The following is a 285,891-nucleotide window of genomic DNA, read 5'->3' as shown; positions in this document are numbered from 1 at the left end:
AATGGCCCCACTCCAGTACTCTTGCCTGGAAAATCCCATGGGCGGAGGAGCCCGGTGGGCTGCAGTCCATGGGGTCGGACACGACTGACGCGACTTAGCAGCAGCAGCAGGAGACCCGCTCGCGGCACCGCCCGCCGCAGATCCAGATGCCGCACCGCACGCCTTCACCTAGCCCTCTTGGCGGGGCCTGGCCGGCCCGCGAGCCCGGCTCCGCATATCTCGACCGGCCGCCCCCGCTGGCTCAGGTCTTGCCCCATGCCTCGCAAGTTCGGGACTGAGGAGGGTGCCCTGGCGCGCGGGCTCGCCTTTGGAGGCGGCCCTTGGACCACGGCAGAGGCTGTACGTGATCTGTGTGCTGCGACTTCTACTCTCTTAGGTCTCCGAGACCCAGGCGACAGACAGTACAGATGGTCGGTGCCCTGCGGCTGCAGATCCTCCGTGCGCTGCCCAGAGACCCCCATCAGCGTCATGGACTCTCCTTCCCTTCCAGGCTGAGCACCCGTGCAAGCTCCATATTTGTGGCTTCCCTGAGAATCACCCAGACTTCACTGGAGCTGACCCTCGGCCTCTCAGCCTTTGCTGAGCCACCTCAGTTCTGAAATGGCAGCGTTTTGCCAGATAACGGTGAGTTCTGTGACTTCACAGAATGCACAGGTGGCAGGGAACTTAATTACTCGCGGAAGGTGGGAGAGGCCAGCACCTAAAGGGTTGGGGACCAGAGGAAATGCCTTCTAAGTGACTGCATTCATGCCAGATCGTGGACTAAATAGGACATAGACCTGGAGTGAGGGTGAGAGGAGACGGGAGTAGAGTCTCAGGTAACCTGAATGGTTGCAGTGGCATCCAGGTGTATGGGTCACATTGTTTGAGCCCAGCAGAAGGGCAGAGCAGATTGGATAGGGGAAGAGAGAATCCTTGAGGGACTAAAGGGAACCTTCCTTCAGTCACTCAGTAACTGTTCTGGATGCCCCTGAAAGGAGAGTGTGGTTTCCTAAGGTGACAAAGCCCTGTGCTTTTCTCAAAGATTTGGGAGCATCTGTTACACAAGGCAAGATTGTAAAGGACCAAAATTATGATGAGTCTGAGGTGGGCAAAGTGAAATTCAGAACAGACATTAAAGTTCTGGTAACGGCCCCCAAAGCAAAACTTTCCTTCTGTGAAGAGAGCCCACTAATTAACATGGACATGAGAAATCAAATCTCTAATGTGCAGCTCAGTCAGCCTTACTGGAATTACAGGACTTCTAGGACAACCTCGAAAATAATCTGTCCACCTAGAATTCTGTATCTGACCCAACTGTTATTCAAGAGTGAGCACAACACAGATATTTTCAGGGGTACAGAGCCTAAATTGAACACCCTCACAACCTTGGTGAAAGAACTAACAAAGAATGTGTTTCAGAAGGAAGGAAACAGAACCCAGAAGAAAGCAGAGAGTTTCAAGAAACAGTGACTGTAAGTCCAAGATCAAGATGTCAGTAGGGTTGGTTTTTTATGAAACCTCCCTGAATTGTAGGCAGCCACCTGCCCTCTGTGTCCCAAACACTGCCTTTTCACTGTAACTGTTTGAGGCCCATCTCTGGTGTCTCTTCCTTTTCTTATGAGGATACTAGACTTAGGCCCAACACTTAAGACCTTATTTAACCTTAATCACCTCCCTAAACACCCAGCATCTAAATGCAGTCCCATTAAGGATTAGGGCTTGATAAATGAACTTGGCAGTTTGGGCACAATTCAGCTCATAGCACTCAGTAAATATCAAATAAGTTACATCAGTACTTAAAAAACTTCCCACAAAGAAAATACCAGATATAGGAGATAGCATATCAAATATTCATGAAGCAAATCATTGTGATCATGTTCAAAATCTTTCCAAAGACAATGTAAAACCCTCCCAAGTGCATTTTAGGAGGCTCAGTTCAGCTCAGTTCAGTCACTCAGTCATGTCTGACTCTTTGCAACCCCATGAATCGCAGCACACCAGGCCTCCCTGTCCATCACCAACTCCCAGAGCTCACTCAAACTCATGTCCATCGAGTCGGTGATGCCATCCAGCTATCACATCCTCTGTCGTCCCCTTCTCCTCCTACCCCCAATCCCTCCCAGCATCAGGGTCTTTTCCCTCCCAGCATCAGATGACTCTGATGACTCCATCAGAGTCAACTCTTAGCATGAGGTGGCCAAAGTACTAGAGTTTCAGCTTTAGCATCAGTCCTTTCAATGAACACCCAGGACTGATCTCCTTTGGAATGGACTGGTTGGATCTCCTTGCAGTTCAAGGGACTCTCAAGAGTCTTCTCCAACACCACAGTTCAAAAGCATCAATTCTTCGATACTCAGCTTTCTTCACAGTCCAACTCTCACATCTATACACGACCACAGGAAAAACCATAGCCTTGACTAGACCGACCTTTGTTGACAAAGTAATGTCTCTGCTTTTGAATATGCTATCTAGGTTGGTCATAACTTTCCTTCCAAGGAGTAAGTGTCTTTTAATTTCATGGCTGCAGTCACCATCTGCAGTGATTTTGGAGCCCCCCAAAATAAAGTCTGACACTGTTTCCACTGTTTCCTTATCTATTTGCCATGAAGTGATGGGACCAGATGCCATGATCTTCGTTTTCTGAATGTTGAGCTTTAAGCCAACTTTTTCACTCTCCTCTTTCACTTTCATCAAGAGGCTTTTTAGTTCCTCTTGACTTTCTGCCATAAGGGTGATGTCATCTGCATATCTGAGGTTATTGATATTTCTCCTGACAATCCTGATTCCAGCTTGTGTTTCTTCCAGTCCAGCTTTTCTCATGATGTACTCTGCATAGAAGTTAAATAAGCAGGGTGACAACATACAGCCTTGACGTACTCCTTTTCCTATTTGGAACCAGTCTGTTGTTCCATGTCCAGTTCTAACTGTTGCTTCCTGACCTGCATACAGATTTCTCAAGAGGCAGGTCAGGTGGTCTGGTATTCCCATCTCTTTCAGAATTTTCCACAGTTGATTGTGATCCACACAGTCAAAGGCTTTGGCACAGTCAATAAAGCAGAAATAGATGTTTTTCTGGAACTCTCTTGCTATTTCCATGATCCAGCGGATGCTGGCAATTTGGTCTCTGGTTCCTCTGCCTTTTCTAAAACCAGCTTGAACATCAGGAAGTTCACAGTTCATGTATTGCTGAAACCTGGTTTGGAGAATTTTGAGCATTACTTTACTAGCGTGTGAGATGAATGCAATTGTGCGGTAGTTTGAGCATTCTTTGGCATTGCCTTTCTTTGGGATTGGAATGAAAACTGACCTTTTCCAGTCCTGTGGCCACTGCTGAGTTTTCCAAATTTGCTGGCATATTGAGTGCAGCACTTTCACAGCATCCTCTTTCAGGATTTGAAATAGCTCAACTGGAATTCCATCACCTCCACTAGCTTTGTTGGTAGTGATGCTTTCTAAGGCCCACTTGACTTCACATTCCAGGATATCTGGCTCTAGGTCAGTGATCACACCATCGTGATTATCTGGGTCATGAAGATCTTTTTTGTACAGTTCTTCTGTGTATTCTTGCCACCTCTTCTTAATATCTTCTGCTTCTGTTAGGTCCATACCATTTCTGTCCTTTATTGAGCCCATCTTTGCATGAAATGTCCCCTTGGTATCTCTAATTTTCTTGAAGAGATCTCTAGTCTTTCCCATTCTGTTGTTTTCCTCTATTTCTTTGCATTGATCGCTGAGGAAGTCTTGCTTATCTCTTCTTGGTATTCTTTGGAACTCTGCATTAAGATGCTTATATCTTTCCTTTTCTCCTTTGCTTTTCACTTCTCTTCTTTTCACAGCTATTTGTAAGGCCTCCCCAGACAGCCATTTTGCTTTTTTGCATTTCTTTTCCATGGGGATGGTCTTGATCCCTGTCTCCTGTACAATGTCACGAACCTTAGTCCATAGTTCATCAGGCACTCTATCTATCAGATCTAGGCCCTTAAATCTATTTCTCACTTCCACTGTATAATCATAAGGGATTTGATTTAGGTCATACCTGAATGGTCTAGTGGTTTTCCCTACTTTCTTCAATTTAAGTCTGAATTTGGCATAATAGTCTTACCTAATAGCCAATCCAGATAAGAACAGCACAAAAATAGGAAATTACTGACTAGCCTCTCATGAGCAAAGGCAAAAAAAAATCTGAACTAATACTAAATTCAATCCAGCAGCTAAAAAATATCATGGCCAATTTGAATCTATTGACAATATGTTAATGTTGTTTCAGCTGCATTAATTTAATTAGCCATATTAATAGATTACTGGAAAAATATGTTTCTCACAAAATATACAAAACATTTTAGTTAAAATTCAGCATTCATTCATATCTAGCACACCAAGAATATTGGTGAAATACCTTTATCTGATAAAGGATTTCTACCAAAAGCTTTCAGTATCATTCTTAATGGTGATGTGTTAGTGGCATTCTTTTAAAAATCAAGAATGCCTCCATCATAGCTCTACCCTTTGGAGTAGTCAGGACAATGTTTTTTATTTTTATGCTGACCCAATGGATTTTATAGTTAAATTTTTAAAATAAGAGAGCCTACCAAGTTGAGTGCAGAGAAGGCAATGGCACCCCACTCCAGTACTCTTGCCTGGAAAATCCCATGGATGGAGGAGCGTGGCGCGCTGCAGTCCATGGGGTCTCTAAGAGTCAAACACGACTGAGCGTCTTCACTTTCACTTTTCACTTTCATGCATTGGAGAAGGAAATGGCAACCCACTCCAGTATCCTTGCCTGGAGAATACCAGGGACCGGGGAGACTGGTGGGCTGCCGTCGATGGGATCGCACAGAGTTGGACACGACTGAGACGACTTAGCAGCAGTGGCAGCAGCAAATAGAGTGACTATATCAATCAATAAGTACCTTAAAACTTAAACAACTTAAAACTCTATTTAAAGTACTGCTTATACTAGCAGCAAAAAATGTTATTTAGAGAAGGTACTAGACAAAAGAAGTGAAGATCTTCATAGGGAAATGAAAGGTATTGAAAAGGACCCAAATGGATGAAGACATTCCCATGTTCACCGAGGAGTCCCGACTGCAGATTCAAATACCTCAAAATGAATCATAAACAAATATTAAGAAGGTTTTGGTGGAGTGAAAAATCAATTCTAAAATCAAGAGTTGATTCTAAAATGTGCATGACCAAACAGATGGCCAACAATTACCCTAAGAAAAATTCAATGGGTGATTTGCCTTGTACTATCAAGGCTCGCTCTAGCTCTCTAAGTACGTTAGGCTAGGTATAATAATTGAACCCTGTGTATATTAGATTATAACAAACCACACCAAATCTTATCAGCTGAAAAGCACAAACTATATTTCACTCATATATCTCACTGTTGCACATATACATGTCCATCCCAGATTCCCAAGAGGGAGCAGCACTTCTCACTTACTCAGCTCCTAGGCTGTTAGTTCCACATAAGTCACACCTGGATTTGTAAAGATTCTGTTCAGAAGTGGTACATGTAACTTCTATTAATGTTTCCTCGGTGGAGTCAAGTCCAAGTCTGCCATGAATATGGCAAGGAAGCAGTCCTCTACAAGAGAAAGGGAGCAGGAAAAACAGTAATACAGTCATTCACATGATGGTAATTCAGACAGTGTGGTATCAATACTCTGGATATAAACCAATAGATGGATAAAGACAATAGAACAGAGAGCACAGAACCGGGCCAAAACAGTACGGATTTTGAACACATCAGAGGTGATGTGTGAATCATGGAGGAAAAAAGAGAACAGACAGCAAATGATGTGGGAACAATTTGCTCTATATATGAGAAACATGAAATCAGGTCCGTAGCAAGAATCATACTTATAAATTAATTGCAGGTGGATTCAAGATGTCAGTGTGAAAGGCAAATCTTTAAAACTTTTAAGATAAAACCTCTTTCACCTTAACAAAGAATTTCGTAAATAAGATACAAGTTGTGCAAAACTTAACAGCTTCTAAAAAGTGACAAATTCAACTACGTTAAAATCAAGAACTTAAAAAAGAGTACGTATGTATACATACAATACACACACACACACATACACACATACACACACACACACACTTATTCAGGAATACATATATTTACACATATAAATCACTTTGTTCTACACCTGAAACTACCACATTGCAAATCAACTATACTTCATTTTTATAAAACCAAAAATTTCTGTTTTATTAAAAGGCATTAAATAGAGTGAAAAAAGAGCCACACACTGAAGAAGATCTTTGCAACAATTGATAAAAGATTAGTATCCTCAATAAACATGGAATTTTAAGGAATCAATATGAAAGAGAAACAACTGAATTGGAGAATGGATACATGCAGAAACAGGCATTTCACAAAGCATGGAAAATGAATGACCCAAAATCTGTTGAACAGAAAGAGCATCAGTCCCTTCAGACTGAAACAGATGTTGAATCAATATAAAAATATATAAAAATATGACAATAGCAAGTGTCATGAAGGATGTGAAGCAAAGAAAACCTAATAAGCTGTAGGGAGAAGTATACTGGACTTCATCAATTCCAAATATCTTTTATTTAAGATATTCCATTATTTAAAACACCACTTGAATAACAGGAACTACAAAAATCTCCAACACAATGCCTAGACATTTGTAGTTTTTGTATTTTGTTATACATATTTGAAGATCTATTTTATATTTATTACACAATGACTTGCAGCATATTTCTCTCTTCTTTTGTGACAACAAAAGAAAATAAAATAAATTGGAAAAATTGTTTCTAAAAATGTTTATATTCACAATCTGAGTTTTTGAAACACTTTTGACTCAGAGTTGTTTATGTCCAAGGTTGATCTTTGGAGACACAAGTCACCCACCCCTTTCTGATTTCTGGTCCCAGAAACTATGAGCATAATAAAAGCTTGTGCTTACTTGCTCAGTCATGTCTGACTCTTTGTGACCCCATGGACTGTAGCCTGCCAGGCTTCTCTGTCCATGGGATTCTCCAGGCAAGAATACTGGTGTGAGTTGCCATGCCCTCCTCTAGGGATCTTCCCAACTCAGGGATCGAACCCAGGTCTCCCACACTGCAGGGTGGATTCTTTACTGCCTGAGCCACCAGAGAAACCCAAGAATACTGGAGTGGGTAACACATCCCTTCTCCAGAGCATCTTCCTGGCCCAGGAATCAAACCAGGGTCTCCTGCATTGCAGGTTGAGCTACCAGGGAAGCCCCATAATAAAATAGCTCTTGCTTTATGTCACCCAGTTTGGGGTGGTTTGTTAAACAACAGAAAATAACTGGCATGCCCCTCATTCACAAGGTACTTTGACATCCTTGCAGGACCTTCTTCCCCTTCTAGATCCTTCCATCCATGGAGTCACAAGAATGATCACTGAAACTCTCTACACTTCCACTTTCCAGACTTCCTCCCATCAGTGATATCCTCATCTAAGCCATCTCAGCTGCTCTCTTTCAGTTGACAAAAAGGTAGGATTTCTCCAGGATTTTAATGGCCCCCTGAGAAGGATGAGGGACAGAGGTCTCACCCTACTGCCCCTCCAAACATCCCCTGCCTCCCCCCAGGGTTGTCCACAGGCAGGACATTGAGTAGAACCGCAGGTCATAAAGTCACTATGCCAACCTTCCCATCCATTATAAGGGTCATCACAAGGAATTCTGCTTCCTTGGGGTGGGGGAAGGGCCCAAAGCCAACCATCTTTGCCTCTTCCCCCTCGGGGGAGGTACCAGGGGCGGCTCATTTTGCACCGCGGTTAGAGGGCTAGAGGGGTGGAGGCCCCTGGGCAGCGGAGGTCGTGGGGGCTGTGGCCTGAGGGAGCCTGGAGTGGCCAGGGTCCAACAGGGCCGTATGTATGGCCAGGTAAATGGAGAGCAGTGGGCCCTGGATACCCGGCCCCGGGCTCTTCCTGTTGCTGTTGCTGCTCCCTCCACTGCTGAGTGCAGGGAGCTTCCAGCACGATGTCCTGAACTGGAGAAATTTCCGCCACCTTGACTTTGGCTGGAAAACCATTCACCGCTACCTCAGCCCAGGCTGGGGAAGCCTCCACAGGAGCATCAGGAGCAAGGCGAGCAAGTTGCATGACTGTGATGGTGCTTTTGACTTCTATTTAGTCTTGGATGCGTGAGTAGCCCTCCCGTCTGGCCCCCTGTGCTTCTCAAGGAGCCTCTGTCACCAAGGTCACTGACGGGAAGAAGGGGTTCAAGGGGTCCCCTGGCTCTGTGAGAGAGGAGGTGAGGACGGTCTTGGTCAGACCCAAGGAATAGACCTCTATGGCCTCCTTGTTCCTAGACAAAAAGAAAGCCCCAGGCATCTATTTCCTGCGATATCTACTTCTGGAAGGAAAAAGGGCACCATAAGGTTTCCCAGTCTCTCTTTCTTCAGCTCGGCCAGGATCTGCGATGCACGTGCATGACCTTAAACACCTGGAGTGGCAGGTGATTGCTAGGCCCCGCCTTCTCAGCAGCTGTGGGAAGCTCACAGTGCGTTTTGATTTTGTTTTCTTTCCAGAGAGATTGCTGTGTCCTCTGTTAGGCACTCTTGTAGTGTTTCTGCTTGGAAAGTCCTTTGCTTTGCTGGTTGTAACTGTTTTGCTGCTTTCTTCGAAAGCTTGGAGAACCACGTTTTAATTTGTGTCACTTTAAGAACAGTTTGGTTTGTCTACCTGTGGCCCTGGGAAACCTGAGCTGTGCATTAGGTACCTTCTGACCCTCAAAGGAAAGGGCGAGGTGAATCCTCAGGCTGGAGAGATTGCCTTGGTTCTATTTTCAACTCCTCTGTGAGACGGAGGATAAACTTTACTTATTTAGTAGTAACAATGGCTTGACTCTCAGTAGCACTGAAACATTTTTACAGTTTCCAAGGCTCATCACTGGCATCTATCATCCTCAAGACAATCCTGGGAGACATAGTGGGAATGTATTTGCCTATGCAATCTCTTGGAAAAGGGAAATGGACTCCTAGAGGTTGGATGAGGTATGACAGAGGCTGGTGGAGGTGCCAGGACCAAATCCTGCTGGATTCTGCAAATGGGTGGAGGAAAAGAGGCTGTCCAAGAAAGGGACCTACATACCCATTCCCCAGCCTCAGGCCATTACGGTAAGAAGAATAAGCCTCAGTTCAGTTCAGTTCAGTCGCTCAGTCGTGTCCGACTCTTTGCGACCCCATGAATTGCAGCACGCCAGGCCTCCCTGTCCATCACCAACTCCCAGAGTTCACTCAAACTCATGTCCATCTAGTTGGTGATGCCATCCAGCTATCTCATCCTTTGTCGTCCCATTCTCCTCCTGCCCCCAATCCCTCCCAGCATCAGAGTCTTTTCCAATGAGTCAACTCTTCGCATGAGGTGGCCAAAGTACTGGAGTTTCAGCTTTAGCATCATTCCTTCCAAAGAAATCCCAGGGCTGATCTCCTTCAGATGGACTGGTTGGATCTCCTTGCAGTCCAAGGGACTCTCAAGAGTCTTCTCCAACACCACACTTCAAAAGCATCAATTCTTCAGCACTCAGCTTTCTTCACAGTCCAAGTCTCACATCCATACGTGACTACTGGAGAAACCATAGCCTTGACTAGATGGACCTTTGTTGGCAAATAATGTCTCTGCTTTTGAATATGCTATCTAGGTTGGTCATAACTTTCCTTCCAAGGAGTAAGTGTCTTTTAATTTCATGGCTGCAGTCACCATCTGCAGTGATTTTGGAGCCCCCAAAAATAAATCTGACACTGTTTCCACTGTTTCCCCATCTATTTCCCATGAAGTGATGGGACCAGATGCCATGATCTTAGTTTTCTGAATGTTGAATTTTAAGCCAACTTTTTCACTCTCCTCTTTCACTTTCATCAAGAGGCTTTTTAGTTCCTCTTCACTTTCTGCCATAATGGTTGTGTCATCTGCATATCTGAGGGTATTGATATTTCTCCCGGCAATCTTGATTCCAGCTTGTGCTTCTTCCAGCCCAGCATTTCTCATGATGTACTCTGCATAGAAGTTAAATAAGCAGGGTGACAATATACAGCCTTGATGTACTCCTTTTCCTATTTGGAACCAGTCTGTTCCATGTCCAGTTCTAACTGTTGCTTCCTGACCTGCATATAAGTTTCTCAAGAGGCAGATCAGGTGGTCTGGTATTCCCATCTCTTGAGGAATTTTCCACAGTTGATTGTGATCCACACAGTCAAAGGCTTTGGCAGAGTCAATAAAGCAGAAATAGATGTTTTTCTGGAACTCTCTTGCTTTTTGGATGATCCAGCAGATGCTGGCAATTTGATCTCTGGTTCCTCTGCCTTTTGTAAATCCAGCTTGAACATCTGGAAGCTCATGGTTCATATATTGCTGAAGCCTGGCTTGGAGAATTTTGAGCATTACTTTGCTAGTGTGTGAGATGAGTGCGATTGTGCGGTAGTTTGAGCATTCTTTGGCATTGCCTTTCTTTGGGATTGGAATGAAAACTGACCTTTTCCAGTCCTGTGGCCACTGCTGAGTTTTCCAAATTTGCTGGCATATTGAGTGCAGCACTTTCACAGCATCCTCTTTCAGGATTTGAAAGAGCTCAACTGGAATCCCATCACCTCCACTAGCTTTGTTCATAGTGATGCTTCCTAAGGCCCACTTCTGTGGGTGACACTCCCAGAATTGTCTGGCTCTTTCATCCATTGGTGAGCAGTCTTATTCACTCCCTTGTCCCCTTGCTCATCCCCTCACTGAAATAATTACTGGAAAACTTCTATACACCACTCACTGTTTTGGGCAATGGAGATAAGGCAGCAAACACAACAGAACTTGAAAAGTCCTTTTCCTCTTAGAGCTTTCGTTTTAGGAGGCAAGACATAAATCAAAGAGGAAGTAGGGTATTAGATGGGGATAAACACCAGGGGGAAAATCAGGACAGGAGGATGAGAAGTTTTGAGGGAGGGACTGTTCTAAAGAGGTACCCAGGAAAGACTATAGTGACAGACTGAGAATACTTGGATGACTTTTGAACAGAGTAGGTGTGTGATTGGATCATGTTTAAAAGAGTCACAGATGAAGGGCACAAGAATAGAGCCTTCTAAGTGAGGGGTCTGGTGCAGGAATCCAGGGAGGAGATGATGGTAGCGTGGACCAGTAGATATGGGTGGCAGTGATGAGTGGAAAGATTATGGAGCTATTTTGAAATCAGAGACTCCAGGATTCCAGAGAGTGTGGATGGTCAGCGGCTGGGGGAGCCAGGTGCATTGCTAGGTTGGAGATAGGGGTAGGAGAGGAAAGCAGTTTCTTCACCATGTCTTCTTCATAATGTGAGTAAATATCATTATCTCCATTTTACGCATGAGGCCAGGAGGCTGCTCAAGGCCTGGGGATGAATGACCTACCGAAGCCTCAATATAGAATACACAGATCCAGAATCGGAGCTCCGGAGTCTTAGTCTTTCTCTTCAACAGTATGATTATAATGTATCTTGATGCGAGTCTCTTTAGTTTATTTCATTTGTACCTAAGATCCTTGGAATTATAGGATCACATATTTTGTCTAATTTTGGACATTTTTGGATGTTATTTCTTCAAATAATGTTTGTTTCTTTTTCTTTTTGCTTTATTAATGCACACAGTATGTATATCGTTCTGCTTAAGTGTGTCCTGCAGGTCCCTCAGACTCTGACCATGTTTATTCGTTCCTTTTCCGTTATGCTCCTAACACTAGACCGCAGCGATTGTCCTGTCCTCCGCTTTGCTTGTTCCTTTCTCTGCCTAGTAAATTTTTTTATTGAACCACCCTAATTATGATTTTTTCAATTTATTATTATACTTTTCTGCTCCAAAATTCCTCCTTGATCTGTTAATGATTTGTCCTTCATGATATTTATTTTGCTCATGTATCACTATCCCAATTTCCTCTATTTCTTTCTCTTTATTTTCCCACTGTCTGAGTATATTTAAGATGACTTTAAGTGTTTTTCCAGTAAGTCTGATGCCTTACAGAGTTTCTAGTAAGTCTGATGCCATTCATCTTCAGGAATGATTTCTGTAATTTTATTTACTTCCTTTGAATGAACAGTGGTCTGGTTTCTTCGTATTTTTTATGATTATTTTTGTTGAAAATTAGGATTTTTATTACTATAATGTGGTACATCTAGAAAGCAGAATTCACCATAGCTCACTGGGTTGTATTTGCTTTCATCTGTTAATATAGACTCATGTAATAGTCCATTTATTCTGAATCATTTCCAAACTACTTTTGCAAAGAATATTCCTTGTTGTTGTATGTGATCACTAGAGTTTCTGTTCCTGTAACTCTTATTCATTGAGTGTATTGACAGAGATTTCCCAAATGCCAGGATCTGAAACAAACATGAAATCATTGCAAAACAGTAAAAAGACATGGGAGTGATGGGAAGAAGCCACCTCTTCCATTCTTTGTAGAATGTTTCTTTACTAGGACATTTCTTTAGCACTTAGCCAGACCACCACTGAGCCTAGGGACCAGCCTGAGGTGGAAACTTAAAGTCTTCTCAAGACTTTCCTGTGCATTCTCTTGGGCTGCGCATATGGGTCTGTTTCTAAATTCACCTATGCCCGCCACAGCTGATTTTAAACATCCTAATTGACACCAGCCAGGTAAGGTGAGTTTTACAAAATCATGTGTAAGTAAGGTCAACATTCCGCCCTCTGGATCAAAGTCAGCTTGGGACAAAGCCGGTGATCAAAAACAAAATTGTCGCCATGCCAGAGAAGGTGTGGGAGAAAGGTGACGAAATATGCAGCAGAACTTTCCTACCATTTTGAAATGAACTATTTGTTGGCTGCACCTTTGCTTTATTGTTGGTTTTTGTTTTTTAGGACTCCTAGAAAGCTGATGCTGATAGGTATGGTTGTTGAGTGTGTCCCTGGGGGAATGAAAGCTTAGATTTTCAGAATCTGCCATGTTGATGACATCCTTCATGCTATAAGTTGTTGTTTGCAATTTTATTTTCACATTTGGGAGAAACTACTTGAACACAAATTTTAAATCAAACACTCTTACTGTTCACAGCAAAAGTCGTGAGGCTCCTAACCCTTTCCTCACCAGTTTTGATCTCACTTCCAAGAGGCAGCCACGGGATCTCACTTCCAAGAAAAATCTTGCAGATTTTCCTTCTGATAATACGATCACATTTCCAGTCCTGTGCTTGTACTGACTACTGTTTCCTGCTTTTTGAGGCTTACACCTTCTCTACTGAGTTCTTATTAGAGGAGGAAGAAAATTTAGCTTTCTTAGAGGTCAGCTCTCCTACATGACCCTGCCCCAACAACTTCCAATGTCCCATCATAGTTATCTCCGTAGGGTGTTTTGGTCTCAAGCATAGTATCAAAGCTATCCTGCAATTGCTGGTGGTCCTTGTCTCTCCACTCCCGTATAAGAGGAGGGCACTGGTGATGCTTGAAACTTGTTTGGCAGAAGCCCATGTGGCTACTCGGTTCCAGAGTGCCCCCTTCCTAGGGACCCGGAGCTCCCTGTCATGGTTTCCACTGCCATAAACGCTGGTGTTCCCTTATATTCTAGAATCTAACGCTTCGTTCACAATAATCCCACACTGAAACCTTTTGCAGAGTAGTTGGGTGGGTTAAAGACTTGAGTTTCCTTTATATCTTCTTTGGAAGACCCTCTGCAGTAAGGGGGCACTCAGTGGAGAGGAGTAATGGGAGGGAAAGCAGGATGTGGTGTGCATGGTCAGGAAAGGCGTTGCCTCGCACCAAAAGTACAGGAGCTCCCCGGACAAAGTGTGCATTGTGGGTAGGTGTGCATTGTGGGTAGGTGGGCATTGTGGGTAGGTGGGCCATCTCATGCTTTGTCGCCCACAGTTGCCACACACAGCATGTCTCCCGGGTCTGCTAAGTTGAGGGGGTAAATCATGGGGTTTACAGCTGGTTCTTATGGTTCACATCCATGGAAATGTTGCTTGATCTGTAAGTAGTTCCATTTTCTCATCTGTAAAATACAAATAATGATGATTTCATAGAAGTGTTCAGCATTGGATATCATGCATGTAATGTGTCTGGTATGTACATACTCCATGCTGCTGCTGCTGAGTCACCTCAGTCGTGTCCGACTCTGTGTGACCCCATAGATGGCAGCCCACCAGGCTCCCCCGTCCCTGGGATTCTCCAGGCAACAACACTGGAGTGGATTGCCATTTCCTTCTCCAATGCATAAAAGTGAAAAGTGAAAGCGAAGTCAGTCGTGTCCGACTCTTAGCGGCCCCATGGACTGCAGCCTACCAGGCTTCTCCATCCATGCAATTTTCCAGGCAAGAGTACTGGAGTGGGGTGACATACTCCATGAATAATAACTATAGTATTGTTAGAATTATATACCCTGAGCGGCAGAGCAGAGCGGAGCTGCGAGGTGCCAGCGCGGAGCAGACGGGTCGGCGGGCGCGAGGCGGAGCGCGGGCGGCCAGGAAAGCTCTAGGGCGGACGGCGGCGGCGCGAGCGCTCGGTCCGGGCCTGCGGGAGCCGGAGACCGCGGCGGCGGCGGCTGCTGCCGGAGGCGAAGGGACACCGCCCTGCCCGCGCTCTGCCTCAGGCCATCGCTGCTCCCCCGAGGCCCCGCGAGAACTCGCATAAAAAAAAAAAAAAAAGAATTATATATCCTTAGTTTACTCACCATCTCCTAACAGCTTTAGATACAGCCAAGAGGAGTCAGGATGCCCTTGGGTATATGAGAATTACACATTTAAATATGATATTCAGGGTGTTTATGGGCATGGTGATCACTGCAGGTAAAAAGAAGGAGCTCCGGCGGGTTTTCTCAGACTCACAATCCATATCAAAGACTTGAGCCAACATTCACGGAGGAAGAGCCCAGAACGAGGCACCAGCCTCAGTTTCTCTACTACCATGTGCAGAACCTTGACAAAACCATTAGCCAGAGAGACCCACATTTGCCCTCCGTAACTTGGAGCACATCCTGCAGAGGTGCGGGACTGCGAGGCCAGCAGGGCACGTGGAAGTTCTTCACACCTACATATAAGAGGTTGTGAGGCTCTCCAGCCTCCCCATTCTCCATTCAGGTAACTGGTCAGAGCCGATGGCAGTGAGAAACTGGAAGTGGGGATAGGGAGGCCCTGCAGCTCTCCCTGACAGTGTGGCATCACGGCACCAGGATAGCAGCATCCTGGACCTAGTGCTGCCCTCCCCATGAATGTTCCCAGAAAAGGCCTTCAGTGTTCAGCGTGGCTCAGCTTTGCAGGCCGATAAGAAAGTAGTAGAATAAAATAATCCAAGTAGTACATCCTTCTCCTGCCTGAGGCCAGGGCTCTTCTTGTCGTGTCGAAATTAGGGGACCAGGAGTGCAAACGTATTAGAATTGCTCAGACTTCTCCAGCCAGTGTATCCTCCCTTATTCCTTGAGTGTCAACCAACCTGGTTTACCACCCAAAGTGTCTCATCCCCAACAAGAGTCAGGTTGGTCACCTTCTCCACCACTCACGCTGGTGAAAGTCACCACCAGGGTGACCCAAAGAGGTTGCTAAGGGAGTATGACAGCCTTCAGCTACACGGGGTGGGGAAGGGTTGCTAAAGACTCTGCTGGAAACTGGAGAGGCAGACAATCTGCCCACCGCAAGGAGGCGCCTCATCCCTCCTAATCAGGTCTTCTTTGTTTTCAGGTCAAACGGTGAAGGCAACACCTGGAATGAAATTTGTGATTTAACAGAACGGCTGCTGAAGAGGTTTACCAAGTATGGCTGGCGTTTTTCTCTGCCAGACAGAGCACACAGCTCTTTACAGTCGGTGAAAATGGGAGTCCTTCGGTTTCAGGAGCAGAGAGCCCTAGGTGGTGTTCTGAGGCAGAATTACCAGTCACACTGATCTTACCAGGTCCCAATAGCTCAGTCGGTAAAGAGTCTGCCTGCAATACAGGAGACCTGCGTTCGTTTCCTGGGTTGGGAAGATCCCCTGAATAATGAAATGGCAACCCACTCCAGTATTCTTGCCTGGAGAATCCCATGGACAGAGGAGCCTGGTGGGCTGCAGTCCATGGGGTTGCAAGAGTCGGACACGACCAAGCAACTAAGTACATGCTCAACATCTTTCTTGACTCCTGCCTGGGAATCAGGTCACAGTGTAGGGGACACCCTCTGTCCTTAAGGACCTCACAGATTAGGAAACAGGCAAGTCACATACCTAAACACTGAGTTAAAGGGTGCCAACGACCAGAGGATAAGAACAAAGGAGTTACTTGCAACTTTAAGGAAAAAGCAAGTATTCTTAGAAAAAGAAGAAGGCAAGCTTGGCTTCCTAAAGACTGTGGAATATTGAACTAGATCTTAAAGGATGAGGAAAGACAGGGTAACGGAAACCACTTCTGTAGTGAGTGGTCTGTTTGGCTAGAAAGCGGGGTTGACTCAAGGGACGACTGAGAGATGAAGCTAAACAGGGCAGTTCGGGAGGCTTGTTGTGCCAGGTTCGTGATTACCTGCTGTGAGCAATAGGGAGCTATAGATTATTCTAGGGCAGGGATCTGACATGATCAAGGTTGTGCTTCAGGAGAAAAGTCTGATAATTATGGATTAAATGAGATGGAACTTGAACCAGGAGAAGGGGGAACCCAGCTAGGTAGCAATTTCATGAAAAGATGAGTCAATGGACCAGAAGACAGTGGGGGAAAGAGAGAAGGATGTGTGCATGAATGGCTGCTGAGAGGTAGAACAATTTCCCTGAGATAAAAGGCAAGCATGGAAGACAGAGAGGAAGGAAGTGTGGTAAGGTCCAAAGAATTTTACATTAGAGGAGAGGTCCGTGGAGAGGCCCTCACGCACAAGTGCATAAGTGCCCACTTTCTTGTGCGTGCAGGAAGCATGCACATGTTTCTGTGTGTGCTTACGTGTGTGTGTGTGTGTGTGTGTGTGTGTGTGTGTGTGTCTGAGAGAGAGAGAAAGAAACTTTGGGGGCTTGGGGTGGGGGGATATAGAAATGGACCGAGATGACATCTTAGCAACTTTCAGCAAGATCGTACATCTTACAGGCCTCTGAACCCGTCATGAAAGTATTGGAACTTTCAGGATTAGAGAAACGCACACCAAGGCGAAAGAGTTGGGATGGGTAGGGCAGAAATTGACATGCACCGCTGCCTCTCTGGCTGCTCGTTGATATTAATTTTGACCAGTGTTCATGGCTTCTTATGAGCCCTTGCTTCCTCCCCAGCCCTAAACTGAGGATTTCTCTCATCACCTACTCCTCAGTCAGCAATATCATTCTGCCACTCACCTCAGACAGGTAAGTGTCATTTTAAATCTCCAAGGTAGGCCTGGTGGGCAGGGTCACAGAGAGGCCCAGGGAGCTGAGGGTCTCCCCTGGGTGCAGGCTGGGCCAGCCTGGGCTCTCCTGAGTGCCCACTCAGACCCCAGTCCTGATTCCCTGGCTCCCACTGACCCCTGGCTGTACTGACACCAGCAGACTCCTGTGCTGCTGGATCATCTCAACCCCCTCCTAGCCCTGCCCTCCACTCATCCTGTCCTCTCAGCCCTCTTCGCCTTTCTCAGAACTGGCTCACTGTGAGGACTCCTGGGACCTGGAGGAGCAGATGCAGGCCCTTTGTGAACCCTGGCCTGTGTTGGGCACCTGCCCTGCGTGCCAGTCTCTGCTCTGGGCCATGGGGGAAGAGGGCAGGCAGAGTCAGAACCACGCAGCAGGGATGGGCATGATGAAGTGCTGGAGCTTCACTGTGTGGGAGCTTGGTTCCTTGGTGGATCTGAGACAAGGAAGCCCATGCGTGTGGTTCCAAATACCAGGCAGAACTGGGTGTAGGAGGGAAGCATGACACAGCAGCATCCTAAGTGTGCCAAAAAGCCTGGAGGTGTTAAGACGTGCTTCTAGTAACAGGGAGATAAAGATGCTCCTGATGCGCTGAACCCAGTTCAGTGGGTGAAACACCAAAGAGAGGTTAAGGTCATTTAGAACTAAGTGGGTCCAGGATTTGTGGCACAGCACCCTTTTCAGGACCTTGGAGAGAAGCCACAAGCAGCAGCTTAAACAGGACAGCAAGGTTTCCAAGGAGGAAGTGTGATGGTGTCAGTTCATGGAGACAGGTGGCAGAGAGGTGTCCAGTGAGGACTGGAAACGTACCTCTGGGGGCAGAGCTGCCCAAGGAGGAGAGGAGGACAACTGCCTCTTCCAAGGCGTGGGGCTCGAGGCCCGAACCAAGAGAGGTTTAGTGAGGCTCATGGAGGGCCTCCACAGTCCTCTCTGGAAAGTGAAGGAGAGAAATCTTCCATGACAAGAGGGTTCAGGAGAGGGAATGGAGCTCAAGGGAGAGGAAAAGAAGTGAAATCCTGTGTGTGGGGGGTGGGGGGGAGTGGGTTGGATGGGGAGGGGAATACATACCTAGGAAAACAGGTCAACATCAACCATGACCCTCATTCTTCCAGCTCAGGAGGACCCCACAGAATCTTGCTGGGAGCTGGTCTCAGCCTGGGGTTGGGCATTTCCAAAAGTGCCTAGGCATTTAGGAGGATGTGGCAGAGGGCTGGGGTGGGTCTTGCTGTACAAGGTGAGTCCAGAGTGGCTGAGGGAGCCTGATAAGAAGTGTGACTCTAGAGGGTCTGCAGAGGATTTGGGGCAGGACTGGGACCGGGGCTGGTGCTCTCTGAGCCCTATCCACTGGGGCGAGCAGGCTGAGAGGGCACCGTCCACACAGGCCTTGCTCTGGTGCTGGAGAAGCCAGACAGCACGGGGCTAGGAAGCCTCAGGCATGCTGGTGGGGGTGGGTGAGAACTGGGAAGAGGTTCGGCAGCTCCTGTCGTATGAGTGGGGTACTTTAAGAGCAGGAGTGATTGCTGAGGGAAGTAGGAGCCTGGTGTCATGGTATGAGAAGAGCTGGAAGGGCAGCAGAAGAGAGAGCCACTCATGTGAGAACGTTGCCTGATGATGTGGGTCCTGGGCAGGAGGCTGTGAGCACTGAGAGTTCCAGCATATTCTGAAGTGTGAATGACGAAACTGAAATCTTCTAGAAAGTGCCAGGACATGTGTTTCTGCTCAGCTAGGTAAGATCTGCTTTGGCTTGCCCTGGCAATGGGTCCCAGGTCTCCTCTTCTCATGGGCTAGGTTGAGTAGGTCTGGGGCTCTCATATTTCACTGCACATTGAGCATCTCTGCCTGCAGTGAGAAGCCAGCCTTCAGGGACCATGTAATCCTTAGACTTGCTGTGACAGCTCAGCCCATCACACTGGATAAGCCTGAACCTAAGTCTCCGCCCCCCACCCCAGTGTGTCCCAGTCCCATCCCCTGCAATCTGCTTTAGCAGAGGATGACATCTCATTGTCATGGCAGCCTGGAGTCACTACTCTCCCTTTCATGGACAGCCCTCAGGTCGCTTTTCCAGCTTATGGTCTGTTTCTTCAGGAACAGATGAAGGCCAAGAGCCCTAGACTCTAACAGAGAAGCTTGACTACTCCCTTTAGTGCTGGTCCAGAGGGAGAAGTGGCTTGGAGGGACCAAGTCCTCCTCAGGGATCTGCGGCTGAAGAGGAGGGGACAGGGCAGCGTATCATCAGCAGAGTGACTTTGCCAAACGCAGCCTTGCTTGTTGGAGGATAATGTGCCCTCACCAGGGACCCCTTAGGTGCCAGCAGTACCGCCAGTCATGTTGGGGGTGCTGGACCCACAGGTGCACATCCAGAGTGCTCCCCTCTCAACACAGATAGTTAAGGCAGGGCCCTTGCTGAGTCCCCTGAAGTCTGGATGCCTGATACAGGGATGAGCACTTTGAAAACCAGGTCCTACTTGTGGGACAGAAAAGCAGCTTCCTCCATACCCCTGAGTTGGGAATGAAGAAGGGGTAGGGCTGGTGCTGTCCGTGGCAGATACATGGGCAGAAGAGTGAGGACAGGGCCGCTTGTGTCCCCTCAGGTCCAGGCAGGTCTGCACAGGGCAGAATGGTCCCAGGGCAGCCGGGGCTGTTTGTAGCCATCAACACCCATTCCTCCTCTATTCTCCTTTCGAATCGTTTTCAGAAATGAACTAAAACAAGGTCTTCAAAGACTTCGGGGGGTAAGGCCCTCAGGAACCAGAAGATTGCACGATGGATTGAAAAGGGTACGGACTCTATAGGTCAGAGGATTTATTCTGCTTTGTCAAGTTCTTAAAGAATTATTGGGTCATCTCACTGCCCTCCCCCAACTTTCCTTTATTTTGTTTCAGGCAGGTGATGAGATTGCGAAAATTTACTCTGCTAGTAAGTTGCCCGCTGACGTCACTGTGCTCAGGTGGGACAGAGCCAGGCCTGGGCCTCAGCGAGGGCTGGTGCACACCCTCCTCGGCCAGCTCCTGGCGCTGACTCTTGGCGCGAGCTCCTTGCCCTCTCTGTGCTGCAGGTCCCTCCTCCCCACAGTGAGGATGAAAAGCTCCCCCAGGGATGTTCCTGAGAACCACATGGGGTCATGCTTTAAATTCCTAGTTCTTACTAGATATCATTGCTTGACCTACAGTTGGACTGCATGAAAAAGAAAAGAGAAATTCCAGGGACAGTGAGTGAGTAAATATAGTTCAGTTTGGGGAGCAGAGGCCTTGGTGCCCCTGCCTGCCCACACTCTGTCCACCACGGCACTGGCTCTGCCCCTTCAGCCTCTCCCCTGTGGTTGACTCTCGTCCTGTGACCATGTTTCCAACAGTGGGAAAGGCTGTGCTCGGCCCAGAACCACCGGCATGTAGACTGTAGGGCTGCGGCCTCATCAGGAAGGAAGCACAGGCTGCTGGGAAGGCAGGGAGCTGGGCGGGGCTGCTGCCCAAGCCTCTGGCAGTCAGTCTGGGTGCTCCTCCCTGAGCTCAGCTGAGAGGCTTGTCCTTGCCAGCGAAGTAGCTGCAGTTGCCATTCAGGATAAAGGCTGTCCACCCGCCCCTAGTGAGGGTCACTAGGAAGCACTCTGAGCCCGGCTCCTCATCTGTCACGTGAGTCCTAGACTAAGGGTCCTTCTCCGTCCAGGTGCTCTGGGTGGTGGGTACTCAGGTCAGGGTGGCCCCTCCTCAGGAGGAGGAGATGTGGGCGCTGCACTGTGGGCCTGGCAGCCTGAGGCAGGTGCTTGCTGACCAGGCCACTCCCTGCTTGTTCTGCAGACAATAAAGCTGCCAGCATGGTTTATGCTTTGACTGCTGGATCACTGGACAAATGGACAGTGTGGGCTGCTATGCGGGAAGTAAGTCCCATCCATCATTTCCAACTTTGTGTCCCATCTGGTTGTGTATTTTCTACTCACAGTCTTTTTTTCTATTAGTCCAACAGGTTGAAGAATTTTAAGACCAAACTTTATGCCATAGGTATGAAAAACTCTCAGAGAAACCAGGTAATTCAGAACAGGTAACCAGGCGCCGCCCTTGAACCCAGTTGGGGAAATTTTTCAAAGGCAGCTGTCCCAGTATCACCCAGTGGATGTCCCTGTACCCCAGCCCAAGTGTTTGGACAACAGGCAGTCACTTCAGATGAACAGAAGGTGTTGTGTAAACTCTACACCAGAGGTGTGGGTGGAGGAGCTTTCCACACCCTGAGGGTGGGGTACTGACAGATGCCAGGCTTAGAGTCCAACATGGCAGCAGGCAAGAGCCTATTTCCCGGGACAGAATGCTGTGTTCTCAACCCTTGTGTGTTTGCCAAGCCATCCTCTCTTCCTTGTAGTTGTTTGAAATTGTGGGTGCAAAGACCCAGGTATATGAGCTACCCAAACCTGATGACATGGAAGGCTTTATTGTATCGGTGAGTGTGGGATAAATGTGAGAAGGAGGTTGGGGTAGCTTCTCACCATGCTCATGCGTGTCTCTCTTCCTGACCCTACCACCTATGATACTCTCTTCCAGCTCGTGGGAAATTCCTGTAAGCAAGTTATGGGTGGGGACACCTACTATGCCTGTGTAGGAGGTACGTGCTGGGGTCACTGTTCAAGAGTAAATGACATTTGCGTGTGCGTGATGTGAATGTGCCTGAGTCTGAGGTGTGTGTCTCTGGTGTAAGTGTGAGTCTGTGTGTGTGTGTGTGTGTGTGTGGTGTCTTGGTGTGTGCTGTGTGTGTGCATGGAGTGTTGTTGCAGAAATATGTCGGGTATGTTATTGTGTGTTGAGTATTTAAGTAAGTGTGTGTGTGAGTCATGTCTGCCATGGATTATGATGTAGATATTGGGTGTAATTACCTTTTCTTCTGGTTTTATTGAGATATACTTGACATACAGCTCTGTATAAATTGAAGGTATATACCACCAAACGACTTCACATACATGTGTTGGGAAATAATTACCCTAGTAAGATTAGTGTAATTACCTTTTTAAAATTCAAAGCTAAACAGTTTTACTTAGATATAAGAAAAATAAAGCACAGATTAATAAGAAATGTATTTTAAGTAATAAGAAAATTTATTTTTAAACTCTGAATGGAACACTGGCAAATGTAATCCAACAATATATGAAAAGGACAATACATCAAGACTAACTAAGGATCACCTCAGAAATGCAAGTTTGACTCAGTATTTGAAATATCAGTGTAATTTACCACATCAGCAAAATGGAGAAAGAAAATATGACTTTTTTCAATGGATGAATAAAAGAATTGGACAAAGTTCAAGTCATAAGAGGACCATAGTCTGACAAAGGCAACCACACAAATTCTCACAGCCAACACTATACCCAGTGATTCAACAAGGATGGCCTCTCTCTGGGGTCTCGAACTTGACAAGGATACCCTCTCTCCCCTGGGAGGGTCCCTGCCTCGGTGTGGGAAGGACCCTGTGCAGTCAAGTTTCTATTAGAAGCCCTCTCTCTGAGTGAGCTGTGTGTGTGCCAGCCTGAGCATCCACATCACTGGAATTTGCACAGTTGAGGCAGGTGGATAAGCACAAGCTCCCACGGGTAAACGGCTCCCAGCTGGATGCAGCTGGATGCAGACCCAGGAGACTGGTCCTGGTTGCGGTGCTCCAAACTGCAAGACCACAGTGCAGTAGGCTGTGGTCACACAGAGCAGCGCTCATATCCGAGATCTGCTGCCCACAGGTACAAAACCAGGGCAAGTTGCTGAGTATCTGGCAGCTCCAATTTCATCTTCAGAGTCTAAATAACAAACATCCACTATCACATCTGCAAAGAGATGTAGACGCAGTGGGATTCACAGTGACTGGCACAGTATCTGGAAGCTGGTGGTCCTTACCAACAGGAGCTGGCCCCTGGCTCTGCCCCCACTCTCATGCAGAGCCCAGGTTGGGGAAGGAAATGGTTAAAGAACACCCAGGATGAAAACGTCCTCAGCTGCACCCACTGTAGGTCACGTCTGACCCTGACTCCTCCTGTCTCTGACCCTGTGACCTGCAATGCGAAGTGTAGATGTGAGGAGAGACACACACACGTGCAGGGTCTTTCCCTGCTTCTCTGGTGTTGCTGCCAGCTGTCTAACAGCCTGAGCTTCCATGCTCTGATCATGTCCCCAGGACACACACAGCCCTGTCAGACCCCAGGGGAGGATGCCTGTTGTCATTCACGCCCTGTGGTGGCCCAGCAGGGGTGACAGGTGCCCACTGCACACCCTCTGCCAGTGAGGTCAAGTGGTACTGCTCTAACCGTTACCACTGCCAGCATCTTGTCGAAAGCCATCTCACAGCACGGCTGTCACTGGGGGGAAAGCTCAAGGCAGGAACCTGGGCCTGAAACAAACAGAAGCTGTCACTCTGAATAAGTCAGTAGGCCGGGCGTGAGGAAGCCTGGAGGAGGTGAGCATGAGGCAGGTCACTTCTTCAGCCTCTCAGGACTAAGACTCTACTCCAAGACTAAGCAGAGGCCTCTGCCCGCCTCCTTGCCTCCAGGCCTGTGCCCCAGGCCTGCCTCCAGGCCTGTGCCCCAGGCCTGCCTCCAGGCCTGTGCTCCAGTCCCTCCTCTGCCCAGGGCACGAGGGGCTGAGCAGGCCGCTTCCCTTCCCACCTGACCACAGAAGCTGAGGCCCTCCAGCTGGATCATCAGACTCTCCAAGGACCAGCCTCTGCTGTAAGCTCACCTGCTGCAGAGGCTGTGGGATCAGGGGACTGAACTTCCTGAAAAACCTCCCTCAGCTTTACAGGCTTCAGCTTACCACCCTTTCAGATGTTATTCTCCTGGTGCCTCAGTCCCAGAGCCTCTCCTGGTCAGCTGCTCGCTGCGGCTTCCCACAGCTTTACAGGCTTCAGCTTACCACCCTTTCAGATGTTACTCTCCTGGTGCCTCAGTCCCAGAGCCTCTCCTGGTCAGCTGCTCGCTGCGGCTTCCCACAGCTTTACAGGCTTCAGCTTACCACCCTTTCAGATGTTACTCTCCTGGTGCCTCAGTCCCAGAGCCTCTCCTGGTCAGCTGCTCGCTGCGGCTTCCCACAGCTTTGATGTTTTTCTGTCATTTGTCACTTATGTACTGTGACTTCTGCTTCACTGTGTCCATGGCTATTTTAATTTTTATCATTCACCTCGCTTTTTCCTACCTTTTATTATGGAATTGTTCATAACTATAGCAAAGCAAAGTGAACACGGATGTACAGTGGACTCTCCTGTCTCCACTACCTGGACTGACAGCATTTCTATCATCGTTTATCATGGGGTTACCTCACCTCCAAACCCTTCATTGTGCCTAACTTTACCTGGTAACTGTTTTTGGTTGAGTTCTCTTTTTGAAATGCAGCAGACCTAAGTGTATCATTTGATGAGTTCTGACAAATGCACAGGGCACCCATGTAACCCCAAACCCCACGAAGACTCAGAGCATTACATTTGCACCTAGAGTGTCCCCTCAGCTCCCTTCCCAGGCAATCCCTCCCCCACCCCCTGGAGACAGCTACTCCCTGATTTCTTCCTCTACAGTCTAATTTGCTGCTTTAGAACCTCTCCTCAGTGACTCACAGGGATGAGCACAGGATCTGGCCCCGGGCACTCGCCACTGTGGTTTGGGGATTCACCCACCCTGTGGGTTGCTGGGTTTGCTTGAGATTTGGCCCTGGAAGGCAGGCTGGAGGCGGCAGCCTGTCACCCGTTTTCCTGTATGTGACCAGACCAGAGTGAGTGTCTGCAAGAACCCGGCAGCAAAGGCCATAGTAGGAGCCAGTGTAGAGCAGGGCTTCCCTCTGGTGTCCAGCTCTGCATCCTGGCCAGAGACTCTCTGTGAGGGGGGGTGGGCAGGCTCTGTGGGGCAGGAGGACCTGAGGCATGAAGGATGGTCACAGACGGGCACTCCTGCAGCCAGCCTGGGCAGAGACTGCCCCTCCTCCAGGATAAGGTCCCCCCTTGTCCCATCCCACTTTCTCCTGAGCTAACAATCACAAGGAGTTCTGCTTTTATATGTAAACTCCTACCTAAATATACTTTATGAAGATATTTTTCCTTTAGTGGGATCTTGCAGTACATAATGTTTTTCCAGCCTCTGCACAGTATTCCCTGCATGAATGGACCAATGTATTTCATTAGTCTCCCTTGGTCAGTATTCAGATCATTCCTAATAAGTATACTACAAGTCACATTGCAGGGACTGTTCTGATGGTTACCCCTCTTGGGTCAGAGTATCCCTGGGATCAAGACCAGAAGTAGAACTGATACCTTGAGAGGCCACCCAGCTCACTGTGGGCAGTGTCCAGCTTGTCTCAAAATGGCCGTGCCAAGCTGCATGTAGGGCTCCGCCATCTGCCTCCCCAAGGCAGGTCACCTCTATCCGTGCACCCTAGTCAGTCTCGTGCAGGTTGCATGCCCTCTTCAAGCTCCTCTCCACCTGGCTTTCTCAGGGAGCCTGCCTTCCCATAACTCTGTCTAGCAGCCCCAGGTGACCTGGTGTGTAACTTTTCTTCCAGAGAGAAAGCTCTCTCCTCCACAAAGGATCAGTATCCCTCAGGCTGTTGGTCCTTCTGCCTCTGGTGGGCAGCTGCACCGTGCATGGGAAATGAAGCCCTGTGCGCTGATTTCAGTTCTTCTTGCAACTTCATTTTCATCCTGTGGGGCTAACTGTTGAGAGGAATTAGGATATGGGGTGTTGGGAAACAGAAGAGGCTGCTGCCTGGACAAAGAAAACTTGTTTATTTTGAACTCTCTTCTGCTCAAAAACCTGAAACCATCACCCTGCCTTCCACTTTGGAGACTTGCCAGAGTTTAGAAGCCCTCCTTTGAGAGCAGCACTGCCTGGGGCAGAGGGGCTCTGCTGCGAAGGTGAAGCAGCACCTGAGCAGGGCTGGAGGCAGCAGGAGACCCAAGGCGGAAGGAGGGCGCCAGGCTGAGGGCAGTGCGCACTGCCACTGAAGAGGCAGCATGGTCTGTGCTCTGGGCTGTCAGCTGGCCCTGCCCTCGGCTGCTGCCCTCCCTCCTGTCACCCACATGGAGGAGGAGGCAGAGTCCAATCTTTACCATGAGGCTGGGGCTTGCCAGCTCCTCTCTGGTTCCAACTCAGTCCAACGAGCTGAAAAATCCACGTATCAAAGTGTCAGGGAGGATGTGTCCCTGGAGAGGAGTGTGATAGATGTTCAGAATTAAGGCAGGAATGGGCTTCCCTGGTGGCTCAGCTGGTAAAGAATCCATCTGCAGTGCGGGAGACCTGGGTTCAATCCCTGGGTTGAGAGGATCCCCAGGAGAAGGGAACGGCTACCCACTCCAGTATTCTGGCCTGGAGAATTCCATGGACTGTATAGTCCATGGGGTTGCAAAAAGTTGGACACGACTAAACAACTTGCACTTCATTTCAAGACAGGAGCAGAGGCGGTGTGAGTGGGTGCTGGGTTAGGTACTTGAGCTCAGATTCTGGCCCTGTACCTGCCAGAGAGTAGGGGGAACCTCTTGCCCTATCTTAGCTCCAATTTCACCCTCTGTAAAATTGGGAGTAGTAGATCATGTGTACCTCGTGGATTCAGGAGACTTAAAGGAAGAAGTATAAAGATTGATAGGCGCACTGTAGATGCTTGCTTGTGGAGAACATCATTTTGAATGAACACAGCAGGTAGTGCCTTGCATGGATTTTCCCACTTCTGGTTCCTCTTGTCTTTTTGGCAGGAAGGCTACACGGTCTATTTTTGCCTCATCTAGAGCCCGACCTCTCCATATTCTGGCAGTTAAGGTTTCCTTTCTCTGCCTGTGTCTACTTACAATATAGTTTATTCGTTTAGAGCTATGCTTCTTTGCAAAAAGTAATCCTAAAATGTAAATTGCAGACAATCCGCTTTGATACTGAGGGGCAGCTGCCCTGCTCAGGTGGACCCAGTTGTGCTGGCAAAGGTGTATGTGTAAGACACAGTCCCACCTGCTTTTTCTGGGACAAATACAGATTCCCATGTCTCGGTGAGCAGAGAAGGTGCTTCGGCTTTTGTGTCATAGTTCAGCTGACCATATGTGCATGGGTTTACTTTGGGGCTGTCTATACCTATGTGTCTCTTTCTGTATTAGTACCATACTGTTTTGGTTACTGCAGCTTTGGAGTATAGTCCGAAAATAGGAAACATAATACCTCCAGCTCTGTTTTTTTTTTTTTTTTTTTAATTTTACAATATTGTATTGGTTTTGCCATATATCAACATGAATCCACCACGGGTATACACGTGTTCCCCATCCTGAACCCTCCTCCCTCCTCCCTCCCTGTACCATCCCTCTGGGTCGTCCCAGTGCACCAGGTCCAGCTCTGTTCTTTCTTCAAAAATTTTTGTTTATTTGGTGTCAAGAAAGTATGCAGACTTTAAACAGGGGGTGCGATTTTTGGAGAACCCTTTAAAACCTAAAAAAACTTATCATCAAGCCAGCTTCAGCCCACAGGCTGAGAATATATTTTCTGCAAGCAGAGAAATTGCAAACTTGGCCCTGATCTGATGGGAACTGCAGGGATACCTGAAGCAGGAGGAATCAGGACTGCCAGATAAAAGTCTGTGCTGGCAATTCTGAGGAATGCTCCTCGAGTTAACTGACCTTGGGCAAATGAAGCATATGGGATTGAAATTCACCAACTTTGTCCAGGAGGCACAGGTGGAGGCTAATGACCTTGGGCTTAGAGCAAGAAGACTTGCATGTTATCCTGGACAACTCCCCAGATTGTTGTGCTTAGCCTCTTAGTCAGATCCAACTCTTTGTAACACCATGGACTGTAGCCTTCCAGGCTCCTCTGTCTATGGGGATTCTTTGGACAAGAATCCTGGAGTGGGTTGCCATGCCCTCCTTCAGAGGATCTTCCCAACCCAGGGACTGAATCCCAGTCTCCCACATTGCAGGTGGATTTTTTACTGACTGAGCCACCAGGGAAGCCGTCTTCTCTGGGTCCCCTGGTATTTGCCTCCGGGACCAGAAATTCCCAGCAGCCTAGAGAGAGGCTATGGCCCAGAACTTCACTTTAGCATATCAATGTCTCTCACCCTGGCAAAAGGAAGTGCTGGTGAACCCTGGGGGCGTTGTGTGAGGAACATGAAGGGTCAGGAAGAGGGAAGGGAAGAGCAGTCATTGAATACTTCAGAACCACATCTAAGACAAGGTTTTATCCTCCATGGGGGATTCTCCTGTGCAGGGTCCTTTCCTCCTTGCTTGCCTCACCCAGGTCCTGGCCTTGCTCCTGGGGTCTCTAGCCTGCTATAGGCACAGAGAAGCACAGGGAAGAGGAATAAACCCCAAGTGCGAGAAAGTCCTTTGTGTAGCTGGTGCTACACAAAGCACCAGCCTTGTGTGCTCAACTCAAACAAGGGTCAGATCTATCTTCAGCTTGCTTTATCTTGGTTCCTGTCTTTGTGTAAGGGAGGGCCTGGTGGAGAGCACTGCCTGCAATGCCTAGGGAAGACTCTGGGACATATGGGTCAGAAACCCGAGACTGGATTTGCCTCTGTGGTGGGGATGACATTGGGTGCCTTTAGTGAGTTTGATGGGTCAGGGGAAGTAGTAAGAGGTCCCCTGAGTTCTCAAAGCCCAGCCCTGCTGCCTCAGAGTGGACCGTCAGTGACAACAGGTGAGCCCAGGGGACAAATGGGTTATTCAGACCCTGGTTCCTTACGGGTGTCCCCGGGGAATGCAGTTATGGGGTGACCTGTAATAATTGCGAAGTCGGAAGGAAGTCAGGACTCAACCACTCCTAACACAGAAATTTGGATGTTGCCCTTGCAGAATCCTACCATCTCGGATTTTATGCACCTGACCTGAGTCCAGACAAAATTAGTGACTATACTTGCAGATATAAACTGGACAAAAACAAAGTCTACAGTAAGTAACCCCCTACCTTGGTGCCTCTAAGTGACAAACTTTCCACACCACACTGCATTCCCTCAGCCAACCCAGCCGTCAGATGCCTTCCTTACCATTCACTTAGACACTCTGAGGATAGAAGGAGTGGGGACAAGCAGAGGCAGGGACGTGGCTAGGAAACCTGGCCCCCTTGCCCTTCATCTCAGGCTGGGGAGTGATCAGTCCCCAACAAGTCAAGAAAGCCTTGGATCCGGGCTTATCCCTGCAAAGGCTCAGCCCTGCTGGGAGCGCTGGCTCTGCCCTCATGCTACATTCTCCCACTATTTCCTTGGCCCTCCCTCCCCTTGAGAGAAAGGACCTGAATCTTATGAGTCTGTTGGTGAGAAGTGGAGGCAGCCCTGGGGCCCTGAGTCTGTGCAAGGTGCACTGAGCTCTCCCAGGAGAGTGGGGTCACCGGGATTGAGAAAGGATGACAACAGCCAGGCCTGGGCCCTGGGATCTTGGCTCAGGCCCATTTTTACATGTGTGATTTTGACCTAATGAATGTTCTGTTCTCAGCCTCTATTATCTGTACTGTAAAATGGGGTCTGTAGAGTAGGTGCACTAACTAAGCCCTGCCGCTGCTGCTGCTGCTAAGTCGCTTCAGTCGTGTCCGACTCTGTGTGACCCCAAAGACGGCAGCCCACCAGGCTCCGCCATCCCTGGGATTCCCCAGGCAAGAACACTGGAGTGGGGTGCCATTTCCTTCTCCAATGCGTGAAAGTGAAAAGTGAAAGTGAAGTTGCTCAGTCATGTCTGACTCTTAGTGACCCCATGGACTGCAGCCTACCAGGCTCCTCCATCCATGGGATTCTCCAGGCAAGAGTACTGGAGTGGGGTGCCATTGCCTTCTTTGAACTAAGCCCTACCATATACATAAGGCTACTATTTGGAAATATTCAGGCACAAATATCCTCCACAATGGGGGAGCAGCCTGAGAAAGCCCACAGTGGGGGCAGGAGATGTGCCCTCATCACTGAGGCAGGTCTGACCTCCCCCAGAGAGTGCCTGGAGACAGGTGGACTTCCTCTTCCTCCTTAACTCTCCCAGCCAGCCCCCTGATACGTTGATTGGATATGATTATATTATGTTCTCTGACTCCTCATTCCAGGGTCATCTGATAAACCCAGAGCGAGTCCTCTCCACCAGGACACTTCTGGACCATGTCTCCTTACATGGGTGCATAGAACAGGCAGGGCTCTGCCATTTCCACACTCTCACACCACACAGGGTATAAATGGCCTTGGGGGTTAGATTTCCCTTGGTCTGTACTTTCTCAGGAGTGGTTCCTACCGTAAATCATTTGTATGGAGAAAGTATGTTTATTGAGCACCTGCTGCATCAGGTTATGTGCTAAGTGGCTTATATGCACGATCTCAGTTAATTCTCAAATGAGACCTAATTGTATGTAGCTGATGCAGTAAGAGCTGGAAAGCAGTGATCTGACCACCTAGTCTGGGCCTTTGGCCTTGCTGATGAGAGTTCTTGAAAAAGGTTGGGAACAACCTATCATCCAATAAATGTTCTCAGACACTTCTATTACTGTTTTCTCACTCGTGGTGTCCTCAGTTTCTCTCTGAAGTGGACCAGCACAGAGATCTCACATGGGAGAGCTTATTCCTGCTGGGCTCTCTGCTGACCACCATGGTGGATGTGGCTGGAGGCTGACCAGAGTGGTGGATCAGCAGTATTTATTGCCATGAGCCCTGAGGATTGCCATGAGTGCAATGAGGATTCATTTGGTAGTCTCTCATTATAGTTTACTCTGATTAAAACATCTGGGAAAACTTTTTAGTAAACACAGAAAAGCATAACAAAGATTAATTTTAAAACCAACATTTCTGTATGCTTTATATTGTCTATCTTAAGTGTGTCATGATTTCACATATTAAGAAATCTTTAAACATGCTGTTCTTGTGACCCTCGGTATATGAGGTGGCTGCCATTACCTCACTCTCCCTGCTGTGTGAACACTGTGGAGATTATATTACATTTTCTTGTGATTTTTTTTCACCCTAATCTCAGCCATTCTACCCCTCAGACACAAATCCTTCCCCCTAAATAAACTTAGTGATTAGTTTTTTAATATCAGTACCAATGAAGGGGAAAACAGTTCAGAACTTCGTCGCTAATGTGAGAACTGAATTATGGCCAAAAGCTGGTCACTGGGAAGGGAAGTGCAGACAGTCAGGGGGTGAGAATAGTTAGGGTTCAGGAGAGGGAAGGCTCCACAGCCACTCACCGTGCACTGGCGGGGGCTCCTGAGGGCCATCTGCCAACCCCCACAACATTATAGAACAAGCCCGGACACAGGGGCTTCCCTGTGTGCACAGACAGCACCACCACCCACCCAGACGCTCTGCTCACTAACCTGCGTGTCATCCGTGACTTCCATTTGTTCTCATCCCACATCCAGGCCACCTACAGGGCCTTCTGCCTCTGTGTCCAAACTCATCTGGACTTGGACAGCCCCTCAACACACTCACTGTACTTAGAATAAAGCCCACACCCCTTCCCAGGGTCCACGAGTCCCCCACCACTCATCTCTTTCCGTCAACAAGTTCAGCTGACTGTGCCACAGGCCATGGCACAGGTGCCCACAGCCTGGCACTCTTCCTCAGCACTTCCCTTGCCTTTCCCCTCATCTGGTTTCAGCTCCAGGAACATTGCCTCAGAGACCTTATCTTTAATGAGAATTCTCAGTAACATACAAAAGTGGCAAAAATTGTATAGAGCCCTTGAAGCAGCCTTACCTGCTTTCAATAATTATCAACGCTGGCCAATCTGGTTTGCTTATATTTTCACCATTGATTATTATAAAGCAAATCCCAGATATCCCCCATCATGTTCTGTGTAAATATTTCATTTTCTCTTAAGGAGAAATTGTGTCTCTAAAAGACTAAGCAGTTATTCCTTCCACTCCCTTCCCTATTCCTTCCCTTGCTTATGGACATCATGGTGCTTTTCTCCCTGGCATTCATTTTGTTGTTTGTTACTTTATTGTCTGTCTCCATGTTGAGTCCCACAAATGTCAGGCCCTTAAGAGCAAGCTTCTGCCCACCTTGTTCCCATGAAACACCTGAGCCCCTGCACCGCACCTGGTGCATGGTAGGGTGTCAGAAGAAGGCAGAGAAGAGAAGCTGCTTCTGCCGGAGCGGTGGCTCTGCTTACCAAGGGCAGGCAGAAGGGGAGGGGTGGATGGATGGACAAGTCCATTGACACTCTTCATATGATTGTCTTTTAGCTAAACCACCTGACTCAGTGACTGGAGAAAAACTAGTCTGCATAGGACATGTTTTTCTTGAGGCTGGAAAGTAAGTGTTTATGATCTGGGGCCCTTTGGGCAGGTTTCCCTGCCATGAGGAGTCCGGAGTGTGGGATGCCCCATTTACTGAGGGCAGCACATGTCTGTCTCCAAGACGGCTCAGGCATCCTCCACCCCTGTCCTGGTTGATAATCCCCTGAGGTGTTCAGAGATCCGCTGTGGGCTGTGTCCCAGGCTCTGCTGAGGAGGGCAGGATGTGGGAGACGGTGTGTCCCAGGGATGGTACCTTTACTCCAGGAAGCTTTTCCAGACGAAGCCAACATGCTGTGTACATACAGAGTTGGGATGGTGACACATACAGCCATCCTTAGTCACTTAGTCCGTGGTCATGAGGGTATCTAACCCCATGCAGGGCTCCTCACTGCCTGGTCTGCCTTCATTTCAGAGGTCAGTCGCATGTTGTCTGGGCATCAGCTTTCCTTGCCCGTGCTTCCTGCTCCCTGGAAGCTCCAAACGCCTGATGTTTGACGTCATTACAATAAAGACATCTGGGGAAACAGATTGAGACAAGTGCAAGAACTGTCAGTTGTCACCTTGTCAGCATTTGCCCTCTTCTATGCTTTAGGGTGGTCATCGTTGATTACTCTCTGAACAGGGAAAATACCTGGAGTGAGCGAAGCCTGAAAATTACCAGCAGGGACTGTGTGAGTGAATGTTGGGTTGCAAGAGAATCTGCTTGGGAGGAAGAGACAACCAGGGATGCGGGACAGGGGAACAACATCATTGGGAAAGGGCCAGCCAGTTTGGTGCCTGAGTTCTTTATCAGGGAGCTATCCCCACAACTCTGGTTTGTGAAATTCACTGGAATGCCTCTATGAGTGTCTCAAGGTGCAGCTGGCTATCTGGGTCCTACAGAAACTGCCTTCTCTGTGAACCAAGTATCGTTGAAGGTATGTGCAAGGAACCAACTCAAGCTCTAAGCAACTCCAAAAATGGCTCTGAGCTTCTGCCCACCTGGACCCACAATGCCACCTCTCCTGGCCCAGGACTTGTGGTGGGTAACTCCAGGTGCCAGCCTGGATTCCAGCTGGAGTGAATGTAAAAGGCTGGGGCACTGCACACTAGGAGACAGAATCCAGCCCTCTGAGACTCCCAGGCCCTCCAAATTAGAGTCCCAAGCACAGGGGTCTGGAGGGTGGGAGCAGCTGTGGCCATGCCCAGGCTGTGTCTTCACTGAGTTGGTGCAGCAGCAGGTAGGGCTCTGAACCCACTCATTACCTTCACAATCCCAGCCTCCCAAGACTGGGGAACACAGGCGATCACTTTACAGAGGTCATCAGCCTCCCTTCTGCCTCTCCTCCTTTCTCATGTTCCTCTTCTGCCCCTCTCTGAAAACTGGCTCTGACCTCTGCAGGGGCTCTACCCTCTGTTCCTGGGCAGCTGGCAGGGTCACGGGGAGGTTGGGGCTCAGCACAAGGAGACAAACCTGGGAAGAAAAGGCTGCTTTTCCCAGCTCTACAGCATCTCGGCTGCTTAGCCTGGGGCAGCCCGGCATGGATAACAGAGCCTGTCGGCCTGGACTGAGCTTTCTCTAGGAGGAGGGACGCTTGTGCCTAATGCCACTGCCCCTAGGTCCAGTCCCAGCTGGTGAGCGTTCCCTCAGTGTGATGGTCCTTGTGTGTCCATCTCTGCTGGTCCCTGCACATCCTCCTGAGGATCTGAGCCTGAACCTCCACAATTCCCACCAGGAGTCCCTCCACCTAACTGCTGTCTGTCCACGGGCACATTGAGAAGAGAACTCTGGAGCTGCCTGTGGCTCCAGGCCCAGCATCGATCACTCTCAGCCTGACTTGGCCTCTCCTTTAAGCAGCCCTATTTCCTGGACAGGGGCTTTCTCTGTCCCCTTCCCTTCTGCTTCTCACCAGCAGAGCTGTTGATGTGGGGAAGAGCTGGGCAGTGCAGGCCCATGTATGCAGCAAACACACCCTTGGTTATGAACAGAGCTCACTCCTTAAGCTCCCATGTGGATATGCCCTGTACTACTGGGCTTTCTAAAGCCTCTCTCTAATGCTTTCAAGTGCCTGCACTTTCTCACCACAGGTGTGAGATGGAGCCTCAGAGAGTAGCTGTGCCCAAGGTCACAGAGCTGGGAAGTAGGGAAGAGAAGCTACGGGTAGGTGATCTCTACCTCTTCTCTTGCCTGCCTCTGCTCTTGCACCCCCACTCCTCAGGGGCCCCCAGCCCTCCCTCGCCCACCTGTGTATCATGGCTTTTTGTGGTCCTCGCAAAACCCCAGTGCGCTCAGCCAAGGCGGGCAGTGAGGGCTGGGCTGTCACTCCTTGGAGGACTGGGCTTCCTTAACAGGGCTCTGGGCAGAGCCTCTGAGCAGAGTCAGAGGTGGGAGTCTGTGGCCCAGGGCTCCACAGTGGCTCTCTGGGTACCAGCCATGATCTCCTAGCCCCACTCTGGTCCCTATAGATGAGGCAACCTGAGGAGAAGGGGAATTGTGGGGTCTAGTGTGGGGAGTGCATTTTGGGTGCATAAGAAGTGGTCACTCGGGCTAACCCCAGGACTTTGGCACGTGTGCTCTCTACAGTATGAGCCTACAGAGCCCACAACAACTACAACGACCACAAAGCCTACCACAACAACAAGGACGACCACAACCACAGCGCCTACAACTGTCACGACAAGGAGGACGACAACGACGAGGAGGACGACAACGACAACAACGACGACAACGAGGAGGACGACGACGACAACGACTACAACAACAACGACGACAACGACAACGACGACGACTACAACAACAACTACAACGACGACGACGACGACGACAACAACGAGAAGGACAACGACAACACCAACGACTACAACAACAACTACTACAACGACGACGACGACAACGAGAAGGACAACGACAACACCAACGACTACAACAACAACTACTACAACGACGACGACGACAACGAGAAGGACAACGACAACACCGACGACAACAACGACGAGGACTACGACAACGACGACGACTACAACAACAACTACAACAACGACGACGACGACGACAACAACGAGAAGGACAACAACACCGACGACAACGACTACAACAACGACGACGACGACAACAACAACGAGAAGGACAACAACACCGACGACAACGACTACGACAACAACGACGACGATGACAACAACGAGAAGGACAACGACAACACCGACGACAACAACGAGGACTACGACAACGACAACGACGACAACAACAACGAGGAGAACAACGACAACAACGACTACAACAACGACGACAACGACAACGAGGAGGACAACGACAACACCACCAACAACAACGACAACAAGGAGGACGACGACGACAACAAGGACGACGACGACTACGACTACAACGACTACTACGACCACAACGACGACGACCACAACAACAACGACAACTACTACCACGACGACGACAACTACTACCACGACGACGACCACCACCACCACCACCACCACAACCACAGAAAGTACAGTCGTCCCCGAGACTACAGTGCCCATTGTTGTCACCCAGAGCCCAGTTCCTCTCTTGTACCCAACACTTGTCCCATCCCTGGTCGTGGTCCCGTTGCTGCTTATCTGCATCTGCTGCTACAAGAGGGTGAGTGACCCCTGCCTGCACAGCCTCTGCACAGCCCTCACCAACGCCCTGAGGGGCGGGGCACGTGCTGGCCCCAGAACCCTGCCTGTGGGAAGCTTTCTATCAGCTCCAGGGCCCTCACACTAGCAAACAAGGTGCAGACTATCCTCCCATTCTGGGCATAGACACAGCCTGGGCTTCTGGGGGGCCACCTGCCTCATGCGTTAACTTCACAGGGAAGGGGCCTATGAACTGTCCAGACCCCTGAGACCAAGGCTGTCCCACAGGAGTCAGACTCCTGAAGGATTCAGGTAGACCAAAGCCCCAGAAGTCTCTGCTGTTGGGGGAAGAAGAGGGGTCTGCATGGTCACTGATGGCCCAAAGGGAGAAGGCTGATGGCCTGGAGAGTGCTAACCTCGAGGCGGCTGTGCCTTTGAAAGCAGCATGGATCCCTGCCTGTCTCTGGTACCTTAGTCACTTCCTCATCAGTCATAATAAGTCACCAGGATGTGCAGCTGCCACCTTTGCCCACAGGAGCTCACTGTCCAGTGTCTGGTCTGGTATTGGCACCTGGGGGACATTGAGGGTAAATGTCACCTTCAGAGGGTGTGTCAGGAACCCTGATAATGAAAAGAGTAGAGACTGGCCCTGGGAAGGGAGGGGAGAAAAAGGGGATGGCCAGCTGGATTTGCGAAGACACAGGCCAGAGCGGGAGAAGAATAGGAAAAAGCAGGGCTGAGAAAGGATAAGCAAAGCAGCGTAGAAGCTAGCAGATCAGATTTCTGCAAGAGGTGAGTGAGGAGAGAAAGCATGGGGAGAAGGAGGTGGACCATCATCCCTGAGGGCTGGGAGGCAGGCAGGGCTGCAGGCAGATGGGAGAAGAGGGGAGCTGGGAGGGGTGTGGGAAGTGCTCTCTTGTCTTCATATTATGTCAGGGCTGCTGATGAAAACTCCCATGTGCAGCCTCTGCCAGGGACCAGGGGCCTTGATCTGCCTTTCTCCACCTTGACCCTACAAGGATGTATTGATTCCCCTTTGAAATCTGAGAAGTCTAAGGGTTAGGAAGATAGTCACAGGTCATGAGCACCTAAGAGATACCCTAAAGCCTGTTTTTTGCCCACTTACTGTTGCAGAGCAGTGTCCCAGTGTCTGCATGGCTGAGTCAGACTTGCCCATGCCCTTTCCACATTAATTATATCTCTTTAACATCCTAGGTCATCAAGGAGCCACCATCAGCCCAGAATCCAAAAAAAGTGAGTGATGTGTTTGGCTGATGTTGAGAGCACGCCTGATGCACACATTGCCTTGCACACTGAGGCCCCCTAATGTGTATGGGGCTATGCCCCTCAACCCTTCCAGCTCCCACCTATCTGAGCAGAGAGAACTGGCAGAAAGAAGAGGGTGACAGGGGGCAGAGAGGGATGCAGATGAGAAACGGACTCACACCATGTCGCCCGCAAACACCATTCCCCAGTTCCCAACACCACCTGATACAGGGCCTTTATCAAGGAATTAGCAATGTGGGGCGGCCTGTTTTAGAAACACCTGTGATCCCTCCTGGAATCAATGAGCTTTTTGTCAGTTCCCAAAGGACTGTGTGTAGGATGGTCCTTCCAGGACGCAGGTGAGCGTTTGGAAAAGGATCCTCAGGTTTCCGGGCCTTGGTCTCTCCCCGCGCGCGATGCATGTTGTGCCCTGTCTCCCTGACCTTCTTCTCCATCTCATTTCAGGGTGGAGGTCTTGGCAGGGTTGGCCCTTAGGGCCTGGGGACTAAGGAAGGAGGAGGGAGTCTTACCTGGCATTGAGCTGTGAGGGGGGCGCAGCCCAGATGAACGCAGAGACAAAGGGTCAGGAGAAAATGCTGTGACTGACCCAGAGTGGGGACCCAAACAGGGGCCCATAAGAAGTAGAGTAGGGGCTCATGTCCCAAGAAAGGGAGACCTGGGTCTGAGATCTAGTGGCCAACAGGGTCACTGCTTGGCATCGACACTAGCTGCAGTGGGGCCTGGGGGACTGGATCTGCCAGAGGCGGGTGAGTGCAGTCCTGTCAGCTGCTACTGCTACATCCCTGACAGCCTCCATCACCTGGCGCAGCCTTGCACCCGGCTTGCCCTACCAGGGAGGCCTCTGGGAACCAAGGGGACAGGATGAAGTTTGCTGATGTTTGGAGAAGAGTCTTTGTAAGCCAAATGGAGCTGATGTGCTTTCACATGGAGGCCACTCTCTTCCTGTGCCGGGTGCTGCTCATCTGTCCTGGATTCTCCCACAAACATTTGCAGAGTGGCAAGTACTTGACAGGTGCCAGGGCAACAGATGTCATGTGTCTGCACCCAGGAGCTGCCAGACAAGAACTCAGACAATTGTTTCTCTTTCTCACAGCCATGCCCTGCACAGACCACAGTGATTGTCTCCCGCTGTGAGTGCCAAGAAGACAAGATAAGACAGATGGAGGTGAGAAGGACTCATAGGAAGGGAAGGATGACAGCCTTAAGGCTGGCTGTTTGGAGGAGCAGGAGGGCCAGATTGATCCACATGGACTTGGGCCTAAAAGACCTGGCTTGGATGGAGATGAGCTTTATGGGCTCTGGTCTCCTGCCACTTGGTGACAGAGCAAATCCAGAAGCTCTTCCCACCCGAGTGGCTCAGGGTAAGACAAAGAGTTGAATGTTCATGCACTCACTGCCTCCAGCTGTCCCAGCACCAGGGTCTCCCCTTGAACAGGTCCAGGATTCTGGATGTTGGTGGCTGAATCACAGCTGGCCAATTCCTAGTTCTCACAGAGGTTGTCATCAGCTCTGACAATGTCCTGAATTTCACCAGAGAGTGATTGGATGAGAGAAAAGAAACAATGACAAAGAGCCAAACACAGGTCAGCAAAAAAGAAAAACAAATGTATGAGCCAAGATCCCACCACGATTAAAATAGCTGTGGGAAGTGCCCACAGCTCCTGTCTGCTCAGTGAGAGAGGCAAAGGCCTTACTGCATGTTCTTGTGGCGCCTGAGATGGGGTGACGGGAAACACCAGAAGGAGGGAAGCTGAGGACTCTTCCCTCTTCCCAGTGACTGAGATCCGCGCTGGCAGGAGGCTGAGAGAGGACAGGGACTCAGGAGGGCCGCAGGTGGCAGGTGCGAGGAAGAAGGAACCAGCATCTCTGGTTCACTTTGCCCTTCTCCTCCTGGTCCTGCCTCTGTCCCTGTGGGTCCATTGCTTCCTCCCGGGAGCTTCAGATGGCAGCTGGAAGGCCAGCCCCACGTCTCCCCTGACAGTCACTGTGGGGGCCCAGGAAAGCCAGAGCTCACCTTCCAAGGGGGAGGAAGCCACCTGCCAGGGATTTGTTCCCATTCAGAGGCCCGGCCCCACATCCTACCTCCACCAGGTCCACTTTCTGGCCTGTCCTTCGTTTTCCTCATCTTTCTCTTTCTCCCCAGTATCAGGACCCTTCCCCCTGAGCAGGGAGTGGGTCTCTCCCCAGCCTTCTCCCTCTCTGTCCCCAAATGCAGGCCCTCTTCCCCCTCCTTCATCTCCTGCCTGGTCCCCATGCCCACCATGTTTCTCCTTGAGGACCTCTCCTTGGCTACTGCGCACCTCCTCCAACCTTTGACGTTTGATTTTTATTCAAAAGCAGCCCCAACATCTCCTCCTACACCTAAAGCACTAATTTGTTCCAGAATCCAATTCAGTCTGTGACCCACAGAGTCCATCTCCCAACAAACACAGAAGGTTTCCCAGCCCCCTGCCCCAGGTGAGGCCTGCAGCACTGCCTCAGCCAGTGTGTGGGGACACAGCCCTGGGGACTCGTGGGAGATGGAGGAGATGCTGCTCATCTGGAGGCAGCGTCTGTGCCTGTAGCTTCCTCACAACCACATCTGCTTTGCAGGGAAAACTGGATGTTTTTTATCACTTTCTTCAGCGCTGCAGCCTGGTGCCATGGATGTGGTGTCAACCCAGGGACATGGTAAGCTGGGTACAGTGTGCTCCCCGTGGGCTGGGTTCTTGTTTTTGGTCTTGACAGTTACTGCCTGTGACTGTGGTTCAGAGAGCCTTGTGGGGGCATCTGCTAAGAGGAAAGCCCAAGACATGGAGACCTGGACATCATGAGCCTCCAGATAATTCTCAACATGGTGCCCATGCATTTTCCCTGCATGGTCATCTCAAGGATGTCAGGACCTTTTTTCTCCAGAGCAATGCCCAGAACTTCCAATCCTGAGTAAAAAGGGCTATGAGGCGTATTGGCCTCCCATCCATCATCCCTCCCCACTACCTACCCACCGCTGTGGGACTGCTGGCTGCACCCCACCCGTGAGACCCTCCTGGGCTGGTTGCTCAGGTACCAGGAGTGGTGGAGGACGTGGTGACACCCCCTACCCAATGTTGTCCGACCAACACTGACTGCATTTACCAGGTCATAAAGATGCCCTCCTTGCGTCAGTGCCTGTGACAATGGGGAGAAGCCAAATCATCCCAGTTGTCATCCTTGGAATTTACTAATAATGATGAATAACAATGGTGCATCCTTTCTGTGGTCAGTTGCTAAACCAAGAGTGTTTTCACTGCTTTAATCCTCCCAGTAACTGTATAGGTAGATACTGCTATTATCCCAGCTTTGCCAAGGGGGAACTGACCCACAGAGAGGCTGAGTGACTTGACCCAGGTCACAGAGGCTGGGAGGAGCAAAGCTGAGCTTGGATTCTGAGCCTGGCCACTCTCACTGCTCTGCCCCCTTTCCGTTCAGCATTCATGGTCTCATGATGGTTACTCCCAAGCCACCAGAGATCTGCCCTCCTCAGGCCTCCAGATTCAAAGAGGTACTGCTCCTGGCTCACCTGGGAAGCACCTGGGCATCATATTTTGGGGTGTTCTCATGCACAGACCTTTTGTACAGACTGGGCCAGGGATCTGGAGGATGTTCTGGTTCCAGGGTCTGTAGTTAGGCTGCACTGACTGTATTCACTGAATCAGCCAAACACTGGCTCAGGTGGCTGGTCAGGTGGGTGTTAGAAGCTCTGGACAGGCCTGAAGCCCCTGGACACTGTTGGGGACACAGCTGAGGCACGGTCCCGCCCGCCAGAGATGCTGCTGGTGACGGAGGCGTCAGTGCAGCTGGGCTCCTGGCTGTGGATCAGAATAGAGCTCTCAGGCCCAGCCTTACTTATACAGAAGCTCCATTTTCCATATATCTCTTGATAGCTCCCTGGAGACTTGAAAGTCATGAATATGTCAGTGAGTGCCTGCTTGGCCAGATCATAGTCTGTGACAGGGTGACATTTAAGCTAAGAAATAATTAATGAAAAGGAGTTGGTGAAGTGAATATCCAAAGTCCATCCCAACAGAGGAAACATCCAGTACTTTTACCCTGGGGCTGTTAGGCTTGGAGAATCGAAAGGCTGGAAATTGAGTACTGTCTTCATCAGTCCAATGGTCAAGACATTCCCAGGTTACCAGTGTCACCCTATGGTGGGTGGGGGACAGATGAGTACCAGCAGATCAGAGTGTCACAGGAGCACCAAGTCCACACTGCGTGTGGTCAGACATGCACTGAGTCCTCCTGTGGTGAGTGTATGAATGGACACGTCCAGTCATATGTGATTATTTGTAGATGCTTCGTCTGTTTCTCTGGCATGCATAGGCATTTGGGATCTAATGAAATAAGGCACAGATATCTGCTTTGCAGGGCACTGAGCAGGGATGAAGAAAGGTCCCTGCGGCCTTTTCTGGAGTTACTGACTTCAACCTGCCTCTAAGTCTGCAAACTTAGTTTCTTAAATGCTCCAAGACCTACCATGTGTATCTCAAACAGGGATAAAACAATAAAATACCACCGAACCAACAATAATGCACTTATGAAGAATGGTAGGTGTATTTTTGGTGAGGGCAAGGGAGGATTCGGGTGAGTCTGAATAATCCAAAGTCTGGAGTTCTGTTGACAAATCTGATCCGTGGCTCCTACCAAATGTTACATCTGGTGGTGTTACCACTGTGGCATCCTTACAGGCAGGGGTGACTCTGGCTCCCCATCCTAGCTCACACAAACTTCAGGAGGACAGCAGCATGTCTAGAATCTCCCACGCTCACTGATGCCCGTGTCCTCTCAGCGCTTGGCTGGGAGGATAGTGGAGAAAGGGACCCACTCTCTGCCTCCCATTCTGGAGAAGAACTTGCCCTCTGGGTTCCCACCTTGTCCTACCCTCCCTCCTCACAGTGGGAAAGGGAACCAACTTAGATCCCACCCCAGAAAAGTCTTCCATCACCAGGCATTATATTCTGATTTGTGGTATCTCAGCCCATGTTCCTGTAGGGCTTTTTCCTAAGAAATAAAAAAAAGATACGGTGTGTGAGAGCACCTAGTGTGAAAAAGAAAGTGGAGCGCGTGGGAATGAGGAAGGGAATCTTAAAAGTGGAGGAAATGGAAAACGCGTCGTCTGAGTTGGACCATGTCTGGAAGGAGGTGGTAACCGGGAGACAGAGCCCTGGCATCGTGCTCGGTGGAAACCATGGGGGGAGGTGGAGTGGTCAGCAGTTAGCAAGCCCCTCGGACCCTTGAAGTCCAAGCTGTCACCTCCTCTTCCTCACACAATGGCTAGCACAGGTGGGCTCCTCTCAGTGTCCTCACAGACCCTACTGCTGCTTGGGAAGAAGTTGAGGATGATAAGGGCCCACCCTCTCCTGGCTCTATTGAACCTCCCCACACTTAGTCAATTATTGCTTTGAGGGTGATGAGTTACAAGGAGGATGAACAAAGTAAGGATGGACTTATGGGCCTCAGCCTTCCAGTATACTTCAGAAGGCTTCCTGCTACGGCCCAGCTTGTGCTAAAGACATAATGGTCTCAAACCTGTGCCTTAAAATAAGTACAAACAAGGAGACAATTAATGAGGGGGGTTTATTGTGCAGGAAACTGGTTCACATAGTGGTCCAGTCTTTTGCTGAACTGGACCGTGTGATCTAGCGGTCACTGTGACAGGCCTCTCGTCGGCCTGCGGGCCACCCAGGTCAGAAGTCAGGAGCTCAACCTCAGCCACTCCCCCGTTGTCACAGCACTCCAGGGACATACAAGTAATGGAGGAATCTCAGAGATCAGACATCTTGCTAGAAAAGAAACATGCAAGGTTTATAAGATAGACTGAGTAGGGATAGTTGGAAATATTTGTTGGAAATGAAGTTAAGGGGATAGTTATGGGGATTCATGGAAAAGGTAGGACTTAGGGTGATTCTTAAAAGGTGATTAGGAGCTCGCTAGGAAAACACGGTATGGAAGGATACTCCAAAGAGAGATAATAGCCAATTATCTCTAGGTTGTGTAATAACTTAGAAATGGTAACCTAAGTTGTTCCAAGAAAGATTTTAATCTGATTGCCTTCATCCTAAGCAGCCCAGAGTTGGTGTCAGCTGCTCAGTGTGCTGAGGCTACCCTTCTTGTCACAACCAGGACACTTAGCAGGGGACTAGAGAGAGATGATGGCAAAGCTAGAAGCAACTGATACTGTAGATTATGCTGTCCCAAAGGGTCGATGGCAATCTCTACCCAAACTGAAAGATCTGTATGTGCTGCTGCCTTAACAGCTCATCACCCATCTGAGGGCACCATCGTGTGCCCTTGCCCTGTGGGCCCAGAGCTCAGACTGAAAGTTGTGGTGAGGACTCATCCTTTGAGCACACAGTCACCAAGAGAGCCTGGTCAATGCTGGGGCTGCTGTGGCCATCAGCACTCATCCTTCCACAGGCTCCCAGTGCACAGGGGAGCAGACAAGTTCAATGCCAGAGCAAAGGGGACCCAAAGTCAGAAAAATGGGGCTCCATGGGAAAAGCAAGAGTAGATTCCAATGTCCGAACGAGTCTAGACGTGGGAGCACAGACTGGAGGCCCACACCCAGAAAGAGGAGTGGCATCAACAAAGGCTGACCCTGGGAATCCTGAGGGGGTACTGAGCTTGATCTCCTCGAGCCAAGGAGACCACAGCCTTCTGCTCCCAAGTCCAGTGGCTCCTCAGTGATATTCTGTTTCTACCCTTCTTCATACAGGGGAGGTGCATCGACTTTGCCTTAATGAGTCCTCACTGCATGCCAATGCTCTATGGCTCAGAGACCTGCCTTCAACCCAGTCAAGAGTGCCTCCCCCTCAATATCTGCTGCTCACGTTGTCAGCATCCCCCACCGATATGCTCTCAGCCACCGTCCAGGATGTTACCGCTGATCCCTCCCCCAGAGGTCTACAGAAGTACTTTATCTCTCCCGCCCCCATAGCTCAACATCTAAAGAAAACTGAAAATTAGGAGCCCCTTTTGTACCAAATTAGACATATATATATATAATACAATATATATCTTGTGTTTTGGATTACAGTCAAAAGGACCTGGAATTAGTTTCTGATCAGCAGGAGAGTTTCTTGCCTGGGGAGCACTGCTCCTCTGTATGAGACACAACTGTACTCATCTACCAGGACAAGGCACCCTGGTGTCCTGTGGATGTAGACGTGATGAGTCCCATTCCCACAAGACAGACCTCCATCTGTCACCAAGCGTTGAGATGCATGGGGTGTTAGACGAAATATGCTCTTTCAAGAAAGCCCCAAATATCTGATATATGGAAATAGTCTGGTGTCCATTACTCACTTGCTGTTACTTAATCTCCTGGGTGAGTTACGTAATCTCCCTGTACTTCAGTTTCCTTACTGAAAAGATGTGGATAATGGTGTCTCTTCTAAAAAGAGGGCGACAGTAACTGCTGCAACATGCTCAGCACAAGGCCAGGTCACTTGTAAAGACTCAGGGGCCAGGTCTTTAAGGTCTTCTCTGCTTCACCAGGGAAGGAGACAGTGATGAGCTCAGAGACATCAGCAAGTGTGTGGTGAGTGAAAAGATGTTAGAAAAAATCATCACTGGAACTTTAAGCACTGGATACCATGACAAAGGGTTGGCATACATGAGAATTCTCTGAAAACTGTTAACCACAGGAAGTTAACATCAAAGGCCACCACCCATGTAATCTCCAAGATACCATCAGAAAAGGTCCTTCCACCACTATGTCCTTGACAAACATGAGTTCCCTTCGTGTACCTTAATTTTTCTCATAGAGTTAATTCCTAGTTTCCAATTTCCTATCAGCTCCTCTGACTTTTCGTATCAGCTCCCAATTTTCCAGGTCCCTTCTGAAGAAGCCTTTGAAGACATAATCAGGTTTCTTTGCACACTTATATGCTAGAGGACTATCAGTAGACAAAAATTCATTGTGAAGATCACACAACATGTTTATGAAGATGAATCAATACCCTGGACCAAAGAGTCCCAGATGAGTAGAAGTGGCTACTACCTCAAATGTGTACATACCAGTGCAACAAACAAGGGACCATTAAGAATCAAGTAAACATGAGAAGATGAAAAGAAGTGAATAAAATTCCCTAAAGAAATAGAGATCTATGAACTCTCTTATAAAGAATTCAGTCCTCTTCAAGCAGTTTAGTGAAACGCAAGAAACATGGACAGACAACTACATGAAATTCAGGGGGAAGATGCACCAACGAAATGAGAAGCTCAACAAAGAAAACAATCAAAAGAACGACTGAAAACGAGAGCTGAAAAATAAAACACTGCGTTGAAGAATAGAATAAAGTATTTCAGCAACAAACTCAAGCAAGCAGAAGAAAGAATCAGTGAACTAAAAGGTAGATCATTTGAAATTATCCTGCCACAGGAGTGAAAAGAAAAAAAATTATTAAAAAGTGACAACACACGCTGGGACATTATCAGTAGAAAAAATAGTGAATTATGGAAGTCCCATATGAGAAGAGAGAGAGAGAAAAGAAAGTATATTGGAAACAAAATGGTTGAAAACTTACCAAACATGGAATGAGAAATACATCTAGATTCACGAGGCCCAAAGAATCCCAAATAGCTTGAGCCTGCAATGGTTACAGGAAATCACATTGTGAGTAAATAGTCTATGGTCAAAGACACAAGCAATTTTTAAAGCAACAAGAAAAAAAAATGAGCCACCACATGTAAGACACCATCATAACACTCAAGAGAGACTTCTCAATAGAAAGTGCAGACCAGGAGAGAGGGGTGATGTATTCAAATACAGAAAGAAAGACTTCTCAATAGAAACTGCAGACCAGGAGAGAGGGATGATGCATTCAAATACAGAAAGAAAATAAAACTGTCAAGGAAGAATATTGTATCCAGGAAATCTACTCTTCAGAAATGAAAGAGATATTGCAAACATACCAAAGAAACAATAACAAAACAAAGCTGAAGGTGTTCATCACCAGAAAATTTTCTGTATAAGAAATGCTGCAGCAATTTCATCAAGCACAAATAAATGAATAATAATTAGTGTCAGAAGAATGTAAAACTCACCAGTAATGGCTGATCCTGTAATATTGTCATAATAGTGCATAATTCACTCAGAATACCAGTTAAAAGGTTAAAAAATATATTAAACAACCATAACTACAATAATTTCTTACTGGACACAAAACATAAAGTATGTGAGTTGTCATATTGATAACCTAACATGAAGGAGGAAGAAATAAAAGGAAAAATTTAGGTATGCTATCAGCTTAAAATAGAACATTATAAATATCAGATATTTTAGGTATGCTTCATGATAACCACAAAGAAATAACCTCTGGTAGATATACCGAAGATGAAAGAGGAATCTTAGCATACCCCCTACTAAAAGTTATAAAATAACAAAAGACAGCACAATAAGAATGCAGGATACAGGAATCTTGGGGCTGGTACACTGGGATGACCCAGAGGGATGGTATGGGGAGGGAGGTGGGAGGGGGGTTCAGGATGGGGAGCACGTGCATACCCGTGGCGGACGCATGTTGATGTATGGCCAAACCAATACAATATTGTAAAGTAATTAGCCTCCAATTAAAATAAATTAAAAAATTAAACTAAATTAAATAATTAAAATAAATAAATAATAATAAATGTTAATAGGAGTGTAAACTTCAAAAAAAAAAAAGAAGCTAGGGAAAATGGATTTAGAAAACAGTTGAAAAAATTAACAAAATGGCAATGGTAAGTACCTACATATCAATAATTACTTTAAACAAAGTAAATTCAATTAAGAACACATAAAATAGCTTAATGGACAAAAACAAAAAACAGGTCCAGAAATATGCTGCCCATAACAGAATCACTTCAGCCTTAAAGACACACAAGGATTAAGTGATGGAATGGGAAAAGAGACTCCAGCAGAGGGTAAGCAGAAGACAACATCAATACCTATACCTTATAGGGAACGTAGACTTTAAGCTAAAAATGCTCTAGGGGAAAAGGTCATTATATAATGATAAAAGAAAGTCAATCTGTCAAGAAAACAGCAATTGCACACATTTATGCACCCAGCATTAGAGCATCTAAGTATATAAAGCAGTTATTAACAGAACACATGGAGAAATAAGGGCTTTCCCAGTGGCTTAGTGGTAAAGTATCCACCTGCAATGCAGAAGCTGCGGGTTCAGTCTCTGGGTCAGGAGGATCCCCTGGAGGAGGGCATGGCAATCTACCCCAGTATTCTTGCCTGGAGAATCCCATGGACAGAGGAGCCTGGTAGGCTACAGTCCATAGGGTCGCAAAGAGCTGGACACGACTGAAGCAACCCAGCATGCACGCAAGGAGAAATAAATAATACAGTAAAAGGTGGAGATTTTAACATCCACTCTAAACAATGGAAAAATCATCCAGATAGAGAATTGATAAGGAAGCGGCCGATTTGAAGAAAACCAGACCTAAAGGCCAAATGCATTATATTTCATCCAACAGCAGCAGACTCCACAATTTTCTTAAGCGCCTATGGGTCAGTTTCTAAAGTAGATCCTTTTTTAGGCTCCAGGTAACTCTTGATAAATTTAAGGAGATCAAAATCATGGCATGTGTTTTTTCCAAACACAGTGGTATGAAATCAGAAATGAATATCATGAGGAAAGCTGGAAAATCCTCAAACACGTGAAAAGTACATACCACACACGTCTGTACCCAATGGATCAGAGAAGACTTTTTCAAAACAAAAATAGACAAATATCTTGAACAACAAAAAAGTAAAGACAATATATAAACAAAATCATGTGGTATGCCTCAAAAACTTTTCTAAGGATGACATTTATAAAAGTAAATTATTATTTTAAGGAAAAAGAAATAGTTCAGCCTAAGGAACTAAATAAGCACAAAGTAGAGTGCAAGGATGGTTCAACACACACCAAACTATAAATGTAACGTCACATTAATAGATTGAAAGAAGAAAGTCATATGTCCATGTCAGCAGATGCAGAAAATGCATTTAAATGAATTCAACATCCATTACTGATAAAAACTCTCAACACATGTATGGAAGGACCATAGCCCAACAAAAAACTCCATATATGACAGTTCACCAATTAACATCAACCTGGATGTTGATCGAACCCAGGTCTCCTGTATTGCCGGCGGACTCTTTACCACTGAGCCAGAAAACCTTAGAGACGCCACAAAATAAATTAGATATGATCAACAAATTCAGTAGAGTTGCAGAATAAAAAGATCATAGAAAAATTACTAGCATTTCTATGGAGTAACAATGAAGGATCTGAAAAAAATGAAGACAGCAATCCCATATACAATAGTATCAATAAAACAATTAAAGATAAATTTAACTGATAGATGAAAGAGCTGTATATTAAGACTATAAGACATTGATAACAGAAACTGCAGAAGGCATAAATAAATGGAAAGATGATTTATATTCATGGATGAGACTAATCAATACTGGTAAATTGTCCAGACTCCCTAATGCCGTTTATGCCTTCAGTGCAATCTCTGTCAAGATTGTTTTAAAGATGGCATTGCATTCATCCCTGCCTTTCCCTGATCAACTCCACAAGCAAGTTCTTGAAGCTAGCACACCCATCTCGAAGCATTTCTTCAGTTTGTGAGATGTTTGCTGGACCACACTCCACTGAGTGTTCTGAGTTTTTGTCATTAAGAAATATGTGTCCTGAGCCCAGGAGGACCTGAGGCGTGGGCAGCTCTGCTCCTTCCTCATGGGGACATCATTTAGGTTCAACTCAGCTTCTTCCTCTTGCCCTGCCCCCTGCCCCCCCTGTAAGAGGCCTCACGACTACCTGCCCTGCTCACTATCTTGATAAGCGTTTGTGACATGTGTTTTGCATATTTCACCTCCTTCCATCCTCCATTTACCTGTAGGGTCGTCATCATCCTTCACCGATGAGGAGGGCCCAGATCCTGCCTCACTAGCATCCTGCCCAATGTCCGCTGCAAGGAGGTGGCACAACCGGGACTGAACCTCAAGTGTGTGTCCCCAGAGCCTGTGCTGCACTGGCCACGTTCCCTCCCAGAGCCCCCAGTGACGAACAGCCAACCAACCGTGTGACCCAAACTCCAAATGAGGGCACGCTGAGAGTTTAAGCATCCTTTCCTACCTTAACTCTAACTGCTCCTGAGTGTTTACTCCATGAAAAAGTCAGATTCTTGTCTAACTTCCTTGCACTTCTAACAGCTCCTGAGGAAATACAGGACACCCAAATATGTGTCTTTGGGTCTCCTGTGCTTTGTCATCCTGAAAGGACATCCAAACTGTGCCACTGTCAGCATCTGAGCCTCTCCTAATGTCATTTCAAACCTGATTCCTCCAAGGGGATGCCACTGACATCTAAGGTTAGCGTTGGCCAATGTTCCTTGAAGAGAGACAAAGTCAGACACATCACTGCACTGAGTGACCTTGAACTGATCACTCACCTCTCTCAGCCTGAATTTCTCATCATTATGCTGAATTTGGGCCATACTATATTCACAGTCCTTTCTAGATCTCCCAGTGTATAACTAGAGCTGGGATGAAGCTAGAGTAATTACTTTTTTAAAAGCTCAAAATTAAAATGAGAAAATATATATTTTAAACCCTGAACATAACGTAACATAGCAAATGAAATCCAATAAAGTACAAAAAGGGCAATACATCAAGACTAATTAGGGTTCACCCCATAAATGCAAGTCTAATTCAGGTTTGCAGTATCGATATAATTTACCACATTGGCAAAATGGAGAAGGGAAACATGATTATCTCAAAAAAGGAAGAAAATAGTTGGAAACAGTTCAAGTTCAGCATCACAATAGGAGCAGGCTAACAAAAGGCAGCTGCACAAAATGCATTCTCACAACTAACATTACACTCGGTGCTCAATGGGGACGGTGTCTCTCTGGGACCTGAAGCTTGACCAGGAAGCCATCTCTGCCTTGAGAGGGTGCCTGCATCAGTGTGGGGAGGATCCTATGTAGTTGCTCTTCTGATCGACGTCCTCTCTCAGAAGCATCAAGTGGTGTCCGATGAGGACAGGGCTGTAAGAAAAATCATGGCTGGGACTTTCGACTCTAGGTACTAAGACATGGGGTCCTACACATGAACATTCTCTGTAAAAGGCTGCTGCCCACATGTAGGTCCACATTCCGGGCTTACCAAGCACATAGTCTTTCAAGAACTAATTGGAAAAGGCTCTGGCACCTGTTAGCTCCTTCAGACAGGAGACTAAATCTCAAAAAGACCACTCACATCATAATGAGGGAAATACAAATGACGACCACAAAGGAAGGCTACATTGATTGGAAAATATATAAAATATGACAATATCAAGTGTCATGAGGAATGTGAAGCTAGGAAAATCTAATAGGCTCTAGGGAGAAGTACACCAGATTTCCTCAATTCCAAAACACCATTTATATCGGATACTCCATTATTTTAAATACCACTCCAAAAATGCTTTTGATCACTTCTAATGTTTATTTTGCATGTTGAAAGACCTAGACTCATTAGGGGAGGATTTTTAACATATATCACTCTTCCTTTATGCACATAAAAATGAAGAGAATAAAGTAAATGGGTTAAGGTATTTCCAAAAAGCTTTAAATTCATATTCTTAGCTTTTTAATCATGTTTTATTTAGACTTGTGTATGCCCACATAGAACAGAGAGAAGCCATTGCCACTCAACCTTCCCTGATTTCTGGTCACAGAACCTAGGAGCATCATAAAATAGTTCTCGTTTCTGTGACTCAGTTTGGGGTGATTTGCTACACAGAAGATGACTGAAAATGTCCCACATTCACAAAGAACTTTGACATCCTTGCAGGGCTTCTTTCCCTTCTAGATCCTTCTATCCATCCACTGGGTCACACAAGTAACCACTGCAGCACTCCAGGCTGCCAATTTTTGACCCAACAGTGATGTTCTTATGTAAATCATCTCAGCTGCCTTCTTTTAGTTGACAAAAAGGCAAGCTTTTTGAAGGAATTATGGCCAAGAATGTTTGGGATAAAGAACAAGTGAAAGCTTTTTCTTACTCCCCAACCATGCCTCCCTACTGGGATGTCAGTAGGCAGGACCCTGAGCAGGCCTACGGGTCACAAAGTCACCATGCCAACCATCCTGTCCCTCATAAGGGACAGCAATCGCAAACCCTGCCTCCTTGGGGCAGAGGAGGATTGTGCAGAGAGTGGGACCATCCCCCAGGGCCAGCCTCTTGCCTCTTCTGCACTCGGGCAGATATCAGGGGGGCCTACAGCACCAGCACACCTCGGTGAAAGGGTGGAGGCGTGGGGTCCCTGGGAACCAGCGGAGGCAGCAGATGCCACGGCCTGAGATGGCCTGATGGCCAGGGCCAGTGGGACCACGGCGGGTGCCAAAGGAAATGGGCAACGCTGGGCCTGGGGTGCTGGGCTCCATGCTCTTCCTGATGCTCGGGCTGCAGCCTCTACCGCTTAGCCGAGGGAGATCCCTGCACCACCCCCCAAACTCGAGAAGCTTCCACCCGGGCTCCAGACATCACGGAAGCACCTGGGAGAAGCTGAAATCCTGCGAGGGTGCCTTTGACCTGTACTTCATAGTGGACGCGTGAGTGGCTCTCCTGCCTGGCCCCGGTGCTCTTCAGGGAACCTCTGTCTGCAGGACCACTTCATGTTTGATTAGACCCAAGGAACAGACCTCTGTGTCCTCCTTGTTCCTGAGTTAGGAGTGCCCTGGGCCTTTGTCCCCTGGGACATTTATATTTTGGAAAGTAAACAAAACACCACAGGGTTTCTGGGTGGCTGTCAGTCTCTCCATCAGCTTGACCTGGATCTGTGACCTGCGTGTCCCTTAATCAGCTGGAGGGGCAGCTGATTGCCAAGTGCTGTCTTCTCAGTACTTGGGAGAAGCTCACTGTGATTTCTGGGTTTGTTTGGTTTCAGTTTTTTAATTTACCCCAGTGACTTCTATTTCTACTGCCTCCAGAGAGATTGACATGTCATCTGTTAAACATTCTCATGGTGTCACTGCTTACAAGTCCTTTGATTTGCAGGTTCTAAATGTCTTGCTGCTTTCTTTGACAACTTGGACACCCACGTGAATGCTTGTGTTCGCTTTCTGAACAGTTTGGTCTGTCTGCCTATGGCCTTGGGAAACCTGGGCCTCTTATTTTTTTTTTGGGGGGGGGGGTTTCCTCTTTGTTTTATTTATTTATTTATTTATTTAGTTTTTTCTGACTTTCAACCAACACAGGTTAGTGTCCTGGCCTGTGACTTTTATTTATTTATTTATTTAATTTTATTTTATTTTTAAACTTTACATAATTGTATTAGTTTTGCCAAATATCAAAATGAATCCATCACAGGTATCCCCTCTGGCAATCAAGGAAGGAAAGGGAGGGGCAGGGCCTCAGACTGGAGAGGTTGCCTTGGTTCCATTTTCAACACCTCTGTGGGACTGATGATGATGTGTGTGTGTTCATCACTCAGTCGTGTTCAACTCTTTGCGACTCCATAGACTGTAGTTCGCCAGGCTTCTCTGCCCATGGAATTCTCCAGGCAAGAATAATAGAGTGAATTGCCATTCCCTTCTTCAGGGGATCTTCCTGATCCAGGGATTGAACTTAGATCTCCTGCATTGCAGGCAGATTCTTTACCATCTGAGCTACCAAGGAAGCCCAGGGCTGAGGATAAATTTTATTCACTCGGTAGTAATAGTGATATGACTCTCAATATCACTGAAGCACTTTACAGTCCCCAAATTCCTTTAAGGCACATCTGCTATCTTTAAAACATATGGAGGCAGAGTAGGGAATGTATTTGCATTTATAATCGACTGGAAAGAGGGCAGGTGCCTAGACATTGGATAAAGTAGCCCAGAGGCTGGTGAGAGTAACAGGACTGAATCCTGGATTCTACAAACGGGAAAAGGAGCAGAGGGTCAGGGAGACGTAAGTCTAGAGTATGGCTACAGTGGAATACGCCAGGCTTATCTGAAAGCACAGCACATTCCTCAGGCCCCACTGTCTTAAGCGTCCTCAGTCTCCACCCTGGCACTAAAGTTAAAGACAAAGGGAGCAACCGAAGGAAGAACCAGGAAGGGCCTGAAGCTTTCCCTGCTGGTGGAGTATCATGATGCCAGGACAGCAGTGTCCCAGGCCATGTTCAGCCCCTCCCCAGACAGTGGTCCCAGAAAAGGCCTTCGGTGTCCAGAGTGGCTCAGCTTTAAAGCTGATGAGAAGAAAATGGAAATAAAATGTTATAACACCCTCCTTGGCCTGAGGCCCTGGTGCCTGTTGGAGGCCCATAAGTGAGGGACAGGAGAGCCAACACAGCAGAATTTTTCGATGCATCTTTCCTTATTCCCTTGTCTTGAAGCCTTAAGTACAATGATCAACCCTCCTGGTTTGCCACCCGAAGTTCCTCACCCCCCTGCCCATGGGTCTGGTTGGTCACCCTCCCCAGCACTCACAGTGATGAAAGTCACCACTAGGGTGACCCACTGAGGTCGCTGAGGGAGTGTGGCAGCCTTGCACTGCCTGGGATGGGAAGGATTTGCTCAAGTTTCTCCTGGAATCTGGGGAGGCAGAAACTGCACCCACTGGATGGATGCTCCTCATGTCTCTGACTCAGGTCTTCTTTGTTTTCAGGTCACAGAAGGCAAAAGATATTTGGGAGGACATTTGCCAACTAGTGGATGAGATAACGACGAAGTACACAAAGTATGGCTGGGGTTCCTCTTCCGGGCTGGCTACACAGCTCTCTAGAGTTGGTGGTCGTGGGTCTTCCTCTTCCGGGCTGGGCACATAGCTCTCTAGAGTTGGTGGTTGTAGACGTCCCTTTGCTCAGGAGCACAGAGCCTGGAGTGGGGGTGTTCTGAAGCAGAAAGGACACAGCACTCTGGTTCTATCAGGTCTTAACAGGTTTCTTGGCTCCTGTCTGTGAGTCAGGCCACATTGTAAGGGACACAGTCTGCCCTGAGGACCTCACAGATTAAGAAACAGGCAAACCAGTAACCAAACACAGAGTTAAATCGTGCCAAGGTTTAAAACTAAAGTGCAAAGGAATTACTTTCAAGTTTAAGGAAAAAGCAAGTATTCTTCTTTTTTGAAAGTCAAGTGTGACTTCCTAGGGGATCTGAATTTTTGGACTAGATTTGAAGAATGGGGAAAGACAGGGTCATGTAAACAAATAGCAGATTTCTTGTCGAATGAGTGATCTGTTTGACTAGAGAGTACAGTTAAGTATGGGGAGGGTTGAAAGGTGACTGGGACAGGACAGCATGGGACCAAAACCTTTAAGGCTCATAATGCCAAGCCAAGGGGCTTAAAATTCCTGCTCTGAGCATTTGGGAGCTACAAGCTGATTTTTGAGCAAGTGTCTAATATGATGCATGACGTTCTCCAGGTACCAAAGTCTGCTAACTGTGGTTAAAATGATTTGTAACAAAAACCAAGAGCAGCAAGGAGCATAGCTAGGGACCTATGGTAGCAACTAAAATAAAAATAATGTGGTCAATGGACCACAAGGCAGTGGAAGGAGAGAGAAGGGAGAGACGTGTGGAAGGCTGAAACGAGGTAGAGTAATTTCTTTGAGAAGGCAGAGGAACCAGATATCAAATTGCCAACATCTGCTGGATCATAGAAAAAGCAAGAGAGTTCCAGAAAAACATCTATTTCTGCCTTATTGACTATGCCAAAGCCTTTGACTGTGTGGATTACAATAAACTATGGAAAATTCTGAAAGAGATGGGAATACCAGACCACCTGACCTGCCTCCTGAGAAATTTGTATGCAGGTCAGGAAGCAACAGTTAGAACTGGACATGGAACAACAGACTGTTCCAAATAGGAAAAGGAGTATGTTAAGGCTGTATATTGTCACCCTGCTTATTTAACTTATATGCAGAGTACATCAGGAGAAATGCTGGGCTGGAGGAAGCACAAGCTGGAATCAAGATTGCTGGGAGAAATATCAATAACCTCAGATATGCAGATGACACCACCCTTATGGCAGAAAGTGAAGAGGAACTAAACAGCCTCTTGATGAAAGTGAAAGAGGAGAGTGAAAAAGTTGGCTTAAAACTCAACATTCAGAAAATGAAGATCATGGCATCCAGTCCCATCATTTCATGGGAAATAGATGGGGAAATGGTGGAAACTGTGGCTGACTTTACTTTTCTGGGCTCCAAAATCACTGCAGATGGTGATTGCAGCCATGAAATTAAAAGACACTTGCTCCTTGGAAGGAAAGTTATGACCAACCTAGATAGCATATTCAAAAGCAGAGACATTACTTTGCCAACAAAGGTCCGTCTAGTTAAGGCTATGGTTTTTCCAGTGGTCATGTATGGATGTGAGAGTTGAACTATAAAGAAAGTTGAGCGCCAAAGAATTGATGCTTTTGAACTGTGGTGTTGGAGAAGACTATTGAGAATCCCTTGGACTGCAAGGAGATCCAATCAGTCCATCCTAAAGGAAATCAGTCTTGAGTGTTCATCGAAAGGACTGATGTTGAAGCTGAAACTCCAATACTTTGGCCACCTCATGGGAAGAGTTGACTCATTGGAAAAGACTCTGATGCTGGGAGGGATTGGGGGCAGGAAGAGAAGGGGACGACAGAGGATGAGATGGCTGGATGGCATCACTGACTCGATGGACGTGAGTCTGAGTGAACTCCGGGAGTTGGTGATGGACAGAGAGGCCTGGCGTGCTGCAATTCATGGGATGGCAAAGAGTCGGACATGCCTGAGCGACTGAACTGAATTGAACTGAACTGAACTGAATTTCTTTGATATGAACAGAACACGGGGAAGGGGGCAAGGAGGGAAAAGGAGTGATGTTACAAAGCATATTGGAGCAGATAAGAGGCTGAGAGAGCCGTGCGGACGTGGGCGGGGCCCTTCTGTGCACATCTCATGTGCGTGCCTGTGTGAGGGAGAGACAGAGAGAGAGAGACAGAGGGAGACTTGGAGTGGGGCTGGGAGTATAGGGATGGAGCAAGAGGGTCCCACGTCTCCACAGGCCTCAGAACCCTTCACTAAGTTATAGGAACCTCTGGGCTTCAGGAAATAACCCCAAAGCAAAAGAGTTGGAATGGGAATAGAGAAACTGGCAGGCACCCCCTTCCTGGCTCCTCACTGGCTTCATTTGCGTACTTCTTCTCCAGCCCTGACCTGCGGATGTCCTTCATCACCTACTCCACACAGGGCCGCATCGTCATGAAGCTCACCTCAGACAGGCAAGTGCTGTTTTAATCCCCCAAGGCAGCCATGGTGGGAGGGTCACAGGAAAAACCAGGGAACTGAGGGTTCCCTGAGACATCATAAGGAGCCATAAGGTGCAGACTAGGCCATCCTGGACTGTCAGTGTCCACTCTGACCCCCAGCCCTGGCTCCCTCCCACTGACCTCTGGCTGGGCTGGCATTGGTAGACCCCATGCTGCTAGATATCTCCACCTCCTGTCCTATCCACCCAGCCCTCTTCTCGTTTCTTAGAACTGGCTCACTGTGAGGACTCCTGGGACCTGGAGGAGCAGATGCGGGCCCTTTGTGAACACTGGCCTGTGCTGGCTCCTGCTCCATGTGTCAGTCTCTGCTCTGGGCCATGCGGGAAGAACCAGGCGGCAGGGATGGGCGTGATGAAGTGCTAGGGCTTCCATGGATTCACCCCTTGGTGGCTGAGACAAGGGAACCCATGAGTGTGGTTCTGAAGACCAGGCTGGGCTGGGGTCAGGAGGGCAGCATGACACAGCAGCATCCTGCTGCTGCTGCTGCTAAGTCGCTTCAGTCGTGTCCAACTCTGTACGACCCCATAGATGGCAGCTCACCAGGCTCCCGTGGGTTGCCATTTCCTTCTCCAATGCATAAAAGTGAAAAGTGAAAGTGAAGTCACTCAGTCGTGTCCAACTCTTAGTGACCCCATGGACTGGAGCCTACCAGGTTCCTCTGTCCATGGGATTTTCCAGGCAAGAGTACTGGAGTGGGGTGCCATTGCCTTCTCCACGTGCCCAAAGGCCAGAGGTGGAAGATAGGGAGCTCATGAGCATCCAGGAGCTCAAGACGCTCATGATGCAAACGACTGAAACCCAGAGAGTGTGGGGGTGCCAGTGCATGGAGACAGCACTCCCCAGGCCTGGCTCCCAGGAGAAGCAGGGACTGGGGCTGCCTGTTCAGTGAGCTGGGGAAAGCGTGGTTTTGTGTGTCCCTGTGGTCTGCATTATGGAGAGAGAGACCTGAGTGAGTGTGAGGTGCAAGCAGCAAGTGAGGGGGAGTTGTCAGGCAGGCGGAAGAGAGAGAGACGGGGCCTCTGGTAGAGGAGCTGCCTGTGGGGGAGAGGAGGACCGCTGACTCCTTTAGGCAGAAGACTCAGAGTCTGAACCAATCGACCTGTGGGGGCGACTCCTAAGGGGCTCCCAGTCCTCTCTGGAGAGTGGAGGTGAGGCTGTCTTTCTCAAGGGAAAGTGTCAGAAGAGGAGTGGGATGAGGGGACGGGAAAAGGGTGATGGAGTTTTAAGAAGTTAAGGGCTTCATGGGGACATAAGCAGGCTAGTGTTCTCTTCATGCATGGAGCTGGGAGTCGAGACTGAGCAGGTGGCAGGGAGGGCAGTCTAAGAAAAAGGCTGGTGGATAAGAGTTCCAGCATATTTGCAGGTGTTGTCAGTGAAACAGAAATCCTCCCAAAAGTGACAGGAAGAGCGGGGTGGGCAGGGCCTGGTTTGGCCTCCAGTGGCCCTGGTCACAGGCCTCCTCTGTTCCCATGCTAGGTCAGGCAGGGCAGGACCAGGGGCTCTCAGATTTCAGCTCATGGCAGAATCACTTCTGCTTGAGGCAAGAGCCAGCTTTCAGGTGCCACGTTCTCTAAGACTTGCTGTGACAGGTCAGCCCATCACACAGGACAAGCCTGAACCTAAGCCCCACCCCCTGGCATGTCCCAGTCCCATCCCCTGTAACCTGCATTAACAAAAGCCAACAGAGATCCCTGTGGCAGCCTGGGGTCCCTGCTCTTCAGCCCTCATGGACACTCCTCAGGCCTCTTCCCCATTTATGGTCTATTTCTTCAGGAGCACATGAAGCTGTGCTTGATCGATGCTAAGGGAAATCGTCAAGCTGCTGCATTTTTGCAGCAGCTTGACGATTTCCCTTAGCATCGATCAAGTGAGGGAAGTGGCTTGGAGGGACCCAGTCCACTACAGGGGACTGCAGCAGGGGAGGAGGGGACAGGGCAGGAGCATCAGCAAAGTGACTTCTCCAAACTCAGCCTTCCCTGTTGGAATGACCTTACTGGGGACCCCTTAGGTGCCAGCAGTACGGCCAGTCATGGTGGGGGTGCCAGATCCGTAGGTGTCCCCCTCACCATGGATAGTCAAAGCTGGGTCCTTGCTGAGTCTCCGAGGTTTGAATGCCTGAGACAGCGATGAGCATGCTGAAAGGCAGCCATTCACGGGGCCAGCAAAGCCGCAGCATCCACACTCACTGAGTAGGGGACAAAGAAGGATTAGGGTTAGTCCTGTCAGCATCAAAGACATGGGCAGAAGGGTCAGGACAGGACCATGTCTATCCTCTCTGGTCCAGGCAGGACTGGTGCAAGACAGCTGGGGCTGTTTTACAGCCCTTAACTCTCGTTCCCCCTCTACCCTCTTTTCCGATACGTTTTTAGAACAAAAATACGTGATGGTCTTAAAAGACTTCAGGACATAGTGCCTACAGGAGCCACAAACATGCAGGAAGGACTGAAAGAGGTACAAGACAACTCTGAAAACTTATTCCTCTTTGTCAAGTTCTTAAGAGTATTATTGGTTCATCAGCCAACATTCTTTCAATTTGTTGCAGGCAAATAAACAGATTCAACAAGCTACCTCAGGAGGTAAGCTGCCGCTGACGTCACTGTGCTCAGGTGGGACAGAGCCAGGCCCGGGCCTCAGCGAGGGCTGGTGCACACCCTCCTTGGCCAGCTACTAGCGCTGACTCTAGGAGCGAGCTCCTTGCCCTCTCTGTGCTGCAGGTTCCTCCTCCCCACAGTGAGGATGAAAAGCTCCCCCAGGGATGTTCCTGAGAACCACATGGGGTCATGCATTAAATTCCTGGTTCTTACTAGATATCAAGTGCTTGACCTACACTTGGGTTGCATGAAAAAGAAGAGAAATTCCAGGGACAGTGAGCAGAGTTCAGTTTAGGGAGCAGAGGCCTTGGTGCCCCTGCCTGCCCACACTCTGTCCACCACGGCCCTGGCTCTGCCCCTTCAGCCTCTCCCCTGTGGTTGACTCTCATCCTGTGACTGTGTTTCCAACAGCGGGAAAGGCTGTGCTCAGCCCAGAACCACCAGCATGTAGACTGTAGGGCTGCGGCCTCATCAGGAAGGAAGCGCAGGCTGCTGGGAAGGCAGGGAGCTGGGCGGGGCCGCTGCCCAAGCCTGTGTCGGTCAGTCTGGCTGCTCCTCCCTGAGCTCAGCTGAGAGGCTTGTCCTTGCCAGCGAAGTAGCTGCAGTTGCCATTCAGGATAAAGGCTGTCCACGCGCCCCTAGTGAGGGTCACTAGGAAGCACTCTGAGCCAGGCTCAGGCTCCTCACCTGTCAAGTAAGTCCTAGGCTAAGTCCTCTGTCCCTCCAGGCACTCTGGTGGCAGTTCTGGGGTCAGGGTGGCCCCTCCCCAGGAGGAGGAGGCACAGGAGCAGAGCTGCAGGCCTGGCAGCCTGAGGCAGGTCACTTCAGGTTCCTTGCTCACCAGGCCATCCCTTGCTTCCTCTCTAGACAGGAATACTTCCAGCCTGATTATCACCCTGACTGCGGGGCCACTGCTACCAAGGACGTTACAGGACACAAAGAAGGAAGTGAGCGCTGTCCACCATTATCAGCTTTGTGCTCCATGTGTTTGGGTGTTTCCACTCAAAACTTCTTTTCTCTTAGGCTCAACAGGCTCGGGATATGGGGGCCAAGGTTTACTGCGTGGGTGTAAAGGACTATGAGAGAGATCAGGTAATTCAGAGCAGATAACCAAGTGCCACGTGTGAGCCCAGCTGGGGAAAGCTTTCAAAGGCAGCTGTCCCAGGGTCACCCAGACAATGGCCCTCGACCTCAGCCCAAATGTTCATCAGGTAGTCAGATGAACAGCAAGTGGTGTGTAAACCTACACACCAGAGCTGCGGGTGGAGCTTCCACTCTCTGAGGGTGGGCTGCTGACAGATGCCAGGGTGTGGCTCTTGGAGTCCAACATGGCAGGAGGCAAGACTCTATGTCCTGAGATGAGACTGCTGTGTTCTCAACTCCTGGCTGTGTGACAACCATCTCCTCTCTCTTGTAGTTGAATGATATTGTAGAAAGAAAGGACCAAATGTATGGGACAGAGGAATTCAATTCTGCAGAAACATTTGTTACGTCGGTGAGTGTGGGCTAAACATGAGAAGGGGAGGTGGGCTGCCTTTTCCCCATGTCCCTGCTATCAGTCTCCCTGACCCTGCCACCCCTCTGTTCCAGCTCGTGAAAAATTCATGTATGGAAGCCATGGCTGGGGACACACACTTTGTCTGTTTAGGAGGTAAGAGCCAAGTCACAGATCTAGACAGAAGTGCTTGTGTGTGTGTGTGTGTGTGTGTGTGTGTGTGTGTGTGTGTGATGCATTCAAGTGGTATGGGTGTTCTGATTGTGGCATATGTGTATTAGTGTGTTTCTGTACATGGCTTGATTGTGTGTGTGGTGTCTATGTGGTCTGAGTGGATTGTGTATGGTATGTGTGTGTGGTGTGCATGTGAGTATCGTGTGAGTGTGTGATGTGTATGTGTATATGACACGACTGTATGGAAATCTGTCCAGCATGGAAGTGTGCATTGATACACACACGTGTGACTGTGTGACACGTGTATGCCAGGTGTTCTGTGTGGATGTGTGGGATTACTTTTATCTCACAGATTGATTGAGAGGTTATTGACATATAGTTCTGTATGGTTTTGAAGTATACCACATAATGGTACAGACTTATATTGCAAAAAGGTGACCATAAATAAATTTAGTTTTTAAAATATAAAACCAAAAATTTCTTTAAAAAATTAAATATACATTGATGCTTAAAACTCTCAACAATACTTATCACATGAATTCAAACTACCCATAAAAACATAATACATCAAGATTAACTAGGGCTCACACATGAAATGCAAGCCTGATTCAATATATAAAATATTAATGCGATTTTCCTCATCAGAAAAAATGGAGAAGAAAAACGTGATTATTTCAGTGGGTAACGAATTGGACATAGCTCATGGTCAGTGTCATGCTAGTAACAGAGCCTAACAAAGGCATCCAGGGAAGCCATGTCTGCCCCGAGAGGGTCTCTCCACCAGTGTGGGAATGATCCTGTGCAGTTGTGTTTCTATCAGAAGCCCTCTCTCTGAATGAGCTGTGTGCATGCCAGTTTGTGCATCCATATCACTGGGATTTGTAGAGTTGAGGTGGGTGATAAGCACAAGCTCCCACTGGTGACAGCACCAAGCTGGATGCAGCTGGATACAGACACAGGAAGCCGGTCCTGGCTGTGGCGCTCTGAACTGCAAGACGACAGCGCAGAAGGCTGTGGTCAGACAGAGCAGTTATCCTATCTGAGCTCTGCTGTTCATGGGTACAAAACCGGGACAAATTATTGAGTATCTCCCAGCTCCAATCTCATCTCCAAGAAGTTGAAATAACACCCACCACCCACTATCAGATCTGCAGTGGGACATAGAAGCAATAGAGTGCACAGGATCTGGAAGCTGGGGGTTCTCACCAATAGGAGCTGGTACTAAGACTTCCATCACTGACCCCTGGTTCTTCCCCTACCTCTCTGCTGAGCTCAGGTTGGGGAGGGAAGTGGTTAAAGAACACCCAGGGTGAGAGCATCTCCAGCTGAGCCCTCAGTGGGTGGAAGCTCTCTGACCCCTCCTGTCTCTGGCCCTGTGACCTGTGCAAGGTGTGGCCATGGAAGGAGACCCCACACACGTGCAGGGGCTTTCCTTGCACATCCCAGCTTGCAAGCAACCTGAGAGCTTCCATTCTCTGATTATGTCCCCAAGACACACACGGGCTTGCAGACCTCACGGGAGGATGCCTGTTGTCACTCATGCCCGGTGGTGGTCTAGCTGGGGTGACAGGTGCTTGCTGCACACCCTCTGCCAGTGGGGCCCAGCGGTGCTGCCTTAACCTTTACAACTGCTGCCATCTTTACAAAAGCTGCCACACAGCATGACTGTCACTGAGATAGAAAGCTCAAGGCAGGAACCTGGAGCCTAAATAAAGTAGAATCTGTCACTCTGAAGAAGTCAGTGGGCTGGGTGTGAGGAAGCCTGGAGGGGTGAGCATGAGACATGTCACTTCTTCAGCCTCTCAGGCTCCCTCCAGGTCTAAGCAGAGGCCTCTGCTGGCCTCCCTGCCTCCAGGCCTGTGCTCCAGCTCATCCTCTGCACAGGGCATTAGGCGCTGAGAAGGCCACTTCCCTAACCCACATAACTGTGGGACTGAGGCCCCCAAGCTGGATAACCAGACCCTCCAAGGACCAGCCTCTGCTCTAAGTTCACCTGCTGCAGAGGCTGGTAGGTAGGGGCCTGGGCTTTCTGGAAAACCTCGTTTAATTTTACAGGATCCAGACGACCCAGGTTTTGAGACTTCACTCTCAGAGCACCTTAATCCAAAGGCTTTCCTCGGCATCTGGCTCCCCTGGTTTCCCACAGCCCTTGATCTCTCCTCTCATTAGAGGCTTCTCACCCGGTATGAAGCATGACTTCTGCTTGGCTATGTCCACATCTTTATTTTTATCATTCAGTAAATTCTTTTGCTTCAGATTTTATTATGGATCATTTCAAACCCCCAGCAAAGTAGAAACAATTATTTAGTGGGCAATCCAATCTCTACCACCTGAATTTGCAATTAATATCTAACTGTATTCCCTTTCATATTAATCTGTCTAGCTCTCTTTCTATGTCTCTTTTTATCAGTCCATCTTATTTTTTGATGCATTTCAAAATAAATTACAATCATCAGACTACTACACCACATATCTTTAATTGGGAAACAATTTTATTAAGATTTCTCTTTTTGAAATGCAGCAGAACTAAGTGTATCATTTGATGAATTGTGACAAATGCACACAGCAGCAAAGCCCATGAAGACTCAGAGCATTACATTTGCACCTAGAGTGTCCCCTCAGCTCCCTTCCCAGGCAATGCCTGCCCCCACCCCCCAGAGGCTGCTACTCCCTGATTTCTTCCTCTACAGTCTAATTTGCACTTTAGAACTCTCCCCAGTGACTCTCAAGGGATGAGCGTGGGCTCTGTTCTGGGGCACTGGGCACCATGGTTTGAGGACTCATCCCTCCTGTGTGTTTCTGGGTTTCCTCAGACCTTGACCCCGGGAAGGGGTGCTGGAGGCAGCACCTGGTTACTCTTTTTCCTGTATGTGAGCAGACAAGACTGGGTGTCCTCAAGAATACTCAAGGCCACAGTAGGAGCCAGTGCAGAGCAGGGCTTCCCTCTGGGGTCCAGCTCTGCATCATGGCCAGAGACACTCTGGGTGGGGGCAGGCTCTGTGGGGCAGGAGGACCTGAGGCCTGAAGGATGGGCACACAGCGCCGATGGACACTCCTGCAGCCAGCCTGGGCAGAGGCTGCCCCTCCTCCAGGATAAGGTCCCCCCTTGTCCCATCTCACTGTCTCCAGAATTAACCACAAAGAATTCATCTTTTATGTGAAAGTGTTGGTGGCTCAGTTGTGTCCAACTCTTTGCAACCCCATGGATTGTACCCACCAGGCTCCTCTGGCCAAGGAATTCTCCAGGTAAGAATACTGGAGTAGGTAGCCATTCCCTTCTCCAGGGGCTCTTCCCAAGCCAGGGATCTAACACAGGTCTCCAGCATTACAAGGTCGATTCTTTACCAACTGAGCCACTAGGGAAGCCCTTTTGTATGTAAATTCCTACCTAACTATACTTTACAAGGATATTTTTACATTCATGGCATCTTGTAGTACATAGTGTTTTCCAACTTTCTACACAGTATTTCATTTTATGGATGGACCAGTTTATTTCATTACTCTCCCTTGGTCAGTATTCAGATTGTTCCTAATTGGTAGATACTAGAAGTTACACTCAGAGAAGGCGATGGCACCCCACTCCAGTACTCTTGCCTGGAGAATCCCATGGACAGAGGAGCCTGGTAGGCTGCAGTCCATGGGGTTGCTACGGGTCGGACACGACTAAGCGACTTCACTTTCACTTTTCACCTTCATGCATTGGAGAAGGCAATGGCACCCCACTCCAGTGTTCTTGCCTGGAAAATCCCAGGGACAGGGGAGCCTGGTTGGGCTGCCGTCTATGGGGTCGCACAGAGTCAGACACGACTGAAGCGACTTAGCAGCAGCAGAAGTTATACTATAGGACCATCTTGGTAATTACCTCTCTGTGAGCTTGGAAAAGGACCAGAAGTTGACCTGCTGCCATAAGGGAAAGCCAGGTCACATTTCGTCGTGTTAAGTTTCTCTCAAAGTGGCTGTGCCAAGTAGCATGTGGTGCTCCAAGACCTGCCCTCCCCAGGGCAGGTCACGTCCATCTGTGTACCCTAGTCCGTCTCAAGCAAGTCAGATGCCCTCTTCCTGGGCATCTGCTCATCTCCATCAGCCTTCTCAGGGAGAGGCCTGCCTTCCCAGCTCCTCTCATTGGAGCCCCCGGGTGGCCTGGTATATGTATTTTCTTTCAGAGAGAAAGCTCTGCATTCCAGAAAGGATTGGTCTCCCTTCGAGAGCCAGTCAGTCCTTCTGCCACATGAGAGCTGGTGGGCAGTGGACTGCATGTGGAAATGCAGCAAATGCAGCCCTGGAAGCTGATCTTAGACCTCCTTGTCACTTCATTTTCGTCCTGTGGTTGATACTGTTGGAGGGATTGGGGTGCTGAGGTAGGGGTTTAGGAAACAAAAGGAGCAGCTTTCTTGATAAAGCAAAAGGCCTTTACCTTTAAGTCTCTTTTGCCGAAATACTAAAACCATCACCCTGCCTTCCACTTTGGAGACTTGCCAGAGTTCATAAGCCCTCCTTTGGAAGCCGTAGTGCCTGGGGCAGAGGGCTCCACTGCGAAGGTGAAGCAGCACCCGAGCTGGGCTGGAGGCAGCAGGAGACCCAAGGCGGAAGGAAGGCGCCAGGCAGAGGGCAAAAGCCAGTGTGGCCTGTGCCCTGGGCTACCAGCCAGCCCTGACCTCTGCTGCTGCCCTCCCTCATCTTCCAATGGAGGAAGAGGCTGGGCTCAATCTTCACCATAAGGCTGGGACTGCTAGATCCCTTATGGGGGTTTCTGCTTAAAAAAGTCTGTCATAACATGTTAGCAGGCTAGTGTCAGCCAACTGGCCAAGAATCTATTTACTTCAAAAGAGAATTTGCAAACCCCACCTTGATATGATGGGGGCCGCGGGAACACCTAAAGCTGGAAAAATCAGGACTGCCAGGTCTAGGGCTGTGCTGGCATTTCTGAGGAATGCTTCCCAAGTTAACTGACCTTGGGTAAATCAAAAATATGCAACTGGAACTAGCCAAGCTTGGCCAGGCTGCAGGGGTGGAGGCTAAAGACCGTGGGCTTTCAGTAGGATGGCCTGCATTTACCCTGGCCAGCTCCCCAGGGGCAGGCCTATGACTTGCCCTCTCTGGATCCCCCGGTATTTGTTTCAGTTGCCAGGAAGCACCCCTGGGGACCCAGTAGTCTGGCGAGGGGCTATGGCCCAGAACTGCATATCAGTGTCTACCACCCTGGCTAAAGGAAATGCTTGGTGACTCTCTGTGGTGGGGGTAGGGCATTGTGTGAGGCAGGTGAAGGGGCAGGAAGAAGGAGGGGAAGAATAGTCACTGCAGACTTCAGAACCACAGCTAAGACAGGATTCCCCCCTCCATGGGGAGTCTCCTGTGCAGGGTCCTTGCCTCATTGCATGCCTCACCCAGGTCCTGGTTTTGCTCCTGGGGTGTCTAGCCTGCCATAGACACAGAGAAACACAGGGAGGAACAGATTCTCAAGTGTCAGAAAGTCCCACAGGCACCGGGCTTGTGTGCCGAGCTCAGACGAGGGTCAGGACTGTCTTCAGCCTGTGTTGTCTTGGTTCCTCTGTGATTTTCAGTGGCAAGCACTGCCTATACCACTTAGGGAAGAGCGTGGCTTTTCCGGGTCTTGATTTACCCCTGTGGAGGGTATGAGACTGGGTGTCTTTTAGCTCTACTGTTCATTCAGGTTTGTAGCAGCACCCCAAGGTCTCAAAGCCCAGCCCAGTAGCCTCAGAGTGGACACTCAGTGAGGATCTTGCACAAGAGGTAACCAGAGTTTGGTTCAGACAGAGCTGCTTCCTCATAGAAGTCACTTGAGAGTTCAGTTTTGGGTGAAATTCTGTCTGCTTCCTCATAGAAGTCACTTGGGAGTTCAGTTTTGGGTAAAATTCTGTAACTGTGAGATCAGAGGGAAGACAGCACTGAGGCCCTTCTAACACAGACCTTTGGATGTTACTTTTGCAGTAGCCTATGATGTGACATTTTTTGCATCTGGCCTAGATGAAAAAAGGAAGGATGAAATTGTTTGCAGATATCAGCTGGGCTCCGGCAAAGTCTTTGGTAAGTAAATCCCTTGATACCTCCAAGTAAGAAATATGCCACAACACACTGCATTCCCTTCACCCAACAAAGCCTTCAAAGTTCTTACTGGCCTCTCACTGTAGACACTTTAATGATAGCAGCAAAATTGACAAGTGGAGGGGGGACTTGGCTGGAAGCCTGGTTAACTCTCCCTTCATATGGAAATCTGAAAATAATCAATCCCTTAGCATCTTTTTTTTTCTTTATTTTTTTTTATTGAAGTATAATTGCTTTACAGAATTTTGTTGTTTTCTATCAAACCTCAACATGAATCGGCCATAGGTATACATATACCCCTTCGCTTTTGAAGCTCCCTCCCATCTCCCTCCCCATCCCACCCCTCTAGGTTGATATAGAGCCCCTGTTTGAGTTTCCTGAGCCCTACAGCAAACTCGTTGGCTATCTATTTTGCATATGGTAATGTAAGTTTCCATGTTACTCTTTCCATACATCTCACCCTCTCCTCCCCTCTCCCTATGTCCATAAGTCTATTCTCTATGTCTGTTTCTCCACTGCTCCCCTGTAAATAAATTCATTTTTCTAGATTCTGTATATGTGTGTTAGAATACGATATTTATCTTTCTCTTTCTGGCTCACTTCACTCTGGTATAATAGGTTCTAGGTTCATCTACTTCATCAGAACTGACTCAAATGCCTTCCTTTTATGGCTGAGTAATATTCCATTGTGTATATGTACCACAACTTCTTTTTTTTTTTAGTGGATTCCATCCATGTTTTATTCTTCAACTAACCTGGCAGAGCTAAACCACAGCTGACTCAGATTGCATCCTAAGTATAATAACAATATTTTCAACATGAATAACTTCTTAGATAGTAACATGGGGGCATTATATTTGTCCTATTTCACACACTGTTTTAGTTTTGATTATTAGGCGAAGGAGGTAAAGCTAGACTAAAAGAAGTTATCCTAGGTGAATCATCATCAGTGTACTGAAGAAACTTCTTAAGACAGTACGATATCCTTTAAAGTGAATCATTTCCGTTCAGTTCAGTTCACTCAGTCGTGTCCGACTCTTTGTGACCCCATGAATCCCAGCATGCCAGGTCTCCCTGTCCATCTCCAACTCCCAGAGTTCACTCAGACTCACGTCCATTGAGTCGGTGATGCCATCCAGCCATCTCAACCTCTGTCGTCCCCTTCTCCTCCTGCCCTCAATCCCTCCCAGCATCAGGATCTTTTCAACTGAGTCAACTCTTCCCATGAGGTGGCCTAAATATTGGAGTTTCAGCTTTAGCATGGGTCCTTCCAATGAACACCCAGGACTGATCTCCTTCAGAATGGACTGGTTGGATCTCCTTGCAGTCCAAGGGATTCTCAAGAGTCTTCTCCAACACCACCGTTCAAAAGCATCAATTCTTTGGCACTCAGCTTTCTTCTTTTTTTTAAATATAAATTATTTAATAATAATTAAATAATATATAAATATTTATTATTATTTATTATTAATAAATATATAAATAATAATATAAATTATATAAATATAATATATATATTTTAAAATATAAATTATTTATTTTAATTGGAGGCTAATTACTTTACAATATTGTAATGGTTTTGCAATACATCAACAAGAATCCGCCACGGGTGTACAAGTGTTCCCCATCTGGAACCCTGCTCCCACCTCCTTCCCCATGCCATTCCTCTGGGTCATCCCAGTGCACCAGCCCCTAGCATCCTGTATCATGCATCAAACCTGGACTGGTGATTCATTTCATATATGATATCGTATATGTTTCAATGCCATTCTCCCAAATTATCCCACCCTCTCCCTCTCCCATGGAATCCAAAAGACTATTTTATACATGTGTGTCTCTTTTGCTGTCTCTCATACAGGGTTATCATTACCATCTTTCTAAATTCCATATATATATGTTCAGATCAGATCAGATCAGTAGCTCAGTCGTGTCCGACTGTTTGCGACCCCATGAATAGCAGCACGTCGGGCCTCCCTGTCCATCACCAACTCTCTGAGTTCACTCAGACTCACGTCCATCGAGTCAGTGATGCCATCCAGCCATCTCATCCTCTGTCGTCCCCTTCTCCTCCTGCCCCCAATCCCTCCCAGCATCAGAGTCTTTTCCAATGAGTCAACTCTTCGCATGAGGTGGCCAAAGTACTGGAGTTTCAGCTTTAGCATCATTCCTTCCAAAGAAATCCCAGGGCTGATCTCCTTCAGAATGGACTGGTTGGATCTCCTTTTAGTCCAAGGGACTCTCAAGAGTCTTCTCCAACACCACACTTCAAAAGCATCAATTCTTCAGCACTCAGCCTTCTTCACAGTCCAACTCTCACATCCATACATGACCACAGGAAAAACCATAGCCTTGACTAGACGAAATTTTGTTGGCAAAGTAATGTCTCTGCTTTTGAATATGCTATCTAGGTTGGTCATAACTTTCCTTCCAAGGAGTAAGCATCTTTTAATTTTATGGTTGCAGACACCATCTGTAGTGATTTTAGAGCCCAGAAAAATAAAGCCTGACACTGTTTCCACTGTTCCCCCATCTATTTCCCATGAAGTGATGGGACCAGATGCCATGATCTTAGTTTTCTGAATGTTGAGTTTTAAGCCAACTTTTTCACTCTCCACTTTCACTTTCATCAAGAGGCTGTTTAGTTCCTCTTCACTTTCTGCCATAAGGGTGCTGTCATCTGCATATCCGAGGTTATTGATACTTCTTCCGGCAATCTTGATTCCAGCTTGTGCTTCCTCCAGTCCAGCGTTTCTCATGATGTACTCTGCATAGAAGTTAAATAAACAGGGTGACAATATACAGCCTTGACGAACTCCTTTTCCTATTTGGAACCAGTCTGTTGTTCCATGTCCAGTTCTAACTGTTGCTTCCTGACCTACATACAAATTTCTCAAGAGGCAGATCAGGTGGTCTGGTATTCCCATCTCTTGAAGAATTTTCCAGTTTATTGTGATCCACACAGTCAAAGGCTTTGGCATAGTCAATAAAGCAGAAATAGATGCTTTTCTGGAACTCTCTTGCTTTTTCCATGATCCAGCAGATGTTGGCAATTGGATCTCTGGTTCCTCTGCCTTTTCTAAAACCAGCTTGAACATCAGGAAGTTCATGGTTCACATATTGCTGAAGCCTGGTTTGGAGAATTTTGAGCATTACTTAACTAGTGTGTAAGATGAGTGCAATTGTGTGGTAGTTTGATCACTCTTTGGTGTTGCCTTTCTTTGGGATTGGAATGAAAACTGACCTTTTCCAGTCCTGTGGCCACTGCTGAGTTTTCCAAATTTGCTGGCATATTGAGTGAAGCACTTTCACAGCATCATCTTTCAGGATTTGGAATAGCTCAACTGGAATTCCATTGCCTCCAATGGCTTTGTTGGTAGTGATGCTTTCTAAGGCCCACTTGACTTCACATTCCAGGATGTCTGGCTCTAGGTCAGTGATCACACCATCGTGATTATCTGGGTCGTGAAGATCTTTTTTGTATGGTTCTTCTGTGTATTCTTGCCATCTCTTCTTAATATCTTCTGCTTCTGTTAGGTCCATACCATTTCTGTCCTTTATCGAGCTCATCTTTGCATGAAATGTTCCTGTGGTATCTCTGATTTTCTTGAAGAGATCCCTAGTCTTTCCCATTCTGTTGTTTTCCTCTATTTCTTTGCATTGATCGCTGAAGAAGGCTTTCTTATCTCTTCTTGCTATTCTTTGGAACTCTGCATTCAGATGTTTATATCTTTCCTTTTCTCCTTTGCTTTTCGCTTCTCTTCTTTTCACAGCTATTTGTAAGGCCTCCCCAGACAGCCCTTTTGCTTTTTTGCATTTCTTTTCCATGGGGATGGTCTTGATCCCTGTCTCCTGTACAATGTCATGAACCTCATTCTATAGTTCATCAGGCACTTAGTATACTGTATTTATGTTTTTCTTTCTGGCTTACTTCACTCTGTATAATAGGCTCCAGTTTCATCCACCTCATTAGAACTAATTCAAATGTATTCTTTTTAATGGCTGAGTAATACTCCATTGTGTATATGTACCACAGCTTTCTTATCCATTCATCTGCTGATGGACATCTAGGTTGCTTCCATGTCCTGGCTATTATAAACAGTGCTGCGATGAACATTGGGGTACATGTGTCTCTTTCAATTCTGGTTTCCTCGGTGTGTATGTCCAGCAGTGGGATTGCTGGGTCGTATGGCAGTTCTATTTCCAGTTTTTTAAGGAATCTCCACACTGTTCTCCATAGTGGCTGTACTAGTTTTCATTCTACCAACAGTATAAGAGGGTTCCCTTTTCTCCAAACCCTCTCCAGCATTTATTGCTTGTAGACTTTTGGATAGCAGCCATTCTGACTGCGTGAAATGGTACCTCATTGTGTGATGTTGAGCATCTTTTCATGTGTTTGTTAGCCAGCTGTATGTCTTCTTTGGAGAAATGTCTATTTAGTTCTTTGGCCCATTTTTTGATTGGGTCGTTTATTTTTCTGGAATTGAGCTGCAGGAGTTGCTTGTTTATTTTTGAGATTAGTTCTTTGTCAGTTGCTTCATTTGCTATTATTTTCTCCCATTCTGAAGGCTGTCTTTTCACCCTGCTTCGAGTTTCCTTTGTTGTGCAGAAGCTTTTAATTTTAATTAGGTCCCATTTGTTTATTTTTGCTTTTATTTCCAATATTCTGGGAGGTGGGTCATAGACGATCCTGCTGTGATGTATGTCAGAGAGTGTTTTGCCTATGTTCTCCTCTAGGAGTTTAGTAGTTTCTGGTCTTAGGTTTAGATCTTTAATCCATTTTGAGTTTATTTTTGTGTATGGTGTTAGAAAGTGTTCTAGTTTCATTCTTTTACAGGTTGTTGACCAGTTTTCCCAGCACCACTTGTTAAAGAGATTGTCTTTTCTCCATTGCATATTCTTGCCTCCTTTGTCAAAGATAAGGTGTCCATAGGTGTGTGGATTTATCTCTGGGCTTTCTACTTTGTTCCATTGACCTATATTTCTGTCTTTGTGCCAGTAGCATACTGTCTTGATGACTGTGGCTTTGTAGTAGAGCCTGAAGTCAGGCAGGTTGATTCCTCCAGTTTCATTCTTCTTTCTCAAGATTGCTTTGGCTATTCGAGGTTTTTTGTATTTCCATGCAAATTGTAAAATTATTTGTTCTAGCTCTGTGAAAAATACTGTTGGTAGCTTGATAGGGATTGCATTGAATCTATAGATTGCTTTGGGTAGTATACTCATTTTCACTATATTGATTCTTCCGATCCATGAATACGGTATATTTCTCCATCTATTAGTGTCCTCTTTGATTTCTTTCACCAGTGTTTTATAGTTTTCTATATATAGGTCTTTAGTTTCTTTAGGTAGATATATTCCTAAGTATTTTATTCTTTTCATTGCAATGGTGAATGTAATTGTTTCCTTAATTTCTCTTTCTATTTTCTCATTATTAGTGTATAGGAATGCAAGGGATTTCTGTGTGTTGATTTTATATCCTGCAACTTTACTATAGTCATTGATTAGCTCTAGTAATTTTCTGGTGGAGTCTTTAGGGTTTTCTATGTAGAGGATCATGTCATCTGCAAAAAGTGAGAGTTTTACTTCTTCTTTTCCAATCTGGATTCCTTTTATTTCTTTTTCTGCTCTGATTGCTGTGGCCAAAAGTTCCAAAACTATGTTGAATAGTAGTGATGAAAGTGGGCACCCTTGTCCTGATAGTGATCATTTGATCATTATGTAGTGTCCTTCTTTGTCTCTTTTCACAGCCTTTGTTTTAAAGTCTATTTTATCTGATATGAGTATTGCTATTCCTGCTTTCTTTTGGTCTCTATTTGTGTGGAATATCTTACTCCAGCCCTTCACTTTCAGTCTGTATGTGTCCCTTGTTTTGAGGTGGGTCTCTTGTAGACCCACCCCAACATATATAGGGGTCTTGTTTTTGTACCCATTCAGCCAGTCTTTGTCTTTTGGTTGGGGCATTCAACCCATTTACGTTTAAGGTAATTATTGATAAGTATGATCCCATTGCCATTTACTTTATGGTTTGGGGCTCGAGTTTATACACCCTTTTTGTGTTTCCTGTCTAGAGAAGATCCTTTAGCATTTGTTGGAGAGCTGGTTTGGTGGTGCTAAATTCTCTCAGCTTTTGCTTGTCTGTAAAGCTTTTGATTATCATAAGCTTCATATTTGAATGAGATACTTGCTGGGTACAGTAATCTGGGCTGTAGGTTATTTTCTTTCATGACTTTAAGTATGTCCCGCCATTTCCTCCTGCCTGAAGAGTTTCTATTGAAAGATCAGCTGTTATCCTTATGGGAAACCTCTTGTGTGTTATTTGTTGTTTTTCCCTTGCTGCTTTTAATATTTGTTCTTTGTGTTTGATCTTTGTTAATTTGATTAATATGTGTCTTGGGGTGTTTTGCCTTGGGTTTATTCTGTTTGGGACTCTCTGGGTTTCTTGGGCTTGGGTGATTATTTCCTTCCCCATTTTAGGGAAGTTTTCAACTATTATATCAAGTATTTTCTCATGGTCTTTCTTTTTGTCTTCTTCTGGGACTTCTGTAATTCGAATGTTGGGGCCTTTAACATTGTTCTGGAGGTCTCTGAGATTGTCCTCATTTCTTTTAATTCGTCTTTCTTTTTTCCTCTCTGATTCACTTATTTCTACCATTCTATCTTCTACCTCACTAATCCTATCTTCTGCTTCCATTATTCTACTATTTGTTCCCTCCAGAGTGTTTTTGATCTCATTTTTTGCATTATTCATTATATATTGACTCATTTTTATTTCTTCTAGGTCCTTGTTAAACCTTTCTTGCATCTTCTCAGTCCTTGTCTCCAGGCTATTTTATCTGTGATTCCATTTTGTTTTCAAGATTTTGGATCATTTTCACTATCATTATTTGGAATTATTTATCAGATAGATTCCGTATCTCTTCCTCTTTTGTTTGGTTTGGTGGGCATTTATCCTGTTCCTTTACCTCCTGGGTATTCCTCTGTCTCTTCGTCTGTTTATATTGCTGTGTTTGGGATGGCCTTTCTGTATTCTGGCAATATGTGGAGTTCTCTTTATTGTGGAGTTTCCTCTCTGTGGGTGGGGTTGTATAGGTGGCTTGTCAAGGTTTCCTGGTTAGGGAAGCTTGTGTCACTGTTCCGATGGGTGGGGCTGGATTTCTTCTCTCTGGAGTGCAATGAAGTGTCCAGTAATGAGTTATAAGATGTCAATGGGTTTGGAGTGACTTTAGGCAGCCTGTATATTGAAGCTCAGGGCTATGTTCCTGTGTTGCCAGAGAATTTGTGTGATATGTCTTGCTCTGGAACTTGGCCCTTGGGTGGGGCTTGGTTTCAGTGTAGGTATGGAGGCATTTGATGAGCTCCTATTAATTAATGTTCCCTGGAGTCAGGAGTTCTCTGGTGTTCTCAGGATTTGGACTTAAACCTCCTGCTTCTGGCTTTCAGTCTTATTTTTACAGTAGCCTCAAGACTTCTCTGTCTATACAGCACCTTTGATAAAACATCTAGGTTAAAGATGAAAACTTTCTCCACAGTGAGGGACACCCAGAGAGGTTCACAGAGTTACATGAAGAAGAGAAGAGGGAGGAGGGAGATAGAGGTGACAGGATGAGATGAGGTGGAATCAAAAGAGGAGAGAGCAAGCTAGCCAGTAATCACATCCTTATGTGTGCTCCACAGTCTGGACCGCTCAGAGATGTTCACAGAGTTATACAGATAAGAGAAGAGGGAGGAAGGAGACAGAGGTGGCCAGGACAATAAAGGGGGAATCAAAAGGAGAGAGACATCCAGCCAGTAGTCAGTTCCCTAAGTGTTCTCCACAGTCCGGAACACACAAAGAGATTCAGAGTTGGGTAGAGAAGAGAAGGGGGAGGGGGCAAATAGAGGTGACCTGGTGGATAAAAAGGAGAGTCCAAAGAGGGAGAGAGCAGTCAAGCCAGTAATCTCGCTCCCAAGTAAAAATGGGTACTGAAGATTGGGTTCTTAAAGGTACAAAATTGATAACAAATACCAAAAAGCAAAGATTAAAATCTAGAGTAGAGGTTGGATTTTCAAAAATACAATATTAAAGAAAAGAAAAAGAAAAAAGTCACAAAAATTATAAAATATATATATATATGAAGTTTACTTTAAAAAATAGGGTCTCTTTTTTTTTTCCAAAGTAATAGTAGGTTATAAAAATGAAAATTAAAGGAGTATTAGAGGACTTAAAATTTTTTTTAATTAAAAAAAATAAAGAATGATAGTAAAAATAGTAAAAATATATCTAGGACTTTCTCTGGTATTGTTGTGGGCAGTGTGGGGTCAGTTCATTTTTGGCTAGTTCCTTGATCCAGTTTATATTTCTCAAGATCTGTAGGCCCCTTCTTATGTAGTTGGTACTAACTACAGGGTTTTAATCTATTGCATCTGTCACTTCCAAGGTGGTTCCCTCTGTTTTAGCTTCTTCTGTTTGCTGGTCTCTTCAGTGTCTGATTTCTGCCCTGACACAAAGGGGACGGTGGTGGACACTTTTTTAGGCTCACTTGTTCAGTCGTGCTGTGGGGAGGGAGGGACGCTGCAAACAAATAACACTGGCGTGTGCTCACAGTGTCTCAGGCACACTGGGCCTGCCCCCGCTCACAGCGTGTGTGCTTTCCCTGTCTACACTGCTTAGGCTCTAGGTTGCTCCACCGGGAACCATCCGAGGCCAGCCCTGGGTTGTATGCACTTCCCAGGTCTAAGCTGCTCAGGTTCAGGCACTCGGGTAGTCCTCAGAGGTGCAGACTCGGTTGGGCCTGCGTTTGTGCCCTTCCCAGGTCTGAGCAGCTCAGGTGATGAGATGTTTGGCGAGTGTGGTCACTGCGACTTATCACCTCCCTGTCCCTGCCGCTCAGTTTTCTGGGTGTACAACTGGCGCACCTTCTCAGGCGGATGTTGACCATCCAGAATCCCAAGAAGTCTCAGTTAGCAAAGAAGCCTGCTTGCAGTTTGGTAGATACTGCCTCTCTGCAGCAGCGATTGCCCCCTTCTGGCTCTGCCTGCCTGTCACCAGAGGGGGATGGTCTGTAGCCAGCTGGCTCTGTTCAGTCCTTTGTTGTGTGAGCGGGCCTGACGGTGTCTTAGGTTAGGGGTTTTCGCATAGCTCTAGTCAGTCCTTTGTTCTGTGCGTGGGCCTGGCAGTGTCTTAGGACTTTTCACGTTGTAGCTATCCCACAGTCTGGTTTGCTAGCCCAAGTTAGTTCCCTCAGATTGCCCTCGGGGCATTCAGGCCAGGTCCTTACTCTAAGCAATGCAGCCCGGGTCTCCCCACCCAGCCCCCGCCTGCTAGTGGCGGATGCAGGCGTCTGCGCTGCTTCTCCGCTGGGGGAGTTACAGTTGGGCACGTAATCTGTGGGTTTTAATTATTTATTTAGTTTCCCTCCCTGTTATGTTGCCCTCTGTGCTTCTAAGGTTCGCCACAGACTCGGCAGTGAGAGTGTTTCCTGGTGTTTGGAAACCTCTCTTTTTAAGACTCCCTTCCTGGGATGGAGCTCCATCCCTACCTCTTTTGTCTCTCTTTTTGTCTTTTATATTTTTCCCTATCTCCTTTAGAAGACAATGGGCTGCTTTTCTGGGTGCCTGATGTCCTCTGCCAGCATTCAGAAGTTGTTTGTGGAATTTACTCAGAGTTTAAAAAATGTTCTTTTGATGAATTTGTGGGGGAGAAAGTGGTCTCCCCGTCTTATTCTTCCGCCATCTTGGGACTGCCTCCACAACTTCTTTATCCATTCATCTGTCAATGGATATCTAGGTTGCTTCCATGTTCTAGCTATTGTATGTAGTGTTGCAATGATCAATGGAATACATGTGTCTTTTTCAACACTGGTTTCCTCAGGATATATGCCTAGGAGTGGGATTACTGGGTCATATGGTGGGTTTACTCCTAGTTTTTTATGGAATCTCCAAACCATCTTCCGTAGTGACTGTATCAATTTACATTCCCATCAACAGTGCAAGAGTGTTCCCTTTTCTCCACACCCTCTTCAGAATTTATTGTTTGTAGACTTTTTGATGAGGGCCATTCTGACTGGTTTGAGGTGATATCTCATTGTGGTTTTGATTTGCATTTCTCTAATAATGAGTGATGTTGAGCATCTTTTCATGTGTTTGTTAGCCATCTGTATGTCTTCTTTGGAGAAATGTCTGTTTAAGTCTTTTTCCCACTTTTTGATTGGGTTGTTTGTTTTTCTGGTATTGAGTTGTATAAGCTGCTTATATATTTTGTAAATTAATCCTTTGTCAGTTGTTTCATTAGCTATTATTTTCTCCCATTCTGAATTTTGTTTTTTCACCTTGCTTATAGTTTACTTTGCTGTGCAAAAACTTTTAAGTTTAATCAGGTTCCACTTGTTTACTTTTGTTTTTATTTCCATGACTCTAGTAGGTGGGTCATAGAGGATCTTGCTTTGATTTATGCCATCAAGTGTTCTGCCTATGTTTTCCTCTAAGAGTTTTATATGTAAGTTCTGGTCTTACATTTAGGTCTTTAATCCATTTTGAGTTTATCTTTATGTATCGTGTTACGAAGTGTTTTAATTTCATTCTTTTACATATAGCTGTCCAATTTTCCAGTACCATTCATTGAGGAGGCTGTCTTTGCCGCATTGTATACTCTTGCCTCGTTTGTCAAAAATAAGATACCCATAGGTGCATGGGTTTATTTCTGGGCTTTCTATCTTGTTCCATTGGTCTATATTTCTGCTTTTGTGCCAGTACCATACTGTCTTGATGACTGTAGCTTTGTAGCATAACCTGAAATCAGGAAGATTGATTCCTCCAGCTCCATTCTTCTTTCTCAAGACTGCTTTGGCTATTTGGGGTCTTTCGTGTTTCCATGTTAATTGTGAAATTTTTTGTTCTAGTTCTGTGAAAAATGCCATTGGTAATTTGATAGGAATTGCATTTAATCTGTAGATTGCATTTGGTAGTATAGTCATTTTCACAATATTAATTCTTCATACCCAGGAACCTGGAATGTCTCTCCACCTGTTTATGCACCTTTGATTTCTTTCATCAGTGTCTTATAATTTTCTGTGTATGGTTCTTTTGTTTCCTTAGGTAAATTTATTCCTAGATATTTTATTCTTTTTGTTGCAATGGTGAATGGGATTGATTCCTTAATTTCTCTTTCTGATTTTTCATTGTCAGTATATAGATATGCAAGTGATTTCTGTGTATTGATTTTGTATCCTGCAACTTTGCAAAATTCACTGATTAGCCCTAGTAATTTTCTGATACTATCTTTAGGGTTTTCTATGTACAGTATCATATCATCTGCAAACAGTGAGAGCTTTACTTCTTCTTTTCCGATCTGGATTCCTTTTATTTCTTTTTCTTCTCTGATTGCTGTAGCTAGGACTTCCAGAACTATGTTGAGTAATAGTGGTGAAAGTGGACACCCTTGTCTTGTTTCTGATCTTAGGGGGAATGCTTTCAATTTTTCACCACTTAGAATAATGTTCTTTAGCACCTTTTTTGAAAAGATAAACATTATTGATAATCCTTTGGCCATGCTCATTAAGAAAAAAAATAGACTTGAAATAAAAAAAGAAGTGAAAGAGAAAAAAATCACAACTGGTATCACAGAGATACAAAAAGTCACAAGGGAATACTACAATCAGTTATATGCCTACAAACTGAATGAAAAAGAAATGCGTAAATTCCTAGAAACTTATAATTTTCCAAGACTGAATCAGGAAGAAATATATAATCTGTACAGACTGACCACTAGTATTGAAATTGAATATGTAAAAAAAAAAAAAAAAAAAAACTCACAGCAAACAAAAGTCCAAAGAGAAATGGCTTTAGAGGGGATTTCTACTAAACTTATACAAAAGAACTAATACCTATCCTTATCAAGCTATTTCAAAATATTGAAGAGGAGGAAACACTCCCCAAATCATTGTTCAAAGCCACCATTACCCAGCTACCAAAGGAAAACAAAGGAAAACTTTTTCACTACAGAAAAAGAAATTACAGGCCACTATCTCTGATGAAAAAAGATGGAAAAAAGCTCAACAAGATATTAGTGAACTGAATTCAAAAATATATAAAAAGGGATAAAACACCTTAATGAAGTGGGATTTATTCCAGAGATGGGAAGAATGATTCAATATACACAAATCAATGAATATAATTCACCATACTAACAAAGAAAAGTTATAGACCATCTCAATAGACAAAGCATTTGACAAAACTAATATACATTCATGATTAAAAAAAAAACAACCTTATCAAAGGTGATACAGAAGGAGCACAGCTCAACTTAATGAAACCCATTCATGACAAACCCACAGCTGACATAATACTCAATAGTGAAAAGCTAAAAGCTTTTCTTTTAAAATCAGGAACAAGACAAAGTTGTCCATTCTCATCACTTCTATTGAACATATATTGGAAGGCCTAGAGACAGTAAGCATAAAAGAAAATAAAAGATGTTCAAATAGGAAGGAAAAAGTAAAACTCTCACTATTTGCAGATGTACAATACTATACACAGAAAGTAATAATAATAATAATAACTCCACTAATAAGACCATTAAAGACAGTAAATGAATTCAATAAAGTTTAGGAAATAAGATTAATATACAGAAATCTCTTACATTTCTATACACTAACAATAAACTATCAGAAAGAGAATTTAAGAAACTAATCCCATCTACAATTACATGAAAAAAAATAAAATACCTAACAATAAACTTAACCAAGGAGGTGAAAGTCATCCACTTAAAACCTATAAGATATTGATGAAGGAAAATGAAGAAAACACAAATGAAAAGAAAGGCCACGTTCATGGATTGGAAGAATTAATATTGTTAAGATGTCCGTATTACCCAAAACAATACACCAATTTAATGCAATTCCTAGGAAAAACTCTGTGACATTTTTCACAGAAATAGAATAAGAATAAATAAACAAACCCAGTTTGTTTCATCTATATGCTGGGCATATCATGAGAAATGCCAGGTGGATGAGTTACAAGCTGGAATCAAGAAAGGTGGGAGAAACATCCACAACCTTAGACATGAGGATGATACCACTCTCGTGGCAGAAGTGAAGAGGAACTTAACAGCCTCTTGATGACGGTGAAGGAGGAGAGTGAAAGAGCCAGCTTAAAACTAAATATATGTAAAAAACAAAACTAGGATCGTGGCGTCTGGCCCCACTACTTCATGGCAAATGTAGGGGGAAAAAAGTGAAAGTAGTGACAGATTTCCTCTTCTTGGGCTCTAAAATCACTGCAGATGGTGACTGTAGCCTTGAAATCAGAAGACGTTTGCTTCTTGGCAGGAAAGCGATGACAAACCTAGACAGTGTGTTGAAAAGCAGAGACATTACTCTGCTGACAAAGGTACGTACAGTCAAGGCTATGGTCTTCCCCAGTGGTCATGTATGGTTGTGAGAGTTGGACCATAAAGAAGGCAGAGAGCTGAAGAATTGATGCCTTCAAACTGTGGTGCTGGAGAGGACTCCTGGGAGTCCCTTGGACAGCAAGGAGATCAAACCAGTCAGTCTTAAGAGAAATCAATCTTGAATACTTGTTGGAAGGACTAATGCTGAAGCTGAAACTCCAGTATTTTGGTCATCTGATGCAAACAACTGACTCACTTCCCAGTGACTTTCCCAAGTCCCTGATGTTGAATAAGATTGAGCGCAGAAGGAGAAGAGGGCGTCAGAGGATGAGATGGCTAGATGATATCACCAATGCAATGGACATGAACTTGAGAAAACTTCGGGAGATGGTAAACAACAGAGAGGTCTGGCATGTTGCAGTCCATGGGGTTGCAAAGAGTCAGACATGACTGAGCAACTGAACAACAACAACAGAATAAATAATCTTAAAATGAATACAGAACCACACACATACAAAAAAAAAAAAAAAAAACCCACAAATAGTCAGAGCAATCTTGAAAAAGAACAAAACTAGGGATATCATGCTTCCGGTGTTCAGACAATAGCACAAAACTACAGTAATCAAAACAAAAATTGACACATAAATCATAGCATAGGGATCCGAATCCCAGAAATAAACACATGTACATATGGTCAATTGCTGCTGCTAAGTCACTTCAGTCGTGTCCGACTCTGTGCGACCCCATAGACAGCAGCCCACCAGGCTCCCCTGTCCCTGGGATTCTCCAGGCAAGAACACTGGAGTGGGATGCCATTTCCTTCTCCAATGCATGAAAGTGAAAAGTGAAAGTGAAGTCACTCAATCGTGTCCAACTCTTCACGACCCCATGGACTGCAGCCTACCAGGCTCCTCCATCCATGGGATTTTCTAGGCAAGAGTACTGGATTGGGTTGCCATTGCCTTCTCCTATGGTCAATTAATCTATGACAAAGGAGGTAAAAAAACAATATAATGGAGAAAAGACAGTCTCTTCAATATGTGATACTGAGAAAATTGGACACCAGCACATAAAAGAATGAGATTAGAACATTTCCTCACAATATATACCAAAAAATAAATAAAATTGCATTTAAACAAAAAGTGCCAGAGAGGATGTGGAGAAAAGGGACCCTCCTACACTTCAGTTCAGTCCCTCAGTCATGTCTGACTCTGCAACCCCATGAACCACAGCATGCCAGGCCTCCCTGTCCATCACCCACTCCTGGAGCCCACCCAAGCCCATGTCCATTGTGTCAGTGATGCCATCCAACCACCTCATCCTCTGTCGTCCCCTTCTCCTCCTGCCTTCAATCTTTCCCAGCATCAGGGTCTTTTCAAATGAGTCAGCTCTTCGCATCAGGTGGCCAAAGTATTGGAGTTTCAGCTTCAACATCAGTCCTTTCCATCAGGAAAGGTGGTCTGGTATTCCCATCTCTTTACGAATTTTCCAGGTTGTTGTGATCCACACCGTCAAAGGCTTTGGCATAGTCAATAAAGCAGAAATAGATGTTTTTCTGGAATTCTCTTGCTTTCTCTATGATCCAATGGATGTTGGCAATTTGATCTCTGGTTCCCCTGCCCTTCCTAAATCCAGCTTGAACATCTGCAAGTTCTCGGTTCACATACTGTTGAAGCCTTGCTCAGAGAATTTTGAGCATTACTTTACTAGCATGTGAGATAAGTGCAATTGTGCAGTAGTTTGAGCATTCTTCATCATTGTCTTTTTGGAACTGGAATGAAAGTTGACCTTTTCCAGTCCTGTGGCCACTACTGAGTTTTCCAAATTTCCTGAATACAGCACTTTCACAGCATCATATTTTAGGACTTGAAATAGCTCAGCTGGAATTCCATCACCTCCACTAGCTTTATTCGTAGTGATCCTTCCTAAGGCCCACTTGACTTCAGACTTCAGGATGTCTGGCTCTAGGTGAGTGGTCACACCATCATTGTTATCTGGGTTATTAAGATCTTCTTTGTACAGTTCTTCTGTGTATTCTTGCCACCTTTTCTTAATATCTTCTGCTTCTGTTAGGTCCATACCATTTCTGTCCTTTATTTTGCCCATCTTTGCATGAATTGTTCCGTCGGTATCTCTAATTTTCTTGAAGAGATCTCTAGTCTTTCCCATTGTATTGTTTTCCTCTATTTCTTTGCATTGATCACTGAGGAAGGCTTTCTTATCTCTCCTTACTATTCTTTGGAACTCTGCATTCAGATGGCTATATCTTTTCCTTTCTCCTTTGCCTTTTACTTCTCTTCTTTTCTCAGCTATTTGTAAGGCATCCTCAGACAACAATTTTCCCTTTTTTGCATTTCTTTTTCTTGGGGATGGTCTTGATCCCTGCCTCCCATACAATGTCACAAACCTCTGTCCATAGTTCTTCAGGCACTCTGTCTATCAGATCTAATCCCTTGAATCTATTTGTCACTTTCACTGTATAATCATAAGGGGTTTGATTTAGGTCATGTCAGGATGGTCTAGTGTTTTTCCTTACTTTCTTCAATTTATGTCTGAATTTTGAAATAGGGAGTTCATGATCTGAGCCACAGTCAGCTTCTGATCTTGTTTTTGCTGACTGTATAGAGCTTCTCCATCTTTGACTGCAAAGAATATAATCAATCTGATTTTGGTATTACCATCTGGTGATGTCCATGTGTAGAGTTGTCTCTTGTGTTGTTGGAAGAGGATGTTTTCTATGACCAGTGCATTCTCTTGGCAAAACTCTGTTAGCCTTTGCCCTGTGTTAGCCTTTGCCTTTGTACAATTCATTTGGTACTCCAAGGCCAAACTTGCCTGTTACTCCAGCTATCTCTTGACTTCCTACTTTTGCATTCCTGTCCCCTATGAAAAGGACATTTTGTGTGTGTGTGTGTGTTAGTTCTAGAAGTTCTTGTAGGTCTTCATAGAACTGTTCAATTTCAGCTTCTTCAGCATTAGTGTTTGGGGCATAGACTTGAATTACTGTGATATTGAATGGTTTGCCTTGGAAACGAAAAGAGATCATTCTGTCATTTTTAAGATTGCACCCAAGTACTGCATTTTAGACTCTTGTTTGACTGTGAGGGCTACTCCATTTCTTCTAAGGGATTCTTGACCACAGTAGTAGATATAATGGTCATCTGAATTAAATTCACCCATTCCAGCCCATTTTAGTTCACTGATTCCTAAAATGTCAGTTGTTCATTCTTGCCATCTCCTGTTTGACCACTTCCAGTTTACCTTGATTCATAGACCTAACATTCCAGGTTTCTATGAAATATTGTTCTTTACAGGATTGGACTTTATTTCCATCACTAGTCACATCTACAACTGGGCATTGTTTTTGCTTTGGCTCCATCCCTTCATTTTTTTCTGGAGTTATTTCTTCACTCTTCTCCAATAACATATTGGGCACCGACTGACCTGGGGACTTCATCTTTCAGTGTCCAGTCTTTTCATACTGTTCATGTCTCAAGGCAAGAACACTGAAGTGGTTTGCCATTCCCTCTGGACCACGTTTTGTCAAAACTCTCCACCATATCCTATCTGTCTTGGGTGGCCCTACACAGCATGGGTCCTAGTTTCATTGAGTTAGACAAGGCTGTGGTCCATGTGATCAGTTTGGTTAGTTTTCTGTGATTGTGGTTTTCATTCTGTCTGCCTTCTGATGAGTAAGGATAAGAGGCTTATGGAATTATCAACCCCAGCCAATTGCATTTTGCCAATACTTTCACTGTTGATTTATTGTTGTTCAGTCGCTAAGTCCTGTCTTACTCCTTGCAACCCCTTGGACTGCAGCATACCAGGCTTCCCTGGCCTTCACTATCTCCCAGAATTTGGTCAAACCCATGTCCATTGAGTTGGTGATGCCATCCAACCATCTCATTCTCTTTTGCCCTCTTCTCCTCTTACCCTTAATCTTTCCTAAGCACCAGGGTCTTTTCCAATGAGGCAGCACTTTACATCACGTGACCAAAGTATTGGCGCTTCAGTTTCAGCATCAGTCCTTCCAATGAACATTCAGGGTTGATTTCCTTTAGCATTGACTGGTTTGATCTCCTTACAGTCCAAGGGACACTCAAGAGTCTTCTCCAGCACCACAATTCAAAAGGATCAGTTTTTCAGCACTCAGCCTTCTTTATGGTCCAATTGTCACATCCATGCATAACTAATGGAAAAGCCATAGCTTTTACTATACTCAAATTTGTTGGCAAAGTGATGCCTCTGCTTTTTAATATGCTGTCTAGGTTTGTCACAGTTTTTCTTCCAAGGTGCAAGCATCTTTTAATTTTGTGGCTATAGTCACTGCCTGCAGTGATTTTGGAGCCAAGAAAATAAAATCTGTCACTGTTTCCACTTTCCCTACATCTATTTGCCTTAAAACAATGAGAGTGGGTGCCATGATCTTAGTTTTTTGAATGTTGAGTTTTAAGCCAGTTTTTTCATGCTCCTCTTTCACCCTAATTAAGAGGCTCTTTAGTTCCTCTTCAGTTTCTGCAATAAGGGTGATGTCATCTGCATATCTGAGGTTGTTATTTCTCCTAGCAATCTTGGCTCCAGCCTGTGATTCATACAGCCTGACATTTGTCATGATGGACTCTGCATATAATTAAATAAGCAGGGTAGCAATATACAGCCTTAATGTACTCCTTTTCCAATTTTGAACCAGTCCATTGTTCCATGTTCAATTCTAATTGTTGTTTCTTAACCTGGATACAAGTTTCTCAGAAGACAGGTAACACGGTCTAGTATTCCCATCTCTTTAAGAATTTTCCAGTTTGTTGTGATGCAGTCAAAGGTTTTAGCATAGTCAATGGAGCAGAAGTAGATGTTCTTCTGGAATTCCCTTGCTTTTCTATGATCCAATGGATGTTGGCAATTTGATCTCTGATTCCTCTGCCTTTTCTAAATCCAGCTTGTACATGTAGAAGTTCTCTGTTCACATACCGCTGATGCCTAGATTGAAGGATTTTAGCATTACCTTGCTAGCATGTGAAATGAATACAATTGCACTGTAGTTTGAACATTCATTGGCATTGCCTTTTTTTGGTATTGGAATGAAAACTGACCTTTTTCAGTCCTATGGCCACTGCTGAGTTTTCCAAATTTGCTGACATATTGAGTGCAGCATTTTAACAGCATTACCTTATAGGGTTTTAAATAGCTCAGTGGATTTCTATCACCTCCATTAGCTTTGTTCACAGTAATGCTTCCTAAGGCCCACTTGACTTCACACTCCAAGATGTCTGACTCTAGGTGAGTGGCCACACCATCGTGGTTATCTGGGCCATTAAGATCTCTTTTGCACAGTTCTTCTGTGTATTCTTGCCATCTCTTCTTGCTCTGCTTCTGTTAGGTCCTTGCCATTTCTATCCTTTATTGAGCCCATCTTTGCATGAAATGTTCCTTTGGTATCTCTAATTTCCTTGAAGAGATCTCTCGTCTTTTCCATTCTCTTGTTTTCCTCTATTTCACTTCTTCATTGATCACTGAGGAAGGCTTTCTTTATCTCTTTTTGCTATTCTTTGGAACTCTGCATTCAGATGGGTATATCTTTTCTTTTCTCTTCTCTTATTTTCTCAGCTATTTGTAAGGCCTCCTCAGACAGCCACTTTGCCTTCTGCATTACTTTATCTTAGGGATGGTTTTGGCCACCAACTCCTGTACAATGTTATGAACTTCTGTCCTTAGTTCTTTGAGCATTCTGTCTACCACATATAATCCCTTAAATCTATTCGTCACCTCTGCTGTATGCTGCTGCTGCTGCTAAGTTGCATCAGTCGTGTCCGACTCTATGCAACCCCATAGACAGCAGCCCACCAGGCTCCCCCATCCCTGGGATTCTCCAGGCAAGAACACTGGAGTGGGTTGCCATTGCCTTCTCCAATGCATGAAAGTGAAAAGTGAAAGTGAAGTCGCTCAGTCGTGTCCGACTCGTAGCGACCCCATGGACTGCAGCCCACCAGGCTCCTCCGTCCATGGGACTTTCCAGGCAAGAGTACTGAAGTGGGGTGCCATTGCCTTCTCCAACCTCTACTGTATAATCATACGCAATTTGATTTAGGTCATACCTGAATGGTCTAGTGGTTTTCCCTACTTTCTTCAATTTAAGCCTGAATTCTGCAATAAAGAGCTCATGATATGAGCCACAGTCAGCTCCAGCTTTTTTTGTTTGTTTGTTTTCTGACTATATAGAGCTTCTCCATCTTTGGATGCAAAGAATATAATCAATCTGATTTCGGTACTCACCATCTGGTGATATCCATTTATAGAGTAGTCTCTAGTGTTTTTGGAAGAGGGTGTTTGCTATGATCAGTGTGTTCTCCTGGCAAAACTCTGTTAGCCTTTGCTATGCTTCATTTTGTACTCTAAAACCAAACTTGCCTGTTATTCCAGGTATCTCTTGACTTCCCAATCCCCTATGATGAAAAGGACATCTTTTTTTTTTTTTTTGGTGTTAGTTCTAGAAGGTCTTATAGGTCTTCAGGCAACCATTCAACTTCAGCTTCTTTGGCATTAGCGTTTGGGGAATAGACTTGGATTACTGTGATTTTAAATGGTTTGCCTCAAAAATGAACCAAGATCATTCTGTTGTGTATGAGACTGCATCCAATAACTGCATTTCAGACTTTTGTTGACTATGAGGGCTACTCCATTTCTTCTGAGGAATTCTTGTCCACAGGAGTAGATACAATGGTCATCCGAATCATTATTGAGAAGCAAATCCTAAATATCCCTTCATGTCCTGTTTCTCCTAAAAGGAACCTGTGTCTCTAAAAGACAGGAGAGGTCACTTCCTCCTCAGCAGCTGTGCCTTTCCCTCCTTCCCTTATACCTTCCCGTGCTTATTGATGTCACAGTACTTTTCTCTCTTTTTGTTCACTGTTTCTTACTTTACTGTCTGTCCCTCTCTCCAGTCCCACAGATGTCAGGCCCTTGAGAGCAGGGCCTCTGTCTGCTTTCTTTACACTAAAAATCAAGGCCCTTTACAACAACTTTATAGGATACAACCCTCAAAAACTGTGAATCACAGTATTGTACATTGGTAACCTATATTGTATATCAAGTGATCGTAAATAAATAAATAAGTGAAAACATAAAACCTAAATATCAGAGCTCTACATAGTGTCTGGTACATGGTACCAGAAGAAAGAGAAGAAAAGTTGCTTCTTCCCAAGTGTTAGTTAGCTCCGCTTCCAACAGCAAACAGAATGGGAAGGACAGATAAGTGAACATGTCTGCTGACTTTCTTCTCGTGTGGTTTTCTTTTAGATGAAAAGCCCATCTCTATGAATCAAGGAAAGTTAATTTGCCCAGGACATATATTTGACAAGGCTGGACAGTAAGTATTTAGGGTTGGGAGGCCATTTGGGCCAAGAATGTAGGAAGTCACCTCTGCTGGGCAACACATGTCTTTCTCAGGACAGCCCAGGTCACCCTCTGCACCTGGCCTGGTTGGTGGTCCCTCGAGGAGCTCAGAGACCCACTCAGGTTCTGCTGAGGGCAGGATTTGGAAGATATGCAACCAGGGATGGTAACTTTGCTCCAGGCAGCTTTTCCAAGGGACTCCAACATACTCTGTACATACAGAGGAGTCAGGATGGTGACACAGTACAGCTATTCCTGGTCACTTAGTTCATGGCCAGGAATACATCTGACCCCATTCAGGACTCCTCATTGTCTGATAACCTTCATTGCAGAGGCCAATCTCATGGTGCTTGGGGATAAACTCCCCTTAACCCTACAGACAGCTCTCCAGTAACCCTGATTGGCTGATGTTCAAAGTTATTACCATGAGAAGAACTGTGGGCTATGGACTGAGCCAAAAAAACTGTCTCTTTGACCTGGTGGTTACCCTCTGCCTTTCTGTGCTTTAGGGAGGTTTTCATTGATTACAGCCTGAACAATGGTGTCAGCTTTATAGGCGAAGACTTGAAAATTGTCAGCAAGGATTGTGTGAATGACAGGGTGGGACTGCGGGAACCTCAGTGGACTGCAGCTTGGGAAGAAGAAACAGAAGATGCAGGCGCATCCTGGGAAGAAGAGGTGAGGGGAGAAAATTCCTCAAGAAAGGCCTAGCAAGTAGCTAATGAGACAAGCATCTCTGGCAGCACCTCACTGCCAGATAGGTGCCCTTATCCCTTTACCAGATTTGCAAAATTCACTGTAAACTCTTCTATAAGGGCACCGAGGTTGTAGGCATCTGTTCAGGCCTTGCAGATACTCTGCTCTCTGTGAACCATGTCATTGAAGGCCCTTTAAAGGGACCAATTCCAGCTCTAAGCAGACTCCAGAAACAGTGCTGAGGCTCTGTGTGCCCTGAACCCACCATGCCACCTCCCCTAACCCAGGGCTTGTGGTGGGGAGCTCAAGGCTACAGCCTGGATTCCAGCTGAGGTGAGTTGGAGAGGATGGGATACTGTGTACTAGGAAAACAGGGTCCAGGTGCTCTGAGACCCCTTGGCTCAAATCAAGGTGCAAGGCTCAAGGATCTGGAGGGTGGGAGAGCTGTGGCCATGTCCACTCAGCGTGTGTCTTCACTGCATTGCCACAGCAGCAGACAGGGCTCTGAACCCATTCATGACCATCATAGCCCCCAGCCTCCCAAGACTGTTTGGAGAACACTGGTGGTCACTTTGCAGAGGTCGTCAGCCTCCCTTCTGCTTCTCCTCCTTTCTCATGCTCTTCCACTGCCCCTCTCTGCTAACCAGCTCTGCCCTCTGCCCTCTGTTCCTGGGGAGTTTGCAGGACTGTGGGGAGGGCAGGGCTCAGCTCAGGAAGAGGAAACTGGAAACAAAGTGCTGCTCCCAGGGGTCTGCTTTTCCCAGCTCTGAAACATCCAGGCTGCTTAACCTTGAGCAGCCCGACTTGGGCAACAGAGCCTGTCAGCCTGGAGTGAGTTTTCTCTGGGAGGAGGGATGCCTATGCTTAATGCCACTGCCCCTGTGTCCAGTCCTAGCTGGTGTGGGTTCTTGTAGTGTGACAGTCCTCGTCTGTCTCCCCTGCACCCTGCATATCCTCCTGTTGATCTGAGACTGAACCTCCACTTTTCCCACTAGAGTCTTTCCACCTGACAGCTGTTTGTCCATAGGTGCATTGAGAAGAGAACTCTGAAGCTGCCTGTGGCTCTGGGCCCAACACAGGGTCACCCTCAGCTTGAATGGGCCTCTCCTTTCAGCCTCCCTGTTTCCTGGGCATAGGCTCTCTCTGCACCCTTCCCTTCTGCTTCCCTCCAACATAGCCATTGATGTGGGGAAGAGCTGGGCAGTGCAGGCCCATGTATGCAGCACATGCACCCTTAGTTAAGAACAAGAGTACAGAGCTCATTCTCTAAGCCCCCATGCGGACATGTCCTATACTGGACTATAACCTCTGTCTAACATGCTCAAGTACGCACTTACTGCTGCTGCTGACGCTAAGTCGCTTCAGTCATGTCTGACTCTGTGTGACTCCATAGACAGCAGCCCACCAGGCTCCCCCATCCCTGGGATTCTCCAGGCAAGAACACTGGAGTGGGTTGCCATTTCCTCCTCCAGTGCATGAAAGTGAAAAGTCAAAGTGAAATCGCTCAGTCGTGTCTGACTCCTAGCGACCCCATGGACTGCAGCCTACCAGGCTCCTCCATCCATGGGATTTTCCAGGCAAGAGTACTGGAGTGGGGTGCCATCGCCTTCTCCTACCCACTTACTTCCTCACCACAATGTGAGACCGAGGCTGTAAGACAGGGAGTAGCTTTGCCTGAGGTTGCAAAGCTGAGAAATGGGGGAGAGAGGCTATGGCAAGGTGAGTTGGGTGTCCTATCTTGGCTATTGCACCCCCACTCTCAGGGGCCCTGCAACCTCCCTCTTACTCATCTGTGTATTGTAGTTTGTTGTGGTCCTCACAAAATCCAAGTGCTCTCAGCCAAAGCAGGTAGTGAGGGCTGGACTGTTACTCCTTGGAGGACTGGGCTTCCTTAACAGGGCTCTGGGGAGAGCCTCTGAGCAGGGCCAGTGGTAGGGTATTTAGCCAAGGGCTGCACAGTGGCTCTCTGGGTACCAGCCATGATCTCGTAGCCCCACTCTGGTCCCTGTAGATGAGGCAACCTGAGGAGAAGGGGAATTGTGGGGTCTAGTGTGGGAAGTGCATTTTGGGTACATGGGAATAAGTCACCCAAGTCAACCCCTGGTCTTTGGCATGTGTGCTCTCTACAGTATGAGCCTACAGAGCCTACAACTGTCCCAACAACTACCACAACAACCACAAAGCCTACCACTGTCACAACGAGCACGACGACCACAACTACAATGCCTACCACAGTCATGACAACAACACAGACAACCACCACAACACCTACCACAGTCAGGACAACAACAACAGAGAAGACCACAACACCTACCACAGTCCAGACAACAACAACAACAACAACACGGAAGACCACAACGCCTACCACAGTCAGGACAACAACAACAACAACACGGAGGACCACAACACCTACCACAGTCAAGACAACAACAACAACACGGAAGACCACAACGCCTACCACAGTCAAGACAACAACAACAACAACAACACGGAAGACCACAACGCCTACCACAGTCAAGACAACAACAACAACAACAACACGGAAGACCACAACGCCTACCACAGTCAAGACAACAACAACAACAACAACACGGAGGACCACAACACCTACCACAGTCAGAACAACAACAACAACAACACGGAAGACCACAACGCCTACCACAGTCAAGACAACAACAACAACAACAACACGGAAGACCACAACGCCCACCACAGTCAGGACAACAACAACAACAACACGGAGGACTACAACACCTACCACAGTCAGAACAACAACAACAACAACACGGAGGACCACAACACCTACCACAGTCAGGACAACAACAACACGGAGGACCACAACACCTACCACAGTCAGAACAACAACAACAACAACAACACGGAGGACCACAACGCCTACCACAGTCAAGACAACAACAACAACAACAACAAGGAGGACCACAACACCTACCACAGTCAGGACAACAATAACATGGAGGCCAATAAGGCCTTTCACTGTCAGGACGACAACATGGAGGCCCATAACGCCTTTCACCATCAGGACAACAGCAACATGGAGGCCCATAACGCCTTTCACCATCAGGACAACAGCAACATGGAGGCCCATAAGGCCTTTCACCATCAGGACAACAGCAACATGGAGGCCCATAAGGCCTTTCACCATCAGGACAACAGCAACATGGAGGCCCATAACGCCTTTCACCATCAGGACAACAGCAACATGGAGGCCCATAAGGCCTTTCACCATCAGGACAACATCATGGAAGCCCATAAGGCCTATCACAGTCTGGACAACAACAACGTGGAGGCCCATAACACCTTTCACCATCAGGACAACAACAACAACATGGAGGCCCATAATGCCTTTCACCATCAGGACAACAACAGCATGGAGGCCCATAAGGCCTTTCACAGTCAGGACGACAACAACAACACAGAGGACCACAACGCCTACCACCGTCAAAACAACAACAACAACAAGAAAAACAACAACAACAACAAGAAAAACAACAACAACAACAACACGGAGGACCACAACACCTACCACAGTCAGGACAACAACAACAACAACAACACGGAGGACCACAACGTCTACCACAGTCAGAACAACAACAACAACAACAACACGGAGGACCACAACGCCTACCACAGTCAGAACAACAACAACAACAACACGGAGGACCACAACACCTACCACAGTCAGAACAACAACAACAACAAGGAGGACCACAACGCCTACCACAGTCAAGACAACAACAACAACAAGAACAACAACAACAACAACAAGGAGGACCACAACGCCTACCACAGTCAGAACAACAACAACAACAACGAGGACCACAACGCCTACCACAGTCAGGACAACAACAACAACAACAAGGAAAACAACAACAACAACAAGAAAAACAACAACAAGGAGGACCACAACGCCTACCACAGTCAGAACAACAACAACAACAAGGAGGACCACAACGCCTACCACAGTCAGAACAACAACAACAACAAGGAGGACCACAACGCCTACCACAGTCAGAACAACAACAACAACAAGGAGGACCACAACGCCTACCACAGTCAGAACAACAACAACAACAAGGAGGACCACAACGCCTACCACAGTCAGGACAACAACAACAAAGCAAACAACCAGAACAACAACAAGGCCTACCACAGTTAGGACAACAACAACAATAACAACAAGGAAAACAACAACAAGGACAACAAGGATTACCACAACGCCTACCACTGTGAGGACAAGCAGGACAACGACGACAACAGTGATGACAACAGTGACAACAGTAGCCACAACAACGACCACAACAACCACAACGATGACAGTGACGACAATCCCTACCACTTGCACAAAGACAACAACCTCTGTGACTACAGTTGTCACCCAGATACCGGTTCCCAGCAGTCCTTTCTTGTATGCTACATTCATCCCCTCACTGATCGTGATCCCATTGGTGCTTATCTGTATCTGCTGCTACAAGACGGTGAGTGACCCCTACCTGAACAGCCCCTGTCCAGCCCTCCCCAAGCCCCTGAGAAAACAGACACATGCCTGCCCCATGATGCTGCTCTTTGGCAGGGTCCCATCAGCTCTGAGGCCCTCACACCAGCAAACAAGGTACAGACTCTGTCTTTCCATATCTGGGCATAGACACAGCCTGGGCATCTAGGGGGCTGCCTGCCTCATGCTTTCACATTCAAAAGGAAGGGATCTATGGGCTGTCCCAGCCCTGGGGAGAAGGGACACTGGACCCTCTGAGACCAAGGCTACCCTAGAGCAGTCAAGATTCTGAAGGACTCAGGTGGACCAAAGCCCCTGAAGTTTTTGCTGTTGGGGGAAGGAGAGGAGTCTGCAGGAGTGGATGTGCCTTTGAAAACAGAATGGATCCCTGCCCATCTCTGGTGCTTTCTGTCACTCTTTGATCAGTCTTCACTAAGTCACCAGGATGTGCAGGGCCCTATGCTGGGCATAGAGGGGCAGAAATGAAGCACCCATCACACTTTCCCACAGGACCTCACTGTCTGGTGTCTCATCTGACATTAGTACCTGGATGTGGGGGAGGGGTGGGCATTGAGGGTAAATGTCACCTTCAGAGGGTGTGACAGGTGCCCTGGTCATGAAAAGAATAGAGACTGGCTCTGGGCAAGGAGGGGAGACAGAGGGGATGGCCAGCCAGGTTTGCAAGAGCACAGGGCAGAGCTGGGTGAAGAAGAGGAAAAAGAAGAGCTGAGAAAGGACAAGCAAAGCAGCATAGAAACCAGGTTTCTGCAAAGAGCGAGAAGTGAGGAGAGAAAGCTTGGTGAGATGGAAGTGGACCATCATCCCTGAGGGCTGTTAGGCTCGGGGAGGGCTCAGGGGGATGAGGGATGGGGAGGAATTGGGGAGTGTTCTTTTATTTTCATATGATGTCAGGGCTGCTGATGAAAACTTCCCGTTGGGGCCTCTACCAGGGACAAGGGGCTTTAGAGTGCCCATCTTCCCCTTGAGTCTACACAGAGGTATGAATTCCCATTGAAAACGAAGGAGCCTGAGGCTCAGGAAGGCTACACTCAGGTAATGTAGGCTGTAACTCCAAAACCCATGTTTTGACCCCTTACTGCTGCAGAAGAGGGTGCCTTCCTGTCTGCGTGGCTGAGCCACAGTCCTTCATGCCCCATCCACCCTATTTATGTCTCTTTAACATCTTAGGTCATCAAGGAGCCACCATCAGCCCAAAGACCAGAAAAGGTAAGTGATATGTTTGGTTCAGATGTTGTCAGCACACCAAGCTGTGCACACTGCTCTGCGCAGAGAGGCCTCTGCTACCCATGGTGAGATGGCCTCTTGCAACCCTCTAGTTCCCACCTACATGGGCAGAAAGAACTGGCGGAAAGAAGAGGGTGACAGAAGGAAGGGAAGGACCCTAGAGAGGATGTGAGGCTCATAAATGGCACCCAGACAACACTGTTCCCCAACCCCCAACACAGCTTGATCCAGGGCCTTTAGCACTGAATTCAACAATGTGGGGTAGCCTGTTTCAGGAACAGCTATATTCTGTCCTGATATCAATGGGCTTTTTGAAATTCCCAAAGGACTATTTGTAAGATGGTCCTTTCCAGGACTCAGGTAAGTTTTGGAAAATGATCCTCAGGTTTCAGGGACTTGGTCCCCCTCCCTGGGCTCTGATGTATGTTGGGCTTTGTTTCCTTTTTCTTCATCCTTGGCTTATTTCAGGGTGAGGGTCTTGGTGGGGTTTGCCTTTGGGGACTGGGGGTTTAGGAGGGGGGATGGAATCTTACCTGACATTGAGGTGTGAGCCCAGATGAGCATGGGGACAAAGGGTCAGGAGAGGATGCTGTGGCAGACTCAGGGTGGGGACCCAAACCAGGGCTATAAGAAGCAATTAGAGCAAGGGGCTCATGTCCCAAGTCAGGGGGACCTGGGTTTGAGATCTACTGGCAAACAGGGTGTCTGCCAGGGCTGGCATTAACACTGGCTACAGTGGGGCCTGGGGGGCTGGATCTGCCAGAGGTGGGTGAATGTAGCCCTGTCACCTGCTAACGCTACACCCTGGACAGCTTCCATTACATGGTACAGCCTCACACCCAGCTTCTCCTAAAAGAGTGGCCTCTGGGAATGAGGGAACAGGACAGAGTTTGTTGATCTTTGGAGAAGAGCCATCTTCATAAAATAAATGGGCTTGGTGTGTTTTTACATGGAGACCACTGTCTTACTGTGCCAGGTGCTGCTCATTTCTCCTTGATTCTCCAACAAACATTTGCTGAGTGGCCAGCACTTGACCAGAGAAGGCAATGGCAACCCATTCCAGCACTCTTTCCTGGAAAATCCCAGGGACAGGGGAGCCTGGTGGGCTGCCGTCTATGGGGTCACACGAGTCGGACACGACTGAAGCGACTTAGCAGCAGCAACAGCAGCAGCAGTACTTGACAGGTGCCAGGGCAACAGATGTCATGTGTCTGCATCCAGGAGCTGTCAGATGAGAAAGTCAACAATTATTTTCTCTTTCTCACAGCCATGTCCTGCACAGACCACAGTGATTGTCTCCTGCTGTGAATGCCAAGAAGACAGGATAAGCCAGATGGAGGTGAGAAAGGCCCATAGGAAGGGAAGGATGATCCCCCTCAAGGCTAGAGGTTCGGAGGAGCAGGAGGGCCAGATTGATCTACATGGACTTGGGTCTAAAAGACCTGGCTTGGATGGAGATGAGCTTTATGGGCTCTGGTCTCCTGCCACTTGGTGACAGAGCAAATCCAGAAGCTCTTCCCACCCGAGTGGCTCAGGGTAAGACAAAGAGTTGAATGTTCATGCACTCACTGCCTCCAGCTGTCCCAGCACCAGGGTTTCCCCTTGAACAGGCCCAGGATTCTGGATGTTGGTGGCTGACTCACAGCTAGCCAATTCCTAGTTCTCACAGAGATTGTCATCAGCTCTGACAATGTCCTGAATTTCACCAAAGAGTGATTGGATGAGAGAAAAGAAACAATGACAAAGAGCCACACACAAGTCAGGGGAAAAAAGCAAAAGAAAAAGAAACGTATGAGCCAAGATCCCACCACGATTAAAATACCAGGAAGTGCCCACAGCTCCTGTCTGCTCAGTGAGAGAGGCAAAGGCCTGACTGCCTGTTCTTGTGGCACCTGAGATGGGGTGACGGGAAGCACCAGAAGGAGGGAAGCTGAGGACTCTTCCCTCTTCCCAGTGACTGAGATCCGCGCTGGCAGGAGGCTGAGAGAGGACAGGGACTCAGGAGGGTCGCAGGTGGCAGGTGCGAGGAAGAAGGAACCACCATCTCTGGTTCACTTTGCCCTTCTCCTCCTGGTCCTGCCTCTGTCCCTGTGGGTCCATTGCTTCCTCCCAGGAGCTTCAGATGGCAGCTGGAAGGCCAGCCCCACGTCTCCCCTGACAGTCACTGTGGGGGCCCAGGAAAGCCAGAGCTCACCTTCCAAGGGGGAGGAAGCCACCTGCCAGGGATTTGTTCCCACTCAGAGGCCCGGCTGCGCATCCTACCTCCACCAGGTCCACTTTCTGGCCTGTCCTTCATTTTCCTCATCTTTCTCTTTCTCCCCAGTATCGGGACCCTTCCCCCTGAGCAGGGAGTGGGTCTCTTCCCTGCCTTCTCCCTTTGTGCCCCCAAATGCAGGCCCTCTTCCCCCTCCTTCATCTCCTGCCCGGTCCCCATGACCACCATGTTTCTCCTTGAGGACCTCTCCTTGGCTACTGCGCACCTCCTCCAACCTTTGACGTTTGATTTTTATTCAAAAGCAGCCCCAACATCTCCTCCTACACCTAAAGCACTGATTTGTTCCAGAATCCAATTCAGTCTGTGACCCACAGAGTCCATCTCCCAACAAACACAGAAGGTTTCCCAGCCCCCTGCCCCAGGTGAGGCCTGCAGCACTGCCTCAGCCAGTGTGTGGGGACACAGCCCTGGGGACTCGTGGGAGATGGAGGCGATGCTGCTCATCTGGAGGCAGCGTCTGTGCCTGTAGCTTCCTCACAACCACATCTGCTTTGCAGGGAAAACTGGATGTTTTTTATCACTTTCTTCAGCGCTGCAGCCTGGTGCCATTGATGCGGTATCCAACCAGAGACATGGTAAGCAGGACACAGGGGTGCTCTCCGTGGGCTGGGGTCTTGGTTTTGCCCTTGAAAATTGTTCCCTGGGACTGTGAATCAGAGAACCCTGTCCCAGCATCTGCTGAGAGAAATGCCCAAGACGTAGAAAGACCTGGAGGTCATGAGCCTTCAGATGATTCTTCACAGGACACCCAAGCATTTCCCCTGCATCCTCATCAAGGATATCAGGTCTGTTCTCCAGAACAATGCCCAGAACTTCCAATCCTGAGTAAAAAGGGCTGTGAGGTGTATTTGCCTCCATCCGTCATCCCTCCCGACTACTTACCCACTGTTATGGGACTGCTGGCTGCACCCCACCTGTGAGACCCTCCTGGGCTGGTTGCTCAGGTATCAGGAGTGGTGGAGGACATGGTGCCACGCCCTCCCCAATGTTGTCTAGCCAACACTGACTGCATTTACCAGGTCATAAAGATGCCCTCCTTGCGTCAGTGTCTGTGACAATGGGGAGAAGCCAAATCATTCCAGTTGTTATTCTCCAAAATTAATAATAATGATGGATAATTTTGTTGCGTCTTTTCTGTGGTCAGTTGCTAAACCAAGAGTGTTTTCACTGCTTTAATCCTCCCAGTAACTGTATAGGTAGATACTGCTATTATCCCAGCTTTGCCAAGGGGGAACTGACCCACAGAGAGGCTGAGTGACTTGACCCAGATCACAGAGGCTGGGAGGAACAAAGCTGAACTTGGATTCTGAGCCTGGCCATTCTCATTGCTCTGCCCCCTTTCAGTTCAGCATTCATGGTCTCATGATGGTTACTCCCAAGCCACCAGAGATCTGCCCTCCTCAGGCCTCCAGATGCAAAGAGGCACTGCTCCTGGTTCACCTGGGAAGCACCTGGGCATCATATTTTGGGGTGTTCTCATGCACAGACCTTTTGTACAGACTGGGCCAGGGATCTGGAGGATGTTCTGGTTCCAGGGTCTGTAGTTAGGCTGCACTGACTGTATTCACTGAATCAGCCAAACACTGGCTCAGGTGGCTGGTCAGGTGGGTGTTAGAAGCTCTGGACAGGCCTGAAGCCCCTGGACACTGTTGGGGACACAGCTGAGGCACGGTCCTGCCCACCAGAGATGCTGCTGGTGACGGAGGCGTCAGTGCAGCTGGGCTCCTGGCTGTGGATCAGAATAGAGCTCTCAGGCCCAGCCTTACTTACACAGAAGCTCCATTTTCCATATATCTCTTGATAGCTCTCTGGAGACTTGAAAGTCATGAATATATCAGTGAGTGCCTGCTTGGCCAGATCACAGTCTGTGACAGGGTGACATTTAAGCTAAGAAATAATTGATGAAAAGGAGTTGGTGAAGTGAAAATCCAAAGTCCATCCCAACAGAGGAAACATCCAGTACTTTTACCCTGGGGCTGTTAGGCTTGGAGAATTGAAAGGCTGGAAATTGAGTACTGTCTTCATCAGTCCAATGGTCAAGACATTCCCAGGTTACCAGTGTCACCCTATGGTGTGGGGGAGACGGATGAGCACCAGTAGATCAGAGCGTCACAGGAGCACCAAGTCCAGACTGCATGTGGGCCACACATGCACTGAGTCCTCCTGTGGTGAATGAATGAGTAGGAAATGAATGAATGAACACTTCTAGTCACGTATATTTCTGTGTAGATGCTTTTGGTCATTTCTCTGAAACAAGGAGCATTTTGGATCTGATGATATAAGGCAGAGAAATCTGCATTGAGGGGTGCTGTGCAAGAATGTGGACAGATCCCTTTGCCATCTTCAAGTGATCATAGGAACGTGCTGGCTTCAACCTGTTACCTAGTCTATGATCTTGACCTAGTTTCTTGAACATTCCAATCATAACATTTTTATCTCAAAATCAGGGATAAAATAATACAACACCACTGAATTTATAATACAGTTATCAAGAATGCTAGGTTACTTTTTTGTTGAGGATAAGGGAATGTCCAGATGAGTCCACACAGCCCAGAATCCAGAGGTCCTGGAGTCCCATTGGCAAATCCAATCCAGAGACGCCCAGAGATGCTGTCAGCTAATCAGTGTGCTCAGGCCACTCTCCTTGTCACGTACAGGACTCTCAGCTGGGGAATAGTGGGAGATGATAGAAAAGCCAGGGACAGCTGGTACTGCAGACACATTATGCTGCCCCAAAGGGGGCCCAGAACAAAAGTTGTGTATGTGGTGCTGCCTCAACACCCCATCCCCCATCTAATGGCACCATTGCCTGCCCTTGCCCTGTGGGTCCAGAACCCAGGTTGAAAGTTGAGATGAGGACTCGTCCTTTCGACAAACACTCACCAAGAAAGCCTGGGCAGTGCTGAGGCTGCTGTGGCAATCAGCAGCAATCCCAGTGCAAAGGTGACCAGACAAGTTCAACACTAGAGCAAAGGGAGTCCAGAGTCAGAACAACAGGGCTCGCTGGGGAAGGGAGGGCATATGTCCAGGGCCTGAATAGAGTCTAGAAATAGGCATCCAGATTTGAAGCCAGCACCCAGGAAGAGGAATAGCATCAGCAAAAGCTCACCCTGGGGATCCTGACAGGTACTGAGTCTGATCCCCTTGAGCCAAGGAAACCACAGCCTTCTGCTCCAATTCCAAGGCATCTCAGTGACCCTCTCTCTCTCCTCTTCTTCACACAGGGAAGATGCCCCAGCTTCGCCTTAATGAATCCTCACTGCGCACCAATGCTCTGTGGCCCAAAGATCTGCCCTCAACCCAGGCAGGAGTGTTTCCCCCTAAATAGCTGTAGCTCTCACTGGCAACATCACCAACCCATACGCACTCAGTCCTTCTCCAGATTCCTGCCGCTGAGCCCTCCCACTGCCAATAAGCTCTGCAGAAGTCCTTTGTCACTCCCACCCCCATAGCCCAATGTCTAAAGCACCAAAAACACAAACTGTTAAGAGCCCCTTTTGTACCAAATTAAACATATATATTGTGTTTTGGATTACAGTCAAAAGGAGTTGGAATTTGTTGCTGATCAGCAAGAGAGTTTCTTACCTGGTAAGCACTGCTCCTCCATATGAGACAACTGTACTACTCCCACCAGGACAAAGCACCCTGGTGTTCTGTGGATGTAGACAGGATGAGTCCCATTCCCCAAGACTGGTCTCCATCTGTCACTAAGGGTTGAAATACGTGTGGTGTTAGCCGAAATATGCTCTTTCAAGAAAGTCCAAAATATCTTTGATGTGTGAATACAATCTGTGTCCATTACTCACTTGCTGTTATTTAATCTCAACATATTGAAAAACAGAGATATTACTTTGCCAACAAAGGTCCATCTAGTCAAGGCTATGGTTTTTCCAGTGGCCATTTATGGACGTGAGAGTTGGACTGTGAAGAAAGCTGAATGCCGAAGAATTGATGCTTTTGAACTGTGGTGTTGGAGAAGACTCTTGAGAGTCCCTTGGACTGCAAGGAGATCCAACCAGTCCATTCTGAAGGAGATCAGCCCTGGGATTTCTTTGGAAGGAATGATGTTAAAGCTGAAACTCCAGTACTTTGGCCACCTCAAGCGAAGAGTTGATCCATTGGAAAAGACTCTGATGCTGGGAGGGATTGGGGGCAGGAGGAGAAGGGGACGACAGAGGACAAGATGGCTGGATGGCATCACCGACTCGATGGACGTGAGTTTGAGTGAATTTCGGGAGTTGGTGATGGACAGGGAGGCTTGGCGTGCTGCGATTCATAGGGTCACAAAGAGTCGGACACGACTGAGTGACCAAACTGAACTGAATTGAATCTCCTGGGCAAGTTACTTAATCTAACTGTGCTTCAATTTCCTTACTGAAAAGATGTGGATAGTGGTGTCTCCTCTAAAAGGAGCCACAAGGGTGACAGTAACTGCTGCAACATGCTCATCACAGGGCCCTGTCACTTGTGAAGACTCGGGGGCCCAGTCTTTAAGGTCTTCTCCCATGCCCCAGGGAAGAAGACAATGATGAGCTTAGAGACATCAAAAAGCATGTAGTGAGTAAAAAGATGTTAGAAAAAATCATGACTTGGGCTTTTAGCTCTGGATATCATGACAAGGGGTTGGCACACATGAGAATTCTCTGAAAACTGTTGACCACATATAGGTTAACATTCAAGGCCACCACCCATGTAATCTCCAAGATACCATCAGAAAAGGTCCTTCCACCTACTATGTCCTTCACAAATGTGAGTTCCCTTCCTGTACCTTTATTTTTCTCATAATGTTAATTCCTGGTTCCCAGTTTCCCATCAGCTCCTCTGGTGACACAGACAGACCTCCCAATTTTCCAAGTCCCTTTTGAAGAAGCCTTTGAAGACATGATCAGGTTTCCTTGCACACTTATGTGCTAGAGGACTATCAGTAGACAAGAATTCATTGTGAAGATCACACAACATATTTATGAAGATGAATCAATACCCTGGACCAAAGAGTCCAAGATGAGTAGAAGTGGCTACTACCTCAAATGTGTACGTACCAGTGCAACAAACAAGGGACCATTAAGAATCAATAAACATGAGAAGATGAAAAGAAGTGAATAAAATTCTCTAAAGAAATAGAGATCTATGAACTCTCTTATAAAGAATTCAGTCCTCTTAAAGCAGTTTCAGTTCAGTTCAGTTGCTCAGTCATGTCTGACTCTTTGCGACCCCATGAATTGCAGCACGCCAGGCCTCCCTGTCCATCACCCACTCCCGGAGTTCACTCAAACTCATGTCCATCGAGTCAGTGATAGCATCCAGCCATCTCATCCTCTGTCGTCCCCTTCTCCTCCTGCCCCCAATCCCTCCCGGCATCAGAGTCTTTTCCAATGAGTCAACTCTTCACGTGAGGTGGCCAAAGTACTGGAGTTTCAGCTTTAGCATCATTCCTTCCAAAGAAATCCCAGGGCTGATCTCCTTCAAAATGGACTGGTTGGATCTCCTTGCAATCCAAGGGACTCTCAAGAGTCTTCTCCAACACCACAGTTCAAAAGCATCAATTCTTCGGCATTCAGCTTTCTTCACAGTCCAACTCTCACATCCATACACGGCCACTGGAAAAACCATAGCCTTGACTAAATGGACCTTTGTTGGCAAAATAATGTCTCTGCTTTTGAATATGCTTTCTAGGTTGGTCATAACTTTCCTTCCAAGGAGTAAGTGTCTTAATTTCATGGCTGCAATCACCATCTGCAGTGATTTTGGAGCCAAGAAAAATAAAGTCTGACACTGTTTTCACTGTTTCCCCATCTATTTCCCATGAAGTGATGGGACCAGATGCCATGATCTTTGTTTTCTGAATGTTGAGCTTTAAGCCAACTTTTTCACTCTCCTCTTTCACTTTCATCAAGAGGCTCTTTAGTTCTTCTTTGCTTTCTGCCATAAGGGTGATGTCATCTGCATATCTGAGGTTATTGATATTTCTCCTGGCAATCTTGATTCCAGCTTGTGCTTCTTCCAGCCCAGCGTTTCTCATGATGTACTCTGCATAAAAGTTATATAAGCAGGGTGACAATATACAGCCTTGACATACTCCTTTTCCTATTAGTGAAATGCAAGAAACATGGACAGACAACTACATGAAATTCAGGGGGAAGATACATCAACAAAATGAGAAGCTCAACAAAGAAACAAAACTATCAACAGACCAACTGGAAACTAGACCTGAAAAATACCATGAATATTTTTGTTGTTGTTTGGGCACTAAGTCTTGTCCAACTCTTTGCAACCCTATGGACTGTAGCATTCCAGGCTCTTCTGTCTTCCACTGTCTCCTGGAGTTTGTTCATATTCATGTTCATTGAGTCAGTGATGCTATCTAACCATCTCATCTTCTGCCACCCTCTTCTCCTTTTGCCTTCAGTCTTTCCCAGCATCAGGGTCTTTTCCAATGAGTAGGCTCTTTGCATCAGGTGGCCAAAGTATTGGAGTTTCAGCTTGAGCATCAGTCCTTCCAATGAATATTCAGGGTTGATTTCCTTTAGGATTGACTGGTTGGATCTCTTTGCAGTCCAAGGGACTTTCAAGAGTCTCTACACCTACATCTACAGTGCAGGAAATCCAAGTAGAAGGGGAACCAATAGACAGTAACTGTCACTGTAGCACTGAGTACAGATGACCACAAAAAGAGGCCAAGGGGACACATTCATGCAACTCTGTCCCCCTAAATTGTCTTCTTTTCCCTCAATTCTCTTTGAGCAAAGAGGTTTTTGTGTCATGTGGCCAGCAGTGGTCTGGAGCTAGCTCAAAGGGCCTTGTAGGATTTTCAAGAATTTTGTGAGCCAGCTATTTTAACGCAGACATTATAGAAAGCCATATTAAGTAAACTGTTAATAAATTATATATTTTTAAAAGGCAATAAATACCCCCCAAACTCAGAACTTCCTAATTCTTTTACTAGAGAAGGCAATGGCACCCCACTCCAGTACTCTTGCCTGGAAAATCCCATGGACAGAGGAACCTGGTAGGCTCCATTCCATGGGGTCCCTAAGAGTCGGACATGACTGAGGGACTTCACTTTCACTTTTCACTTTCATACATTGGAGAAGGAAATGGCAACCCACTGCAGTGTTCTTGCCTGGAGAATCCCAGGGACAGGGGAGCCTGGTGGGCTGCCATCTATGGGATCGCACAGAGTCAGACACGACTGAAGCGACTTAGCAGCAGTTTTGGCTGTTGAATATCTTGCTGCAGATGGAACTGCATCTGCAGCTCTGTATGGTAGTTCTGGTGCCCTGCTCCTGTGCATTTCTGCCCAACTCCGCATCTAATGACATCAGGAGAAGAGAGAACCATAAACCCTGACAGGGAGACATTCATCCCTGTCCTTCCCTGAATGGCTCCACCAGCAAGTTCTTGAAGCTCACAGGTCCATCTTCAGGTGTCTCCTCAGTGAGAGAGTAACAAGCAGAAAGGCCAGGGGTCTCCAAACGGAGGGAATAGGCTGCAAGTGTCAGGCATTTTTATCTCTTTTAAGCAGCAGGAGGAAACAAACCAGCGATATTTTTCCTTCTCTATAGAGGTAGGTGTAGAAGACTCTTGAGAGTCCCTTGGACTTCTCTATACAAATTTAAAAGGAGGTTTCTCTTAAAACACTGTGTTGCCATAATGACACCTGGTTTCGCCTGAAGTTAACTATTCTCAAACCTTGAGTTAACCAATTTTTCTTATGGAAATGTTTGTCTTAAGCTATGCTAATGTGCTATGCATTTACCCCAAACTCTGTTGACAAGAGGGTTCCGCCTAATCGCTCAGAACTTACTTGACAAACCAGTATGTTATACTCAGACATTGTTCCTCTAATCTATGTAAATGAAACTATTTGTATGGTAATCTGCCCTTCTACAAGATTCAAGTCAATCATTTTATGGCCCAGGATGAATCATCTGGTGCCAAGATTATCCCAAAATACATTTTATGAATGAAGGGCCTGGTGCCATTCTGAGTTTTAAGACATTCCTTTCTTTCATTAACAGACTGTTAATGACTATATAACATCCAGCTGAAGACTAGCAGGGGGGTGCTCTTTCTGCCCCCTTCTGATGACTATGTCAGAAGCTTTCTCTATCTCCTTTATACTTTAATAAAACTTTATTACACAAAAGCTCTGAGCGATCAGGCCTCGTCTCTGGCCCCGGCTTGAATTCTTCTCCTCTGGAGGCCAAGAATCCCGGCGTGTTTTTGTTCAGCAACAACCTTTCATCAGCTTGTGAGAGGTTTGCCAGACCACACTTCACTGAGTGTTCTATCATTAAGAAGTATGTGTCCTGAGCCCAGGAGGACCGCAAGGAGTGGACATCTCTGCTCCTTCCTCACAGGGACATCATTTGGGTTCAACTCAGCTGCTTACTCTTGCCCTGCCTCCTGCCCCAACTGTAAAAGTCATCATAGCTACCTGCCCTCCTGCTCACTATCTGGGCAAAAGGAGTCTGTGGTATGTGTTTTGCATATGTCGCCTCCTTCCATCTTCCATATACCTGGAGGGCCATCACCATCTTTCACAGATGAGGAGGATCCAGGTTCTGCAATACTAAACATCCTGTCCAGTGTCCTACAGGATGAGGCACAGGCTACAAGCACCATGTGTGATCCCCAACTCCTCTCAGATGACCTCTGTGGATGTGTTTGTTTCTCTCTGGGTCACTCCTGGCCCTGGACAGTAAGTTCTGGGCCAGGGACCACATGCACAGCCACTCAGTCCTGCCTCTGTCCCCACTTCCTACATGGACCTCCCAACGCCCTTGCAACTAGAGGGTGGTTCCCTGTCCAGATGATCATCAGGCAAAGCAGAGCTGCTCCCTCCTCTTTCTCCTTCCAAAGACACCAGGGTTCTGGCAGTGAGTGGATCTATGCAGCCTTGTTGTTTTGCTCCCATCCCGTATTAGAGGAACTCTGCTGAACTCCACACCCCTCAACAGCCTCACTTCATTTTGGTCTCCTGTTCCCTGACACTGTTTACTCCTGTCCCCTGACACTGTTCACTCCTGTGGCCCTCTTGTATGTGTCCTGATAAGGGTTCTTCTCGTTTTCCTTGTGTCTTCCAGTCCGAGCTCAGCAAGACAGCCCTCTGAGCCACACTGACATCTTTCAGTACCACCCGTTGTCTTCCTTGTTGAAAGAACCTGATTTCAATCCCAGATAACCCAACTTTTTCCCAGTCCTTAGATCATGGGCTCATGGAGTAATGATCTTGGCAGCCTTCTGAAACTGAGCTCCCCAAGTCAGCAGTATTGAGGGGTATATTTTCATGGACCCCACTAATAAATGAACTTGACTTAATAGTTAAACAAGAGTCAAATCAAGTTTTTTTATACTTTTTACAGGTACTTTTTACAGGAAAAACATCTAAAAATAAGAACATTAAAAAGTTGATTATAAAAGAATATGCCATGATGCTGGGCAAACCAAAAGAAGGCTGGAGTCTTCAAGAACAGTAATGAAAACCAGTGTGAGGGTTAAAGAGGGCAAGTTCCTAATGGTAAAATTTTATTTCTTAGAAAGCTACATTATTATTTAACTAGCATGCACTTACAAAAGAAAAATTATAACTGATAAAGAGAAATTGTCAAATCCACTTTATACTGAGAAACTGGAACAACTGTCCGTTAAAAAGACAAAATATTACTTAAACTATAGAAGGTTTGAACAACACAATAAACAGAATAATGGGATTTATAATGTAATATATATATATAATTTAATAATAAGGAATCTTCCATTCAGTCATGTATCAAAAAAGAAATGTGGACTTCCTTGGTGGTCCAGTGGTTAAAATTCTGTGCTTCTAAGGCATGGGGTGCAGGTTCCATCCCTGGTCAGAGAATGAAGATCCCACATGCCACATGGAATGGCAAAAAAAATTAAAAGTAAAATAATCAAAAGACCATATTCTCTGATTACAATGCAATTGGTTTGGATATTGATGATAAAAAGAAAGTTTAAAAAATGCATACAATCAAAAATTTTAAATCATACATGTAGATAATTATGACTCAAAGGACAGATCAAAACTAAAATTTAACTGTTCTTAAAATCAAATGATAGTAATTATTACTTATTAAAACCTATGAGATACAGTGAAAGAAAAATTTAAAGAAATAGTTGAGCCCCAAACAGAAAAGGTGAAATATGAAAATCAATAAGACAATAATTGAATGAAACGTATTAGAAAAAGAATTGCAAAATACTCAAAGAAAGTGAAAGGGACAAGATGTGAAAGAACAAATATATCAAATGAAAAACTAAAATTCAGTAGGGAGTAATAATGAAAACTAAATTTATTTGAGAAGTTTACAATTATAGATACTACACTAATGAAATTGATCATAGAACATGGCAGTGTTTCCTAATCTTTTTAAAAAAATTTTATTTTATATTGGAGTATAGTTGATTAACAGTGTTGTGTAAGTTTCCGGTGTATAGCAAAGTGATTCACTTATAATCTATTCTTTTTCAAGTTCTTTTCTCATTTAGGTTATTACAGAATATTGAGCCAAGTTCCTGTGTTATACAGGAGTTTTTTAAAATATCTTTTCCTTATAGACGCTTACTCCTTGGAAGGAAAGTTATGACCAACCTAGATAGCATATTCAAAAGCAGAGACATTACTTTGCCAACAAAATTTCGTCTAGTCAAGGCTATGGTTTTTCCATTGGTCATGTATAGATGTGAGAGTTGGACTGTGAAGAAAGCTGAGCACCGAAGAATTGATGCTTTTGAACTGTGGTGTTGGAGAAGACTCTTGAGAGTCCCTTGGACTGCAAGGAGATCCAACCAGTCCATTCTGAAGGAGATCAGCCCTGGGATTTCTTTGGAAGGACTGATGCTAAAGCTGAAACTCCAATACTTTGGCCACCTCATGTGAAGAGGTGACTCATTGGAAAAGACTCTGATGCTGGGAGGGATTCGGGGCAGGAGGAGAAGGGGATGACAAAGGATGAGATAGCTGGATGGCATCACCAACTTGACGGACAAAAGTTTGGGTGAACTCCGGGAGATGGTGATGGACAGGGATGCCTGGTGTGCTGCGATTCATGGGGTTGCAAAGAGTCGGACACGACTGAGTGACTGAACTGAACTGATAGCCCCCTCACGAAATTTTAGTACCATTGATATAACTATTTATATCTTTATGTATACTGTCCTTCATACCTCAAAAAAGTAAGACAAGATTTCACCTCCGTGGGGCCATATTCTCCCTGTTATGAATACATAGAATAAGAAAAGACATAATTAAATTCTAATAGAAATTATAAAGAGAGTATAATTACAGATAGAAACATAAAAATCAAACATTCTGAAAACTTTATACCAATATGTCAGTAGATAATCAAATTCCAAGAAAAACATGATACTTGAAATTACTGATAAACAGAAGCACGCAATAATCCAGTGTGTTAGTCTGCTTGGGCTGTGACTGAAACAGTGGAGACTTGTTTTTCCCGGGGTTCTGGAGGCTGGACACCTAAGATCAATGTGTCCGCAGGGTTGGGTTCTGAAGGGACCTCTCTTCCTACACTGAGGCCACCTTCCTACGATGTTCCCCACTGCCTTTTCACTATGACTGCGTGCAGAAATAGATGTGGTGACCCTTCCTCTTCTCATGAAGACAACAGACCTGTAGCATTAGGGCCCAAGCTTCTGATCTCATTTAACCTTAATCATGTCCCTTAAGCCCCTGTGTCCAAAAGCAGTCACACTAAAGATTAGGGCTCAATCTATTAATTTGGGAGGAGGGGCACAATTCAATGCATAGCACTTAGTAAATGTTTTTAAAAGTTTTATCAGTGGTTTAATTTCTTCCCACAAAAAAAAAAAAAAAAAAAAAAACACCAGGTAGAGAAGATATCATACAAAACATAAGCAACAGACTCTCAGACATAGAAAACAGACCTATGTTGCCAAAGGGAACAAGAAGGGAAGGAGTGACAAATTACAAGCATGGGATTTACAGGTGCAGAAGACTATGCATATATGGACAAGCAACAAGAATTTCTTCTATAGCACAGGGGATTATGTTCAATATCTTTAATAGCCTGTAATAGAATATAATCTGAAAAATAGAACTATATTACTTTGCCATATACTGAAACTAACACCATATTGTAAATGAATACTGTTCAATTTTTTTAAAGATGGTGAATAAAGAAAAAATATATAAAAATGTGACAATAACAAATGTCATGAAGAATGTGCAACAATTAAAACCTAATTATGATGTCAGGAGTATACCACATCTCATCATATCATCCCATCATATCATATATTTAAGGTGTTCCATTATTTTAGATATCTTTGCAACAACAACAAATGGAAAACAAGAACAACAGTAATTGCTAACATAATATTTTCCATCATAGGTATTTGTAGCGGGGGGGGGGGGGGGGGGCGGTGTCACGCTGCCATTAGGGCAAGGCTGTTAGCACAAGACCTTATTGCGAGATGGTTAGTGCCCACGGTTAGAGGTCCCGCTGCTCTAGCACTCAGCCTCACAGAGACCCCTGTGGCAGAGAGTATGGTGAGAACCAGGTCCAGGCTTTCTCCCTGGGGCCCTCTAGGGCCTCCAGAATCAGGCCAGCAGGTGAGTTGGGGTCAGGCGACAGGCTAGGGCTGTATCCTGTAGAGCTCGAGAGCCCTCACCACGGCCGCCCACTGACCACACCCAGGCTTCGCAGCAGCAGCTGCCCCCGCCCCCATCCCACCTCAGAGGCCTATGGTGGCAGCAGCATCCGTGGGTCGCAGGCCCCGTTGGGGTGGCCTTGGGAGCCTGAGGGCCAGCAGGACCCTGGGTTCCTGGCTCCCTCAGTGATGACAGCTGGTCAGGGACTGGACACCTGGGTCTGAGGGCATCACTACCTAAGATCTGCTTCCTCAGCCAGACCTGGACGCTGGCGGGAGGATCCAGACTCGGTGCTAGACAAGGTCCTGGGCAGGGAAATTAGACCCCATCCCGACTCCCTCTTTTTAGCCAGGGACTGTACCTCAGAGGAGGAAAGTTGAGTCCTGGATCCTTGAACAGGTAAAATGAGGGAAGGCTATGGTTTTTCCTGTGGTCATGTATGGATGTGAGAGTTGGACTGTGAAGAAAGCTGAGCGCCGAAGAATTGATGCTTTTGAACTGTGGTGTTGGAGAAGACTCTTGAGAGTCCCTTGGACTGCAAGGAGATCCAACCAGTCCCTTCTGAAGGAAATCAGCCCTGAGTGTTCATTGGAAGGACTAATGCTAAAGCTGAAACTCCAGTACTTTGGCCACCTCATGCAAAGAGTTGACTCATTGGAAAAGACTCTGATGCTGGGAGGGATTGGGGGCAGGAGGAGAAGGGGATGACAGAGGATGAGATGGCTGGATGGCATCACCGACTCAATGGACGTGAGTCTGAGTGAACTCTGGGAGTTGGTGATGGATAGGGAGGCCTGGCGTGCTGCGATTCATGGGGTCGCAAAGAGTCGGACACAACTGAGCGACTGAACTGGACTGAACTAATGTCACTTTGTTTATGGGATTTGTTAAGTGTTAAAAGTCAAAAGGAGGCAAGGAGACAGAATTAAATGCCTCATCTTCCCTTTCTTGTCAGAACAGAAAAGAGCATTTCTTTGGTGAGGTTAACAGACATGTCGTGACCTGACTGTGACCTGACCTCAGGAACAAAGGATCTGACACCAAGAAATTTGCAACAACTAACCACGTCCCAACCTCACCTTTCCCATAAAAGGGCTTTCCTGAAAGCTTTCAGGGAGTTCAGGGATTTTTAAGGCGTGAATCACCTGTCTTTTGCTCTGCAAAGGCTCTGCAATAAACCTTTGTCTGCTCCAAGCTCAGACGTTTCAACGTTGTTTGGCTTCACCGTATGTTGGGCACATGGACTTGTGTTCCATAACCATTTTAGATTTAATAAGAATAGATTTTGATATATATCACTCTTTTGTGCATACAAAAGGAAACAACTTGGCTAAAATATTTCTAAACACTTTTACATTCAGTCTGAATTTTTGAAACACTTGATTCAGGGTTGTTAATGCCCAGTGTTGCTCAGTGGAGCAGAGATAGGCCATCCCCACTCAGCCCTTTCTGATTTCCTGTCACAGAATTTGTGGGTATAACACAAAAGATCTTGTTTTATGTCACTCAGTTTAGGGTGGTTTGTTAAACAGCAGAAGATAACTGGCGTGTCCTTCATTCACAAGGAACTTTGACTCTCCTGCAAGACCTTCTTCCCCTTCTGGATCCTTCCACCCACTGTGTCACAGGAATGACCACTTCGACGCTCTACGCTCCCAGTTCCTGGACGTCCTCCCAATGGTGATGTCCGTATCTAAGCCACCTCAGCTGCCTTCTTTCAGTTGACAAAAAGAGAGGATTTCTCTGGGATTTTAATGGCTGCTTGAGAGGGTTTGGAATGAGAGACAGAGGCCTCATTTTATCAAAAGATCCTCTGCCTGCCCTCTGGGATTATCAGCAGGAGGACAATGAGCAGAGCTGCAGGTCACAAAGTCACCATGCCAACCTTCCTGTCCATCATAAGGGTCATCACAGAGAAGTTAGTCTCCTTGGGGTGGGGGAAGGGCTGTCCCCCAGGGCCAGCCATTTTGCCTCTTCACCCTCAGGGCAGGTACTGGGGAAAGCTCACAGTGCACTATCGTTAGAGGACTGGACTTACCAAGGTCCCTGGGTGCAAGCAGAGATGATAGCGGCCCCGGCCTGAGGTGGCCTGGAGTGGTTAGGATCAAGTGGGAACTCAGGAGTGGCCAGTTAAATGGAGACCAGTGGGCCCTGGATGCCTGGGCTCTTCTTTTTGCTGTTGCTCCCCCTTCCACTGATGTGTGCAGAGGGCCTCCAGCACAGTGCCTTGGACTGGACAAATTCCCACCAACACCTTTGCAAGGACTGGGGAAATGTTCATTGCTACTTCAGCCCAGATGAGATAAGCTTCCATGGCAGCAACATGCAGCACAGGAGCAAGTCGAACAAGCTGTATGACTGTGATGGTGACTTCAACCTCTATTTCGTCCTGGATGCGTGAGTGGCCCTCCCACCTGGCCCCGGGTGCCCCTCAAGGCACCTCTGTCATTAACCTTACTGATGGCAGGAGACGGTCCAAGGGAACCCCAGGCTCTGAGAAAGAAGAGGCAAGGACAGTCTTGATCAGACCCAAGGACAGACCTCTGTGACTCCCTTGTTCCTGAGGCAGAAGGAATGCTAAGTGACAGACAACAGACACGGAAGGACACACACTGTATGATACAATTATGTGAAATGTCCAGGATAGGCAAATCCACAGTGACAGAAAATAGACGAACACTCACAGGGGATAGGGAGATGTGTCGGGCGTGGGGCGGGGCGTGGGGCGCGGAGTGGTGGCGGCGGCGGGCGGTGGTTGGGGATTGACTACTAGCAGCGACAGATTTGGGGGCAGTGATAGAAATTTTTTACAATTAGTGGTGATGGTTGCATGACATAGTGACTACACTAAAAACCACTGAATTGTAGTCTTTCAAATGGTAGAAGTGAAGTCGCTCAGTTGTGTCCGATTCTTGCAACCCCATGGACTATAGCCTGCCAGGTTCCTCTGTCCATGGGTTTTTCCAGGCAAGAATACTGGGGTGGATTGCCGTTTCCTTCTCCATTCAAACGGTGAACTAGATGTTAAATAAATTTTGTGCTCGGTCACGTCCAACTCTTTTATTACCCCATGAACCATAGCCTGCCAGTCTTCTCTGCCCATGGGATTTTTCAGGCAAGAATACTGGCCTGCATTGCCATCTCCTCCTCCAGGGGATCCTCCCAACCCAAGGATTGAACTCGTGTCTCCTGCATCTCCTGCATTGGCAAGAGGATTCTTTACACTGAGATGCCCGACAGTGACTTCATATAAAATATAAATTTTATCTCAATTTTTTTAAAGTATTCAGAGAAAAGAGGAAGGGGAAAACATTGTAGAGTTGTGTCAGGCAGTTAAATAATAAAAGTTGTAATAATAAAATTAGGTCACTTTTCTGAAAAAAAAAATGGGCAGAAGACTTGAATAGATATTTTTGCAAAGAAGACATGTAGATGACTAACAGGCACATGAAAAGATGCTTGGCATTGCTAATTGTTAGAGAAACACAAATCAAAACCACAGTGAGGTACAATCTCACCCCTGTCAGAATGACTATCATCAATAAGTCTACAAAATGTTGGGGAGGATGTGGAGAGAAGGAGACTCTGGAACACTATTGGTGGTAATGCAAATTGGTGTAACCACTATCAAAAACAGTATTGAGGCTCTTTATAAAACTGAAAATTGAACTACCATATAGTCCAGCGATTCCACTCCTGGGTATAAATTTGAGAAGATAGATGCACTTTATTGTTTATAAACAGTGTAATTTCCAGTTGCCAAGGCATGAAAGCAAACCAAATGCCCATCAACAGATGACTGGATTAAGAAGACGTGTGATGTATATATAAATATATATGTGATTACTACTCAGCCATGAAAAATGAAATAATGCCACTTGCAGCAACATAGAGATTATTATACTATGTGAACTTAAGTCAAAGAGAGAAAGACAGTATTGTATGGTATCAGTTGCATGTGGAATCTGTTTAGATTATTATTGTTTTATTATTATTGTATTATTGTTTAATAATACAAAGGAATGCATATACAAAACAGAGCAGACTCAGAAAGAAAACAAACTTGTGGTTACCAAAGGGGAGAGGAAATGGGGGAGAGAAAATTAAGGCTATGAGATTAACAGATACAAACTGCTCTATAGAAAATAGACAAACAACAAGAAATTACAGGGGATTATGCTCATTATCTTGCAATAATTTATAATGAAATATAATCTGCACAAATACTAAGTCACTATACTGTACACCTGAAACACAATATTGTAAATCAACTACACTTCAGTGAAAAGATTGTTCTGAGCTCTTTGTCAGACAGTCCAAAGATCTCCATTTTTAATTGAAATATAATTGATTTGCACTGTTGAGTTTCAGTCTACAGAAAGCTGATTCAATACATACATATTCTTTCCATTATAGATTATTACAAGATATTGAATACAATTCCCTGTGCTATACAGTAGGTCCTATTGTTTATCTATTTTGTATATAGTAGTATGTGTAAATTAATCCCAAACTCCTGATTTATTGCCTCTTCCTCCCTTCCCCTTTGGCAACCATAAGTTTGTTTTCTATGTCCGTGAGACTGTTTCTGTTTTGTAAGTTCATCTGAATCATTTTCAAGGTTCTACATATAAGCAATATCATAAGTGATATCTTCTTTATCTGTTTAACTGTCACTGGACACTTAGGTTGCTTCCATGTCTTGGCTACTGTAAATAGTGTTGTTATAAACATTAGGGTATATGTATCATTTCAAATTAGAATTTTCATCTTTTCTGGATATATGCCTAGGAGTGGGATCTGGATCACATGGTAACTCGATTTTTAGTTTTTTAAGGAACCTCCATGCTATTCTCCATAGTAGCTGCACCAATTCACATTCCCATCTACAGTGTAGCAGGGTTCCCTTTTCTCTACACCATCTGCAGCATTTGTTATCTGTAGACTTTTTGAAGACGGACATTTTGGCCAGTGTGACTGCATTTCTCTAACGATTAGTCATGTTGAGCATCTTTTCATGTGCCCGGACTCTTCTTCAGGAGATGTTGCTGCTCAGGAGGATCCTGCAACCTCTTCTCTAAATGCTCAAGGCTCTAGCAGCCCCATGTATTATACCTGCTCCATGGCTTCTGTGGTCTGACCTTGTAAATTTAGAATATAGGAAAATAGCCTGGGCAAGCTGTGAATTTGGTGGCAGGAGATAATTCTTCTTCTCTCTCTAGTTCCTTAGATTTCAGAATTCACAGCTATTAGAGTGAATATATGTGTTAGACTGTGAGGACCTCATAGATCATCAAGCCCAATTTTCACCTGTCCCCTTTTAGGAAAAAGACTCAATTTTGCCTGCTTACATGCACCCAGTTACCAGGGTCACGCTTCCTATAGATCCAGCCCACTCTTTTTCGAGAGATAACTGAGTTTTAGATAATACTTCCTTGCATGGAGCCACAGTAACATTATTACATAGCTCAAAAATGACCCCATGTGGATAGAATGGATTCTGAGGTCCACTGACAGTGCATTATTTGTTTTCTACTTTGTTTTGTTTTTATTTTAATACTGTATGTTCCCCAAGATTACTTCCTGCTCCAGGCTGAAAGTTCTCACTTCTCTGTATTTCATATCCCTGTGCTTTCTACCGGAGAAGGCAATGGCACCCCACTCCAGTACTCTTGCCTGGAAAATCCCATGGACGGAGGAGCCTGGTAGGCTGCAGTCCATGGGGTCACTAAGAGTTGGACACAACTGAGCGACTTCACTTTCACTTTTCACTTTCATGCATTGGAGAAGGAAATGGCAACCCACTCCAGTGTTCTTGCCTGGAGAATCCCAGGGACAGGGGAGCCTGGTGGGCTGCCGTCTCTGGGGTCGCACAGAGTCGGACACGACTGAAGCGACGCAGCAGCAGCAGCAGCAGCAGTGCTTTCTACCTGACCCTCACTCCCTTCAGCTTTTCCTTTGTTTTCAGATGACCTAGTGACTATACACTGGTTACTTGCTTTATGTATCAACTGCATCAGCCCCTCTTTTCCTCTTTTAGTTCACAACCAACACCATTAGGCGGGTGGGTTAGCACTTAAGGGAAAACTGAGCCTCAGAAGGCTTCCTTGTGGCTCAATGGTCAAGAATCTGCCTGCCAATGCAGAGAATGTAGGTTTGATCCCTGGATCAGGAAGTTCCCTGCGGAATGGCAATCCATTCCAATATTCTTGTCTGGGAAATCCCATGGACAGAAGGAGCCTGGTGGGCTACATCCATGGAGTCATAAAAGAGTCAGCCGCAGCTTACCAACTAAACAACGAGCCTCAAAAAAATTAAGTAGCATGCTCCAGAGACTAAGAGGAAATTCAAACTTGGGTCTTCCAACTCCTGGCTGCCTGGCTGCATGGTACATGGTAATTGTTGTTCTTTTTGAAGCTCTTTTTAATATAATACACATAATAGAAAACTTTCCTTGTATGTACATTCACAGTGTTGTGTGACCATCACCACTGTTCACCTCTAAGACGTTTTCATCATCACATATTGAAACTGTACACATTTTTTTCACATTTAACTTAGCTCTATTCCTTGCCCTTGACAAATATCTCCCCAAACCCTCTTCCCCCAAGTCCCTGGCAGTCACCATTCTCCTGTATACTTCTGAGTTTGCCTATTTGAGATTCCACACACACAAAAAAAAGAGAAATTGTATAATATTTGTCTTCTGTGCATGGCTTATTTACTTAAGGTAATGTCTTTAACATTTGTGTCAATTTGTGTTGACACAAAAGGCAAAAATTTATTTCTTTTTAAAGACTGAATAATATCCTATTGTGTGTGTGTATCATGTATTCTTTATCTGTTACTGGGCACTTAGATTGTTTCCATATCGTGACTATTGCAAATAATGTTAAAATGAGCATGAGAGCAGACATACATATCTCTTCCAGATCCTCGTTTTATTTTCTTTGGGTCTATACCCAGAATTCCACTTGTATTTTAAGAAAAAAGAATTGAAGAAAAGACTTTTCCATTATTTTCATCCTCATTTCCCACTTTTTTTGCATCTCCATGTGATGAGCATGCCTCTAGCAGAGAAAGACCAAATAAGTAGAAATGAGTCAGTCCTTGAGGCAGCGCCTCATGCTGCCTGGCTCATTGTTCCATCACATATTCATCAGGTATAAATGGAAAGTTAACAGCATCCAGAAAAACGCATCCCCGGAATCATTCTCCTGTCAGGCACAGAGACACCAGGACAATCACCATCTGTTTGAATGCCAACTCTCTGGGGCAGAACCTTGCTTAAGATATAGTACAGTCACATAAACCCCCCTGGCCTTAGCTTTCTTGGAATCCCTTTTTCTGAGCCTTCCTATTTTTTTTTTAATTGGAGAATATTTGCTTTAGAATGTTGTGTTGATTTCTGCCATATAACAACGTGAATCAGCCGTAAGTATACACACGTCCCCTGCCGCTTGAACCTCCCCCCTCCCCCCAACCCTATCCCACCCGTCTAGATCGTCACAGAGTACCACGCTGAGCTCCCTGTGGTACACAGCAGCTTTCCCCGAGCTGTTTTACACATGGTAATATACATGTTTCAACGCTACTCTCAGCTCATCCCACCCTCTCCTTCCCCCATTGTCTACACGCCTGTTCCCTGTGCTTCTGTCTCTATTCCTACCCTGCAAATAGGTTCATCATACTACTTTTCTAGATTCCGTATGTGTGCATTAATATATGATATTTGGTTTTCTCTTTATTCCTTCTGTACAACAGGTTCTAGGTTCACCCCCCTTGCTAGAACTGACTAAAAGCATTCCTTTTTATGACTGAGTAACATTTCATTGTGGGTACGTACCACAACTTCTTTATCCGGTCATCTGTCGATAGACATCCAGGTTGCTCCCATGTCCTGGCTGTTGTACATAGTGCTGCAAGAACACTGGGGTACATGTGTCTTTTTGAATTATGGTTTTCTCGGGGGTATGTGCCCAGTAGTGGGATTGCTGGATTCTGTGGTGGTTTTATTCCTAGAAAACTGTACATATTTTTAAACACCCCCTTTTGCCCCAGTTCCTGGTAATCCATGTTTTATTTTCTGTATCTGTGAATTTGTCTAAGATACACATATACATGGGTTGATACAGTAACTGGCCTATTGACTCTCATTTATTTCATTAGCAAAATGTTTCTGAGGTCCATCCGTGTCGTAACATGTGTCAGAATTTCGTTCCTTTACGTGGCTGAATAATATCCCATTGTGTGTACATGTATTTACTTTATTTGTCCATCTGTTGATAAGTGCATGGGTTGTTTTCACTCTGGGGATCTCCAACACTTATTTTTCAAGTTGTGTGTTGTTTTCTTTTGGTAACAGCCATCCCAGTGAGTGTGAAGTGGTACCTTGTGGTTTTGTTTGCTTTTCCTAATGACCAGTAATGCTGAGCATCTCTGTGTACTTGATAACTGACCATTTTTATATGTTCTTTGGAGACACATCTATTCAAATCTTTTGCCCATTTTTTGAATTGGGTCCCTTGGGATTTTGTTGTTATTATTCTTGAGCTGTAGGTGTTCTTTATATATCTGGACATCAATTCTTTACGAGATACAATTTGTGAGTATTCTATCTCATTCTGTGGATTATCTTTTCACTTGATTAATAGTATCCTTTGCACAGTAGTTTTAAATTTTCATGAGCTTTGACTTGGTTTATCTATTTATATCTTTTGTTCACTGTGCTTTTACTGTCGGATCTAAAAAAATAACCACTACCAATCTAATGTCATGAAGCTTTACCCTGTGTTTTCATCTAGGAGTTTAATACGGGCATACCTCTTCTTATTGTGCTTTGCTTTGTTGCTCTTCACAGATGCCACATTTTTTTTTTTACAAGTTGAGGGTTTTTTGGCAATTTTTCATTGAGCAAATTTATTGACTCAGTTTTCCTAACAACATTATATTTTAATTCTGGTATGTACATTGTTTTTAGATATAATGCTATTAAACACGTAATCAATTCAGTTGAGTCGCTCAGTCATGTCCGACTCCTTGCAACCCCATGGACTGCAGCATGCCAGGCCTCCCTGTCCATCACCAACTCACAGAGTTTGCTCAAACTCATGTCTATCACGTCGGTGATGCTATCCAACCATCTCATCCTCTGTCATCCCCTTCTCCTCCTGCCTTCAGTCTTTCCCAGCATCAGGGTCTTTTCAAATGAGTCAGCTCTTCGCATCAGGGGGCCAAAGTACTGGAGTTTCAGCTTCAACATCAGTCCTTCCAATGAATATTCAGGACTGATTTCCTTTAGGATTAACTGGTTGAATCTCCTTGCAGTCCAAGGGACTCTCAAGAGCCTCCAACACCACAGTTCAAAAGCATCAATTCTTCGGCGCTCAGCTTTCTTTATAGTCCAACTCTCATAGCCATACGTGACCACTGGAAAAACCATAGCTTTTACTAGACAGATCTTTGTTGGTAAATTAATGTCTCTGTTTTTTAATACGCTGTCTAGGTTGAAATAGAACATGTAATAGGTTGTAATAGAACATGTAACAGATTACAGTAAAGTATAAACATAACTTTTATATGCTCCAGGAAATCAAAATTCGTGTGACTCACTTTTTTGCAATATTCGCTTTATTTCAGTGGTCTGGAACAGAACCCATAATATCTCCAAGGTATGCCTTTAGTTTTAGGCCTTCTTACATTTAGGCCTTTGATCCTTCTTGAAATATATTTTGCATATGTGCAAGGTAAGAGTTCAGGTGCACTCTTTTGCATATGGACATCCAGTAAAAATATGTAGAAATACTAAAAATACTCTCCTTTCCCACATTACATGCTCTTGGCACCCTTTTCAAAATCATTGGCCGCATTTACAAAGATTTGTTACTGGAAACTCTGTTCTAGTCTTTTGTTCTGTATGTCTGTTCTTATGGCATTACCACTATTATGATCACTGTAGATGTGTAATAAATTTCAAAACCAGAAATGTGAGTACTCCTATTATGTTCTTCTTTTTCAAGACTTTTCTAACTCCTTGAAGGCCTTCTGAGATTCATATGCATTTTAGAATGCATTGTTTAATTTCAGTAAAAAAAAGGCTACTGAGATTTTGGTAGAGATTTCACTGGATCTGTAGGTAGCCTTATTAGTAATTTCAGCTTAACAATATTGTCTCCAGCCCATTTCTTTCCAATGATTTATCTTCTTAAATTTCTTTCAGCAATGTGTTATAGTTTTTGTGTACAAATCTTTTGTCTTCTTGGTTAAATTTTGTTTCTGTTAGATGCTATTTCAAATGGAATTGAATTTATTTATTTTTCGGAATGTTAATTGCTATTATATAGAAATGCAATGATTTTTGTAGTTTGATTTTGTATACTGAGACTTTGATGATATTTTTTATTAACTAACAGATTTTTTAGTTGAATCTTTGAGAGTTTTTACACGTAAGATCATATTATCCAAGAAGAGAAGCACTTTCACATCTCCTTTTTCAATCTGTATAATTTCTATTTCTTTTTCTTGCTTTTCTAGCTAGGACTTCCGATGCTATATTACATAGAATTAACACAAGTGGCATTCATATGTTGCTCTTGATTTCAGGGTCAAAGCTTCTCATCTTTGGCCAGGATGTGATGGTTTTACACTTTTCATATATAGCTTTTGTCATGTTGGGGAGTTTTCTCTATTCCTAATTTGAGTGTTTTTTATCAAGAAAGAGTGTTGGATTTTATCATACTCTTTTCCTACTTGAATTGAGATGATCATGTATTTTGGTTTCTTCATTTGATTAATGTGGGATGTTACATTTATATGATTTTTATATGCAGAACCATTTTTGAATTGTAGAAATCCTACTTGGTCACAGTGTGTAAACATTTTAATATTCTGCTGGATTCAGTTTCCTGGTATTTCCTTGAGGATTAATGCATCAGTCCATGAAGGACGACTGGTATTGTGCACTTGCAGTGTTTGGCTTTGGCATCATGTGATACAGCCCTCATAGAGTGAATCTGGAAGTGTTCCCTCATCTTCAGTTTTTTGAAGAGTTTAGAAAGAGTTGTTGACTGTTCTTGAAAAGCTTGGTAAAATTCACCCTTGAAATCATCTAGTCCTTGGCCACTATTGTTGGGGTATTTTTCTATTCATGATTCAGTCTTTTCACTAATTATTGACCTATTCATATTTTGCATGATTGGATTTTGGTGGATTGTATATTTCTAGTAATTTGCCCATTTTGTTTAGGTTATCAAATTTTTTGAATAGAAATATTCATAGTATTACCTTATAATCCTTTTATTTTTATGTAATCAGTAGTAGTGTTTCATGTTTTGATTTTAGTAATCTGAGTTCCGTTTTTTTTTAAACAAATCTATAATCAGAATAGGATTGTTTATAGCCATAACTTTTCCCTCTTGGCACTACTTTTACTGCACCCCAAATGCTTTGATATGTTGATTTTTCATTTTCGTTTGATTTATGGTATTCTTAAATTTCTCTTGTGACTTCTTCTTTGATCAATTTTATTTGTTTAAAACTGTACTCTTTAATATCCATACATTTCCCATTTCTTCATGTTTCTTTCTACTATTGATTCTCACTTCATTTGTGCTTGGAAAAAACATTTAGACAATTTCCATCTTTAGAATTTGTTTGAACTTACATTATGACCTAACATATGATCTACTGAAGAGAATATTCCATGTGCACTTGGGGGGAAGTCTGCCTTCTGTTGTTATTAGTTAGAGTATTCTGTGCAAATTTGTTAAGTACATTTGGTTTATAGTGTTGTTCATGTTCTGTTTCCCTTATTTCTCTATTTCCTTATGTTTTGTCTAGTTCTTCTATCCTTATTGAAAATTTGGTATTGATGTCTCCAATCTTTATTGTAAATCTATTTCTCTCTTAAATTCTTACAGTTGCCTCATAAATTTTTGGTGCTCTAGTATTAGGTGCTTGTTTAAAAAATTGTTATATTTTCTTGTTAAATTAGCCCTTTTATGAATATGTAATGCCCTTCTCTGCCTTCCTAAAACTTATTTTAATTGAACCATAGCCGATTTACCATGTTATGTTAATTTCTGTTGTACAATCAAATGATTCAGTTGTACAAACATACATTCTTTTTCATATTCTTTTCCACTGTGGTTTATCATGGGATATTAAATATATTTTTCTGTGCTGTACTGGAGGATCTTGTTGGTTTTCCATTCTATATATAATATTTGTATCTGCTAATCCCCAACTCCGCCCCTATCCCCACACCTTGGGAACACAAATCTGTGCTCTGTGTCTGTCAGCCTCCAGCTACTATTTGACACGTAAATTTTTTCAGTATCAAAAATGATATTGGAAATGGACAACTTTTCAGATAAGATATTTTTATCCTCCTTTTTCTTTTCTTTAGGATAAATCTTCAAAAATAGGATTATCTACGTTTCTTAATTTTTACAATTCAATGTGTTATGCCAGTTATTTTGCAAAGGCAAAATAATCCTTTCTCCAACAATAGAAGAGCTTTCTAGATTCACCTAAACTTTACCAGCATATGGACATCTATCCATCTGTCTCTCTGAAATTTAATATGTAAAAATGATGTTTTGTTCATGCTCTTATTTCCACTTAATTGATTACTGGTGAAATCATTTTAACAAATTAAGTAATAACTATATTTCCTTCTTCAACAGTTTTTTACTTAAAATCTACTTCATCTAATATAGTCACACCATCTCTCCTTGCGTTTCTTTCAACATGGAATATTGAGCCTCTTTCCTTTTCAAATATGCGTGTCCCTACGTAAAAGTCTGCTGTAGACACGTACACACAGGCCTCTTTTAAAAGTTGGAGTAGAGCTGCTTTACAACGTTGTGTTAGAGTGCCCTGCCGAGCAAAGTGAATCGGCTATACACAGACATGTATTTATATACACCCTCTTTTGGGGTTTCCTCCCCATCTACGTCATCACAGAGCACAGAATAGCGTTCTCTGTGCCATACAGTCAGCTCTCGTTAGTTACCTATTTTATACATGTAGTATAGATGCGTCAGTCCCAATCTCCCAGTCCGTCCCACCAGGCCCTTCTCTCCTTGATGTCAATTTTTGTAAATCCATCCTGCCGATCTATGAAGTTTGTCTGGAAGTTTAAATTCATTTACATTTGAAGTAATTGCTGCATGGAAGGACGTCTGCCATTTTGCAGCTCGTTTTTGTTCGCCTTCTAGCTTTTTTGTCCCTTATAGTCAACATTTCTGCTTACGCATATGTTCACTAGAGTTTTTTTTTGTAGTGACAGGTTTTGTTTTTCTTACTTTTTTGTGCATATTCTATTATAGATATTTTCTTCATGATTATATGGACTTTAGCTAATATGTTAAAGTTATAATAATCTTTTTACAACTGAATCATCTTGCTTATAATGCTGATATAACAGAATTGTTTTGGAATTGTGAACGATGCTTGAAAAGTTTCTGATACATGTTCCATGAATGATAATTCTGAAACTGTTAGAGTCTCTATCTTTAGCTTCCTTACCACCTCCTGACAGTTCTAGACATAACCAAGAGGAGGCAGAAGGAATGGTAGAGAAAAGAAGGATGCTCTTAGGTCTGTGAAAGTGAATGGAGAAAATCACATATACATATGATATTCAGGATGTCTAGGCTCATGGTGATCTCTTGAGGTGAAAGGTTGAACTCCTGGTTGGTTTTTCTGACTCACATGCCTTATAAAAGACATGGGCCAACATTCACTGGGGAAGAGCCCATGACAGGGTACTAGCCTTTCATACCTACCATGTGCAGAACCATGACAAAACACTTAGCTAGAGAGACCCACATTTGCCCTCCATAGCCCGGGAGTGCAGCCTGCAGAGGTGTGGGACTGCAAGGACATTTGAGCCCTGGTCTGCAGGGCACATTGACGTTCCTCCCATCTGAACAGAAAGAGTCGTTAGGCCCTCTAGCCTCCCCATTCTCCATTCAGGTACCAAAGTCAGAGCTAATGGCAGTGAGAAACTGGAAGTGGGGTAGGAAAGTCCTGCAGCTCTCCCTGATGCTGTGGCACCACGATGCTAGGACTGCAGAATCTTGGCCCTAGTTCAGCTCCTCCCCATGAGAGTTCCCAGGAAAGATCTTCAGTGTCCAGAATGGCTCAGCTTTGCAGGCTGATAAGAAAGTAGTAAAATAAAGTGGTTTGAGTAGCACATCTTTCTCCTGCCTGAGGCCAGAGCTCTTATTGTTGGGTCAAACCTGGGGGACCAGGAGAGCAAATGTACTAGAATTGCTCGGGCTTCTTTGACCACTGTATCCTCCCTTATTCCTTGAGTGTCAGCCAACCTCGTTCCCACCCAGAGTCCCGAATCCCCAAGCACATGAGTCAGGCTGGTCACCTTCCCCACCACTCACACTGGTGAAAGTCACCACCAGGGTGACCCAGTGCGGTTGCTAAGGGAGTATGACGGCCTTCAGCTACACGGGGTGGGGAAGGGTTGCTAAAGAGTCTGCTGGAAACTGGAGAGGCAGACAATCTGCCCACCGCAAGGAGGTGCCTCATCCCTCTTAATCAGGTCTTCTTTGTTTTTAGGTCGGACAGCATGGGCAGCTCCTGGAAGGACATTCACCAGTTAGTGCAAAAGATGGTGAAGAAATACACAAAGTACGGCTGGTGTTTTGCTCTGCCTGGCAGAGTACACAGCTCTTCAGAGGTGGTGGGCGTGGAAGTCCCTCAGGCCAGGAGCACAGTGCCCAGAGCCCAGGACAGTGTCCTGAAGCAGAAAGAAAGACGCTACGTTGGTCCCATTGGATCTTGGCAGCTTTCTTGACCCTTACCTGGGAGTGAGATTACACTGTAGAGGAACGCAGTCTGTGCCTGAAGACCTCACAGACTAGGAAGTGGGCAGACCAGTAACATACAGCTAAATGCTGAGTTAAATGGTGCCAAGTGCTGAAAGCAAAGGTTCAAGGACTTATTCGAAATTAAGGGAAAAAAGCAAGTACTCTTAGAGGGGGAAAGAAGGCAAGGATGACTTCCTAGAGGATATGGAATTTTGCACTAGGCCTTGAAGAACAAGAAGACAGATTGATAAGAACCATGAAGGAAATTTCTTGTGCAGTGAGTGATCTGTTAGGCTGGAAAGCAGGGCTAACTCAGGGGAAGGCTAATAGAACAGTCTGGACGGAACAGTGTGAGGCCAAGTCCATGGGGCTCATAATACCAGGCCCTGGGGCTTGGATTTCCTGCTGTGAGCAATAGGGAGCGGTAGATTATCCTAGATTTGGGGCCAGAGGGTAGGGTGCCTGACATGGTTAAGGTTGTGTTCCAGGAGAAAAATCTGATAATTATAAGTTAAATGAGGTGGAACACGAACCAGAAGTGGGGAACCCAGCTAGGGACCTATTATAGCAATTTTGCAAGAAGAGAATGAAGGTCAATGGACCAGAAAACAGTGCGGGGAAGAAGGATGTATATGAGAGATACTGCTGAGAGAACAACTTCCCTGAGATAAGAGGTGGACAGGGAAGACAGGAGAGGAGGGAAGTGTGGGAAGATCCAAAGGATTTCACGTTAGAGGAGAGGCCAGTGGAGAGGCCTTCACGCCTCTCCACGTGCCACCTTTATGTGGGCAGGGAACGTGTGCATATGCCTCTGTGTGTGTCCTCGTGTGCGTGTTAATGATTTTTTAAATTTATTTATGTGTTTAGTTGTTTACTTATCTTTGGCTTCACTGGTTCTTTGTTGCTGCATGCAGACTTCCTCTAGTCGCAGTGAGTGGGGGCTACTCTTTTTTCCTGTGACACTGCCCACCAGGCTTGCTTTAGAGGATTAACGCAGCACTTGGCTGTCTGAGGTGAGCTTCGCGACAGTGTTGAACTGTGTAGAGAAGGCGATGAAGGACTCTTTGCTGCCGTGTGCAGGCTTCTCATTGCAGTGGCTTCTTCTCTTGTGCAGCACAGGCTTTAGGCATGCAAGCTTCTTTGGTTTGCATGGGCCTAGTTGCCACGTGGCATGGGAATCTTCCCAGAGCAGAAAGTGAACCTGTGTCCCCTGAATTGGCAGGTGAACTCTTAACCACTGGAACACCAGGGAAGTCTGTGTGTGTGTGTGTGTGTAAGAGAGAGAGAGAGAGAGAGAGAGACATTGGGAGTGTTGGGCATATAGAAATGGACCAGGATGCCATTCCAGTGATCACTTTCAGCAAGATCGCACATCTCACAGGGCTCCCAACCTTTTACACAAGGAATGGGAATTTTCAGTGTTTGAGAAACAGAGCCTAAACAGGAGAGCTGGGTTATGGAGCAGGGAAACTGTCAGCCATCCCTCTCCTGGCTGCTCACTGGCATCATTTTGAGCTCACGTGCATGTTCCTTCCACAGCCCCAAACTGCGCATGTCCTTCATCACCTATGCTGCACAGGGCAGCACGGTCATGAGCCTCACCTCAGACAGGTAAGGGCTGATTTAATCCACTAATGCAAGTCTAGTGCGTGATGTCACAGAAAAAAAAAAAAAAAACACTGGGGCTCTCGGTGACCCAACGAGGACCCACTGTGTGCAGGCTGGGCCATCCTGGGCTCCCCTCACTGATCACTCGGACCTGCAGCCTTGGCTCCCACTGATCTCTGGCTGCACTGGGACTGGGAGACCCCAGTGCTGCTCGACCACCTCCACCCCTCTAGGCCCTGCCCTCCACTAGTCTGGTCCTCTCCACACACTTCCATTTTCTCACATTCGGCTCACTGTGAGGATTTCCTTGAACTGGCTGAACAGGTGTGCAGACCTTTTATGAACTCTGGCCTGTATTGTGCACCTGCGCTTGTACTGATCTCTGCTCTGGGTCAGTGAGGGTGAGGAGAGATGGTCGTACCTAAGGGATAGGGGATGGGCCGTGTTGAAGTGCTAGAGGATTCAGTGGAGGGGAGCTTGCTCCTGGTGGGCTTGAGACAGATGGCCTCATGAATGTGGTTCTGAACACCAGACTAGACTGCAGTTCCAGAGGCAGACCCAGGTGTGTGCCGAAAAGCATGGAGGTAGGAAGGAGTGGTGCTTCTGAGTAGCTGTTATGTTAAGAATTTCAAGGACACAAAAGCTGGAACCTAATTCAGAGTGAGTGAAGCACCAAAGATAGGTTGAGGACATTTGCAACTGGATGCCTCCAAGATTTAGACACAGTCCCTGCTCAGGACCTTGTAGAGAAGTTGGAGTAGCAGATGAGCTGCAGCAGCAAGGATGCTGGGGACAGAGTATGGGGGTGCCAGCATGTGGAGACATGCCTGGCTCCCAGAAGAAGCAGGGCTTGGGCTTCCTACTGTGAGCTGGGGAAGGCATAGTTTTCTTCATGTGTGTGTTTCAAGCTTAGAAGAGATACTGGAGTGGGCGTGAGGTGAAAGAAGGCAAGTTCATGGGGGCAGACTCGCAGGTGGAGGAGAGAGAAGTAGCCGGGGCTTGACGTGGGCTTCTGGGAGAGGAGTTGCCCGTGGTGGAGAGAAAGATCATTGACTCTTCTAGGTTACGGAGCTCAAGGCCTGGATGAAGAGAGCTTTCTTGAGGCTCTTGGAAGGCATCCCCAGTCTTCTCTGGAGAATAAAGGAGGGGAAGTCTTCCAAGACTGTGGGTTCAGGAGAAAGAATGGGACTCAAGGGAGTGGGAAATACTTGAAATCCTGTGTGTAGTCCAGGATACACCTAAGACATATCAAAATCAACCATGGCCTTCATGCTTCCAGCACAGGGCCTGGCAGAATCTTGGTGGGAGCTGGTCTCAACCTGAGATTGGGCATTTCCAAAGCTGCCTAGGCATTTAGGAGGATGTGGCAGAGGGCTGGGGTGGGTCTTTCTGTACAAGGTGAGTCCAGAGTGACTCAGGAAGCCTGGTAAGAGGTGCATCTCTGATGGGTCTGCAAAGAATGTGGGGCAGGACTGGGACCAGGGCTGGTGCTCTCTGATCCCTATCTACTGGGGTGAGCAAGCTGAGAGGGCACCGTCCACACAGGCCTTGCTCTGGTGCTGGAGAAGCCAGACAGCATGGGGCTAGGAAGCCTCAGGCAGGCTGGTGGGGTTGGGTGAGAACTGGGAAGAGGTGCAGGAGCTCCTGTCGTGTGAGAGGGGTACTTTAAGAGCAGGAGGGATTGCTGAGGGTACTAGGAGCCTGGCGTCATGGTATGAGAAAAGCTGGAAGGGCAGCAGTAGGGAGAGCTACTCAGGCAAGAACTTTGCCTGATGATGTGGGTCCTGGGCAGGAGGCTGTGAGTACAGAGAGTTCCAGAATATTTTTGTGGTTCAAACAACAAAATTGAAATCTTCCAGAAAGTGCCAAGATGTGTGGTTCTGCTCAACTAGGCAAGGCCTGCTTTGGCCTGCCCTGGCAATGGGTCCCAGGTCTCCTCTTCTCATGGGCTAGGTTGAGCAGGTCTGGGGCTCTCATATTTCACTGCACGTGAGCAACTTTTCTGAGAAGCCAGCCAGCCTTCAGGGACCACGTACTCATTAGACCTGCTGTGACAGCTCAGCCCATCGCACTGGATAAGCCTGAACCTAAGCCCCAGCTCAGTGTGTCCCGTCCCATGCCCTCTGACCTGCTTTAGCAGAAGATGACATGCCGTCATCATGGCAGCCTGGAGTCACTGCGTTTCCGCCCCTGGGGACAGCCCTCAGGCCTCTTTTCCAGCTTTTGGTCTATTTCTTCAGAAGCATATGGAGCCCAGGAGCCCTAGACTCTAATGGAGCAGCCTGACTACTTCCTTTAGCACCGATCCAACGAGGGAAGTGGCTGGAAGGGACCAAGCCCACCTCAGGGGTCTGTAGCAAGGGAGCAGGAGACAGGGCAGGAACAGCAGCAGGGTGACTTCTCCGAACTCAACTTTGCTTGTTGGAGGATAATGTGCCCTCACCAGGGACCTCTTGGGTGCCTACAGTACCACCAGTCATGTTGGGGGTGCCGGATCCACAGGTGCGCATCCGTGGGTGCTCCCCTCTCACCATGGACGGTCAAGGCAGGGCCCTTGCTGAGTCCCCTGAGGTCTGGAAGCCTGAGACAGGGATGAGCACATTGAAAGTCAGGACCTACTTATGGGACAGAAAAGCAGCATCCTCCACGCTCACTGAGTGGTGGACGAGGAAGGGTTAGGGTTAGCTCTCTCGGTGTCAAAGACACGGGCAGAAGGGTCATGAGAGGATCACTGTGTCCTCTCCGGCCCGGGCAGGTCTGCACAGGGCAGAATGGTGCCAGGGCAGCTGGGGCTGTTTGTAGCCATTAACCTCCATTCCCCCTCTACCCTCTTTTCCGATATGTTTTTAGAACAGAAATACAGGATGGTCTTAAAAGACTTCAGAATATAGTGCCTTCAGGAGCCACAAACATGCAGGAAGGATTGAAAAAGGTACAAAGACAGCTCTGAGAATTTATTCTGCTTTATCAAATTCTTGGAATATTATTGTGTCTTCTCACTGCCTTCCCCCAAATTTTGTTGCAGGCAAATGAGCAGATTGAAAGCGTTTACTCCAATAGTAAGTTGCCCGCTGACGTCACTGTGCTCAGTGGGGACAGAGCCAGGTCCAGGCCTCAGCGAGGGCTGGTGCACACCCTCCTTGGCCAGCTCCTAGCGCTGACTCTTGGAGCGAGTTCCTTGCCCTCTCTGTGCTGCAGGTTCCTCCTCCCTGCCATAAGGATGAAAAGCTCTCCCAGGGATGTTCCTGAGAATCACATGGGATTATGCTTTACATTCCTAGTTCGTGTGTGTGTGTGTGTGTGTGTGTGTGTGTGAGTCACTCAGTCACGTCTGACTCTTTGAGACCCCATGGACTGTAGCTTGCAAGGCTCCTCTGTCCCTGGAATTCTCCAGGCAAGAATACTGGAGTGGGTTGCTATTCCATTCTCCAAGGGATCTTCTGACCCAGGGATCAAACCCATGTCTCACGCACTGCAGGCAGATGCTTTACCGTCTGAGCCACCAGTGAAGCCCACATTCCTGGTTCTTACTAGATATCATTGCTTGCCCTACAGTTGGGCTGCATGAAAAAGAAAAGAGAAATTCCAGGGACAGTGAGTGAGTAAATAGAGTTCAGTTTGGGGAGCAAGGCCTTGGTGCCCCTGCCTGCCCACACTCTGTCCACCACGGCCCCGGCTCTGCCCCTTCAGCCTGTCCCCTGTGGTTGACTCTCGTCCTGTGACCATGTTTCCAACAGTGGGAAAGGCTGTGCTCGGCCCAGAACCACCGGCATGTAGACTGTAGGGCTGTGGCCTCATCAGGAAGGAAGCACAGGCTGCTGGGAAGGCAGGGAGCTGGGCGGGGCCGCTGCCCAAGCCTCTGGCAGTCAGTCTGGCTGCTCCTCCCTGAGCTCAGCTGAGAGGCTTGTCCTTGCCAGGGAAGTAGCTGCAGCTCCCTTTCAGGGCATAGGCTGTGCCACCTTGCCCTAGTGAGGGTCCATTAGGAAGAGCTCTGAGCCAGTCTCAGGCTCCTTATCTGTCAAATGGGTTCTGGCCTAAGTCCTCTGACCCTCCAGGCGCTCTGGGTGACAGTTCTGGGGTCAGGGTGGCCCCTCCCCAGGAGAAGGTGATCCAGGATCTGTGCTGCAGGTTTGTCAGGCTGAGGCAAGTCACTCCAGGTACCTTGCTGACCAGCCCACTCCCTGCTTCTTCTGCAGACAAGAATGCTTCCAGCCTGATATTCACTGTGACTGCTGGGCCACTGCTGCCAGCGACGTTACAGGATTCTAAGGGTGAAGTGAGTCCCATTCATCGTTACCTGCTTTGTGGTCCATGTATTTGGGTGTTTTATACTCAAAACCTTCTTCCTCTTAGGCTAACAAGGCTCGGAGTATGAAGACCACGATTTACGCAATGGGTATAAAACACTATAAGAGAGACCAGGTAACCTAGAACAGTGACCAAGTGCCACTCTTGAGTCCAGCTGGGGAAAGCTTTGGGACAGGCAACTGTCCCAGAGTCACCCAAAGGGCCCCAAGTGTTTCAACAACAGGTAGCCCCAGCAGATGAATGGCAAGTGTCGTATAAACTTACACACCAGAGGTGCAGGTGGAGAAGCTTTACACATCCCTGTGGGTGGGCTGCTGGCTGATGCCCGGGTGTGGCCCTTGAAGTCCAACGTGGGCAGGAGGTGAGGGTCTCTCTCCTAGGATAGGACTTGCTGTGTCCTCAACACTCACTATTTACCAAGCCATCTTCTCTCCCTTTTAGCTGCTGCAAATTGTACAAGGAAAGAGACAGGTGTACCATGTGGATGAATCCAACATCGATGAAGGCTTTATTAGATCAGTGAGTGTGGCTAAATTTGAGAAGGGGGCTGGGTGGCTTCCCACCATGCTCACACCTATCTCTCTCCTTGACCCTGTCCTTCTGTTCCAGATTGTGGGAAATTCCTGTAAGCAAGTTATGGGCAAGGACACATTCTATGCTTGTGTGGGAGGTATGTGCTGGAGTCACTGTTCTAGACAGAAAGGCATTTCTGTGTGTGTGGTATGAATGTGCCTGAGTGTGTCTGCACCTTTGAGTGGTATGAGGATAGGCTCTGAGTGTGTTTGGATGAGTGTGAAGTGTGTGTTGGGGGTGAAAGGAAGTATATTGTGTGTTTTGAATGGAGTAAATATATGCTGTGCATGTGGCGTGCATGAGTGTAATGTCTGAGCGTGTGCCATGTGTGTGCATATATGAGGGGCTGAGAATGCTTCAGCCATGTGATTGGGCCTGTTTTTGTGTGAGGCACGTCTGTCAGAGGTTGTGGTGTGATTATTGTATGTATTACCTTTACTTCCAGTTTTGAGAAACAATTAACATACTGCCTTGTATAAATTTAAAGTGTAACACAAAATGACTTGATATACATGTATTGGGATACGATTGCCACAGGAAGTTTAGCCTAATTACTTTCTCAAACTCAAATCTAAAATTATCATTAAAAACTAAGAAAAGATAAGTGTTAAACCCTGAACATAACACTAGCAAATGAAATGCAGCAATACATAGAAAGGGCAATACATCAAAAATAATTAGGGATCACCTAATATAATCCCCAGAAATGTAAGTCTGATCTAGTGTTTGAAATTTCAATATAATGTATCACGTCAGCAAAATGGAGAAAGGACAATATAATGTATCACATCAGCAAAATGGAGAAAGGAAACGATTATTTCAGTGGAGAAGCAAACAGCTGGACACAGTTCAAGTTCAGCATCATAACAGGAGCAACCTGATAAAGACATCTATGCAAATTTTCACAGCTGATACTACACCCAGTGATTCAATGAGGACTGCCTCTCCCTGAGATCTGGAACTTGACAAGGATGCCCTCTCTTCCACGGGAGGGTCCCTGCATCAGTGTGGGGAGGATCCTGTGCAGTCGAGTTTCTGTTAGAAGCCCTCTCTCTGAGTGAGCTCTGTGTGTGCAAGTCTGTGCATCCACACCACTGGGATTTGTAGAGCTGAGGTGGGTGAGTAAGCACACGTTCCCACTGGTAACAGCACCCAGCTGGACGCATCTAGATACAGACCCAGGAGGCCGGTCCTGGCTGTGGCGCTCTGAACTGCAAGACCACAGCGCACAAGGCTGTGGTCAGACAGAGCAGTGCTCATATCTGAGCTCTTGCTGCTCATTGACAGAGAACCGGGGCAAATTGCTGAGTATCTGCCACTTTGAGCTTCATCTCCAAGAAGCAGAAATACCAATGCCCATGCAATGAGACATAGATGCAGTGGGGGCACAGTTACTGGCACGGGATCTAGAAGCTGGTGGCCCTCACCAACAGGAGCTGGTACTAAGGCTTCCATCGCTGAGCCCTGGTGCTGACCCCACCCCTCTGCTGAGTCCAGGATGGGGAGGGGAAGTGGTCAGAGAGCACCCAGAATGAAAGCCTCTGCCGCTGAGCCGTCTGTGGGTCCCGTCTGATCCTGACTCCTCCTGTCTCTGACCCTGTGACCTGCAGGGCAAGGTGTGAATGTGAGGAAAGAACCCCCCACACACGCAGGGTCCTTTCCTGCGTGTCCCAGCTGTGCAACAGCCATTCTCTGGTCACATCCCCAGGACACACACAGGCCTGTCAGGCCTCAGGGGAGGATGCCTGTGGTCATTGATGCCTTGTGATGGCCCAGCTGGGGTGACAGGTGCCTGTTGCAAACCCTCTGCGGGCATGACCCAGCGGTGCTGCTCCCGGTCCAACTGCCGTCATCTCGTCAAAAGCTGCCACATAGCATGACTGCCATTTGGAGGGAAAGCTCAAAGCTGGAACTTGGGCCCCAGTAAAGCAGAAGAATCTATTCATCAGGCAGTCATTCTGAACAAGTCAGTGGGCTGGGCAGGTGGCTGCCAGGAGCAGGTGAACACGAGGAACACGGCCTCTTCAGTTTCTTGGGCTCTCTCTAGGACGAAGCAGAGGCCTCTGCTGACCTCCTGCCTCCCGGCCTGTGCTCCAGCCCTTGCTCTGCACAGGGCACAAGGGGCTGAGAAGGCCACTTCCCTGACATGCCTGATCACGGAGACTGAGGCCTCCAGGCCAGACAACTGGGCCCTCCAAGGTCCAGCCTCTGTTGTAAGCCCTCCTACTGCAGAGGCTTCAGGGTCAGGGGATTGGGCTTCCTGCAAAACCTTCCTCAGCTTTACAGGGCCAGTTTTTGAGATTTCACACTCAGAGTGCCTCAGTGCCAAAGGCTTTCTTGGTCAGCTGGCACCCCTGGCTATCACAGCCCTTGCTGTCTTCCTCTCTCGTCACTCATCACTCAGTATGAGTCATGACGACTGCAGCTCTTCCAACCTTTTATTATGGAAGGTTTCAAACCTACAGCACAGAGAGAATGAACAATGGGCACTCCTCTCTCTACTACCTGGATTTTCAATTAATATCAGACCATATTTCCTTTATCATGTATTTTCTCTAACTCCTCTTTCTTCTCTCTCTTTCTTCATCTATTTATCTTATTTCCTGATGCATTTCAAAGTAAGTTATTATCTCTAATATACTGCCTCCAAAGTCCTATTCTGCATACCTTTACCTGGGGAACAATTTTTGTTGAGTTCTCGTTTTGAAATGCAGCAGACAAGTATATTATTTCATGGGTTCTGACAAATGCATACAACACCTGTAACCTCTAATCCCATGAAGGCTCAAAGTATTGGAGGTGCCTCCAGGATGTCTCCTCAGCTCCCTTCCCAGGCAATACCAGCCCCCACCCCTTGGATGCAACTACTCCCTGATTTCTTCCTCCACAGGCTAATTTGCTGCTTTAGAATCTCTTCTCAGTGACTCAAAGGATGAGTGCAGGGTCTGGCCTGAAGCTCTCAGCGCCATTGTTTGGCAATTCATCCATCTGTGTGTTTCTGGGCTTCCTCGAAGCTTGCACCCTAGGGGGCAGGCTGAAGGTGGCGGCTAGTCACTCATTTTCCTGTGTGTAACTGGGCCGGAGTGAGTGTCTGCAGAAGCACAGCAGGTGGGGCCCAGCAGTGGAGGCCATGGTGAGACACGGGGCAGAGCAGGGCTTCCCTCTGAGGTCGGCGTCCAGCTCTGCATCATGGCTGGAGGCCCTTTGTGGGGGTGGGTGAGGCAGGCTGGGTGAGGCAGGAGGACTGCAGGATGTGGGCAGGACCCATTGTTCAGACGGGGCTGCTCCTGCAACCAACCTGGACCGATGCTGTCCCTCTGCCACGTAAGGTTCCCTCTTGTCCTATCCCTCTGTCTCCAGATTTAACAACCGCAACGAGTTCAGCTTTCATGTGTAAATACCTTCCTAAATACGCTTCACAAGGATATTTTTACATCAATGGGATCATGCAGTCTGTTGTTCAGTTGCTAAGTCATGTCTGACTCTTCACAAGCTCGTGGACTGCAGCACATCAGGCTCCTCTGTCATCCATTATCTCCCAGAGTTTGCTCAAATTTATGTCCATTGAGTTGGTGATGCTATTTAACCATCTCTTCCTCTGCTGCCCCCTTGTCCTTTTGCCTTCAATCTTTCCCAGCATCAGGGTCTTTTCCAATGAGTTGACTCTTTGCATCAAGTGGCCAAAGCATTGGACATCAGTTTCAGTATTAGTTCTTCTAACGTTCAAGGTGGATTTCTCCTTACAGTCTGAAGGACTCTCAAGAGTCTTCTCAGCACAATTCAAAAGCATTAATTCTTCAGTGCTCAGCCTTCTTTATGGTCCAACTCTCACATCCATACATGACTACTGGAAAAACCATATCTTGGACTACATGGACCTTTGTCAGCAAAGTGATGTATCTGCTTTTTAATATGCTGTCTAGGTTGGTCATAGCTTCTCTTCCAAGGAGCAAGTGTCTTTTGATTTCATGGCTGCAATCACCGTCTGCAGTGATTTGGGAGCCCAAAAAAGAAAAATCCATCACTGCTTCCACTTTTTCCCTTCCATTTGCCATGAAGTGATGGGATTAGTGCCAAGATCTTAGTTTTTTGAATGTTGAGTTTCAAGCCAGCATTTTCACTGTCCTCTTTTACCCTTATCAAGAGGCTGTTTATTTGCTCTTCACTTTTTGCCATTAGAGTGGTGTCATCTGCACATCTGAGGTTGTTGATATTTCTCCCAGCAATCTTGATTCCAGCTTGGGATACATCCAGCCTGGCATTTCATAAATGACAACCCACTCCAGTATTCTTGCCTGGAAAATCCCATGGACAGAGGAGGCTGGTGGGCTACAGTCCATGGGGTCATAAAAAATTAAACACGATTAAGCATCTAACCCTTACCCCTTACTCTGCATATAAGTTAAACAAGCAGGGTGACAATATACAGCCTTGTCATCCTCCTTTCCCAATTTTGAACCAGTTGGTTGTTCCATGTCTGGTTCTAATTGTTGCTTCTTGACCTGCATACAGATTTCTCAGGAGACGGGTAAGGTGGTCTGTTATTCCCAAACTTCCACAGTTTGTTATGATCCACATAGTCAAAGGCTTTAGTGTAGTCAATGAAACAGAAGTAGATGCATTTCTAGAATTCTTTTGCTTTCTCCATGATTGAAAAAATGTTGGCAATTTAATCTCGGATTCCTCTGCCTTTTCTTAACCCAGCTTGTACATCTGGAAATCCTTGGTTCACATATTGCTGAAGCCTAGCCTGAAGGATTTTGAGCACAGCCTTGCTGGTATGTGAAGTGAGCACAAGCGTAGAGTGGACTGAACATTCCTTTGGCATTGCCCTTTTTTGGGATCAGAATGAAAACTGACTTTTTCCAGTCCTGTGACCACTGCTGAGTTTTCCAAATTTGCTGACAATATTTTCCAAGCTTCTGTGTAGTATTTCATTGTATGGATGGACTGATTTATTTAATTGGTCTTCCTTGATCAATATACAGATTGTTCCTAATAAGTTGATACTACAAGTCAGACTATATGTAGGACCTTCCTGATGGTTACCTCTCTGTGAGCTTAGGAAAGGAATTCACTAAGATTTCAATGAGAAGTAGAATTTCTACATGAAAGACACACCCATGTTAAAGTCAGTCATTGTCCCATTGCTTTTGCTTTTCATCTGGGAGTCCTAAAGTTTTCACTCTTGTATTTAGTTCTTTAAACCATTTTAACTTTATTTTTGTAGATTAAGGGATAAAATGGTCTTTTTTCGTTCTTTCACATGGAGCTGTCCAGTTGTACCAACAACATTTAGTAAAGAGATTTTTTTTCTCATTGTATACTCTTGTCTCAATGTAATAGATTAACTGACCACATATGCACGGGTTTATTCCTGGGCTCTCTATTCTGTCTGCTGATTTATGTGTCTGTATTTGTGCTAGTACTATCTGCTTTGACTTCTGTGGCTTTGTAGCATACTCTGAAAACAGAGAGCAAGATGCTTCTAGTCCATTCTTCTTTCTCAAGATTGTTTTAACTACTGGATTCAAGAAAATATGCAGACTTTTCTACATGGGCTTCAATATTTTCAAAACTGAAAAGAAAATATGTCAGCAAGCCAGCATCAGCCCATGAGCTAAGAATCTATTTGCTTCAAAGCTGAGAATTTGTAAACTTCACTTTGATGGAAGTTTCAGGAAGACCTAAAGCGAAAGAATGAGGACTGCCAAGTTCAAGGCTATGCTGACATTTCTAAGGAATGTTCTTCAGAGTTAACTGACTTTAGGTAATTAACTGACCTTGGCCAGGAGACAGAGGTGAAGGCTAATGACCTTGGGTTTATAGCAGGAAGACTTGCGTTTTAACCCGGCCAGCTCACCAGAGGCCAGGTGCACTAATTGCCCTCTCTGGATCCCCTGGTATTTATTTCTGTTGTCAGGAAGCACAAGTGGGGATCCAGCAGCCTGCATAGGGGCTATGATCCAAAACTGCACCTCAGCAAATCAATGTCTCTCAGTCTGACAAAAGAAAGTTCTTGGTTAATCCCTGGAATGGCAGTGGGGGGTTGCATGAAGTACACGAAGAGTCAGGGAGAGGGAGGGGAAGAGCAGTCATTGCAGACTTCAGAACTAAAGCTAAGATTTCACCTTCCATAAGAGATTCTCTTATGCAAGGTCCTCACCCCCTTGCTTGCCTCGGTCAGGTCCGGGCCTTGTTTCTAGGGTCTTCAGCCTGCCATAAGCACAGAGAAGCACAGGGAGGAAGAACAGACCCCCAAGTGTCAGAAAGCCACACAGGCACCCAGGCTTGTATGCTCAGTTCAGACCAAGAGTCAGGACTCTCTTCAGCCTGTGTTATCTTGGTTCCTGTCATTTATGTACGGGAGGGCCAGGTGGACAGCGCTCCTGGTATGTCTCAGAGAAGACCTCGAGACATCAGTCAGAGAGAGACCTTTGCTTGGGGTTGGCCCTGTGGAGGGTGTGAGACCTTGATGGGCTTTGATGGGTAGGGGCAGTGGTGAGAGGCCCCCAAGAGCCCAACCACTTCAGAGTAGACCCTCAGTGAAAACAGGTGAAGCCCAGAGTTGAAGAGACATTGATTCAAACACAACTGCTTCCTCATCAGAGTCCCAAGGAATTCAGTTGAAGGGGTGACTTATTATAACTGTAAGATCAGAGGGAAGTCAGCATTCAACCCCTCCTAACACAGTCATGGATATTGTCTTTGCAGAATCCTACCAACTTGGTTTTTTTGCACACGGTCTAAATCCAGACAAAATTAAAGAATATACTTGCAGATATAAGTTGGATGAGATCCAAGTCTATAGTAAGTACCCAGGTTGGTGCTTCCCACACTGCTCTTCAGTACATATAGCAAACCAAGGCTTCAAACCCCTTCACTGTAGAGAATACAGGCAGCGTGGATGATGGGAGAAGGGACCTAACTGGGAAGGCCGGCCACCTTGCCCTTCAGCTCAGGCCGGGGAGCGATCAGCCCTCAACACATCAAGAGCGTCTTGGCTCAGGGCTTGTCCCTAAGAGGCTGGACTTGGGGTGCTTGGGCTGCTCTCACTGCTCTATTGCTCTCACACTTTACTTGGCCTTCACGCCCCTTGGAAATAAAGATGTGACCCTCATGACTTCCGGTGAGTAGTGGAGGCAGCCCCAGGACCCTCAGTCTGTTCCAGGGGCACTGCGCTCTCCCAGGAGGGTGGAGTCACCTGGGATTGAGAGCAGATGCCAATCGCCGGGCCTGGGCCCTGGCTCAGATCCACTCTACATGTGTGATCTTGACCTAACGAGCGTTCTGTTCTCAGTCTCTATTATCTCTACTATACAATGGATCCCATGCGGTAGATACACTAAGCCCTATCATGCATGTAAAGCTGCTATTTGAAAATACTCAGGTACCAGATGTTCCTCCACAATAGGTGAGTGGCCTGAGAAAGCCCACAGTAGGGGCAGGAGATGAGCCCTCATCACTGAGGTGGGTGTGATCTCCCCCACAGAGTGCCTGGGGACAGGTGGACTTCCTCTTCCTCCTCAACTCTGCCAGTTAGCTTCCTGATACATTGATTTGATATGATTGTTTTATATTCAATGACTTCTCGTTCCAAAGCCATCTGGAAAACCCAGTGCAAGTCTCTCCCTCAGCACACTTCTGGGCCATCTCTCCTCCTTCCACTGGTGCATAGGATGGGCAGGGCTCTGCTATGACCACACTCCCACACTACAGAGTGTGTAGATGACCTCAGGGAGTGAAATTATACTTTCTCAGGAGTGATTGCTGCTGCTGCTAAGTCGCTTCAGGAGTGATTGCTGCTGCTGCTAAGTCGCTTCAGTCGTGTCCGACTCTGTGCGACCCCATAGATGGCAGCCCACCAGGCTCCCCCGTCCCTGGGGTTCTCCAGGCAAGAATACTGGAATGGGTTGCCATTTCCTCCTCCAACGCCTAAGAGTGAAGAGTGAAAAGTGAAAGTGAAGTCACTCAGTCATGTCCGACTCTTTGAGACCCCATGGACTGCAGCCTACCAGGCTCCTCTGTCCATGGGATTTTCCAGTCAAGGGTACTGGAGTGGGGTGCCATTAAGTAAATCATTTGTATGGAGAGCTAGTGTTTATTGAGCATCCACCATATCAGGTAATGTGCAAAGTGCCTTACACGCACTATCACAATTAATTCTCAAAAGAGACCCATTGTTATTTCTTTGTACAGAGCTGATGTAGCCATAGTCACAGTGGTCTAATTGCCCATCTGTGTCTACTGGGCCTTCAACCGTATTGATAACAGATTTATAGAAAGGCTAAATACAACCTATCCCCCACGAAATGTGCTTAGATAAACTCCCTGGGGTCTATGACTCTACAGCTTTCCCACTCTTGACTCACCAATGTTTCTCTCTGAGGTGGATCAGCAACAAGGCTCACACGTGAGACTCCATCACACAGTCCTGGGCTCCTCTGCTGACCGCCACACTGCATGTGGTTGGAGGCTGACCAGAGTGGCAGAGCAGCACTGTTCATTGCAAGAGCAGTGATGCGTCAATGAGGATAGATTGGGTTGATTTTAATTACATTTTCCTCTAACAGAAACATCTCAGAAGACATTTTAATAAATATAGAGAGGCATAACAAAGAATAATTAATTTTTAATCAATATTTGTACATGTTTTATGTTGTCTATCTTTGGTATATAATGTTTTTTATATTAAGAAATCTTTAAAATTGGCAATGGAAAGATTTGGTTTAATCAATTAATAGTGATTTGAAAGCTCCTCTGCAGTCAACCATGCATTTCTTGGCCTTCAGTATACGAGGGCAGCAGAAGCGGGGGTAGGGGGGCGGGGGTAGAAGGACGGACAAATCCGTTGACCTTCTTTTCATGTGGTTTTCTTTTAGATAAAGAACCTGCCTCTGTGAGTAATGAAAAAATAACTTGCCAAGGACATATTTTTGCTAAGACTGGACAGTAAGTGTCTATGTTCTGGGGCCATTTGGGCAGGTTTCCCCACCATGAGGAGTCCAGACTGCGGGATGCCCCATTTAGTGAGGGCAGCACACGTCTGTCTCCAGGAGGGCTCAGGCATCCTCCACCCCTGCCCTGGATGATAATCCCCTGAGATGTTCAGGGATCTTCTGTGGGCCAGGCTCTGCTGAGGAGGGGAGGATGTGGGAGATGGTGTGTCCCACCGATGGTACCTTTACTCTGGGCAGCTTTTCAAAATGAAGCCAACATGCTGTGTACATACAGAGGAGTCAGGATAGTGACACATACAGCCATCCCTTGCCACTAAGCCCAGGATCATGAGGGCATCTGACCCCATGCAGGGCTCCTCACTGCCTCATCTGCTTTCATTTCAGAGCTCGAGCTCATGTTGTCTGGGGAGGAACTCCCTTTACCCATGCTGCTTGCAGTACAGTAACCCCAAATTCCTAAGTCAGTGCCTTCAGAGGAGAGCTGGGGCTACAGACTGAGCCAAGTGTAAGCACTGTATCTGTCCTGTCTCTTGGGTTCCATCTGCCCTTTCTGTTCTTTTAGAGTGATTATTGTTGATTACTCTCTGGACCTGGGCAAGACCTACAGCAAGCGATTCTTGAAAGTTACCAGCAAGGATTGTGTAAGTGACAGGGTGGGTGGGGTGCAGCCTCCCTCTAGATATGTCTAGAATACCTGCGCTGCAGGGAAGACACCCTGAGAATCAACAGAGAGGAACAATATCCTCACAGAAGAGCCAGCAAGTAGCCTGTGCATACAGGCCCCTTGAACAATACCTCAGCCATATCGCACTGTTGGAAAGTTGTTTCCCCCATCCGCTTTGTGAAATTCAAGCTAATTCTTTTACAAGACACCTGGGGCATCTGTCTAGGCCTTGCAGAAACTCTACCCTCTCTGTGAACTAAGTGTCATTGAAGGCACTTGAAATATACCAATTCAAGCTCTAAGCCATTCTAGAAATGGTGTTGATATTCTGCCTACCATGGACCCACCATGCCACCTCCCCTGCCCAGGCCTTGTGGTGGGGAGCTCAAGGCTCCAGCCTGGATTCCATCCAGGTTGAGTGTAAGAGGCTGAGACACTGTACTAGGAGACAGATTCCAGGCCCTCTGCGAACCTTGGGCTCTCCAAATTGGGGTCCCAGGCCTAGGGATCTAGAGGGTGGGAACAGCTGTGGCCGTGATCAGTCAGTGTGTGTCTTCACTGCGTGGGTGCAGTAGCAGGCAGGGCTCTGAACACACTCGTGAACATCACAGCCGCAGCCTCCCAAGTCTGTTTGGGGAACACTGGCGGTCACTTTGGAGAGGTCATCAGCCTCCCTTCTGCCTCTCCTCCTTTCTCACGCTCCTCCACTGCCCCTCTCTGCAAACTGGCTCTGACCTCTGCAGGGGGGCTCTGCCCTCTGTTCCTGGGGAGCTGGCAGGGCTGTGGGGAGGGTGGGGCTCAGCTCAGGAGGAGGAAACTGGGAACAAAGTGCTGCTCCCAGGAGCTGCTTTTCCCAGGTCTATGGCATCCAGGTCACTTAGCCTGGGGCACCCCTACCTGGGTGACAGAGTCTGTCAGCCTGGAGTGAGGTTTCTCTGGGAGGAGGGACACCTGTGCCTAGTGCTACTGCCCCTGTGTCCAGTCTTGGCTTGTGAGGGCTCCCTTAGTGTGACGGCCCCCATGTGCACCTGCCTTCTCTGCTCCTGCACATCTTCCCAGGAACCTGAGACTGAACCTCCACATTTTGTACATGAGACTTGCCACCTGAGAATCCCCCATCCATAGGCACATTGACAGGAGAACTCAGGAGCCACCTGGCTCCAGGCCCAGCATGGGGTCACCCTCTGCCCGACTGGCCCCTCCTTTCAGCAGCCCTGTTTCCTAAGCACAAGCTCTCCATGCCCCCTTCCCTTCTGCTTCTCTCCAGCAGAGCTGTTGATGTTCGGAAGAGCTGGGCACTGCAGGTCCGTGTACGCAGCATGTGCACCCTTGGTTATGAACAACAAGAGAAGAGAGTCCATTCTTTAAGCCCCCGTGTGGACCCAGCCTGTGCTGGGACTTTCTATAGCCTCTGTCCAACGTGCTCACGTACCCACTAACTTCCTCACCACAGATGTGAGATGGGGCCTCAGAGAGTATCTTTACCCAAGGTTGAAGAACCAGAAAGTAGGGAAGAGAAGCTCTGGGTAGGTGATCAGGTCTCCTGCCTCTGCTCTTGCACCCCCACTCCTCAAGGGCCCCCAGCCCTCCCTCGCCCACCTGTGTATCATGGCTTTTTGTGGTCCTCGCAAAACCCCAGCGCTCAGCCAAGGCAGGCAGTGAGCGCTGGGCTGTCACTCCTTGGAGGACTGAACTTCCTTGACAGGGCTCTGGGGAGAGCCTCTGAGCAGGGTCAGCAGTGGAGGTCTGTGGCCCAGGGCTCCACAGTGGCTCTCCAGGTACCAGCCATGATCTCCTAGCCCCACTATGGGCCCTGTAGATGAGGCAACCTGAGGAGAAGTGGTCCTGAGTAAGCCAATGTGGAAATGGGTAGTGGGTGCCTTGGAGGAGATCATCCAAGGCAACTCCAGGACCTTGGTGTGTGTGCCTTCTCTAGGGTAAGCCTTTTGAGCCCATCATTGTCCCAATGACCAGGATCTGAGTTCTGAGATTTTTCCATAGGAGAAAGATCCATTGCACACATTCATCTCTCAGGAGGCCATAAGGTCCGTGGCTGTCCATAGGAGGAGGCCCCACTACCTAAGCGTGTCTCAGAGGAGGAGGACCCAGTCCACATGTTTGTCTCACAGGTGGAGCCCCCAGTGCCCACAGAGCCCACAGTGCCCGCAGAGTATCCGGATCCCGGCAATCTTCTCCTGTTACTTTCACTCATCCCACTCCTGGCCGTGATCTCACTGCTGCTTCTCTGCCTCTGGTGCTACAGAAGGGTGAGTGAGCTCTGCCTGCACAGCGTAGAAATCCAGGTTTTCACCAAGCCCTGGGGAGCCTGGCATGTGTCTCACCCACAACCCCACCTGTGGGCAGGTTCCCATCAGCTCTGGGGTGCTCACACCAGCAAACAAGGCACACACTCTGTCCCCCATCCCCAGGCATACATACAGCCACCTGCCTCATGCTTCCATCTTCACAGGGAGGTGGTCGATGGGTTGTCCCAGCCCCTAGGGACAAGGGACTCCACACCCCCTGAGGCTTGGACTTCCCCAGAGCAGTCAAGCTTCTGAAGGATTCAAGTGAACAAAACCTCAGGAGTCTCTGCTCTTGAGGGAAGAAAAGGTCTGCAGGGACACTGATGGGAGGGAGAGGCCAGCCAGGAGCACGCTAACTTCCAGGGCAATTGTGCCTTTGAAAACAGTATGGATCCCTGCCCGTCTCTTGTACCTTCTGTCACTCTCATCAGTCATCACTAAATCACCAGGATCTGCATGCCCATGCTGGACACAAAGGGGCAGAGATGGAGCAACCACCTCCTTTGCCCACAGCAGCTCACTGTATGCTGTCTGGTCTGGTATTGGTACCTGGGGGACATTGAGGATAAATATCACCTTCAGAGTGCGTGTGGCATGTTTTCTGATAATGGTAAAAGACAGAGTCTGGCCCCAGGGAGGGAGGTAAGGGGAGGAGATGAGGGCTGTAAGGAGTTTTCTCTCATCTTCATTTGATGTCTGAGCTGCTGATAAAAACTCCCAGGTGAGGCCTCTATCAAGTCCAGGGTTCTTAGTCTACCTGTTTCCCACTTGCCCCTCCATGAAGGTGTCAATTTCCCTTTGAAAACTGAGGAGTTTGAGGCCCAGGAAGGTAGAACCTTGCTGCTCACAGATGCTCAGGCCTTGGGCACCTAGGTTGACAGCCCAATGCTCATGTTTTGTCCCCCCAATGCTGCTGAGCAGGATCCCCTCCTGAAGCCATGACTGAGCCAGAGACCTCCACGCCAATTTCAGCTGTGTCTATATCTCTTTAACATCCTAGATCTCCAAGGAGCCAAAACCAGCCCCAAAACCAGTCCCAAAGGTAAGTGGTGTGTGTGGTCCTGACGTTGCCAGCAGGACTGATGCACACTGCCCCGCTCAGAGAGGCCTCTGCTGCCTACATGAGACATCTTCCTGCCCCTCAAGCTCCCTCCTACTTGGGCAGCAAGAACTGGCATAAAGAAGAGGGTGACAGAGGGACAGGGAGGGAGCCCAGAGAGAATGTGAGACACGCAAAATGTCTCCCAGAGAGCACCATTCCTCAACTCCCAGCATGGCCTCATCCAAGGCCTTTAGCACTGGATCAGCAATGTGGGGTAGCCTGTTTCAGAAACAGCTATGATTCCTCCAGAAATCAATGGGCTTATTATCATTCACAAAGGAATGGTTCTTCAAGTACTCAGGCAAGTTTTTGGAAAAGGATCCTCAGGTTTCAGGCACCTGGACACCCTCCCGAGGCACTGGTGTGTGTTGGGCTCCGTTTCCTTGATCTTCGCCCCTGGCTCATGTCAGAGTAAGGGTCTTGGCGGGGTCAACCTTTAGGAACTGGGGGCTAAGGAAGGAGGAGAGAGTCTTACATGGCATTGAGCTGTGAGGGAGGTGCAGCCCAGATGAGCAGAGGGACAAAGGGTCAGGAGAGGATGCTGTGGCAGACTCGGGTGGGGGGACCCAAACCAGGGCCCATAAGAAGAAGTTAGAGCAAGGGGCTCATGTCCCAAACCAGAGGGACCTGGGTCTGATGTCTACTGGCAAACAGGGTCTCTGCAGGGCTGGCATAGCACTGGCTGCAGTGGGGCCTGGGGGGCTGGACCTGCCCGCGGTGGGTGAGTGCAGCCCTGTCCCCTACTGTTGCTGCACCCCTGACAGCCACCGTCACACGGCGCAGCCTCGAACCCGGCCTCTCCTGCAGGGGCGCCTCTGGGAACCAAGGGGACAGGGTGGAGTTTGCTGATGTTTGGGGAAGAGCCGTCTTTGTAAGCCAGATGGAGCTGGTGCGCTTTCACATGGAGGCCACTCTCTTCCTGTGCCGGGTGCTGCTCATCTGTCCTTGATTCTCCCACAAACATTCGCTGAGTGGCCAGTACTTGACAGGTGCCAGGGAAACAGATGTCACGTGTCTGCACCCAAGAGCTGCCACACACAAGGACTCGGACAATTGTTTCTCTTTCTAGAAGCCATGCCCTGCACAGACCAGAGTGATTGTCTCTTGTGGTGGGTGCCGAGAAGACACGCTAAGAGAGATGGAGGTGAGAAAGGTCCTTAGGAAGGGAGGGATGACCCCTTCCAGACTGGGGAGTCAGAGGAGCAGGAAGCCAGTTCCTACAGTAGAGACCTGTGCCCCAAGTCTTGGTTGGTTGGAGATAAGCTTTATGGGCACTGTATGTTGGTCACATCATGCCAGAGAAAACCTGGAGGCCTCTCTAACCTAGGCACTTAGAGGAAGACAGTGGGTATAAGGGCTCAGGTGCCCACTACCTCCAGGTAGCCCCAACATCATAGTCTCTCCCTGGATCTTGGTGGCTGGCTCACAGCGGGCCAGGCCCTGGTTCTCACAGAAGTTGTCATCGGCTTTAGTAATGGCCTGGGTTTCACTGGACAGTGATTAGATGAGCGAAACAAACTGAATGACAGTCTCATGGTGGCCACAAGAAAAAATATTTCTGAGCCGAGTTCCTAGCATGGTTAATCTACTCAGAAGGGCCTGTGGCTCCTACTACCCTTGCAGAAGTCTGCTCATTGAGAGAGAGAGAACCCACTGCACTATCCTTGTGGGCCCCGAGATGGGGTTATAAGGGCCGCATGGAGGAGGGGGCCTGAGGATACTTCCCTCTCCCAGAGACTATCTAGCCCCAATCAGTGGAGCTGGATCCCAGCCTGGCAGAGGTGTGAGAGGTAACAGCAGCAGAGAGGGCCTGGAGTAGCTGGTGTGAGGAAGAAAGGAGCCACCATTTCTGCCCACCTTTTCCCTCCCATCCTGGTCCTGCCTCTGACCTTGGTAGGATCCATTGCCTCCCCATAAAGGCAGCATCTGTGCTTATAGTTTCTTCACAACCGCATTTATATTTCAGGGGAAACTGGATACCTTGTGTGACTTTGTTCAGCACTGCAACCAGATGCCGCTGATGTGGTGTCCGACCAGGAACATGGTAAGCAGGGCACAGGATACTCCCCATGGGCTGGGAGCTTGTTTTTGTCCTTAACATTTGCCCCCTGAGGCTGTAGGTCAAAGATCCCTATCCAAGGCTCCACTCACCTGTGTGCTTGAATCTGTGGTCAGGCCCACTGCAACCATTCACCCTGAAGTCCAGTCCCACCCCCCCGCATGCCTCCTGTGCTGAGGAACCTCCACAGTGGGGGGCACTCACAGTCCATGTGTAGGGAATAACCCTGAAGGGCCTGATGCTGGAGTTCTTCTGGATCCACAGAAAAGTTTCCACGTAAGGCCATTCCTTCAAGATCAGAAGATGTAGCTGATCCAGTAATACATAGAAACAGAGAGTTAGTCAAAATAGGGCACAGAGGGGGGGGAAATGAATAGGAGAAAAACGTCAAAGAACTAAATGAAACCGAGATAAGTAAGCAACATGATACAGGGTTAAAAGTAAGATGCTCATCAAACTCAGAGAAAATACGTGAATACAGTAAGAACTTCAAAATAGAGATGTAAAATATAGAAAAGAACCAACTTGAGCTGAAGAATACAATAACTGAAATTAAAAGTACACCACACACAATTTCCCAGTCACGGGGCCACCACTGAGGACTCAGCAGCCTCACGCCCGAGCCCCCTCACTTCCTGACACTCCGTCCCCCCTGCCCACCTTCTCCCACCACCACCTTCTCCCACCACCACCTTCCACAGGCCATTTCCACCAAAGAAAAGGAATCATATTTATTGTATGTCTGCTATCCAGAACCTCCACTTTTGACCCCTTTGCTGAGGCAAGTAAGGGTGATGATCTGCTTCCAGCTGGCACTGAGGATTATATTCGTATAAGAATTCAACAGAGAAATGGCAGGAAGACCCTTACTACTGTCCAAGGGGTCACTGATGATTGTGATAAAAAGAAACTAGTTATCTTAAACTTAAGGCATTTAAGAAAAAATTCATCTGCAATGGTACTGTAATTGAGCATCAAGAATATGGAGAAGTAATTCAGCTACAGGGTAACCAGCACAAGAACATATGCCAGTTCCTGGTAGAGATTGAACTGGCTAAGGACCCCCGAAGGTTCAGGGGTTTTAAGTGCTTTTGGCTCACTGAAGCTTACTTAAGTGAGGATTTCCTTGCAATGAGTAGAATTTCCCTTCTGTCCTTTGTCACAAGTTTAAAAACCTCACAGCTTGCATAATGTAACCATTTGGGGTCTGCTTTTAACTTGGACTAGTGCAACTCCTTCATGCAATTAACTGAAAAGAGCCATGCTGTCTAGTCTTGAAGTCCCTCATTTAAACAGAGGTCAAGCAGTAGGTGCCTGCCAGTGTCCAGCCTGGAACAAAGCAGTAACAGTGATGCTTCAGCCAAGTTCAGAGCCCCAAGATCACAGGCGGCTATGTCTGGCCGGAAGCTCCTCGGCAGTCTCTCTGCAGAGTTCCCTGCCTTGAGAGAAGGTCACCGCCTGAACAGCCCTTGATGAAGCAGAGAGTGAAGGGTGGGTGAGGCAACTGTGCTGCTACAGGGCACCTTCAGTGTCAGGGAAAGATCTCCTGATGTCTCCAACGTGACCCAGTGGGCAGAGCTTAGAGCAGCTACCCTCCAGTGAGGTGACAGGACATCTGGCTTGCCACCAAGGTATTTTTGACCAGACATGTCCTAGTTAATGGGAGAAGGCAATGGCACCCCACTCCAGTACTCTTGCCCAGAAAATCCCATGGATGGACGAGCCTGGTGGGCTGCAGTCCATGGGGTCGCTAAGAGTTGGACACGACTGGGTGACTTCACTTTCACTTTTCACTTTCATGCATTGGAGAAGGAAATGGCAACCCACTCCAGTGTTCTTGCCTGGAGAATCCCAGGGACGGGGGAGCCTGGTGGGCTGCCGTCTAAGGGGTCGCACAGAATCGGACACGACTGAAGCGGCTTAGCAGCAGCAGCAGCAGTCCTAGTTAATCGATGTCCAAACTAGAATGTGAGGCCAACCTTCTATCAGTTAAATTTTTGACAAGGGAATAAATTTCAAACTGATCTTATCAGTCTTGTGGCTATAGAGCTCACAGCTTACTAACAGCAGCTGCCCGATGCGATGTGAACTAAACTGGTTTTGGTGGGTTTTTTTCCCCCCTCCCTCTTCAGTTTTAATGCTATGTAATATATTTAAACCCTTACTTAAATAAAACTTTTTTTCAGAAAAAAAAATACACTACATAAAATTAACAGCAGAATAGATGATGCAGAAGGGAGCAGGAATCTGGAAGTCAAATTAGGAGAAATCACCCAATCAGAACAGCAAAAAGGAAACAGAATCTTAAGAAATCAGGATAGTTTAAGGGGTTTCTAGGACTACCTCAAGCATAACAACATTCATATTACAAAGTTCCCAATAGAAGAAAGAACGAAAGGGACAAAAAACTTACCTGAAGAAATGACTGAAATTTTCCCTCACCTAGAAAAGGAAACAAATATCCAAGTCAAGGAATCATGGAGAGTCCCAAGCAAGATTAACCTGAAAATACTTGCACCAAGACACCTTATAATGAAAATGTCAAAATCTAGAAAGAAAGAAAAAATTATAAAGACAGCAAGAGAAAAACAACTAGTTACATGCAAAGAAACCCCCATAAAACCATGCACCGCTACTTCAGCAGAAATTCTATAATCAAAGGGCCGAAAGAAAAAAATGCATGACCAAGAATTTTCTATCTGGCAAGTTTACCGTTTACAATTGAAGGAGTGGCAAAGAATATCCCAGACAAGAAAAGCTGAGTCCAACACTACTAAACTAACCACACAAGAAAAGTTATAAAGAGACTTATTTAAGTGAAAAGTTAGAGGAGGAAATGACAACTCATTCCAGTATTCTTGCCTGGGAAATTCCATTAACAGGAGAGCCTGGCGGGCTATAGTCATTGGGATTGCAAAGGGGAGACATAACTTAGTGGTTAAACAACAGCATGCCTTCTCTGGGGCTTCCCAGGTGACTCAGTGGTGAAGAATCCGCCTGCCAAGCAGGAGACTCAGGTTAAATCCCTGAGTCAGGAAGACCCCCTGGAGAAGGAAATGGCAACCCAATCCAGTATTCTTGCCTGAAAATCCCCATGGACAGAGAAGCCTGGCGGGCTACAGTCCATGGGGGTCACAAGGAGTCAGACGTGACTTAGCAACTAAATAACAAATGAAAAGGATAAGACTGTAAGTAGAAATAATATTTTTTTTTTAATCTCACTGGTAAAAGCAAAGAATGTAAAGATAGTGTGAAGGTTACAAGACCAAACAATTTAAATAAACTACAAGTACAATAATTAATCAAGGGATATACAAAATAAAAAGACATAAAATATGGTGTCAAAAATGTAAAACATTGATCGGGTGGAAATGCAGTGTTTAGATTGCATTCAAGTGTAAGTGCCAATCACACAGACTACTAGATACAGAGGTTGTTAAACTTAAAACACAGAGCAACTACACACCATAAATGTATAAATGGTACACAGAAAGGAAGAGAAATAAATCCAAATATAACACTCAAGAAAACCATCAAATTACAATAAAAGACAGCAGGAGAAGCAGAAAGGAAAATAGAAAGAAACACACACACAATTAACAAAATGGCAATAAGTACACCACCATCAATAACTACTTCAAATGTAAATGGAATAAATGCTCCGAGCAAAAGATGGAGTCTGAGTTTATTTTTTTAAAGACTATTTAATCTACTGCAAGACAATCACTTCATATTAAAGAAACACAAAAGTAATGGAAAAAGTGTTCCATGCAAATAAAAAGCGTATCAATACTTAGATAAAATAAACATTAAAACAAAGGCTATAGTAAGAGACAAAGAAAGACATTACATAACGATAAAGGGATCAACCCAACGAAGGATATAAATCTTGTAATACTTATGCACCAACATAGGAACATCTAAATACATGAGGCAAATATTAACAGACATTTTTTAAAAAGAGAAATCAACAGTAAAATAGTCATGCGTGTTCAGTTGCTTAGCCTTGTCTGACTCTGTGGCCGCCCCATGGACTGTAGCCCACCAGGCTCCTCTGTCCATGGAATTTTCCAGACAAGAATACTGGAATTTGGGGCATTTCCTACTCCAGGGATCTTCCCAACCCAGAGATCAAATCCATCCCTCTTGTGTCTCCTGGATTGGCAGGTGGATTCTTTACCACTAGCACCGCCTGGCATATAGTAGAGGATTTAACACCGCACTTGCAGCAATGGATAGATCATCCAGACAGAAGATCAATAAGAAAACACTGGCCTTAAACAGCACATTAGATCAGGTTGTTTAATAGATACATATAGAGAGAGAACATTCCGTACAAAAGAGCAGAATACACATTCTTTTCAAAAGTATGTGAAATATTCTCCGGAGATGTGACATATAAGGCCAGAAAACAAGTCTAAATAAGTTTAAGGACACTGAAATTATACTAAGCATCATTTTATATGCTTAAATAAATAAGCAATTATATTAAGCACCACAAAGGAATGAAACTAGAAATCAAACACAAGGAAAAAACTGCAAAAAAAAAAAAAAAAAAAAAACACGTGGAGATTGAACATGTTACTAAATGAGTCAAAGAAGAAATTAGAAGAAATAAAAAATATTTTGAGACAAATGAAAATAGAAACACAACATTCCAAAACATATGGGATACAGCAAAATCAATATTAAGAGGGATGCTTATAATTATACAGGCCTAGTTTAAGAAATAAGACAAATTTCAAGTAAATAATCCAACCTTGAGCCTAAAGAAACTAGAAAAAAAAAAAAAACCTAAAGTTAAAGAAGAATATCAGAATGAAAATAAATAAAATAGAAACTAAAATAGCAATTGAAAAGGTCAGTGAAATTAAGAGCTGGTTCTTTGAAATGATAAACAAAATTGACCAACCCTTAACCAACCTTGTCAGCAAAAGAAGAGAAGGTGATTAATAAGCACATGTATTCAGTGATAAAATAAATTATGGGGGTATAATATACAGAATGGAGAATATGGAATAATATCATAACTTTAAATGATGACAAGATGGTAAACAATTGTGATCATCTCATAATGTACATACATGTCAAACCACTATGTGGTATACTTGAAACTAATATAACATTGTATGTCAATTATATGTCAATAATCTAATAATAAAAATGGGCACTGGTCATTGAGGAAGCATCCCCCGAAAATGAGCTGGAGAATCTGGGAAAGACCCGATGGTTTTCTTCTTCACAGGGTATTGTGGAAGGCCTTTCCTACTTGCTGTCTGCACCTCCTGGAGCTGAGTGCCAGCTGCCAAGGTGCTTAGGCCACCCAGTCTGGCATTCTGGGCCCTTCAGCTAAGAGTCCTCAGCTGAGCAGGAGATAGGGACAAGGAGATTTTGCCCCAGTCAAATGCCAGGGGCGGTTGGTGTTGCAACCATATTTTTCTGTCCAAAAGGCCTGAATCAGTCTTCCCAACCTAAACAGCCTGTGATGCTGGCACCCCCACTGCCTGTCACCCGTCTAATGGTGCACCCGTCTGCTCTTGCACTGTGGGCTCAGAGTCCAGTCTGAGTGTCATGATGGGGATTCATTCACTTAGCGCAACTGACCGAGAGAACCTGGGCAATGCTGGAGCTGTGATCAAGCTTCATCCTTGCTCTCCAGGCTCTCAGCCAAGGGGGACAGAAAAGTTCAACACCAGAGCAAAGGAAGTCCAGAGTCTGAAGCCTGGGTCTCCTGGGCAAGGCAGGGCAGACTTTCAGTGCCTGAAGAGAGTCTCAAATAGAAGCAGAGAATGGAGGCCAGCGCCCAAGGAGAGAAAAGACATCAAAGGCCAGCACTGTGGGTCCTGATGGGTAGTGAGCCATATGCCCTTGAGTGGAGGAGACCACCGTTTACCAGTGTCTTCTGAGTGACTTCCTATTCCCTCTCTTTTGTATAGCATAGGTGCGGCAGTCTTAGCCTACCAGAGCTTCACTGTGAACAGAAGCCCTGTGGTTCAAAGATCTGCTTTCAACCCAGCCAGGATACCTTCCTTCTAAACAACTGCTGCTCACGGTGCCACCACCCTCCACCTGTATGCTCCCAGCCGCCCTCCAGTATGCTGCCGCTGATTCCTCCCACTCCCGGCGAGTTCTACAGACCCTCTTCATCACTTCCGCCCCCATAGCCTAACACCCAAAAGCACCAAACCCACAAATTTTTAAGAGCCCTTTGTGTACTGAATTAGACATATAGAGAGAGTCCTGGTTACAGTCAAAAGGAGTTGGGATTTGTTGCTGAGCAGCAAGAGAGAGTGTTACCTGGTGAGCTTTGCTCTGCTGTGTGAGACATATCTATACTGCTTCTGCCAGGACAAAGCATCCTGGTTACTATAGATGTACACATGGATGAGTCTCACTCCCTGTCTTCATCTGTCACCAAGGGCGGGACACAAGGGACTTTAGCATAATTCTGCTCTTTGAAAAGAGCCCAAAATGTCTTTGAAATAGTAATATGATCCTTTGTCCCAAATTACTGCCTGTTAATCCTGGGGCAAGTGATTTAATCTCTCTGTGCTTCAAGTTCCTTGCTGAAAAGATGGGGATAATATTGTCTCCTCTGCAGGCTGGCCATGAAGATGGCAGTAGGGCAGCAAAGTACTCAGCACAAGACCAGGCCCCTAGTGAAGACATGGGAACTCAGTAACTAATGTCTTCTCTGTGCTCCAGGAGAAGATAGGATGAGCTCAGAAACATCAAGAAGTGTCTAATGAGGACAGAGGTGTAAGAAAGATCATGGCTGGGACTTTCAACTCTGGGTACTAAGACGTGGGGTTCCTACACATGAACATTCTCTGTAAAAGGCCGCTGACCGCATGCACATTCACATTCCAGGCTTACCAAGCATATACACGTCCAAGAATTAATTTGAACATGTCTTATCACCTGTTGCCTCCTTCAGAAAGGACCCAAAATCAATCCCATAAGTAATGAGAAGCATGCAAATCAAGACTACAGAGAGATATTGAGTCAATAGGAAAATATATAAAAATATAACAGTACCAAGTGTCATGAAGAATGTGAAGCCAGGAAAACCTAATAGGCTATTGGGAGAAGTACCCCAGATTTCCTCAATTTCAAAACACCATTTATTTAAGACATTCTGTTATTTCAAATATCACCCCAAAAATGCTTTGATCGCTTCTAATGTATATTTTATATATTGAAAGACCTAGGCTTATTAGACAAGGATTTTTAGCATACATCATTCTTTCTTTATGCACATAAAAATGAAGAAAATAAAATAAATCAGTTAAGATATTTATTAAAAGTTTTACACTCAGATTCTTAGCTTTTTAATTACTTTTGACTTATACTTTTGTATGCACATGTAGCACAGAGACAAGCCATTGATGGCCACTCAACCTTCCCTGATTTCTGGTCACAGAACCTAGGAGCATAATAAAATAGTTCTCATTTATGTGACTCAGTTTGGCATGATTTGCTACACAGAAGAAGAAAACTGAAATTTCCCTCATTCACACAGAACTCTAACATCCCTTGAAGGCCTTCTTCCCCTTCTAGACCCACCCTTCCATCCACTGGGTCACTCAAGTAACCACTGCAGCACTCCAGGCTGCCAATTCTTGACCCAACAGTGATGTTCTTATGTAAATCACCTCAGCTGCCTTCTTTCAGTTGACAAAAAGGCAGACTTTTTGAAGGAATTATGGCCTCCTGAAAATGTTTGGGATGAAGAACAAATGGAAGCTGCATCTTCCCCCATGCCCCATGCCTCCCTACTGGGACTGTCAGTAGGCAGGACCCTGAGCAGGCCTACGGGTCACAAAGTCACCATGCCAACCATCCTGTCCCTCATAAGGGACACCACTGCAAACCCTGCCTCCTTGGGGCAGAGGAGGATTGTGCAGAGAGTGGGACCATCCCCCAGGGCCAGCCTCTTGCCTCTTCTGCACTCGGGCAGATATCAGGGGGGCCTACAGCACCAGCACACCTCGGTGAAAGGGTGGAGGCGTGGGGTCCCTGGGAACCAGCGGAGGCAGCAGATGCCACGGCCTGAGATGGCCTGATGGCCAGGGCCAGTGGGACCACGGCGGGTACCAAAGGAAATGGGCAGCGCTGGGCCTGGGGTGCTGGGCTCCGTGCTCTTCCTGATGCTCGGGCTGCAGCCTCTGCCGCTTAGCCGAGGGAGATCCCTGCACCACCCCCCAAACTCGAGAAGCTTCCACCTGGGCTCCAGACATCACGGAAGCACCTGGGAGAAGCTGAAATCCTGCGAGGGTGCCTTTGACCTGTACTTCATAGTGGACGCGTGAGTGGCTCTCCTGCCTGGCCCCGGTGCTCTTCAGGGAACCTCTGTCTGCAGGACCACTTCATGTTTGATTAGACCCAAGGAACAGACCTCTGTGTCCTCCTTGTTCCTGAGTTAGGAGTGCCCTGGGCCTTTGTCCCCTGGGACATTTATATTTTGGAAAGTAAACAAAACACCACAGGGTTTCTGGATGGCTGTCAGTCTCTCCATCAGCTTGACCTGGATCTGTGACCTGCGTGTCCCTTAATCAGCTGGAGGGGCAGCTGATTGCCAAGTGCTGTCTTCTCGGCATTTGGGAGAAGCTCACTGTGATTTCTGGGTTTGTTTGGTTTCAGTTTTTTAATTTACCCCAGTGACTTCTATTTCTACTGCCTCCAGAGAGATTGACATGTCATCTGTTAAACATTCTCATGGTGTCACTGCTTACAAGTCTTTTGATTTGCAGGTTCTAAATGTTTTCTTGCTTTCTTTGACAACTTGGACACCCATGTGAATGCTTGTGTGCACTTTCTGAATAGTTTGCTCTGTCTGCCTATGGCCCTGGGGAACCTGGGCCTCTCATTAAGTACCTTCTGGTCCTCAAGGAAGGAAAGGGAAGGGCAGGTCTTCACACTGCAGATATTGCCTTGGTCCCATTGTCAACTCCTCTGTAGGGCTGAGGATGCATTTTACTTATTCAGCAGTAACAATGATATGACTCTCAGTATCACTGAAGCACTTTACAGTCCCCAAATCCCTTTACTGCACATCTGTCATTATTAAAACAGTTCTGGAAGTAGAGTAGGGAAAGTATTTGCATATATAATCAACTGGAAAGAGGGAAGGTTCCTAGACATTGGATGAAGTAACCCAGAGGCTGGTGAGAGTAGAAGGACTGAATCCTGGATTCTACAAATGGGAAAAGGAGCCGAGCGTTGCCAAGAAAGGGCCCTACACACTAATTTCCCAGCCCCAGGTCAGCAGGAGTAAGCCTGGATTGTGGCTACAGTGGGATGACATTGTTGTTCAGTTGCTAAGTCATGTCTGACTCTTTGGGACCCCAGGCTTCCCTGTCCTTCACTATCTCCCAGAGTTTGCTCCAACTCATGTCCACTGAGTCAGTGATGCCACCCAACCATCTCATCCTCTGTTGCCCCCCTTCACCTTCTGCCCTCAATATTTTCCAGCATCACAGTCTTTTCCAATGTATTGGCTCTTACCAAACACACTGGCTTGGGCAAGTCACCCACTTCTCTCTGCCACAAGTGACCCCATCTGTACAATGATCTTCATATCCACTTCACCAGGCTGTGATGATGATGAAGGGCAATTCATAGGTGGTTTTCCTACTACAGCATCTGATGCAATAAAGAGTAAAAGCATGGGAGGAACTTTAGTTGGTGGCTCAGAGGTTAAAGCGTCTGCCTGGAATGCAGGAGACCCGGGTTCGATCCCTGGGTCGGGAAGATCCCCTGGAGAAAGAAATGGCAACCCACCCCAGTACTCTTGCTTGGAGAATCCCATGGAGGGAGGAGTCTGGTAGGCTACAGTCCATGGGGTCGCAAAGAGTTGGACACGACTGAGCGACTTCACTTTCACTATGGGAGGAAATACTGAGGAAGGCAGAGCCCCACTCTTTGGACACTCCTCTGTGTTCCAGAGGACCGTGATCCAGCCCTCACTGCCCTTGGTGGGGAGATGGGCTACCAGTTAGTTAGTGTTTTTGAAGTCATCTGGGACATTCCACTCATGATATTAGCAGTCCTGTTTATTCATTCACTCCTTTATTAATTCATCCATTTACAAATAATCACTGAGCAATGCTATACTTTAGCCACCATTGGGGGAAGGTGGGATAAGGCAGAAAACAAAATTCAGTAAAGTCTTTGTCCTCCTGGAGCTTCCATTTTAGAAGAGAGACAAGTGATAAATAAAGGGGAGAATAAGCAATATTTTACATGGGAATAAGCATACTGGAGGATTTCCAGGCAGGAGAATGGAAAGCGCTCTGTGTGTGTGTGTGTGTGTGTGTGTGTGCTTAGTCACTCAACCATGTCCAATTCTTTGCAACCATTTGGACTGTAGCCCATGAGGTTCCTCTGTCCACGGGGTTTTTCCGGCAAGAATACCGGAGTGGGTTGCCACTTCCTCCTGCAGGGGATCTTCCCCACCCAGAGATCAAAACTAGAGAGTATACTAAGGAGCTGGTCGGGAAGGCCAAGCTCACAGACTGGAAGCTGAGAAGTGGGAGAAACTGCATGTTATTTGTACAGAGAACATGTACAATTGGATTGTGATCTAAAAGAGACACAGTTGATGGTTACCAAGTGTAGGGCCTCCTGGGAGACCAGTGAGGGGCCTGGGGCAGGAATCTAGGGTGAAGATAATGGTACTACAGTCCAGTAGGGCGTGGGTGGTGATGAGGGCCAGATACTAGAGCTCTTTTGAAGGCGGAGGCAACAGAGTTCCAGGCAGAATTGATTGGCGGAAGCCATCTGTGTCCCTACACTGAGGATAAGGGTAGAGGAGAAAAGTGATTTCATCACTGTTATTAATGTGAATCAATGTTATTACCCCTGTTTTACAGATGAGGCAAGGACGATGCTCAGGGCCAGAGAAGGACTAGAAGCAATGTTCTATTTTCTTCTTGGGTAGGATTGATCAGAGGAGGACAGATAGAGGAGGAGGCAGAGTGAAAAGAAAAAATGGTTCAAGGAGGCCCAGTGAGAGGTTGGGAAAAGACAGACAGGAGCCTGGGGCAGGTGTGTGCAATGAGAAAATAGGGACATGGGCCCCAGAGGAGTATCCACGTGAGATTTACAGGTGGAGGGAGAGAAGGATTGATGTAGAGGAGAGAAGCAGGACTTCAGGATCCACCCACATCAGACATGAGGGTTCTGGGCAGTGTCACCCCGGGTGCGCTAAGGAGAGGGGCTCAGAGTTGCCATTTCTGATATTAAGTGGTAAATTGAGGCACAATTTAATTTTTAAGAATTTATCTGAGCATACATGGAGTTGAATTCAGTTCAGTTCAGTCCAGTCGCTCAGTCGTGTCCGACTCTTTGCGACCCCATGAATCGCAGCACGCCAGGCCTCCCTGTCAAACTCCCGGAGTTCACTCAGACTCACGTCCATCAAGTCAGTGATGTCATCCAGCCATCTCATCCTCTGTCATCCCCTTCTCCTCCTGCCCCCAATCCCTCCCAGCATCAGAGTCTTTTCCAATGAGTCAAAGCTTCACATGAGGTGGCCAAAATATTGGAGTTTCAGCTTTAGCATCATTCCTTCCAAAGAATTGAATTAGGAAATGCCAAATCAAAATTGTTAGAAGCATTTCACCACCAGGTCACTGATCACTTCGCTTCACTTTTTTTTTTTTTTTTAAACTTTACAATACTGTATTGGTTTTGCCAAATATTGAAATGAATCTGCCACAGGTATACATGTGTTCCCCATCCTGAACCCTCCTCCCTCCTCCCTCCCCAAACCATCCCTCTGGGTCATCCCAGTGCACTAGCCCCAAGCATCCAGTATCGTGCATTGAACCTGGACTGGCGACTCATTTCATACATGATATTACACATGTTTCAATGCCATTCTCCCAAATCTTCCCACCCTCTCCCTCTCCCCCATAGTCTATAAGACTGTTCTATACATCAGTGTCTCTTTTGCTGTCTCGTATACAGGGTTATTGTTACCATCTTTGTAAATTCCATATATATGCCTTAGTATACTGTATTGGTGTTTTTCTTTCTGGCTTACTTCACTCTGTATAATAGGCTCCAGTTTCATCCACCTCGTTAGAACTGATTCAAATGTATTCTTTTTAATGGCTGAGTAATACTCCATTGTGTATATGTACCACAGCTTTCTTATCCATTCATCTGCTGATGGACATCTAGGTTGCTTCCATGTCCTGGCTATTATAAACAGTGCTGCGATGAACATTGGGGTACATGTGTCTCTTTCCCTCCTGGTTTCCTCGGTGTGTGTGCCCAGCAGTGGGACTGCTGGGTCACTCTTTTTCTTTCCACTCCTGAAACGCGATAATTTCAGTTGTCCTGTCCTCAGCTTTGTTGGTTCTTTGTGGTGTCTGCTAACATCTGATATTGAACCACTGTAAAGAATTTTTCAGTTTAAATATGGAACTTTTCAGCTCCAGAATTTGTTTGTTCTTTTAATAATTTATGTCTCTTGTTGATAGTATCATTTTTCTCATATACTGTCTTCCTGATTTTGTTTATTTGTCCTTATTTTCCTTTGACTCTGAGCTTCTTCCAGTTTTTGTCTAGAAAGTCTGGAGCCTTGGTATCCATGGGAATGGCTTCTGTAAATTTATTTATATCTTTTGAATGAGCAATGTTCTATTTCCTGTATGTTCTGTTGAAAATTGTTTTTAAACTGTAATGCGGTTGTTCTAGAAGTCCGAATTTCCCATGGGCTGTGGGATGTGTGCTTCTGTTATTGTAGAATGATATTTTAGAAGTAGGCAGCAGTTTATATTGAAACTTTTCCAGACTACTTTTGCAAATAATATTCCTTGCTGTCTGTAATCACTGGAATTGCTGTTTCATTAGCTCGTAGTCAGCTAATTTTTGATAGAGATTTCCTTGTTTTCCAGAAGTTGAACAAATATAAAATCATCCCCAAAAGAAATAAACAGAGAGAGATAGAAGATAGACAGGCAGAACAGCCCTTCTCTCAACCATTGCAGAATGGTTATTTGCTGGGGCCGTTCTTCCACCACTTAGATAGGCTTGCTCTGAGCCTAGATACCCACCCAAGGGAAAAGTTAAAGGTCTGCTCAGGACTTTTCTAGCCCTGGCATATGTGTGGCTTTTTTAATTCCCTTGTATACACCTACTTTTGAGCATTCTAATATTCATCCAAACAGGTTTAAAGAGATGTACATAATAATTCATAAGTTAGATCTACACTGATTCTTCTGGAATCAAGGAGAACTTGGCAACAGGACCACTGATCAAGATCAAAATGGCCACTGTACCAGGGAAGGAGTAGGGGAAAGGTGAATAAAATTGCCACAAAACTCTTATGCCATTTTGAAGAGAACTATTTCGTGATTGCACATTTGCTTTATTGTTAACATTTTATTGTTTTTTAGAGTCCTTACAAAGTTGGTGTTGACAGCTTATTGGTAAAGAATCTGCCTGCAATGCAAGAGATCTGGGTCCGATCCCTGGGTCGGGAAGATCCCCTAAAGTAGGAAATGGCACCCCGCACCAGCATTCTTGCCTGGAGAATTCCATGGACTAGAGAAGCCTGTTGGGCTACAGTCCATGGAGTCACAAAGAGTCAGACACAACTGAGTGACTAACACTCTCACTTCCAGAGTTCCTACAAAGTTGGTGCTGACGGCTTATTGTTGTTTACTCAATGTGTCCATGGGAGAATGAGGACTTGGAGTTTTAGAATCTGCCATTTAGTTCCATTCTCCATGCTACAAGTTTTTGTTTGCAATTTCATATTTTAATTTAGGATGACATGCTTAAACATAAATTTAAAATCAGACACTATTACAAAATTTACAATGTTAAAAAAAAAAAATCTGTGAGTCTCCTGCCTGCAGGCAGACTCTACTGTCTGAGCCACCAGGGAATTCCTTCATTTCTGATACCACTCCCCAAAGGTAGCCATCTACAAATCTCCCAGACTTTTCTTTTGGTATTATGATCATGTTTCTAATACAGTGCTTGTACTGATGGCTGTTTCCTGCTGTATGAGTTTGCAAGTTCCTTACTGACTTTTTGCCATGGGGGAGGAAAATTTAACATTTTTATAACTCAGCTCCCCTGCATGATCCTGCCCCAGCAACTTCTAATCTCAGCACAGCTATATCACTATATCATTAAAACTTTGACCTAAAGTTTTAATAGTGGAGATGTCCTCAAATTTCTGGTAATCCTCGTCTCTTTATTTTCATTTAGGAGGAGGCACTAAATCATGATTAAAGCTCTATGTGTCAAAAGCCCACATAGTTGCTCTGCTCCATGCTGCCTTTTCTAAGGGACCTGTAGATCTCTGAGGTGTTGTCCATTGTCCATGCGCTCTCATAGGGGTGTGTGTGTGTGTGTGTGTGTGTGTGTGTGTGCATATGTTCTAGAATCTAGACCTTCTTTCAAAATAATCACAAACTGGAAATTCTCCCAGAAAAGCTGCATGGGTTGAAGGTACTTGTTTCCTGAAAACCCTTCTTTTGAAGATCCTCTTTACTGAGAGGAATCACAGAAGGTAGGAGTAATGAGAAGGAAAGTAGAACATGGTACCAGTACTTAGGAAGTTTTCTGACACATTAGCACAGGAGCTTCCAAGAGAAAGTGTGTGTTACGAGTGGACTGAGAGGATCTGACACTTCACCACAAAGCAATTATCAGACACAACCATAACACCTAGATCTGACAAGTGTGATGTGTAGAACATGGCTTTTTCAGCTAGATGTGGGCTTAAATCCATGGTATCCTTGGAAATTTTAGCAAATTCCTTGACCTGTGAAAGCCTCAGTTTTCTTACTTGCATCATAGGGGCATTTTGGAATCGGAAATCATGCGTATAAAGTGATGGGTATATACGTGCTCCAAAAATGATAATCCTCAAGTTGTTAGAGTAATCCAACAGCTGCTGTACTCACCATCTCTTGACAGATTTAGATGCCACCTAGAGGGCAGCAGGAAAGGTAAAGAGAAGGGTCCTCTTGGGTATAAAGGAATCACACATTTGACATTCAGCATGTTTATGAATATGGTGATCACTGGAGGTGAAAGAAAGGAGCTCGTGGTGGGTTCCTCAGACTCATTTTCAGATTCACTGGAAAAGAGCCCAAGACAGGGCACCAGCCTCAGTTACAGCCGTACCATGTGCAGAACCTTGACAAACACTTAGCCAGTAAGACCTACATTTGCCCTTCATAACCTAGCCTAGTACAGCCTGCAGAGGTGTGGGATTGCAAGGACCTTCGAACCCTGAGTGGCTAGGGACACATATAACTACTTCCCACCTAGACATAAGGGGTACTGAGGCCACAGCACCCTTCAGCCTCCTCTGTCTCCATCCTGGCAATAACATTAAGACAACGGGAACAAGAATCTGGAAGGCCAAAGAAGGGCCTGAGGTTCCCTGCTGGTGGGGTATCATGATGCCAGGACAGCAGTGTTCCACGGCATGTTCAGCCCTTCCCCAGACAGTGGTCCCAGAAAAGGCCCTCAGTGTCCAGAGTGGCTCGGCTTTGCAGACTGATGAGAAGAAATGGAAATAAAATGCTCTGAGTAACACACCCTCCCTGGCCTGAGGCCAGTGCCTATTGGGTGCCCATAAGTGAGGGACAGTGAGAGCCAACACAGCAGAATCACTGGAGGCCTTTATAACCAACACATCATCCCTCTTTTCTTGTCTTTGAGCCCCAAGTAAAACAATTGACCCTCCTGATTTGCCACCCAAAGTCCCTCAACCCCCTGCACATGAATGCGGTTGATCAGCCTCCCCAGCACTCACAGTGACAAAAATCACTGTGACCCTAGGGTGATTCTTACTAGGGTGACCCACTGAGGTCACTAAGGGAGTGTGGCAGCCTTGTGCTACCTGGGATGGGAGGATTTTCTAAAGTTTCTGCTGGAATCTGGAGAAGCAGAAACTCCACCTACAGGATGGATGCCCCTCATGTCTCTGACTCAGGTCTTCTTTGTTTTCAGGTCACAGAAGGCAAATAATATTTGGAAGGACATTAACAAATTAGTGGATGAAATGGTGAAGAAGTACACAAAGTACGGCTGGGTTTCCTCTTCTGGGCTGGGGACACAGCTCTCTAGATTTGGAGTTCATAGATGTCTCTATGGTCAGGAGCACAGAGCCTGGGGAGGGGCATGTTCTGAAGCAGAAAGAACAGATCAATCTGGTTCGATCAGGTCTCAGCACATTTAAGACTCCTGCCTCTGAGTCAAGCCACATTGTAAGGGACATAGTCTGCCCTTGAGACCCCACAGATTAAGAAACAGGCAAACCAGTAACCAAATACTGAGTTAAATGGTGCCAAGGGTTAAAAGAAATGTGCAAAGGAATTACTTGCAACTTTAAGGGAAAAGCAAGACTTCTTTTTTAAAAACCAAGTATGACTTCCTAGGGGATCTGAAATTTTGAACTAGATTCAAAGAATGGGGAAAGACAGGATAACAGGAACAATCAAGGAGGTTTCTTGATGGGGTGAGTGGTCTCTCTGACTGGACAGTAGGGTTAACTCAGGGGAAGGGTGAGAAATGACTCTGAACAGGAGAGCATGGGGCCAGAACCACTGAGGCTCATAATGCCAAGCCAAGGGGCTTAGGATTCCGGCTGTGAGCAATATGGAGCTCTAGCTGATTCTTGAGTTAAGTGTCTCATATGGTACATGATGTCCTCCAGGTAGAAAAGTCTGATAGCAATGGTCAAAATGATTTGTAACAAGAGCCAAGACAAGTAGAGAGCACAGTTGGGACCTATGGCAGCAATTAAGATGAAAAATAATGAGGATCACTGGATGAGGAGAAGGGGAAGATGTGTGAAAGGTGAAACAAGGTAGAATAATTTCTCTGATATGAACAGGACATGGGGAAGGTGGGCAAGGAGGGAAAAGGAGTGACGTTACAAAGACTGTTAGAGTAGAAAAGAGGCCAGCTGAGAGACTCGTGCAAAAGTGGGTGGGTGCCATCTTCTGGTGCACATCCCATGTGCGTGCCTGCGTGTGAGAGAGAGAGAGAGAGAAGGAGATTTGGAGTGGGGGTGGGAGTATAGGGGTGGAGCAAACAGGCCTCAGAATCCTCTACTAAGGTGTAGGAACCTCTGGGGTTCAGGAAATGGCCCCAAGGAGAAGAGCTGGAATGGGAGCAGGGAAACTGGCAAGCACCCACGTCATGGCCGCTCACTGGCTTCATTTGCATACTTCTTCTCCAGCCCTAACCTGCAGATGTCCTTCATCACCTCCTCCACGCAGGGCAAAACCGTCATGAAGCTCACCTCAGACAGGCAAGTGCTGTTTCAATACCCCAAGGCAGGCATGGTGGGAGGGGTCACGAAACTGAGGGGTTTGCTGAGGACCCACTGGGTGCAGACTAAACCATCTTGGGCTCCCCTTGGTGCCTACTCTGATCCTGCAGTCCTAGCTCCCTGGCCCCCACTGACCTCTGGCTGAGCTGGCACTGAGAGACCACATCCTGCTAGATATCTACACCCTATCTAAACTCTATCCTCCACCTGTCCTGTCCTTTCAGCCCTTGTCTCATTTCTTAGAACTGGCTCACTGTGAGGACTCCTGGGACCTGGAGGAGCAGATGCGGGCCCTTTGTGAACACTGGCCTGTGTTGGCTCCTGCTCTGTGTGTCAGTCTCTGCTCAGGGCCAGTGCGGGAAGCAGGGAGGCAGAGTCAGATCAGGCGGCAGGGATGGGCGTGATGAAGTGCTAGAGCTTCCATGGATTGACCCCTTGGTGGCTCTGAGACAAGGGAGCCCATGAGTGTGGTTCTGAATACCAGGCTGGGCTGGGGTCAGGAGGGCAGCATGACACAGCAGCATCCTAGGCATGCCCAAAGGCCTGAGGTGGAAGATAGGGAGCTCATGAGCATCCAGGAGCTCAAGACGCTCATAGTACAAACGACTGAAACCCAGAGAGTGTGGGGGTGCCAGTGCATGGAGACAGCACTCCCCAGGCCTGGCTCCCAGGAGAAGCAGGGACTGGGGCTTCCTGTTCAGTGAGCTGGGGAAGGCGTGGTTTTGTGTGTCCCTGTGGTCTGCATTATGGAGAGAGAGACCTGAGTGAGTGTGAGGTGCAAGCAGAAAGTGAGGGGGAGTTGTCAGGCAGGCGGAAGAGAGAGAGAGACGGGGCCTCTGATAGAGGAGCTGCCCACTGGGGAGAGGAGGACCGCTGACTCCTTTAGGCAGAGGATTCAGAGTCTGAACCAAGTTACCTGTGGGGGAGACCCCTAAGGGGCTCCCAGTCCTCTCTGGAGAGTGGAGGTGAGGCTGTCTTTCTCAAGGGAAAGTGTCAGAAGGGAAGTGGGGATCAGGGAAGGGGATAAAAGGTTTGGAGTTTTAAGATGTGAAAGGCTTCACGAGGGCATAAGCAGGCTAGTATTCTCTCCACGCATGGAGCTGGGAAGAGGGATTGAGTGGAGAGGGCAGGGGAACCAGTGGAGAGATGGCATGGGCAGCCTAAGAAAAACTTAGGCTCAGGCAGGAGTGAAGCCTGGAGAATCTCAGATCTGGGCCAGACACTGTGGAGGGATGAGAGTTCTGGCATATTTGGGGGTGCTGTCAACATAAAAGAAATCCTCCCAAAAGTGACAGGAAGAGCGGGGTGGGCAGGGCCTGGTTCAGCCTCCACTGGTCCTGGTCATAGGCCTCCTCAGTTCCCATGCTAGGTCAGGCAGGGCAGGACCAGGGGCTCTCAGATCTCAGCTCATGGCAGAATCCCTTCTGCCTGAGGCAAGCGCTTGCCTTCAGGTACCACATTCTTTAAGACTTTCTGTAACAGCTCAGCCATCACACCAGATAAGCTTGAACATAAGCCCCACCCCCTGGTGTGTCCCAGTCCCATCCCCTGCTATCTGCTTTAACAGAGGCCAACAGAGATCCCTGCAGCAGCCTGGGATCACTGCTTTTCTGCTGGCATGAACAGTCTTCGGGCGTCTTTTCCAGCTTATGGTCTATTTCTTCAGGAGCACAAGAAGCCCAAGAGCCCTAGACTCTGATGGAGCACCTTGACAACCGCCCTTAGCGCCGATCCAGAGACGGAAGTGGCTTGGAGGGACCAAGTCACTACAGGGGTCTGCGGCAGGGGTGGGGGACAGGGCAGGAGCATCAGCAGAGTGACTTCTCAAACTCAGCCTTCCCTGTTGGAGGATAATGCCCTCATTAGGGACCCCTCACCAGGGACCCCTTATGTGCCAGCAGTACGGCCAGTCATGTTGGGGGTGCTGGATCCACAGGTGCACATCCGGGTGCTCCCCTCTCAACACAGATGGTCAAGGCAGGGCCCCTGCTGGAGCCCCCTGAGGTCTGGATGCCAGAGACAGAGAGGAGCACTCTGAAAGCCAGCCCTGAGTTACGGAACCAGCACAGCTGCATCCTCCAGGCTCACTGGATGAGAGACGAGGCCTAGGTCCTGCCAGTGGCAGAGACACGGGCAGACAGGGCACGACAGGACCTCTGTGTTCTCTCTGGTCCAGGCAGGTCTGCACAGGGGAGAATGGTGTCAGGACAGCTGGGCTGTTTTTTAATGATCAACCAGCATCTCCCTCTATCCTGTTTTCTGATTTTTCAGACAAGAAATAAGTCGTGGTCTTAGCCGACTGCAGAATATAGTGCCTACAGGAGCCACAAACTTGCAGGAAGGGTTGATAAAGGTACAAAGACAGTTCTGAGAATTTATTCTGCTTTGTCAAGTTCTTAGAGTATTATCTGGTCATCTGACTGCCCTCCCCCAACTTCCCTTCAATTTGTTGCAGGCAAATAAACAGATTCAACAAGCTACCTCAGGAGGTAAGTTGCCCGGTGACGTCACTGTGCTCAGAGGGGACAGAGCCAGGCCCGGGCCTCAACGAGGGCTGGTGCACACCCTCCTCGGCCAGCTCCTGGCACTGACTCTAGGAGCGAGCTCCTTGCCCTCTCTGTGCTGCAGGTTCCTCCTCCCTGTAGTGAGGATGAAAAGCTCCCCCAGGGATGTTCCTGAGAACCACATGGGATCACCTATTACATTCCTGGTTCTTACTAGATATCAAGTGCTTGACCTACAGTTGGGTTGCATGAAAAAGAAGAGAAATTCCAGGGACAATGAACAGAGTTCAGTTTGGGGAGCAGAGGCCTTGGTGCCCCTGCCTGCCCACACTCTGTCCACCACGGCCCTGGCTCTGCCCCTTCAGCCTCTCCCCTGTGGTTGACTCTCATCCTGTGACCGTGCTTCCAACAGTGGGAAAGGCTGTGCTCGGCCCAGAACCACCGGCATGTAGACTGTAGGGCTGCGGCCTCATCGGGAAGGAAGCACAGGCTGCTGCGAAGGCAGGGAGCTGGGCGGGGCCGCTGCCCAAGCCTCTGGCAGTCAGTCTGGCTGCTCCTCCCTGAGCTCAGCTGAGAGGCTTGTCCTTGCCAGGGAAGTATCTGCAGTTGCCATTCAGGATAAAGGCTGTGCCACCTTGCCCTAGTGAGGGTCACTAGGAAGCACTCTGAGCCAGGCTCAGGCTCCTCACCTGTCACGTGGGTCCTGGGCTAAGGCCTTTCCTCTCTAGGCATCTGATAGTGGCTACTTGGATCAGGCAGAGGTGCGGGAGCAGTGCTGGGGGCCTAGCAGTGTGAACAGGTCTCTCCAGGTGCCTTTCTGACCAGGCCACTCCTTGCTTCTTCTGCAGAGAGCAGTGCTCCCAGCCTGATTATCACCCTGACTGCGGGGCCACTGCAACCAAGGACGTTACAGGACACAAAGAAGGAAGTGAGCGCTGTCCACCAGTATCAGCTTTGTGCTCCATGTGTTTGGGTGTTTCCACTCAAAACTTTTTTTCTCTTAGGCTCAACAAGCTCGGGATATGGGGGCCAAGGTTTACTGCTTGGGTGTAAAAGACTATGAAAGAGATCAGGTAATTCAGAACAGATAACCAAGTGCCACCCTTGAGCCCAGCTGGGGAAAGCTTTCAAAGGCAGCTGTCCCAGGGTCACCTAGCAAATGACCCTCTACCCCAGCCCAAGTGTTTGGACAACAGGTAGTCATGGCAGATGAATAGCAAGTGTTGTGTAAACCTACACACCAGAGGTGTGGGTGGAGAAGTTTTCCATTCCCTGAGGGTGGGCTGCTGACAGACGCCAGGGTGTGGCCTTGGAGTCCAACATGGCAGCAAGCAAGAGCGTGTCTCCTGGGCCAGGACCTGCTGTGTGCTCAACCCCTGGCTGTGTGCCAACCATCTCCTCTCCCTTCCAGCTACATAATATTGTAGAAAGAAAGGACCAAATATATGGGATGGACGAGTTCAATTCTGCAGAAAAGCTTGTTGCCTCGGTGAGTGTGGGCTAAACATGAGAGGGGAGATGGGCTGCCTTTTCCCCATGTCCCTGCTATCAGTCTCCCTGACCCTGCCACCCCTCTGTTCCAGCTCGTGAAAAATTCGTGTATGGAAATGATGGCTGGGGACACACACTTTGTCTGTTTAGGAGGTAAGAGCCAAGTCACAGATCTAGACAGAAGTGCTTGTGTGTGTGTGTGTGTGTGTGTGTGTGTGTGATGCATTCATGTGGCATAAGTGTGTTGTGACTGTGGGCGGAGGTGTCTGTGGTGTGTTTTTGTATGTGATGTGATTGTGTATATGTTGTATGTGTGCTTTGAGTGGAGGGTGTATAGTATGTGTGTGTGGTGTACATGAGTGTGGTGTATGTGGTGTTATGTGGTGTACATGAGTGTGAGTGTTATGTGCATGTGAGGGGACTATATATAAATCTGTCCAGAATATAAGTGTTTTGATACAGAAGTAAATGTGTGATTGTATAACAGGTATACGCCAGGGGCTTGTGGATGTTGCTGTTACTGTTTAGTCACTAAATGGTATCTGACTCTTTGGATCCCATGGACTGTAGGCTGCCAGGCTCCTCTGTCCGTGGGATTTCCCAGGCAAGACTACCTGGATGGGTTGCCATTTCCTTCTCCATGGGATCTTCCCTGCCCAAGGATCAAAGCCACATCTGCCACATTGGCAGGCAGATTCTTTATGACTGAGCCACCAGGGAAGCCCATATACGTGTTTCATTACTTTTATCTTTCGGATTTATTGAGAGGCTATTGACAGAGCTCTGAATGAGTTGAAGGTACACCACATAGTATAGACTTGAACACATCCTGCAAAACAGATGACAAAAGTAAATTTAGCTCTTAAAATCTAAACCCAAAGCTTCTTTTAAAAATTAAATATTTAGTGATACTTAAAAACCTCAACAATACTTAGCAACTGAAATGAAACTAAACATAAAAAAGAGATAATACATCAAGACGAATTAGGGATCATCCCAGAAACGCAACTGGTTCAGGGCTTGAAATATCACTGAGTTTACGACATCAGGAAAATGGAAAAGAAAAGTATGAATATTTCAATGGATGAAAAAAGAACTGGACAAAGTTCAGGTCCAGAATCATAAGAACATATCTGACAAAGGCACCCATGCAAATTCTCAAAGCCAACAGTACACCCAATTAGGATGGCCTCTCCCTGAGATCTGGAACTTGACAAGATGCCCTCTCTCCCATGGGAGGGTCTCCCCTGGGGTCCCTGCATCAGTGTGGGAGGACCCTGAGCAGTTGTGTTTCTGTTAGAAGCCCTCTCTCTGATGAGCTCTGTGTGTGCCAGCTCAAGCACCCACATCACTGGGGTTTGTAGAGCTGAGATGGGTGGATAAGCACAAGCTCCCACCGGCAACAGCACCCAGCTTGGAGGCAGCTGGACGCAGACCCAGGAAGCTGGTCCTGGCTTCAGAATTCTGAACTGCAAGCCTACAGTGCAATAGGCTGTGCTCTCTGACTAATGCGCATCTGTCTAGAGCAGTGTTCATATCCAAGCTCTGCCTCCCACAGACAAAACCGAAGCGAGTTGCTGAGTGTCCACCAGCTCCAATTTCATCTCCAAGAAGTAGAAATAGCAACACCCACTATCAGATCTTCAGTGAGATGTAGACCCAGTGGAGTTCCCAATGACTGGCACAGAGTCTAGCAACTAGTGGCTTTCACCAACAGGAGCTGGTTTTAAGACTTCTATCACTGACCCCTGGCTCTGCCCCCACCTTCCTGCTGAGTCCAGGTTGGGGAGGGAAGTGGTTAAAGAACACCCAGGATGAAAGCATCTCTAGTTGAGCCCTCTGTGGGTGGAATCTGTCTGACTCCTCCTGTCTCTGACCCTGTGAGCGGCGGTGCAGTGTGGTGAGAGACCCTATATATGTGCAGAGCCCTTTCCTGCACATCCCAGCTGTGCAGCAACCCGACAGCTGCCATTCTCTGATCATGTCCCCAGGACATTCACAGGCCTGTTAGACCTCAGTGGACACTGTCATTCACTCCCTGTGGTGACCTGACTGGGATGCAAGTGCCTGCTGCACACGCCCTGCCAGTGAGGCCCTGCGGTACTGCTCTGACCTTAACAACTGCTGTCGTCTTGTCAAAAGCTGCCACACAGCATGACTGTCACTGAAATGGGAAGTTCAAGGCAGGAAGCTGGACCCCAAATAAAGCAGAAGAATCTGTTCATCAGGCTGTCATTCTGAATACATCCAAGGTTCAAATGAGGGGAATGCCAGGAGGGAGTACGCATGAGGCACGTGACCTCTCCAGCCTCTCAGGCTCCCTCCAGCACTAAGCAGAGGCCCCTCTGGCCTCCATGCCTCCAGGCCTGTGCTCCTCTGTGCCCATCCTCTACGCAGAGCCTGAGAAGCTGAGAAGGCCACTGCCCTAACCCACTGACCACGAAGGCTGAGGCCCCCAAGCCAGACAACCATGCCCTCTAACATCCAGCCTCTGCTCTAAGCCCACCTGCTGAAGAGACTGGTGAGTGTGGGCCTAGACTTCCTGGAAGACCTTCCTCAGCTTGCTGGCTCCAAGTACTGAGACTTTACTCTCAGAGTGCCTCAAACCCGAAATCTTTCCTAGTCAGCTGGCTCCTCTGGCTTCCCACAGCCCTTGGCCTCTTCTTATTATAGCCCCTTGTCACCCAGTGTAAACTATGATCTGCTTGGCTACACCCATGTCTTTATTTTTATCATTCAGTAAATTCTTTTTCTTCCAAACTTTTCTTATGAATCATTTCAAACCTGCAGTAAAGTGGAAACAATTGTACAGTGGGCACCCCTTTCTCCACCACCTGGATTTGCAACGAATATCAGTTGTATTTTGTTTAATATTAACCTATCTAACTCTTTCTATCTTCATTGGTTCATTTTAGTTTTTGATGCATTTCAAAATAAATTACAAGTACTGGCACAAAAATAGAAATATAGCTCAATGCAGCAGGATATAAAACCCAGAAATAAATTAATGCACCTATAATCAATTTGGAGAAGGGAATGGCAACCCACTCCAGTATTCTTGCCTAAAGAATTCTGTGGACAGAGGAGCCTGGTGGGCTGCTGTCCATGGGGGGGGGGGGATGATTTGGGAGAATGGCATTGAAACATGTATAATATCATATAAGAAATGAATCGCCAGTCCAGGTTTGATGCAGGATACAGGATGCCTGGGGCTGGTGCACTGGGATGACCCAGAGGGATGGTATGGGGAGGGAGGTGGGAGGGGGGTTCAGGATTGGGAACACATGTACACCCGTGGCGGATTCAAGTTGATGTATGGCAAAACCAATACAATATTGTAAAGTAATTAGCCTCCAATTAAAATAAATAAATTAAAAAAAAAGATCTGGTGTATATATATACAATGGAATATTATTCAACCATTAAAAAGAATGAAATAATGCCATTTGCAGCAACATGGATGAACCTAGAGATTGTTATACTGAGTGAAGTAAATCAAACAAAGAAGGAGAAATACACTGTGTCATACCTTATATATGGACTCTAAAAAGAAACACAAATACATAAACTTACAAAATATCAGATCAGATCAGATCAGTCGCTCAGTCGTGTCCGACTCTTTGCGACCCCATGAATCGCAGCACACCAGGCCTCCCTGTCCATTACCAACTCCCGGAGTTCACTGAGACTCACATCCATCGAGTCAGTGATGCCATCCAGCCATCTCATCCTCTGACGTCCCTTTCTCCTCTTGCCCCCAATCCCTCCCAGCATCAGAGTCTTTTCCAATGAGTCAACTCTTCGCATGAGGTGGCCAAAGTACTGGAGTTTCAGCTTTAGCATCATTCCTTCCAAAGAAATCCCAGGGCTGATCTCCTTCAGAATGGACTGGTTGGATCTCCTCGCAGTCCAAGGGACTCTCAAGAGTCTTCTCCAGGACCACAGTTCAAAAGCATCAATTCTTCAGCGCTCAGCCTTCTTCACAGTCCAACTCTCACATCCATACATGACCACAGGAAAAACCATAGCCTTGACTAGACGAACCTTTGTTGGCAAAGTAATGTCTCTGCTTTTGAATATGCTATCTAGGTTGGCCATAACTTTCCTTCCAAGGGGTAAGCGTCTTTTAATTTCATGGCTGCAGTCACCATCTGCAGTGATTTTGGAGCCCAAGAATATAAAGTCTGACGCTGTTTCCACTGTTTCCCCATCTATTTCCCATGAAGTGATGGGACCGGATGCCATGATCTTCATTTTCTGAAATGTTGAGCTTTAAGCCAACTTTTTCACTCTCCACTTTCACTTTCATCAAGAGGCTTTTTAGTTCCTCTTCACTTTCTGCCATAAGGGTGGTGTCATCTGCATATCTGAGGTTATTGATATTTCTCCCGGCAATCTTGATTCCAGCTTGTGTTTCTTCCAGTCCAGCATTTCTCATGATGTACTCTGCATAGAAGTTAAATAAACAGGGTGACAATATACAGCCTTGAGGTACTCCTTTTCCTATTTGGAACCAGTCTGTTGTTCGATGTCCAGTTCTAACGGTTGCTTCCTGACCTGCATACAAATTTCTCAAGAATTTTGGGAAAGACTAGAGATCTCTTCAAGAAAATCAGAGATACCAATGGAACATTTCACGCAAAGACGGGCTTGATAAAGGACAGAAATGGTATGGACCTAACAGAAGCAGAAGATATTAAGAAGAGATGGCAAGAATACACAGAAGAACTGTACAAAAAAGATCTTCACGACCCAGATAATCATGATGGTGTGATCACTGACCTAGAGCCAGACATCCTGGAATGTGAAGTCAAGTGGGCCTTATAAAGCATCACTATGAACAAAGCTAGTGGAGGTGATGGAATTCCAGTTGATCTATTCCAAATCCTGAAAGATGATGCTGTGAAAGTGCTGCACTCAATATGCCAGCAAATTTGGAAAACTCAGCAGTGGCCACAGGACTGGAAAAGGTCAGTTTTCATTCCAATCCCAAAGAAAGGCAATGCCAAAGAATGCTCAAACTACCGCACAATTGCACTCATCTCACACGCTAGTAAAGTAATGCTCAAAATTCTTCAAGCCAGGCTTCAGCAATGTGTGAACTGTGAACTTCCTGATGTTCAAGCTGGTTTTAGAAAAGGCAGAGGAACCAGAGATCAAATGACCAACATCTGCTGGATCATGGAAAAAGCAAGAGAGTTCCAGAAAAACATCTATTTCTGCTTTATTGACTGTGCCAAAGCCTTTGATTTTGTGGGTCACAATCAACTGTGGAAAATTCTGAAAGAGATGGGAATACCAGACCACCTGATCTGCCTCTTGAGAAATTTGTGTGCAGGTCAGGAAACAACCGTTAGAACTGGACATAGAACAACAGACTGGTTCCAAATAGGAAAAGGAGTACCTCAAGGCTGTATATTGTCACCCTGTTTATTTAACTTCTATGCAGAGTACATCATGAGAAACGCTGGACTGGAAGAAACACAAGCTGGAATCAAGATTGCTGGGAGAAATATCAATACCCTCAGATATGCAGATGACACCACCCTTATGGCAGAAAGTGAAGAGGAACTAAAAAGCCTCTTGATGAAAGTGAAAGTGGAGAGTGAAAAAGTTGGCTTAAAGCTCAACATTTCAGAAAACGAAGATCATGGCATCCAGTCCCATCACTTCATGGGAAATAGATGGGGAAACAGTGGAAACAGCGTCAGACTTTATATTCTTGGGCTCCAAAATCACTGCAGATGGTGACTGCAGCCATGAAATTAAAAGACGCTTACCCCTTGGAAGGAAAGTTATGGCCAACCTAGATAGCATATTCAAAAGCAGAGACATTACTTTGCCAACAAAGGTTCGTCTAGTCAAGGCTATGGTTTTTCCTGTGGTCATGTATGGATGTGAGAGTTGGACTGTGAAGAAGGCTGAGCGCTGAAGAATTGATGCTTTTGAACTGTGGTCCTGGAGAAGACTCTTGAGAGTCCCTTGGACTGCGAGGAGATCCAACCAGTCCATTCTGAAGGAGATCAGCCCTGGGATTTCTTTGGAAGGAATGATGCTAAAGCTGAAACTCCAGTACTTTGGCCACCTCATGCGAAGAGTTGACTCATTGGAAAAGACTCTGATGCTGGGAGGGATTGGGGGCAAGAGGAGAAAGGGACGTCAGAGGATGAGATGGCTGGATGGCATCACTGACTCGATGGATGTGAGTCTCAGTGAACTCCGGGAGTTGGTAATGGACAGGGAGGCCTGGTGTGCTGCGATTCATGGGGTCGCAAAGAGTCGGACACGACTGAGCGACTGATCTAATCTGAAATCCTAATACAAAATAAAATGTTTAAAACAAAAAATTTAAGTTTTAAAAAAATCACAGTCACCAGGCTATCACAACACACATCTTTAATTTGGAAAAAAATTTTTGTTAAGATTCTCTTTTTGAAATGCAGCAGACTTAAGTGTATCATTTGATGAGTTCTGACAAATGCACACATGAAGACTCAGAACACTAGAGTTACCCCAGAATCTCCTCTCAGCTCCCTTCCCAGGCAATCCCTGCCCTCCCCCTCCGGAGGCAGCTACTCCCTGATTTCTTCCTCCAAAGGCTAATTTGCTTCTTTAGAACTTCTCTTCAGTGACTCATACGGAATGAGCCCAGGGTCTGGCCTGGGGTATTTGCCATTGTGGTTTGGGGGTTCACCACTGCTGTGTGTTGCTTGGGGTTTGACCCTGGAAGGCAGGCTGGAGGCACCACCTGGCCATGCTTTTTCCTGTCTGTGCCCAGCCCGGCAGGTGAGGCCCAGCGTTGGAGGCCATAGCAGGAAGCAGGGCAGAGCAAGGCCTCCCTCTGAGGCCTGGTGTCCTACTCGAGTCCGCCGGAACCCCTCTGTGGGGGCTGTGTGGGCAGGAGAACCCGAGGGATGGAGGCAGGACACGCTGTGCACGCACAGTGCAGGGCACGCCAGCAACCAGCCTGGGCAGAGGCTGCCCTTTCACCATGATAAGGTCCCCCCTTGTCCCAACCTAATGTGTCCAGAGATAGCAGCCACAAAGAATTCCTCTTTCATATGCAACTCCTACTTCAGTATACTTTACAAGGATATTTTTAAATTAACAGGATCTTGTAGTACATAGAATTTTCCACCTTTATGCACAGTATTCTATTGCTTGGATGGGCCAATTTCTTTCATTGGTCTCCCTTGGTCAATATTCAGATTATTCCTAATAGGTTGATACTAGAAGTCATACTGTAGGACCATCCTGATTTTTACCACCCTGTGAACTTGGGAAAGGAATTCCCTCGATCAAGATCAAAATAGAATTTCTGCCTTAAGTGGAGAGCCAGGTAATAATTGGTCAAAGCCCAGTTTCTCTCAAAGTGGATCCACAGCTCAGCATATGCTGCTCCAGATCTGCCCTCCCCAGGGCAGGTCACATTCATCTGTGTACCCTAGTCAGTCTCAAGCAAGTTAGATGCCCTCTTCCTGCTCATCTCCATCAGCCTTCACAGGGAGAGGCCTGCCTTCCCAGCTCTTTGGAACCCCCGGGTGGCCTGGTGTATCATTTGCTTTCAGAGAGAAAGCTCTCCATTCCAGAAAGGACTGGTCTCCCTTCCAGGGACTATCAGTGCTTCTGCCATGTGAGAGCTGGTGGGCAGTGAACCGCATGTGGCAATACAGCAAATACAGCCCTGCAAGCCAATTTTAGACCTTCCTGTCACTTCATTTTCGTCCCATGGTTGATACTGTTGGAAGAATTAAGGTACGATGGGTAGAAATTTGGGAAGAAAAAGGGACAGCTTTCTGGACAATACAACCGTCCTTTATCTGAAAGTTTCTTTTGCTGAAATATTGAAACCATCACCCTGCCTTCTAGTTTGGAGACTTGCCATCCTTTGAGATCAGCACTGCCTGGGACAGAGGGGCTCTGTTGCAAAGCTGATGCAGCGCCTGAGCAGGGCTGGAGGCAGCAGGAGACCCAAGGAGGAAGGAAGGCGCCCAGGTGGCGGGCAGCGTGTGCTGCTCCCGAGGAAGCCAGTGTGGTCTGTGCTCTGGATTATCAGCCAGCCCTGACCTCTGCTGCTGCCCTCCCTCCAGTCACCCACATGGAAGAGGAGGCTGGGCTCAATCTTCACCACGGGGCTGGGACCGCCAGGTCCCCTATGGGGTTTATGCTTCCAACATAAACATGTTGGAAAACATGTCCCAAAACATGTTAGAAGGCCAAGAACCTATTTACTTCAAAAGAAAATTTTCAAACCCCACCTTGATCTGATGGAAGCTACAGGAACGTCTGAAGCAGGAGGAATCAGGACTGCCAGGTCCAAGGCTGTGCTGGCATTTCTGAGGAATGCTTCCCAAGTTAATTGATCTTGGGCAAATCAAGTATATGCAATTGGAACTAGCCAACCTTTGCCAGGATGCAGGGGTGGAGGCTAAAGACCATGGACTTGCAGTAGGATGGCCTGTATTTACCCTGGCCAGCTCCCCAGGGGCAGGCCTATGACTTGCCCTCTCTGGATCCCCTGGTATTTGCTTCAGTTGCCAGGAAGTGCCACTGGGGACCCAGTAGTCTGGTGAGGGGCTATGGCCCAGAACTGCATATCAGTGTCTACCACCCTGGCTAAAGGAAGTGCTTGGTGAATCTCTGTGGTGGGGGTAGGGCATTGTGTGAGGCAGGTGAAGGGGAGGAAGAAGGAGGGGAAGAATAGTCACTGCAGACTTCAGAACCACAGCTAAGACAGGATTCCACCCTCCATGGGGGAGTCTCCTGTGCAGGGTCCTTGCCTCATTGCATGCCTCACCCAGGTCCTGATTTTGGTCCTGGGGTCACTAGCCTACTATAGACACAGAGAAATATAGGAAGGTGAAACAGACCCTCAAGTGTCAGAAAACCCCACAAGCACCGGGCTTGTGTGCTCAACTCAAAGGTCAGGACTGTCTTCAGCTTGTGTTGTCTCGGTTCCTCTGTGATTTTCAGTGGCAAGCACTGACTATACCCCTTAGTGAAGACCATGGCTTTTCAGGGTCCGGATTTGTCCCTGTGGAGGGTATGAGACTGGGTGTCTTTTAGCTCAACTGTTCAGAGGGGGTTGTAGCAGCACCCCAAGTGCTCAAAGCCCAGCCCAGTATCCTCAGAGTGGACCCTCAGCGATACCAGTTGAGGATCTTGCACAGAAGGTAACCAGAGTTTGGTTCAGACAGAGCTACTTCCTCATAGAAACCACTTGGGAGTTTAGTTTTGAGTGAAATTCTGTAACTGTGAGTTCAGAGGGAAGACAGCACTGAGCTCCTCCTAACACAGACCTTTGGATGTTATTCTTACAGAACCCTATGAAGTAACATTTTCTGCATCTGGCCTACATCAAAAAAGGAAGGATGAAATTGTTTGCAGATATCAGCTGGGCCCCAGAAAAGTCTATGGTAAGTAACCCCCTTGGTATGCCAAGTTAGAAATATCACACAACATACTGCATTCCTTTCATCCAACCAAGTTTTCAAAGTCCTTGCTGCCCACTCACTGTAGATACTGTAAGAATAAAGGCAGAATGAACAAGTGGAGGAAGAGACATGGCTGGAAGCCTCGCCCTTCGTATGCAAAGCTAGTAAGTAATCCATCTCCTAGGACATCAAGATCTTTTTTGAAAAAATAAAGTTGATGAACAAACGTTTATCCAGGCTCATCAAGAAAAAAGAGAAAGGACTGAAACACAGAATGGCCATCATCAAAAAGCCTGCAAACAATAAACGCTGGAGAGGGTGTTGGGAAAAGGGAACCCTCTTGCACTGATGGTGGGAATATAAATGGATACAGCCACTATGGAAGACAACATGGGGATTCCTTTAAAAACTAGGAATAAAACCACCATATGAGCCAGCAATCCTACTGCTAGGCATATACCCTGAGGAAACCAAAATTGAAAAAGACATATGTACCCCAATGTTCATTGCAGTACTATTTACAATAGCTAGAATATGGAAGTAGCCTAGATGGCTGTCAACAGATGAATGGATAAAGAAGCTGTGGTACATGTATACAATGGAATACTACACAGCCATTGAAAAGGAGCGCATCTGAGTCAGTTCTAATGAGGTGGACGAGCCTAGAGCCTATTATACAGAGTGAAGTAAGTCAGAAAGAGAAATATAAATATTGTATACTGATGCATATATATAGAATCTAAAAAGATGGTACTGATGAATTTATTCACAGGGCAGCAATGGAGAAACAGACATAGAGAACAGACTTATGGACACGGCGGGAGGGGAGGAGAGGGTGAGGTGTATGGAGAGTGTAACATGGGAACTTATAATACCATATATAAAATAGATAGCCAGTGAGCATTTGCTGTATAACTCAGAGAATTCAAACAGGAGCTCTGTGACAATCTAGAAGGGGAGGGAGATGGGAGGGACATTCAGGAGGGAGGGGACATGGTTGTACCTATGGCTGATTCTTGTTGATGTTTGACAAAACCACAAAATTCTGTAAAGCAATTTTCCTTCAATTAAAAAATAAAAGTGGCAACAAAATAAAAATAAAAGAGAAAGGACTGAAACAAGAAGTGAGAGAGAAGAAATCACAATTGATATCACAGTGACACAAAAAGTCATAAAGGAATATTACAACCAGTTGTATGCCAACAAATTGGACAGTCAAGAAGAAATTGATAAATTTCTAGAAACATATAATCTTCCGAGATTGAATCAGGAAGAAATAGATCTGCACAGACTGACCTCTAGTATTGAAATTGAATATGTGATCAAAACACTCCCAGCAAGCAAAAGTCCAAGATGACATGGCTTTACAGGGGAATTCTACCAAACTTACACAGAAGAGCTAATGCCTACCCTTCTGAAACTATTTCAAAATGCTGAAGGGGAGGCAACATTCCCAAAATCATTCTACAAGATCACCATTACCCAGATACCAAAAGTAGACATGGTCACTACAGAAAAGAAAATTATTGGCCAATATCTCTGATGAATATAGATGAAAAAGCTCAACAAAATATTAGCCAACTGAATTCAACAAAGTATAAAAAAGGATTAAACATCACAATCCACTGAGATTTATTTCAGGGATATAAGAATGATTCAATATCCACAAATCAATGAATATAATTCACCACATTGACAACAGAAAAAAAATAAAGATAAAAATCACATGATGATCTCAATAGACACAGAAAAAGCATTTGATGAAATTCAATACCCATTTCATGATTTAAAAAACTCTCATCAAAGGTGGTATAGAGAGAGCATATCTGAATTTAATAAAAGCTATTTATGGCAATCCCACAACTGACATAATACAGATTAGTGAAAATGTGAAAGCTTTTCTTTTAAAATCAGGAACAAGACAAGGATACCCACTCATATCACTTCTATTTAACATATATTGGAAGGCGGAGACACAGAGAACAGACAAAAAGTGAAGTAAAAGACATCCAAATTGGAATAACAAATCTGTCACTATCTGCAGATGACATGATACTATATACAGAAAATGATAAAAAAAAAAAAAAAGAAACTCCACTAAAAGAACTACTAAAACTAATAAATGAAGTCAATAAAGTTGCATGATGCAAGATTAATATGCAGAAATTTGTTGCATTTCTATACACTAATAATAAACTATCAGAAAGTGAAAGGAAAGTCACTCAGTCATGTCCAACTCTTTGGAACGCCTTGGACTGGCTTCTCCAGGGAACTGTCCCAACCCAGGGATCGAACCCAGGTCTCCTGCATTGCAGGTGGATCCTTTAGCAGCTGAGCCACAAGGGAAGCCCAAGAATACTGGAGTGGGTGGCCTATCCCTTCTCCAGGGGATCTTCCCAATCCAGGAATCAAACGGAGGTCTCCTGCATATCAGGCAGATTCTTTGCCAACTGAGTTATCAGAGAAGCCCAATAATAAACTAGCAGAGAGAGAATTATAGAAAATAATCCTATTTACAACTGCATCGAAAAGAATAAAATACCTAGGTATAAACTTACCAAGGAGGTCAAAGACCTATACTCGAAACTACCTGACACTGATGAAAGAAAGTGAAAACACAAAAATATGGAAAAAAAAGCCGTGTTCTTGAAGTGGAAGAATTAATATTGTTAAAATGTCCATGCTACACAAGGCAATCTACAAATTTAATGTAATTCCTAGGAAAAAAATCTCTGACATTTTTCACAGAAATGAAATAAGTAATCCTCAAATGTCTATGGAACCACAAAAAAATAAAATAAAAAAGAATAGCCAATGTAAACTTGAGGAAAAAACAAAGCTAGAAATATCATGCTTCCTGTGTTCAGGCAATACCACAAGTTGCAGCAATCAAGACAGCAGGATAATGACACAAAAATTGGCACAAAGATCCATGGAACAGTATAGAGATCCCAGAAATAAATGCATGCACATATGGTCAGTTCAGTTGCTCAGTTGTGTCCAACTCTTTGCAACCCCATGGACTGCAGCATGCCAGGCTACCCTGTCCATCACCAACTCCCAGAGTTTGCTCAAACTCACATCCATTAAGTTGGTGATACCATCTAACCATCTCATTCTCTGTCGTCCCCTTCTCCTCCTGCCTTCAATCTTTCCCAGCATCAGGGTCTTTTCAAATGAGTCAGCTCTTCGCATCAGGTGGTCAAAGTATTGGAGTTTCAGCTTTGGCATCAGTCCTTCCAGTGAATATTCAGGACTGACTTCCTTTAGGATGGACTGGTTTGATCTCCTTGCTGTCCAAGGGACTCTCAAGAGTCTTCTCCAACACCATAGTTCAAAAGCATCAATTCTTTGGCTCTCAGCTTTCTTTATGGTCCAGCTCTCAAATCCATACATGACTACTGGAAAAACCATAGCTTTGACTAGACAGACTTTTGTTGGTAAAGTAATGTCTCTGCTTTTTAATATGCTGTCTAGGTTTGTCATAGCTTTTCTTCCAAGGAGCAAGTGTCTTTTAATTTCATGGCTGCAGTCACCATCTGAAGTGATTTTGGAGCCCAAGGAAACAAAGTCTCTCACTGTTTCCATTGTTTCCCTATCTATTTGCCGTGAAGTGATGGGACTGGGATGCCATGCTCTTAGTTTTTTTAATGTTAAGTTTTAAGCCAGGTTTTCACTCTCCTTTTTCACTTTCATCAAGAGGCTCTTTAGTTCCTCTTCGCTTTCTGTGTAATGGTGGTGTTATCTGCATATCTGAGGTTATTGATATTTCTCTCTGCAATTTTGATTCCAGCTTGTGTTTCATCCAGTCCAGCATTTTGCAAAATATACTCTGCATATAAGTTAAATAAGCAGGGTGACAATATACAGCCTTGACATACTCCTTTCCTAACTTGGAACCAGTCTGTTGTTCCCTGTCTGGCTCTATCTGTTGCTTCTTGACTTGCCTACAGATTTCTCAGGAGGCAGGTCAAGTGGTCTGGTATTCCCATCTCTTTAAGGATTTCCTGGTTTGTTGTGATCCACACAGTCAAAGGCTTTAGTGTAATCAATGAAGCAGAAGTAGATGTTTTTCTGGAATTCTCTTGCTTTTTCTATGAGCCTATGGATGTTGGCAATTTGATCTCTGGTTCCTCTGCCTTTTCTGAATCCAGCTCAAACATCTGGAAGTTCTCAATTCACATACTGTTGAAGCCTAGCTTGGAGAATTTTGAGTGTTACTTTGCTAATGTGTGAGATGAGTGCAATTGTATGGTAGTTTGAGCATTCTTTGGCATTGCCTTTCTTTGGAATGAAAACTGACCTCTTCCAGGCCTGTGGCCACTGCTTAATCTATGACAAATGAGGCAAGAATATATGATGGAGAAAAGTCAATCTCTTCAATATGTGGTGCTGGAAAAATTGGACAGCTGCACACAAAAAGAATGACATCAGAACATTTCCTCACATCATATACCAAAAACATAAAAACTAAAAATGCATTAAAGATGTAAGTTTAATACCTGAAACCATACAACTCCTAGAAGAAAACATAAAATATTCTTTAACACAAATTATAACAATACCTTTTTGGACCTGTCTCCTAAGACAATGAAAAAGAAATCAAAAATACACAAACGGGACCAAATTAAACTTAAAATCTTTTTCACAGCAAAATAAACTATCAACAAAATGAAAAGACAACCTACTGAAAGAGAAAATATTTGCAAATGGTATGACTAATGAGTCAATATCCAGAATATATAAATAACTCATACACTTCAATATAAAAAAACAGTTAAAAAATGGGCAGAAAACCTAAATAGACATTTTTCCATGTAAGATATACAGATAGCCAATAGGCACATAAACAGATTACCAGCATCACTAATTATGTAAGTCAAAACCACCATGAGATGTCACCTCACACATGTCAAAATAGCTATTAGCACATGTTGGCCAGGATGTGGAGAAAAGTGAAGCTTAGTGTACTATCGATGGAATTGTGAATTGGTGCAGTCACTAGGGAAAGCAATGTAGAAATTCCTCATTAAAGTGAAAATGGAATTACCATATGATCCAGCAATTCCTCTATTGGATATATTATCTGAAAAAAAAAAAAAACAGTAATTTGAAAAGATACATATGCCCTAATGTTCACAGCAGCATTATTTATAATAGACAAGATACGGAAGCAACCTAAGTGTCCCTCAACAGATGAACAGATAAAGAAGATGTGCTACATATCCACATACACAAGGAAACATTACTCAGCCATGAAAAATAATGAGATTCTACCATTTGAAATAACATGGCTGGATCTAGAGGATATTATGCTAACTGAAGTCAGAGAGAGAAAGGTAAATACTGTGCATTATCACTTATTCATGGCATCCAAAATTGAAAGAAACGGTTGAATATAACAAAACAGGAACAGACTCACAGATATAGAGAACAAACCAGTGGCAGCCAGAAGGAAGAGGGAAATGGGGGGAGGCAAGATCCAGGTGCAGGGGGTTAAGAGGTGCAAACTGCTGTGTATAAAAGAAATAAGCTACAGAATATATTATAAGCACAAGAAATGTAACCAATATTTTGTAATGCTCTTAAATGCAGCATATTAAAAATTTTAATCACTAGGCAATACCCCTGAGATTATTGTTGCTGTTCAGTCACTTAGTCGCATCCTACTCTTTGAAAGCCCATGGACTGCAGCACACCAGGCTTCCCTGTCCTTCACCATCTCCCAGAGTTTGCTCAGACTCGTATCCTTTGAGTCGGTGATGCCATCCAACCATCTTGTCCTCTGAGACCAGTATAATATTGCAAAGAAACAAAACAAAACAGAACTACAATTAAAAGGAAAAGAAAACTCTTCAGCAACCAACCATGCTTTTCTCGGTCCTCACTATGCAAGGCGCCTGCCATCAGTTCACGCTCCCTACTCTGAACACTACAGACATTACACCACATTACCTTGGAGAATTTTTTTTACTCTAATCCAACCATCCTATTTATTCCTCAGACACAAATCTGTCCCCCTAAATATACTTGGTGGTAAGTTTCAATATCAGCACAAATGAAGGGGAACACAGGCAGAACTTCATAGCTAATCCGAGAACTGGGTTACAGCCAAAAGCAGGTCACTGGGAAGGAAACCATCCGAGGCAGAAGCCTGACCTGTGAGCACAGTCAGGGTCTGAGAAGAGTTAAGGGCTCAGGAGAGAGAAGGCTCCACGGCTACTCACGACACACGTCGGAGGCTCCTGAGGGCCAGCACCCGGCTCCCACAGAATTATAGAACAAGCACAGACACAGAGGCTTCCCTGTGGCCACAGACGGCACCACCACCCCCCAGACGCTCTGCCCACTAACCTGCCCGTCGTCCTTGACTCCTCTTTGTTCTCATCCCGCATCCAGGCCAATTGCAGGTCCTGCTTCTTCTGTGTCCAAACTTGCCTGGACCTGGCCAGCCCCTTGACACACTCACTGTACTTAAAATAAAGCCCACACCCCTTCCCAGGGCCCACGAGGCCCCATTCTCTTTCCACCAACAAGCTAAGCTAGTTACCTCAGGCCTCAGCACAGGCACCTACAGCCTGGACCCTCTTCCCCAGATTGTTCCCCGGCTTTCCCCCTCACCTGGTTCCTCTCCAGGAATCCCACCTCAGATACACCTCATCTTTAATGAGAATCTTCAGTAACATACAAACGTAGCAACAGTTGCATAGCGCCCCTGAGCAGCCTTACCTACTTCAGTAATTATCAACCCTGGCCAATCTGGTTTTGCTGATACTCTCATGGTTGATTCTTGTGAAGCAAATCCCAGACATCCCTCCATGTCCTGTGCAAACATTTCACTCTCTCTTACAGAGAAACTGTGTCTCTAAAAGACAGGACAGGTCACCTACTCCTAAGCAGCTGTGCCTTCCACTCCTTCCCTGTCCCTTCCCTTGTTTACTGACATCACAACACTTTTAGCTCTGACATTTTTTGTTCATTGTTTGTGACTTTATTGTCTGTCTCCATCTCTAGTCCCACAAATGTCAGGCCCTTGAGAGCAGGGCCTCTGTCTGCTTTGTTCCCTTTTAATATCTGCTGCTGCTAAGTCACTTCAGTCATGTCCAACTCTGTGCGACCCCATAGACGGCAGCCCACCAGGCTCCCCCATCCCTGGGATTCTCCAGGCAAGAACACTGGAGTGGGTTGCCATTTCCTTCTCCAGTGCATGAAAGTGAAAAGTGAAAGTGAAGTCGCTCAGTGGTTTCCGACTCTTCGCGACCCCATGGACTGCAGCCTACCAGGCTCCTTAGTCCATGGGATTTTCCAGGCAAGAGTACTGGAGTGGGGTGCCACTGCCTTCTCTGCTTTTAATATCAGTGCCCTTTATTAATATAACAACTATAAATGGAGTACAACCTTTAAATTTTGTGAATCACCATATTGTACACTTGGAACTTAGGTAATATTATATATCAACTGTATTTAAATAAAGTTTAAAAAAACAAAACACCAGAGCTCAGTGCTTGGGACATGGTACATGTCAGAAGAAAAGTTGCTTCTGCCCAAGTGTTAGCTCTGCTTCCAAGGGCAAACAGAATGGGAAATACAAATGAATGGACATGTCCAATGACAATTTTGTGTGGTTTTTGTTTTTGTTTTTAGGAAAAAGACCCATCTCTATCAATAACGAAAAATTAACTTGCCCAGGACATAGATTTGACAAGGCTGGACAGTAAGTATTTAGGGTTGGGGGGCGATTGGGCCAAGAATGTAGGAAGTCACCTCTGCTGGGCAACACATATCTGTCTCAGAACAGCTCAGGGCATCATCCTCACCTAGCCTGGTTGGTGGTCCCTCAAGGAGCTCAGGGACCCGCTGTGGCCCAGGCTCTGCATAGGGAAGGATTCAGAAGTTGTGCAACCAGGGATGGTAACTTTGCTCCAGACAGCTTTTCCAAGGGACTCCAACATATTCTGTGCATACAGAGGAGTCAGGATGGTGACACAGTACAGCTGTTCCTGGTCACTTAGCTCATGGCCAGGAGGACATCTGACTCCACTCAGGACTCCTCACTGTGTGATAATCTTCACTGCAGAGGTCAATCTCATGGTGCTTGGGGATAAACTCCCTTTACCCCTGCTGACTGCTCCCTGATAGCCCCAAATGGCTGCTAGTCAAAATCATTACTGTGAGAGAGCTATGGACTGAGCCAAGGGCTGTGTCTTTGATCTGTTGGTTACCCTCTGCCTTTCTGTGCTTTAGGGAGGTTTTCATTGATTACAGCCTGAACAATGGCGTCAACTTTGTAGATGAAGACTTGAAAATTGCTGGCAAGGATTGTGGGAGTGACAGGGTGGGGCTGCAAGGACCTCAGTGGACGGGGGGGAAAATGGAGGAACACAAAACCTGGGAAGCAGAGGTAAGTGGAGCAAAATTCCTTGGGAAAGGCCAAGCGAGTAGTTTATGAGACAGGCGTCTCAGGCAGCATCCCACTGCCAGATAGGTGCCCTTAACCCTTCATCAGGTTTATAAAAATCACAGCAAATCCTTCTACAAGAACACCTAGGTTGAAGGCATCTGTCCAGGCCTTGCAGAAACTCTACCCTCTCTGTGAACCACGTGTCACTGAAGGCACTTCAAAGGGACCAATTCAAGCTCTAAGCAACTCCACAAATGGTGTTGATGTTCTGCCCACCCTGGACCCACCACACCACCTCCCCTGGCCAGGCCTTGTGGTGGGGAGCTCAAGGCTCCAGCCTGGATTCCATCCAGAGTGAGGGTAAGAAGCTGGGAGACAGATTCCAATCCCTCTGAGCCCCTTAGGCCCTCCAAATCTGGGTCCCAGACCCAGGAGTCTGGAGGGTTGGAGAGCTGTGGCCGTGATCAGTCAGCGTGTGTCTTCACTGCGTGGGTGCAGCAGCAGGCAGGGCTCTGAACACACTCATGACCATCACAGCCCCGGCCTCCCAAGTCTGTTTGGGGAACATTGGAGGTCACTTTGCAGAAGTCATCAGCCTCCCTTCTGCCTCTCCTCCTTTCTCACGCTCCTCCACTGCCCCTCTCTGCAAACTGGCTCTGACCTCTGCAGGGGGGCTCTGCCCTCTGTTCCTGGGGAGCTGGCAGGGCTGTGGGGAGGGTGGGGCTCAGCTCAGGAGGAGGAAACCGGGAACAAAGTGCTGCTCCCAGGGGCTGCTTTTCCCAGGTCTACGGCATCCAGGCTGCTTAGCCTGGAGCAGCCCGGTATGGGCAACAACAGAGCCTGTCACTTTGGAGTGAGGTTTCTTCAAGAAGAGGGACTCTGTGCTTAATCCCACTGCCCTTTTGTCTAGTGCCAGCTGGTGAGGGTTCTCGCAGTGTGACAGTCCCCGTATGTGTCTGTGTCCTCTGCTCCCTGTCCATCTTCCTGGGGACCTGAGACCAAACCCCCACATTTCCCAACCAGGAGTCTTGCCACCTGAGGACCACCCATCTACAGGCACATTGAGAAGAGAACTCAGGAGCCACCTCTGGCAGTGGGCCCAGCACAGGATCACCCAGAGACTGCCGTCCCCTGAGCACAGGCTCACTCTTTCCCCTTCCCTTCTGCTTCTCTCCAGCAAAGCCCCTGATGGAGAGAAGGGCTGGGCAGTGCAAGTCCATGGATGCAGCTCACTCACCCTTGGCTATGAACAACAAGAGCACAGAGCCCATTCCTTAAGGTCCCATGTGGACCTGGCCTGTGCCGGAACTTTCTATAGCCTCTTTCTAATGCATCAAATACCACTAACTTCCTCAGCACAGACATGGAGATAGAGCTCTGTTCAGAGAGAGGGAGAGAGTAGCTTTGCCCAAGGTCACAGAGCTGGGAAGCAGGGGAGAGAGGCCAGTGGCACTGTGGTCCCTGTAGATGAAGCAACCCGAGGGCAGGTGGTCCTGGGTAGACCAGGAGACCCAATGTGGGAAATGGTTGGTGGGTGCCTGGGAAGAGATCACCCTGGCCAACCTCAGAATCCTGGTATGTGTGCCTTCCATAGGTTAAGCCTTCAGAGCCCACTGTTGTATCAACAATGATCACACTGCCCACAGTTATCATGATAAGGACCATAGTGCCTACTGTTGTCTTGACAACCACAGTACCTACTGTTGCCACAACAACAAGCACACCACCTACCACTGTCACAACGACCAGAGTATCTACCACTGTCACGACTACAAGCACGGTACCTACCACTATCACAAGGACGACCACAGCGAGTACGTTTGTTCCAGAGGAGATGACAGTGCCTGAGGTGGTCCCAGAAGATGAGAGTGAACTTCCTGAAGTAGTCCCAGAAGATGAGACCACATTTCCTCAGGTGGTCCCAGAAGAGGAGACATTTCCTCAAGTGGTCCCAGAAGATGAGACCACATTTCCTGAGGTGGTCCCAGAAGATGAGACCACATTTCCTGAGGTGTTCCCAGAAGAGGAGACCACATTTCCTGAGGTGGTCCCAGAAGATGAGACCACGTTTCCTCAGGTGGTCCCAGAAGAGGAGACATTTCCTCAAGTGGTCCCAGAAGATGAGACCACGTTTCCTGAGGTGTTCCCGGAAGAGGAGACCACATTTCCTGAGGTGGTCCCAGAAGATGAGACCACATTTCCTGAGGTGTTCCCAGAAGAGGAGACTACATTTCCTCAGAGGTTCCCGGAAAATGAGACCACATTTCCTCAGGTGTTCCGAGAAAATGAGGCCACATTTCCAGAGGTGTCCCCAGAAGATGAGACCACATTTCCTGAGGTGATCCCAGAAGAGGAGGCCACATTTCCTGAGGTGTTCCCAGAAGAGGAGATCATATTTTCTGAGGCGTTCCCAAAGAAGGAGACCACAGTGCCCACCACTGTCGCAGAGGAGACCACAGCACCCATGGTTGTGCCAGAGGAAGAGACCACCATGTCTAACATTTCCCCAGAAGAGGAGACCACGGTGCCCACCATTGTCACAGAGGAGACTACAGCACCCACGGTTGTGCCAGAGGAGGAGACCACCATGCCTAACATTTCCCCAGAAGAGGAGACCACGGTGCCCACCATTGTCACAGAGGAGACCACAGCACCCACGGTTGTGCCAGAGGAGGAGACCACCATGCCTAACATTTCCCCAGAAGAGGAGACCACGGTGCCCACTACTGTCGCAGAGGAGACCACAGCACCCACGGTTGTGCCAGAGGAGGAGACCACCATGCCTAACATTTCCCCAGAAGAGGAGACCACGGTGCCCACTACTGTCGCAGAGGAGACCACAGCACCCACGGTTGTGCCAGAGGAGGAGACCACCATACCTGAGTTTTTCCCAGAGGGGGAGATAATAATACGTGGGACTGTCCCAAAGAAGATTTCCTTAATGCCCAAGGTTGTCAGCCATAACCTGCTTTACAGAAATCCTCTCTGGGTCCCGGTGCTCATCTCAGCCCTGTTCCTGTCCCTCTTCCTGTCGCTGCTTGTCTGCATCTGCTGTCACAAGTGGGTGAGTGATCCCTGCCTGAACAGCCTGTCCCCAGCCCTTACCAACCTCCCCCTTGGGTAGGTGCCTGCCTCATGATCCTGTGGACAGGTTCCTATCAGCTCTGGAGCCCTCACACCAGCAAAAAACAGTCTGTGCCATGCTTTTACCTTCACAGGAAGGTGGTCCATGAAGGGGAAAAGGGTTTCCAGATGTCCTGAAACCACAGATGCCCCACAGTGGTCAGGATTCTGAAAAACTCAAATGAACAAAAGCCTACGGAGTTTCTGCTATTGGGGGAAGAAGAGGATTCTCCAGGGGCACTTGTGGCCCCAAGGGAGAAGGATGCTGGCCTGGAGGCTGCTAATCTTGGGGGCGCTGTGCCTCTGAAAACAGCATGGATCCCCACCCATCTCTGGTACCTTAGTCACTCCTTCATCAGTCATCACTAAGTTACCAGGATGTGCAGGACCTCATGCTGGGCACGGAGGCCCAGAAATGAAACGGCTGTTGTCATTGCCCATAGAAGCTCACTGGCTGGTGTATAGCCTGCTACTGGTACCTGGAGGGCTGAGGATAAACGTCACCTTCAGATCGTGTGGCAGACACATTGATGATGATAAAGGATAAAGACTGAGCCTGGGGCGGGAAAGAAGGGGAGGGAAGTGGGAGGGTGGGGAATGTTCTCCTGTCTTCATATGATGTCGTTTGCTGTTGAAAGCTCCCAGGTGGGGCCTGTACCAGGGAACAGGAGCCTTAGTCTGTCTCCCTGTTGACCCTACACAAAGCTATTGACTACCCTTTGAAAACTGAGGAGGCTGAGGCTCAAGGAGGTGGAACCTGTTACCCATGGATGCTCAGGCCTTGGGCATCTAGGTTGACACCCCAGTGCAGATGTTTGTCCCCCTGGTGTTCCTGAGCAGGGTTCCCTCCTGTCTGAAAGGCTGAGCTAGAGCCCTCCATGGCCCTTCCAGCTGTGTTTGTGTCTTTAACATCCTAGATCGTCAAGAAGCCACCACCAGCCCAGAAACCAGAAAAGGTGAGTGGTATGTTTGGCCCTAAAGTTGTCAGCACACCTGCCGCACACACTGCTCTCCACGGAGAGGCCCCCTGATGTGTATGGAGACATGTCCTCCCCTCCCCTAACTCCTACCCGGAGAGGCCCCCTGATGTGTATGGAGACATGTCCTCCCCTCCCCCAACTCCTACCCGGAGAGGCCCCCTGATGTGTACGGGGATATGTCCTCCCCTCCCCCAACTCCTAACCACCTGGCCAGAGAGAACAAGCAGAAAGAATATGGTGACAGAGGAAGGGAGGGACCCCAGAGAGGATGTGAGACTCACAAAATGTCATCCAGACAATGCCGTTACCCAGCACCCAACATGGCCTGATCTAGGGCCTTTGGTACTAAATCAGCATGTGGGGTAGCCTGTTTCAGGAACAGCTATGATCCACCCTGGAATCAATGGGCTTTTTGTCATTCCCGAAGGACTGTTTGTAGGATGGTCCTTCCCAAGACTCAGGTGACCTTTTGGAAAAGGATCCTCAGGTTTCAGAGACCTGGACCCCCTCCCTGAGCTCTGATATATTTTTGGCTCCATTTCCTTGTTCTTCATCCCTGGCTCATGTCAGGGTTAGGGTCTTGGTGGGGCTGGCATTTGGGGACTACGGGGCTGAGGAGGGCGGAGGGAGTCTTGCCTGGCATCAAGTTGTGAGGGAAGGGCAGCCAGGGTGAGCACAGAGACCAAGGGTCAGGTGAGGAGGCTGTGGCAGACCAAACCAGGCCCCATAAGTAGTAATTAGGGCAGGGACTCATGTCCTAAGATAGAGGGGCCTGGGTCTGATGTCTACTGGCAAACAGGGTCTCTGCAGGGCTGGCATAGCACTGGCTGCAGTGGGGCCTGGGGGGCTGGACCTGCCCGCGGCGGGTGAGGGCAGCCCTATCCCCTGCTTCTGCCACACCCCTGACAGCCGCCGTCACATGGCGCAGCCTCGCACCCGGCCTCTCCTGCAGGGGCGCCTCCGGGAACCAAGGGGACAGGGTAGAGTTTGCTGATGTTTTGAGATATATTTAAACTGAAAGGAGTTGTGTGTTTTCACATGGAGGCCACTCTCTTTCTGTGCCAGGTACTGTTCATTGGTCCCTGATTCTCCAGCAAACATTTGCTGAGTGGCCGGTACTTGACAGTACCGGGGAAGCAGAAACCCTGTGTCTGCACCCAGGAGCTGCTGGACAAGGACTCAGTTATTTTCTCTTTCCAGAAGCCACCCCCCGAGCAGGGATATACCGCAGTGGTTATCCCTTGCTGTGAGTGCCAAGGAGACAGGATAAGACGGATGGAGGTGAGAAGTACCCTTAGGAAATGAAGGACAATGCCCTCCAAACTGGGGGGTGGGAGGAAGGGGGAGCCAGTTCCTGCAGCAGAGGCCTGGACTTCAAAATCCTAGATGAGTGGAGATGAGTCTATGGGCAGCGTATCTTGGACCGGGGTCTTCCCCCTGAAATGGGCTCAGTATTCTGGATGTTGATGATTGGCTCACAAGCAAACAATCCCTAGTTCTCACAAAGGTTATCATCAACTTTAGCAATTGCCTGTGTTTTGCTGACCAGTGACTGGATGAACGAAAATAAACTAAATTACAAGAACCTCATATAGGTCAATAACAAATATTTCTGAGCCCAGATCTTACCACCATTAAACAGCCCAGAAGGACCCACAGTTCCTGTCTGCTAAGTGAGGGAGGGAGAGAGCTCACTGCATTGTCCTCGGGCACCTGAGATGGGGTGACAAGGGCCACACGAAGGAGGAAACCTGAGGGCTCTTCCCTCTTCCCAGTGACTGAGATCCACGCTGGCAGGAGGCTGAGAGAGGACAGGGACTCGGGAGGGCCGCAGGTGGCAGGTGCGAGGAAGAAGAACCACCATCTCTGGTTCACTTTGCCCTTCTCCTCCTGGTCCTGCCTCTGTCCCTGTGGGTCCATTGCTTCCTCCCGGGAGCTTCAGATGGCAGCTGGAAGGCCAGCCCCACGTCTCCCCTGACAGTCACTGTGGGGGCCCAGGAAAGCCAGAGCTCACCTTCCAAGGGGGAGGAAGCCACCTGCCAGGGACTTATTCCCACTCAGAGGCCCGGCCCCGCATCCTACCTCCACCAGGTCCACTTTCTGGCCTGTCCTTCGTTTTCCTCATCTTTCTCTTTCTCCCCAGTATCAGGACCCTTCCCCCTGAGCAGGGAGTGGGTCTCTCCCCAGCCTTCTCCCTCTCTGTCCCCAAATGCAGGCCTTCTTCCCCCTCCTTCATCTCCTGCCCGGTCCCCATGCCCACCATGTTTCTCCTTGAGGACCTCTCCTTGGCTACTGCGCACCTCCTCCAACCTTTGACATTAGTTTTAGGATTTTTTTGTTTTTGTTTTTGTTTAAAAAAAAAAAAAAAAAACTCCTCCTACACCTAAAGCATGGATTTGTTCCAGAATCCAATTCAGTCTGTGACCCACAGAGTCCATCTCCCAACAAACACAGGTTTCCCAGCCCCCTGCCCCAGGTGAGGCCTGCAGCGCTGCCTCAGCCAGTGTGTGGGGACACAGCCCTGGGGACTCGTGGGAGATGGAGGAGATGCTGCTCATCTGGAGGCAGCGTCTGTGCCTGTAGCTTCCTCACAACCACATCTTCTTTGCAGGGAAAACTGGATGTTTTTTATCACTTTCTTCAGCGCAGCAGCCTGGTGCCATTGATGCAGTGTCCAAGCAGGGACATGGTAAGCAGGACACAGGGGATGCTCTCTGTGGGCTGGGGTCTTGGTTTTGCCCTTGACGGTTGCTCCCTGGGACTGTAAGTCAGAGAACCCTGTCCCAGCATCTGCCAAAAGGAACACCCCAGAAGTGGAGACCTGGAGGTCATAAGCCTCCAGACGATTCTCCATATGGCACCCAGGCATTTCCCCTTCATCTTTATCAAGGATGTCAGCTCCTTTCTTCTCCAGAGCAATGCCTAGAACTCCCAATCCTGAGTGAAAAGATCTGGAGAGGCCTATTTGCCTCCCATCCACCCCCTCCCCACTACCCACCCACACCTATGGGACTGCTAGCTGCACCCCACCCATGAGATCTTCCTGAACTGGTCACCCAAGTGCCAGCAATGGTGAGACACGGTGACAGCCTCTCCCCAACGTTGTCGGGCCAACACTGACTGCATTTAGCAGGTAGCAAAGATGACCTCCTGTGTCACTGCCTGTGACAATGGGGAGAAGCCAGATTGTTCCAGTTGTCATCCTTGGAACAATAATGCTGGGTAATTCTACTGTGCTCTTTCTGTGGGTCAGTTGCTCAGCTAAAAACTTTACATGTTCTCATTGCTTTAATACTCCCAATAATTACAGGTAGATACTATTATTGTCCCACTATACTGACCCACAGAGAGGCTGAGTGACTTGACTAAGTCACAAAGGCTGGGAGGAGCACAGTTAGGCTTGAATTCTGAGCCTGGTTCTACCCTTCTCACTGCTCTGTCCCCCATTTGGGGTCAGTACTCATGATCTCATGGTGCCTGCCCACAAACCACCAGAGGTTGCCCTTCCCAGCTCCCTGGGGCCCAAGGAGGGAAATGGTTTGCCTGGAAATCATTTGCCTGGCCGTTCCAAACTCAGACCCTTTCTACAGACCAGACCAGGGGCCTGGAGGACATTGCGGAGCCCGAGTCTTTAATGAGGGCTGCATTGGTCACCTTCCCTGAATCAAACACTGGCTCTTGGTGACTGGGAACTTGGGCATTTAGAAACTGTAGTCAGGCCAGAAAGCCTCTGGACACTGCTACTGACACATCTGAGGCATTACTCACACCCAGCAGAGACAGAGGTGCCAGAGGAGCCAGCGTTCCTATGGCTCTCAGTCCTGGGTTTGCTTGCCTGGAAGCCCCATTCTCCACCTGATTCGCCTGGAACCTCTCCCCAGAACCACAGCCTCATTATGCTTACAAGAGCCCCATGCCAGCATCATGCCTCAAACAGTAGAGACAACCACCCAGAGATGCTCAGTCAGGAGCACGAAGGCAGAGCAAGACACCTGATGGGAAAACACCAGAAGTAGCCTTCCTGCCTAGAGCACAGGTCTCTGAACGGTCACAGTCCCAGGGCTGCTCTGTGAAGCTCATGTTGGGATGGCAGAGTGGTGGATTAGGGAACTCGTATCCACCCAGGGCTCTGCTCGGCCCCTGCAACACCAGCTCTCAAGTCTGCCCATTAGTCTCTCTGGGTTCACAGTGATCTGTGTGCTTCCTGGAGGCAAAACGGAGGCCTGAGAAATCAGGGAAGCTGCCAAGGCCACCCAGAGAGTAAGCAGCAGCAGCCAGAGCTGGCTGAAACCAACCCTGCTCATCCTGAGAGGGGCTGGGAGCCCGTGAGTATGCCTGGTGGATGTGACCCCTCCCATTCCTCTGCCCCCCTCCCATTTGACCTTATCCCTCCCAACCATACTCCTGGGGCTCCCAGTGTTATAGGATATATTTGGATACCTCCAGTATTCCAGTGGGTGTAGGAGTCCTGATTTCTTTCTTGAAGTCTTTGGTGCTCTGGTCCCAGGCCTTAAAGTAAATCATGGTCTAAGTGACAGGGTGTCAGCTGGGATCTACGGTCTCTGCAGGCCAGAATCAGCTCCCAGTCTCACCCCTGAATGTACAGCAAGAGAGACACAGCCAGGCCGTGTGGACACGGTACCCATCTTCGTGACCTTCCACGCGCTATGGCATCGGTCACTTACTGTTGGCTTCTGTGAAATGACAGTGTCTGTCTACTCTCCCACCTGCTCATCTCCAGAGGAAGTTTTCTGATAGTGGAGCCTTTCAGAGTACACAATTCCCTGAGGTTCCAGTAGAGAATCCTTCTCCTGACTCTTCAGCTTCTGGAGTATGATCCTTGGTTCCTGGCCCTCCTCCCTCTACAAGACAGTATGGCAGCACATAAATCCCTCTCTGCTTCCATAGGCACATTGCCTTGTTTTCTAGGGCACATCTCCCTCTGCTTCTCTGTCACGGGACCCTTTGATCACATGTAGGGCCCCCCTGCCAGATAACCTAGGATAGTTCCCCCATCTCAAGAATCTTAACCACACCTGCAAAAGCCCTTTTGCAATATAACCTACAACATCCATCGGTGCAAAGGATGAGAACCTGGATATATTCAGGGCCATTATTCAAGCCACCATAGCAAACCACTGGACTAGAAGCTTACTTCAGAGCAGGGACTATTTTATTGGGCACCTTGCATCCTTGGCTGCATATAATGAACTGAGGGATATGAAGGCATGAAGGTGTGTGGAGTGATCATAGCATGGATCACTCCAAGAAAAGTCCACACTCGGACATTGTGGCTCAAAGTGTACTCCTAAGTTCTGGCTGCTTTGGTTGCCAGTGAGATTTTGAGGGTTAGGGCGGACCCTGTGGTCCTGGAGGACCCTCCCACTGGAAGTGACCCGGGTGTCTGGGAAAGACCAAGGTGTCCTTCCTTCTCTCCACTATGCTGTCTCACAGAGCGTGGAGACATTTCTCTCTCTGTCTGCATCTCTTGGTGTTAGTGCCCAGTTGTTGCCAGCTGCCAGAGTGCTGAGGGCACTCCATCTGGCAATCTGGCCTCTTCAGCTGGGAGTCTTCCACTGGGCGGGAGCTGGAGACAAGGAGGAAATGACAGGAAAGTCGGGGGCAGTTGCTTGCTACAGACAGATTACACTGGCCAAAAGATCTGTGCCAATGTTCACCCAAACCCAGGGACCCATGCGTTTCCACAGCCCGTCACCATTGAGGGTTGTGGTGAGGATTAATCCCTTTGGCATACACTCACCAAGAGAACCTGGACCTTACTGGGGCTACAGTGGCAATCAGCCCTTGTCCTTACCCACAGGCTCCCAGGCCAGAAGGAAGCAGACAAGTTCAACACCAGAGCGAAGGGAGATGAGAGTCAGAACAACAATGCCTGAACAGAGTCTAGAAACAGGAGTGCAGACTGGAGGCTAGCACCTAGGAAGAGGAAGGGCATCAAGAAAGTCTGCCCTGGAGATCCTGACGGGCCCTGAGTCTGCTCCCCTTAAGCCAAGGAAACACAGTGACCTCACCTCTCCTCTCCTCTTTTCTCTACAGGGAAGGTGCATCAGCTTCACCTTAGTGAATCCCCACTGTGCGCAAATGCTCTGCAGATCAAACATCTGCCTTCAACCCAGCCAGGAGTGCTTCCCCCTCAATATCAACTGCTCAGATCATCAATATCCCCCACCCATATGCCCTCAGCCACCCTCCAAGATGCTACCGCTGATCCCTCCCACTGCCCGGAAGCTTTGCAGAAGTAGTATGTCGCTCCCACCTCCATAACCCAACATCTGAGCACCAAAAGCCCACATTGTTAAGAGCCGTTTACGTACTGTAGTGGACATATATATTGTGTTTGGTTTACAGTCAAAAGGAGTTGGAATTTGTTGGTGATCAGCAAGACTGTATTTGGTGAGCCACTTCTCATATCACTCCGCTGTAAGAGAAGTATCTGTCCATATTGATCCTGCCAGGGCAAAGCACTCTGGTGTCCTGTGAATGCAGAATGATGAGTCCAATTCCCCACAGTCAGTTCATCTGTTACCAAGGGCTAGAATGCATGCAGTTTTAGTCAAATTCTGCTCTTTGAAAATAGCCCAAAATATCTTTGAAGTATGAATACAATCCTGCCTCCACCACTCACTGGCTGCTACTTAATCTTTTGGCCAAGTTACATTATCTCCCTGTGCTTCTAATTCTTCATTGAAAAGATGGAGATAATGGTATCTTCTCTACAGGATGCCATGAGGTTGACAATAACTGCTGCAATGTGTTCAGCACAGGGCCAAGTCCCTGGTAAAGACTCAGGTGCTCAGTAGTTAATGTCACCCTTTTGTGCCCTGATAGACAAGAGGATGATGAATTCAGAGGTGTAAGAAGTGTCTTGAGAAGTCAGGAGAGCCAGAGAGAGAGGACTGCCTGACTGGTCTTTTTGGCTCTGGACAGCAGCATATGGGGTTGACACACACAGTCATTCTCTAAGGGAGCTGCTGACCATACATGGGCTCACATTCCAGGCCCATTGCCCACACAGCCTCCCAAATCTGCCATCAGAAAACGTCTTGGCACCTACTAACTCCTGCAGAAATGCTGGTTCCCTTCCTATACCCTTAATATTTCTCATAAAGGAAACCCTTGGTTCCCACCTTCCCAGTCTTTTCAAATCTACTCCTCTGCTGGTAGAGCCAGACGTCACAATCTTTCAGATTCATTTCCCTATAGACTCTGAATACCTAACCAAGTTTTCCTTTGACACTAATGTGCTTCAGGACTATTCATAGGCAAGAGTCTATTGCGAAAATCCCAGAACACAAGGTGAGACTTTAAAGCATCAGCCTAAACCACAGAGTCTGAGCAGGAAAGAGGAGATAGCTTACTCAAATGTGCACATATGCAAATCAGGGAGGTCAGGAAAACATGACATGACCCAAGGAAATGAATAAAGCTCTGATAACTGACCCTAAAGAAATGGAGTTGACTCATTGGAAAAGACTCTGATGCTGGGAGGGATTGGGGGCAGGAGGAGAAGGGGACGACAGAGGATGAGATGGCTGGATGGCATCACTGACTCAATGGACGTGAGTCTGAGTGAACTCCGGGTGTTGGTGATGGACAGGGAGGCCTGGCGTGCTGCGATTCATGGGGTCGCAAAGAGTCGGACACGACTGAGTGACTGAACTGAACTGAACTGAACTGTCTAATAATCCCACAACTGACATCATCCTCAGTGGTGAAAAGCTGAAAGCATTTCTTCTAAGATCAGCAGCAAGACAAAGATGCCCATTCTAACCATTTTTATTCACCATATTATTGGAAATCCTAGCCACAGCAGTCAAATAAGAAAAAGAAATAAAAGGAATTCAAGTTGGACAGGAAGAAAAACTGTCACTGTTGACAGACAACTCTATACCGTACCAGAGAGCCTAAAGATGCCACGGAACACTGCTAGAGTCCGTCATCAATGAAGTCAGTAAAGCTGCAGGATATAGAAATACAGAATGTTGCATTCTAATGAGGTGGATGAAACTGGAGCCTATTATACAGAGTGAAGTAAGCCAGAAAGAAAAACACCAATACAGTATACTAACGCATATATATGGAATTTAGAAAGATGTTAACAATAACCCTGTATATGAGACAGCAAAAGAGACACTGATGTATAGAACAGTCTTTTGGACTCTGTGGGAGAGGGAGAGGGCGGGATGATTTGGGAGAATGGCATTGAAATACGTATAATATCATACATGAAACGAGTCGCCAGTCCAGGTTTGATGCACGATACTGGATGCTTGGGGCTGGTGCACTGGGACGACCCAGAGGGATGGTATGGGGAGGGAGGAGGGTTCAGGATGGGGAACACATGTATACCTGTGGTGGATTCATTTTGATATTTGGCAAAACCAGTACAATATTGTAAAGTTTAAAAATAAAATAAAATTTAAAAAAAATACAGAATGTTGCATTTCTCCATACTAACAGAAAACTGCAAGAGAAATTAAGGAAATAATCCCATTATAATTGCATAAAAAAGAATAAAATACCTAGAAATACATCTGCCTATGGAGGTGAAAGACCTGTACTCAGAAAAGTATAAGACACTTGATGAAAGAAACTGAAGGTAATACACACAGATAGAAAGATGCATTGCGTTCACGAACTGGAAGAATTGCATGCACGTGTGCTAAGTCACTTCAGTCATATCCAACTCTTTGCAACCCCGTGGACCCTAGGTAGCCTGGCAGGCTCCTCTGTCCATTGGACTCTCTAGGCAAGAATACTTGAGTGAGTTGCCATGCCCTTCTCCAGAGAATCTTCCAGACCCAGGGATCGAACTGGCATCTCACATCTCTCACATTGCATTGCCAAGCAGGTTCTTTATACTAGCCATCTGAGAAGCCCGTTGGAGGAATTAATCCTATGAAAATTACCATACTGCCCAAGGAAATCTACAGACTCAGTGCAATAGTTATCAAATACCAATAGCATTTTTCAAAGAATGAGAAAAAGTAATTTAAAAACTTTTGGAAACATAAAAGACCGCAACTAGCCAAAACAACCTTGAGAAAGAAGAACAGAGTTGAAAGGTCATGTTCTCTGACTGGACTACACTACAAAGCTATAAAAAACTTGATAGCATTTTGCTAAGTGAAATTAAAAAACAGAGTAAGATAAATACTGTGTGATCTCACTTGTGTGTGGGATCTTAAAAAAAATAAAACCTCAAAAAAAGAGATAATACTTGTGGTTACTGGACGTGAGGAGTTGGTAGGGGAGGAATCGAAAGAGGTTGTACAAAAGATGCAAACTTCCAATTACAAGATAAAATGGTACTTGGGATATAATTTATAACATGATAACCACAGTCAGCACTACTATATGGTATATTTGAATTTATTCAGACAATAGATCCTAAGAATTTTTTTCATAGGAAAAAATATTCTTTTTCTATTTTTTGTATCTGGATGAGATGATGTATGTTAACTAACCTTACCATAGTAAGCATTTCACAATATATGTAAGTTAAACTACAATGCTGCATATTTTAAATGTTTATAATGTATGCTGCTGCTGCTGCTGCTGCTAAGTCGCTTCAGTCATATCCGACTCTGTGTGACCCCAGGGATGGCAGCCCACCAGGCTCCTCCGTCCATGGGATTTTCCAGACAAGAGTACTGGAGTGGGGTGCCATTGCCTTCTCCTTATAATGTATACGTTAATTATATCTCGATAAAACTAGGGGGGAAAAAGAATCTCAACTAATAAATACAAAACGAATAATAAAATTAGAAATCACTATTTTACATGCTGTATAGCGCAAGGACTCTACTCAATACTCTATAATTATACGGGAAAAGAACCTTAAAAAACGAGTGGGTGTATATGCGTGTAGAGCTGATGCACTTTGTTGTACATCTAAAACTAACACAACATTTTAAATCAACTATACTCCAATAAAAATTTTTTACAAAGAATCACCATTTGAAACCCTTAATGAAATAAAACAAATACCTATCATCAGGAGACACTTAAGCCATTAGCTGGAATGTTATTGGGGGACTTAACTATGAATTAAAACATTGTTGAGAGAAATTTAATTGTGGGGACAGGAAAACTTTATCCCATTGACCAATCTCAGTATCAGTAAAAATACAACTATCAAGTATCATGTGTCTCCTGGTGTGATGCAAAAGGAATAAAATCAACAACAACAGTTAACCTGAATCTCAGCAAGCTTCACACTCTAACCACTAGCTTATAGGAAATTTATGATAGAATAAAAAGTTATTATGAGGCTATAATGAAACAACCAAATTTAAAATATGGAAAAATTGTACAAAAATGACTCCTGTTTTTTTAACATAAATGGGGTGAAATAAAAGGAGGTCAAACTAAAAAAAAAATACTGGGTGAGTATAGCAGTAAATAAGCAAATTTCTTCAGGATAGCTATAGTTTAAAAACTCTATATTAAAAATGCCATTCCAATAGCATCAAAAATATAGTATATGTCAGGAAGGCACTTGACAGAAAAGGTCAAAACATTCAAAGGGAAATTCATAGGGAAGGTACTAAAAACAGCCCAAATAAATGAGGACATTGCCTTCTTCACTGATAGGAGTCCAGACCGCAGATTCAAATCCCTCAAAATATTTGCAGTCATTATAATAAAAAATTAGAGGGTTTGGGGGAGAAGTAAGACATGTTCTACTTCTAAAATTTACGTGAGTGAATGGTCTTGTTATCTGAACAAGTCTCCATGCCTTACATGCAGTGAAACCCAACAGCACCCAAGTGCCAGAGTTTAGAGCAAAGAAATGTTTATTGCAAGGAGACAGGTGACTCATGCCTTAGAAACCTCAAACTCCTCGAAAGCTTTCAGCAAAAACCCTTTGATAGAAAAAGTGAGGCAGGAGTGTGGCTAGTTGTTGCAAACTTCTTGGTGTCTGATCTTTTGTTCCTAAGGTCAGGTCACAATGTGACTGTAAGCCTCACCAAAATAAATATCGTTCTCCATTCTGACAAGGAAGGGAAGGGGAGGCATTTAATTCTGCCTCCTTGCCTCCTTTTAACTTTTAACACTTAACGAATCCCATAAGCAGAGACATCATTACCCCTCATTTTACTTGTTAAAGGTCTCAAGACTCGATTTTCATCCTCTGAGGTCCAAGCCCTGGCTAAGAGGAAGGTGTCTGTGCCTGGGCTAGTTACCCTGCCCGGGATATTCGTCTAGCACCCAGTCTGGATCCTCCCGCCAGCGTCCAGGTCTGGCTGAGGAAGCAGATCTCAGCTAGTGATGCCCTCAGACCCAGGTGTCCAGTCCCTGACCAGCTGTCATCACTGAGGGAGCCAGGAACCCAGGGCCCTGCTGGCCCTCAGGCTCCCAAGGCCACCCCAATGGGGCCTGCGACCCACGGATGCTGCTGCCACCAGAGGCCGCGGAGGTGGGATGGGGGCGGGGGCGGCCGCTGCTGCGGAGCCTGGGTGTGGTCAGTGGGCGGCCTTGGTGAGGTCTCAGGAACTCTGCAGCACACAGCTCCCAGCCTACTGCCAGGCCCCCAGCTCACTCACTGGCCTGAGGCCAGAAGGCCCGGAGGGCCCGAGGAGAGGGCCATGATCCACTTCTCATTGAACGCTCTGTCGTAAAGGCCTCTGGGCAGCTGACTAAGGGTCTCATTCTAACCATCTCAAACTAATGGTCACACACTAACGGCTGTGAGCCCAAGCCCATCCCACTACAGTTTTTGCATGTTTTTCCATGGAGCAGAGACAAGCCATCCTCTCTCAGCCCATTCTGGATTTCTGGTCCACAGAACTGTGAGCATAACAGAATAGTTTTTGTTTTGTCGTTCAGCTTGTGGTGGTTTTTATACAACATGGATAACTGGCATGTCCCTCATTTACAAGGGACTTTGACACCCTTGCAGGACTTTATTTCCCTTCTATATCATTCCATCTACTGGGTCACAGGAATGACCACTGTAACACCCTCCACTCCCAGTTCCTAGACGGCATCATGCTGGGGATGTCCTTATCTGAGCCACCTCTGCTGTGCCCTCTTTCAGTTGATAAAAAAGGCAGGATATCTCTAGCATTTTAATAGCTCCAAGAGACGATTTGGGACAAGGGACAAATGGAGGCCTCATCTTGCCGCCCCTCCAAAGATCCCCTGACTCCCCCCGGGATTGTCCACAGGCAGGACGCTGAGCAGAGCTGCAGGTCACAAAGTCACCATGCCAACCTTCCTGTCCCTCATAAGGGTCATCACAGGGAATTCTGCCCCCTGGGGCGGGGGAAGGGCCATCCCCCAAAGCCAGCCATCTTCACCTCTTCGCCCTCAGGGCAGGTACCAGACAAGCCTCACGCGACACTTTTGTGAAAGGGCTGGAGGGGACAAAGGCCCTGGGAACGCACAGAGGCGGCGCAGGCTGCCATCTGGGGTGGCCTTGAGTTGCCAGCACCCAGTGAGGCCGCAGAGGCAGCTGAAATAAATGGAGAGCTGGGGGGCTGGCATGCCGGGGCCCACGCTCTTCCTGCTACTGGTGCTGCCACCTCCGCCGCTGAGCTTGGGGAGCTTCCAGCACAGTGGTCCAGGCTGGAAAGACCTCCACCACCTCAGTTTGGACTGGGGGAAGCTCTATCGCCACCTCATCCAGAACTCGGGAAGCTTCCAGCACCGCCAGGGCCCCGGCACCTGGCACCGGAAGAGCCGGTCAAGAGAAGACAGGAATTCCTGCCACAGCTCATTTGACCTCTACTTCATCTTGGACATGTGAGTGGCCCTCCTGCCCTTGCCAGTGCCATTGGGTGGTGCTGTCTCTGATGTCAGCTTGGGCAGGACTTGGCTTAAATGGATGCCAGCTTCTCTGAGGGGAGAGGGCAGCGTAGCCTTGGTCAGACCCAAGTAACAGACCACTGTGGCCTCCTTGTCCTGAATCAGAAGGAATGCCCTAGGCCTTTGTTTCCTGGGACTTTTTCTTTGGGAAATTAAAAATGCCACCATAGGTTTCTGGATTGCTATCAGTTTGGCCTGGATCTGTGACCTGCATGCCCCTTAAACAGCTGCAGGGGCAGGTGGTTGCTAAGAGCTGTCTTCTCAGCATGGGGGAGATCACTTAGGGTTTGGGGCTGTGTTTGTGCTTTTGTTTTGTTTTTAACCAAATAACCTCTATTTTACTGGGCCCCAGACAGATTGCTGTGTCATCGTTAGGCACTCTCATAGTGTCAGCGCTTAGACAGTTCTTTGCTTTGCTGGTTCTAAATGTTTTGCTTCTTTCTTTGAGCACTTTAGAGACCCACATTACAGTTTGTGTGCTCTCTTTGGGCAGTTTGGTCTGTCTGCATGTGTCCCTGGGAAACCTGGGCCTCTCATTAAGTACCTTCTGGCCCTCAAGGAAGGAAATCGAAGGGTGGATCCTCAGACTGGAGAGACTGCCTTGGTTCCATTTTCAACTCCTCTGTGGGGCTGAGGATAAATTTTATTCATTTAGTATTAACAATGGTATGACTCCCAGTACCAAGAAAAACACTTTATGGTCCCTAAAATCTTTTACTGTCCATCTATCATCCTCAAAACAATCCTGGAATATAAAGCAGGGGAAGTGTTTACATATTCAGTCTTCCGGAAAGTGGTGCAAGCTCCCAGAGGTTGGGTGAAGTAGCCTGGAGACTGGTGGGGGTGACATGACTCAGACTTCTTGTGTTGCCCTGCTTCCAGCATCCCAGGTTGAACTTCCTCTGATTCTTCTTACTGTCCATGGAGACTGACGATTGAGGGGATATGTGCCCCAGCTTCTACACAAAGGCAGCAGAGGTGGGAAGGGAAGTTTCCTCCTCACAGTCCAGTGGAAGGACTGCTAAGACACCCTGGGGCACGTCTTGTCTGATTGCCCAGAGTGTGGTAGTAATTCCCCTTTTGGGCTTTGGAGTTGGAGATGGTTGGACATTGTAGGGGGATGACAGCCTCTTTGGGTCAGTCTTTCCAGAGAGTGGCAGTGAGTCCAAAGGGTCCTCTCAGCTGCCATTCTGTTGCAGTGCCCTTGACCACACCCCTGCTCTCTGCAGTCAAGCCCAGTGTGGGCACACACAGCCCCACAATGGATGGGGGAGGGCTCTGGACACAGGTGGGTCACATGAAATAATAATAATTGGGCACTTATTAGGTTCCAAGATGTGCTGAGCACTAAAACACCCAACAGCTTGTGGGATGATGTTCTATTTCTCTATCTTAAGGTTATGAAACAGGTTGAGAGTACTAAATGGTTTACTCAATGTCAATCAAAGTTAGTTTGCTGCAAAGCATTATGCAGTGGAAAGATGTTCCCTTTCTTCTCTTCCAAGAAAGGTATAAAGTAGCGGGACTAAAAAAGCACCAGAGAAATGGCTGCTTAAACCAGGTTGTCCCCACTTCCACCCCTCTCACCTGCCCCCTCCCCCACCTTTTGCCTCCTTTAGCTGCTTAAATGCTGGAGGCAGCACAGGTCCCTCTGAGCATAGCTGGTGTAGCTACATAATTCACTGTGAAGGGTACGGGCCTTCCCAAGAGGCTGGGAAGGCAGGAGGGACAGGGGAGCAACTTAAGTTCCCTCTACCCGCACTCAGACCCCAGTATTGAAGCTGCTTCTCAGACCCTCCCCTTTACCATCAGGCATGACATTTGCCTTTAAGGCTGGCCAGGACTGAATCCTACTGGATTTTGCAAATGGGAAGGGGATGTGGGGGTGTCCAAGAAAGGGCCCTTAGTACCCACTTCTCCGTGCTAGGCCATCAGGGAGGAGTAGGCGTACAGCTTGGCCATGGAGGCCTGGCCAGGCTTCTCTGAAAGCACAGCATATTCCTTGAGCCCCAGGGAAAGAACACCACTCCCTGGAAACTGTGCTCATTCATTCTAGCTGCAGAAAACAAGCTTGACAAGATTTTCCCAGAGTATGAGGACAGGCTTCCTCCTGTGGCTGCTTCCTGATACTCTTGGGGAGAGGGGAATAATGACCACTGAGGAGGCAGCCCCAGCTTTGCAGTCAGGCGGATTCCACTCATCAGTCATGCAGCTTGGGCAAGTCGCCTCCTCTCTCTGCCTCAGCATCCCCATCTGTACAATGGGATCTTCATACCTACCTCACCAGGTTGTGATGAGGATGAATGGGAGTTTATATGGTTTTCCTAGCATGTGTCAGATGAAGTCATGGGGGATGAGCGTAAAATAAACTGCCAGGGAAGGCAGAGTCGCACACCCTGGGAACTCTCCTGCACCGCGGGGGCCCCTGATCCAGCCCTGACTCCCTGGCTCGCTCTCTCCCATGTGCCCTTTGTGGGGAAGTGGGGTGCAGGCCAGACACCTCCTCAGACACTTCCCAGGTTCTCTGGATCTTTCATCCCTTGGTGAGCAGTCTTATTCACTCCCTCTTTCCCTTGCTCATCCGCTCACTGAAATGATTCCTGGAAAACTTCAGTACCCCAGTCACTGTTTTGGGGCAGGGAGGATAAGGCAGCAAACAAGACCTGAAAAGTCCTTGACCTCTTAGAGCTTTCATTTTAGGAGGCGAGAAATAAATCAGAGAGGAAATAGGGTATTAGATGGGGATAAACACCAAAGGGCAAATTAGGACAGGAGGATGAGAAGTGCTGAGGGAGGGGCTGTTCTAGAAGGTGCTCGGGAAAGGCTATATATGGTTTATGTGCTCTGGTCAGCAGAGGACGCTGAAACCTGAACCTAATACACAGCAACTCCGTTCATCTCTCCCAGCTGTGGTAACCTCTGTCCCATTTTCTGTATCTGTGAATTAACCTAATTGAGGGACCTCATACAAGTGGAATCACACTAGTTGGCCTTATGTGTCTGACTTATTTCACTTAGCAAAATGCTTTTCAAAGTTCATCCATGTTGTAGCATATATCAAATTTTCATTCTTTTTATGCCTGTATAATATTCCACTTAATGTATATACCACATTTTCTTTATCCTAGCTGTTGATAAGCACTCTAGACAGCATATTGAAAAGCAGAGACATTACTTTGTCAACAAAGGATCTGTCTAGTCAAGGCTATGGTTTTTCCAGTGGTCATGTATGGATGTGAGAGTTGGACTGTGAAGAAAGCTGAGCGCAGAAGAATTGATGCTTTTGAACTGTGGTGTTGGAGAAGACTCTTGAAAGTCCCTTGGACTGCAAGGGGATCCAACCAGTCCATTCTAAAGGAGATCAGTCCTGGGTGTTCATTGGAAGGACTGATGCTAAAGCTGAAACTCCAATACTTTGGCCACCTGATGTGAAGAGCTGACTCATTTGAAAAGACCCTGATGCTGGAAAAGATAGAGGGCAGGAGAAGAAGGGGACAACAGAGGATGAGATGGTTGGATGGCATCACCAACTCAATGGACATGGGTTTGGGTGAACTTTAGGAGTTGATGATGGATGGACAGGGAGGCCTGGCGTGCTGCGATTCATGGGGTCGCAAAGAGCCAGATACGACTGAGCGACTGAACTGAACTGAGCTGAAGCACTTGGATTGTTTCCATTTGGGAGCTATTGTGAGTAGTGCTGCAAACGTTTGTGTCCATGTATCTGTTTGAGTCCCTGTTTTCACTTCTTTGGGGCATACCACTGGGAGTGGAGTTACTGAATCACTGTATGCTTTTAGTTCTGTGTTTAACTATGTTCACTATGCTATACTATTTCCCACAGGGGCTGCACTATTTTGTATTCACACAAGCAGTGTACAAGGGTTTCGGTTTCTCTACATTCTCTCTGAGACATCACTTTCCAAGTGTTTTGTTTGTTTTATTTTGTTTTGGTTTTGATAATAGCCATTGCTGTGATTTTGGGTCACATTCCCTTAGTGTCTAGTGATGCTGAGCATCTTTTTTATGTGCTTAATGTCCGTTTGTATATCTTCTTTGTAGAAATGTATATTTAAGTCCATTACCCATTTTTTAATTGGGTTGTTTGGTTTTGGTTGTTGAATTGTAGGAGTTCTTATGCATTCTGGATATCAGTTTCTCATCAGATATATGATTTGCAACTGTTCTCTCATTCTGTAGGTTATCTTTTCATTGTTTACGGTATCTTTTGCACAAAAGTTTTTACTTTTTTTGAAGTTTGATTTATCTGCTTTTTTTCTTTTGTTGCCTGTGTTTTTGGTGTCATATCTAAAAACCATTACAAAATCCAATATCATGAAGCTTTTTCCCTATGTTTTGTTATAAGTTTATTAGTTTTTGCCTTTACTTTTAGGTCTCTGATCCATTTTGAATTAACTTTTGTATATACCATGTAGGTATAAGGTAAGAGTCTAACTGCATTCTTTTGCATGTAGACATTCTGTTTTCCTAGCATCATTTGTTGAAAATACTGTCATTTCTCACTTTGGATGGTCTTGATATCCTTGTAAAAAAAACTCAATTAAACAGATATAAGAGGGTTTATTTCTGGGCTCTCCAGTTTATTCCGTTTTTCTGTATGTTTGTCCTTATGCCAAAGTCACACTGCTTTGATTATTGTAGTTTTGTAATAAATTTTGAAACCAGCAAATGGGAATCTACAACTTTGTTCTTATTCAAGGTTTTGCTTATAGCTGTTTGAGTTTCCTGAGATCCCATATGAACTTTGGGGTGGATTGTTCAATTTCTACCAAAAAAAAATAAAAAATGCTGTTGAGACTTTGATAGATACTGCATTGCATTTGTAGATACCCTTAGCTAGTATTGCCAATATAACAATATTAAGGCCATTAATCCATGAATATGTAATGTTTGCTGATGAAAAGTCAATTAACAATTAGGCAAAGAAGAAAAAGTAGAGAATTTTATTTAAACCAAACAGAGGATTATAACCTAAGAGACAGAGTCTCAGAATCTCTGAGAACTGTTCTACTTACCACGAGCTATAGATGCAGTTTTATATATTTTTGAGACAAAGAATCATATACCACACTGACAGGTTAACATTATATGTAAAGTTCATCCGAGATTTTAGCCAGGTATGCATATAAAGAATAAGTTTTTAGGTCAATGATCCCCTGCCAGGATGAGGAAAAAAAATTGATCTTAAAACTTACAATACTGGCGTCAGAAGAAAGGGACCATTATCCTCAGAGGTTGATTATATCCTTCTATCTTGAGGGGATATGGTTAGTGCACAATGTGTATTTGGGAACAGTCCATCACAAATGGGGACATGCACTGCATGTTTTAGTTTTGACTTAGCTTGATTGTCTTACCATAGAAAAAATTATGATTTTCCTTATCATGTTTTTCCAATGACTTACATATTTACAGAATTTCACTGGAGTGGATTGCCATTTCCTTCTCCAGGGGACCTTCCCAACCCAGGGATCAAACCCGGGTCTCCCGCACTGCAGGCAGATGCTTTACCATCTGACCCACCAGGGAATCCCGCACTTCACTTCACTTCACTTTGTCTCATTGATTAAATTAATTCTTTTTTTTTAATTTTATTTGATTTTTAAACTTTACATAATTGTATTAGTTTTGCCAAATATCAAAATGAATCCACCACAGGTATACATGTGTTTCCCATCCTGAACCCCCTCCCTCCTCCCTCCCCATACCCTCCCTCTGGGTCGTCCCAGTGCACTAGCCCCAAGCATCCAGTATCGTGCATCGAACCTGGACTGGCAACTCGTTTCTTACTTGATATTTTACATGTTTCAATGTCATTCTCCCAAATCTTCCCACCCTCTCCCTCTCCCACAGAGTCCATAAGACTGTTCTATACATCAGTGTCTCTTTTGCTGTCTCGTATACAGGGTTATTGTTACCATCTTTCTAAATTCCATATATATGCGTTAGTATACTGTATTTATGTTTTTCCTTCTGGCTTACTTCACTCTGCATAATAGGCTCCAGTTTCATCCACCTCATTAGAACTGATTCAAATGTATTCTTTTTAATGGCTGAGTAATACTCCATTGTGTATACGTACCACAGCTTTTACATTATTAAACAGAATTAATTCTTAAGGATTTTATTCTGTTTGATAATGTAAATGGAGCTGTTTTCTTAATTTCCTTCTTAGAATGTTCATTATTAGTATTGTTATTCAGTCACTCAGTAGTGGCCGACTCTGCAACCGCATGGACTGCAGCACACCAGGCTTCCCTGTCCATTAGCAACTCCTGGAGCTTGCTCAAACGCATGTCCATTGAGTCAGTGATGCCATCCAACCATCCCATCCTCTGTCGTCCCCTTCTCCTCCTGCCCTCAATCTTTCCCAGCAACAGGGTCTTTTCCAATGAGTCAGTCCTTCGCATCAGGTGGCCAAAGTTTCAGCTTCAGCATCAGTACTTCCACTGAATATTCAGGACTGATTTCCTTTAGGATGGACTGGTTGGATCTCCTTGCAGTCCGAGGGACTCTCAAGAGTCTTCTCCAACACCACAGTTCAAAAGCATCAATTCTTCGGGCACTCAGCTTTCTTTATAATCCAACTCTCACATCCATACATGACTACTGGAAAAACCATGAAAAGTTGAAAGTTAAGTCGTTCAGTTGTATCTGACTCTTTGCGACCCTGTGGACTGTAGCCCACCAGGCTCCTCTGTCCCTGGGATTCTCCAGGCAAGAATACTGGAGTGGGTTGCCATTTCCTTCTCCAGGGAATCTTCCCAACCCAGGGACTGAACCCAGGTCTCCCGCATTGCAGGCAGACACTTTAACCTCTGAGCCACCAGGGAAGCCTAAACCTTTGTTGGCAATGTAATGTCTCTACTTTTTAATATGCTGTCTAGATTGGTCATAACTTTTCTTCCAAGGAGCAAGGGTCTTTTAATTTTATGGCTGAAGTCACCATCTGTAGTGATTTTGGAGTCCAAAAACAATAGTCTGTCACTGTTTCCACTGTTTCCTTATCTATTTGCCATGAAGTGATGGAACCAGATGCCATGATCTTTGTTTTCTGAATGTTGAGCTTTAAGCCAACTTTTTCGCTCTCCTCTTTCACTTTCATCAAGAGGCTCTTTAGTTCCTCTTCGCTTTCTGCCGTAAGGGTGCTGTCATCTGCATATCTGAGGTGATTGATATTTCTCCCAGCAGTCTTGATTCCAGCTTGTGCTTCCTCCAGCCCACTGTTTCTCATGATGTACTCTGCACAGAAGTTAAATAAACAGGGTGACAATATACAGCCTTGATGTACTCCTTTTCCTATTTGGAACCAGTCTGTTGTTTCATGTCCAGTTCTAACTGCTGTTTCCTGACCTGCATACAGATTTCTCAGGAGGCAGAACAGATGGTTTGGTACTCCCATCTCTTGAAGAATTTTCCACAGTTTGTTGTGATCCACACAGTCAAAGGCTTCGGCATAGTCAATAAGGCAGAAGGCATTTTTCTCTTGCTTTTTCAATGATTCAACAAATCTTGGCAATTTGATCTCTGGTTCTTCTGCCTTTTTAAAACCAGCTTGAACATCTGAAAGTTCACGGTTCATGTACTGTTGAAGCCTGGCTTGGAGAATTTTAAGCATTGCTTTGCTAGCTTGTGACATGAATGCAATTGTGTGGTAGTTTGAGCATTCTTTGGCTTTGCCTTTTTCGGGGATTGGAATGAAAACTGACATTTTCCAGCCCTGTGGCCACTGCTGAGTTTTCCAAATTTGCTGGCATATTGAGTGCAGCATGTTCACAGCATCAATTTTTAGGATTTGAAATAGCTCAACTGGAATTCCATCACCTCCACTAGCTTTGTTAGTAGTGATGCTTCCTAAGGCCCACTCAACTTCACACTCCAGGATGTCTGGCTCTAGGTGAATGATCATACCATCATGGTTATCTGGGTCATGAAGGTCTTTTTTGTATAGTTCTTCTGTGTATTCTTGCCACCTCTTGTTAATATCTTATGCTTCTGTTAGATCCATACCATTTCTGTCCTTTATTGTGCCCATCTTTGCATGAAGTGTTCCTTTTGTATCTCTAATTTTCTTGAAGAGATCTCTGCTGCTGCTGCTGCTAAGTCGCTTCAGTTGTGTTCCACTCTGTGCAACTCCATGGACAGCAGCCAACCAGGCTCCTCTGTCCACAGAATTCTCCAGGCAAGAGTACTGGAGTGGGTTGCCATTTCCTTCTCCAGAAGAGATCTCTAGTCTTTCCCATTTTATTGTTTTCCTCTGTCTCTTTGCATTGATCACTGAGGAAGGCTTTCTTATCTCTCCTTGCTATTCTTTGGAACTCTGCATTCAAATGGGTATATCTTTCCTTTTCTCCTTTGCCTTTCGCTTCTCTTCTTTTCACAGCTATTTGGAGCTCTTTTCACAGCTATCTGGAGAAGTAACTCCAGAAAGAATGAAGAGACGAAGCCAAAGCAAAACAACACCCAGTTGTGGATGTGACTGTGATAGAAGTAAAGTCCAGTACTGTAAAGAGCAATATTGCACAGGAGCCTGGAATGTCAGGTCCATGAATCAAGGCACATGGAAGTGGTCAAGCAGGAGACAGCAAGAGTGGACATCGACATTCTAGGAATCAGTGAACTAAGATGGGCTGGAATGGGTGAATTTAACTCAGATGACCATTATATCTATTACTGTGGGCAAGAATCCCTTAGGAGAAATGGAGTAGCCATCACAGTCAACAAGAGAGTCCGAAATGCAGTACTTGGATGCAATCTCAAAAACGACAGAATGATCTCTGTTCGTTTCCAAGGCCAACCATTATATCACAGTAATCCAAGTCTATGCCATGACCAATAATGTTGAAGAAGCTGAAGTTGAATGGTTCTATGATGACCTAGAAGACCTTCTAGAACTAACACCCAAAAAAGATGTCCTTTCCATTATAGGGTCAGATCAGATCAGATCAGTTGCTCAGTCATGTCCGACTCTGTGACCCCATGAATCGCAGCACGCCAGGCCTCCCTTTCCAACACCAACTCCCAGAGTTCACCAAGACTCACGTCCATCAAGTCAGTGATACCATCCAGCCATCTCATCCTCCGTCGTCCCCTTCTCCTCCTGCCCCCAATCCCTCCCAGCATCACAGTCCTTTCCAATGAGTCAACTCTTCGCATGAGGTGGCCAAAGTACGGGAATTTCAGTTTTAGCATCATTCCTTCCAAAGAAATCCCAAGGCTGATCTCCTTCAGAATGGACTGGTTGGATCTCCTTGCAGTCCAAGGGACTCTCAAGAGTCTTCTCCAACACCACACTTCAAAAGCATCAATTCTTCAGCGCTCAGCCTTCTTCACAGTCCAACTCTCACATTCATACATGACCAAAGGAAATATAGGGTAGTGGAATGCAAAATTAGGAAATTAAGAAATACCTGGAGTATCAGGCAAATTTGGCCTTGGAGTACAGAATGATGTAGGGCAAAGGCTCATAGAGTTTGGCTAAAAGAACGCACTGGTCATAGCAAACACCCTCTTCCACCAACACAATAAAATACTCTACACATGGACATCATCAGATGGTCAACACCAAAATCAGATTGATTATATTCTTTGCAGCCAAAGATGTAGAAGTTCTATACAGTCAGTAAAAACAAGACCAGGAGCTGACTGTGGCTCAGATCATGAACTCCTTATTGCCAAATTCAGACTTAAATTGAAGAAAGTGGGGAAAACCACTAGACCATTCAGGTATGACCTAAATAAAACCAAATCCCTTACATTTCTACAGTGGAAGTGAGAAATATATTCAAGGGAATAGATCAGACTGCCTGAAGAACTATGGAGAGAGGTTCATGACATTGTACAGGAGGCGGGGATCAAGACCATCTCCAAGAGAAATAATTGCAAAAAGGCAAAATGGTTGTATGAGGAGGCCTTACAAATAGCTGTGAAAAGAAAAGAAGTAAAAGGCAAAGGAGAAAAGGAAAGATATACCCATTTGAATGCAGAATTCCAATATACATTATTAATATATAGAAATATAACTGATTTTTATATGTCAATTTTATATCCTATAGGTTTGCTGAATCGCTTTATTAAATCAAATGTTTTTGTGAAATCTTCAGGGTTTTTTTACATATAAGATTATATTACCCAAGTACAGAGATGCTATATTTTTTTTTTCCAATTTGGATGCCTTTATTTCTCTTTCTTGCCTAGTTGCTCTGGCCATAACTTCCAATTTTATGTTAACTGGAGTGATGAACGTGGCCATCCTGTACTACTGTTGATCTTTGGGGAAAAGCTTTTGGTCTTTCACCATTGTTATGCTAGCTGTAGGTTTTTCATATATTAGCCTTTATCATGTTTTTCAGAGAATTTTTCTCTGTGCCCAATTTGAGTGTTTTTATGAAGGGATTTTAGATTTTATCAAGTGATTCTTCTACCTCAGTTGAAATGATTATGCAGTTTTCCAATATACTGATTTTATTAATTACATTGTTCAATTTTTGTATGTTGAACCTTCTTTATATTAAAGAAATAAATCCCACCTTTTCAAATGCTGCTAGATTTTTTAATTGAAGGTTTTTGCACTTATATCCATATGAAATATTACTCTGTGTTCTTCTTGTAGCGTTTGTCTAGCTTTGGTATCAGGGTAATGCAAACCTCATAAAATAAGCTTGAAAGTGTTCTTTAATCTTCAATTTTTTAACAGATTCTGAGAAGGGTTACTGTTAATTCTTCTTTAAATGATTAGTGGAATTAACCTGGATACCATCTGGTCCTGGACTTTTCTCTGTTGGGAGATTATTGATTACTGAATCAAGCTTTTGTTTATTCATGATTCAGTTTTGGTAGTCCAGTGTGTTCTTGGAACTCACTCATTTCATCTAGGTTATTTGTTGGTTTACAAATTTCAGTGCTCTCTTACAATCTTTTTTATTTGTATAAAATCAGTAGTGGTGTCCCACTTTGTTTTCTTATTTCAGTCATTTGAGTCACTCCTTTTTATTTAAGTCAGTGGATATAAAGGTTTGTAGATTTTGCTGATCTTTTCAATGTACCAATTTTTTTATTTCACTGGTATTTATTTTTCTAGTCTATGTTTTTTCTATCTCTGTTATAATCTTTTTTATTTCCTCCCTTCTGCTAGTTTGGGTTAATTTTCATTTCTTTTTCTAGTTCCATAAGCTATAAAGTTAGTTTATAGATTTGATATTTTTCTTCCTTTTTAATGAATCTGTTAACAACTACAAATTTCCCTCTTTACTTTCACTGTATTGTTTTGGTTCTTTTTTCATGTGTCTCCTATTTTCTAATTTCTCTTGTGATCCATTCGCTGATTAAAAAGGTATTGTTTAAACAATGTCCACATATTTGTGAATCTCCAGATTATTTTATGCAATTGACTTAACTTCCTGCAACTAGAGAAAGCCCTCACACAGCAACGAAGACCTAGCACAGCCAAAAAGAAAATAAATGAATAAATATTTTTAAAAAGACTTTTAAAGAAATGTCTTGTAGTCTATCCTGGAGAAAAATGTGTATTCTGCTGTTTAGGAGAAGAGTGTTCTATACATATCTGTTAGGTACAATTGGCTTGTGATGGTGTTCACATCCTTTATTGCCTTATTTCTCTATTTTCTTATAGTCTGTTTGATCGTTCTATTACTGACAGTGAGGTACTGAAGTGTCTGACTGTTGTTGTAGACCTGTTTGTATCTCCCTTACATCTGTTTGGAGAAGGCAACGCCACCCCACTCCAGTACTCTTGCCTGGAAAATCCATGGACGGAGGAGCCTGGTAGGCTGCAGTCCATGGGGTCATGAAGAGTCAGACACGACTGAGTGACTTCACTTTCACTTTTCACTTTCATGCATTGGAGAAGGAAATGGAAACCCACTCCAGTGTTCTTGCCTGGAGAATCCCAAGGATAGGGCAGCCTGGTGGGCTGCCGTTTATGGGGTCGCGCAGAGTCAGACACGACTGAAGCGACTTAGCAGTACATCTGTTTGTTTCTTAAATTTTGCTTCTCTGATATTTGGTGCATATCCATTTGTAATTTTTTTGTCTTCTCAGTGAAGTAACTCTCCTTTAATTATATAATGTCTTTCTTTGTCTTTCATAACAATTATTTATGTAAAGTCTAATAGTCATCCCAGCTCTCTTTGGATTTATCTTTGCTTGAAGTATCTCTTCTCATCCTTTCATTTTTTAACCTCCTGGTGTCTTAACATCAAAAGTGAGTCTCCTGTAGTCATAACATGGTTGCATCTTTTTTTATCCATTATGGCAATTTGTATGCTTAGATTGGAGAGTTTAATCCATGTATATTTAAAGTAATTACTGATAGGGAAGGACATTTACTATTTGTTTTCTGTATGTCTTTTAGCTTTTTTTCTCCTTAATTTTCTCCATTTCTGCCTTCTTTTGTGTTTAGTTGATTTTTTTTTTAAGTAACAGGTTTTGGTTCCCTTTTTACTTCCTTTGCATGAAACTATGTTCAGTACCTACTAGAGATATTTTCTTTATGGCTACATGGGCATTAATGGTTACAAATCAATATTTTCATATACAATATATACATATAATTTTTCTGATTTTCTTTATTTCTTCCTTTTTAAAAATCCTTGTTTTCCTTCAAATATAGTTGACATATATCAAGTATATTTAGACAGCACCTTTATTACATCACATGATTATTACTTCTTTTTTGTGGTGGGAATAATTAAGATCTATTCACTTAGAAAGCTTAATGATTATAATAAACTATTGTTGTATGTTCACTAAACTGTGCATTAGCTACCTGAGATTTATTTGTCAACTAGTTGCAAGTTTGTACCCTTAAACAGCACTGCCTACTCCCCAGGACCCTGGTAACCACCACTGTACGTGTTTAGAGGGGTTTGGCTATTTTAGATTCCACATATAATGATAACATACAGCATTTGTCTTCCTCTGTCTGGCGTATCTTACTTAGCAAAGGATCCATCAGTACTGACACAAACGGCAGGACAGCCTTCTCTCTGTGGCTGAATTACATTCCACTGCATGTACGTACAACATGTCCTTTATCTGCTCATCTGTTCATGGGCACTTAGGCTGTTTCTGTTATCTTCACTATTGTGAATAACGCTGCAATAAACATGGAATTGTGTATGTGCCTTCAATACTCTGTTTTCATTCCCCATTCAGTTCCCCACCCAGCAGTGGGATCGCTGGCTGGTGTGGTAATTCTATTTTAAATTTTCTCGGGAGCCTCCATATTGTTTTCCATAGTGGCTAAAGCCATTTATATTCCCATCAACACTCTAACAGTTTCCCTTTTCTGTGCATTCTCACCAGTGCTTGTTATCTCTTGCCTTCTTGATGATAGCCATCCTAACAGGTGTGAGATGATCTCATTGTGGTCTTTGATTTGCATTCCTTTGATAATTAGTGACATGGAGCATCTTTTCATGTACTTGCCATCCGTTTGGATGTCTCCTTTGGAAAAAGTATCTATTTCTCTACCCACTTTTTAATCAGATTGTTTGGGTATTTTTAATTGAGTTGTATATGCCTTTTATATGTTTTAGATGTTAACCTTTTATCCAATATGTGATTGTAAATATTTTGTCCCATTCTATTGGTTGCCTTTTCATTTTTTTGTTGTTGTTGCTTTTGCTTTGTAGAAGTTTTATGCTTGATGTTGATTTTTGCTTTTGTTGTCATATCCCCAAAAGTTATTGGCAAGATTAATTTTAAAGAATTTCTCTCTATATTTCCTCCTAGGAGTTTCATGGTATCAGGTCTTATGACTTAAAGTTAGTTTTGGGAAGTCGTGTAACATACAGGTTCATTTCCATTTTTCTGCATGTGCTTTATTTTTTCAATACCATTTGTTGAAGATATTATCTTTTCCCCATAGGTGCTCTTAGCTCCCTTGTTCAAATATTTGTTAATTATATGTGGCGTTAATTCTGGGTTCTCTATTCTGTTCCATTTGTCTGTGTTTCTATTTGTATGCTATTACTATATGGTTTTAATCACTATAGCTTTGAAATCAGGAAGTAGAGTTTGAAGTCAGGAAGTATGATGCCTCCAGATTCGTTGTTCTTTCTCAGGAATGCTTTGGTTATTTGGAGCTTTTTGTTGCTTCACACAAATTTTAGGACTATTTTTTTCTATTGCTATGAATGCTATGGTTTTTCCTGTGGTCATGTATGGATGTGAGAGTTGGACTATGAAGAAGGCTGAGCGCCGAAGAGTTGATGCTTTTGAACTGTGGTGTTGGAGAAGACTCTTGAGAGTCCCTTGGACTGCAAGGAGATCCAACCAGTCCATTCTGAAGGAGATCAGCCTTGGGATTTCTTTGGAAGGAATGATGCTAAAGCTGAAACTCCAGTACTTTGGCCACCTCATGCAAAGAGTTGACTCATTGGAAAGGACTGTGATGCTGGGAGGGATTGGAGGCAGGAGGAGAAGGGGATGACAGAGGATGAGATGGCTGGATGGCATCATGGACTCGATGGACGTGAGTTTGAGTGAACTCCGGGAGTTGTTGATAGACAGGGAGGCCTGGCGTGCTGCAATTCATGGGGTCGCAAAGAGTCGGACATGACTGAGTGACTGAACTGAACTGAATTGTTGGACATGGGCTTTCCTGGGGCTCAGTGGTAAGGAATCCACCCACCAATGCAGGAGACCTAGGTTTGACCCCTAGGTCAGGAAGATCCTCTTGAGAAGGAAATGGCAACCCACTCCAGTATACTTGCCTGAGAAATTCCACAGACAGAGGGGCCTGGTGGGCTACAGTCCATGGGGTTATAAGTCAGACATGACTTAGAGACCAAACAACAGTGATTGTTGGACATAGCCATGTCACACGCATCTGCTCAGTGCAATAGGTAGAGCATGAGTTTTAAGGCTAGAAATGGGTTCAGTCCCATACCAGCTATGGAAATTGTGGAAAATTCCATGACTTGTGAGAGCCCCAGCTTCCTTATCTGAATAATGAAAATAACGTTGATATCATGCGGTTGTTCTGGAATTGGAAAACATGTAACGTGAAGTGCCTGGTACATACATCTCAATGAATGATGATCTTGATGATGTTAAAAGAATCTACTCTTGGTGTCATCACTATTTGTTGAGATTTAGTCGCAGCCTAGAGGATGCAGAAGGAATGGTAGACAGGACCAACTAAGAGACTTTTGTTGGAATATTGTGCCAAAGAGCCCTGACCCGCACCCAAACACACACTTTCAAGGGACAAGAGAGGAGCAGACACCTGGGAATGGTTTATGCTCAAGGGAAATTGAGGGACCAGAAGAGTCACACCAAAATCACTGGAGGCCATATACACAATGGAGTATTACTCAGCCATTAAAAAGAATACATTTGAATCAGTTCTAATGAGGTGGATGAAACTGGAGCCTATTATACAGAGTGAAGTAAGCCAGAAGGAAAAACACCAATACAGTATACTAACACATATATATGGAATTTAGAAAGATGGTAACAATAACCCTGTATACGAGACAGCAAAAGAGACACTGATGTATATAAACAGTCTTTTGGACTCTGTGGGAGAGGGAGAGGGTGGGATGATTTGGGAGAATGGCATTGAAACATGTATAATATCATATTTGAAACGAGTCGCCAGTCCAGGTTCGATGCACAATACTGGATGCTTGGGGCTGGTACACTGGGACGACCCAGAGGGATGGTATGGGGAGGGAGTAGGGTTCAGGATGGGTAACACATGTATACCTGTGGCAGATTCATGTTGATATATGGCAAAACCAATACAATATTGTAAAGTTAAAAAAAAATTTTTTTAATCACTGGGGGCTTTTCCAATCAGTGCATCCTACATCACTTCCGATGTGATAGCTGCACATCCATCCTGGTTTGTTAGCAGAGGTTCCTCATCCCTTAAAAGTTCCTGACTCCCAAGCACACAGGTCCAATTTGTCACCCTTCCCACACTCAAAACTTATGAATTCCCCACCAGGATGACCCACTGAGGTTGCTGAGGGTGTGTAGCAGCCTCCAGCCACATGGAGTGGGAGGAAGGAGTTGCTAAAGGGTCTACTGGAAACTGAGGAGGCAGAAATTCTGCCTACATAATGGATGCACCTCATCCCTCTAACTTAAGTCTTCTTCATTTTCAGGTCAGGCAGTGTGAACAACAACTGGATGAACATTTATTCCTTTGTGGAGGATTTGGTCAAGAAGTTTGAAAAGTATGGCTTCTCCAAATCACAGGGTGTTTCCCCACCAGGCAGAGTACACAGCTGTTTAGACCCAGTGGGAATGGGAGCCCCTAGAGTCAGGAGCACAGAGCCCAGGGGCATGTTCTGAAGCAGAAAATAACAGGTCAAGCAGATTCCATTGGGTCTCAGCAGTTTTCTTGCCCTGTACTTGGAAGGCAGGTCATAATTGTAGGGAACACAGTCTACCCTGAAGGACCTTATAGATGAGGAAACAGGCAAACCTGTAACATGATAACTGAACACCAGGTTAAATGGTGTCAAGAGCCAAAAGAAAAAGGCAGAAGTCTTATGAGGCAAATTAAAGGGAAAAGCAAGAATTCTTAGGGAAAAAGTCAAGGATGGTTTCCTAGAGGATGTGGAATTTTGAACCTAGGTCTTGAAGGATGGGGAAGAGAGAGTAACAGAAACTATTAAGAAGACTTCTTGTGCAGTAAGTGGTCTGTTCAGCTGGAGAGTAGGGTTAATGCAGAAGAAGGTTGGGAGATGAGGCTGCACAGGACAGATTTGGAACAAAGCCTTCAGGACACATAATACCAGGCCAAGGGACTTGGATTTCCTGCTGTAAAAAATAGGGGTCTACAGGTGATTCTTGGGCAGGGGTCTGACATGATCAAGGTTATGTGCCAAAAAGGAAAGTCTGATATTGTCAGTAAAATGTGTTGAAACAAGACCCAGGAGCAGTAGGGAGCTTATCTAAGAACACACTATAGCAGCTTACCTAAACATGATAAGTGTCAATGGACCAAAAGACAGAGTCCAGGGAAAGGAAATGGAGGGATGTATATGAATAGCTGCTAAGAAGGAGAATGATTTCTCTGAGATGAGTGAGAATAAAGCAGAGAAGGATGTAAAGGAGGGAAGAGGAGTAAAGGTACAAAGAATTTTATAGAAGAAGAGAAACCAGTTAGGAGGCCCTCCTGAAAGAACACATAGGTATCTGATGTGTGCAGTGTGCGTGTACATGTGTGTGTGTGTGTGTGTGTGTTTAAGAGAGAGAGAGAGACTTTGGAAGGGTGAGGGGTATAAGGTTGGATCAGGGTGCCATCCTGGTACATTCGTCCAAGAAGGCAGCATGTCTCCACAGGCTTCCTTCACTAGGATACATACAGTCCTTCATTAAAGTTAGAGAAACTTCCAGGTTTAGGAAATGAACCCAAAAGCAGAAGCTCTGGGGTGGGGAAAAAAGAAGCTGGCGTGCCCCTTCTTCCTGGCTGCACACTGGCCTCATTGTGAGCCTGTGTCATATAGAGCTTCTCACGAGCACGTGCTTCCTCCCCAGCCCTAACCTGCGGATGTCCTTCATCACCTTCTCCACAGAGGGTCACACCGTCATGCAGCTTACTTCAGACAGGTAAGTGCTGCTTTAATCTGCCAAGGCAGGCCTGGTGAATGAGGGCCAGAGAGACTCCTAGGAGCTGAGGGTTTCCACTGGGTGCAGACTGGGCCAGCCTGGGCTCCGCTGAGTGCTCACTCTGACCCCAGTCCCAGCTCCCTGGTTCCTACCAAGCCCTGACTGTGCTGGCACTGGCAAACCCTGTGCTGCTCGACCAGCTCCACTTCCCCAAACCCTGCTCTCCACCTGTTCTGTCCTCTCAGCCCTCTTCTTGTTTCTTAGAACTAGCTCACTGTGAGGACTCCTGGGACCTGGAGGAGCAGATGCGGGCCCTCTGTGAACACTGGCCTGTGTTGGCACCTGTCCTGTGTGCCAGTCTCTGCTCTTGGCCGACTGGGGGAAGAAGAGAGGCAGAGTCAGAACCAGGCGGCAGGGATGGGCGTGAAGTGCTAGAGCTTCAGTGGATTGACCCCTTGGTGGATCTGAGACAAGGGAGCCCATGAATATGGTTCTGAATACCAGGCTGGGCTGGGTGTAAGAAGAAAGCATGACACAGCAGCATCCTAGGTGTGCCCAAAGGTTTGGAGATGGAAGATATAGAGCTCATGAGTAATCAGGAGCTTAAGATGCTCATGATGCAAATGACTGAAACCCAGAGAGTGTGGGGGTGCCAGTGCATGGAGACAGCACTCCCCAGGCCTGGCTCCCAGAAGAAACAGGGACTGGGTTTTCTGTTCAGTGCTCTGGGGAAGGCATGGTTTTGTGTGTCCCTGTGGCCTACAGAGAGAGACTCTGAGTGAGTGTGAGGTGGAAGAAAGCGAGTGAGTGGGGAGCTGTCAGGCTGGTGGCAGAAAGAGAGCTGGGGGCCTCTGGTAGAGGAGCTGTCCGTGGGGGAGAGGAGGACCACTGACTCCTCTAACCAAGAGTTGAGAACTTGAACCAAGGGAGCTGTGAGGGAGCCTCCTGAGGGGCTCCCAGTCCTTTCTGGAGAATGGAGATGAAAATGTCTACCTCAAGGGAAAGTGTCAGAAAAGGAGTGAGAATGAGGGGAGGGGGAAATGGGGTAGAGTTGTAAGAAGTGGACTTCATGAGGGCATAAGCAGGCTAGTATTCTCTCCATGCATGGAGCTGGGAATAAGGATGAGGTGGCAGAGCAGCCAAGAAAAAGGCCAGAGTGAAGTCTGGATAAGCTCAGTCCTGGGATGGAAGCTAGGGAGAGCTGAGGGTTCCAGCATATTTGAGATGCTGTCAACAAAACAAATCTTCCCAAAAGTGACAGGAAGAGGGTAGGGGTTTTTTGTTTTTGTTTTTTTTGCATGGGTGGGCAGGGTCTTGTTTGGCCTCCACTGGCCCTGGTCACAGGCCTCCTCAGTTCCCATGCTGGGTCAGGTAGGGCAGGATCAGGGGCTTGCAGTTCTCAGCTTATGGCAGAATCCCTTCTGCCTGAGGCAAGAGCCACCCTTCAGGCACCACATTCTCTAAGACTTGCTGTGAGGGCTCAGCCATCACACTGGATAAGCTTGAACCTAAGCCCCACCCCCTGGTGTGTCCCAGTCCCAGCCCCCAATATCTGCTGTAACAGAAGCCAACAGAGATCCCTGTGGCAGCCTGGGGTCACTGCTCTTCAGCCCACATGGACACTCCTCGGGCCTCTTCCATCTATTTCTTCAAGAGCACGTGAAGCCCAGGAGCCCTAGACTCTAATGGAGCAGCTTGACTACTTCCTTTAGCACCGATCCAGTGAGGGAAGTGGTTTGGAAGGACCAAGTCTATCTACTACAGGGGGCCTGTGGGAGAGAATGAGGGGGCATGGCAGAGTTATCAGCAGAGTGACTTCTCCAAACTCAGCCTTGCTTATTGGAGGATAATGTGCCCTCACCAGGAACCCCTTAGGTGCCAGCAGTACCTCCAGTCATGTTGGGGGTGCTGGATCCACAGGTGCGCATCCGTGGGTGCTCCCCTCTCACCACGGACTCACCACTTGCTGAGTCCCCTGAGGTCTGCCTGCTGAGAAAGGGATGAGCACATCGAAAGCCAGGTCCTACTTAAGGGACGGAAAAGCAGCATCCTCCATGCTCACTGGGAGATGGACAAAGAAGCGTTAGGGTTAGTCCTGTCGGTGTAAAGACATGGACAGAGGGGTCACAACAGGGCCACTGTGTTCTCTGGTCCAGGCGGGCTCCACAGAGCAGAATGGCACCGGCAGCTGGTCTATTTTCTAACAGTCAACCTTCATTCCTCCTCAATCCCCTTTCCTGACTTTTTTCAGAAATGAAGTTCATGATGGTCTTATCAGACTTCAGAACATAGTGCCTACAGGAGACACATACATGCAGGAAGGATTTAAAAAGGTACAGATCCTACAGCCCTGAGAATTTATTCTGCTTTGTCACATTCTTAAAGAATTATTGGGTTTTCTCACGTCTCACCTCCCCCAACTTTCCTTCAATTTGTTGCAGGCAATTGAGCAAATTGAACAAGCTCACTCAGGAGGTAAGCTGCCGGCTGACGTCACTGTGCTCAGGGGAACAGAGCCAGGCCCGGGCCTCAGCGAGGGCTGGTGCACACCCTCCTCGGCCAGCTCCTGGCGCTGACTCTAGGAGCGAGCTCCTTGCCCTCTCTGTGCTGCAGGTCCCTCCTCCCTGCAGTGAGGGTGAAAAGCTCCCCCAGGGATGTTCCTGAGAACCACATGGGATCATCTATTACATTCCTGGTTCTTACTAGATATCAAGTGCTTGACCTATAGTTGAGCTGCATGAAAAAGAAAAGAGAAATTCCAGGGACAGTGAGTAAATAGAGTTCAGTTTGGGGAGCAGAGGCCTTGGTGCCCCTGCCTGCCCACACTCTGTCCCCCACAGCCCTGGCTCTGCCCCTTCAGCCTCTCCCCTGTGGTTGACTCTCGTCCTGTGACCGTGTCTCCAACAGTGGGAAAGGCTGTGCTTGGCCCAGAACCACCGGCATGTAGACTGTAGGGCTGCGGCCTCATCAGGAAGGAAGCGCAGGCTGCTGGGAAGGCAGGGAGCTGGGCGGGGCAGCTGCCCAAGCCTGTGTCGGTCAGTCTGGGTGCTCCTCCCCGAGCTCAGCTGAGAGGCTTGTCCTTGCCAGGGAAGTAGCTGTAGTTGCCATTCAGGATAAAGGCTGTCCACCCGCCCCTAGTGAGGGTCACTAGGAAGCACTCTGAGCCCGGCTCAGGCTCCTCACCTGTCACGTGGGTCCTGGGCTAAGGCGCCTTCTCTTTCGGGGTGCTCTGGGTGGCAGTTCTGGGGTCAAGGTGGCCCCTCCCCAGGAGGAGGTGTGGGAGCCGCACTGTGGGCCTGGCAGCCTGAGGCAGGTCCCTCCAGGTGCCTTGCTCACAAGGCAACTCCCAATCTTTCCTGCAGAAAACAAGGTTCATTCCATGATTATCTGTCTGACTGATGGAACTCTGGAGGAAAAGACACTAAAGGAAACTGTAAAAGAAGTGAGTCCAGACCATCGTCACCAGCTTTGGGTTCCACTTGTTTGACGAATTATACTCAACGCTTTTTTTCTCGTAGGCTGACAAGGCTCGGCAAATGGGAGCGACAGTATACTGCGTGGGTGTAAAAAACTTTGAGGAGCATCAGGTATTTCTGAACGGGGAACCACGTGCCACTTTTGAGCCCAGCTGGTGAAAGCATTCAGAGACAGCTGTCCCAACATCACCCAGTGGATGTCCCTTTACCCCAGTCCAAGTGTTTGGACAACTAGTCATGGCATGTGAACAGCAAGTGTTGTGTAAACTTGCACACCAGAGGTGCGGGTGGAGGAGCTTTCCACTTCCTGAGGGGGGGCTGCTGATAGATGCCAGAGAGTGGCCCTTGGAATCCAACATCGCAGCAGGCAAGCGTCCATTTCCTGGGATAGGATCTATTGTGTTTTCAGCCTCTGGCTGTGTGCCAACCCTCTCCTCTCCACTGCAGTTAATAGAAATTGCAGACAGCCCGTATCACGTGTTTGCAGTGAACCAAGGATTCAAGGCTCTTAAAGACATTGTTGATCCAGTGAGTGAGGGCTGGACTTGAGAAGCGGGAAGAGGTGGGTTCTCCACAAGTTCCTGCCATTCACATCCCCTGCTCCTGTCCCTCATCTTCCTGTTTTAGCTCGAAACTAAGTCCTGTATTGAAATTACTTCTGTGGAGCCTTCCGATATCTGTGTGGGAGGTAAGAGCTGGAGTTGCTATTGTAAATACAGTGGTGTGTGTTTGTGTGAGTTCTTAGCATGTCCAGTGTGCCTTATGGGTGTGCTCTGAGCACATGGTTTCAGTATATATGGTTTGTGTGTGTAGTGTGAGTTGTATGTGTGAGTGTGGAATCTGAGTGTGCGGGGTGATTGCACAGAAGTTCGGGGCAGATGACTACACCGGGCCTATAAGAGACTGTGTGTGAGGTGTGTGTGTAGGGGGTTGTGGTGTGTGTGTGTGTTTGTACAACTACTTCTTTCTTCCAGCTATTGGGCTTCCTTGGTGGCTCAGCTAGTAAAGAATCCACCTGCAATGTGGGGTTCCTGGGTTCAATCCCTGGGTTGGGGAGATCCCCTGGAGAAGGGAACAGCTACGCCATCCAGTATTCTGGCCTGGAGAATTCCATGGACTGCATAGTCCATGGGGTCGCAAAGAGTCGGACATGATGAAGCGACTTTTGCTTTCTCTTTCTAGCTTCATTAAGATGTAATTGACAAACAGCTCTGTCTGTTTAATGTATGCCACAAAATTACCTGACACAGAAATATTGCTAACTGATTACAGCTGATTATAAGCATACATATTTTTTTAGCTCAAAACTTGAAATTTAACTAAGAAATAAGGAAAACTTAATTTTAAAAACCCTTAACAAAACACTAACAAACAGAAGCCAACAACATAAAAAAGGACAAATGCATCAAGACTAATTAGGTTCACCTCTGAAATGCCAACCCGATTCAATATATAAAATATCAATGTGATTTTCCTCATCAGAAAAATGAAGAAAAACGTGATTATTTCAGTGGATGAAGAAAAGAACTGGACATAGTTCATGGTCAATGTCATACTAGTAACAGATTCTGACAAAGGCATCCAAAAAATACTCACAGCTATCATTACCCCCAGTGGTTCAGCAGGGACGCCTCTCCCTGAGATCTGAAACCTGAAGAGGATGCCGTCCCTCCCCTGGGACGGTCCCTGCATCAGACTGGGGAGCATCCTGTGTGTCGCATTGCTGATAGAAGCTCTCTCTCTGAACTGAGCTCTGTGTGTGCCAGCTCAAGCATCCACATTGCTGGGACTTGTAGAGCTGAGGTGGGTGGATAAGCACACGCTCCCAGTAACAGCATCCAGTTGCATGCAGCTGGATGCATAGCCAGGAAGCTGGTCCTGGCTGTGGTCCTCAGAACTGCAAGACTACGGTGCGATAGGCTGTGGGGTCAGACAGAGCAGCGTTCATATCCGGTCTCTGCTGCTCAAGAACATGAAACCGAGGCAACTTGCTGAATATCTACCACCTCCAATTTCATCTCCAAGAAGTAGAAATAACAATACCCTCTATCAGATCTGCAGTGGGACATAGAAGCAGTGGAATTCACGGCAACTGGCACGGGATCTAGAAGCTGGTGGCCCTCACCTACAGGAGCTGGTACTAAGACTTCCATCACTGACCCCTGGTTCTTCCCCTACCTCTCTGCTGAGCTCAGGTTGGGGAGGGAAGTGGTTAAAGAACACCCAGGGTGAGAGCATCTCCAGCTGAGCCCTCAGTGGGCGGAAGCTCTCTGACCCCTCCTGTCTCTGACCCTGTGGCCTGTGCGAGGTGTGGCCATGGAAGGAGACCCCACCCACGTGCAGGGCCTTTCCTTGCACGTCCCAGCTTGCAAGCAACCTGAGAGCTTCCATTCTCTCATCATGTCCCCAGGACACACACGGGCTTGCAGACCTCAGGGGAGGATGCCTGTTGTCATTCATGCCTGGTGGTGGCCTAGCTGGAGTGACAGGTGCTTGCTGCACACCCTCTGCCAGTGAGGCCCAGCGGTGCTGCTCTGACCTTTACAATTACTGTCATCTTGTCAAAAGCTGCCACACAGCATGACTGTCACTGGGAGGGAAAGCTCAAGGCAGGAACCTGGACCCCAAATAAAGTAGAAGCTGTCATTCTGAATAAGTCAGTGAGCCTAGTGAGGGAAAGCCAGGAGGATGTGAGCATGAGGCACGCAGCTGCTTCAGCACCTTGGGCTGCCTCTAGGAATAGGCAGAGGCTTCTGCTGGCCTCCCTGCCCCTAGGCCTTTGCTCCAGCCCATCCTCTACATAGGACCCGAAGGGCAGAGAAGGCTACTTCTGTAACCTTCTGGAGGTGAGGCCCCCAAGCCAGACAACTGGGCCTTTCAATTAGCCTCTACTCTAAGTCTGCCCATCTGCTGCAGAGGCTGGGGGTGGGGGTATTGGGTTTCCTGCAAAACTTTGGCCAGCTTTGCAGAGTCCAGCCCACCCAGCCCTTGAGACGTCACTCTCAGAGCGCCTCAATCCGCAGCCTTTCCTGGTCAGCTGGGCCCCCAGGCTTCTCACAGCCCTTGGTCTCTCATAGTCACTCATCACTCAGTAAGAACCGTAACTTCCGCTTGGCTGTGTCTACAGCATTATATATATATATTTATATTTTAATCATCCACTTCATTGTTTTTATTCCAACACTTTATTACAGAAGATTTCAAACACATAGCAAAAACGGAAATGAATGTACAATGAACATTCCTCTCTCCACTGGATTTGCAATTAATATCTAACCATATATCCCTGGTCACATATTTATCTAACTCCTCTCTCCTTCTTATCTCTCTCTCTTCATCAATCCGTCTTATTTCTTGATGCATTTCAAAATAACTTATACTGATCAGACTACCACACCCACAAACCCTTTATTCTGCATATCTTTACCTGTGGAACACTTTTCATTGAGTTTTGTTTTGTTTTGTTTTTTCAAATGCAGCAGACTTCAGTGTATCATTTGATGAGTTCTGAAAAATGCGCACTGAAGGTTCAGAACATCAGAGTTGTCCCCAGAATGCGGCCTCAGCTCTCCTCCCAGGCAATCCCTGCCCCCATCCCCTGGAGGCAGCTGCTCTCTGATTTCTTCCTCCACAGGCTATTTTGCTGCTTTAGAACTTCTCTCCGGTGACTCACGAAGGATGAGTGAGAGGTTTGGCCTGCGGCACTGGGCACTATGGTTTGGGGATTCATCCCTCCTGTGTGTTGCTGGGTTTATTCAGGCTTGACCCATAAATAAAGCCCAAATAAACCCAGGCAGGAAGGTTTATTCGGGCTTTATTCATGGCTCATTTTTCTGTATGTGACCAGACCAGAGCGAGTGTCTGCAAGAAGGCCAGCAGGTGGGGCCCAGTGGAGGCCACAGTAGGACCTGGGGCAGAGCGGGGCTTCCCTCTGAGGTCTGCTGTCCAGCTCCGCATTGGGGCTGGAGGCCCTCTGTGAGGGTGGGTGGGGCAGGCTGTGTCGGGCAGGGATGAAGGCAGGGCACATCGTGCAGAACAGTGTGGGATACCCCTGCAACCAGCCTGGGCAGAGGCTGTCCCTCCACCATGATAAGGTCCCCCCTTGTCCCATCCCATGGTCTCCCCAATTAACAACCACGGAGTTCAACTTTGATATGGAAATTCCTATCTAAACATACTCTACAGAGATATTTTACATCAATAGGATCACGCAGTACAGAGTATTCTCCAACCTTCTACATAATACGCCATTGTATGGATTGATCAATTCATTTCACTGGTCTTGGGGAGACAATATTCAGACTGCTCCTAACAGGTTGATGTTAGAAGTCATACTGTCGGACCATCCCGACGCTTACCTCTCTATGAGCTTGGGAAAGGAATTCCCTGCAATCAAGACCAAAGTACAACTACTGCCTTAAGGGGAAGCCCAGCTCATGGGTGGCAATGTCCAGTCTCTCTCAAAGTGGCTGTGCCACACCGCATGTGGTGCCCCCGCCTCCTCTCCCCAGGGCCAGCCACTTCCACCTGTGTGCCCCTGTCAGTCCCAAGCAGCTTGGACGCCCTCTTCACGCTCAGCTCCACCAGCCTTCTCAGACAAGCCTGCCTCATCAGCTCCTCTCTCTAGAGCTCCCAGACAACTTGATGTACAACTTTTCTTCCAGAGAGAAAGTTCTCTGTTCCAGAAAGACTCAGTCTCCCTTCCAGGGCCTGAGGGCTTGTAGGCAGTGAAGCCGTGTGGGATGTGCAGCAAATACAGCCCTGGAAGCCTATTTCAGTCCTCCCTGTGACTGTATTTTCTTCCTGTGGTTGATACTGTTGGAGGAATTGGGATATGAGGAGAGGAATTTGGAAAGCAAGAGGGACAGCTTCCCGGGCAAAGCAAAAGTCCTTTACCCGGAAGTCTCTCTTGCTGAAATATTGAAACCACCACCCTGCCTTCCACTTTGGAGACTTGCCAGAGTTCAGCAGCCCCTCTTTGAGAGCAGCACTGCCTGGGAGAGAGGGGCTCCACTGCAGAGGTGAAGCAGCACGTGAGCGGAGCTGGAGGCAGCAGGAGAACCAAGGAGGAAGGAAGGCGCCCAGGCAGAGGGCAGCGAGCCAGTGTGGTCAGTGCCCTGTGCTGTCGTCCGGCCCCGCCCTCCGCTGCTGCCCTCCCTCCAGTCACCCACATGGAGGAGGCTGGGCCCAATCTTCACCATGCGGCTGGGACAGCCAGGTCCTCTACTGGGGCTTTCTGGTTTCAACTCAGAGCCTTGTGAGCTGAAGACTCAGGTCAGAAAGGGCATGTCCCCAGAGAGCAGAGTGATGGATGTTTGGAATTAAGACAGGAGCAGACGTGATGTAAATGTGTCCTAAATTGGGCACTTGAGGTCACGTCCCTGTACCTGCCTTGGGTCAGAGGAAGTGACCTGCCCTTTCTAAGTCACAGTATCCCTCTGCGTAAAATTGAGTAGTAAATCTTGCCTAGCTCATGCCTAAGTTCATGGGGCTGTTAGGAGATTTAAGGGAGAAAGTGTAAAGATTGGTGTGCAGTAGGTGCCCATTAGTGGGAAACAACATTTGGATGAACACAGGAGTTGTGAGCTTTGGCATGGCACTTATTTGCTCATTTCTGATTCCTTTTGGCTTTTTGCTTATGGCAGAAAAGCTTCTATTGGCTTTTTTTTTTTTGCCTCATCTAGAGCCTGATTTCCCCATATTCAATAGCTAAAGTTTCTCTTCTCTGCCTATAGTTTAATTAAAATATGTTTCATTGGTTTATGGTTCTACTTTTCAAGGAAACCATTCTTTGCAGTAAATAATCCTGGAATATGAATTATGAAATATACTTCCATGAGATTAAGACCCAGTTGCCTTGCTCAGGCTGGACTTAGTTGTGCTGGTAAAGGCGTGTTTGCAGGACACAGTTCCGGCTGCTTCTTCCTAGACAAATACAGATTCTTATGCCATGGTGGGCAGGGCTCTTAGGAAATGTGAACAGTGGGGGAGCAACCTGGCAGATTTGGGTTCAGAAGCAGCACTGGTTTGCTGGCTACTGGGCATGGAGGGGGTGTCACTAAGGGGCCTCAAGGTTGCCCTCAATGGGCCACAAAGGCACTGATGTCTTAGCACAAGACGATCAGTTCACCTTCCCTGCGCTTTGTCAAAGCTTCAGTGCTCTCTCCATGCTTCCGTGTTGCTCGAGCTCTTCCAAGGACAGGTCAATGCATCAGGTACCCTCTTAGACCAGGCAAGTACCAAGAGAAAGAGGAGTGGCCCAAGGCCAAGCCAAGGATGATGGGCAATAGTGTTAGGGGCAAGCACTTGGCCCCTGGAGAGCTTCCCTTTCTGAGGGCAGCAGCCTCTGCCCCAGCCAGTGGTTGACATGCAGAAATACAAACCCACACATGCCAAGTGTTCCCATTTTCCAAGAATTCTAGGAACCTGGATTAGTAGAGAAAATGTTCACATTTTAAACATGGACTCCCGTTTTCTTGAAAATACTTGAGAGCCTATAAAAACATGTCAGCAGGACAGCTTCAGCCCTCAGCCCAAAAATCTGATTTCCTCAAAACAGAGAATTTACAAACTTCACCTTGATCTGATAGGGACTACAGGAAGAGTTGAAGGAGGGGGACTGTCAGGTCCAAAGCTGTGCTGACATTTCTGAGGAATATTCCTCAAGCTAATTGATCTTGGGCAATTAATGATCTTAACTAGGAGAACAGGGGTAGAGGCTATTGACCTTGGGCTTGTAGCTGGAAGACCTGCATTTATCCTGATCTACTCCCCAGGACCTAGGCCTACTGGCTGCCTTCTCTGGATCCGTTAGTATTTCAGTTGCCAGGAAGTGCCAGTGGGGACAGCCTGGCGCTAGGGCTATGGCCTGGCTAGCAGCCTGGCTAGGGCTATGGCCCAGAACTGCTCCTGTTGCTAAGTCGTTTCAGTCGTGTCCAACTCTGTGCGACCACATAGATGGGCAGGCCACCAGGCTCCTCCATCCATGGAATTTTCCAGGCAAGAGGACTGGAGTGGGGTGCCATTGCCTTCTCCGATGGCCCAGAACTACACCTTAGCAAATCAAAGTCTCCCACCCTAACAGAAGGAAATGCTTGGTGAATCCCTGGGGGCATTGTGTGAGGTACATGAAGCGGCAGGAAGAATGAGGTGAAGAGCAATCATTGCAGACTTCAGAACCACAGCTAAGACAGGATTTCACCCTCCATGGGTGATTCTCCTGTGCAGCGTCCTCGCCTCCTTTCTTGGCCCTGCTTTACCCAGGTCCTGGCCCTGTTCCTGGGGTATCCAGCCTGCCATTGGCATAGAGAATCACAGTGAGGAGGAACAGACCCCTGAGTGTGAGAACGGCCCACGAGCACTTAGTCTTGTGTGCTCAGCTCAGACAAGGGTCAGGAATGTCTTCAGCCTGCATTACCTTGTTTCCGGGTCATTAATGTAAGGGAAGGCCTGGTAAGGAACACTGCCTGCACCTCTTAGGGAAGACCTTGGGACTTCAAAGTCAGAAACCTGTGGCTGGGTTTGCCCGATGGAGGGTAGCAGACAGGGTGCCTTCAACGAGCTTGATGAGCCAAAGGCGGCAGGGGGAGGCCCAGGCACAAGTGCTCAAGGCCCAGGCACCTCAGCTTCACCCTTTGTGATGCCAGGTAAGACCCAGTGTGTGCCCATATATTGGTCCAGACATAGCTGCTTGCTTATTGGAATCCTTGAGAATTCAGTTATAGCGTGGCCCATCGTAGCTGTAAGATCAGAAGGAAGTCAGCACTCTCCTAATAACAGACCTTTGGGTGTCGCCCTTGCAGATGAATATGAATTGATGATTTCTGGAAAAGGTTTTAATAATGCAAAGAATGAGGATGAAGTTATTTGTAGATTTAAATTCAAAGACAAGCTAATTGGTAAGTAGCCTCTCGGTGCCACCAAGTGACACGTTTTCCACACCACACTGCATTCCCTTAGCCAGCTAAGCCATCAAAGCCTTTGCTGACCATTCACTGCAGACACTGTGAGGATGGAGGCAACATAGGCAATGGAAGGAGCCACCTGGCTGGTAAGACTGGCCACCTTGCACTTTGTCTTAGTCTGGAAGGTATCAGCTCCAGCACATCAAGACCATCTTGGCTCAGAGCTTGCCCTTGCAGAGGCTGGCCTTGGGATGCTGGGTCTGCCCTTATGGCTGCACTCCCCCCACACTTCCCTTGGCCCTCACTTCCCTTGAGAGACAAGTACTTGAATCTCACAACTCTTCTGGTGGGAAGTGATGGCACCCCCAGGGTCCTGAATCTGGGCCAGGTGCACTGAGCTCTCCCAGGAGGGTGGTATTGAGAGCAGATGCCAATTGCCAAGCCTGGACCCTGGAATTCTGGCTCAGGGTCACTTTACATGTGTGATCTTGACCTAATGAGTGTTCTGTTCTCAGTCTCTATTATCTGTCCTATACAATGGGGCCATTCGTATGGTAGGTACACAACTAAGCCCTATCGTGTACATAGCTACTATTTGGAAATATTCAGGCGCTAAGTGTTTCTCCACGATGGGCAAGTGGCCTGAGGAAGCACACAGACAGGGCAGGAGATATGCCCTCATCACTGAAGTGGGTCTGATCTCCCCCAGAGAGTGCCTGGGGACAGTTAGACTTCCTCTTCCTCCTCAGGTCTCCAAGTAATCCCACTGCTACATTGATCTGATACGTTATGTTCAATGACTCCTCATTCCAGGGCCATCGGGTAAACCCAGAGCAAGTCCTCTCCTTCAGCACTTCTGGGCCATCTCTTCTTCTTCCACGGGTGCATGAGATGGGCAGGATTCTTCCATTGCTAACTGCTTACACCACAAAATGTGTAGATGGTCTCAGGGAGTTAGATTTCCCATGGTTTGTAGTTTCTGGTGAGTGATTAGGACTCAGTAAACTTTTGCATGGAGAACTATTTACTGAGCACATTTGCTAATGTGCTCAGTGACTTACATGCACTATCCCAATTAATTCTCAGAAGACATCTATTGTTACTCCCTTGTATAGATGTGAAACCAGAGTCAGGGTCAATTCAAGAGCATGCCCAAGGTCACAAGCTGCTTCTTGCCTCCTCTGGGCCTTCCACCTCACTGAGATGACCTTCCTCAAGGAAGGTGGGACACAACCTGTCTTTGAGGAAGTGTGTTCAGAGGTTCCTCTGTGGTCCGTGGCTGTATTGCTTTCCTTTCTGGACATCACGTCTCTGGGATGGACCATGACCAGGTTCTCCCACAGGAGAGCCATCCTACAGTCCTGGGCTCCTCCACTGACCACCTCACTGCACACAGTCGAGGCTGATAAGAAGCGACGGCACCGTGCTGTTTACTGCCCGGAGCCCTGAGGCACTGATGATGCTTGACTTGCTTCCTTTTAATTATGTTTGCCTCTGATTAAAACATAAGACAAAAGTTTAGAAAATATAAAGAAACGTAAAAAAGAAAAAAAATCAACCTAGGTTTCTGTAAGTTTTACATTGCTTGTCACTAGTATGTAAAGCTTTTATGTTTCAAAAAGTTCTCTAGATGGGGCGAGTGTTTAGCTAACCAGTTAATATTGGGCTGAAACCTGCTTCACAATCAGCCACGCTTTTCTGGGCCCTCAGTCTGTGGAGTGCCTGCCGTCACCCTCTCTCCCTGTTCAGGATTGTGAACAGCCTATGGAGAACAAACTGCTCACAGTAATCCCAACCGTCCTGTCCTTCAGATGCAAATCCTTTCCCTTGACCATGCTGGGCAGTTAGCTTTTATTTTCCGCCCCAATGAAGGACTCGCACTGTCTGAAGTTCATAGCTAATCGGATGGTTGAGTTAGGTCCAAAAAGTTTTCCACATGGAAATGAACCATTCTTTAGGGAAGAGCCCTGAGCTGTGGCAAAAAAAAAATAAAAATAAAATAAAAACAATAAAAATACATTAGAAATTTCTAATTATAACTGCTACACAGTAGAAAACAAGAAAATACTAAAAAGTAAAGAATAAAACATTACCCCTGATCCCAACATAGGTAAGTGCCTGTAACATCTCAAATACAGCTTAATAAATCTAATTTTTCTGAATGACAGAAGAAAAGCTGAAGTGGAATTGGAGAAAGTATTGAGAGTCACACAGATGCTTCTTCATAAGACATGCTCTTCATGAGATGTGCTTCTTCATCCATTCATTAAAAAAAAAAAAAATGTCCCTAAGTTAAAAGGAGGCTATAAAAACATTAACAAATGAGGAATGTAAAGGAAACCTTCAGTTTGATTATAATTTCATTCATTTATTTTTGGCCGTGCTGAGTCTTTGCAGCTCTCCCTCCCCCTCCCTTCCCCACCCCTTTCCTGGTTTTTTGACACCGTGGTGCTTTTCTCTCTGGCATTCATTTTGACTCCCTCTCCAGTCCCACAAATGTCAGGCCCTTGAGAGCAAGACTTCCGCCTGTCTTGTTCCCATGAAACTCCAGAGTCCAGGCCCTGAACAGCACCTGGTGCGCAGTAGGTGTCAGAAAAAGGTGGAGAAGAGAAGCTGCTTCTGCCAGAGAGTGGGAGCTCTGCTTGCCAAGGGCAGGCAGAGGGGAGGGGTGGGTGGGTGGATGGGTAAGTCCACTGACATTCTTCTCACGTGATTGCGTTTCAGATGAAAAAGCCAACTCTGTGCAAGATACCAGTATGATATGCCCAGGAATAAATATAGAGAATCCAGATGAGTAAGTGCCCAATTTTGCCACCGTGAGGTGTAAAGAATTTGAGAACCCACCTCTACTGGGGCAACACAGTAATGTCTCCAGGAGGACGGCATGCATCCTCCGCACCTGCCCCGCTAGACAGTCCCTTGAGGTGCTCAGTGATCTGCTGCGACCCTGGCTCTGCCGAGGACAGCAGGATGCAGGAGGCGATGTGCCCGGGGGTGGATGGTACCTTTGCTCTGGGCAGCCTTTTGGAGCTAAACTCCCGTACTGTACTGACAGAGGAGTTGGAATGGTGACACCATACCACCATCCCCGGTCACTTAGCTCATGGCCACAGGGACATCTGAACTCACTCAGGGATCCTCACTGCCTCGTCAGACTTCATTGCAGAAGATGACCTTGTAATACTTTGGGATGAACTCTCCCCACCTATGCTGTCTGCTCCCTGATATCCCTGAATGCCTGGTGTTCAAAGTCATTACAGTGAGGAGATTATGAGCTACAGCTTGAGCCAAGTATAAGAACTCTGTCTGACCTGGCTGTCACTGTCTACCCCCTCTGTGCTTTAGGGCTTTCTCCCTTGAAATTAGCCTGAACAATGGTATCAGCTTCATCAACAGTGATGTCAGCCTCACCAGCAAGGACTGTGCGAGTACCAGGGTAAGGCTCTGGCAGCTAAGGCTGTCCTGACACCCTGCGCCCTGGGGGGCAAGTGAAGGGAACAACACTCCGGGCAGGTCCAGCAGATAGCCTGATGCACCCTAAGCATCGTCTCGCAGTAGCTCAGAGCCCGTAACCCTACATCTGTGTGCTGAACTCCCATCAGGCTTGGGCAGTGCCATAGGAGGGCTACCAAAAAGAGCACCTGGGGTCTGCCTTATCGTCCAAGACTTGCAAACCTTTGCTCTCTCTGTGAACCAAGTGTCATTGAAGGCACATGGAAGAGACCAATAAGCAGACTCCAGAAATGATGCTGAGGCTCTGCCCACCCTGGACATACCTTGCCACCTTCCCTGGGCTGGGCCTTGTGGTGGGGACCTCAAGGCTCCATCCTGGATTCCAGCTGGGGTGAGTGGGAGAGATTGGGACACTGTGAGTAGGAGACAGAGTCCAGGACCTCTGGGACCCCCAAGCCCTCCAAATCTGGGTTCCAGGCACACGGGTCTGGAGGGTGCAGCAGCTGTGGCCATACCCAGCTAGCTTTGCCTGAGGCTGCAGAGCCAGGAGGTAGGGGAGTAAGCCTGTGGACAGGTGTTCAGGGTGCCCTGCCTCTGCTCTCGCACCCCCACCTCTCTCCCAGCTGGGTGTCACAGCTGTCTGTGATCCTCACAATACCCCATGCTCTCAGCCAACGCAGGCAGTGAGGGCTGTGCCATCACTCCTTGGAGGACTGGGCTTCCTTAACAGGTCTCTGGACAGAGCCTCTGAGCAGGGCCAGCAGTGGGATCTGTGGCCCAGGGCTCCACAGGGTACCAGCTGTGATCTCCTAGAATCTGCTTCCTCAAGTGGGGTAAACAAGCAGAAAGGGGTAAGGGAGGACTGGCGTGGGATCCAAGTGGTAGGCGCCTGGTCCGTGCCAGGACCCTGCCATGTGTTCTTTCTGTAGGCAGGGGGGCCAGCTCAAGAGACGACTACCCCACCAGCTCCCTCAGCAGCTGCCCAGCCGCCTCCAGAGACACCGCCCACGCCGCCCACGCCGCCCGCGCCTCCCGCGCCACCCGCACAAGTCATCCCCTACATCAACCCGCTCTACTTCTTCGCGCTCATCCCAGCCCTGCTCGTATTGTCCCTGATGTTCTGCTGCATCTGGTGGCTATGCCACAGGAGGGTGAGTGAGCCCTGCCTACGCAGCCTGTGTCCAGCCCTCACCAACCCCTGAGGGACCAAGCATGGGCCTGCTTCAGGTCCTGCCTGTGGGCAGGTTCCCAGCTCCAGCAAACAAGGCACAGACTCTGTCCTCCCCTCCTGGGCATAGACAGTCAGGCTTCTAGGGGGCTACCTGCCTCATGCTCCCACCCTCACATAGAGGTGGCCTATGGGTTGTCTGGCCCCTGGAAAGAGGGGACCCCAGATCCCCTGAGAACCACACTGCCCTACAGCAGAAAGACACGGATAGATCAAAGCCCCAGAAGTCTCTGCTGTTGGGGGAAGAAGCGGGGTCTGCATGGGCACTGATGGCCCAAAGAGAGAAGGATGCTGGCCTGGAGAGTGCTAACCTCAGAGGTGGCTGTGCCTTTGCAAACAGCATGGACCCCTGCCCATGTCTGGTACCTTAGTCACTCCCTCATCAGTCACAGAAAGTCACCGGGATATGCAAGACCCTATGCCGGGCACAGAGAGGCAGGAATGAAGTGCCCGCCACCTTTGCCCATAAGAGCTCATTGTCTAGTGTCTGGTCTGGTGTAGGCACCTGGGGGGCATTGAAGGTAAATGTCACCTTCAGAGGGTGTGGCAGGTGCCCTGATAATGAAGAGTAGAGACTGGGCCTGGGGAGGGAGAGGAGGCAGAGGGACTGGCCAGTTTGGCTTGTAACGGCACAGGACCGCGCTGGGTGAAGAGGGAAAGCAGAGCTGAGAAAGGACAAGTAAAGCAGCTTAGAGGCCGGCAGGTCAGGTTTCTGCAAAGCGCAGAAGTGAGGAGAGAAAGCAGGGGAGAGGGCGGTGGACAGTCATCCCTGCGCGCTGGGAGGCAGGGAGGGCTGCAGGGGAATGGGAGAGGGGAGGCGGGAGGGCTGGGGAGTGCTCTCTTGTCTTCATATGCCATCAGGGCTGCTGATGAAAACTCCATGTGCGGCCTCTACCAGGGACCAGGAACCTCAGTCTGTCTGTCTCCCACTTAACCATACATGGAGGTCTTGATTCCCCTTTGATAACTGAGGAGCCTGAGGCCCAGGGAGGGGGAGCCTGTTGGCTATAAACCTACAGACAGCAGACACCAAGGTTGACACCCCAAAACCCATTTTCTGCCTCCCTACTGCTATTGAGCTGCATCCCCTTCTATCTGTGTGGCTGAGCCATAGCCCTCCACCTGCCTTTTAACCCATGATTTTAACCACAGTGACTTTCCCTTGTGAGTACCAAGTAAGCAGGAAAAGATGGATGGAGGTGAAAAGTCATGAAGGAGGGAGCTGTGACACCCAGGCTGGGGGTGAAACTTGAGAGAAGCCAATTCATGCAGCAAAGATCTTATCCCAGAACGCATCAGTTCAGTAGAGATAAGCTTTACGGGCACTAAACTTGACGACTCCAATTTTGATCACTTCCATTGCAGACCCTCAAGGAGCCACCCCCAGTGCTGAGTCCAGAAAGGGTAAGTGATGTGTTTGGTCCTGATGTTGAAAGCACGCCCATTGCACACAATGCCCTACACAGAGAGGCCCCTAGATGTATATAGGGAGATGTCCTCCCCCACCCCTCCAGCTCTCACCTGTCTGGGCGGAGAGAACTGGTAGAAAGAGAGGGTGACAGAGGGAAGGCAGGGATGCTGATGAAGAAGTAGACTCGCAAAATGTCACCCAGAGAACACCATTCCCCAGCCCCCAACATGGTCTGATCCAGGGCCTTTAGCACGGGATCAGCATGTGGGGTAGCCCGTCTCAGGAACAGCTATGATCCCTCCTGGAATCAATGGGCTTTTCGTCAGTTCCCGAGGGACTGTTTGTAGGATGATCCTTCCAGGAGTCAAGTGAGTTTTTGGAAAAGGATTCTCAGGTTTCAGGGACCCAGACCCCCTCCCTGAGCTCTGATGCATGTTGGGCCTCCGTTTCCTTATTCTTCATCCCTGGCTCATTTCAGGGTGAGGGCCTGGGGGTTGGCCTCTGGGGGACTGAGGAGGGAGGAGGGAGTCTTATCTGGCATCGAGCTGTGAGAGAGGTGAGTCAAGGCAAGCACAGGGGCCAAGGTCAGGTGGGGAGGCTGACCCACCAGAGTGCGGACCCAGGCCAGGGCCCATAAGAGGCGGTTAGAGCAGGAGCACCGGTGGAGAGGCTGACCCACCAGAGTGTGGACCCAGACCAGGGCCCATAAGAGGCGGTTAGGGACCTGGGTCTGATATACAGCGGCAGACAGGGTCTCTGCAGGGCTGGCATAGCGCTGGCTGCAGTGGGGCCTAGGGGGCTGGACCTGCCCACGGCGGGTGAGGGCAGCCCTGTCCCCTGCTGCTGCCGCACCCCTGACAGCCGCCGTCACACGGCGCAGCCTCGCACCCGGCCTCTCCTGCAGGGGTGCCCCTGGGAACCAAGGGGACAGGATGAAGTTTGCTGATGTTTGGAGAAGAGCCGTCTTTGTAAGCCAAATGGAGCTGGTGTGCTTTCACATGGAGGCCACTCTCTTCCTGTGCCGGGTGCTGCTCATCTGTCCTTGATTCTCCCACAAACATTTGCTGAGTGGCCAGTACTTGACAGGTACCAGGGCAACAGATGTCATATGTCTGCAGGCAGGAGCTGCCAGACAAGAACATGGTGTTTTCTCTCCCTAGGAGCCAGAGGAGACATGCCAAATGTCATGCCCCACAGTGATTGTCCCTTGTGGGTGCCAAGGAGGGGGAATGAAACGAATGGAGGTGAGAAGGGCCCTCGGGAAGGAGTTCTGACTCCTAGGCTGGGGAGCAGGAGATGAGGACAGCTGGTTCATGCACAAGTCTGGGTCCATTTGGCATGGCGTGAGCAGAAACGAGCTGTGGGCACCAGAGTGTACTAGAGAAAAGCCAAAAGCGTCCCAAGCCAGCCTAGTTGCTCAGGGGAAGCCAAAAAGTACAAGTGCTCACGTTCCCATCACTACCAGCGTTTCCCCCCTGGGATGGGCCCAAGCTCTGGATATTGTTGGGGCCCCCAAAGGGCAGTTCAGGGCTGTTTCAGGGAACTGGTGGGAATGGAGCCCTGATAGGCAATTTCAAGCGATAGGAGACACTGCCCCTCTAGAGGCAGCATCTAGGCCTGCAGCATCCTCACAAACACATCTGCTTTTCAGGGAAAACTGGATAGCTTGTGTGACTTTGTTCAGCGCTGCAATCAGATGTCAGTAATGTGGTGTCCAACCAGAGACATGGTAAGCAGGGCACAGGGATGCCCCCCATGGGTTGGGGTCTTGGTTTTGCCCTTCATCATTGCCCCCTGAGACTGTGGGTCAGAGAACCCTGTCCTGTCTGGGTATCTGCCAAGAAGAATGCCCAAGAAGTGGAGACCGGGAGCTCATGCGCCTCCAGACGATTCTCCACATGGCACCCACGCGTTCCCTCCGTGTCCTCATCTCAAGGATTCAGGACCTTTCTTCTCAGAACTATGACTAGAACTTCCAATCCTGAGTGAAAAGGTCTGGAGAGACCTATTTGCCTTCCATCAATCGTCCCTTTCCACAACTCCCCCACGCCTATGGGACTGCTGGCTGCACCCCACCCATGAGATCTTCCTGAACTGGTCACTCAAGTGCCAGAAATGGTGGGACATGGTGACAGCCTCTCCACGATGTTGTCGGGCCAACACTGACTGCATTTAGCAGGTAGCAAAGACAACCTCCTGTGTCACTGCCTGTGACAATGGGGAGAAGCCAAATTGTTCCAGTTGTCATCCTTGGAATGTAACAATAATGCTGGGTAATTCTACTGTGCTCTTTCTGTGGGTCAGTTGCTCAGCTAAAAACTTTACATGTTCTCATTGCTTTAATACTCCCAATAACTGTATAGGTAGATACTACTATTATCCCAGCTATACTGACCCACAGAGAGGCTGAGTGACTTGACTAAGTCACAAAGGCTGGGAGGAGCACAGTTAGACTTGAATTCTGAGCCTGGTTCTACCCTTCTCACTGCTCTGTCCCCCATTTGGGGTCAGTACTCATGATCTCATGGTGCCTGCCCACAAACCACCAGAGGTTGCCCTACCCAGCTCCCTGGGGCCCAAGGAGGGAAATGGTTTGCCTGGAAATCATTTGCCTGGCCGTTCCAAACTCAGACCCTTTCTACAGACCAGACCAGGGGCCTGGAGGACATTGCGGAGCCTGAGTCTTTAATGAGGGCTGCATTGGTCACCTTCCCTGAATCAAACACTGGTTCTTGGTGACTGGGAACTTGGGCGTTTGGAAACTGTGGACAGGCCAGAAAGCCTCTGGACACTGCTACTGACACATCTGAGGCATTACTCACACCCAGCAGAGACAGAGGTGCCAGCGTTCCTATGGCTCTCAGTCCCAAGTTTGCTTGCCTGGAAGCCCCATTCTCCACCTGATTCTCCTGGAATCTCTCCCCAGAACCACAGCCTCATTATGCTCACAAGAGCCCCATGCCAGCATCATGCCTCAAACAGTAGAGACAACCACCCAGAGATGCTCAGTCAGGAGCACGAAGGACAGAGCAAGACACCAGAGGGGAAAGCACCAGAAGTAGCCTTCCTGCCCAGAGCACAGGTCTCTGAAATGGTCACAGTCCCAGGGCTGCTCTGTGAAGCTCAAGTTGGGATGGCAGAGTGGTGGATTAGGGAACTCGTATCCACCCAGGGCTCTGTTCAGCCCCTGCAACACCAGCTCTCAAGTCTGCCCATTAGTCTCTCTGGGTTCACAGTGATCTGTGTGCTTCCTGGAGGCAAAACGGAGGCCTGAGAAATCAGGGAAGCTGCCAAGGCCACCCAGAGAGTAAGCAGCAGCAGCCAGAGCTGGCTGAAACCAACCCTGCTCATCCTGAGAGGGGTTGGGAGCCCGTGACTGTGGCTGGTGGATGTGACCCCTCCCATTCCTCTGCCCCCCTCCCATGTGACCTTATCCCTCCCAACCATAATCCTGGGGCCCTGAGTGTTTAGGATATCTGTGGGTACTTGGAGTATTCCGGTGGGTGCAGGAGTCCTGATTCCTTTCTTGAAGGCTTCTGCGTTCTGGTCCCAGGCCTTAAAGTGAATCATAGTCTAAATGATGGGGTGTCAACTGGGAGCCTACCATCTCTGCAGGCCAGTGTCAGCTCCCAATCCCCACCCTGAATGTATAACAGGAGACACCCTATTCAGGGACATATTATGCAGGAGTGGCCTCGAGTTTTTCCTACTTGAACCATAGATCCCCTCAGTGAGGAGTTCTAGAGCTGGAGGACAGGGCATGCCTCAGTGGGAACATGTCAAGACTGCGCTTGGGGGCTCTCAGCCTGCACTAGCTCAGCCTGGGCAGGGGATTAGGAGCATCAACCGGATGTCCTTCCAAGGACAGACATAAGCCTTTTGTCCTCTCACTGCTGACCACCCCATGTGCCCTGTACCCCCTCCCAGGAGCTCTGCTCAGGCAGAACCTCGCCCAGGCCCTCTTCACCAGGCTGTGCCAAAAACCAAGCCCCAGGGGAGTCAGTTCCCAGCAGTGCAAATGTGCAGCCTCTCTCTCCTCCATCCAGTTCCTGAGCCATGGGGAGGTTGTTTCCAAACTCCTCCACCTGGACTGGAAATGCAGTCAGACATGTGTATGCAAACATGCTCAGAGAGAGAACAGTGGAGTCTGGGGATGACCTTGTAGGAGCTGCTGCCTTCTGAAACCTCAGCCAGCTGCTCGTTGTGATTTAGATGTGTCTGCACTTCAGTTCAGTTCAGTCACTCAGTCGTGTCTGACTCTCTGCGACCCCATGAATCGCAGCACGCCAGGCCTCCCTGTCCATCACCATCTCCCGGAGTTCACTTAAACTCACGTTTATCAAGTTGGTGATGCCATCCAGCCATCTCATCCTCTGTTGTCCCCTTTTCCTCCTGCCCCCAATCCCTCGCAGCATCAGAGTCTTTTCCAATGAGTCAACTCTTCACATGAGGTGGCCAAAGTACTGGAGTTTCAGCTTTAGCATCATTCCTTCCAAAGAACACCCAGTGCTGATCTCCTTTAGAATGGACTGGTTGGATAGCCTTGCAGTCCAAGGGACTAAAAAGCCTCTTGATGAAAGTGAAAGAGGAGAGTGAAAAAGTTGGCTTAAAGCTCAACATTCAGAAAACAAAGATCATGGCATCTGGTCCCATCACTTCATGGGAAATAGATGGGGAAACAGTGGAAACAGTGTCAGACTTTATTTTTTGGGGCTCCAAAATCACTGCAGATGGTGATTGCAGCCATGAAATTAAAAGACGCTTACTCCTTGGAAGGAAAGTTATGACCAACCTAGATAGTATATTGAAAAGCAGAGACATTACTTTGCCAACAAAGGTCCATCTAGTCAAGGCTATGGTTTTTCCAGTGGTCACGTATGGATGTGAGAGTTGGACTGTGAAGAAAGCTGAGTGCAGAAGAATTGATGCTTTTGAACTGTGGTGTTGGAGAAGACTCTTGAGAGTCCCTTGGACTGCAAGGAGATCCAACCGGTCTGCACTTCAGCACAATACAATGCAGAAAATTCTCCAAGGTTCAGTTTACCAAAACACTCAGCGTTTTTGTAACAGAAGCAATTATTCTTGTTTATTGTAACCTTCTGTGAAATGACCATGTTTCTCTGCCCCACTGCCTTCTAATCCCCAGAGGAAATCTGATAATGGTCTCTCCCAGACCATCTTTCCTACACACATAATGGAATGATGCAACAAGGTTCAGTTTATTTTCTTAGTCTTGAGTCAAACCCACATTGGAGGTCCTGATTCTCTTTGTTCCCTGACTTTCCCAGGTCAGCCCATTCAGTTCATGGAAATCAGTTCTGCTAGACACATCAGGAAAATCGAGTAAAAATAGGAAACCTTCCACTTCTCACTAAATATGATGCTGGCAGTGACATAACTGTCTACAGAGAGTATGACTCACTCGAGACCTTTTACACAAGGATCTCATTCATTCCCACAACAGCGGCCATTTATACAGAGTAGGGATTGCCAGACAGTGAGTACTTCATACAAGCTCAGTCTTTTCATCCTCCCAACACTCTACCGGGGAGGAAGCTGACCCCCTATACACCTGCACAGCCATGAAGCCAGTATCCACAACCCAAGGCCCAGACTTCACCCATGCTTGGCTGCCTCTCTGTTCTGCCAGGTGATCACTGCTCTGCACTTTGAGGCTAAAGAAACCAAGGTTCTGATGCTCTTTGATAGGCTCAACATGATAAGGCTGTGTAAGGGTTCAGCAAGGCTGTTAACGACCCTAGGGAGACTCACTTTCAAGTCCAGGCCACAGCTCCTGTAATGTGCTGTCACAATGACTGGGAAAGAACTAGAAAGGACTTCCTTCCTCTGTGCAGTGTGTTAGATGTGTAAACAATTGTGAATATTAATTTCTTATTTTCATACTATATTGCTTGCAGACCTCCTCTAAATATGAACACATAAATATATACTGGAAACAGTTGTCCTAGGAATGATTAGAGCTACAGAGAGGCTGTAGGATGCATTCATGGCCAAGGAGTTCCTGAGTTCCTATGTTTTGATGCCGCTCACAGAGGGAACATCAAAACATGTGTGATAAAGCTGGGGCAGCATTTCTGCCCTCCAGGAAGTCCCAACTTGAAAGCTGTTCAAGGCTGTGACCTTTATGAAAGTCTCAGATCATAGCTTTGGGAGAGTGATGGCAGCCTGCTGCCCCATGCTCAACAACCCTCATCCCCTCCCAACTCCTCTCTCTCACACACACGCAGAGTCTCTCACACACTCATGTGCACACGTGCATGCACACACACACAGACCCATAGAGTCTCTCTCACACACACACGTGCGCACACACACACTTCCCTCTGTAATAAACAGGAAATCCAGAAATGGAGCCAAAGCTCCAAAGCACTGGAGATTAAGGTTCAACCAACCATTTGCCAATCGCTTCAAGAAACATTTCTTCACTGTGGAGCAGCTGAGTTAATATAGGAAGTAATTGGTCACTGGCTTAGATCTCTTCATTAATAGAAAACCAGAGGAGAAGGAGACTCCCCTCAGCCCCCAGTCGCCTTCCTCAGCCCCTTATGATCACACAACAGACTCGGGTGCTCTGCCATGACCCGGGGACCTCCACCACTGTCTGGAGCCCCTCACTCCTCTCCCTCAACCCATATGCACATCCCTGCCCCCTGCAGCTCCCAGTGACAGGCTGTGGCCAGGGGAGAGGAGCCAGGCCTCAGCAGAGGTGCCCTGCAGTCTTGCTTTGAGAAAGTCAAAGGGATCCCACAGGCAGAAGATACTAAGTCTGGAATGACCTGTTCATGTTCTAGAATAAATAGAAATATGGGAGCTTAGAAATAAAGATAGAAGATCCCAATCTATAATCTAGCAATAAAAGAACATCCCCACACATGGGTGTGACAATGTGTGCTGACCTATAATGTACAGAAACCACAGAACTTTACTCTTTGGCTATGAAAGAAGACTTGAAAATGCAAAAACCTGGACCACAATGCCAACTTTCCCCCCCAAGATTTATGGGCTTAATGCTGCTTTAGTGAAAATTGTAATGAATATTTTTAGGGAATTTGACCTAAATGATTCTGCTGCTGCTGCTGCTAAGTCACTTCAGTCGTGTCTGACTCTGTGCGACCCCAGAGACGGCAGCCCACCAGGCTCCCCCGTCCCTGGGATTCTCCAGGCAAGAACACTGGAGTAGGTTGCCATTTCCTTCTCCAATGCATGAAAGTGAAAAGTGAAAGTGAAGTCGCTCAGTCGTGTCCGACTCTTAGCGACCCCATGGACTGCAGCCTACCAGGCTACTCCGTCCATGGATTTTCCAGGCAAGAGTACTGGAGTGGGGTGCCATTGCCTTCTCCAAAATGATTCTAAAGTGATTGTAAAATTCGCCTGAGTAAATGAACAGTTTAGTTCGGGAGTTTGGGATGCAATCCTAGGGCAGGAAGAATCAGAATCCTGCTGTTGATAGAGACTCTACCCATGGGCTTGAGAGAAGAGGGAACCAGCCACAGTGCCTCTGGCACTCCCAGACTGTCTTAGGGGGAAACAGAGGCAGTCTCAGAGGATGGTAGTCTGGATACGGGAAATGGAGAGGCCGGGAAGGACGACCGTGAAGCAGAGGAGCGTGGCGAGCGCAGCCGGAACACAGGAGCACTTCATGTGCATCCGGCAGTGCTGATGATAGGCCAGGAGCCTGGGGACTTGATGGCGTGATGCACCAGGCTGAGCACCGGGCTGCTTTTCCAGGTAGTGAGGAAGCACAACTGAAGGTGTGAGTTGAGGAAGAGGAAACTCGAGGAGGAGGATTCCATGAGGGCCTGGATTGATGGGCAGTGGAGCCAGGTGACCAGGGGACAGGAGGTGCTTTAGTCGGCCTAGGAAAGGAGCTGAGGGCTGAGACCGGCAGTAGGTGCAGAGGAACATGAGAACAGATGGGCAGCTGGAGACATGTGTGGCTCAGGACAGGGTTTGGCACAGTGGGTCCCAAGGCTGGGCCTCACAGGTGCTCAAGGTAACATTTCACATTGAATGGCAGGCCCACCAAAGCCTGAAGTCTGTACTGCATATGGAGCACCTATAGGGACCGGCAGGCCCAGCAGGGGAATCAGGGGACTCTGGGCAGCAGGAGAAGGGTGGACTTGAGTCAGAGAGGGAGCTCGGCAGGCCCCAGGGAAACTGCAGCCTTCTGCTCCCAATTCCAGTGGCTTCTGGTGATCTTCTCTCTCTTGTCTCCCACAGGGAAAGTGCGTCAACTTTGCCCTAATGAGGCCCCACTGTGGGCCACTGCACTGCAGCCCCAAGGCCTGTGTTCCCCCCAGCCGGGAGTGCTTCACCATCAACAACTGCTGCTCACGGTTCCAGCACTCCCCATCCATGTGCTCCAGGCCCCCCTCCAGAATGCAGCCGTTCATCTCTACCCCTTCCCGGACAGCCAACAGAGCCGCTTTGTCACTCCAGCCCCCATAGCCCAAGCTCTAAAGCACCAAAACCCCAAGATTATTAAGAGTCCTTTGCTTGCTGAATTAGACACATATACTGAGTCTTGGTTTATGGTCAAATGCGTTGGAATCGGTTGCTAACCTGGTGAGCACTGCTCCACTGTATGAAAAGTATCTATCCTGGTCCTGAGAGGACATAGCACCCCGATGTCCTGTGGATTAGACATGATGAGTCCCAGTCCCCAAAACCTGATCTTCATGTGTCACCAAGGTCTGGGATGGGGTTTTAGTCAAATTCTGCTCTTTGAACAAAGCCCAGAAGATCTTTAAAATATCAATACAATCCTGTGTCTCATACCCTAAACTGGCACAGAGAGGAGTACCTGAATTTCTCATCTTCTTCACTCCTTGCTCCTGGTTTCCATTTTTTGGTTGCTTATGTTCCAATCTTGTCTCAGAAAGAGATGAGGCCCTCTACAGTTCACCAGCTGGAAGTGCACGTTTTCTTCCCAGATAAACCAACAGGTCCCTCATTTCAGTTCAGTTCAGTTCAGTCACTCGGCTGTGTCCGACTCTTTGTGACCCCACGGACCACAGCACACCAGGCTTCCTTGTCCATCACCAGTGATCCCAGAGCATTCTCAAACTCGTGTCCATCGAGTTGATGATGCCATCCAGCCATCTCATCCTCTGTCCCTAAGTCAGAGGTCCCTGAATAATGAAAGTCGCTCAGTCGTGTCCGACTCTTTGTGACCCCCTGGCCTATAACAGTCCATGAAATTCTCCAGGCCAGAACACTGGAGTGGGTATCTGTTCCCTTCTCCAGGGGAATCTTCCCAACCCAGGGATCAAACCCAGGTCTCCCACACTGCAGGCAGATTCTTTATCAGCTGAGCTACAAGGAAAGCCCTAGGACCAGGGAAATTTTAGAGGACATGTGTGTGAGTGTGAAGTCTCTCCATTTCCCTAGAGAAGTTCAATTCCGTTATTCGCCATCCTCCAAACGTAGAAGTACCTGTGCTCCCGACAGAGATGTTTTAGCATTCAGCATCCTCCCCACCACCCAGGCTGTCTATATGATGTTCCAGGGCCACGCACACAGCCCACGGAGCATGGGCGCACTTCAGAAGGAGTACCCTAGAGACACCACAGTTAGTCTCTCTAATGCATATTGGTAGTACGTTAAATACTTTCCGCCCTCACTCCCATCTCCTTGAATGTTATATTTGTGCCTTTTAGTTGAATATCTGTATGACAACTATAGGTAAAAAAAGGAAAATGTTCTCACGATACCAAGTGTGTGACATTTTTTTAATTAGCCAGAAAGGAGATTTAAATAATGTGAAATCTTGTAGAGAGATTTTATCTCTTCCTTAGAAATGGAATATTTTGGATTGTTTATAAGTGGTGAGAGCATTGTCCTGGCCTGAGAGTGTCAGGGACACATTTCTGAAACAGGCTCTGTGCTCCTATATTATATCTGTGTGTTTGTGCATAACTGTAATATAATACATGCCCGTCTCTGAGACTTTGTGACTGTACGCAAAGAAATGTATCTGTAATTTAATAAAGAGCCTAGTGTGACCCTGGCTGAAATCAGCGTGTCTGTTTATTAGTGGATGTTGAGAGCCTTCTCATTTTTAGCCCATCACTCCTGCCTCACCCCTGAACAGAAGGAGGAGGTGGTCATAACTTTGAATCATTAGATCAGGGGAGATCTGGGAGGGGCATGAGCCCACACCTTACCACCCACACCCACCAACCCTGGCCACACTTCCTTCTGTGCATGGCAATAAGAGGCAGCAGGAAATGGGAGTTTCCTTGGCATGTCTCCCTGGACACTCTGTCCCCCTACCTTCCCTCATTCTATCTCATTGGATCTTTTTGGTTTCGCATCAACCAGAGGTGCCTCACCCTAGTGAAGAAGAAAGGCGGTGCAGCCCTTAGCTGATACCTGACTTGTAGGTGGGCAGCCTTTTGTTCCAGGTGCCCCTCCTGCCTGAGTCCTGGGGGCAAGCAGGTTATTTTTAGAAAAGTGGCCTCATGTCTGAGCTGTCTGAAGCTGAGACCTATACCCAGAGAAATATACTGGGCAATGCTTCTCCCGTATTTTAGACTAGGACAACAACAACTCACACTTTCTACTTTTTTAAATTAGGTTTCATTTTACTTTATTTGTTTTGGCCACACCACATGGCATGTGGTATCTTAGTTCCCCAACCAAGGATTAAACTCATACCCCCTGCATTAGAAGCACAGAGTCTCAATCTCTGGATCACCAGTAAAGTCTAAATACGCACATTTTCTGACTGTCCCTTGGTTTCATGTAAAGCAATCCCTGTAGACTTCGATGGACCTCCAAGCGTGGACCACAGCCTTGAGCTTCTCCCCAGACCCAACCAAGGCCAGCCGCAGACCTCCTCCACAAACACCCAAGTAGAAGCGCAAGCACCCATGAGGGAGCATGCACACCTGGCAAAGCTATGGCCTTAACAGCAGGCCTCCCACCCTCTTTCTGAGCCCCGGAGCTCCTCGTGCACCAGGATGCAGACAGAGGAGGGCGGGCTGTTGGACAGGAGCTCTACCCCGCCAGGCGCGCTGCACTGCGCCATCTGCGCACATGTCCACTCTGCCCTGCTCTCTTTCTGTGCGCTCTCCTTTTCGCGTTCCTAGCCAGGGTTTGCAGTTTGCCTGCTTGCTTCCAGTGGGGAAAAAAGTGGCCAAAGTCAACCTCTTTTCCATCCTGTGTCAAGACTGAAGCTCCTGGGACATCCTTGGAGGTCCAGAGGTTCACATTTCGCCTTCCAAATGCAGAGGTTCAGGTAACATCCGTGGTTGGAGAGCTAAGATCCCATATGTCTTCCAGCTAAAGAACCAAAACATAAAACAGAAACAATATTGCAACAAATTCAATAAGGACTTTAAAACATGGTTCACATTTTTTTTAAAAATCTAAAGGGAAAAAAAGAGAAAAAAAGACTGAAGCTCCTGAAGGACTTGCCTGGCAGTCCAGTGGTTTCCCAGCACAGGGGACATGAGTTTGATCCGTGGTGGGAGAACAGGTCTTGACTTGGGCAGTAGAGATAGAGAAGGGAGTCCCTTATGTTCAAGAAACAGGGGTGCAGTCTGGATTCAGTTAACAGCAAAGCGATTATATTCATTTGTTCGGGCTGCCGTAACAAAGTACCACAGACTGAGCGGCTTAAACAACTGAAATCTATTTATTGTAGTTCTAGAGGCTAAAAGCCCAAGATGAAGCAAACTCTGGCTCAAAGAGCAGATAGCCAGTCACAGGAAGTGGTCATCATGCAGGCAGGAGGCCATAAAGGGGGGGGTGGGGAGGGACGTGCTAGAAGTGGCTGCCCTGGGTAGGGCAGAGCTGGGGGCTGACGCAGAAATAGATGGACCTAAACCAGCAGCAGCCTCACCTGGGGACAGAAGGCACAGGGGGCTAACAGGCATTGCCTGCCCCCAGGGCCTTCCTGTCCTGTAGCTTCCGGCAGTGGTGCCCAGTGCCTTGTTGAGGCCAGGATGACGGAGGCTGGTGTGATGTGGTAAAGTGTTCCAGGAGATGGCGCTCAGAGATTACATTTGGTTACTAGCCCAATTTAAAAGCCAGTTTCAAAACGTGTTAATAGAGTCATGGAAAAAACACAATAGCGACTTTTGTTTCTCCTGGGATCTTTTACCCCGGCATTTCATACCCATTATGCGGCCCCTTCTATCACATTGTCAATGGTGAGAGCTGTTTCCTCTTTCTGAAGACTGGACATATTTCTTTAAAACCTGGAGAAATGGAGGGGGGCAGATGTGGCGGAGAACCTGCCCTAAGCCCTAGCATGCCCTTGTCCCACCCACCGGCCTCCCACCAAATGTGCAGCTTTCTGTGGTGAACAGCAGACTTGGCTGTGGCTACATCTGTGCCAGTGGGCCAGTCCCAGCCCCTCTGCCAGAGCCCAGGTAGCCCTGGTGTAAGGGCCCCACGTGCTGTCAGGGACCCACGGAAGAGCCCGGCCATTCCACTCTGCCATCCTCCGTCCTCCTCCCCACAGTCATCCTCTACTCCTCATTCACTGCAAGCTTGGGCGCCTGGCTAACATTCCCTGGCAGCCCAAAATCCATCCTGGGAAACCTCAATATCTAGAGGGTGACCCATCAGACACAAGGACCTCTTGATCCTTGACCTCTTGGCCTCTAACTCCCTGCACTGTGAGCCTTGTCTGTTCCTCATACCTATCCCATATCCTGTCACCATTTCCATCTCTCCCCTGTCTGTCTGCAACCCCATCTCCCCTCCTCCTCATGTCCCTGGTCTCCTGTGCTCCCTCCCACTCCCCGCAACTGGATCCACACAGCTGCAGCTTCTGGAATCTGGGCCCAATCGTGCCATTCTCCTTCAGGCACCATCCATGCTGCCTCAGTGTGCTCAGGCTAAGCAGAAACCCATTCCATGGCCTGCAGGGCTGCTCTGCATTCCCAACCTCAGCTGCTACTTTTGCTGGTGACTCTGAAGCCTGTTCTCTACCCGAACAGACCACACCTTCCCAGTGTCCCTCCCTCGTTCTAGCGGGCAGTTAGCCCCATGCACTTACACCCAATCTGGACATGAGCACCACACCAGGGGCATCCCTTACCTCCATTTTGCCTGTCTGCTACCCTACTCTTAGCCGCTTTCTAGGGTTAACTGCAACCATTCATCATGAAGCATCGCTTCCTCAGAGCAGCCTCCCAACATGGGAGACCAGACAAGACATGAGCCCTTGCTCTGCCGTCTGTTTCCGCAGCATCCTCTGCCTTCCTCTCTGTCACTCACCTGCAGCTTACAGGACTCTGTGGATAATCTGTGCTCCGCTTGAGCCAGGGCTGCAGGCTCAGCCCTGCCCACTCTAGGCTGAGTGCTGAAACACAGCAGCAACCATTGCTGTTTGTGCCACTGGTGAAACGTGAGGCTAGAGATCTTGGGACCCCTAGAAGGAGCACCCAGGTTGACCTGCCCATGGAGGTGAGTTCCACTCATCTTCTCCTGCAAGAACTCCAAAATTGCAACTCGCTGCTGAACAACCATTCACAGGAGAATGTTGGATCCTACTAAAAAAAGATGTCCCACATCCAGGAGCAAAGGAGAAGCTCCAGCAGGACAGTAGTAGCAGCTGCTCAGTCGTGCCCGACGCTTTGCGACCCCACGGACCCCGCCAGTCTCTTCTGTCCATGGGATTTTCCAAGCAAGAATACTGGAGTGGATTGCCATTCCCTTCTCCAGAGGATCTTCCTGATCCAGGAATTGAACCGTGGTCTGCTGCATTGCAGGAGAACTCTTAACCCTTTGAGCTACAGGGAAGACCTAACAAGACAGTCAGAGGGCCAAAACTGTGTTTAGACTCAAACCCCATCCCCATCGGAGGTGCTCGGAGGGCTCAAACAAAGCCTTGTGTGCACCAGGACCCAGAAGCCCTACAGAGACCGAGCCAGACCCATCTTTGAGTGTGTGAGTGTCTCCTGTGGAGGCACAGGTCAGCAGTGACCGGCTGCGGGACAGGGTCTCAGGCCACAGCAGACCTGGGTCACCCAGCGTGTGGCATAAGCCCTCTGGAGGAGGTCACCATTAGCCCCAGACAACCCACAAACTGCAGAACAATTATACCAAAGAAATTCTCACGCTGTTAAAGTTCTAGGACCCACAACAGATTTCCCAACCTGGGGATTGGGCGGAGGGACTGAGAGCCCCCAGGGAATTTGACTTTGGAGGCCAGTGGGAGACTGAACAGACTTGCCTGTGAGTGTCCTGGAGTCTCTGGTGGAGGCTTGACAGTTTAGCTTTAGGCAAAACAACAGGGATGGAACATAGCCCTGCCCTTCAACAGAAAATTATACTAACGATTTACTGAACATGGCCCCACCCATCAGAACAAGACCCAGTTTCCCCCATAGTCAGTCTCTCCCATCAGGAAGCTTCCATAAACCTCTTATCCTTATTCATCAGAGGGCAGACAGAATGAAAACCACAGTCACAAACTACTAACCAAATTGATCACATTGACCACAGCCTTGTCTAACTCAATGAAACTGTGAGCCATGCCATCTAGGGCCACCCAAGACAGACTGGTCATGGTGAAGAGTTTTGACAAAACGTGGTCCGCTGGAGAAGGGAATGGCAAACCACTTCAGTGTTCTTGCCTTGAGAACCTCATGAACAGTATAAAAAGGCAAAAAGATAGGACACTGAAAGATGAACTCCCCAGTGTTGGTACGTGTCCAATATGCTACTGGAGAAGAGTGGAGAAATAACTCCAGAAAGAAGGAAGAGAGAGCCAAAGCGCAAACAACGCACAGTCGTGGGTGTGACTGGTGATGGAAGCAAGGTCCGATGCTATAAAGAACAATACTGCATAGGAACCTGGAATGTTAGGCCCTTGAATCAAGGTAAATTGGAAGTGGTCAAACAGGAGATGGCAAGTGTGAACATCGACATTTTAGGAATCAGTGAATTAAAATGGACTAGAATGGGTTAATTTAACTGAGGTGACCATTATATCTACTACTGTGGGCAAGAATCCCTTAGGAGAAATGGAGTAGCCATCATAGTGAACAAGAGCCCGAAATGCAGTACTTAGGTGCAATCTCAAAACTGACAAGAATGAGCTCTGTTCATTTCCAAGACAAACCATTCAATATCACAGTAATCCAAGTGTATGTCCCAACCACTAATGCTGAAGAAGCTGAAGTTGAATGGTTCTATGAGGACCTACAAGAACTTCTAGAAATAACACCCAAAAAAGATGTCATTTTCATCATAAGGGACTGCAATGCAAAAGTAGGAAGTCAAGAGATACCTGGAGTAACAGGCAAGTTTGGCCTTGGAGTACAAAATGAAGCAGGCAAAGGCCAACAGAATTTTCCCAGGAGAACACACTGGTCATAGCAAGCACACCCTTCCAACAACATGAGACAACTCTACACATGGACATCACCAGATGGTCAATACCAAAATCAGATTGATTACATTCTTTGCAGTCAAAGACGGAGAAGCTGTATACAGTTAGCTAAAAGAAGACCAGGAGATGACTGTGGCTGAGATTATGAACTCCTTATTGCCAAATTCAGACTTAAATTGAAGAAAGTAGGGAAAACCACTAGACCATTCAGGTATGACCTAAATCAAATCGTTTACTTTTATACAGTGGAAGTGAGAAATAGATTCAAAGGATTAGATCTGACAGAGTGCCTGAAGAACTATGGATGGAGGTTCATGCCATTGCACAACAGGCAGTGATCAAGACCATCCTCAAGAAAAAGAAATGCAAAAAGGCAAAATGGTTGTCTCAGGGAGCCTTACAAATAGCTGAAAAAAGAAGAGAAGTGAAAGGCAAAGGAGAAAAGGAAGGATACACCCATCTGAATGCAGAGTTCCAAAGAACAGCAAGGAGAGATAAGAAAGTCTTCCTCAGTGATCAATGCAAAGAAATAGAGGAAAACAATAGAATGGAAAAGACTAGCGATCTCTTCAAGAAAACTAGAGATACAAAGGGAACACTTCAGGCAAAGATGGGCACAGTAAAGGACAGAAAAGGTATGGACCTAACAGAAGCAGAAGACATTAAGAAGAGGTGGCAAGAATACACAGAAAAACTGTACAAAAAATATCCTAATGACCCAGATAATCACAATGGTGTGAGCACTCACCTAGAGCCAGACATCCGGAGTTCAAAGTCAGGTGGGCCTTAGGAAGCATCACTACGAACAAAGCTAGTGGAGGTGATGGAATTCCAGCTGTGCTGTTTCAAGTCCTAAAAGATGATGCTGTGAAAGGGCTGCACTCAATATGCCAGCAAATTTGGAAGACTCAGCAGTGGCCACAAGACTGGAAAAGCTCAGTTTTCATTCCAATCTCAAAGAAAGCCAATGCCAAAGAATACTCAAACTACTACACAATTGCACTCATCTCACACGCTCAAAAGTCTCCAAGCAAGTCTTCAACAGTACATGAACTAAGAACTTCCATATGTTTAAGCTGGACTTAGAAAAGGCAGAGGAATCAGAGATCAAATCGCCAACATCTGTTAGATCATAGAAAAAGCAGGAGAGTTCCAGAAAAACATCTACTTCTCCTTTATTGACTATGCCAAAGCCTTCGACTGTGTGGATCACAACTAACTGTGGAAAATTCTGAAAGAGATGAGAATACCAGACCACCTTGCCTACCTCCTGAGAAATCTGTATGCAGGTCAAGAAGCAACAGGACAAGTTAGAACAGGACATAGAACAACGGACTGGTACCAAATTGGGAAAGGAGTATGTCAAGGCTATATATTGTCACCCTGCTTATTTAACCTATATGCAGAGTACATTATGCAAAATGCTGGACTGGTTGAAGCACAAGCTGGAATCATGATTGCTGGGAGAAATATCAATAAATTCATATATGCAGATGACACCACCCTTACACAGAAAGCAAAGAGACTCTTGATGAAAGTGAAAGAGGAGAGTGAAAAAGCTGGCTTAAAACTCAACATTCAAAAAACTAAGATCATGGCATCTGGTCCCATCACTTCATGGCAAATAGATGGGGAAACAATGGAAACAGTGAGAGACTTTATTTTCTTGGGCTCCAAAATCACTGTGAATGATGACTTCAGCCATGAAAATAAAAGATGCTTGCTCTTGGAAGAAAAGCTATGACCAATCTATATAGCATATTAAAAAGCAGAGACATCACTTTGCTGACAAAGGTTCACCTGGTCAAAGCTACGGGTTTTTCCCGTAGTCATGTATGAATGTGAGAGCTGGACTATAAAGAAAGTTGAGCGATGAAGAATTAATGCTTTTGAACTGTGGTGTTGGAGAAGACTCTTGAGAGTCCCTTGGACTGCAAGGAGATCCAACCAGTCCACCCTAAAGGAAATCAGTCCTGAATATTCATTGGAAGAACAGATGCTGAAACTGAAACTCCAATACTTTGGCCACCTGATGCGAAGAACTGACTCATTGGAAAAGACCCTGATGCTGGGAAAGATTGAGGATGGGAAGAGAAGAGGATGACAGAGGATGAGATGGTTGGATGGCATCACCGACTTGATGGACATGAGTTTGAGCAAGCTCCAGGAGTTCGTGATGAACAGGGAAGCCTGGCGTGCTGCAGTCCATGTGGTGTCAGAGTCAGATACGACTGAGCGATTGAACTGAAAAAAGAACCTAACATCCGACAAGAACTCTAGCTTGGCCTGGCTGTATACTGAGCCCCTCCCCGACACTGTACCAGCTTCTGCCAGCTCATTGCCACATGTGTTCTTACAATGCCTGTCTAAGTAGTGGGAAGGGCAGGTCACTAAGATTTCACCCATACGGACCCCACACTGAGTGCTCAGATGCTCACCCCAGGGTGCAACTAGCTGGATCCAACTCTGCCTGATGCCCAGGCCAGGGCTCACTCAGTAGGGCTCAGGAGCCCTGTAGTGTCAGCCACCCTGTTTCTGCCTGACTCTGTGACAGCACAGGCCAAACCCAGCCAGGTAATCCGGGGGAAGAGGATCACTCCTTGGGGCAGAGGCACACAGCCCGGGCCAGCAAGCTGCCCACGACTACCCAAGAGTGAGGAAAGACTATTCAGGAGGAAGAAATAGGCACGTGGGCTATGAGCACAAGAGGACGGGTGAGAAGTTCCAGAAGAGACATGAGGAAGACGCAAGATATAAGAGGCGCTCAGTGACGTGATGTCAGTGGGTGATTCTGAGATAGGTATGCTGAGCCCAGGGGACCCAAAAGAGCAGGTGGAGACCTTGGGGCTCTTGTCTCTGACATGAGACATACCCGGGTGAGCCCAAAGGGCAGCCGAGCCTCAGAATAACTGACATGAAGGGGGAAGAACAGAGGCCCAGGGAGGAGCCCCAAAGGATAGCTTGCTGCAGAAAAGAGATGAAAAAGAATGGCCAGGGGTGCTGGGCATCCCAGAAGCCAAGCCCAGAGCTTCAGAAAGAAGGTGAGGTCTTGACTGCAGAAGCGAGTCAGGGCAGAGCCTGAGAAGAGGGCACAGGCGCTGGTGGGAACGGGTCTCGGAGGGCAGGTCTTCTGCAACCTCACTGGGTCATTGAACTACGGGTCTTCAGAGGGCTTGGCCCTGTCTGACATTCTCTCTGCACCAAGTTCTGTGGCCTGTCTTTGTCCAAGAGTCCAGCATTTCTATCTGAACTTGGCCCAGGGCCACCACACTGATGACCTAGCTAGGGTCATCCTCATAACTGACTTTGGCCAGAACCCACTGGAGGGTATCCAGTCCCCAGACCCTGACCCTCATGAGGTGACATGGGCACGGCCTCCATGAGCAGCTGAGGTCCTGAGAAAGCCTCACCAGAGAGGACAAGATGGTTTTGGCCCTGATGGCTCCCAAGGAGGGTGCAGAGTTTGGGGCCCAGAGAAGGCCCTTTCTCTATCCGTGTGACCTGGGGTGGACCACAGTCTTCCTCTCGTGATGGCATCTTGCAGCCCTGTATGATGACCCACCCCCAGTTCTCACAGCAGTCCTGGGCAGCAGCTGCTTGCCCCAGCCCAGCTATCTACCCAATCTTCTGTAACTTGGCCCAGCTCCCACCCACCCCACCCTCTCCAACCCACACTTCAGGAAGGAACAGCTGGGGACTTGGTGTGAACAGAGCTAAGGTCAGGAAAACAAATAGAGGGGTCAGTTCTTACCTGTTACCCTGAAGAAATAAAATTCATATTTTATGGCAAAACAAGGAAAATGTAAACATAAAATTTTTCTCTGCCCTTTGGTCTCCTCTCTCCCCCAACCACGCATTGTATTAATAAGTCTGCATTATGCATCGACCAAACCTCCCGGTCCACAGAAACAATTACTCAACCATGAAATGCAACATTCTCCTAGCACCAGCCAGACAGGTTTTTAACAGATAACATTCTTTCTTGATCTTGTAAGGGATCACAAGTCACTTAGATCTGGATTGTGTAAAGTGTTCATAGCACGTCATTTAATGTACAGCTGCTGCTGCTGCGAAGTCGCTTCAGTCGTGTCCGACTCTGTGCGACCCCATAGATGGCAGCCCACCAGGCTCCCCCGTCCCTGGGATTCTCCAGGCAAGAACACTGGAGTGGGTTGCCATTTCCTTCTCCAATGCCTGAAAGTGAAAAGTGAAAGTGAAGTCGCTCAGTCATGTCCGACTCTTAGCGACCCAATGGACTGCAGCCCACCAGGCCCTTCCATCCATGGGACTTTCCAGGCAAAAGTACTGGAGTGGGGTGCCATTGCCTTCTCCGTTAATGTACAGCCTCTGCCTTAAAAACTTGTATAACTGTCCTTGGTTTCTAATGGGCAAAACAGCTCTCAGAGCTTTCTGAGGTGCTCTTCCCTGGTCACAATCTTCAAATTTGGCTCAAATAAAATTTTCCATTTCTTTCTTAGATCGGATGATTCATTTTCCATCAACACTATGGAAGATTTCTCTGAACGCGAGTCACACCACAGTGGGATTCCTTTTCTCTGGGGCTCTAGGAGCAGTGGGGGTTCTGGAAGCCCTGGGGAACCTCCTTAGGATGGAGGGGCTACTGAGTAGTCACTGAGGCAAAATCTTTACCATGAAGGAGGGGTTAAGAGGTGGAAAGTTGAAGCATTCTAGGCAGGGGCCCCAGGGACAGTAAATTCCAGAAAGGAAAATATTAATCTCTTTCCAAGAGGTTCCTCCCTCCCTTGGCAGCCAGTTCATACTCCAGGGCGAAGGGCAGAGCAGGCAAGTCAAAGGGGCCTGGTGGATCCTGTGGCTTCTCCCGCCAAGCAGTGTGATTCACGCAAATTATCTTAACTTGGGAGTTTCCATTTCTTACTATACTACATGGAACACTCATGCGCTTCTTAGGGTTGTGGCAATGCTTAAAAGGGACAGAGTACACAGCGTGATTAAAGAGGCATCTAGGCATAGAGACACCCCAATATGTGGAAGGTGCTGCTACTTTATGTCTTTTGCAGAGCTCCCCATTGCACTGTTTATTGTGGAGATGCCTTGCAATAAATAGGCCCCTCTTTTATATAAATCAGGTCTAGCAAAGAGTGAATAAACAGCCCCATTTACTAAGTGTGGCTTTCAAAGGTTGGAACTCAGAATTTCCAGGCTGTGTAACAGCCACAGCTCAAACATTTGGCAGCAAGTAATGGATTTCCAAGGGCAGGTCTGGGCTAGTGCTAGGTGTGGCCTGAAAGCCACAAGAGGAGCCCAGAGCTAGGCCTGGCCCGGGGGTGGGGTCAGAGTAGGGGTGGTACTGGGTGGGGCCTGGGGCCTGCCTGCGGGTGCTACCACACCCTACCCCAAGCTGCCTGCTCTTTTGAGTGCAGCGGAGTGAGTGTGCAGTCTCTGAGTGGAGGGAGGGCCGACCAGCGTATCTCCGTCTCCCTGGGGAAAGGTGCTGGTGAGGTGGACGACATGGCCTGGTGGAAAGCTTGGGTAAGTGCAGAGCAAGCAAAGAGGGAGGGTTCCCACACACTGTTGGTCTAGAGAGAAGTCAGCTCAGGCAACCCCTGCTGCCTGTGGGGCCAGGCACTGGACTGGGCTGCCCACTGGGGAGGAAGACAAGGAGACACTGCCCAGCCCCATGGATGCTCATGGCTGGAAACAATGGAAACAGTGGAGACGGACAGATAAAGGGACCTCAAAATGCAGCTGGGGAAGCTACGGGGCTGAGAGAACCCAAATGGAGGGGTCAGGCTGCTGGAAGCAAGGGGGAATCATGGTTAAGTGATAGGTGTGTTTGTGTGTCTGTGTGTGTGGTGTGTGTACAGGTTTACAGAGAACAAGGAAAACGTTTCCTTTGAGAGGGAACCGAATGTACAAAGGCTCAGAAGAGTGGGAAGCTTGGTTTTAAAGAGAAATAGGCCTGACGGTCCTGGATGGGAGGGTGGCGGATCAGGCGAGATCTACCTAGAGAAGCAGGACAGGGCTGGGTCCTACAGAGCCACCCATGGCAGGCAAAGGAGCTGGGGCTCTACCTTAAGAGCAGTGGGGAGCCACTGAAGGAACTTGAGCTAGAGAGCATCCTGATTGAACAAGCTGATGTTGGAGGCCTCATCAATGTCCACCCCTCACGGGATGGGAGGACAGCCCGGCCCACAGAGGTTTTGTACAGTTGAAATCTGTGAGTGAAATTTACAGTGACAGATGGCTGAGTTAGGAGGGACGACACATTTTGCCCCTAAGTCTCCTATGTCCAGATGAATGCACGGATTCTCAGGAATGTTTCACCTGGGTTTGAGTCCAAGGTGAGAACACGGAAGGGGAGGAAGATGGGGAGTGGGTGACATCCCCCACTCAATGAGGGGGTGGGGGGATGTGCTCCGCACACCTTCAATTCATCCCCAGGCAGCCCTGGGCTAGAAAGGCTGCTCTTTCCACTTGACAGAGGAGGAAACTGAGGCTCAGCGACATCTAATGACTTGCTCAATCCCACAGCTAGCAGACGGGGGTCTAGTGTGAACTGGGGTCTCTCTCTGTCCCCGCCCCCAGGCTCTCTGTGAGTCTCAGTGGGCAACCTGGGCTTATCCCAATTCAGGAAATCTCTTTGTCAGAAATATCACTTCCCAGGAGCTCTCAGATTCAGACATGCTAGGCCGGGACAGGAGGGACAGAGAGGAGGCCTGGGGCAAGGTAGGGTGACTGTCTGGCCCTGGCGAGGCAGCCAGGACAGCTCGAGGGCCAGGCTGGCCTCCAGCTTCATCCCAGCTGATGGGAAACCAGCCTTTGAGGAGGCAGATGTGTCAGGGAGAACCTAGTGCCGGGCACTTTCTAAAGTCAGCTGTTGCCCAGGGCGGCCTGATTCTGGGCCTTGCTCCCAAAATCAGGGGCAGGGTAAAGGCCCATCCCTGTGGCCCACCCAGCCAGGCAGGCAAAAGCCTCCTTGTAGGGACCTGGCCAACCTGGCGGGATGACAATGACACTTCCTGAGCATGTACTGGGCCCTGGACATTCTTGTGTCAATCTCTCACTTGGGCCTCAAGACATCTCTGCCATAGAAATGCCCGTATCCTTACTGACAGATGAGGAAACAGACGCACAAGGAGGATAAGATGGCGTCCAAGGTTGCCACGCTAGGAAATGCTGGAGTCTGGGTTAGACTCTGAGCAGTCTGACGCTGAGCTCAAACTCTGTGGGGCTTGGCAACCCACAAGCCAAGGGCATCAAGATCACAGGTGGACCCCAGGTGAGACTGGCTGAGCTTCCAGTGAGGGACAGATGACCTCTGAGCCTCTAACGAGACCAGGACTGGACCCGAGGGATGTGAAAGATCAGCTCGAGGGAACCTGTCTGTGCCTCTCATGAGAGATGAAGTTTTGTCTCTCAAGTTCTCCCCAGCAGCCTTGTGACAGGAGAAGGCAAGGGTGTGGCAATTCACCTGAGACCTTCACAGATACATAATAGACAGAGAGTCACAAGCCAGACTGAGTCATCTTTTCAGTGAAAATGTTTCTGTATGGACTGGCCCGCTTTACACAAGACCCAGGAAGGACCTAGACAGACCTTTCCTCCAACGTGGTGGGGGGGTGGGGGGGTTGGTCTTAAATAGAATATCTGGAGCTCCAACACCCCCTGCTCACATCCAGGGGTCTGATTCCTAGGAAATTGTCTTTTCACCTGTAAAACCTTAGTGTGGAAAGTGAGGCTGAGGCTTCTCACTGCAGTGAAATCACAAGCCTCGGAAAGCTATTTAGCAACACTGCCTCTGGAGCACACCCTCAGACCCACTGAATCCGTCACTCCATGGTGACTAGAATATGCAGCCTGGTGTGTAACTGCTGCACAGCCCCTGAGTGCCAGCCTGGGGCAAGAGGCAGGAGGAAAGCTCCCCCTGGGTGGCCCCAGAGCTTAGCACTGAGATCTGAGATGACACAACACTCACGAACAACCTGCATTCCTGTGGGCAAGGTTTCCTTCAGGGAAGAGTTCTGGGAAACCTCAGTGTCTGGAAAAGGTTGAGTCATTGATAGCAGGGGGGCGGCAGACAGCTGAGCTTCTGAGTCAGGCTGTGCGTTAAGTCCAGCATCACCATTTACTAGCTGTATAGCCTTGCCAAGTTCTCCAAGCCCAGTCTGTGAAATGGGGCATTCATAACTACCTAATGCCACTGGCAAAGATGTCAAGAAGAACATTGTGTCTGAAGTACCTAAAGCCTCTAAAACACAAAGCCTGGCACATAGGACCTGCTCAAATCTTTAACAGTAGTAACAGATGCTTGTGACTCCACAAACAAGGGTTGTGATCTATGCGTGCACCAGCTGGGCAACATCTGGGACCACACAGGCTCTCTGGATCAAATTGCCACAAGGAATTACTTCTAATAATTTCTTCTATGAAACTTGGTGCTAAAGAAGTAAAGTAGGAAAATCTGTCACCAGACATTTGAAATTCAAGCAAAGGATACAGAAAGGCTTCTTATCTTTTACGCAAAAAAAATATCTTTACAGATATACCATGGATGGGAAGCTGCTCTGCATTTTCAGGAACTAGCTAGAGCCAGGAAGGAAGGAAGGAAAAACAGGAGGGGAAAAGGGAGGACAAAGGAAGGGAGGAAGGATGAATGGATGTGGTGACTGGATGGGTGGATGGATGAATGGAATGATGTGGGAGTGGGACATCTGGGTAGTGAATGAATGAGTGGACTGGTGGCTGGATAAGTGGAAGAGTAGATGAGTGGATGAGGGGTGGATAGGAGGAGTAGCTGAACAGGCGCGTGGGAGACCAAATGCAATGGGACTAAATTCCCTTCCATTTGAAGGGTCTCTGAGTCTCCTTCAAACTCAGTGCCCATCTCCAGTCTCCCTCCACTCCTTTATTGCCCATCTCCCAAAACACACACTTAAGAGGGATCATTCATTTGCACCTGAGAAATTCTGCAGAGCACCAGTCTCAGGAGCCCTCAGGCAAGACTTGGATTAGAGACTTGGAAATCAAGGGCCCAGGGACTTTGGTTATCTGGTTTATTTCACAACTTTCAGAACATTACGCTATTTTTTCTAAAGCTAACTCTCTGCCCCTCAAGAGCCTGAGGACTTGGAAAGACCCTGAGCTGTCAGGACACTCAACTGGGTGCCCTGGCCCTCTACTTTCTTATAAGCGCCCACTTCTCAAGAAGAGGGCAGATTGAGCTCAATCTGGCTTTCCTGCCTCATCCGCACACTTTGCAGGCAGCATGTTCAGCTCCATGAAGACTTTCCTTACTCGATCATTGTCCTTGCAGCTTTGAGCAGGGTTGTCCCTTCCTGTTGCCTGCCAGTGGTGCTAGAGGGACCTGGGGTGGCTGGGCCTGCTGCCTGCCTCAGATGGCACTGCCTAAGGGAGACACAGCCTGATTCAGAGCCCACGCCCCAGCACAGGGGCAGGGATGGGAGCGGTTTTGTGGCTCCGACTGGCGCCAGCCTGTTAAAACAAGGAGCCTTTCTGCAAACAAGGGGCCTTTCTGCAGAGGAGACGAGGCAGTCCCACAGAGCCCCCAGGGAAACCAGCAGTCCCTCATAGTCAGGCCACTGTCTCTGGGGAACCCTTCCCTACGCAGCTAATGCCTTGGAGTGACCAACTCCTGGGTCATTCGGCCTCGCAGATCTCCTAAGAGATTCCATGGTTGACCCCTGTCAGCCCAGTGAAGCCGTCGCTGGACTCTAAAGGATGCTCCCTCTTCAGCATCACCCACCTCAAGCCCCTGATGATTCTTTTTCAGGCCAAGCCCCCTACTCTAACTCTATCCTCCCAAATTTTTTGTTGTTGTTTTTAATTTTCCTTAAAGTCCATTGATCATCACAAAAACCCAGAAAGTGCAAGTAAGGAGGAAACAAATGTCTACCTGAGGATCTAAGGACCCAGAGCTAGAAAGGAGACATGGCACAGGACGGGTGTGCAGAAGGGTTGGAGGCATGGTCCCCACGGGGCAGCTGGCCATGGGAGAGCTGAAGGCTGGAGTCCAGTCTCTAGACCCGCTTTTTGCTGTCCCACAATTGACACGGTGGCTCTGGAAGTGGCCACAGTGCCAGCTACCTGTGAGGTCTTCCCCTACACTGTCTGAGCCTACAAGCCCCAACTCCCCAGGGCTGGCACTAGGGCTGAGAGCTGGGATTCCATCTCTTAGGGTGGCACTGATCCACTCCTCCTCAGAAGGCCCCTCCTTCCAGCCTGAAGCCCCTCCTTCCAGGCCTCCCCTTGACCAAGGCGCTAACAGGCACGTGGGGCCTCTGCAGCCCTGACAGGAGGGGGCCGTATGGCAACTTGATGCCGAGTGGACGAAGGTGCCCCTTCCTCAGCACAGTCTGCCAGAAACTAGCATATCCAGAAGCTGCAGCCTCCACCTGCCCTGGGAGAACAGGCAGGTCCAGGATGGATGGAGGCTCAGCCGCTGGTCGGCAGGGGCCGAGCTGGCGCCCACCCCGCTGAGGCAGCTGCAAGGCACACTGCTTTCCCCCCTCCTGCGCTGAGCAGGCCTGGATTCTCTTGCAGGTTGAACAAGAGGGCGTCTCAGTGAAGGGCAGCCCCCACTTCAACCCAGACCCTGACGCAGAGACCCTCTACAAAGCCATGAAGGGGATTGGTGAGTGGCCTTGATACGGGAACTCAGTGACTCTCTGGGGCTCTGCCATTCTGCTCAAGACCCCTCTGCTCACACCCTTGGGAGTCAGGGTCTCCCCATCATCTACTGGCAGCCGGATAATCACACAGGGCCCACCTTCCCCAGCACAGGTCTACAGGGGCCTGAAGACTGGAGGTGGGAGGGCGGCTGTGAGTAACGGGGGTGGGAAGCAGGAGACCACCTGCCGTGTTCCTGCACGCCCTTGTGCAGGGACCTCCCCTCACTCAGCCTGAGCTTTCGCACTCGTAAAATAGCCCCAAGAACTCCGGGCCCTGTGTGTCACTGTGAATTTCAGATGGGACAATACTGGGAATGGTGGGGGGCTGACCTAGTCCCAGGGGGCTCCAGCCAGGCAGACTCTGCAGCATCTCCCCCCACCCGGCTTAGGCTGGCCACAGGGCCGGCTCCATCCTGTCTCCAGCGTCTGCTTTCCTGATGGCTGGCTGGAGGCCCGCTGGGATTAGGATAACCCAGCCCAGACAGCCGTCATGTTGTCACCCTAGGCGGGATTTACCCTGTCACTGGCTCCAACTGGTGAACGGGGGCATTAACAAAAACTGCCATTCCCAGACAAACTGAGAAGGGATTTTCTGTCCTCTGCTTCCTATGAAATCTTTATTATTATCTCCATTTCCCAAAGAAAAAATGCAGTGGCTTGGAGAGCCACTGGCTTCCTGTCCACCCAGTCAGTGCGCCGGGAATCAGATCTGGTTTTCTGGATCCTCTGTCCCCACCATCCCCCACAGTCACCAGCACGAGGGAGGTCAGGGCTGGACGTGAGCCCTGGGTGACGTCCAGAGCAGATCAGACGACCAGAGGGGCCTCAGAGCCCAGCACTGTGAGGCTGAGCCTGGGCTGCACCCACATTGTGTGGGCCAGGGGTGGACAGGTAGATTTTCTGTCTGTCTTGTCTCCACCATGAAAATCACCAGGTTCGGGAGCTTTCCAGGTTATGTGTCCCCACTGCTTGGCCACCATGCAGCTGCCCTCCCTCCTCCCCAGCCCCCATCAGCCCCTGGGGGAAATGGGGGTGCTCATGCCACGCCCCTGCAGGGACCAACGAGCAGGCCATCATCGACGTGCTCACGAAGAGAAGCAACGCACAGCGGCAGCAGATCGCCAAGTCCTTCAAGGCTCAGTTTGGCAAGGTAAGGGCGGGCAGGTGTGCGCAGGTGGGCTGTGGAGACTGCTGCCGCCGGAGATAACCAGGGAGGCAGCAGCATGCTGGACGAGCTCCAGCTGACCAGGAGCCCCGCCCACTGGCGACACCGGCATTTGGGACATATGCTGAAAATATGGTGCATTTTATCTCTGAAAATCAGATTTAACTCATCATCCTGTGTTTTACCTAGAAAACTTACTTACAGATGGCTCCCCACCACACGTTTCCCAACCTCTCTCTCACTTGCTTCCTTACATTTGCTCCAGGGCCCCATCCCTGAGCTATTTCCCTGCCTCTACACTTTGCTTGTCCAATTTCCTGAGCCTGGAAGGCCCTTTTCTTTCCTACATGCCAGGGATGCAGGGCAGACTCGGCCCTGTGCCGTGCGACAGGGTGGTCTCCTCACATTGGAGCTGCCATTCGCGTGCACTTTCCCTCTTGCCGTGGGGGGAATCCAAGGGCAGGGAGCACAGTCTGGCTTTGTCCCTCCTCCCGCTGCCCCCAGGACAGAGCCAGACATTGGTGTGCCAGCTAGAGAGAGTAATAAATGCATGCAGAGTCGTGGTAGCTGGAAGCCTCCATCAGCACACATCAATAATGTGGACATTTAACACAGAAAGATGAGTGGCAAAACCCAAGCACTGCATATGAGAAACCAATATGCTCTTTTAAAAAATAATTTCTCTCTCTTAACCTTCACAGCTATGTATTATTCTCTGCATTTGATGTTAGAGGAAACTGATGTTCTGAGAGGTAGGGGATGTTGTCCAAGTCTCCAGAGCCTGTAAGAAACAAGGTTGGGTTTGAAATCTAGATCTGAAAAGGCCATTGGTCCTTTAGCTGTGAGGAGATGAGCTGTGTGTGGCCTTGTGACTTCTTGCAAACACAAGTGCCCTTAGAGGGAGACATGCATAAAGTAGATTCCTTAATTCATTTCATTCATTTGTTGAGTGTCTATGGGCTAAATGACAGGGACTCGATGGCGAGTAATGACAAACTTGTATTTAGGGATGATGGTGTGTCCAACACTGCACTGAAAAAGGGCTTGGCATCTCTCTGCCAATCCCCTAAGCAATGGCATGAAGCAGGGATGCCATGGTATCTATTCCACAGGGAAGGATAATGATACTCAGAGAGGCTGAGTTGCTGGCCCAAGAAACCCCAGCCAGCACCAGCACATGGCAGAGCCTACTTGGGAATCTCGCCAGAGCCCCTGGGCCCCACCACCATCCTTGCCAGCACTCCAGTGAGTACAGCACCCAGAAGATCATCATTCCCTCTTCCTGCCTTAGGATCTCATCGAGACCTTGAAGTCGGAGCTGAGTGGCAAGTTTGAGAGGCTCATCATAGCCCTCATGTACCCTCCATACAGATACGAAGCCAAGGAGCTATATGATGCCATGAAGGTAACCAAGCAAGTTGGTTGGGGAAGGGGCAAAACCACTTACAAGGACTGAATGAGGGGATGATGCCCAGGACTCCTTTCCCCAGAGAGCTTGGCACAGGGAGCTCCAAACTCTCCTCGAGCCACTGTTTGGAATGAGCTCAGCAAGCTGGGAGCTTGCTGCTCATGAGACCATAGGATGCATTTCAGGACTTAGTAGAACACAGGTTCTTCTGTCTCAGAGCAGAAAGAATTTGGTGAGAGACAAAGTGACAGATAAGTGATTTATTAGAATAGAAAGCTTGTGAGGCTAAGTGGGCTACAGTTTTATAATCAAAGGAAAAGTGGAGAGGGGGAGAAGACTACCTTCTTCCTCATTCTTGACAGGATGCCAAACTTCAATCATCATTTCCTCCTCCACGATGGGTAGGGGATTTTCTTGTTCCTAAATAGTCAAACCGGGACTGTCATGAAACAGTGGAAATGAGCAAAAAGGCTGTAATGTATACTAAAATATAGTAAATCATCTCAGTTTTCAATATAAGATCTCCTTTTCCTTAATTTTTGTTTTTAGTGCAGGCAGAAGAGCCTGTCCTGGCAATCATTAGCTTACTGAGCTCCCTGGGCAGGATGTGGGTCTCATCCCACCATTGTTTCATTGTCTGGGGGAATGTCTCATGTTTCTGTTGCAGAGTTTTGTTGCTAAGCAAGGCTGCTTGGTTTTGTGGTTAAGCAAACCTGTTTTCCTAAGTGACCATTAACTTACAGGGCTCTCCCACATTTTTTCTCTGTTGACCATCCCCTAGTGGGATTAACTGTTTAATCACCTACTTTGTCCCTTTACTCCATTCCTGTCACTCAGACTGCCACCAAACAGACTGACCTCCTGCGTCATCTGGTCTTGATAAAGCCAGAATCAGTCCTTCTAGGGACACCACTAGACCAGGTGTGCAGGAATTAGGAACCAGCCTCTGCTGTCTATGCCTGGTTCTCCAATTTCCCTTTACTTCCCATTGATCCTTTTGCATTTGAAGATGATTCAGGAGTCAGGACCAAGGAGCAATAATCATCTCCATGGAAAGGTCACTTACTGTGTACACGGACCTGCTGGGCATTTTACATCTATTCCCTCCACCGCCGGCGGGGATGATTTATTATCCCTGTGTCCTGATGAGGATCCTTAGGCTTAGGGAGATCAAGCAACCTGTTTGGGACCACCCAGCTATGGAGGGGCAAGCTGAAACCCAGTTTTCCCATCACATCACTTGCCCATAACAGCCACCACTGGAGACAAATGCAGGTGGATTCCTCTAGTAACATCCTCCAGCAGAGGCCTCCCAGCAGAGCGATGACGAGATCTTCCTAGGGCTCTTCCTCGTGCCTCTTGACAAAAAAAAGGGTGTGGACATAGCAGGAGCATGCAAACAGTCCTCTCCAGTAAGCAGAGATTTTTATCCACAGGGCATAGGAACCAAAGAGGGTGTCATCATCGAAATTCTGGCTTCTCGGACCAAGAACCAGCTGCAGGAGATAATGAAGGCATACGAGGAAGGTAAGGGGCCTGTCAAGAAGAGAAGATGTGGGCCCTAAGTTAAAGGCTAGCTTGGGAATGGCCATGAGCTTTGGCAGCGTAGCAAGGAATAAAGAGACAAGAAGTGTACTGGGCCGCATTGGAAAGGACTCTTTCTGGGCTTTTCCACACATGGGTGCTGAGCACCCACTGTGTTCCAAATCCCATGCCTGATAGTGAGGTCAGATATGGCTCAGGCTTAGCCACTAAGCTCCCTAAACTCACAGGCTGCTTGCTGGAGGGAAGGGCATGCAGACACTAAACTCTGCCCCTTGAGAGTATGGCAGTGCTGCAGGCCACAAAATTTTTCAGCAGTGCATGGTGGGGCTGGTACCTTCCTGGCTGGGCACAGGTTGACCCCAGGGACCATGCAGGGCCCCATTTCAGCAGTGGGGGATGTGGAGACCAAGCTAGCTATTGTGGAGTCCCTGGTATGCAAGGCAAAGTCCCTCTTCCTCAAGGTCTGGCTGGTGAGGAGTCTGTGTGAAGGTTCTGGCTTGATGAGCCACATGATGAAATGGAGCTTGATCAGGCTCTCTAGACTGGCCCATCTCTGTGTTTTGAGCCTGGCCAGCAACCCATGTCGCTTCCTTGCTCTGAACGACAACCAGTGGGGAGCCTCTGCCTCTCAGACACTTGCACAGTGCAGACACTGTCTGTACCAAAGACTCATCCTTCCTAGAAGGCTTTAGTCAGGAGAAGTGTGGGAAACGGGGCTGAGAGGAGAAGAGCAGGTGTAAGTTTCATGGTCCTGATCCCCTGCAGACTATGGGTCCAACCTGGAAGAAGACATCAAAGCAGACACCAGCGGCTACCTGGAGAGGATTCTGGTGTGCCTCCTGCAGGTATCACAGCCCTGGATCCTGGGAACCCCTTGTCTGGGGGATCCCAGCCACTCCCCACTCCCAGAGAGCCGCTCTTGGCCAGAGCTGCTGGGGTTGGATGAGGTGGGGACAAGGGTGTGTTAGAACCACTAGGGCCTGGGCTCACTGGCTTCATCCCAGCATGGTTGGAAGGCCCTCATTGCAGAGCCCCTGCACTTCTCCAGGAAGCAGGAGAAGAGGGCACATCATTGGGCAGGTCCTGACCACCAGGTCCCATGCCAGGCATGGCGCTTACTTTTGCTCAATGAATTCCCCATCCCACTTGGGGCATTTCTTACAACTCTCATTTTACAGATGAGAGAGCCAAGGCCCAGATAGGATAACTGTCCACCTGCCTGCCCAGCTGTCCCCTCTGCCCAGGCTGCTCTGCTCAGCCAGCCTACCTTACAGAGTCACCTCTCCTGTTCCTAGGGCAGCAGAGATGACTTGAGTGGTTATGTGGACCCAGGATTGGCCCTGCAAGATGCACAGGTGAGGCTACCCCTCAGCAGCTTCTGCCTTCCTGGCCACCTGGCCCCACCCTCTGCCATCTAGACTCCAGGCGGGGCAGTGGGGGAGGAAGGGCTTTTCTGATGATGCTAGGCTGAGACCCAACTCAGCTTTCGAATCTGGGGGTGCTGGGCCTCCAAGGCCCAGATGTGTGCTTCCAGATCTCTATAGATCTGCCTGCTGGCAGAGCACTTATAACTGCCTAGAGGCAGGGTGAAGCCCAGGGCGAGGCAGGGCCGTTCCTAGAGCAGCCCGAAGAAGAGTATTTAACCATGGGAATAGCAGGCTCCCCGTCAAAAAGATGATGAAGGAGAGGAGAATGCCGACCTGGCAGGGTGGACTGAGGGTGGTCCTTCACCCCTTGCTCACCTTCACTGGTTGTCATGGGTGTCCGCGTGCCAGGATCTGTACGCAGCGGGTGAGAAGATCTGTGGGACGGATGAGATGAAGTTCATCACTATCCTGTGTACACGCAGCGCCACACACCTGATGAGAGGTACGGGGGAGGCAGGGAGGCAATGTCAGGACCATGAGGGGTCGGTGCCTCTCCCTTCATACTGAATACTCAGTGTGACCACGTCAAGACATGGAGTTGGGGAGAGGGCTGAGGATCCCTGGACCCTTTTCCCAGCAACCAAGTGGAAATCAGGGGTGGTGAATTGATGTATAGTCTCTGATGTAAGATGTTGGGGAATGTCAGGCTGAGTGCACATGTCGGCTAAGAGAAGGCGCTCTCCACAGTGTTTGAGGAATATGAGAAAATTGCCAACAAGAGCATTGAGGACAGCATCAAGAGTGAGACCCATGGGTCGCTGGAGGAGGCCATGCTTACAGTAGGTAAGAGACGGAGCTCCATGCCCAGGTACACATGTGCCTCCCGGCCCTGGGGCCCCGGGGAGGGGCAGCATCAAAGGGCGGAGGGCCCAGAGCTCAATGGCAAGTGCTGGGTCCCTGTGCTCACCATCAATCAAGGTAAACCTCCATATCAGCCCCCACTCAGCACGTACCATCCACCCAGGACACCGGAGCTACTAGGGAAGACCCAGAGCCCTCAAAGTGCTCTGTCCTGCCCGAGATCGCTCCCTGTGCTGCCCATGTAGTTCCCAGCACTGTGTGTGTCGTTGTGTATGAGTGTGTGTGTGGAGGTGTCTGAGTACATGAATGTATGTGTATGCACACACTTGCAGGATTGCGCAAGACCCAGGGGCGATGCTCACCCACAACATTCTGGCTTTGATTGTGAAGGTCCGAAAATAGCCAACTAGCAGGACCTCAGTCAGGGGTCTGTTCCGTGCCTCAGTTGCTGACTGAAGAAATGATGAAGTGGAGTTGGAGTCCAAACTGAGTGATGGGTCGTCTGACGCTGGGGAACACTGAGAACTGTCCCCCAAGCATGAGGTCAGGTTCATGTAGGAGGACCCATTCCAGAGCGCATCCTGGGATCCAGAGCCAAAGTGACAGGCAGAAGAGTCATTGCAGAATGAAGAACTGAGGCCCAGAGCAGAGGGACTTTCCTCCTCCCTACCATAATAGAGCCAAGGTCACCTCCACAGCAGGTTGTCCCCATTGGTTGCCGAGTAGCCTGGGAGCTTCACAGTATGTCCTGGTCCCTAAAAGTTGATTGGGACATCTGACACTCCCCAGGCACCTTTGAGTGCTGTGATAAATGTAATCTATGCCAGACCATCTAAACATGACCCCTACTCCAGTCTCAGCTCCCATGGCAGCCCCTGCCCTTAAGCAACTCCTAAATAAATCTACAGGCAAGGAAAAGCAAGACCGTGCGGTGCCTTTCTGGGCCCTTCCTGCTGATTACTCCTTGAAGACTCACATCACTGTCTTCACATGTGAGGGCAGGGCACGGCAGCGAGATCAAGTCACTAACACAGCGCCGTCAGGCAGGGTTCAAACTCGTGCCTGTCTCCCTCAGAGCCCTCCTCTTTCTGCTGCCTTGGGTCAAAACGCCAACCTCCCCACCCAGACACTCAGTCTCTAAACAGCATCCATGGAAGAGAGTGTGGGGCCAGCTGCTCTGGAGCCAAGCCCCATGTGTCACAGGGGAATTCATTCCGCAGGGGCTCTGACGAGTGACACTCAGAAACCAGTGGTCCCACAATGGTGGCTCCTCCTTGGAGCCGTGTGGATGGACTCTCAGCGGAGCTGTCTCTGGAATGTCAGAGCCCAGGGACTCCCTTGGCGGGGCTGTGGTCCGATGGGCCAGACCAAGCCTGGGGCCCCAGTGCGTGTCACATCCTGCCCTTCTGTCTGCCTGCTCCGGGCCTTTGCACCTGTGGCCAGTCCCTGGGCTTCCCTCCCTGCCCCACCCCTCCTGACACAAAGCCTTCAGGACTAGGCAGAGCACCAATAAATAGGCCGAGATTTGCACAACCCTTAGGACCCAAAGCAAGACATAAATAAAGAAACATGTACACAACGCTGCCCACAGCCCCTGGTTGCTAACAGCTCTTTCCTCTTTGCAGTGAAGTGCACCCGGAACCTCCACGGCTACTTTGCGGAGCGCCTTTACTTCGCCATGAAGGTAACTGTTCTGTTTTCTGCGTGCCTGGCCCTCAGTCCTACATGGCACCAGCCGCAAAGCCAAGGAGCTCAGAGCCACCACCCAGTTCTTCCACACTTAGGTCTCCTCTTATCCCAGCCTCTTGTGCATCAGGCTGGTTTTAGTTCTCAGTGGGCAAATCGAGGCTAGGGAAGGGAAGCCGCATCTCCTGAAGGCTGGATCTGGGCAGGTGCATGCCCAGGTGTTCATGGCCCTGAGCTTTCACCGCGGTCCTCTGACACTTCATGGTGCAGTCCGCCCTCCCATCTGCCCTCCCAGAGATGGCGAAACCGAGCTCAAGGTCACGTAGCTGATACATGGCAAAGCCTTGATTTGAACCCAAGTCAGTGCAATTGTCCTTTTAATTTATTTATTATTGTCCAAGTGGCTTCCTTGAGAAAGCACAGGATTGCCAGGAGGTCAAGGCACCCTTTGAATGGACACATTCAACTCTCCTGTGTGTGCCAGAGTGCCGATCTGGGTTTGCCTACTGTCCAAAAGGCTGCACTGGTCACTCAGACAGCTGTTCAAATGCTCGGATTAGGTGCAGGTTGTGGTATCTGGACCCACATTGGAAGATAGATAGTCAAAATAATTCCTGAAGGTTAAGGTGAGCGCCCACCTCTTCTGATTGGTGGATGTTAACATTACCTGAAGCAAGAACCCCAGACTCTCTGGCTACATCTGGCCAGGAAAATGAAAAAGGCTGTGGGATCCCTGTGGCCCTGTGGCTCCTTCTGACATAGGAGTATTCAAGGGTGAAAGTGAGAGGGAGGGTTGTGCCTGTGAATTGTCCAGTTAAGCAGAGTTCACGATGTTGCTGCCCTAGGAAGAGGTCTTGTTCCTGGAGCAAAGAGAATTTTGTGTCCAGAATCAAATCAAACACACTGCTTCACTGTCCTTCCTGTTTCCCCATCCCCTACAAAAGCCCCCGGGACCCAACATAGACTTGTCATTGTCACAAAGGTGGACCAGGAAGGCAGGAAGTGATGGTTGATTGCTGTGTTTTATCCAGGGAGCAGGGACTCTGGATGGGACCCTGATAAGAAACATCGTTTCCAGGAGTGAGATTGACTTAAATCTTATCAAGAATCAGTTCAAGAAGATGTACGGCAAAACCCTCAGCAGCATGATCATGGTGAGTCATGAGCTCCCAATTCTAACACCAGTTTGAAACAGAGACCTTGCTGGGAAACCCGAATGCTGTGACCAATGCCATCAGTCACATGTGTCCACCCCTTCCCAGGGAGTATCACACTTGCATTCACTGCTGTGTGGTACACACAGGGATCACAAGGAGGCCGGTGTGACTAGTGGAGGTCCCTGTTCACCCAGAAAGTTAGCTTTGCCTTTGTGTTACGGTTACCCCTTTGAAAATGACACACCAAATCCTTGCAGAATGAACCATATCTGAAGAGTCAATGAGAGTAGTTTAGTAGGAATTGAGGAGTAGCATTCCAATACAGATTTAAGTAATCCTGGCAGCAACATTTAAAGGAGATAAATCATATGAGCTTCAGTGGGTTGCCTAACATGATTCCCATCAGTGAACATTCTAGAGTTGAGAAAATGCAGAGCAATTATCACACTGCTATAACTTTAAGAGAAATAGCTCTTCTAGCTGTTAATGTCAATTGAGGCCTTGACAGTTTCATTAACAAAAGTCAAGTCATGAGAAATATATCCCTAAGTCTTCACTGGCTACTAAGTCAAGTCTAGTTATTCTACAAATGCCTATTGTTCACTATACTTTTCAAGAAACACATGGCTTATGAGACGTTAAAAAGACATTCTCCCTTTCAGAAGTTTCAGAATGCAGCAATAGGCGGTCAGGGTGAGGGGTGGGGGTGCGTGGTGGCAGTAGGAACAGCCTGAAATGGAAAACAAGGAAAGATAGGTGACAGTGAGGGGGCGGTGACATAGGAACCAGTACAAGCATGTGCCAGGACTCCCCCCAGGAAGCACAGCTCCTAGTAATAAGAGCTCCTGATGGAGGCGACTCCAAGCCAGGTCAATGTCCTTCTAACCAAACTCCCTTCTAAATCTCATGTCCCTCCTGTCCTCAGGAAGACACAAGCGGTGACTACAAGAATGCCCTGCTGAACCTGGTGGGCAGCGACCTCTGAAGCTTCAGAAGGACAAGAGCAAAGGCTAAGAAGGCGGAGTCACTGGGTCCTGCTTGCTCAGCCTTGGCCATGGAGGGGGTGGGGGTGGGGTGGGGGAAGCCACAGCACACCTTTCAGTCTTCTATCTCCCAGCTTCTAGCACTTTCCACCCAGTTTCTCTGATCCAGAAAGAAGGATCAGCCTGGGACTCGTACCTCTACTGTCCTTCCAAGTCAATTCCAAGTGTGAGCACATTGCCAGCCTTAGGATATACTGTGCCTGGTCTAACAAATACCTTGATGTGAAGGAGTCTGCAAGAGCTCATAATCGTTTCTTTCTCCCTACACAGCGCTTCCCAAGCCTGCCTGGTCAGAGCTCCCGAGGCACAACTTACATAAAGACTCAGCCCCACCCCCATCTACTAATCTAGATCTGAAGAGAAAGGACCAGAGCATACGGAATTTTAATAAGTGTCTCAGCTGACGTGCTTCTCTTTCAGACAACCAGAGAAGGCTGTGAGAACCTATTTGTTTCAGAGCACATACTCACGGGCAACTGAGAAAGGAACGCGTATATCCAGGCCAGCTGGGCTGTCTGACGTTCATTCACCAGCTTCATCTAAAAATACTAGGCTAGAAGAGGTAGAAGAGAAATTTTCTCATCATCCTCCCAGCAGAGAAAGCTGAAAACTAATGTCCTGACAAGGACACTGTGTTCTAAGAGGCTTGGGCTTCTCTAACTCTTGACAAAATCAGGTCCTCTTTCCTTTCATGACAGAGCATGGAGAATCTCTAATGCTAACCAGTGGCAATGGCAACTGATCACAGGAGAAACTGAGATGCCTGCGTTGAGCTTTTCAGACTAATAAAGATTTTTACAATGGAATATACGTGTCTTTGGATTTGGGGCAGTAACCAAAGAAGGACCACTTGAATTAGCCAAATTCTACCCCATTGAGTCTACTCTCCTGATTATGCCATCTAGGGCCACAAAGCTTATCTTTTTCCACTAACACCATTTCTGATCTCTGAATACAGCCCACATATTCTGCCAAGATTTCTTCTGTCAAAGCCAAATGTCCCTGATCCCTTCACCTATGCCTCCTAAAGCCCAGTTTGCAGCCAAGTCCTCTGAACATGCTCTGGCTTGCAAACTCCCTTTTAGAATACAATCCCAAGGAACTGGGTTTGTTTATTGGTTGGTTGGTTGGTTGGTTGGTTGGTTTTTTTCAGGGATAGACAATAAGATCGTATGTGTCCATGTCGGGTCCAGGTTCATGCCGCCCTGGGGGGGTTTCAATCCATTTACAAGCGTCTTGTCAGAATGCCTGCAAGGGATCCACGGGGCAGGACTGGGCTTTCCTCATGCAGGTCATCATATCACAATAATGCTTTGTTAAAGGGCAGATCATTATGCAGCTTCAGGAAGGAAATACCTGGGAATGAGGAGTGAGGCAAATCAGTGGGGATTTTAAGTTCACATAGAGGAGAGGTAGATTCTGGCTGTGCATTGCACTGGCTCTGACTCTGACCAACACTTCACATGTGCAAGTGTGTGTGAGAGAGAAAGCCTTAGATTCCTTAGCTTTTCCTGCACAGGTGGAGACTCGGTTGTAATCATTGCTTTCAAGTCACCCCAAAGCGAGTGGTAGAAAACCATCATTTATGATGCTCCTGGGTTCTATCGGCCAGGAATTCAACTGGAGCACAGTACAGGTAACTTGTCTCTGCTTCAGCAAGACTGAGGACAGTGTTGGGAAGACCCAAAAGTCAGGAGAACACTAGGGCATGTACTGGAATCATCTGGAGACTTCTTTACTCACAAGCTGGGTGCTGCTGAGATGGCTGGAAGGCTGGGCTCCTACCTGCAGCTTCACCAGGATGGGGCTCCAGGTGGGAGCACTTCCATGGTGGCTCAGGGCTGTATCACCTTCTGTGACAGACCTCACACAGATCCCTTCCATGGTGTCCTGTTGGTCAAAGTCATCATGAGCCAGCCCATCTTCAAAGTAAGGAAACACAGTCCCCATCTGTCAATGGGCGAATATCAAAGAATTTGGTGGCCAATTTCTTAAACCCTGAACAAGTGGCTTAAATACTGAACAACTCCTGCAGCCCTTTGTGCATGGCTGCTGTCTACAGGGCTGGATCGGGGGCTAAGGGGCCCCCAAAGGGTCAGGTCTCAATCCCTACTGCTGGGTTTCAGGGCTATCTGTCAGGTCCCAGGCAAGGCTCTGGGTGGTGATGATTCTTTTTTTCTATTTTTGGCTCAAGCCCTCCCCTGGACTTTCTTCCAGTGCTGAGTCACTGAGTCACTTTCGGCCAAAGCCCTTTAGAAAGGACACAGGATCCCTCCACCCTGCAATCTATTGGAATTCTAGTTCTCTGGGTAGAGGAGTCCCTTGGGGCCCACCCCAAAACCAGCCTGACATGTCCAAACAGAAGCTTCAAGAAAGTCTGCAGTCAAGAAGATGGCCTAGGAAACACGGTGGTGTCCAACCATGTGCCCAGCAAGGCAATCTGTTTAGCAGAACCATGCAGTTCACCCATCACTCCTTTTTTTTTTTTTTTTAATTAATTTTATCTTATTTTTAAACTTTACATAATTGTATTAGTTTTGCCAAATATCAAAATGAATCCGCCACAGGTATACATGTGCTCCCCCTCCTGAACCCTCCTCCCTCCTCCCTCCCCATACCATCCCTCTGGGTCGTCCCAGTGCACCAGCCCCAAGCATCCAGTATCGTGCATCGAACCTGGACTGGCGACTCGTTTCATACACGACATTATACATGTTTCAATGCCATTCTCCCAAATCTTCCCACCCTCTCCCTCTCCCACAGAGTCCATAAGACTGTTCTATACATCAGTGTCTCTTTTGCTGTCTCGTATTCAGGATTACTGTTACCATCTTTCTAAATTCCATATATATGCGTTAGTATACTGTATTGGTGTTTTTCCTTCTGGCTTACTTCACTCTGTATAATAGGCTCCAGTTTCATCCACCTCATTAGAGGACTCCGAGCCCTCACGGGGAGGAAGCAGCAGGTCCCTTCAGATTAGAGGGATGCTCTCTCCTCCTGAGGTCATGCAGCCTCTCTGTGATGTGGCTCCTATGTAGCTGAAGGCATTCTCCGGAGAAGGGACCAGCTGACTCTCGTGGCTCCTGGGGCAGAGGGCAACAGCTGGCAAAGGGACCTGGCCAGGACACGGGTGGTTTCCTCTGTATCTCCAAATCATTTCTGCTGGACAACAGACAACAGCAAATACTTCTGATAAAATACCTCTGAATACTAAAATACTTCTTTTTGAGTACTTCTGATAAAACAGACACATTCCTAAGGTACTTTTGCAATAGCTCTTTGGTATAGTTTTGTTTTTTGTTTTTTTTTAACCCATCTATGTTCTTCAAGATAATTGAGAGTCCGATCAGTTTGATTTCAGTAAAGCAGGAAATGGCAGGGTGTGTGTGCCCTGCTCGTGGCTCTGTAATGAACAGTGTTGTTTTGTTTTCTAACTCTCTACAATACATTATGAGGGGTTCCTAGGAGGCTCAATGGTAAAGAATCCACCTGCCAATGCAGCAAGTGCAGGAGACACAGGTTCGATTCCTGGGTCAGGAAGATCCCCTGGAGGAGGGCATGGCACCCCACTCCAGTACTCTTGCCTGGAAAATCCCATGGACAGAGAAGCCTGGCGGGATACGTTCCATGGGGTCGCAAGGAGTCAGACACGACTTAGAGACTGAGCAGCACGATACTTTATATACACATGAATTTTCTCATTATCCACAGACCCAGGGTTTCTCAGTCTCTGAAGCCGCATTCATTTTCTTCCACTGCAATGGTGGGGAAGAGCAGAAGCTGATCTAGTCAGCTGAGTTCAGTTTGTTCTACACATGATTTGAGACATCATTTTCACTGGGCACAGGATTCTGTGAGATATCCAATGGACTTTCATAAATTCTCCTTCTGTTTATACTATCCAGAGAGGATGATCTTGTTAGCAACTAAGAAATCTATTACATAGATTCACTGCCCTTATAGCATCCGAAGATAGTTATCTGATTTTGTGTCTCCTTCCAAAAAGCTGTGAGCTCCTTTAGGGAAGAAACTTGGTTTTGTTCATTTGTGAACATGCAGTGGCTGGCACATAGCGGACATTCTGTGAATATTTTAGAACAAATAACAACAAGCAAGAGTATGGATTTTGAGGGGACAGAAGACCCAACGGCCATCAAGCCTGAGCTAGTCCTTCACCATCTCTGATTCTGAGAAGACTCTTTGGACCCTTTGGACCCCCCCGAGGAGGGATGCCTACTCAGCCAACGCAGTGAAAACAGTCCTGAAAAGGATTTAATGGGGAAGGCACCTTCTCGCAACTCTCTTGGCACCTCCTTGGCACCAGGCCCTGTTTTCAGATTCTGACACTGCAGTGACAAACAAGCCCCGCACAATCAGTCCTTGACTGAGCCCCTTTATAAGAGCTCACCACCTCCAACCACTATCCCATGGAAATGCGGGCAATGGCCAGAACCAGGCACATGCCCAGCACCTCTAACTTAGCCCTAGTTAGAAGAGCTAACTTCTTACTGCCAGAGGAATAGGGCCAGTATGCCGGGCCTGGCCTCCTTCATGTTTCTCCTTGAGCACCGGGTCACTCGGCTGAGGTCGACTACTTGGACAGAATCAGGATTCTCTCGGTAAGACTCAAAAGGAGGAGTAGGCCTGGAGGCAACTTCCTACACTGCCTGTTACCAAGCAGTCTACCTGTAGCCAGTTTGGAGCTGGCCAGGTAAGCCTAAAGAAGCCAGTGCTTGAGCAGGCTCTCAAGAATGACTCACTGCTTATCAGCTAGACAGGACAGGAAGAACATCCCAGGCAGAGAGAGGAACGCAAACATCCAAGAAGTCTGGTCTCTATCAGACAACAGGAGTGATATGTTCATGCCAGTGGAGGTGGGAAAGTCCAAAGATAAAAATGTCAAGGGTCAAGTCAGGGAGGGCTTGAGCTATCAGGCTGAGAGGTTCAAACTGTTTCCAGGGAAATAGGGGCTTTCCAGCCTCAGGAATGGGGTATCAGGGATGAGCCTTGGTAAGACTTCCATCAGTAGCACAGAAGGTGAGCATGCCTGCAGGATTCTGGAGTCTCAGAGCCAAGAGTGAAGCTTTTGCACGGACAGTGCTGCCGTCCACCTTTCCAGTCCAGTGCTCTGTGGTCCTGGAGATAATTCTTGAGAAAGAAGCTGAGTTTGGATACTCTCTGTCCTGATCCTGGGAAGTGAAATCTTTCTATGCAGTTGTGATGGAGCCCCAGGCCACTGAATCTCTGTCTCCATAGAGAGGAGCAGATGCTGATTTCCACAGCTCTCCTCATCAGCCTGTAAATTCTGAAATAACTCTGTGAGCTCTGAGCCTGAGTATGAGATTCTGGGGACTTCTGTGATCCCAAGTAGATATCCAAGTTCCCGTGTAGGATTGGGCCAAAGTGGACCTGTCTGACGTCCTGTGTCCCCCTGCCAGTGTATTCCTGGCTCTGGGCCTGGCCCTGCGGCTGAGCTCTGATGGAATTCTGGGGCTACTGGCTTGGAGATTAGGGCTTATACCATCTCTGTGATGTGTCCTGGAGCTGCTCCCACCAGCATCTCTCTGACCTGAACTCCAGAGGTGCCTGACACTCAGCTTAGCTGGACAGACTCACCTCACTCTGTCTGGGCCAGTCAGCTCTGGCCAAGAGCCCTGCTTTGTAGCCAAGCCTTTCTCTCCATACTCAGTATTTCTCCTAATCCTGGGATACCTTGCTGCCAGAGTGACCAGTGTAGCCACAGGTGAACCATGACTGCCCCACCCCACTGCCCCTGTGTCTGCCATCTATAGCTTCTCACAGATAAATCCCCTCTCCATCACCTCCATCCCACTCTGCCATAAATTGACCCTAATTAAAACAAAAGTCATTCATCTCAGCTCTGCCCCTGGTCTGGTGGGACACGGGCCATCACCTCCTAACCTAAGATGAACTGACCAACCACAGACACCAGACTGCCATATTCCCCGGGTTTCCTGTACCAGACTGCCTGGGACCTGTTGCTCCCTGTTGCCCTTGGTTTCAGCCCCTGCTCCCCCTCCTGGTTCCCCTGAAGCCCTATTTCCAGGTCTGTGTTCTGAGGGGCAGTCCCTTTCACACCGTGGGTGAAGTCACTGCTCCACCCTCTTCCCTGCCGCCCCATGTGACCGTATGTGACTTGTAAGGCCTCCTCTGGCCCTCAAGAGCCAAAACCACCTTCGCCCAAGCAGGCAGAGCCCAGCACTTCAGGTATGCAGCAGGGAGCACCAGGTTGGCTTAGAAACCCATTCTCACAGTGCCCTCTTGTGGCTTACTCGGATTAGCAGAAAGTTGAAATGTCAGAGTAGGAGTGGGCACTCACTACTCTGAGGTGCCCAGGCAGGAGAGATGAGGGGCTGTGGCAGAGGATCCCTGGCCTCATCAGCACTGGGTACGGGCAGTTTCCAACTTTCTTGGATTTCAGCTTTCTGGAGTCTCCTCACTGCTAAGCAGTAAGCTTCTCCAGTTAGATTTCTAAACCACTAACCTGTACTGACCCTCAGTCACTGCTGCAGTTACTGCCTTGCCCCACTTTGTTCCCTGGGGAGCGAAATGCCCAAGGCTACTTAGCTGGACACAGTCAGGATACACCTTGAACTTCAAGGCCGCTGACATTCTTACTGACTCCTATATGTTTTTCTTTTCTTTTTTTTTTAATTTTTAAATTAGAAGATAATTGCTTTACAATGTTGTTGGTTTCTGCTATTCAACAAAGCAAATCAGTCATAATTATATATATATATCCCCTTCTTAAGCCTCCCTCCTTCCTGGTTTTTCTTAAATCAGGTTTTTTTTTAATTTTTATTGGAGTACACTTGATTTACAATTGTGTTAGTTTCAGGTGTACAGCAAAGTGAATTAGTTATATATATACATATATATATATATCCATTGTTTTTCTTTTCAATTTTATTATCTCCTATACAGAGTACTAAGTAGAGTTCCCTACGCTATATATATATATATATATATAAAACTATATATATAGCTAACTTTTTTGTGTGTGTGTGGTTTAATGAGTTTTATTTATTTGATAAAAGTGTCAACGTTGTGATGGGAGAAAATAAACGCAGCTCCAGTCCTCATTTCAACCCTGTCAGAGCCCAGAGGAGACTGTCTCCGTGGAGGAGACAGCCACCCAGAGCCACTGTGGGGGTGAGGCCGTCTCAGGGTGAGGGCAGGGGCATCGGGCAGCGTGGATGGCCTCACTCCTTGAACTTCCACTCCTGGCGGCACATGGGGCAGTGCTGCTGCACCTGCTGCGCGTTCAGCCACTTGAGGATGCAGTGCATGTGGAAGCAGTGTGAGCACTGGCCCCACACCAGCGGGCAGTCGTCACCCGGCACCTTGCCTGTGGGAGGGACGAGAGGACCTGTGAGTCACCCAGAGCACAGGACAAGTCCGACGGGGGAAGCATGCCCACGGTGGCCTCAGGGCTCAGAGAGGACAGGAACAGTCCGGGCAGCAGCCATTGAAGGCCATCCGGCAGATGCCACAGTTCTCGTCGTTGGCTACCCAGAGCCAAGTGGCCACGCCGTTCCAGCGCATATATATATATACTTGCGTAGGGAACTATATATATATAGTTCCCTACGCAAGTCTTATTAGTTTTAATTAATTACTTGTTAAATATTAAATGTGATGCACACTGGTAAAAAATAGAGATAAATCATAGACATAGACTTAAAACCTTCTAAAATAGGCAGAATATCTTCTTACCTTATGATAAGAAAATATTTCTTAGACAAGACACACCAATGAGTAACTACAATGGAAAACACTGATAAATTGGACCTTATCAAAATTTTAAACTTTGTCAGTAAGGAAATGAAAAGACAAGTTAAACTGGGAGAAAGTATTCATAAAACATACCAAACAAGGGATTTGATCCCATAATATCTAAGAATTACTACAACTCTTAATCGAAATGTATAAACTTCCAGTTATAAGATGAATAAACTCTGGAGATCTGATATACAGCATGGTGATCACAGTTTTAATCCTATACTATATACTTCATTTTCTTGGGCTCCAAAATCACTGCAGATGGTAACCTCAGCCAAGAAATTAAAAGACACTTGCTCTTTTAGAGCAGCATATTAAAAAGCAGAGATATCACTTTGCCAACAAAGGTCCATCTAGTCAAAGCTATGGTTTTTCCAGTAGTCATGTATAGATGTGAGAGTTGGACCATAAGGAAAGCTGAATGGTGAAGAATTGATGCTTTAAACTATGGTGTTAGAGAAGATTCTCGAGAGTCCCTTGGACAGCAAGGAGATCAAACCAGTCAATCCTAAAGGAAATAAATCCTGAATATTCATTGGAAGGACTGATGCTGAAGCTGAAACTCCAACACTTTGGTCACCTGATGTAAAAAGTTGACTTATTAGAAAAGACCCTGATGCTGGGAAAGATCGGAGGCATGAGAAGAAGGGGATGACAGAGGACGAGATGGTTGGATGGCATCACCGACTCAATGCACATGAGTTTGAGCAAGCTCTGGGAGATGGTGAAGAACAGGGAAGCTTGGCGTGTTGCAGTCCATGGGGCCACAAAGAGTTGGACACAACTGAGCAACTGAACAATATGCTTGAAAGGTGATAAGAGATCTTAAGTGTTCCCAAAATAAAACAAATAGTAATTTTGAGCTATGATACAGGTGTTAGCTAACACTGTGGTGGTAATCATTTTACAATACATAACTGCAGCAAATCATATTGTTTGCTTTCAGCTTGCACAATGTTATATGTCAATTATATCCATAAAGCTGGAAGAAAAACAAAAATTTCTACAACTCAATAGTAAAAGCCCAATTTAGAAGCATGAAGTCCTGAGAAAACACAAAGGAATATGTACAAGTAGCCAATATGGACATAAAAACTGCATGGCTGTTAAGAATTTCAAATAGATCTATCTGTTTTGCTAGCGATAAAGTAAATGATACAAAGACTTTTGAAAATAGTTGGTCATTTCTTATAAATTTAAATATGTACCCTATTAAATCATCCAGCAATTCTGTTCTTAGGTTTTTATCCAAAAGAAATGAAAACTCATCTCCAATAAATAGACTTACAGACCATGTGTATAGAAGCCGTATTCATAAAAGATAAAAACAAGAAACAATTCAAACATCTATCCACAGAGGAATAAATAAACAAAGTGCAGTTTACCCATCCTATGGAACACTGCTGCTGCTGCTAAGTCGCTTCAGTCCTGTCCGACTCTGTGCGACCCCAGAGACGGCAGCCCGCCAGGCTCCCCCGTCCCTGGGATTCTCCAGGCAAGAACACTGGAGTGGGTTGCCATTTCCTTCTCCAAAGCATGAAAGTGGAAAGTGAAAGTGAAGTCTCAGTCGTGTCCGACTCTGTGCGACCCCATAGACGGCAGCCCGCCAGGCTCCCCCGTCCCTGGGATTCTCCAGGCAACACTCACAGGCAATAAAAAGGAAATGAACTACATGCACATCACAATGCAAAAGGATCTCAGAAACATGTTCTGGACCAAAAGAAGCCAGACATAAAGGAACATACAACGCGTGATTCCATTTGTACAAAACTAATCTACGGTGAAAGAAATCAGACTACTAAACACCCTGGGAGGTGGGGATGGAGTGATGTAGCAGAGATTAACTAGAAGAAGAGCAAAGGAACTTTCTGAGACATTAGAAACGTTTTAAATCCTATAAAGAGTGGGTCACAAAAGTGCATGCATTAACCCAAACGTAATGAATTACAAAACTTAAGATTGGTGCATTTCATTGTATATGAATTATTCATCAGTAGAAATACTATATTATAAATAAAGCTGTTATGAACATTTGAATGAAGTTTTTGTGTTGACCTAGATTTTCTCTAATGAATTTCCAGGAATACAGTTGTTGGGTAATGTGATAAATGCAAATCAAGGACACTTAGGATGTTTGGGGTTGTTGTTGAAAATAAGTTGTAATAAACATCTTTGTACGACTTCACACAGTACGGGACAGACTCCTAAAATATGCTGCATGGATCAAAGGGCATGTAAAATTATATATGAGATAAATTTTGCCAAATTGCCCCCAAACTAACATTCTTTTCAATAAAGAAGCAAAGTACCAGTTTCCTAACCCTCTCACTAACACAGTTAATTTTAAAAATTTGATCATTGCTAATCTGTTGCCTAAAGTAACAAATTGACATTTTAATTTGTCTTCCTACAAGTGCTTTTTGTGATGCTTTTTGTATATAAAGAGCTTTTTGTACTTGTTTTCCTATGAATTTTCAGCTCACGTCCTCTCTTCCTTTTAGTGAATTTAGTGAATCAGCCATGCTTCCGTAATTAATTCTCTCTCCCATTACCAGAATGGAATACCACATTTGTTTATCCAGTCATCAGTTGATACATTTGGGTTGTTTCTACTCTCTGGTTATTATGAGTAATGCTGTTATGAATATACCAATAAAAGATTTTTGTGTGGGCATATATTTTCAAATTCTTGGGTATGTAACTAGGAATGGAATTACATGGTCATATGGTAATTCTCCGGGCTTCCCTGGTGGCTCAATGGTGAAGAACTCGCCTGCAATTCAGGAGGTTTGAGTTCAATCCCTGGGTCAGGAAGACCCCCTGGAGAGATACCACTCTGGTGGTATTGCCTGGAGAACCCCATGGACAGAAAAGCCTGGTGGGCTACAGTCCACGGGGTCACAAAGAGTCAGACACCACTGAAGCGACTGAGCACACACACACACACATACACACACACACACACATATACACACATACGTTCTTCATTCCACTTTTTGAGGAACTGATAAACTGTTTTCCAAAGTGGATGAACCATTCTATACTCCCACCGGAAATATATAAGGGTTCCAGCTTCTCCATATCATCACAAACATTTAGTATTATCTGTCTTTCTTATTATAACCATCCTAGTGAGTGTGTTAGTGGTATCTTATTGTGGTTTTGATTTGCATTTAACTACTGACTAATAATGTTGAACATTTTTGCATGTGTTTTTGGCCATGTGTATATCTTCTTTGGATAAATGTTTATTCAGATCTTCTGCACGTGTTTTCATTAGGTTGTCATTTGTTGGTGAGTTGTAAAGTTGTTTATATATTCCATAAGCAAATCCCTTAGATTTATGATTTGCAAATATTGTTTCAAATTCTGTGAACCATCTTTTGATTTTCTTGATAATATCCTTTAAATAGCAAAAGTTTTAATTTTGATGATATCCAGTCTACTTAGCTTTTCTCTTTTGCTCTTGTATTAGGTGTCATATGTAAGAATCCTTTGCCAAGTTCAAGGTCATGAAAATTTACCCCTAAAATTTCTTCTAATAGCTTTACAGTTTTAGTTCTTACATTTAGATTGATCCATTTTGAGCTAATTTTTGTATTTAGTGTAAGGTAATGGTTCAACTTCATTCTTTTGCATGTGGACATCCAGTTGTCCCAGTATTATTTATTAAACTTCTTTTCCTCATTGAATTATCTTGACACCCTTGTTAAAAATCAATTAACAGCATATGTGAGGGTTTTGTTTCTGGATTCTCAATTCTATTCCACTTCCAGTAACATACTGTCTTTATTATTATAGTTTTGTGATAAGTTTTGAAATCAGCAAAAGCGAGTTTGCAACCTTATTTTTCACTGTCAAGATTATATCAGCTATTCTGGGTCACTTGCATTTCCATATGAATTTTAGCATTAGCTTGCAAATTTCTGAGAAAAGGGTAGGTGAGATTTTTACTGAGATTACACTGAATAGTTAGACCAACTGGGAAGTATTACCATCTTAACAATATTACCATCTTAACCATCAAAATTCACGAACATAGGTTGTCTTTCTATTTATTTAGATCTTACATAATTTCTTTTAATGGCGTTTTATGGTTTTCAGCATACAAGTCTTGCACTTAACTTGTAAAGTAAAGTCTGCCTCAGTCTTTACTTCCTGCTTTCTCAGCACCTCAAGATCAACTGGAGGTTAAGCCCTAGGCAGGTCTTGGGCATGTGTACAACTCAGGCCTTGCTTAAGGCTTTCAGGAAATCTTGGGCTTCCCTGATAGCTCAGGTAGTAAAGAATCTGCCTGCAATGTAGGAGACCCTGGTTCGATCCCTGGGTTGGGAAGATCCACTGGAGGAGGGATAGGCTCCCCACCCCAGCATTCTTGGGCTTCCCTTGTGGCTCAGCTGGTAAAGAATCAGCCTGCAATGCGAGAGAACTGGGTTTGATCCCTGGGTTGGGAAGATCCTCTGGAGTAAGGGAAAAGTTATCCACTCCAGTATTCTGGCCTGCAGAATTCCATGGACTGTGTAGTCCATGGGGTGGCAAAGAGTCAGACATGACTGAACCACTTTCACTTTTCAGGAATTCTGAGTGTATGCCAAAGCTTTTTCCAAGGCCCTATGAATACCTCATCCCTCAGTTTTCCTTTTAAATATTTTGATCAGTTTCTTGTTAGCCCCAACTGGTATTGCCACTCCAGGCTGCTAATTATTTTTGACAAATGTCCTCAGATTAGGGCTATTTGCACAGAGTGACCTCTGAACCATGTCAAATGAAAGTAATCCCTAAGAAGAGAGATTTTCCAGGGCGTTGTCAGATTAAAGAATGACAATTCTTTGGGGATGGGGTTTTTCGGAAAGCTTAAAACCACTATGTCCTCTTCAGTGTTGGCCAGGCTGCTGATTTTTAAAGACACCAGGCTTGTGAGGGCTTTGGTTTTCAAATCTATCTTGGAACTTGAGAGGAGGATGAGAATAAGGCAAGTGAAAATACGGTAAAACTTGCTCTTCTTATCATGATTTAGCCATTTCTCTTCAATAAATGATACCAAATTGTTGAAAACTTTTGGTTATTTCCAGAGCTCTGAAGAAGTTGATATCAACAGTTTTTGCCAGCATCTTCCTCACTTAATGGAGGAGCATATT

The 285,891-nt window shown here is 47.1% G+C and overlaps 7 protein-coding genes, 2 long non-coding RNA genes and 1 pseudogene across 12 annotated transcripts; all 10 read left to right on the top strand.

Moving 5' to 3' along the window:
* The first annotated feature begins 7,495 nt into the window (after window positions 1-7,495).
* On the top strand, window positions 7,496-32,404 carry LOC109553934 (anthrax toxin receptor-like). The gene is made up of 10 exons (XM_019954265.2): window positions 7,496-8,136; window positions 15,639-15,710; window positions 17,176-17,247; window positions 19,982-20,063; window positions 20,169-20,202; window positions 21,081-21,160; window positions 21,239-21,307; window positions 21,637-21,714; window positions 21,816-21,876; window positions 29,059-32,404. Exons 1-10 carry the CDS (start codon window positions 7,880-7,882, stop codon window positions 29,160-29,162), a joined length of 909 nt encoding a protein of 302 aa, XP_019809824.2. The 5' UTR covers window positions 7,496-7,879; the 3' UTR covers window positions 29,163-32,404.
* Window positions 32,405-51,514: 19,110 nt separating this feature from the next.
* Window positions 51,515-89,006, top strand: LOC139180340 (anthrax toxin receptor-like). The gene is made up of 12 exons (XM_070781813.1): window positions 51,515-51,949; window positions 53,991-54,062; window positions 56,508-56,579; window positions 58,997-59,078; window positions 59,170-59,203; window positions 60,086-60,165; window positions 60,242-60,310; window positions 60,636-60,713; window positions 60,809-60,869; window positions 66,837-66,932; window positions 87,607-87,676; window positions 88,212-89,006. Exons 1-12 carry the CDS (start codon window positions 51,747-51,749, stop codon window positions 88,411-88,413), a joined length of 1,119 nt encoding a protein of 372 aa, XP_070637914.1. The 5' UTR covers window positions 51,515-51,746; the 3' UTR covers window positions 88,414-89,006.
* Window positions 89,007-90,109: 1,103 nt separating this feature from the next.
* Window positions 90,110-92,902, top strand: LOC139180384 (homeobox protein 2-like). The gene is made up of 3 exons (XM_070782046.1): window positions 90,110-90,117; window positions 90,541-92,536; window positions 92,600-92,902. The coding sequence occupies exons 1-3, from the start codon at window positions 90,110-90,112 to the stop codon at window positions 92,900-92,902; spliced, it is 2,307 nt and encodes a 768-aa protein (XP_070638147.1).
* Window positions 92,903-94,713: 1,811 nt separating this feature from the next.
* LOC139180341 (uncharacterized) lies at window positions 94,714-100,009 on the top strand. Its single transcript, XR_011564610.1, has 3 exons — window positions 94,714-95,495; window positions 96,929-97,006; window positions 99,656-100,009. It is a non-coding gene; the product is annotated as an uncharacterized lncRNA (long non-coding RNA).
* Window positions 100,010-111,040: 11,031 nt separating this feature from the next.
* LOC139180360 (anthrax toxin receptor-like) lies at window positions 111,041-138,091 on the top strand. Its single transcript, XM_070781959.1, has 10 exons — window positions 111,041-111,489; window positions 123,673-123,744; window positions 125,463-125,534; window positions 128,382-128,463; window positions 128,557-128,590; window positions 129,728-129,807; window positions 129,885-129,953; window positions 130,281-130,358; window positions 130,449-130,509; window positions 137,127-138,091. Exons 1-10 carry the CDS (start codon window positions 111,227-111,229, stop codon window positions 137,321-137,323), a joined length of 1,008 nt encoding a protein of 335 aa, XP_070638060.1. The 5' UTR covers window positions 111,041-111,226; the 3' UTR covers window positions 137,324-138,091.
* A 1,162-nt stretch (window positions 138,092-139,253) lies between these two features.
* On the top strand, window positions 139,254-152,964 carry LOC139180353 (uncharacterized). Its single transcript, XR_011564624.1, has 6 exons — window positions 139,254-139,364; window positions 139,935-140,013; window positions 142,166-142,303; window positions 143,343-144,588; window positions 145,411-145,488; window positions 151,440-152,964. It is a non-coding gene; the product is annotated as an uncharacterized lncRNA (long non-coding RNA).
* Window positions 146,242-147,113, top strand: LOC109553651 (eukaryotic translation initiation factor 1 pseudogene; annotated as a pseudogene).
* Window positions 152,965-153,401: 437 nt separating the features above from the next.
* Window positions 153,402-196,152, top strand: LOC139180337 (uncharacterized). 2 transcript variants are annotated; one of them, XM_070781803.1, is made up of 18 exons: window positions 153,781-153,811; window positions 161,494-161,565; window positions 162,200-162,352; window positions 162,728-162,799; window positions 165,092-165,173; window positions 165,276-165,309; window positions 166,173-166,252; window positions 166,329-166,397; window positions 166,736-166,813; window positions 166,908-166,968; window positions 176,136-176,231; window positions 183,894-183,963; window positions 184,494-184,650; window positions 186,245-187,714; window positions 188,691-188,729; window positions 189,954-190,034; window positions 191,365-191,442; window positions 194,811-196,152. In XM_070781803.1, exons 3-18 carry the CDS (start codon window positions 162,276-162,278, stop codon window positions 195,036-195,038), a joined length of 2,772 nt encoding a protein of 923 aa, XP_070637904.1. In that variant the 5' UTR covers window positions 153,781-153,811; window positions 161,494-161,565; window positions 162,200-162,275; the 3' UTR covers window positions 195,039-196,152. The 2 variants fall into 2 exon arrangements, with proteins under 2 accessions (XP_070637903.1, XP_070637904.1); XM_070781802.1 differs by lacking the exon at window positions 162,200-162,352 and having other exon boundaries at window positions 153,402-153,811.
* A 4,810-nt stretch (window positions 196,153-200,962) lies between these two features.
* Window positions 200,963-246,709, top strand: LOC109553950 (anthrax toxin receptor-like). Its single transcript, XM_019954282.2, has 17 exons — window positions 200,963-201,524; window positions 217,748-217,819; window positions 219,129-219,200; window positions 221,452-221,533; window positions 221,642-221,675; window positions 222,563-222,642; window positions 222,719-222,787; window positions 223,124-223,204; window positions 223,304-223,364; window positions 230,479-230,574; window positions 233,305-233,374; window positions 233,926-234,016; window positions 234,963-235,184; window positions 236,627-236,665; window positions 237,833-237,916; window positions 238,324-238,401; window positions 244,914-246,709. The coding sequence occupies exons 1-17, from the start codon at window positions 201,244-201,246 to the stop codon at window positions 245,139-245,141; spliced, it is 1,740 nt and encodes a 579-aa protein (XP_019809841.2). The 5' UTR covers window positions 200,963-201,243; the 3' UTR covers window positions 245,142-246,709.
* A 10,706-nt stretch (window positions 246,710-257,415) lies between these two features.
* On the top strand, window positions 257,416-273,753 carry LOC109553915 (annexin A8). Of its 3 annotated transcripts, none has more exons than XR_002180117.2 (13): window positions 257,416-257,556; window positions 262,588-262,678; window positions 263,771-263,865; window positions 265,172-265,285; window positions 266,725-266,815; window positions 267,599-267,678; window positions 268,129-268,188; window positions 268,609-268,702; window positions 268,948-269,043; window positions 270,687-270,745; window positions 271,779-271,901; window positions 272,830-273,509; window positions 273,646-273,753. XR_002180117.2 is itself a non-coding variant. In XM_019954214.2 (13 exons), exons 1-12 carry the CDS (start codon window positions 257,536-257,538, stop codon window positions 272,887-272,889), a joined length of 984 nt encoding a protein of 327 aa, XP_019809773.1. In that variant the 5' UTR covers window positions 257,416-257,535; the 3' UTR covers window positions 272,890-272,935; window positions 273,218-273,753. The 3 variants fall into 3 exon arrangements, 2 of the variants coding, with proteins under 2 accessions (XP_019809773.1, XP_019809772.1); XM_019954214.2 differs by having other exon boundaries at window positions 272,830-272,935; window positions 273,218-273,753; XM_019954213.2 differs by having other exon boundaries at window positions 272,830-273,753.
* The last annotated feature ends 12,138 nt before the right edge of the window (window positions 273,754-285,891 follow it).

Source organism: Bos indicus, chromosome 28, assembly GCF_029378745.1.
Source record: "Bos indicus isolate NIAB-ARS_2022 breed Sahiwal x Tharparkar chromosome 28, NIAB-ARS_B.indTharparkar_mat_pri_1.0, whole genome shotgun sequence".
Taxonomy (NCBI): domain Eukaryota; kingdom Metazoa; phylum Chordata; class Mammalia; order Artiodactyla; family Bovidae; genus Bos; species Bos indicus.
The sequence above is the reverse complement of the archived record's forward strand: the minus strand, read 5'-3'. Positions and strand labels throughout refer to the sequence as shown.

Excerpts from the sequence above, each read along its gene's own strand:
- LOC109553934 (XM_019954265.2), top strand. The coding sequence starts at position 7,880 with ATGGAGAGCAGTGGGCCCTGGATACCCGGCCCCGGGCTCTTCCTGTTG. Across the intron at positions 20,064-20,168 it reads TGCACGATGGATTGAAAAGG|GCAGGTGATGAGATTGCGAA; the intron begins GTACGGACTCTA and ends ATTTTGTTTCAG. Across the intron at positions 21,308-21,636 it reads AAAACTCTCAGAGAAACCAG|TTGTTTGAAATTGTGGGTGC; the intron begins GTAATTCAGAAC and ends TCTTCCTTGTAG.
- LOC139180360 (XM_070781959.1), top strand. The coding sequence starts at position 111,227 with ATGGAGACCAGTGGGCCCTGGATGCCTGGGCTCTTCTTTTTGCTGTTG. Across the intron at positions 125,535-128,381 it reads ATGAGCCTCACCTCAGACAG|AACAGAAATACAGGATGGTC; the intron begins GTAAGGGCTGAT and ends ATATGTTTTTAG. Across the intron at positions 129,954-130,280 it reads AACACTATAAGAGAGACCAG|CTGCTGCAAATTGTACAAGG; the intron begins GTAACCTAGAAC and ends TCTCCCTTTTAG.
- LOC109553950 (XM_019954282.2), top strand. The coding sequence starts at position 201,244 with ATGGAGAGCTGGGGGGCTGGCATGCCGGGGCCCACGCTCTTCCTGCTA. Across the intron at positions 230,575-233,304 it reads ATTCAAAGACAAGCTAATTG|ATGAAAAAGCCAACTCTGTG; the intron begins GTAAGTAGCCTC and ends ATTGCGTTTCAG. Across the intron at positions 234,017-234,962 it reads AGGACTGTGCGAGTACCAGG|GCAGGGGGGCCAGCTCAAGA; the intron begins GTAAGGCTCTGG and ends TTCTTTCTGTAG.
- LOC139180337 (XM_070781802.1), top strand. The coding sequence starts at position 153,609 with ATGGGCAGCGCTGGGCCTGGGGTGCTGGGCTCCGTGCTCTTCCTGATG. Across the intron at positions 166,814-166,907 it reads CAGAAAAGCTTGTTGCCTCG|CTCGTGAAAAATTCGTGTAT; the intron begins GTGAGTGTGGGC and ends CCTCTGTTCCAG. Across the intron at positions 191,443-194,810 it reads AGTGTCCAAGCAGGGACATG|GGAAGGTGCATCAGCTTCAC; the intron begins GTAAGCAGGACA and ends TTTTCTCTACAG.
- LOC139180384 (XM_070782046.1), top strand. Across the intron at positions 92,537-92,599 it reads GTCAGGACAACAACAACAAA|GAAAACAACAACAAGGACAA; the intron begins GCAAACAACCAG and ends AATAACAACAAG.
- LOC109553915 (XM_019954214.2), top strand. The coding sequence starts at position 257,536 with ATGGCCTGGTGGAAAGCTTGG. Across the intron at positions 270,746-271,778 it reads GCCTTTACTTCGCCATGAAG|GGAGCAGGGACTCTGGATGG; the intron begins GTAACTGTTCTG and ends TGTTTTATCCAG. Across the intron at positions 271,902-272,829 it reads CCCTCAGCAGCATGATCATG|GAAGACACAAGCGGTGACTA; the intron begins GTGAGTCATGAG and ends TCCTGTCCTCAG.
- LOC139180340 (XM_070781813.1), top strand. The coding sequence starts at position 51,747 with ATGGGCAACGCTGGGCCTGGGGTGCTGGGCTCCATGCTCTTCCTGATG. Across the intron at positions 54,063-56,507 it reads ATAACGACGAAGTACACAAA|CCCTGACCTGCGGATGTCCT; the intron begins GTATGGCTGGGG and ends CTTCTTCTCCAG. Across the intron at positions 59,079-59,169 it reads TGCAGGAAGGACTGAAAGAG|GCAAATAAACAGATTCAACA; the intron begins GTACAAGACAAC and ends AATTTGTTGCAG.